Raw genomic sequence first — 288,358 nt, forward strand, 5'->3', positions numbered from 1 at the left:
GTCATAAGTAGTCGCCAGATCCGAATTTCTTTTCCTAGAGAAAAAAATGAGAGTTATTGGTGGAAAGTATTTTGGACTGTAATGTGGGGACATTAATTGGAAGAGAGAGTTTGATTGTTTCTTGAAGAGCAGATTCTTGCAGGAGGTGCAAATATGCACACAAAAATTCACTACATGGTTAGAGAGAAGATTAAAATACTTCCCAGTTATTCAGCTCTGGTAGCCCCATTTCATTCCTTAGGTAATCACCAATAGTAATTCTGGATAATTCCCCACATAGTTTTTACAAAACTAACATAAAAATAAAAGTAAAAAATAATGTATCATTTTTCCCCTGTTATATAATCAGAAAGAAAGCCAAGACTGACATCAGAGCATTTTCTCTTCTTTGTAGGTCATTTCAAGGCAGAAATTCAAGCACCTTGGAGCAATCACTGGTTTTGAAGAGACTGCTTCTATCATTTATGGTGGTACGGTAATATTATAAGGGAAAATGTGAAATTGTGAGAGGAGTGGAGATCAGAATAAAGCCAAATCGCTACAGGGTTTGAGCAGCAATTGGCTGTAAAATTAATATGGAGCAACAGTTGGATGTTGCAAGGTTGAGCATTAATCCAGTTCCTGGTAGAAAAAGAATGTATTTATCTAAATTTCTGCTTCGTAGTGATTGCCTGTGTGAGCTATTAAACAAAGCAAAATAAAATACCAATTCTAAGTCCAGAGAATATGTTTGATGAATATGACATCTTCACTCAACTTGGATGAAAATGAAGTCCTGCATGGATGAGAACACGGATTATAGCTCCATTCCAAATCCTTTTACAGTAGAACTTCGGTTTGGGGAGGAAAGTTGCTTTTTTATCAAAATTATTTTTATTGAGAGAAGCAGAAATGCGTGTTGCATATACATGTCTTCTTGCATAGTGTACATTCTGATACAGTTAATTCAGCCAATTTTCTGGTATTGTTCTCAAGATCTGTGCCATGGATATTAGAGTCCTCCATACGGGTACATTTTTCCTCTGATTTTTTCCATTTCTTTTTCTGGTAATAACTGTATACATTCAAGTATGTTAATTTAAATTTAGGTTCATTGAGGTTTTCTAGAGGATCTGAAGCTCTGCCACAGTTAGGTAGTTAGTTATTTTATTGTAGAAGAAGTTGCATGTAGCTCTTACATCTTTATATTTTAGCTCAAGCAGAGATAGAGATTAAAATGATCTAGTTTTAAAAATTCTTACTTTTCTATTCAATTTATGCATAAATTAATATTTCAGCTTATTACAAGAGCTGTTGATTTTCAGCACACCTTCAACTCTGAATGTAAAATTTGGGGGCTAAAGCAGGCCACTTTTTCAAAATGCATGTATATGTGCTCTGTTTAGATTTGGGAAGAATAACATTGAATAGTTTGAGCGTCATTTTTTCCTGGAATATCAAGTTAGCATGTACTGCTTTGGTATTGAAAAAGTTGCTGATTATGATGCCAAAACACTTTCTTACTAGGAGGTTTGAAATAATTTCTGAGAGATGAAAAGGGATTCTGTCCCTGCTGGAAAATTGTATATGGCGAGTATCTGCACCCATTGTCATCGACGGATTTCTGTCATTGATTTCATAGGAGGAAAGATTTGGTCTATCAACAGTACTGTCAGAATGCAGGCAATGAAACTTCATTTTTTCAGAGTCTTTAAAAAAAATGTAGGTCCTGTGACATTCTAAAACATACTTTAGTTATATTAATGACATTTTTCTTCTGAGATTTCCGTGTGAAAGGTTTGTGATCTGTTAGGATTTTGGTAAAGCCCTTCACACTGGAAACAAGGATGCCAAAGGTCATTAGAAATTAGGCTTGAGAGTCTGAATAAATCTACTACCAATTAGCAGTCTTTTACTGCTGTCAATAAATAAATAAAATAAATAATAAAAGCATATTTAACCCTGGCAAGCCTAAACTGATGCATTTTAGTGATTCATTTATTGTAGTGTTTTGATGTTCTGGTTCAGTAGTACCACTGAATTTTAAGCAGTGATATTCAAGAATTAAAAATTTTTTATGCCATTAAAATGAATAAGTGCAGAATAAAATTTGAGGATCTGAATCTGCACATTTTAATGCAAGCAGTCTTTTGCACCTACTACTAGCTGTGCTGGGCTGTACTGCACAGTAAGTCCAACATAGAAATTGGTGCCAAAGCTGGCTCATGAACTGGGAGCAGGGTAGCCTATTTGTGCAGTGCTTTGTCAAAGCTAATTTACTTTGCTAAAAACCAGGGTAAATTAGACAGTGTGCAGCATTAAGCAATGCGGTTAAACTGCTTCCAGTTGCCCATGCTGGCTCCTTTTGAGCTGCTCTGGGTATCTCTCCACAGCACGGTGTTGTGCAGCACAGACGTGCCCTGACTAAAACTGATGTGTGTGAAATTGTATTCATGTAAGGAAGGATTCATGAATCATATCCATCCTCTCTTCTGCAGAAATTCAGTCCTCAAATACAGGCAGAATGTACAACTAAGCATGTTTTCAAATAACTACAGTATAACTGTCATTCCATTTGACCTCAGAAATGTGATTCTCTGGGTAAACACAGAAAATGGAGGCACCACAACTGATTGTAATTAAATATAAGTAGCTAAGCACAGATCTGTGGTATAAATAGATGTGTTACGGCTGACAGTTAAAGTTTGAGTTCAGTTTACGTGTGAGCCTTTGCATTACTCATGTAAATCAATGTTCTCACTTACAAGAGAAACCTCATAATTTACCACTACCCATAAAGTAGCCTCACTGTAATCAATAGTGATTCCTATATGGAATTACTGTGCAGAGCAACGTTTCTTCCATCCATATCCTCAGTATGATTGCTGTATGGTTTGGCACCCCGACAGAAAAATATTCAGTGAGCTCAGTAGTTTTCTGCGTGGAAGGACTTAGTTGTCCTAATTTGGTACAAAAATTCCGTTCAGTTTAAAGTAAGCAAAACTGGAATTAAATACTCCATGTGGGGAAGGATTGAGTAGAATCTTCAGGGGGGCAAATTGTTTGCAATCTCACTTTATTGATACTTTACAATTAAACCCAGCTTTATTTTATTCTCTGTAGAAGTAGAACACAGTAATTAGAAATACTTGATGTCTGCAATACCGGTAAGTGTAAAGGATGATCGGATGATGTCCACTTTTGGTGATAATTATATATGCTGTGTTTGAGACTGAGAGCAGACCATATTCAAATACATCTCAAAACATTTTACAGCTTTCAGATTCTGTGAACATGCTGCTCTGTACACACAGACATGCTGTACTCAGATATTGAGTCTGCCAAACAGGAATGGTGAGTGTGGAGGGGTTTCTGAACCACTCCAATTCTTTTTGGAGCCTGGAGGTGCCTGTGTGGCTGCAGGGCTCTAAGGGACTCTCCCAAAGCTCCTCATGGAGCCCCAGTCCCTGTCCAATGGGATTTCCTTCTATAAAACAGGCTGAAGCTTTGCATAGTTAGGCAGGGACTCTGAAGCGTGAAGAACCCAGGACATCTGTAACTCACTGCTTTATTGGACAACTCCACAACTTGGGCAATTGATGAGCACCACGAGCCCAGGACATGAGTGAGATCCATCCTGGAAGCAGCCAGTGGTGTCAGTAAGTGGTAGGTGTGCTCAGGACACCTGGACTTTCTCAAGGAACCAAGTCCAGACTTGTCTTTTAGTGGGGTTAAAAGAAGCTGAAGGTAGAAATTGAGAGTTCGATGTAATTACAGAAACCTGAGCTTTGGACTTAGCAGACTGACAGGACCAAAACAATGGAGCCAAGTGAATTCAGATTTTACGGTCAGTAAAGCAGAGCTTTTGTGGATTTGGATTGCCTGAATTCCACTTTTGGTGCCTTGTGTACATCCTGAGTGTATAATCTGCGTTCCAACAAAAATATAGGTTATATCTCAAAGAAACAACATTTAGAAAATAGCTGGATTTCCATTGTAGCATGGAAGTAGTACTAGTGTGTAGTATGTAGTACATAGTGTTTCTGCTTACTAAAGTGAAAAAATAAACCTGTAATTTTCTAGTCACCTATATAACTAACACCTCTGGTGAAATGGAGCGTACCTCTTCCAATTACATAAATACTCCCAAATGTATTGTTTTAAAAATCTGTGATTAACCAGTGCGGGAATAGCAGAATTTTCTAATAAAATATGGTGATATGCAAATTAAATAGCAAATTGTAATTGTCCTTGGCACTGGACTACAACATAAAGGAATGACAATACTGAAGCTGACAAAACTAAACTACAGAAATCTGTGGAATTATATGCTTCCTTGTTGTCACTGTTCCATTTCACATATGCCTTTGTCCATCTTGATAGAAGGATGGCTTCCATACAAAAATTATTTTTTCATGTAATGAAAATGTAATGATGCATAAGATCCACAATACAAACCATCATGCTTTGTTTTGTGCATAAGCAGAAGAGTAACTCTTCACTTTAAGAAGTATCTTCTCATGAAGTGTCTTGTTGTTCTTTTCAACTTTTACTAACAGAACAGTGTAGTATTTTTATTCCTCTTAGCTATACTATTAAGCTTTTGTTTTGTACCTTAAGACTATGGGAAAACACAAGTTACTGAATCTCTAACTTCGCATATGAGCAGTAAAAACATACAAGCATTCACAGTATTGCTTTAATAGGGACTTCTTCAGTGACTGCTCAGTGATGCAATAACATTTCTATTTAAAAACATAAAGAAGAAAGATAAGGACAGACAAATGCTAAACAATAACTTCTACTACTCAGCTTAGCAGATGTATCTGAAACTCAGCAATTGCTCACAAATACTGCACTTGTATTTAAATAAAATATACTCTTATTTTAGATACAGGAAAGGACAAGTTTAAGAAGGACAAACTCCTTCAAGCTGTTCAACCAAAGAAATTTAATTCATGAAAAATTATCTTTTTAATCCCTGCCTCCACTTTGCTTGCCTGCCTTGTTCGGATGGAGGGCGGCTGCTTTCTCAGTGTTCAGCACAGCACAGCTCCCACTGCCTACAGTTTGCAGTGGCTCTTCTACAAATTACACTCCTCCATACCAAGCACCATAAAAAACATAATTAACAACCATGTGTGCAAAGTGACTTGTATCATACAGGAAATCTGTGGCAAAGATTTGGTTCCCCAGAGCTGCACTCATGCCTTAATCATGAAAACATGTTATCTTCTCTGCAGTTGTGTGCTTCATTCACTGTGTCCTTCCACCAGCTGCAACAACGTACAGGTTGTACAGAGCACATTCTCTTTTACTATGGCATGATTCATCCTCCAGCACGAGTCCTTTCTGTGCACTGCACAACACTGGAGCCACAGAAAACTCCCTCTGCTCAAAAGAACCACACACAGCTCCCTCTGCCTCACCACTGGCATAACCCTCCGGAGCCCTTGTCCTTTTTTGTCTTCCTCTGCCACCAGGAGAGTTGGGTGCATGGGAGTGATGGGATTCCCGATTCAATTCCTGCATGTAATCAGGCCTGACTGCAGCTGCAGTGAGCGGCAGGATCAGGGAAAACTGTTTTGAACGCCAGTAGCCCCAGGGCTGGAGCATGCCCAGATGTTTCATGGAATGGCTCTGGCAGACCAGGCGCACACAGGTGTTTATTGGCTTGAAGTAAAAGTCAGGAATACCAGGAATAATTCATCCACCACTTGGCTCTTCAAACAGAACAGGAACGAGCACAACGTGCAAATCTAAACGGCAGATAACGGCGGCTCGTAGCTGACACACACACACACACGCTTCACCCACGGAGCTGCTTGCGGGATGAACTTTTTATTTTCCTGGAATGAACTCATATTACTTATGAAAACTGATTATGCACATTGTGAAAGGCATGCAGCCAAGTAACTTTTTTCACTAATATCTATCATTTTTAGGAACAAAACATGCTGCTGCTAAATGCAAATACAAGTCTGCTTGGAATCGTGATTTGCAGTTTACTTTCTCTTCATGTTTAGAAGCCTTTCCAAAGCAAAACAGACCTAACCAGATCAGAAGTAGCATTGTGTACTTAGCTTAAATCTACTGAGTTTCACACTAAAATTACTTTAAGGAGCAAAGACTTGCTGTATGTGGCAAATCAAAGGAGAAATGTAAGAAACTATTCCTGAGAGGTTCGCTACTCCACACAGCTAAAGCTCTGCTCAGCCTCTCCATGACCTGGGCTCTGCGCAATTTATTGGTTATCTTTAATAAAGCGAAATCCAAGCACCTTTTCTGTTTTGTTACTTCCATTTTAACACCAGCAGTAGCAGACAGACAGACAAAGTTTAGTTTTAGCCTGGGAGCTAAAAGAAATACTTCTAACATACATATGTACTGTTACAGTCTGACTTATAAATGCTCAGTAGTAAAGTCAGCAGGAATTGAGCACTAAAACTGGAGAAGAGTAAATGGAAAGAGATCCTGCTGTATTTGCAGACGCGTGGTAATAAGGAAAGCACTCCTGACTGCTCTTGGAAACTTGTCATGTAAGTGAGTAAGGGGAGAGGTCAGGCAGTGACAGACTGCTCTGCCAGCCTGAAATGGGGGGTTGAACCAAATCTAAAAAACCGAAAACATGCATTTAACTTAAAATGAATGTTATTAAAACAAATTATACCCATCATTCAGAAATGTAATCTGAAAGTACCGTAACTCCTGGCTGGTTCACATGATGTCTGGCAGTGTGCTGTGTATCATCCACAAAGTATCTTACTGAATCCCCAGCACCCTGGCTTCAGGAACCACTCGAAATGTCACCAAATTCTGATGATTCTGATGCCATTTTCTAAGCTTAAAGTATTCTTGCAAGTGACATCAATCATGACTCAACCTTGCCTCACTTGCCATATATGACAAAGGCTCCTATTTTTAATTTTTCAGACAAATACAGCTCGTAAAACTTTTTTTTTTTTCCCCCCCGAAAATACGTCAATTTGAATCTTGCTATTCCAAGCATATTCTGTTCTTTTGGGATACTTGTCAGCTGGCTTATTTATATAGGGCTTGTAAGAAATTAAATGTTTTTCTAGAAGCAAAATAGCAGACTTGGAGAACAGAGCTTCCACCTTGCATTATTAATAGAATTTGTGAAAATCTGTGGTTATATTGTCAAGAAGCACAGAGACTAATTGCACAGAGCCAACAATTCACTCAGCGTGATGGTTAAAATGCATAAATGGATAAAAATTATTTGTATTAGTGCCTGCAGTCTCTTGTAAATGTCAAATACTTTCTTGACATTCTAAAACCCAGGCTGTACAGTGAAAGTGGGAAAGTAGCATTTCATATTAATTGAAAAATGTATAAAACTGATTATCCCCTTCTAGCACTCAGTATTTCACTGCTTCATGAAGACCTTAGATGCTGATTGTAACTGTTTCAACTCATTGTGTTTCTCCTATTTCCTCCAGCAGAGCAGTGAATATTTTACTTGAGATAAATAAATAAGATTTTACTTCCTGTGAAAGAAGATATTTAAAGAGATTCCCTACAACTAGTTTTCTCACTTGGAGAAAGTTGTAAATGTTCATTTCCCTTATTTCCCATGCATGGCAGTCTTGCCATTTCAGTGAACTTGCTGTTTCTCTTCTTTAAATCACCATCCCATGCATTTATCCCATGTATGTCAATACTGTCACTTCAGCTTTATACCATTCCCTTTAGTCACCTCACAGGGTTCAAAGGACACCTGGACACATATCCCAGTCTTTAAAAAATTCACTAGAAGTTCTAGTATAATGGATTTATGGTGTTTCCTTGGATCAAAACATTTTGTCCTTACCATACATCCATCGGGCTTTACTTTTTTAACTCTGCTAAAGTAGAATGATGCACAGGTGTAATTGAACTGACAGAAGTGTTTCTATTTTTCTAGAACAGATCACTTATATTTTGTACAGCTGACATTTTACTCATTGTTCTCATTAGTACCCATATTTATTTCCAAAGAATTGTGAAATGAAATAATGAAAAAGCTACCAGCTGCACAACTCTTCTGAAGCCTCTGAGTCTGTCTTACACATTACAAAAACATGCAAGACTAAGGGCTTAGAGATAGTAAAAAAAAAAAAAAAAAAAAAAAAAAAAAAAGAAAAAGAATTGAAAAGGAATATCCAGGTGGTTTTTCAACTGCAAAATACAATAAAGTAGAGTTTGGAAAGTATTACACAGAAATACAATAACAAAAACCCCCAAGATACACCGTTTACAAGTTGAGCTGTACAGTGCTGTGCCTTTGCATGAGCTGAAATCAGTAAAGCAGACAGAGCTCATTCGACAGGGATTGAGAACTTGTGACAGCTCCGAATGTACAAACGTACAACTGGCAGCTTACAGGTACTGAGCAACACTAGAAAATCTTTCAAGGCTTAAGGTTAACTAAGGTTAATTATTCCAAAACACTGTTTTGTAGATTTCAGTAATGATTGCCTAAAGTGACAGCAATGAATTGCTGCCTCCATTTTGAGAGCACTTGGGAAATTACTTAAAAGCGTGTAGAAGATTTACCATGACCACACTGTAGGTGTAAAAGGTGTAAGAGAAATGAAACGCTGAAAGGACAGCTGAGCAGCAAAGGGCAGGGCCATCAAACGCAGTCCTACAATTTCCATTAAATAATTTAGACAAAGAGTCAATAGATTTATCAGCCACACATATTTACTGTAATGCATTTGCATTGAAGTTTGCTCCCAGATACCAATCTCAGATACTAATCCAAAGATAATAACCAGACAGCTCTCACACATTTGATTACTTGCTGAAATAATTATCATCTTTCCTGATTGCGTCTTTTCTCAAAGCCAGACCCTGAGTCCAGAGAAGTAATCAGCTTGGTTCCAGGGTAAGAGCTGCCAACCCCATTATAAGGAGTGTTACAGAAGTCAAAGGGACCACACATGAAACGAGGCACTAAGGTTCAACTGTAAAAGTCAGCAAGACCTGGCATTAGATTACAAGGTCTTGAGAGCAAAGGCATTCCTGATTTCCCCGGCATGGAAAGACAAGAGGTAAAACGCTGATACTGTTAAAATAAAAATGAAACTTTTCTAACTTCACTAGCACTTCACATTTATTGAGTTCATCCACTGCCATCTCATCTATGCCATGCTGTTAAACTGCAGGAACAATCCTGTGTGCTCAAGTGGTACAGATGAAAGTCATTTGAGGCTAACTACAGGAGGAGTTCCTACTATCCCTCCTTTAGGGATTGGTGTCAGCTTTCTGTTGATATTTCACCCTCGTCCCTAGCACATGATAGAGAAAGCAGCAGCAGCCATTAGGTACTCACAGTGAAGCAATCTAGCCTAAGCACTTTCCAATAGCACAAAATGAGGCAATTTACCAGGAAGAGAGGGAGTTGCATTAGCATGAAAAAATTCTAAGTTATTCACAAGATGCTAAAAGAGAAGAAAGAATCATCAATCCTGAGCACTGGAACCATGAGGATCCATAAGGATTTTACATGATGCTCATGATTCCAAGCCAAGTAACTGCTGCTGTAAGTGGAGCTGAGAGGGGAGCAGACAAGTAGCACTGGCTCCCTGCAGAGCTCTCTCAGATTTACAGAGAATCTGGACTCTTGTGTCTTCCACTTAACTCTGTGACAGACAAATTAGCATGGCTGGGAGTGTCCCAGGAGCTCTGCAGAAAACCTGAGCATGAATGTCTCACTGGGGGTACTTAAATGTGGTTGCAGGGACAATAACAAACACCTAATGTATAAATGCACCACATTCTGCTACTGGCAGAAGTTAACACCAGCCACCACCACCCTCAAAGTAGGTGAATGTGAAGGAGGCTCAGGATTAAAAGTGCAACCACCTTGTCAGCAATACACAGGCACTTCAACCACACCTGTCTTGGCACGAACAGACTCTCAGGTACAGGCTGGCTTTAATACCTCTTTCACAAGATGATTTCTGGAGACCACAATATCAAGAGCTACATTCAGTGACACTGTGTAGGGGAAGCACACGCAGAGCCTGCCATGAAGTAGTCAAGAACTACACACTGGAATGTGTTACCTGACACAGGGTAATGCAACTGCTCCCTGCTAAATGCAGGTAAGTGAACGGCCCAGGGTGGTGACAGCTCCTTCTTGTAGTGAAGAGAGAGTGAATGACACCTTGCTGCTCACATCATCTTCCCATGCTGTTTTCACCCATAGGTTGCTCGTTTTTGTGCAGACTTGGAGACTTGCCCGTGTTCAGCAGTATCCCAGCTTCTCCCTTCCAGCGGTTCCTGGCCAGCCTCTCCTTTCTGCTTCACATTGCCTTTGTTAAACTATTGGCCCCTGACATGGAGAGGCTTTTTGAGAAGACTGGTTAGGAAGAAAGGAAACGAGATTAAACAGAATAGGTCACTTGAGAACACTTGCAGAAATTTTGTCTTTATTTGCTTGGTCTGGTAGCTCTGGAAGATAGGAACTCCACATGTTTTATGGTTACATTTATATAACAAATAAAGTCTTTAATTACAGCAACCCTTGCTTTCAAGGAGGAAGTAGGGAAGCCAAAGAAAAACAGAAGACTTTGCAGTCAGAGTAGTAATGTCTGATAATCAGAAGTGTCACATAATCCTCCGAAAATTAAAAAAGGAATAATAAAATATTTTCCTCATTTATTTAGTTATGGTGTAATCTTCTCAGGGATACCATCCCTCATTTCAAACTCTGTGGTGTTACCTATGGCAGCCTCTCCCATGGCAGAGTGGCACCTCCTGCTTTGCTTGGAACAGCTTCCCTGCAGCTCCCCTGCCGTGCTGCAGCATCCCCTGAGCCCACGCGCTGGCTGACACTCACCGAGAGCGCGGTGTCAGGAGCAGGGTACGAATAGAGTTGGCTTTCTGAAGGGAAAATAGAATTTGATACTTCAGTTCCCACAGGGTACCACCACAGAGACTATTTTCTGCAAAATGAAACCAGTGAAGTGATGTTTTACACCACAATATCGCATAAAAGGCAAGACAGTTGGCCCAGCGATACTCCTACACAGACAAATTCCTGTGTCTCTGGACAGGTTCACATTTCTTTATCTGGCAAGCATAAAATTGTAGTCTATGTAGAAAGTAGCTTTTTTTATTTAAGGAACAATTAAGATAGTCCCACAAGATTTCATGTTTAACTAGGTTTGTAGTGAACAAGTTTGTAGTCTGCATTCAGTCAAGCTCTTCTGACTTTCAGAAAATAGGGGCAAACCAGTATATATGAAATGTAAAATTCTAAGATTCCTGAGATGTGTGGGTCCTGCTGGAGGAAAACTATACATCTATTTGCTAAAACTTTGGTATTCTGTAAGTAGACTTCTTTCTTTAGTCTGCCCTTAATCTTCCAATTATGCAATATAAACTTGAGTTTTTCATTAAAATAAACTGGTGTGCACTAAAGCACTTGATAAATACATAACAATATGTACATGTACACACATGCTCAGTAAAAGCTGCTGTTGGCTTAAAGGTGCACTCATGACAAGATGCAGGCTCTTGGCCTTCAAAGTCTCACCTACTCAAAAGTGTGGTCAGGCTCTGTGGTTTTTTCAGTGTGGTTGGAGCTGGGGTTGAATCCAGCTGTGGCCAATGATGATCTGAATTCAATGAAGTCAAGAGAAGACAATAATTCAGGTTTAGTTCTGGCTTTTGACAAAACAATGGTTCAAATCAATCTTTGGTTTTGGTTCTACTTCCTGCTGAACAGCTGTGTAAAGAAAAACATCTGGAATAATAACCCAGCAGGGCCAATAAGTGAGACTGCTCTTTCATACTGTCCAGATAGCACCAATAATAACAAAGCTTTCAAGCCAGTTTTCAACAACAATGAAAAAAACACAATCAAACAAGAAAACTCCTTTTGTGCCTTACAGTCAGTAGTGGCCTGGACTGCACACAGGACTTGGATCATTCCTGCCTCCATTGGCACCAGGCAGGGAAATGGGCCAAGACCAGCCCTGCCGTTCTGGCTCAGCAGGAAGGAGGCAGAGCACAGCTTTGACACACAGCTGATTCTTTCCTGCAATCATTCTGGCTGCATGGCTGCCAGGGCCAGGCTCCTGCAAGCCCTCAGCTGTGCCTGGACACTGCCCAGCATGGGCTGAAGCTCTGCCAGGGAGCTCCAACCACCTGATCCTCCTAAGAGATGCTGAATCCTAGATATGACAGTCCCCTTAGGCCAGCACTGCCCCTGTGCCAGCTGGTAGGAAGAGCTGTGCACAGTGCATCTCCTTGCACCTTTCCACTGCTCTGCCATCTCTCCCACTTCTTTCAGTGAGCTCCTTTGAACCTGGGACTCCGTCTCTGTTCCATGTTCATTTGTTGCCTAATGTAGGCCAGCCTGTTTTTCGGGGTAGGGCTCCAGAAGTTGCATCAAAGTACGTTTAATGGAAGTGTAAATCATACAGGGCATGCAAATCTCATTGGAATGGTCTCAACCATGCTCACATCTGGGTAACTGCCCCACCATGAATGTCAACCTTGATGGTGAAGCATGACTACTCCCACCGACAGGTTAAGACTAATTTTAAGGAACTGTAGTTGCTTAAAAACAAGCCACTAATGGAAATCTAGAAAAGGGAGAGGACACACCAGGAAATGTCCAGAGGTCACACAGAGAACAAGGAGAACTGCTGCCATTGGCCATTGCCTTAAACAAGAACCCCTGAAGCCAACACTGGCTGCATAAAATTTACAATTGCTTCTGGTCTTTTTTACGACACGCTGCTCTCATGCATCAAACAGGCCACAGGGACCTCTCAGAGCAATTCTGCTTTCATGGGACAAAACACTGTTCAGGTGCTCTCCATCTGGAAAAAACACTAGCTCTTCACTTTTGTTGCAGGAAAACACCACCCCTGTGTCCATTGGGAAGGAGGCAAAAAACGTCCTTGTATCAAATTTTTGATGCCTGTTTTTCAAGATCAGTTAATTGTTCCTTTTCTCCTCCTTATGTGACTGAATTACTAAATTAAAACTGTACAAGGGTGAATAGGAAAACAAAGAATGAAATTGCCAATGACTAAACACAGTTTGGTAATTTTGAGTTAGAGCTGTGATCACTGTATTCTTGTTGCAAAAGTTAATGAAATTAAAAGCAGCATCTTGGCCAATATCACCAGAATCTGAAGTACTCCTCCTGAATACTCCATTTCAGCTCCAAAATTTGGACAATTTTAGCTTTATTTACTAATGAAGATTTACTGGTGCTTATTTGTATTTACCAAGGAAGAAACAGAAAATGCAGCACATTTGCAGCCAGGTCTCTGACCTCCTCTTCAGTGATTTTCAAAACTGAAGATGCATTTTCAGGGTATTTGCATTTGTAACATTCTTAGTTCATCTCTGCCATACGCACAGACCCTCCCTTTAAAACACATACCCAAAGTTTTTATGAACCTGTGTATAATCCTATAGAAAGCTTGTAATGTAATATCTTTGTTAAAACACAAATCTAAATTTCACTTAAAAAATATTGGATGCCTTCTGGGTTTTTTTAGCATATTCAAGTTCTGAATATTAATACAGCTACTGAAAAGAGATCTAATTACAAAAGAAATTGTGACCTAATTTTCTCTATTTCTTATCAACAAGTTCTCAGATACTGTTTGAGCCATTAGAACCCTCTTGGAAATTCTGAGGATATTTTTCACCACATATTGAAATGTGTAGCTGGCAGCTTCTGCCACTGAGTTCTTAAAAATTTCTTTATACAAACATAAGTATACAAGGGAAACAAAAGCAAAACAAAGTCTCAATAATCACAGAGATTTACCCTCTTTGTTAAAATGTTGGATTTCAGCTACAGAAAATACCATAGTATTTTATTATAGAGATGTAAAATCATTCCACAGAGTCTTCCAAATATCCAACTTGTATTTCAGACACAGATATCAAGAGGGGAAAAGTCTCCAGCTGTCTAGAACTCTGAATTCTCTCATTTGTACTGCCATTTAACATAAGACAAACTTTAAGACCAGACTTTAACTGTTTCCAAATGTTTTCGTGTTTTTCTGCTGAAACCTTTAACTGTTATCTAGCACCAGAATTCTTAAACAACAAATACACCTACGTCTCCCTTTAATTTTGTGTTCAGACATTTTTCTGTTGAATGCTTGGTATCATACATTAATCATGGTAATATATGATAAATACTTAATGACTCTGAGAGCAGAAGGATCTTGGGCAAATTTCAAGTACGAATGACTTCACACACTGATACACAAAAACCTCTTAATCCTGTGGGGAAATGACTGCAGAGAGAGCAGTAGCAAAAATAGACTAGATTATAAGTTTAACTTCAAATATCTGAAAAAACTATTCATCCCTTGAAACAGTCTCACAAAAACTAAATATGAGCCTTACTTAAGAAAAAATTCTCCTCACACAGTAGAAACTTGAACTGAAGTACATGTGGGAAATGCAGAATAGAGCACTGAAACAAAACAGAAGGTGCTTAAAGGTCTTCTCTCTAATCCTAGTATGTGTTATGCTACTTTTTTTTCCTGGAAAAGGCATAATACAATGCAAAAACAGTAACTGAGTTCAAGCATTACTTTCTTTGAGTCCTACAAATGAACACAACCTCCCATGGGACTTGTGTGTGGCCCAGAAGTTTATGTGTCTGGTGAAACACTCTGAGTCAACAACTCGGATAACACTCCGAGACTTTGCAAGCCCAGACAAGCTGATATTTCAGTTTGATCCACTGATGTAAGCTTTTCCCCTCAGAAAGAAAATGGTTTATTATGGGGTGGGCTACAGGAAAGGATAAACATCAGTTCTGAAGAAGAGTTTGGCAACAAAAATGAAATATTAAGAGCTGTTATCCTTTTTCTACGATGCTTTGTTTTTCCATTTAAGATAATTGGAGCATTAAAGTTAATAGAGTCCCATGAAATAATTTACTACTTAGGCATTTTGCCTTCCAAAGTAATTTTGTTCATCCTGGAGAAGAGAAGGCTCTGAGGAGACCTTATAGCACCTTCCAGTACCTAAAGGGGCTACAAGAGAGTTGGAGAGGGACTTTTGACAAGTCAGTGTAGCAATAGAATAAGGGGGAATGGCTTTAAGCTGAAGGATGGTGGGTTTAGATTAGGTATTAGGAAGAAATTCATTACTGTGAGGGAGGTAAGACATTGAAACAGGTTGTCCAGAGATGCTGTGGATGCCCCATCCCTGGCAGTGTTCAAGGGGGATAGGGCTCAGAGTAAAAAGTGTTCCTGACAACACAGGGGTGTTGGAACGAGATGATCTTTGAGGTCCCTTCCCGCACAAACTATTCTAGGAGTCTATGATGTGTTATAGTGCAATTTAAAATAAAGAAAAAAACACCTTCATTGGTATATAATAATTTATTGGTTTGCATAAGAAGGTAAGATCAGATTTCAGGTAAGACATCAACCAAGGACCTGATGGTGAATTCAAGTATAGATCTTGGTACAATATTAAAAAATACTATCCTTTGTTTGACTACAGCAAACAGCTAGAACACAATAAAAACATCTGGACTTGACTGTCAAAACATACATTTCTCTAAAAACCCACACAGCACAACTTGAATATGTGGAATATTGGAAACATGTTTAGTTGTCTTCATTCCCAAATTCTTAGGAATCACAGGAACAATCCACCCCCCTGTTCCCCTTGGTATCCCAGAACAGTTCAGCACACAGACTCAGTATCCATCATGATAAGCAGGCTCCTGTCCTGTTGAAACTGTTTGACTAAGACATTTTTTCTGCCTACACCTACTGTCATCTCTGCCTGCCTCATGGAGGGCTTTGATTTTTAGCTTTTGAAGCTAAATAACGCAATAATGTTGATTTTTAAAGAGCACTTAGTAATGTAATTAAAAACATTTCTGACTCCTCAAAGACTGTGCACGTTTTACTCTGCTGGTTGGATCTATGTTTTTGAGATTCTCTTTCTTATGCAGGTGTTACTATTCAGGAATTAGGTCCTGGCTCAGAGACGGGGCAGGCAGCCATCGGTCTGGGAGACTCCTGCCAGGATGTGCCGTGGATCAGAGGGTCAGTGTCTCTGGGAATGCTGCAGAGCACCACCTGCTTACTGCTGCCCAGGACAGCTGAGCTGTGCACAGATCCTCCCAGACCACACTGACCAGGAATGGGAATTAAATTAATTTCAAAGACAGCAAAAACAGCCTGCAGGACAGCCAGAACTGTCTCTACCAGGAGTTTGCAGATTATTCTAGCATCTACTTCACAAAGAGAAAAGCAGGTCCCTTATGCAAGCATGACTGTAGCCCAGTGTTCCAAGACAGCCCAGGTTAGAAGCAATGTCAATAGTATTTTAGTGAGGACTAAAGCCCCTCCTGTTGAAAATGGCCAGATCCTGAGAGATGCTGAGTGTCCTCTCCATTTCAAGAGATGGTGACGGCACTCGGCATCTCGCAGGCAGAGGTAAACTGACCCGCTGAATTCCATATCCCCTGAAAAATAGTTTAACGGTCAGTAATTTAAAAAAAATAGAAAATGTTTTCTCAACTCAGATAATCTCTATGCAATTAATTTAATCAACACATTCCTATTTATGTTACAAAAAAAGCTTAAGTCCACCAGGAAAATGGTGAAATTTTACAGAAGTTACAGTAGAGCTGTTCAAGCAGAGCATGTATCCATACTGGGACCCAGTACATCTGTAACTCTTGCATAAACATTTCCAGACTCCCAGAGCTTTTGCTGTTGTTTCTTGCATTTCATTTGTTTTATAAGACTCTAAGCCAAATGCAATGGCCCACACATTAAATACATATTTAGAATAAAACTGCAAAACCTCATGGCTTTATCAGCATATGAACTGAAATAAAATATTTACATGGAATGTTGAGCTCCATTTACAGAGACTGTTTCAAATTACAAACTTAGTAATCTCTTTAATAAATGATCACATTGACAAGAAATTTAAAAACTTAACATCCCTCTTCAACCCTTTCATAAATATATAAAGTTTCACTAAATTCTTTTTTTTTTAAATAAGAGTGCTATATTCTCTTTACAGATTAACATGAAATAATGGTTTCCTGTTTGAATGCCACAGATGGGATGATCTGAAGTCAGCAAGTTCCTATACACATTCTGTACTTACAAGACATATTCACAACACAACACACAGGTGTTACTTGGTCTTTACATCTGTACTCATTTCCTGCATATCAGTAGTAAGTAAATACTAAATTATCTATATTAAAAATACGTCCTCTAATATACATCTTCTTACACTGACATCAAATCTTAAAATGAGGTTTCCAACTCCTGACCAGTGACAAGGATGTTTTTTACAGTGAACTCTACAGCATTAATTTATTTTTAAGTGGAGACAAAACACATATTACACTACTGCAAAGTATTACTACAGACTCAACATTAAAAAGAATTAATCTCTTTCAACTGCTTCTCAGATGTCCAAGGTTTCCTCACTGTTTGAAAATTTCTGATGGGAAAATTGTTCTAAAGTGTGCCAAAAATATTTAAAATCAATTTAAAGTAGGCAAAAATTATTCTCTGCTTTGTTGCTATTCATATCACTTTGCCACTGATTTTACAGAAGCTTAATCCCAGAGACTTTGAACTTATATACACACTAACTCACATTTTTTCCTATTTAAGTAATTATTCCCATGACTCTTCTTTGTTGTGCCACAGAGCATGCATGAAAGTATTTTCAATCCATGCATGCTCACAGCTGAGTGTTTCACTATTAAGCCACTGAATACATCTTTCTTTCCATGATTATGTAATTGCAAAGGAATATTTAAATCAGTCTGTACATGTAAGACAAGGTTCATATCTAGAAAAGTAAAAACACATTAATACATAATTAAAACTATGGTGTCTTCCTAATAAAAATGTTGGTCACTTTTGCCTGTTTCAGTTCTCTCAAGCACTGAAAGGGCAATAACTTCCAAGTGCTGATGTGCTCTTTCATGGGAACATGAAATATGCTTAAAACCATTGAAGTGCTGATCTCTAGCACCAATTTGTATCTACTGCAAATTCTGTGTTAAAAACACTCACCTTGGAAACACAGATGATGATATAGAGGTGTTTGGCAGTTTTGCTACATTAATATTAACTCACTTTATGGAGCACACTAAAACTCTGGTTTAATCTGACTGTTCTGCCCCAAACTGTGGGCAGCAGAATTGAAGACACAGGAAGAAAGACCAGTTCCAAGTGCATGAAGAGTATACCTGCTGCTCAGTAGAATTAAAAGCCCTCCTCCCAAGAAAATGACCATTGAGGAAAACCTAACCATGCCCAAGGTTTAGAAGCTGATACAACAGCAGAGGTTTTGTCTGCTTAAAGCATTACTATGAGTGTAGCCAGCTGACAGGAACCCAGAAGGACTCGGTCTCCAACCTGTCAAAAGTTGTTTTAAGCTCACTGTAAGCTGTAGCGAGGTCATCGTTGACTATCACCTTGTCAAAAAGGTGGCCATACTGGCTCTCCATCACATGGGCAGACTTAATCATTTCGTGAAAATCTTCTTCCTAATAAGAGCAGTGCAAAAATGATCAGTGCACAGCCAGTCCATAGCAACACTGCGTAAACTCCTTCTGTATTAAACATGATCTAATCGCTTATTTCTTATCTCATCAGGAGATGGAAACTGTACTTCTAATTAAAAAAAAAAAAAATAGAGATTACCATTACAAGTGATCTCAGATAGTATTCTGATGAGTTGACTCAGCTTAACAGGCAATTATTTCATCTCTCCCTTTGTAGTGACACAATTAGTCACTGCATGGTAATTAGGGAGACATTTTCTGTTAGCAGTACCAATGGAAAACGTTTCTGGCTGTTTACTTTGATGATACATTTAAAGTTTCAATATGTTAATCTCAGCTTGCTATTACCACGCCATGAATTGCAGCAAAGCCCTTTCTCTTTCAAAAGCTTGGTAGGAGTCATCATTCTGTGCCTTGTTCGATCTGGCTTAGTAGATTTCTCTTCATGTTTGGGGAGGGAAACAAATCTTTGTAATTTGTTTAAATTACTTTGAGAGATAAAACCTGTCCTTACAAAGCAATGGCTGGAAGATTGCTCTTAAGAACAAACTCCTCTTACTTTTTATATACCACAAACCAACATTTTCTTACAGAATGTAATTTCCAAACTATTCCAAATGCACATTCTACACAGATACAGTCTGTAACTGTATCTCGATTCACTTTGAAACAAAACCTAAAAAATCTTAAGTAACACTGAATGAGGAAAAATTATACACACTGTAAATACAGATAAACAGCTCTAATGATGATCAACTTAGCTATAGATTCAAATAAAATATTATTTTATTATATTACAAGGAAGCAAGTATGTTAATATTGGGTTATTGAAACTTTTTTTCTGACTACTGTCAAAAACCAGCCTTTGTTCCTTACTTAGATATCTCTTCTTCTTTCTTGCAATGTTCATGTTCCTATAACATTTTAAAACCCCTCTCTTATCCACAAATATGGGCTTTATATTAAAGTAGCATTTATTTTATCAATTTGTTCTTTATATATGCATTTTCCTCTAAATTTAGACCCCTTAATACAGTTGATAAAACAAATAAATTCTTAAATTTGAATAAAAATATCTAAGCCCAGGTGCAAATTTTTTTAAGGAAATCCACAGCATTATCTCATAAAGATATGCTTGCACTGTGGGGGTTCTTTAATGACATAAAGTCAGAGGAGCATGGAAACTGTAAATATCCATGAGCATATTAAACAATGAAAACACCACAGTAAATGTGTAATGTGAGAGAAGTTGAGAAACAGCAAGATGCTCGTGTAAGCCCTAACAAGTGCTGTCACTAAGAACCAGTGATCACCTTTACTGTCAAGGTAAACTGCTACAACAAAACTCTTAACAGGCTCTCATGTTTTACCATGTCTAATTATACTTACTGTAAAGGGTTTTGCGGTTCCCTTATCGTCTTTACTTGAAATAATCTTGGCATTTCTTCTGGTTTCTCTCAAACGGTCAAGTGATGGAGGTTTTATAAATATAACAAATGGTTTAAACTCATATGTCCGCAAGTGTTTCACTGTCTGGGAAGAGGAAAGATTTTAATTATTTAGTTTATTTTGCACAGTGGAATTTACTATAATAAAAGAAACTCCCCACTGACCATAATAAACCCAAAAAGCATTTCTAAAGCTTCATGCTCTGCTGACCAGCATTGATTCATGTAGAGAGAATTTTCAGAATGGTAAGAAAACCCTTTCTCCAAGGGCAACCATTGGTCTTGATTTCCACAAGGCTGCTGGTAAACCCCATGAGATCTGGCAAAGCTTGAGTTGTGCACATTGGTGCCACTGGCTTCGAGAGGATGGAGTGGAACAGCAGGTATTCAGGGGAGGAGGAAAAGTTCAACCCATTTTAGCAAGAATGTAAATCTTTCTGTACCCATGAAAATTAGCAGAAAGAGGTGTCTGTGACACTTGTTCACAAAAGGACAATGATTTTTCTCTTCAGTACTATGTGCCCACCACACAACTCTCTGCTGTTCTTTTTTCCCAAGTGAGCTACGTGTGGTGTTAGAGGCAGGTCTGTGATTCAGTTGCAGCACGGGTGGATGGTCAGAAGCTTTCTATCTTCTCCACACTGCCAGGGTCCACAGGAAAATCCAATGTTGGAGTATGGGATCCCAGAATGGTTCACAAGCTTGGGTCCCCAAGAGAACTTAGTGCTTTGCAGGAACGCAGGGCTGTGTGGGACAGGCAATGGTCTCATCAGCTCTCCTCCTCCCCCAGCACAGGCTATGGCTTCCCTGGCCACTCCTCCGTGCAGCCCCTGCTCTGCTCCCAGGGCACAGCCCCACATCCAAAACTGCCCCAGGAGCTGCACATAAGCTGCCAGGGTTCAGAAGCCATACACTGGCCATCCTTGGAGAAGAGATGCTTTGGCTTGCTTTATAAAAACTAGTTCAGCTCCTAGAAGCACTGTGGTTATTGGGAGCAAAAAAATTCCCAGTGGAGCTGTTCAGCGGGGTTGAAAGACAAGGTCAATGCAAGAAAAAATGGTTTAGAGAGGAATATTCTTAACAATTATGCAGCCAACATCACATTTAGTGCATTCCTTGACTCATGTCCACCCTGAATGGAAAAAACCTTGGCGTGAACAGTCTAGTGAAACATGTGAGATAGAGTTGCTGGACTCAGTGATAACAAAAAACTGTTCTGAAATTAAAGTTTCAGAGACAATCTGCCCAAACTAACAGAAACATACATGGAAATATAGGAGCATTCTGTAATTAAATCTGGTATTATGCTGCAGGCTTACAATTCCCTTATTTACTGGATGTATATTTATCTCTTTTCAGAGAGCCTTGCTGAGACTCAACAGTCATGCAGTGTGGGATAAAGTACACCTTTTTAGAAGTATTTTTTTCTTAGAATTCCAAAATGTAATATTAGGAAGTATGGGTTCAGAAGACATGCTTACTTACATGAGGTTGCACATCCAGCAAACAAACTTTGTTTTTAGCTAGAACTGATCGAACAGAGTCTAAACTTGTACCATAGTAGTTGTTCTTATACTCGCCATACTCGATAAACCTGTGGCAGAAGGTAAAAAACAACTGGAATAATTTCCATTTTCTCCAGAAAAAAACCCTTACCAGTTTGCTTTATAAGATTTAATTCAGGAGCAAAAATATTTTACTTTACATGAGAGTTCTACTGTGTTTTATAAAGGAAATGCTGTCAAGTACTTCAGCATGTCAATTTTAAGAAATCTTCTACTTTACTGCTTTCAAATCAGTAACACCTGCTTGTATTACAGTTAAAGAGAAAAAAGCACTGTAGTCCAACAGCCCACTAATGTTTTCCATCACCTCTTTTTCTGAACTAATGCAATGCAATAAAACAGTGGATAAGCTAAACAATAGAAACTACTGAAATTTCATTGCACACTACAGAATATCCAAATTCTCTGTCTCAGAAGAGGAGGAGTGATGACGGTGCTGGTGGAACCAAGGCGGCTGGTTATTTGCTATAAAAGTGCAAGCACTATTTGCCAGAAAAGCAAAGCACAGTTTGAAGTTTCAATAAAACCCACATCTTTGTGTCTAATACACTTTTGCCCTCTGAAACTGGGACAGAATTTCAATCTACAAAATTTTACAGGCTGCTGGAGAGCACGATGCTACCATTGTCTCTTCATTTTAGTTTACTTTCTGGAGGGTGTACAGGCAGGGGCTTCACTGTAGATCTCTAAATTCAAAAGCAGAGGAAGTGCCTGGCCTGAAAGAGAGCAGAACTATGCAAACACTGACTCAGGCACGTCTGCAGCACTTCCACAGTCCCCCTTCCCTAAAGCTGCAATGCTTTACTGCTATGACAGAAGATGCTCTATTAAAAGAATGCTCCCTCATCCCAAGCATCTATGATTTCAGTGTCTCCTTGAGGAGCCGAGGTACTGAAACTACTTATCAGCTTAGAAACTGTTGTGTTTGCACATACTGCTTCTTTTCACTGTTTTTCCTCAGCTGCTTATATAACAAAATGCAATTTTAACACATCTTCAAATCACTGCAACTTATATCCACTTTGACTTATTATATAAAATAACAACCAGCCCCATTTTAAAATAAACTATTGTTTCAACTGCAATTCTAGTTAAAAGTCTCTTCAACATACTTGTTATTCTGTACATCTGTCTCAAACAAGTGCTTGGAAATGAAAATGTATTCGACACCATCACTTTCTTGGCTTCTCCTTGGACGGGTAGTGTCTGCAGTTTCATCACATAAAAAAAAAAAAAAAAAAAAAAAAAAAAAAGGAAAATACGCTCAAAACAATATAATTCAAACCAGTTCAGGAACAACTGAAAAGCACAAACTCTGTGCAATACTAAGCATAGCACTTTCCTCACTTCTGAAGCACATTAGGCAGCTCTGGGTCTGGTAGGCAGCACACAAGCACATGACAGGATTGAGTTTTAAATGCATGCAGGAAAAGCAGGAAAAAAAACTATTGGACAAGTATCAGATTATCATTTTTTATTAACTAGTGGAAAAATCCAATAAAATGAGGACAGCTGAATAATAAAAGGAACAGCAGTCTATAACAATTACCCCAGCCTTGCCTCTTGTTAAACTTATTAGCATATGAGACCATAAAGGGAAAGAAAGCACACCATCCTGATTTATAAAATGTTATGTTCATTAACAACTCTTGTAGCTATGGTATGTGGAGCTTGGTAATAAAAAATAGGGTGTGAACTTTATGTTTTAGTGCTTTTCTTTATCTGGTGATCAAAATAGAATTATGTTTTCTTTCAGTAGCCTTGTATTATACGCACTTCTTACTTTCCCCCAAGTAGGTATAAGGGTTTTGCTTCTAAATGAAACTTATTTGTGGGGTTGTCACTCATGATCAACAAACCCATTAAAACATCCCATTTCAAACAAGTGGAATAATACAGCATCATGTATTCCTCACCACATATGGACATACAAAACCTGCTTGCAGTAACACAGTCTTAAATGCCATTTGATATATCACTTTTCTTCTTAGGCTGACACAGTGGGAACATTTCCAAGACAGGAACCCCAGTTCTCTATCTAAGTCCTGACTTACTGAATTTCAGGGAGAGAGATTCCTTTACATGTTTGTTTTAACTTATAACCACAAATTTGGAAGAGGAAAGAGAGAAGGCAGCTTGATGAATACTTTTAGAGAAAGTTTTAGAGAAATACTTTTGGGCAAATGATTGCATATACTTCAATGTGTTAAATATTTTGGGAACATCTAGCTTTTTTTGTTGTTGTTGCTTTCAATACCCAGTTGAAGCAAATATATGCAAAAGAAATGACTTGCTAAACTAAAAGCATTTATTTTTCTACTCAGCAAATTCATTAATACATATACACTTCACAGAATATCTGCATTTGCAAAAAACCTGCGACAGAATCTCCCAAACTCAGGTTGTTGGAGCCATATTTTTGAAGGATCCCTTCTCCAAATTAAAGAAAACCCAGTAAAGTATTGTAGAAGTTAATAAACCACAATATTATTCAATTTTATAAAAATCTTACAACTTGGTCAGAGAGGGGAAGGAGGATAAAACATCCCCAAATCAAGTCTTCTAAAGCTAATCAAAGGGATTTAATTAATTTATTCACTGGATTAAACTGTTTATCATCAATCTTCATTTTTCAGCCTAACAGAAAAAGGCCAGTTTGCTGAATGCAAGCATTGGTAACAGAGTACATTTCACTGCTTTACAGCCAAATCCAGGGTGTTCTTCAGCTGAGTTTCATTTATCAAACCTCACTGATATCAATCATGCTAAACTTGTACTGCAAGTGTACTGCAATGCCTCTGAGCCAAAAAGCTCTATCAGTTTAATCAATGCTATTTAATACAGAACTGCAGCAGCACTTTTAAATATTAAAAAAGTAATTTGGATGCCAAGCATGCATTTAGAGACCCAAATTTGAAAGTGCCTTAAAGGTAATACAGTAATAAAGGCCAATAATGCAAGTATATCCTTAGAGAATAGAAGTGCATTTTTACTTACGTGGCACTGTTACCCCGTAGTGCTGGGTATCACTGATTAGCAATTTCCGTTTAAGTTCATTCAGTCCAACCCCTACAGGACCTGAAAGAAAGAAGTTGCCTTGTTTCCCAACAGCCAGTTCTCTCTTGTATTCAGGTGTATGTTCCAAAATAAGACTACATAGCCTATGACATTACTGCCTTTTAATCAGTGATTTGGAAACGCCCATGGTTCCAGCCTCTCCTAGAATATACAGAGCTGACAAATTTCAGGGGATGCAGTTGGCAGTTACTCTGTTCTGACTTTATTACTGAGGAAATATCAGTGAAAAAAAGTTGCCAGCAAAGCTGACTTTCTTTTCTGCAGCAACTGCCCTCAGTGTGCACCCCCCTCCATCTCAGCCCTATTACAAACCCCTGCATCCTAACTTGCAGCTTTCCAGAACAAAAACTGGTTTGGCTGTTTATTTTGCCAGAATACCTCCAACTTGCAGATAAGAGGACCCCAGCTGACATTGCAAAGTGTCCCCAAAGCCTCTGCTCTCTGTGTGTGAGCAGGACCTCACTCCCTCCTGCTGCTGCTTGCCTGCACCAGATGTCCCTGGGGACAATTGCTTCCACCTTCTCATGTCCTGGGAGCCCTGCTCCTTCCAGCTTCTGTGGCAGGCAGGAACACTGCCCAGCTCCTGGCTGCCTGTAGCTGTCACCATCCACCTTTTGACAGTGTGAGGGTGGCATTGCATGGAGAGAGGAAGGAAAGGCAGCACTTGCCAGGTCACAACCCATTTGGGATGTTTGGGTTTCTTTCTTTCTTTGTTGTTGATTTTCTTTTAAACTGTGCTTGTCTCCTGCCTGCTGTCTGAACAGGTCCAAAGCAAATGTTTCCTTCTTCATGCGACTGCCAGAGACCACTCTTGGAAAGAGGATGGCAGGAAGAAACAGACTGCATGGAATTTTTTTTGACCCGTCTCCTCCACCTCCACTTGAGTGGTGCTGTACTAGAAGCTACTGAGCAAGATGTTCCTCTTGGCTTTCGTGTTGTCCCTAATTCTTAGGTGTTTGCCAGTGGTGCCTCAGGTCTCTGTGAGGGCACTCTGTCCTGTGAGGTCTCAAAGGCTCCACAGGCACTCGCTGCCTGTCCCCAGAAGCCCTTCATGCAGGGCTCCAGCTAGCCTGCCCACTTTGGTGACAGGGCCACAGTGCTGTGTAAGCAGCAAAGGGAGCTGAGCTCTGCATGTTCTTACATTTCTGACAGTGAAGAGCCTTCATTTCTATAGAGCCAGGTCAACAGCAGAAGGCAAAGGAGAATGAGTCATTGGAACCATATCCCAAATAATGCAAGGATAATACCTGTGTTTTTAAGAAAATTCTTGCACATCTAGTAAAAGTGACACATTTATATATGGAGTGCTTCTTAACAAAGACATTTGAAATATTGTAACTACAAAACCTAATAAACTGTTCAAGAAAATAGTGTTGTAACAGCCACTTACTAGTCAGAGTCCAAAAACAGACTGAGACTTCAGTACCTCCAGGTGCCTATCTGTAAAAATGACCATACACCCTCTCTGGAGTTGAAACAGATCATGATGAAAAGCAAGTGCTTGCTACTTTGCTGCTATCCCCAGACTATGGTCCTGCTGAAAATCTTAGAGTTTCTACATTTAAAGTTTCTATGTGTTCACATCAGTTAAACACGCAACTACATTTCAAGTTCCATCTCTGACCTTCCTGTAAATTAATCTATCAGTATGTATAAATGTTTATTTAATATGGTGTACAGCAGCCTCTACTGGTGCATGTCTGCAGAGGACAGCAATGTGTTATGTAGATAACGGCATTACTTTTGTTATAATTTAATTTCTTTTTCCTTTTTATAATAGTTTAGCTATTTAAGGCAAATACGAGCTTTTATAGGAAAAGTAATTAAAACTCTTAATATATCCTAGCAAAGTAAACCAAACCAAATGCAATTCAGTTTTCAAAAATCACTCTATTATTTTTATGCAAAAAGCCTTTCCCATCAAATCCACACAAATATTATTTCCTTATTCTACATGCTGTCAAATCAACAGTATGCTTTTAGCTCTATTTATATATATGTAGAGCCCAGGTTTCACTTCCTGAGACACATGCTTTGGAAACTTAGTTTAAATTGGTTTCCAGACCACAATGTCACTACTAACTATCTCCTCTTCCAGATTAAAGTTTTAAAATCATTTTTAAATTGAACTACTGAAAGGTGTAGATTTTCCTTTTTTTGTGCTGTCTTCACAGAGTTCTCATAACTGTAGCTTATGGACACTGAAGGCTGATTCCAGCTCAGCAAAGCCATCCATTATGTGGATTTTTATACTACCTCTCCCAAGTGTAATATGCAATTCCCTTCTAAATATTCTTTTCAAAGAATGCCAAAGATGCCAGTTTCTAATAGTTATGGATCTGAATACAATTTGAACTCAAAAAGAGAATAAAGCGTCAGGATTCAAAAGGATAATCCTGATTCTTATAGTCAAGTATTAAGCATGCAGGATCCATGGCTGTAGTGTAGTTTTGGTTTACCATAAAATCACCCCAGGCAGCAATATTTACAGTTATGCTGACAGATTTAGAGATACTTTGCATATTTTTTAAAGGAACATTTGTGTCGTTTGTTGTTATATGTTAAGTCATGTTAATGGTCAAATCCTGCACAAGTGGACTGAGGTGCCTACTTCACTTTATTAAGAGACATCTGCAGAATTAAACTACCAATCATTAAAACTTTGTACGACTCAGACATGTCTGAAGAAAACTGAAAAAACTAAGTTTAGGTCTTGGGAGGGTTAAGCCAACCAGCCATTCTTCACCCATAGATATATAATGAGCTCCTAGTAGTCTTTTGGAAAGAACAGGAAAGTGGTCCTTCAGAACAGATTTGTGAGTTATATGACAATATCCCTGCTGGGATCACAAGAATCCAGTAGGTGACCTGCCTTGAGAGAGTCTCTGTGGTTCAGTTAATAGTACACTATAATGCAGTGACTACACATGCATAACTGACTGCAGCTCAGTGTGGTAGGAAAGGAGAACCTCATTATTTTGTGTTTCAGTACATTTTAACAAGCAGTGGGAGTGTATTTTGAGACCTGCTGTTCACTGAAGTAGGATCAGTGAGTTCATACTGGTGTTCTCATGGGCAAAGCTAGGCACTATGTAACATTCTATGTATTTGTTCCTGAACCTTGCTGACCTTCCCATGGCTTCAATCAGGAGGTTTTAATGCAGATAGCAATTACAGGTCTCTCTCTTCATTGTCCAGTTAGTTTACTGGAAGTAGCATGGCCAGGGTAGGCCATTTTCCTGCACTACTGCTGTAGATCAATTAAGACTCTGAAGGCCTTTACTGAACATGCTAAAGCTAAGTCATTAGATGTGGAGAGTTAAAAGGCCCTTTCATTTCATCCTCCTTTGCTCTGAAATAGACCTGGCTTCATCACAACTCCTTCATGATAAAACCGGAGGTGAGGGATTAAAAGAAAAAAAATCTAAGGAATACAACAAATAGAGAGCTTTTCCAGTCCCAGATTCCTTTTCTTTGCAGTAGCAACTAGAAGCACATCTTTGTGGGAAATACTGACAGCCTCAGTCAGAGACAGAGGCTTTTCTGATCGCGTCAGGCACCAATAACAACTTCTCCTTTGTGGTTACACACCTCTGGTCCTTGCTTCCACCACTGCCCACTTTGGACAGAGATATCACCATGGGTGACCACAGCACCTGAAAGGCTCTGCACACCTCTGGTGATCATACTGCATGCACAGAACAGTGTGTGTTCTGGGAGACAAGTGCTCATGGTTTGTTACTGACAACTTTGCTTTATCCTGCCCCTTCAGCTCTGGTTTAGCTGAAACTATGCCAGATAAAATTATTGCACGTAGCACATTCATTCTATCTCTAAAAAAATAAAATTTATGCTACTCTGGCTTTTAAAATTAACTACAGCAGAAGACTCTGTGAGTAGGACTTTCCCCTCATTAATATAAGTGAAAATTCTAGTGTCTAAATAATACATGTCATATTAAAATACTCTACCTTCGTCTGATAGGGCTGTGAGGTATGTAACACTTAGGATGCAGGCAACATTTGTGATGCAAGACTGTAAGGATTTCTTGGCAGTTTGGGAACACTAAGTCACTAAAAGCAGACTGATGACATAACACTGGATAATTTTGATTTTAGCAGACCTATCACAATCCTAACAACTAAAAGCACACAGAAACGTTTGTATCATTATCGCTTCAGATAAAATTATTTTAGCCCCAAGGATTTCCAGGGCTTTATTCATGAACTTACATTTGCACACAAGGTAAAATCTTGATGAACTGGTACATTGAGCTAAATCTGAGAGTAGTGTGCATCACACAACAGGCCTGAAATTACTGTGTGTGCAATTGCGTTCTTTAAATTAGACTAGACCAATTTAAAATTAAGTGAAATTTGTTTCAAAGTTTTCAAACTCCCTCCCCTTAAAAAAAGGCAAAACCAAACCTGAATGTCCCCCTCTAAACAGTATATCTATATATCTATATCTCTGCCAATTACAGCTATAAATTAATTATATGTTCCTTTATTTCCTGCTACTACTGTACAAATTATATTCGATGTATTATATGGAACACTGCTACTGGCACACAAAAAGCTTTTAAAACATGTTCGCTTCTACTATACCTGTATTGCTTAGCTCTGCTAGCTTTTCCACATTTTGCCCAAGACATTTTTATGGTATTGGCCAGACTTAAGCTGCTCTTAATATCCAGAGAAAAAACATTAGAATTACTGAAGTCCGCAATAAATTTCTGAATTGCTTTTGTTACTGAAAAAGCACTCTTTCTTCATTTGATTTATTACAACAAAAATCAAATGGAATCTCTAGGCATTCCTTAGATCAGACATATGCAATTTGTTATAAAAAGTCTACTTATCACACTTTTGCACTACACTCTGTTGATGTAACTGTAAAATCAACTCAACCATGTTATTACTTGTTGTATATAACTCACAATCTCACAGTGATTACACTAGTAGGTGGCTGAATTTTAGTGTGGGATAGTGACAAATCTGTTTATTAAAAACTCAATTTAATGTTCCCTTGGATATGAGCGATATAAAAACACAGCTACTCAACAGTTCCTAACAGTCCCTGACAGAGGGTCATATTTCTCTGCTCTGCTGCTTTCAGAAAGGAGGAAATTTTACTAATGAAGCATCAGCCTATGTGTTACTGCCAAGGAAACAATAATCAATGAGACATTACTCACTCATAGAGATGGTTACTCATTACTCATTGGTACTCTAATTGTTACCTTTAAAAAGATTAAGATAATGCACTTTCTTTTCTGGAGACTGGAGCAATGCATTTTGATTATATAATAAATGCTGTGAGGATGCCATGGCAATGACAGATTACAGAAGAACAGAAAGCTGATTAAGGATAATATGTTAAGTCTTCTGCAGCTATGCTTACATTCATCCTTGGCCTACAAAGGTCTACCTTGCATCCACCTTTCTTACTATTTGTCCATTTACTTTTTCTAACACAGTAGGTGGTTTTGTTTCTTTCCACTTTTATTGTCTGTCTTCGCTTACCTCAGGCATTTATTCTGTTCTTTTTTTCTTTTTGTTTTTTTCCTCACATAGATATATTGATTGAACTCTAAGAGTGGAAGAGCAACATAATTCTTTTGAGTTTTAGTACAGCTTGATTGACGAGTTCAGACTTATAAGTATGGTTGCTGTATTTTAATGTTATCTCCCCTTGGTTTAGGAAAGCTTTAAACACAATCTCCTAAATTGTCCTTATATGCAAGTTGGGACATCCTGTCTAGAAAGGTGGACTACTAGACAAGTGAAAAACTGGAGCATGTTCAAAGGGAAGGGGTAATTGGTCTGTGCTCTACAACAGGGGTTTCCTGGGGCATACTGTTTCTCATCCATACCAATGACACAAAGTAGGCCCTTACAAAGCTTAGCCATGGCAAGATGGTTGAAGGGACTTGCTCAAGGGCAGGGCTCCCATCCAGAGAGCTCCAGGCATAGGCTGGCACAACTTAGTGAAATTTGATAAGGATAAAGTTCTGCATTACAGGCTGGGGACTGACTGGCTGGATGACAAGGCCCTTGGGGGACAGGTGGGCAGAGCTAAGCTTGAGTCCCCAGCGCTTGCTGGCAGCAATGAAGGGTAACGAGACTGGTCTGTATCAGCAAGAGCCTGGCCCATAGACAGAGGGGAATGATTCCTGCCCTTCACTCAGCACTTGTCAGTGTCTTGTGAGGAATATTCTGTCCATAACAAGCCCTGCACTAAAATACTGTTGATAAACTGGATCAAAGAAATCAGAGGCCCTTAAAGATGGTCAGGAGCTGAACCACATGATCTCTAAGAGAGACTAAGAGCATTGGGCTTGCCTAGCTTGGGGAAGAGATGTCTTCAGGGGGACCCACCAGCACCCCTCTGACACTCACTGAAAAGTGGAGGCCACCACTTTACTGAGGTGTGAGCTAAGACAGAAGACATCATGGGAAGATAGGTACCCAACGTTGCTGCCATCAGCAACCTGCTCAGAACCTGGTGTTAATCTTGCTCAGTGGGAGGCTGGACCAGGTGAACTTCTGAGATCCCTTCCAATCTAAATGACTTTCTGGTAAGCATTGTGCTAATCAGCAGGTCTCTGTTTTACTGGGTCAAAAATAAAGAAAATTACTTACCAACCAAAACAACAAGCCTGTATTTGTCATTAGGTTGTCGTCTATATTTTGCAACTTCTTCATAGGTTGGGATATCTGCTGTATCATACTGATCACTCTTCTTGCACTCATACATGGACTTGTTTGTTTTTTTATCTTTTCTGCTAAGACGAAAGCTTCTTCTAAAACCAGCTGCAGTAAGAACAGGGTTTTTTCAAAGTAAGAAAATAAGTCTTCTTAAAACATTTGAAAATAGCTTCTTCCAAACATTCAAGGATTGGAGCATGGAATAAAAAAGTGCATTACATGTGTAATAAGCCAGGTCATTAGAATGACATTTCCCGTGTTTTTAAACTTTATCAGGTATCTATTTAAACTGCAAAATTAGGATTGCCAATGAAAACATAACCTCTGCAACAACAAACTGCAAAGTGTATTTGCAATAAATTGTTAATATATTTAGATTATTTAGACAATTTGAATAACTTATAAATTGACATATATATACACAAGACAATTCATGTAAGCTGGAGTCTCATACCACATCTAATGCATGTCTATTAAATCACCATGGCACACAGACATCAAATACAACATAGGATAGAAACACATCTGGTGGTTGAAAGGGTTAATGAGAATTAACTCCTTGAACAATTCTGTTGTGCTTAGCTCCATGCCGATAGTACATTAAAAAAGTGCATTAAACCTTTCCTGAGTATATTTAATAGTCAATCCAAGCACTCATACTTAAATTACAAAATGCTATAAACATCTTAGACAATACAGTACCCATATTATGAAATTTAAGTTAATATTGCTATTAAATCTATATTTATAATTGCATCGACCATGTGATATCTATTGAGCCTTCTAGAGAAGACTTGAAGTTTCACATAGGTTTTAAGCACTTTCAAAGGAGAAAATCATAGCCATTTTCAAGCAGAACAGCACAAAAAACACGTTTTACACTACATGTCAAAAACTAATTTACTTCTCTGTTAATCATTACCTCAGAGTTTTTCCGCTAGATCCTTTATATTACATTACATTAAATTTTACTGGTATCTCTACAACACCACTTTTGTTCTGTAAGGAAATATAGGAAAGACTGTGAAGACTGCAAAACTGATTTCATTATCTGGTGGTAGAATAAAACACAAGCTGCACTTTAAATACTGGAAAAATTGTTGGCTTTTTTCCCCCAGAACACTTCAAAGGACAGTAAACATGTGTAAACTTCTGATGACCCCAGATTTTCAGCAAAATATTTTCATATTCTTATAATAGCACTTATGTTTAGGTGTTTGAGAAGTAATCATAATACAATTTCTTCTTCAAAGATAATATCGTGCAAGTTCAAGACTCAGTTCTGCAAATATTTAGCACCAGATCGGAAGAGAAATGCTACAAGACTTAGTTATAGGCTTAGTGTTTTGCACACACAGCTTAACTGAGCAAAAATCATCACAGAACCTGGACTACAGAGGATGTTAACCAAGTTATTCAATTGACGTGAGCCCCTATACCTATCTGCAACAATCTACAACACAAGCATACACACAAAAGGTGAAGAAAAATTTATTTGAGAATGCCATGATGTCAACCCATTTGTATACAAAATACGAATAAGTAAACTGAAAATCTATGACAAAGGAGAAGAGCTAGCAACCACAGAAAGGGCAGATGATATTTTAATGAAGTACAGTATAGTCTAGACTAAGTAGGAGATGGGCTGGAATAGAAAAAGAATCAAAATATGGGATATGAAAACATAATGAAATAGACTGGGTTATGTTATTTTATTATTTAAATAATGCTAACATTGAAGTGACTGCAGTCAGAGATTGAAATGCTCTGTTAGAGAGCTTACACACCCATCAGAGGGCCTGGAAAGTCTTGCCTGCCCTATGGTGAAGTCCATCACGACACAAGGATGTTCTCTTGATCATAACTACATCTAAATGTTTAGACAGCTATGTAAAGAAACGTTAAAAGCAGCTTTAGCAATACTGACTACAGACACAGGAAGAGAGCTACAAGTTTCCTGAGGCCTCATCTAAAATGCTCCTTATTAAAAAAAACCCAAAAATTAACAAAAAAAGTTGCCCCAAAACCTGAAAATTATTCTGCTTGTTCCAATTTTTTCCTTCATAATCATTTTATGGAAAAACAAATACTAGAGGAAAAAAATCAAGATTAATTCTTCACTGTTCACTACTAAGTGGTTTACAAAATTAAGAGCTTTGTTACAAGACCAAATATCCATGTACCTGGAAAAGGTAAAAAATAAGGATAATGATCAAATGAAGCTACATCAATGGTCTCCATTCTAATTTGGTTTTGACCTTAAAATTAACAACAGCTCCCTGCCCCTGATCAGCTGTCTCAGAATGTCATTAGAACAGCTTCTCAACCTTCACTTAAATTATGAACTGTGCAATCCAATTTTTTCTTCAAAATCTTCCTATCAATTCAATTCCCATTTTTAGATTTTGGTAAGAACATTTGCAGCTTGTTCCCCTTTTCTCCAACCAAGTTATTCTCACTAGCAAACTATCAGGTGGTAGATTATTTAAGAAGTTTCATTTCTTTCATTCCTTGAAAAAGGAGAAAATATTTCAGCTCTGTCTTCAGGCGGATTTGCCCCTTGTCACTTTTGCAGGCTCCACAAAAAACATCACAAAGACTCTGGTGATATGATTCCAATGCTAACATGTGTTTCCTTGAATAAAATATTTTATATTTCTGCCAGTGAAACTCATTGGTAAAATGAAAACAGTAATATTGTTCTGTATATTAAGAAAGCTCAACAAGAAGTTCAACCAGAACTTAGACATTACAGAAAATAAAAGATACTAATTGAAAAGAACAAACATGAGAAAAAGATAGAAACCAGAGTAAGGCTGGCTTCTCTGCAGTGTGCTGGTGAAGATGCTCTGTAAAACTAATGACTATTTAAAGTCTGTGATATGCTGTTTGTTTTGCCACTTTATGACAATTGTCAATCTGAAAGTTTTTTAAATTGTTCCTCAAAGTCCATCCTGAATAGCCCCATATAGAATCTCAAGAAAGTCTGCTTTAAATAGCATTCAAACCCACAGAAAACATACAATTCCAAGAGGAAGGATGAGACTGTTTCAAATATATCCAACACTTTTATGATACTGCTGTTGCATTCCTGAACGCATCCTTATTCTAGATCACTTATCATCTGCCTTTAAATGTCCTCTCATAAATGGCTTAACTTTACTGTGACCTAGAAGCTGTTTTATAGAAATGCTAATACATATTTTCTATTAAATGTCTGCCTTTGTAATTGCATTTTATGTTGGGAACTATGACTGCACAAAAATATTAAGCCGAACTGAAACAATATTGTACTTCTAAGGAATAAAAACATTTATGAAAAGGGAAAAACATTCTACTAGTGTTTGCATATTTTATAGTTTGGAAAATAATGAAAACCAAACTTCATATATTTAAATTAACAATAGAGCATCATTAAAAATATAGTGACGATTACTAAAGAGAACCAAACCCACGTTTCTATAAAATTATTTAGGTTAAAAGTAAACTTCTATAAGGAACAAAAGAATATTTGATAATATAAACCTTGACGAATATGAAAGGAGCTGCAGGCTACACTGTCTGTGAAATATGGGTATCAGCAGAGATTATCCTTAGCTGCCAAGTATGCAGATTATAAAATAGAAGGGAAAAATTCTGTCACTAAAGCGACATAATCTCCTGAACACTGAGAAGCTTGCACCAGCTCACTGGTTACAGCTACACGACTAGAAGCTTACTGAACATACAAACCCATAAACTACTGCTGGAATGTAACAGATTTGGTGAAATAAGAGCAGGCTCTGGGAAGAAAATATTAAGAACAAATGTTCTCAAACTACTGAGGTCTTTAAAACTTTAACTTCTCAATAGGAAATAAAAACAAGAAATCATTACTGATAAACTTAATTAAGGCCCAACAATCAATGAGAAATCACTTAGATCTCTAAGTATGCAAAAAACACCTTAGCAGAAAAGTTTGATTATTCTTATAACCATTAGCATTATACATTTCATGATCTCAGAACAACATTCTTACACAGAAAAATTCAGTGGGGCCTCACAGAGAAATCCAAACTGAAAACAGGTAATATGTGAACCTGCCTGCCTTGCAATATTTTAAAAGGATGATGATGTAAATAGCTGTGCTTATTTACATTTAATGACATAATGCTGAAGAAGTAAATTGGAACTATGTTGTGTAAATTTCAGTCCAAATATACTAATAAAACCAGAAAGTTAATTTCTCAAATTCAGACAAATAACACCAACAGGAAATAATAAAATATAAATTCATGCATGCTTCACAGATTCACAAGTAAGACTCCAGAATTCTGTAAAGCACTTACACAGGGTTTTGTTAATTTTCATTCATTAAAATAAGTGCTTAAGTACATATTTAAATTACATACGTTCTTCACTGAATTTAATTTCATCTTAAATTGAACAACTTCTATTTAATTGTAAATGCATTTCAGAGCACCCTTTGCATTCATATTACTGACAAAAGTAAGTTTGGTACCATGGTCATTTTCTAGGTTTGTATGAACATAATATTTTTACTAGATATTTGTGGATATTATTTTTCCCCCAGAATATTGGTATTTTTTTTAAACTGGCTTGTATACTGAGGATTTCTATTGTTACACAGGAACTGCACAAATGCAGAGCAGACTTCTTACTCCGTTTGCTTCTGGACTGATTCCCAGCTTGCACATTTAGACAGGGTTAATAAAAATTTAGATTATGTCTGGATTTTAAAGATGAAATTGAGAATAGTAAACAGATGATATTCATCTATATTTACTGTATGTTCATAAAGGTTTAAGCAATGTAACCAGAATTTAAGCTTGGCAAACTCCTAACGTTTTCCTCAGCAATTCCTCAGGAAATTACAGCAGAAACATACAATACCATACTGTGGCTTAAATATTAGAATTTGGTGAAAAATCATTAAATTTATCTGAGTCACTTCAGAGGAGAGGTTTCAAATTAATAGCAGTATAGCCTTGGGTATAAAAGATTTGACCCCAAATGGTTCAGATATTTTGCCTTCTGACGACTCTTTTCCTGTGCTCTTCATGACCACTTTGTATGTGTCTGAAGTACACATCCTTTCAGAGAGGATTGGGTACTCACACAATAATCTGGTTCACGGATTGAAGTGCCAGAGCCATATATATGGCTTGTGAAACAAGGAGACACTGGAGTGCATGAGACAGTGTGAATTATAAATCACCATGTTCTGTTATGACATGCAAAAGAATGGCAACATCAACTTTCAAAAGCCTACCTGCTTGTTTTTAAGATAGGAAAATTTAAAACGAATGATTTTTAATGAAGAATTCCAAGGAATCTCTAATTTCTAAACCAAAAAACTACTTATTCACAGTCAGTGAATATACTTGTGTCCTTACCCCAAAACTGGTCCTAACATTTGTTTTTCTACCTTCTGACTCTCCTCTCTGACATCTCATTCCAAAACCACACACCCAGCATGAGATGGCTGAAGGTACCACCTCTGGACTGCTGACAACATTCCATTACATGAAAGCTTTCAAGAAAGAAACCATTGCCTGAACTGTACTTAGCAATTCTGAATAACTTTTGTAAAGTTTTGCCTAAGTAAACTACAACCCATCTTAATTTTCTGTCCTTTTCTTCTGGGACAACAGTAATTTCTTCCTGAAGACACCTCCTTCCTAAGATGTCCATGTCTTTTTGGTAACTATGGACCAATATGTTTCAGAGAAAAAGGCTGCAGACCTAGAAAAGGTGGATTATGTTTTCCTACCTTTGTTCTCAAATAAAGCAGCAGCCTGCTAAAATCTGATGCAAAACATGACAGTCTCACCCTAAGAATTTATGCAGTATGTATTTGCATACAGAAAGAAAAGATTGTTGGGGGGGGGGGGTGTTGTTCCTGTTTCAAAGAAATTATTTGATAGGGAAAATGAATTTCATCTGGAATCCCATCCAAATTATAATTTTCCAAGCATACCCAATATTTCAATACAATTACAATTCAACATTAACTTAGTTGATTACTTAACAAAGGTAAGAAGTGTATTTTCAGCATGATCAGATAATGACAAGTTCCACAAGCATAGGATGGACTTATACCACACTAAGATTCTGTAAAAAGGTCAAAGTTCTTTCAATGATATACTTTGTGTGTACCTGATGTCGTTTATACCCCACATTTAAAATCATTAAAGTGAAATGTGAAAACAACTCCAATTTACAGTATTGGTCTAGGATGTTTCAGTGAGCCCACTGGCTTGGAAATACTAAAGTACTTTGACAAGTTTCTCCCCACTCCTCTTGCAGTAGAAGGATGAAAGTGTTGGGAAAAGGGCTGGTTGCCACAAAATCTGCTCCAGCCAACCTTCAGTTGGCAGGAATTCTGGACAGTTTCAACTAAAATATTTTTACATAGGTTTCAAAATGGCACAAATTGAAAACTTGAAACATATCATGGAACATTCACCTTTTTTAAATGTTACTTTTGTTTGAAATTTGGAATCTTGAAAATGAAGCCAAAGGACTCTTGCCCCTCCTCTTCCCTGTTCCCCACAATGATACATTGAGCACAGACTAGCTTTAAAGCTAAATTTAAGCTACTGAGTTATTATGACTGATATTTTGCGATGTGGAAAAAAAACTGTTGCCTGCAAATTTGCTCTGTATTCTCCCTGAATCCTCCCAAAATGGTTAGATAGACATGTACAAAGAAAAAAATGCATACACAAAACTTGAATAAAACCTTGAGAGTGTATTTAAGTAATTACTCCAAATTTTCATGATACAGTAACCTTTTTGTTTCATTAAACACATAGCTTGCTTCATGTATTTTAAAAATTTTGACATTAAAATCAAACCAGTATTTTAGTAGCCTATGTTTAACCAGGTAAAGGCATACACTACATAAACCCTTTATGTCAAATCCAATGAGCCATGTTTAAAACCTTAATATTCATGCACCTGTCATGCAGAGTAAGGACATTTGTATGCAGATTACCCCCAAAAGCAAAGTGGACACAGTAGCTCCAGGGAAAAGAAGCTGAAAGAAAGGAATAAAATTGTCTATTGTAACCAATTGCTCACCTAGATAGGATCCACTGTTGTGACCAGCACATTCAGCATCTTCTGGACGAAGGGTAAAAGCATACAGAATAAGAGCCAAGAAATAAAGCAGAATAGTTAGAAGCCCAGCAAAAAATACGGAAGAAATTATTTTTAAAATGACAACTGTACAAAAGCATAGCATTAAAAAGCCTTCAATAAGCCATTTTCTTAAAAACATAAAACAATATTTATTGTTTTATATTTTAGCTGGACAAATTCTTGTTTTTTGCAGCATGCACAATGATCTTTTTACCTTTTCAAGCAAAAATTGTGATGACAACAAACATTCTAAAAAAATTCTAACACTGTGTTATTAATGTTTTATCAGTTAATAGAAATTATGCCACTTAAAAGAAAGTAAAATGATTTGACATAAATCAAGATTTTTTTTGAAATTATACATTATCAGACTTTAGCTTTATGTTTTGGCTCACTGGATTAGACAGAAAGGTTTTTGATCAAAAACACATCCTCCCACTTAATATAAAATAGCTATAATATATATTTTTACATGCCAGAGGCCCTTTGATCAAAAATATGAGCTGCAATTTCTAATGCTTTTATAAACAAAAGCTTCTTAAGTAAAAAAAAAAAAAAAACAAACAAAAAACCAAACCAACCAAACAAAAAAACCCCAAAAACACACCAAACCAAGCAAAAAACCATAAAAAAACCATAAGAGATCAGCTGCTATTACTTTAACATAGGCTGCAAACATAACAATAACCAGCTACACTCAGAGGGAAACTTAGAGGGAAACCAGTATTGATGATACCACATAGATGAACCTTCTACCATCTCAGAGAAACAGTCTGTCAGTATTAACTAGAAATGCAAGACCTCTCATGGCCATGTAATTAACTTGGAACCATCTCCCTCCTGCCCAGCCCACCAAAGTGCTGCCAGTATTATTCTATGATACTGCTTTTCTATACATCTTGCAGAAGTTCAAGAGAGAGAAAGCAGTTTAAAACAACAGTTCAATTACTGATCATTAAATGAAGCAACTAGGAATATTCTGGTATTTTTATCTACTTTAAAACATGATTCAGTGTATTTGGTGGCAATGTAAAAACATCATATATATAACATCTCCTAGAAACATTAGACTATATTCAATTTAATTCTAAACACATGTTCTCTAAATAAAATTATTGGGCTATTCAGGGAAACTTTTATACATGTACCTTCAATTTCCTCTGAGAAGCACAAAGGAGAAACAGGAAAGGAAATCATTAAATGGAGTGAAAACATAACTTAAGAAAGAAAAGTTAAATTGAAAAAGAAAAATGCACCTACCACACTCAACCGCTTCCTCATCTTAGAACAGCCAAAAAGACAAAGTATTATTGTTTAATACTTCATAAATAGGAAAAAAATCAAGTATGTAAGCTACTCTCAAATTCTCTTGACATTACCTATTATATTGAGGCATATACCAATACAACCAGTAGTGAGTTTAACTACACTCAGAAAAGGATGTAAAAAGACATTGAAATAAATACTATGTGCACTTTAAACTTCCCACATGTGATTCTTCCACTATTCATTTGGTAGAAATGACCTTACCCTGTTGTCATGGAAGGTGTCTCTGGTATTAAATGCAAAGTTTGCTAGTTCAAATTAATCAGGCTTAACCAAGAATTTCTAAGAATCACTACCATGAATATGATCTCAGTATTTTGCTGCACTTACAGGTGGGACTGCCCAAATCCCTGATGGATTTTGAAAAGGTTTTTTGTTTATGGCTTTTTTTACTTTTCTTTTCTTTTCTTTTTTTTTTTTTTTTTTAAGTTTATAATTGCAACTGAAAACATAGATCTACTGAAGACTTTCTTCTTACCTATAGTGAATCAAAAAATTTCTGCTGCTTCAATAGTAGAAAACATACATTTGTGTAATCATCTTTGGGTTTATACAAAAAAGCAAGATAAATATAATGAATTTTTGTTCATAAAGATATTATATACTAAGGTTAAGATCTATAGAGAGATTTAACAATCTACCTCTCATTCAAATTTCCTTTAGAATGTGGATAAATATGTCTAAAATATAATAATTTCGAAGACTTTCCATGAAGCATGTATTTTCTCAGAAGGTGAAAAATTATTCAAGAGCTATTTTACAATCTTTTATGCATAACTAATGTACAAAACAAAGGCTAGATCAAAATTCTCCTGCATACATGACCACACAGAAGAGCTCTTTCATTATCATGAAATGGACATAAGGGTCTCTTCTGCTGCAGAAAAAATATTGTTTTGTACAATCATTTCTTGATACCATTTTTTTTTGAGGACTTAAATTTTAAAATATTAATTTGGAGGACTTTTCTGAATCTTATTTGAAGTTTATTTCTATGGTCAAGGTGACCATATGGTTTAAGTTGTCTGGAAAGTCCTCGAAGGTGAATACTCCTTGGTTGACCACATCTGGTGCCTTAAATGAGTGTAAAGAGTTTTATGGTTTGAAGGTGAAAGCATTGGATCAATTTTTCTCTCTTGATCTTAAAAGCTCCCAGTTCTTGACAAATGGCCTAAAGCTGGATCTAGAATGGCAGGCTGGCTTCTAGCTGGTAACTCGTTACTCCTTCTCTGTGATGTATGACAAATTTTCTGTACTTCCATTTCCATGACTTTCAATGGACTGCAATGTATCTCCTGAAAGGGAGTCACTAATGCTCAAGGCAAATTCACATAGATTTTAAAAGTCTCTTGAATTCAACAAAGTTATTTGATTTAATCAGTGAGCATTCATTTTAAAATACTGCCTAGTATTTTAACACTGGTAACAGGTAAGCCCTCATTTATGACCATGAAAACCCAGAGCAGGAGCAAAGGAGGATGCTATGTACACATGGACAGAGATCTGTATGCTAGCTCAACCCTGACCACTGCAGACCTCACATGCATCCTGCAGGTGTGGTACATGGTGGAGTTACAGCATCAGGGCTGAGAATGCTGAAAGGAAATCAGGCTTCTGGGCTACCCCTGCCAGGAAAGAGAATATGCTTATCCATAAATGAAAGACACTAGGATTCCCAAGTGAGCAAGCTGAACCCAGAAAGCACAAGCCAAAATGTCTAGAAGATGAGGTTTAACCTTGAGATAAAGGCATTCTGAACTTCTTGTGTCTTGTTAAAAAACTTCCTTCTTAATACTGCTCTTAACTTTTTTGGGCTACTATTAAGGTTGAAAATAAGAGTCTGTGATGAAAAGATCTTGGAAATCACTGGGTTTTCATAGCTTAAGGCAGCTATAAACAGTTATCAACATGTAGCTTCTAGTTTGAACTTTACAAGGAACTTTACCAGAGCTATTGCCTATCCCTAGGAAAGTCAGATGTTACTTGCCAGGAAACTTTGTATTGTGATTCACTACTATATACAGCTCTGTGCATCTGAAGCAGCTGTATGCATGCAACAATTATGTGCCCAAAGTTCCAAAGTTTTGAGACATGAAAAAACTGGGACCCACACAGTTTCACTAAATTGAAGTGGGCTGAGAAAGGAAAAGTCTTCAGCTGGAAGGGACAAATTAAATACTAAAAGAGGTCAAAGACTAAAGAGAAGGAAATCTGATGGGAAGTAGGAAATCAAAAGCAGTAATAAAATGAAAAAATACCCGAATCCAAACCATAAGGGAACATGGAACAAATAAAATACTGAGAAAAGAAGAAATACAATCAATTAAACGTATTGTGGTAAGAAGGGAGTGGAAGTTCCAAAGAAAATACTCATGAAACAGGTTTATGAAATGACAACAAAGCTATAACAAGACAAATGGGAAAAAAGAAACAGGAAACACAAGCACAATGGAAGCTTAGTTGGTTTTATTCATTTCAGAAAGATTTCAACATAACCAATAATGCTAAACTATAACAATGAAAACCAGTATCATATACACTGTGTTTTTGTAAGTATTTTAACTGAAATGTAATCAAGATTTGATTTTTGGGGGCCTCACGTAAATTATACTACTTAGGAATCTCAAAACCAAGGCCACTTCCAGAAACATTCTCAACTCTTTGGAACAGCCCAGCACCAGATTAAGATGTTTAGCTTTTGTTGACTTTCTTTCAGAAATATTTTCACCAAGCAATTTTACTTAAATTTTTCTCCATCTAAAATTAGATCCAGCAGCTCTGTTCTAGTTTCTTCTCACAAACAAGTTGAATTATTCCTTAAACTATACTTTAATAAGCAAGCAATTGTGATGTTCAATTACAGTGAATATATTAAACACTCTTGATTTTTTAGTGATGAATAGTCCCACATAGCAATCAACATTTATACTGTTTAGGAGGTTTTTATGCTATGGAGTTTTGTAGATTGAATGACTGATGAACATTATGTTCATGCAATAGGAAATTTAAGATGACCAAATTTAATTCTCTCATAAAACCATTAGATAACAGTATATCTATGAAGATAATTTGGAAAATGAAGAAGGATAGTCTTGCAGTGAAGGACAGATCCATTTCCAGTTCTGTCTTACGTGACCTTGACTCAAATGTCAGCCAGCTTCAGGTTTCCTTAATTTTTCTGTGGCAGCAGGAAGTTAAGATTTGTAAGGACAGGAGACTTCTGAACAAAAATGCTAATGTGCTAATTTAACTCTATAGGTCTGGTTTATTTTTTGTTTATACTCATAACTACCTGCAGGTGGGAAATTAAGTTTCAAATATGAACACAGAAAAATACTGAGAAGAAAGGCAGCGTTAAGATTGTGCAGCAATTATAACAAGCACAAGAATCCTACTATACATTTTTCCTAAATGTTTGGTCTTCAAATACAAGTAGTACAAAGCATTTGTTCTTTTAGCCTGTTTAAATTTTTTTGTTGGCAGAACATAATCTTCAATTCAAAAGACACTGAACTATGGGTAAACTGGGTTACATCTTGTTTGAAGGAAAACCATTTGGCTGCAGTTAAGTCTTTCCTCCTGCTCACACAATGCCAATCATATATCATAAATCAAAATTGAAAGTAAAATGAGTTTTAAGTCTTAGAAGAACTATATGGTGATGGCTTTATCACAGTAAGTATTTACATTTAGAATTAAGTACACAGAACAAATGTATTTTCATGGAAAAGACATCTCTGAACAACTCTGTCATATATGCTACATACATATATTAAACTGTACACACAGGATATGGGTAAACACACATACATATGAACACAGTGCACAAGTTGACAGAGCTTACAGGCTACTAGTATAAAATATAAAGTTACCAGTAATTTTCATCAGAGACAACACATACATAACATAAGAATAAACACAATAACCACTGTGAAAGCAAAATTATACTGAAGGAATATAATTTCTTGCCTGATTATTCCAGTTTATAACAACTGCAGAATATTAAGTTATTTGGTTGTTATTCAAAGAATTTTTTTCCTTAAAAAAAAAACAGGTTATCACTTTTGCCTACAAATTAAAGTAAGCTACATGCGCACGAATGACCAAACCTGTTGGCAGTATCTATTCAGTCAGAGCATGAGTAGTCTTTGTATTGAAGTTAACAGACTGGGAGCTATTAAACAAGTAATTCTTCCCTGTACTAAGTCTCATGTCACTCCAATTTAGCCAGCATGCAGCAATTGGAGAACTCACAGAGGCAGCTCTGGCTGACAAGCTGTCCAAGCTAAGATGACCGCCTAAAGCCAGGAATGCTGTTAAGTATTACTGAGGAATACCAGGTGAGCAGGTCTCTGCACAGCTGGGACTCAGCAGTGGCTCACAAGCTCAGACACAGAAGCCAATTGCACATAGGCAGACACATCTACAGAACCTCCCTCTGTACCTCAGAGAGTTCCCTCACACCCACTTAAGTACAGGGCTCATTCACCATCCCAGCACATGCAGGGTTAGTCCTACTCACACAATCTCATGCAACTCTGCTCCTTTACTTTCATTCCATTTTCCTACTTTTTTTCCTATGCTGCTTGTTCTTATAATTTTTTCCCCAGTATAATTTCCCCACAGTATTAATGTACATAACTGATTTTTGCTGAAAAGTCACTGCTGTTAAGTATGGAAAAAAATGTTGAAAATACTTCAGCGGTTTGTTATTCCTCCATCACTTCTGCACTAACCCTAAGCCTGGGAATTAACACATGAGTCTTATCAGCAGGTCAGGACATCTAACAGACACTTATCTCAGGCACCAAATATTACTCTTGAGCTTACTAAGGTTTTCTACCAAAAACAGCAAAACAAATCAGGTCAGAGTTTTGTCAGTAATTTTTGCATTCACTGTTTCAAGGACTTTTACAAAGTAAATATATTAGTATTTTGTTTAAACAGAATCAACAAGCAACTGAACCATTGCACAAATAGTGACTATAGCAATACTCCTGCATAATACTGTTAATTGCATTAATCTAAGAATTTCAAAGCCCATCCTCTGTGGGGTTTTGATTGATGAGTCTTATGGACAGCTTGTGTCCATGCGTTCTTCCATTGCCCTTGTTGCAGTACTTCCTCCTTTTCTTCACCCCCAATACAAAATTTCACTTTCTCTCTTTTCCCTTAATTTTTTTATTCCTTCTTTTTCTATATCTTCCTCTAGTCAGTGTAGGCTCCACCTACATTGCCAGTTTTCTTTAACTTCAGCCCCAGACACCATTAAACTGTGCATCTTCCCCATTTGCATAAGTGTGATTTCACTTACCTTTCAATATGGAGCGTATACTGTTCTGCCCCCTTCTCCAGTGTACACATGATGTGTTTTTCACTTTAACAGGCAAAATGTGAGAATGATTCTGTTTTATCTTACAAGAAGAGGGCTAAATGCTGGGATAGCCATGTATATTTACACATAGACACAATGGAACAGTTCACTTGGCTATTAAAGTGAAAATAAGAATTGGCATTTCCATTAAAAACTGATCCTTTTAATAACTTAGAACTAGATTGGGTTTGTTTGTTTCAGTGCAAATAATTCTTGCAGAAAAAGTTTTGTAGAAAGTATTTTTTACTCTTTCCTCAGTTTGGGTATGCATACAATCATCACTGAAAAAGCACACTTTTATTTTGCTTCCAAATGTATGATACGCAAATATGTGTAAAGATTAACAACTACATGCATTGCTATGCTGAAAAGAGTGAAAAATTCAAAATAAGAAACAGAAAGAAAGCTTCCCAGAAGAAATCCAATTTAATTATCAAAGCAAAACCAGTTGTTGACTATTTCAGAGAGCTCTTTGTACAGATAAATATAACAGTCCTTTCTAGTTCCAGGACTGGTTTGAGAAGAAAGGAAAAAAAAAAACAAAGCTATAAGATACTTCTTGCATATTATATGATTTTAACTGATTTTTAGTCAAAAAAAGTAGACTTCAAGTAGAAGGACACTACTACCCTGGAATCCCACCTAAGAAACCAGATCTGACTTACATTTTTTGGGTATTCAAGAAAATAGAGTATTTTTCCTCAATTCTCCCTATTAAAAACAAAGGTATGTATCAAGGTTTTTTCCTCATTACAAAACATGGGATTTGTGGAATGAGTTGACTGAAAAGAACAGACCAACATCGATGGCTACCTACCATGTGTCAAGAAAGCTTCCTAGTGCAACTCCCACTCCTGTCAGGAAAGGGACTTCTCTCAGCAGCTCTCCTGAAGTCAACAGGTTTTCATCTTTTTAGAAGCCATAAGAATATCAACTGGCAAACTGCCCTTTTTTTTCTCCAAACTCCTAAGAAAATCCAGGTCACATGACTGGGGGGATCCACAGCAATAGCAAGCAGACTCTCAATATACAGCAAGTTCAGGATGATCTACAGAACATGTCTCTCCACATAATTACCTTCCAAGCACTGGAAAACCCCATATTAAGATGAAGGATTAAAAAAAAAATCCTAAAGAAATCAAGCATTTATCAATTTCCCAACTTCATACATTGGCTAAAAAAAAAATAATAAAACTGAACCCAGCAGCTCTTTCCAATTTTCTGTTCTCTATGTCATGTTTCTGGTGCTGTCAGAATGCTGTTTGTTCAGCTGAGCAATGCATGATTTTCCAGCATCTCCCAGGTTTGGGAGATGATTGCTGTGCATAAATACAGACATGGCCTCCATATCTCACAGCTTCACTGCAATGCTTGGTAACACAAAAAAATCTGATTAACTTTAGAAAGATCACAAAAGTGTAGAGTTTCCCAGCAGAATTTTCTTGAAAATCCAAGTAAGTTGAAGGTTTTCCTGAGAGTAATTTGAGCAACATCCTAGAGACAATGATTTTTACTACTGCTGAATTCTAATCTTTAAAATGTCTCCTCTATGAAAGATCTGAATTCCCTTCCAGCACTAAAAATAATGTTTAGTCCTGGAATGAAGGGATAAATCTCTACTCAGCATTTCCCCTGTTCCCACAAAAATCTGGCGGATATAGCAGCAGACTGTCTTAAGAAAAGAGGAAGAGAGAGAATGACAAACCTACATTACTCTGCAGTCTTTCCTCCTCCAAGAGGCACCACTGCCTTCTAGATGGTATTAGCTGGGACTTGCTTTTTTCAAAGAAATTCCAAGAAAGAACAGTAATAGGCACACTGGCTAACCCTCATGCTCTGTCATGTGCTAAAGGGCAAGGGGAGGAAGAGAGGAACTCTTCTCCCTGTTCAAGCTAGTTAAGGCAGTCAGTGGAAAAAGCAGAGACAACAGTAGACATTGTACTCTGGGTCTTCTTTGGGTTGTAATTTTGGCAATTCCAAATCAAGTTCAGGCTGCCTATTTGGAAGGGTGAAATGCATCTTGTAAAACCTTTCACTTGAAGGTCACTAGAAAGATGCAGTCCATTATATAAGGATTCAAGTGGTGTTACTGCAGCAGCTGATTTACCTCTTCAAAAGCACCAGTGCCACTTTAATTGAAGGCTCTTGTTGAGTCTATTATCCAGATTCAAGAACAGTGGGCAGAGAGAAATAGCTATACCCTGGGATCAGACACTTTTCCAAAACTGGGGCAGAGCAACTTGACCTAGAACCTAGAAAAACAACAGATTTACTACAAGCTAGAGAAGCTCCTCTTGTTTCTAAGATCTATGCAAACAGAAAAGCTATAGTGCAAATGTAATACCTGTTACTGTAATTATGAAGCTAATCAAGGGCTTTGGAGTTAACAATAGCATTAGGGCACACAATCAAAAAGTGAAATGGAATGAAAGATAGAAAATGCAGATTATCAGAAAAATAAGTTATTGTCAAGCTTCAGAACACAACAACCATAGCAAGAAGTTAGGAAAATTGCAACAGAAACCTTGGTGAGCAGTTTTAAAGTAAAAAGCATTTAGTTTGGCACTTAGTGTGCCAGCATCCGCTGTTTGCCATAGTATCCATACTTTTTCTTTCATTGTTAGATAATGAAAGGTGCTTGGAAATACTAGACTACTTTCTGAATACTTCTAGTTGAACTCACAATCATGTTTGTATTTAAGATTTAGATCCTACTGTAGCATGATAGGTTCTTACATTGCTCACTGTGTTATGAGTCTGTACAACTGAAAGAAATAACAGGTCAAGTAAAGTACGCAATAATACCTAAAACAGATGTTGATGTAAATTCCAGTGAAGAGAAAATATTTGTTTCAATGTTTGCGCTTTCTTAGAGGTTATTTTTCTTATATTGTGCAACTACCATATTTAAAAACAGAGAATATCAAGGATGAGTGTGTTTAAAAAACAGTAAGAAGTGATTCTCTTAATGAGTATCAACGAACTGAATGTTTTGACTTTTAAAAAAATCCACTGCTTCATGAGACACAAAAAATTATCAACTATATGGGGAAGAGAGGGAGAGACGATCATATCTTTCATCTTACTCTCAATATAAATTTCACTGTGATGATGCAGTCCAAATTATAGAAAATTGTTGAGCTAATTCTTTATTGTTTCAACAGAAAAAGAATATTCTTCAACCTTTGGAATATTATAAATCAAAATATTAATTGGGCTCAGCACTTCAAAAACAAAGTCAGAGGGCTGGGAATGTTTCTAGCTGCTTTTAAAGCTTTTATGACATTATTTATATTTATTTTCCTACTGATACAATGAGATCGAGGAGCTGTTGTGCCTGAGAGAAATGCGTCCTGTAGTTGAAACAAACTGCTATTTTATAAGGTTAGAGATGTGGAGTATTATTTCTATTCCAGGTTAACAGACTTACATGATTTTCTGTTGGAAATTTTCAGTGGCTGAACCTGCACTTCTGGTCTTCTTAATGCAAATCTCCTATAAAATGGGAGGTGGTGGGGAAAAGACACAAACTCCTCAGTTTTCACTGCAAATTTGGAATTAATAAACACTTAATATCATGAGACTATTGCAAAATTTCTAGATGATTTTCTAAGAAATTAACTTAAAACAATGGAATTTATTCACAATCTAAAAAAATTATTAAATCTTGCCTGAAATTTTTGTAAGTTCTGCAAAACCTGCTGCAGTTCTTATTCCTGCATAGTGTATCAGTGTGAATGCAGATACTGATGTGAGATTTTCCACGTTTTTTCTCTCAGCCTGGATCAGTGTTATCCTATCAGTTTTTGTCATTATTAATTCTAGCCAGAGAAATAAGGAAATCCAGAGTATTTCAGCAACATGTTTCCAAGTTCAGTTGTCCTGCTGCAAATGCACATTTATTGTACCCATGTAATCTATGAGCATTACACATGCCAACTATGCTAACTTAACAACTAAGCAATAAGTCTCATCTCTTACAGCAAAAAACAATGGAATTATGCTTCTCAGTAGCTCACCTCTCCTGGAAATGCTTTGAAGGGATCAAGCCTGCTCTGGGATTGGCATCACCTTCATGTTTGGCTTGCCACCAGGTTGCATCATCCTGGCTCATGATCTGAAGGACATCTCCTTTTCTGAAAGCAAGTCCAGCTTCTTTACAAGGAATTGCTTTATCTTCATTAGGATCATAATCAAATAAGGCTCTGATAAACATCTGAAACAAGCAGTGTTTGATCTTTAGAATCAAATATTAAGTGCAATCCAAAGGTATCTTCCTTTTCTGTTTCTACTGTTCAAAACCACTGAACTAAATAACGTAAATATTTATGGCTGTCAGACATTCTTATGGATGTCTAGCATTGGAAGTTCATATGGGAATGTTCAACTCATTGCTTCTGCAATGGCAGTCTCAGTGGAGCAAAGGCTCTGTGACTCAAGGCAAGCAGGATTTTACAGGTGCGCACTTTGCCCTTATGAGGGACAGAGGAGAAGATACTGTTGAACCAAGATGCTATCAAGTATCTTCTACCTAGTGAACGACAGAAGGAATGCTTGGAACCAAGTCAGGTTCTTGCAGAAGATGGAAGATTACCTGTCTACTACACAACTGAGAGTTCAGGTTCAAGAACCACGTTACACCCACTCATAAATTCAGCACCTGTGTATTGAAGTGTGCTATATGTGGTCCCGATACAAAAGTTGAGTCCACAGGTAGAAATCACATTCTTGGTTCTGTCATCCAAGCAAAAAATACATATCCTCAGCAGAACAGCTACTGTGATGGCTCCTGAAATAGTCTTGCTTACCTTGCCTTCCTTCATTGGCATTTCTTCCTTCACACTGGGTATAATTTTAAATGTAATGGCTCCTTGAGACTGAGCCTGGTGAACATTTAAAAAGAAAATGCACTGAGAATTTAGCTATGCATGTCAAAGAATCTTAGAAAATAAAGAAATTCAAATGAATTTAAAAGAATATAATAAGTCTACCCTCTCTCGAGTTTGACAGCTTCATTTAATCAAACATTGCATTCCAAAAATTAAAATACCTACTTTAATACCTACTTTGGGTTTCTTTGCTTCTCTGGTGGGGCAGATGGACTGTTAAAAACTGGGACCTGCATGGTTCAGAGGTCCAGTTTCTGTACTGAAGGCAGGAGAAAATGCTACAGCTTAAATGTATGCATATTACAAGCAACTGCTGCACTCCTGGCACAGTTTGGACATCCCTGGAAAAATTGAACTAACATTTCATTAAAAAAAAAAAAAAGATAGAAAAATTCAAACTGGCTCGTGCCATATTTATCATATAGAGCTATTGGGGGTGGATTTATTCGCTTGGCAACTTTAAGAAACTAGAAAAGAAAAACATATTTGAATAGACTACGTGTACTAAATGGAAAAAAAGCCCTCCGCTATAAATCTTAAAACAAGTTAGCCATCATCAACCACCTCATCCATTCATCTTTCCCTACATCCCACTTAAAGTGTGTCTGGCTGTATTTTACTTATTAACCACAGTATATTCCCAGTGCCTCAGTGACATTTTGCTATTGAAGGAAGTGCTAATCAGCTGGAGGCTCTGCTAGTATTGCATGCAGCCGACAAGTTTCATAAAAGGAGCAGAGTGCAACAGACAGCCAACGATTTAAGCAAAATGGAAACAGGCCTGTCCACTACTGAGCGAGACATTCTTCTGCTGGCATGTCTGCAATCCAAGGCTCACTGCTTGACAGGCAGCAGCCAAGGTCTTATTTCACCCGCCATAGGACTGGAATCAATAATTTTGTTACTTTTGAAACAAGCTCTGACTAGCTTCTGATGTTTATACTGTACCTCAGAAAGGTAAATGGGGAAATTGTTCACACCTTTTCTAGTGGTATTTTGTTTCTAGACATTTTAAAATATTAGTTTTTGAAGGAAACTATGGCTCTGTAGGGAACATGAAACCATAAAGCAAGTATGAATATCAGCAGGCTAGCACTTGAGTGGTCTTGATTATGAGACAGCTCCTCAATTCAGCCGGACAGCAAAGTATTTATGTATACAGAAATGCCTACAGCATGAGTAACAGATCTGTCATGACCCCCATCAATTTCTTTGATGTAAAAATATTCAGTATTCCTGAAAAAGTCTAAATTACTTAATTTGCAATAATGTTTCAATAATGAGAAATCAGGCTGGCTTTATAGACTGTACAGTTTAGAAGAGTGCAGACAGAATAATATATATGGATATAAACTGTAAATCAGTGTCATATAAAATCTTCATATACCAGTTATACAGTCTATCTAATACCTGTATTACTAATTAATTGTCACATGGAGTGACAATGAGTTATTAATAAGCTATTAATGAATTAATTTAAAATCACTCAAATTCAACAGATCATGGTGGGCCTTACAAAACTGTAGATTATAAACTGAAGTCTGCAACATACTGCAACATATTTATGGCAATATTACTGTCTTTAACTCTTTACAAGTAATCTATAATTGCATAAATATCTAATGCATGGAAAAATCACCCTATGAGAAATAACAGGTTTGTAAATGACGGCAATGGAAGAAAAGCCATTATAGTAGAATATATTTTTTTCTAAGAAATACAGTAGAAATCCTAAGTCTAATTACTTTTTCTTGACTTTCCTAAATTAATTTTAAACTGTTTGGTATTTACCAAAATGTGTATTATTTCTTCAGGCTTTTTATCATCTACAGGAATCCCATTGACTTCCCTCAATTCATCACCAACATGAATAAGCCCTACAGAAGAAAAAAAGAAAAAGTTGTGAAACAGTAGCTATGTATTGCACAAAAACTGCCATTAACATTCAGCTTGTTTCTCCCTTATTCATACATGTTAAGCTCCAAATTTCACACACTTCAAGTTAAAAACAGGAATATATGGTGAACATAACAGCTACTGTCCTCAGACAAATTTGATAAGGTGGTTGGTTAACTCAACTCCCTGTCTTCCTCCTAAAAATAAGTACCACCTTCCCTACTACTTTTCCAGACTTTCATGCAGATGTTTGAAAAATATCTGTGCCAATTTTTTTTCTACTTGTACTACTTTCTTACTGCTACACAGCTGTAAGTAATACAAAGAGCACTTAGGCTGGGAGTGCTAATTTGTGGCACAAATGCTTGCCTGCCTGTCTATCTATCTATCTATCTATCTATCTATCTATCTATCTATCTATCTCTAGAACTACTCCATTACTGCATTTAAGAGTGAAACACAGCTGTCCTAGACTTTCTTCAGTGAAAAAGACACCTTAATGTCTGATTTAGGACTTCTTGCTTAGGTTTTTGCAGACACTGAGCATCCCAAGGATGGGCTGTTATATTGAGAACTACCAGCTGAAACTCCAAAAGAATGCCCTAATAAAAAATAATGTCCTGCACCAACTCTATCAGCAGGTTGACATATGCCATCATGGAGTGATTCTTGGGGTGTCTGGCACAGGGACAGGAGTAGGACTTGATGATCTTGATGGGTCCCTTCCAACTCAGCATATTCTATGATTTATAAATGGATGTCATCAATTGGAAACAAACCATGATATATAAAAAACCCTCTGTTATCCACTAACTCAAAGACCCCTTGCTGAAACTGAACTGAGGAAAAAAGTCAGCATACTTTCAGCAGCATTGAAATATCACTTTAGAAAACTGTCTAGTGGCAAATACTTCTCTTTGTGATAGTGATATATTTAATTTCTACAAAATATGCCATTTTATCTCATCTTGTTCTGAACTCTTGAATGGCTAGTGCCAAACAGCAACACATTACCACTTCTATCTGCAGCTCCTCCACGCATTATCCTGGCCACCACAATTGCACCAGTATGTTCATCCCTTTTAATAGTAGCTCCCTTGGGTAAAAAAAAGGAAAAAAGAAAGTTATTTGGTTAATCAGCATAATTTTAATACACTACACTAAAAATATTTGCTAATAAAAAATGCAAAAAGCTGATGTATTAATATGTGATTTAGCTTATGTGCTTATGAAAATAATATACAAAATATGTTTCTCTATTTCTGTCCTCTTAAAATGTGTCTTCTTTTTCAAACAGAAGTAACTCATGCATTCTGTGAGTATACAGGCTTAAAGAAAAAAGGACAAGGATGGAAAAAGTGCTTTTCAACTTCATGGTAACTGCAATGTATTTTACTTGAGACTGCTATTAAAATTGAACTAAACTCCTGCTGCAAATTGATAAACTGTTATTCCTACATTAAAATAGACCGTACTACATACTATGGACATAGAAGGTATTTGTTGCACTTTATGCTCAGAACTGGTAGTGCACCCCTGTCCTTTACAGTGTTATCAATAAACAAACCCACATTTGAGAACTGCCCCTGAATGCTGGGGCTCACCTCAAACAATCACAGGACAGAAAAGCAGAGGAAGAGAACATTTCCTGAGTTAGTCATGGCTGTTTTCATACACTACACATAGACAGCACAGAGCACTGAGGTAAAATGACATTGTGTAGTTAAATTTCCAAAGAACAGTTGTCTAGATGAGAAAAATGCCTTTGTAACAAGATCTGCGAGGGTGCACTGAAAACAGGCACAAGATGATGGGGAAGCAGCAGTGCCAAGTGAGAAGGGACGCAGAGGTACAGAGCTGCTGCCTCAGCTGCAGTGCCAGTCCTTCCAGGCAGAGCTGAGGGAGTGAGGGAGGAAATGCTAGCCCAGTTCTGGGAGACAGAACAACAGTGGGGATTTTTAACTAGGTAAGTTGTACTGCATAATCATCCCCCAAAATGTTACTTGATCCAGTATTTTTAAAAAACAATTTAAAAAAAGCATGCCATGCCCATCAGGTTTTTTACTGCACATGCTTACTTTTCCATATTAACCTAATTAATTACCTGCAATAGCTCTAACTTTGTTAATCAACAGTCCAATTAAGGGCTCTGTCAGGCGAGTCAACTTTCTGAAAATTTCCATATTTGCAATAGTGAATGAACAGTATTACTTCACCTCTGAGTGCTATGTGCACTCTGCCATCACTGATTAAAACTTCTTTCTCTCGGAAAGTGTGCTTGGAGTAAGGTACATAAGTACTTTTTAAGGAAGTTCCTGGAATAATTTAATAGCATTTATAGCTTGCTATATTTGTTTGGAATAAACATGAACATCATATTTACCACTACTTCAACTTTTAAATGTTTCATGAACATAAAGCTGGAAATGGTACAAATAACAGAGCTGAGATTTTTCTACAGTTAGCGATTTCATGACTGTAAACAAACTTGTTTCCCTCTACCTCTAAGATGGAAATATAGCACAAGTCACAAAGACAAAAAATGGGAGATTAATTTATATTTTTATATGCAAGTTGCATTTATTGCCAATAGAGAAAAATTAAAACAGTCACCATTCACTTTGGCTGAGATTTCAACATCAGCCAGCCTTCCAAAGCAAAACGCATGTGCTATGTTTATGCATTTCATTTTACATTCTAAATTTATTAGTATGAAATTCTATCTATAAGTAAACTAAGTCTGCAATTTTCCAGCCTTATTCATATGTTGTATATGTATATGTATATGTATATGTATATGTATATGTATATGTATATGTATATGTATATGTATATGTACATATATGTATGTGTATGTATAAACATGTATAAGTTTATTATACAATTATATCAGCATGTACTTGTTTGAATTACAGTTTCAAATTAGTCTAAGAATTTCAAAAATACAGATTTAGCTGCGGCTAATCTCACTTTAAAAACTCATTACTAGGCTTCTGTGCAAGAAGAATTCCTAATTGCCTTAACCCCCCTAGTTTATATCTCAATATTAAGTTCTGACCTTGCAGCAACAGCTACTAATTTGAAGTTTATAATAATACCTGGAATGTTTCACCTATTTTTAATTTAAAAGGATTTTATTGGGTTTTTTTATTGAATATGTCCATTAAAAAGAAAAAAAAAAGCAGCATTAGGATGCTAGAGGCAAATATAAATACAGGATGTTTCCACTATACTGTCCATACAAAACAGGCTCCCCTAATTAATCAAGGAAAAAGCCTTCATCAGGAAGGCTTTATGCCTTTTACCTAGAAGTCAATACCATGAAATGCCACCAAATTCATAAGGCAAGCAATGACTGACAGGCCTACCCCAGCCCCATGCTGATGTCTGGAAAGTGGTACTTCACTTCACCAGGCTTTTTAGACAGATGCTAGAAAAAAACCTGTGTGCAATCAAAGACCACACTATTGACCCAGACAGCATCTGGAAGTAACAATAAGGCTCCTGTCCAAGTGGAACAGTCACTTCATGCTCAATGTGATTATCACTACTGGCACAAAATGAATTTTCCTAGTACAGATTAACTGATCTGAAGGACGGCCTCAACAAAGATAACAGGTAAATTTGAATTTTCATACAAAGGACAAAAACAAGTTCAAAATGACAGGGAAACTATTAAACCCAAGTTTTCTCAGTCAGTATCTTCTCTGTGGCAAATACAAAGTGAATGGACAGGTCCATGAAAAATACTTATTGAGTTCATGCATTTGTACCTTTAGTACAAAAATTAGAAAGGGACTTCTGTAAATTCCACTTTCCTCCCAATTTAGAACTCTTAAATTATCAAACACAAGTGGATTTCTTTTTGAAAACCTGAAGAGCTGATTTTCTGAAAAAGCAGCTTCTCTTGTACTGCTGCCAACCCTGCTTAAACTATGAGGTATATATAATCTGGCAAGAAATTCTGCTTATAAGATGTTCAGCTCCAGTACTTTCAGTTACATGTGGAGTGCAGCTCCTCATTTAGAGCTTTAAAAATGGAAGAAGGTTAGACTGGACCTTGAGAGCTGGAAAATATTTTCAGTGTTGTGAGCCAAAAGTGTAAGTTACCCTAAATGAGACATATACAGATGTAATAGCATAGCTCAGTTTAAAATACTTCTAAAGAGAAAAATATGGAGTTTGGGAGCCATATGGCGATCAGACTGAGAAAATGCTTAAAGGTATACCATACAAAAGCACCAAAAATAATACAAGATCCTTCAGCAAGGCTCTTTCACTGTTTTTTAGTTGCTCTTTTCCCCCCCTCCATTTTTAATGTAGTACCACTCATGGGTAAGCACTGCTCAGGGTTTCACAGATGTGAGCTTTATTAGTTCACCCATTTATCTGCTGGTTCCAGAATATAAACATTTTAAGTCTGTATTTTTAAAGAATGAAAAACTAGCCTGTAAAATAAATTACTAATAAGAGAATTTGAAACATCAGTAATATTGTCCATACATCTCTGTTAAAAAAAAGCACATGCAGATGATAAATGCAAATAAGTACTTCAATAAGTCTTATTTTAATTCATTCTTTATTGAAAGTGCAAATGCAAATATCAGTTACCTACCTTACAGCGAGGAGTTATTTAAAAGTTGATGTCCACTTATATGTAGACTAAAGCTAACACTACATCCAAATGAATCCCACCAAAAAACCAGCTAGGTTCATCAACTATTGTGAACTGAGCTACAGGGACTAAGAGTGTGAGGTAAGTGAAAGCTGTTGCATCTGCACAGACAGAACACATAAACAACTCCTTTAAATCAGCAAAAATAATTTCAACCAAGTTCAGCTATGGAAATCAGGTACATAGTTCAATTTATGTGTCCAGGCTACTTATGTAGCTCTGGAGACAGAATCATCCTTTTATTAAATCAGGAATCTTAAACAAATGGCATAGGTCATTCTCTGGAGCTGCTGTTTTTCTCTTGGCTATAGACATGGCATGGCATAGAGGATAGTTTTCAAATGACCGGATCTATGTGAAATGAATTTTTATGACAAAGAAGCAACCATCTTAATGTGAAGAAGCATCCTATTCAGAGTAACAGCTGGGACAAACCTGGAGTATTACGTTTGGAAGCTAGAAACAGTAGGAGGGCAGGTACTGAACCCCTGGTAGTGTGGTTATTCATCTCGGATATCAGGAATGCTAACTAGGAACAGGGCTGTAGCTGAAAAAGCCTTGGACAGGTAGGCATCAGTAAAAACTCTCCAAGCTCTCTGATAAAAAGCCCAATCACAAGTGAATTTTGGATTGTCTGAAAAAGAACTTTCTTCTTCTCTTTATGTAAGGTTCAGAGATGTTCCAAATTTCCTTGTTAAACAAAACACCCTAATGCAATTTCACCTCACTTGAGGGAGACACTACTGAAATGGCATTTGCTAACAGAGAATTAAAAAAACCCCAAACTCAATACTGTGGAAGGATTATAAAACACCTCTCTCAAAAAACTGGGGGAAAGTTCAGCACTGACTTCTGAATTGATGAAATCTGGCAAACAGAAGGCCCTCCTACAAACCATGTGTTTCTCTCTCTTTTGAAATGATTACTCCTGGGAACTCAGACTTCATTAATATATGATTAACCCCAGCTAAAAACATTGGTGAGGTGCTTAACTCAGAGAAAAGCACGAACAGGAGCATGAGAGGAAACGTGGTGCAGTTTCCTATAAAAATGGTCACTAGGTATACTCCAAAGACTTTAAGAGAGTGCCTAATTGCTTCACAGTGAATACTGTTGAAAGTCATCCAAAGGAAATGCAATTCAGAATGTCCAGGGTGTGCAACTGATGTAAAGCTCGTGGCTTTGAAGGAAAACCATCCCTACTGCTTGGGTACAAATAGAATATAAGCCTGTGTCCCGAGTGGAAGAAAAGTTCAAAGAGCTCAGTATCTTCAAGTCAAGAAATGAGACAATCTCTATCCCAGTAAAAATATTGTGTTGTACCTCCAATCTCAAGTTCAGTTTCTTCTAAAAGTAGATTCCTGATATCATGTTGCAAGTGGAAGTCAGACTTTTTGACTGGAGAAGAGTGAATCAATTAACAGAACAAGTAGAGACTCTTTGATCTCTACTAAGAATATCCAAGACTTCAGAGCAAGCTCTGAAGGAAAAGCCAATAAAAAGTAAATTAAATTATAATTAGTTTAACAAACACAGATCATGGTGTATCTGCCTTTAGTAAAATAACTTTGGGAAGCATAAACACAGTAGATCTAATATACATAGTATAAACCTGTCTTCAGTTATTCTGCCATGCCATACTTCAGTAAGACTTTATCTGAATTACTATTCATGTTTCTCGTCATCCCTCCAATGGGGAAAAAATCTAGAGAAGACAAAGACACAAATACTAGGTTTATTATGTATTGTGGTAATGGTGCCATAAGAAGTCACTATAAATATGACACAAATAAATTAATTTTTGACATGAACATGAATGATGTTAAAATGGATTGATGGTGCATTATGGAAAAGGAGAAGGATACTATATTATTTGAACCCTTTTTGGAGAACAAGTAATAAGACTCACCATAAGTTCTTCTCTAATAAAAAAAAAAAAAAACAAACCATCAAGATAGGCTCAGGATCTGAAAAGACGACAAATACAGTTTTCCTACACAGATGAAGTAAAATCTTAGAAATGTTGGAGATTCCACATATCCAGTTAGTCTGCTCCAGTGCTGGACTTCCCAACTAATGGACTACTACTGTTAAGTCTCCCAAGGCTGCACCTTGTGACCACTACCCTGTGTTTTAGCATCTTTCACTGCTGAGGAGTTTGACTTTATTGTCCTTGTGAGCTCCCCACCTTCAAGTACTTGTACACTGCAATTAGCTCCCATCCTTTGCCTCTTACTTATAAAAGGTCTACAATAGATTCCATTGTAAGGCTGTTTTCACTTTGGTAAATAAACAAAGCTGTCTTAAACAAAAGAAATTACTTTGTTCACATGTTTTATATTTTCCATGGCTGCTTAGTAAAAGATCTAAAACCCCTTTTCTGTTACCTCTGTTACACAAGAGTTGTGCCATGTGTGGGTTTAAGAGTGTACAGGTTTTGGCTGGGATACAGTAATTTCCTTCATGATAGCTCCTATGGTGCTTTGTTTTAGATTGTGATGAAAACAGTGTTGATAACACATGAATAATTTAATTATTGCTGAGCAGTGCTTACACACTGCCAAGACTTTTCTGCTCATCACCCCACAAGTGAGGAGGCTGGGGATGCGCAAGGAGCTGGGAGAGGACACAACTGAGACAGCCAACCCCATCTGATCAGGGGGATATCCTACACCTTGTGCTGTCATGCCCAGCAATAAAACAGGGGAAAGAAAAAGGAAGGGAGGATGTGTGGAGTGATGGTTTTTGTCTTCCCAAGAAACAATTACAATTGATGGAACCCTGCTGTCCCAGGGATGGCTGAACACCTGCCTGCCCAGGGGAAGTGGCGAACTAATTCTTTATTTCACTTTGCTTGCACATGCAGCTTCTGCTTTACCTATTGAACTGTCTGTCTCAACCCACGAGTTTTCTCATATTCATCCTTCCAATTCTCTCCCCCATCTCATTGGGGAAAATGAGTGAGTGGCTGTGTGGGGCCGAGCTGCAGGCTGGGCTTAAATATCCACACAGGTATCTGAAAGAGCTCAGTGTCCCACCAGAATGAGGAGGCAAGAGTGGAATTTGAGGAACAGTCCAAGTTTCTTTAGGAGAGCTTAAAATCTAAAAAGCGAATATACAATGTATATATTTTATAGAATTTTTCAGAAAATATCTGAGTCATGTTTTACAAGTTACTATTATCCAACTCGTTCTGAGATATTATTATTAACTTATGGTATTGAACTCATAAGTCTTAGTAACAAATCATGTTTGTAATATAAAACTATGTAAGTTAAGATTTTATTAAGCTTTTTTCTGACAAATAAAAAAAATGGTGTTATAATTAACACTAAAAATAGGCTTCTCAATTAGACTTCATTTCATACTATATCTTCAAATCTCTACATACCATTCAGAAGGAATAATCTTTCCGATACAAAATCCTAAAGCAAGTTTGTTTTCTTTCTCAAATAATGTCTTTGATAAAATATACAAAAAGTTTAAAGCTGTTACTCAAATATTTGAGGAAAAAATATTTAGCATGTTAAAACAAAGTAAGAACTTTCCATATGGTCAAACTGGTAATTATGCCAATGGGCACCTACAGTCAGTCAATAAGAAAACTCATTTCTTGTTTATTGATGCCAGAAATCCATCAAGAATTAGAGAGATAGTAAGATATCTATTGTGGAACAAACTACTCCTGTGTGTCTAACAGAAGCCACACTTTCCCACTGTCATCTCAAGTACAGAATGATGATTTTCTCAAAGTAAGTTTGCAGGTATTTCTCCAGGATTGCTGTTCATTAAAACAAATATTCAGTGTAACATAAAACAAAGCTCTTACTGGTTTGCAGGACAAAAAGAACATAGTTAAATTTTATACAAGATGACTCCCACTCTACAGCAAATAAAAAGAACCAAATCAGGAAAGCATTTTAATATTCTTGTAATACAACCTAGGTTTAGTCCTTTCATTTTTCCAGATATCCCCATGAAGATATTAACTTTCTAGTATTCATAATGCAAAGTAGAACAACAGACATTTTAAATTCGCCCAGATTTCAATTCAAGTATTTTAAAATATGTTTTCATGCTTTCTTTTCAGTATATTGAAAGGTCATGTTTTTTTACATGAATGCTTACAGGCACAGTTCACAACACAGGTCAAGATTTCTTTGGGGATTCATTCTCTGTCTCACATTTTAAAGTAAATTCATGATTTGAATTCAAGATAAAAGACAAATATATACTTGATCTAAATGCTCAGACTCACCCACATATATAATACTTAAACACCATGATGATTATTTATTTCATATGCTTTACTAATAATGACTGTGAATAGAAATCACATGTGAATTACTTAATGTTATTAATAATCATGTGTAATGTCTGTCTATACACATTTCAAGTTAATATCACCCACTCATGTTTACAATCTGAGCACTCTCCACCCTGCACACAAACAGAAAACTCCAAACCAAAAGACAGGGTTACCTACCAATGGCTCCCGGTTTTTGACAAGCCTGATTATTTTAACTGAATCTTCTTCTTCATCAATATCATCAGGCATGGGAGGCAAGACAGGATCATAGTTCTTCTGAGCAACAGTATCATGTACAGACAGCAAAGCCTGGAAATATTAATAGTCAGTATATTATTTGGCATCTGGAAAGTTTAGGGAAGGGAAAGCAGAGGATACTATTTATACCCTGACTCTACTACTGTGATGTAAGTAGATTGACTATAATTCTTGTATACAATTTTACTTCATTTCAAACTGATTAAACAACTCCACAAAGAATATGTTTCCATATATATAATGTATACAAGTAGTAAATTGTGGATGGAGAACTGTGTCTTCATACACACAAAAACACCATGTGCTTTGTATGCTAGCTTGAACAAGAACTATGGACAGGAGAAAATCTTAGTCTCCAAAAGTAAGTAGATAATTCTACTTGCAATAAGTAAAAAGTTTATTTGATACAGTGGGCAGTCCTATGAAACAAATAAACAAAATAAGAACTTTCCAACACAGGAGCTCTAAAAGCTTACCTGGTTAGTGGATTCCTTTTGTGTGAGCCTCAAATTATCTTAGGAATTTTTAATTTATTATGGAATTCATAACTGAGATTGAGGAACACACTACTGAAGCAATTTGGTTTAGGCAGGTGCTTATCAACCACCTGTGCATGTCTTTCTTGCCTCTTTTCCTTTTCTATGGCCAGTATTTGACTGAGGACCAGAAACTATATTTTCAATGAAAATACAGCTGTCTTTAAAAAGCATTATACTTCCGTTTTGGGTTTTTTTCAGAATGGAGTAAGCTTTTAACAACAAAAAACAATTTCCAGGCAATGCTGCAAGCTACCATGTCAAAAGCTAAAGGCAAAGAGCATTTGGTAATCTTCAAATTCTGAAGTGCAAATTTAAACTTAGGGCTTCAACAAAACAAATACACAGGAAGATCATGCCTGTTTTGTGATAAATTGCTATTGTTTTACCAATCATTATGCACATTGTACAATTTAATAAAAACACTTCAGCACACTAATAATTTCTGTTTTTCTTCCTGATACACAGTTATGAATTTATACTACTTACCATCAGAAATTACCATCTCTCTCCAACAAATGATCACTTTTACTTTAGATCTGAGCTAAAATCCTCAGACTAGCAATTATGGATCCTCCTGTAAATGTTTATTGTGATGCATTACATATGTAAAAGCCATGCAATCACATGCAATCCTCTAAGATGCATGTGAAATATCAAAGATACACTAAAACAAAAGTAGTGTTTGCTTTTACTTCAGGATACTTATAGTTAAGACTTCTAAAACTAGTCTTCTGCAATTACATTTTTCCACATAAAGCTAGGGCACATTCATGGACTGGTCCAATTTAATGAGGTTCTATATGGCAGTTCAAAAACAGTCAGGCAGATAGAGAAAACAGATGAAAATAATATAAAGCACCATTTCCAGAGTAAAAGGCAGACACTTAAACATATTTAAAAGAACCTACCCTTGGCAATGAAACTTGCAAAACAAATTCTGTCCCCTTCTACACTGAATTATGCCACCAGTGTTTTACTGACACTTCCCTGCTCTGACTCTGACTGCAGATGAGGCTTCTAGACACCGCATACAGAACAATGATGCATCCCAAGTACTGCAAACCCATACCAATCAGTGCCTGGTATTTATGATGTTTTCTTCAGCTTCACAACCAGAACTTATCAACCCATTCATTTGTTCTCCCAAAAACCATATTAAACCATAACATACTACAGTTAGCAATATAAAATCTTTTCCTCAAACTCCAGCACTACTTTATCTCCATGCAAAGATACATATTTCAGATAAGAGCAGGAATGCCAGAAACAATGCATCTTTTCTTAGTCAAGCTTTCAGAAGAGCTTCTGTCATCACAAACTTGTTTATGAACAAGTGAACATGCTAAGATTTCTTTCCTTCTTGTTTTCTATCGCTGCTTTTTTTAACACACTACTCTCTGTCCACTGTAGTTGCTCTGAAATAGTCATCAGCACTTTGGGCAGTAACTAATTTGCAAACAAAACCTAAAAAGCCATTTTGATTTCACTTAATGTGTTCAACTGTAAATGATCAGTCTGTCCTCAAGAGCACTTCTTTATGTTTTGAACACAAGAAGAAATGAACAGATCTTCAGAAGAATCTTTGTACCATTAAATTAATATAGTCTAAAAAACTATGTATCAGACTTGATGTGTATAAGAGAAGCTTAAGGCTTTATTAAAAAATAAACACATTGCAAGTGCCAAGAAATAAAACTTGGATCCTAAAATGAAAAATATTTATCCAGAATAATTGTGCAGCAAATGCACAAGGCAATGTAAAGATAGCAATGTTCTCTTCTTGTATCGAAGAAGTGAAGAACTGATTCATATCCATGACACTAATTTTTTAACCATTCACAGGACACTGCAAGAAGTGCATACTTTTTTTTTTTTTTTTTTTTTTAATGCCTTGGTTTTGTTTTTAAATACACAGCTCTTCAGAACTATGTACGTAGGATCTGAGATTTGGGTCATGTATATTTAAGCACCTGTGGAGAAAAAGATTTTATTTCAGCTCTAAGTTCTATGCTTATGATTCAGTAATGTAAACATGGTCCGTATTTAGAACTTGAAAGAAGATATGATTCAAACTCCTGCACTACCTAAATATAAATATTGATGTTCAGCTAAATTCTTAGACATGATCTAGCTGGAAATGAATACTTTCATCGGACCTCTGAAATGTCTAATAACTAGTGCTGTATTTTTCATATTAAAAACTATCACTGATCATCTCACAGTTTATAAATTGAAATTTTACACTATCAACTTACACGAAGAAAATCTGACATTGGAAATGTTGTAAGTTCTTTTTCTTAAACTGTTCTGAAACTTTAAATGTTTATTTAAAATGAGAATGTTATTAATGAAAACAGTTCTATACTTTGAAAAATATGTATCACTTAACTAGACTAATTACATTTTTGCTCTTATAAAAGAATGAAAAATGTCATATTATTTTTTGCTTCTCTTTATATTTTGAGATCTGTAAGAATAAAAATACACCAGTAGCCCCTGATTCAAGAATACAGCTCCTTATGTTTTTAAATTCTCATTATTTTAAAAAAACTCCATCTAAGCTTTATTTTTCATAGATGCTTTGTGTTTAGTAGTCTAGAAAAACATTTTAGAAAATGATAAGTTAAAGAAGTGAAACACAACAGGTGAAGAAACTAAAGCAGCATCCTTCTTAATAGTGCTTAGAAAAAAGTGAATTGTCATCAACAGAAACTTTGTAGCAACTCGAACCATCCTTCAGGAGAGCCAACAGCTGCAACAAGAGTGTGACGCTGCCAGCCTAGTGGCTGGCAACCCTGCCTACGGAGCAGATTACTGACCCGGCAGCACAGTCAGCAAAATGGAACGAAATGGCCCATGACTGTGGTGTCCCAGTGCACAGCTTGGATCATTAGCACCAGCCACCTTCTCTGGCAGTTCAGCTTGAACTCCATCAGGTGAGACACGGACATTTTCCACCTCTTTGCTTTGCCATGAACTGCCAGTTACTTTGCGCCAGTAACTGCCACCAAGAATGGCACAGAAAAGTTTCATTTGAGGAAAAAAGTAACTTTATCAGCAACCACAGCAATGTGTCCCTGAACTCACCTGGCACAGCTCATACTCCAGAGAGCTCTACCATACTATGCTTTCCTTTGAGATAAAGTTACAGAAGAAATAAAAAAAAAAGGATGAAAATGTTGGTGGAGAAAATTGTTCAAGATTGACAAGTTTAATTTATGAGTAACTTGCATAAAATTAGAATAATGTGAGTGATGTCATCCAGCAATAAATACCAAAAAAGAAAAGCTGAAAGAGCTGGGAGAAGACTGAACCCCTGAAGGAAAGACCATCAAGAGCATCAGAATGGAAGGAGAAGCACTGAAGTCATACAAGCCAAACATGTGCAAGAATTTACACAACAGTAGAATAACCCAGCAGAAAGCTGAAGCACTATGGTGATGGCATACAGACTCTAGCCACTGTGTGGTAAAGCAGCCATCAGAAATCAACAGCTCATAACAATCTCTTCCCCACCAACTATGCCTGCTAAGGGACTGTGTGCAACTTTAACCCTGATGCAAAGTAAGGGTTAACAAGGGAACAAAAAGGCAGGTGAGAAAAGGCATCTCAACCAGCAGATAAGAACAATCACATTAGCTGAGCTCTCCATCTCTGCTAAAGCATGAAGTATAATCCAGAAGCAGAAGCAAGCAATAAAACTACAGGCAGGAGCTCAGTTGTGCTGCTGAAGTTGCCCGAGGATGGCTAGAATAAGAGCAAAAAATATATTTTACAAGCTACAGTAATCACATATCAAGCAGAGAAGTAGTATTATTCTTTGTGATGCTGCACACTCATCTAATCACTTTCCAAGAGAAATCTGTGATTCTCTGTTCTGTACAAAATTCCCCAGTCAAATACATTGTGTACATAATGGTTAAAGAAATCAGTTCACTTCCAGTTAAATCAGTTTGCTTTTGCCACTGAGGATCACTCACACTATTCAATCAATGTAAGCAAAAACCTTTGACAGGGACAGTAAGACAAATTAAATAAGGTCCTTTAATTAAAGCGTAATTTTATGTTCATAATCAGTAAACCAATGGGTGTATAAAGTAAGAGGTAAAAAATCTGGGCCAATTTACTTCCTTCCATCCTTCAAATTATATATTTTCCAATATATCCTTTATAAAATATGCAGAAATTATGCATTTTATGAGAAGATAACAGTTACATATGCACAAAACAGAAAATAACATTCCATGCTTGCAAGTGTACTTGCATGCTTGCATCTGTACTTAAACTAGAGTTGCCCTCTAGTTTAAGTTTGTCCAGCTGGCAATTAAATCCCTTTCTCTTCCAACCTTTGATGCAGCTGGGTCACAGTAGTGGTTCAAAATAATAACACATACTGTATACGTGTGGTTTTGAGTTCTTAATATCTGCCATAGACTAATGATCTTAGCACAGCACCATCTCAGTTGGATCGATATTCAGTATATATTACTCTTTCCTCTTTACTAAGGTGGACTTTATTCATGACTCTGTGAACTTCCTTTCACAAAAGGGTAATTTCCTTGCCTGAAAATGCTATTTCTTGATTTCAGACTCATCAGTCTGAACTGATGGGTTTACCTGCAACTGGTAGCCAGACAGCAACAGCCAACAGAAAAATGAACTTTCTGATTTTTTGGACCCCCGCCTTCCTCTGGCTCAACGTTCACAGCCCCTGGAGATGCTTCCCAAGTCGAACTGTTCTCAGTGTTCACAGAAAACACGCACTCCATCTGTCCGTATAATCTGCTAAAGGTGTTAATACCTTTCCAGATGACAGCCCTATATTTTCCCTCAGTTGTGGATAACTGCAAAAAAACCTCTGATTTTAAATCAATAGTGAAGAATTTGGACAGTCTGTTTTACATTCACAACAATTCACGTAGCTGAAGTGTCCTTGAAGCTCTAAGCCCTGTTTAAGTAAACTCCAAGAGTACAAATACATGGTTTTCAGAGTGGAAAATGCCGAGACAGCAGCACTGTTTCAATATCTTGGCAATTCTTCATCAAATTTTTTGAAAGAGTGGCAGCTTCACAAGAATATTAAGTGTCTACAGTGGTAGCATATTCCTTTTATTGGTTTAAAACCATCCAAAGACACCCCAAAGAAATCATATGAAAATATAAAGAAAGTAAAAGCTGAGGATGCAGTTGCCTTTTCTAAAAAAGTGTCTCTAGGAATGACCCAGCCTTTATTTGACATCGACATAATAAGTCCTCAATACAAAAAAATCTATTGAACCAAAAGGTTAAAAGAATCTAAATAAACCCAGTTCCTCTGGAAAATAATAACATATATTCATCTATGATAAGGAGGCCTTAAATTCAGCTATAGAGTACTTATACTACATGGGAACCTAACTAAAAATGATGTAGACAAGAGGAGACTGTTGAATGGAAAGTTCAAACACAATATGGTCCAACAAATGCGAAGGAAAAACACCACTGAAGGAAAAAGCAGCATAAAAAGATGACATCTGAATAAAGAGACTACTTGGTTTATATTGTGCAGTTTCTTCATTTCACTAGTTCATTTTCAGTAGATGAATTGAATTACTACTTGAAAGGGATATGATTTTATCTGTCATGACTTTTTCCTCCTCCTAAATTACTGGCTTTAGCAATGTTGCCAATTTTTATTTTCTGTATCTGAATGCTGTAGTTACATGCATGCAATTACACATTCTTAGGTGGGTGAGAGTTGGTTCCCTCATGTCGGAAAGTTTGTATATATAACCAAAGAATTTCTTTGATTTACTTTTCAGATTTTATATTTTCTGCTGCCAACCTGCCTGGCTTCACTTTTGTTTATGTTATCTATCACTTTGTTTATTATATGTTGGCTGCTAGTGAGCATTCTCATATCCATACGTCTAAGATTGACAGACAAGCTCTGCACTGGACATGAGCCAAGTTATCACCAGATGGACCTGAGAGCATTTCCAGAGTAACACGATGGTTGTTACTTAAATATACTCATGAAGTACATTCATTCACCTCCTTTCTATCATTTTGTCTCTATGCTTCTAATATGTTGGATACTGTTATATGTCTACATATACAACAATAAGTGTGCCACAGCTGCTTTCTGATTTTCTCTGCCTGACAGATGTGAAAAAACAAGGCTTTTCTTGCTGTTTTTAAAAGGTTTATTTTGCCATTAAATTTTTGTTTTACTTACTCCATCCCAGTATCATGAACATTCCAAAAATAAAGACAGAAACATATTTTCCCAGCTCTCCTTACCCAGTAGAGTTTTCTTTATTAAAAAAAAAATAAAAGTATTATGGGTGCAAGCAGAAATGGAAATCGGAAGTCAAGGTCTAAAGCTGAAAAGAGTTACAAATAAAATATATTTTTCCTCCATCTGGTTGCCAAAATATGTGATGGATAGCTTCCCAAAGTGGCAAATAGTTTAAAGACATGAAACACTGGGCAGAAGGATTTCAGTCATTTTCCAGCCAAAGTCTCCCAACACTGTCCCCTCTGGCCCAGCTTCATGGCTAGTATGCTCAGAACATCTGCGGGCTATCTATCCTTCTACCAATGTCATCAAACCATCAATGCTGTGGTCCTTGCTGATTGTTGATATTAATTAGGGGGAGAAATAAATATTTCTATCTCCCTGCTGATACTTCACAGCATACCATCAAAAATTAAGCACGTTCTTGTAGGTCTATAAATTAATGGCATCTGATTTTACAAGTAAGGATTACGTAGGTAACTTTTCAGTTGACATGTGAAGTTCATTGAACTCCAGCTCACCATATTAATAAATCTCAAGTTTTTGTATAGTAATATCTCTTCATGTATGAGCACAATTCCTACAACCAGTCCTACCAACGCATCTCACAGACCACTGATGAGTAAATAGTTAAAGATCATGGGATCATTTCTAAACAGATACTGTGATTTGCGTTACCATTTCAAAATATAAATGTTTCATGAAGAGGAGAATGGTCTCCCAAGATGTGTGCCAAAGTAGAAAACATTGGTACGTATGGAAAGACAGGTCTCTACATGACAGGGCCAAAAGGTCCCCCAAGTGCCAAGGATACAGTAGCAGCCCAAATGTAGCTCAGATCTTAACAGACCTGAAATTTGTATTTTGAGCTTTTCAGATACAAAACCTGAACAGTTGTAGGCAAATCTCAACCATTTCCAGTGGAAAATGTTGACTTTGCAGAAAACACACAGCTCAGTGAAAAAGCCCTGACGGAAAATCTTCAGCAGGTCTAATTACAAAGGAAATGTTGGAAAGAAGACAAAGTTTAGATTACCTTTATTTTTTTTTAATTACATGCTACATGAAAAGCTTCATGAACTTCTCAAAGCAAAAACGGATTTTGTTTTATATTATTATAGCTCAATATTTTCTTTCAGTGCTTTATGTGTCAAAGCTCTTGTAGAAAAAAGACCACAGTCTCCTGGACATTAATTTACATTGTTGATTTTCACCAGTAGCTATAAGGCAGCTTTAGAAGGCTCTGCTGATAAAGGCTTAAAATGTTTGCTAATTTAACAGAACAAGCCACACTTTGATCTGAACAGTCTATTAAGCCACTACGCAAATCTAGTAAGCCTCAGATGGCTGGGATGATGGCATCAGCAGTTGTTTACAAAATAAAGGGTAGAATGTACAAACTTCCCAGTAAATACCAGAACAGGACAGGACAATGTTAAAGGTATGCTTCATGTTCAAAGAAGCACTATTTATTTTTTTAAAGAAATGTAATCAAATATAGGAAGCATGTATAGGAAGAACAAAGTGCTCTGGATTCATTATCTGCAGTTTTAGTTTTGTTTAACTCACAGTTCTATTCTGAAGGAAAGTCAAAGAGGTGAAATTAGATGAAAATATTTACAAATGTAAATTATTTTGTGAAACTGAAAGTCAAGTGTACCACAAATTAATTGCAAATAAAACAGCAAGCTTAAATCTTATTTGCAAGTCGCTGGTGTATGCACCTTTGCAATTTGAAAGCAATTAAACCTTCCACCCCCCAACGTTAAACAAAGAATCTGTATTTTGTATAAACAGTAACATTTCCAGTCATACAAGTGCAGTTTTTCCCTTGAGTCTGCAAGTAATCTTAAAGTTAACTTCCAAAATTCTGTTCATTCTATGGTAATAAAAGAGAACACAAGAAAAATACTGCATGTCCAACTCTTGCTCCCTCTATGGCTGTACTATAGGTACAGTGCCCCAAAGGGACCCAAATACTTTACATTCTTCTGCACCATGAGGCACTGAACTCATTCACAGTCCTGCCGGGTGCCCTCGTTTAGGTACCTGGTTTATGTTTCAGACTAGCAGCTGGCAAACCTTCCAGCACGCATAAACAGAATTTAAACTCCACTGAAACAGGCAGAACCACCACTGGAATAGCTTTGTCTCCTCCAGGTCATAAAGGTATAAACATTCTTCAGAGTAGTTTTAGCACAGTGGCATTAACTTTTGAAATAATTATTGTTCTGCCCATTACACCAATGACCACAAAGGACATATTTTATATAATTAAAGACACACTTAATCTACCATAATAGAGATTAACTTTAATGGTAAATTGCTTATTTTGATATGTAATGATCACAAATGTAATTGCTGTTATAAAGACAAAGTCAAACGTTATTTACATCTGAATAATACCAAGCCTGTCTCAAAGTTAGCATAATTGGGATGACATGGTTCAATGGACTGAGAGACGGTTCATTCTTTAACAGTCTTTTGTTTACAGCCACAGCAATAAAGTGCCTAAAATGTTAATTCCTATAGTCATTCGTTTCAGTTTTTCAAATAATTTTAAAAATAAATAACACTTATGCTCTTCTGTAATGGCACCATCCCAAAAAGAACATAGTTTTCTCCAGCTTGTTGGAAAAGGAACTGAAACCTAGTTGTTCAAGACAGTTTTTAATTAAATATGGAAGACAATTTGGAAGCTTTAAAGCCTTTCATTCTTAGCTTGATCATCTGTCATTTGTACATCTCCTTTCTTACAGTGTTCCTCACTTGAGTTCTGCCCTGTCACTGACAGAGTTACTCTGACAGAGACCACTTCACTCCTTCCCATTTCCATCCCTACTAAGAGATAAAACCATTTCACTAACTTGCTTGTGATATATTCATTAAATAGCCAAAATTAAATTCCCTTTTAGGTGTATTTTGTGTTAGCATCTTGACTCTTAGTCTTTCAATTATATGTTCCAATTTACACAATTACATAACAATGGAAAATATTTTGTCTATAGAGAATTACAAAAAAAAGCTTAGTGCTTTCAACAGCAGTATTTCCAGATTCATAAAAAACCCAAATTTCTATAAAGATACCTGTCTTGATTGCACTTGTGTCTACCTGATGCACCATAATTTTTAAAATTTTTGTCATTATTTTCAGAATTCTGTACAACTCTCCCCTTTAAAGACATTCTTTTTTACTGTCACATAGGTTATGTTAATTATGCCAAATTATAAACCACTGAGGTTGAGAATACTTCTTTATGCTATTCATATTTTGCACAAAAGCACTCATGGGAGTGTCCTCTCTTAAATCAGAAATACCATTTCTTCATGTATATACCAACTATATATTCTAGTCTTCATGTTAAAAAACAGCTTAAGAGTTTGACATGTCAAAGTTACAATGATGGTAAATAACCAGAACTAAATGTATTGAAACTTACATTATTTTGTTTGTTTGTGAGGTGCACGGTATTTTTTTTGGTTGCATTTATTAAATTGCAATAAAATGTATACCTTGGAGATACAAAACTTATAGGTATATTTATTCAAGGTCAGGCCAGGCCAGCCAGCAGGCAGTGCTATGTAGCTCCAGTAGGAATGGTGTTTGGACCCAAGCAAGGACGTATTTGGGTGATTTGAAACACCAGCAGATCATGCTTGAGTCTTGCACAGCTCTCTGCAAGTATATTTTAGATTTCTGGAAGTGCAGTTTCTGTCTGGTGAAAGGTCTGGAGGTGAAGCCATATGAGGAGTGGATGAGGTCACTTGGTCAGTTCAGCCTGGAGGAGACTGAGGGGAGACATCAGTACAGTCAAGAGAATCCCCATGAGGGGAAGAGGAGGGACAGACACTCATCTCATCTCTGTGGTGACCAGTGATAGAATCTGAGGGAAAGGCCTGAAGGTGTGTCAGAGGATATTTAGGTTGGATACGAGAGGGTGGTTGGGCACTGGAACAGGCTCCCCATGAAAGTGGTCACAGCACCAAGCCAGACAGTTGAATTTATTTGGTCAATGCTCTCAAGCTCATGGTGTGATTCTTTGGGTGTCCTGGGCAGGGCCAGGAGTTGAACTTTGATGATTCTTGTGGGTCCATTTCAACTCAGGTTATTCTATACTTCTTATTCAAAGAACTAATTTCTGCTCTGGTTACAAACAAAATATTCAATTGGATTTAGGTTCTAGGGTATGGAAATACTATTCTGTTTCTTGATATCTTTAACAAGGTAAAGCAAGATTAAAGAATGCAAACCCTAAGTCCTTACTCAGTGCTGGAAATTAAAAATAATAAATGTGGCTGGCCTGTGTCCACAGGGCTACACAATTATATTTTAAATCCAGAACGCAAATGAAATGTCTAACACACAGTTAAACAAATCCACTTGATTTCCCAGAGCTACGTGCTCTGTTCTACTTCCAGAGTTCTGTTTTAATCAGAAAAGATAAACCACAATCATTATTAGTTCATTTAATTACGGTAAGTGATGCCACATTTGAGAGCAGGGAAAAAAACCCAACTCTGTAACTGGATACTTCATGCAGTTTTTAGAAGAGTAGAAATGCCCAATTTATTTTTCTTTTCAGAAGAAAATGCACCTGACAAAACCTTGGAATTACTTCTAGGACCTTTTGAAAATCTCAGGTCTGATAAATATAACTGTCTCAGAGAAACTCTTCTTTAGAAAACTTCTTTGTGGATAAAAATGACAAGCACCACAAACTTGTTGAAGTTTTACCCATCAGATGCAAACACTCAGAAATATATGCAACAAAAGAGTTTTATAATACAGAATTAAAATATAGAAATAGTTATCTAATTAGACATGATTAGAAACCTCTCCCAGCCTTTTTTGGCCCATTAACCAAACCTGCAAAATTATAAACACCTTGCTAGACCTGTCCCCTTACATCATCACACTTGTGGAAGCAGTGATGTAGTGCAGTAAACTTATCCTAAGCATCCTTCACCATGCTATGAACATTAGAGCAGAGCTGTAGAAAAACAGAAGCTCTCCTGGCTCCAGCTAACATTGCAGTTATAAATCTGGCCAGGAGAGGAAAGTTGCCCCTGTAAAATAATGTACAGCCACATTAAGTCAATCCCAAATTAAGCCATATATGTTTTTAGATAAGTCTATGGAACATCATTGGAAAAGATAGATCAGGTATCCTAAGTAATTTCAGGCATGTGAAAAAGCTGTTCTAGCCATCATTTTGTCCCAGGAATCTAGAAGAAAACCAAGAAACCCTCTCTAGCCATAAACCTAATAGCAAAGGGCTAGGAAAACTTATGCATAAGCTCAGATACAACTGAAGAGACTAGGACATCTCTGGGGAGGAACTGGAAGTACTGAGTCCCAGAAATGTCCTTCCTTTTCTTTTGTGTCCAAGAGAGAGCACGGGAGATCAAGAGAAGACTCTCAACTACAGGCTCTCACCTGGTCAATGTGACAGAGGAGGGAGCAGCGACAATTTATCATCACTCTGAGGCATGTTTCCCATGACATGGCAGAGGGAGAAGATAAGGGACAAGCAAAGTCCTTGCACACTGTCACTTCTTTCCCCTACATCACACGAACACCTGCAAGGTCCCTGCAGGGCAGGGAATCGTGCACCTTGCGCAGGATTAGGCAGTCTGGCCATGCAAAGGGCTTGGTACCTTGCAGCTGGCCATCTCCCCCTGCAGCCAAGAAAGACATTTGCTAAGTTACTGCAGTTGCTCAATCACATTAACCACTCTGAGGGGAAGGCACTTGTTTCCCTGAAATCCCACTAAGATTATCACATTGCCTTTCACAGCTACCAAGGAACAGACAGCAAGACTGAGCGCATGAGGGAAAGAGTGAGAGAAAGCAAGAAAAGGAGAGGGAGAGACACAGTTATGGCAAATGAGTTATCTTCAGACTCAACCCAACAAAGCATCAGAAGTATGAAGCAACGTGGACAGTCACTAAGAAAATACCTACAGTGAAGCTCAGGATCTCTGCAATTTCATGCAACAACAATTCCTTTTCTAATATCCCACAGGCATTACTTACCCTTTCAAAGAAAAACCGCTTGTCACTTTACAAACTATGGAAAAAGCATCAGTGCAAAAATTGTCAAAAAGCAGGTGCTACTGATCTTTAAAACTTTGTAGCACTTTGAAGATACCATAGTTTCTCAGGTTTTTAGATAAATATAAGTATTTATACTTAAGATAAAAGAGCAATTGTCTTTAAAGGAACTCCTTTCCACTCTGCAGTTTTCATTTCAACTTATCAATTACTGCATTTAATTACCATCTCAATATCCATCTAAAGCACTAAGGTCTTCTTTCCCTTAACAATGGAAAAATAACAAGATCCTGTGCGTCATCAATGACACATAGGGGAGGTTCTGACCAGATATAAGAAAACAGTTTTAACTAGGAGGGTAATTAGGAATTGGAAGAGGCCACACAGAGTATTCGTAGAATGTCTGTTCCTAGGTATTTATTTCCAAGACCTGACGGGAGAAAGCCGTCAGCAACCTGCTGTGAACTCAGTGTGGAGCCTGCTTAGAGCAGAATGTTGAACCAGACAACCTCCATCCAACCCCAGCGATTCAGTGGTTCTACAGTCTATTGTCAGACAAAAGGTAACAAGTTCTTTAAAAACACCACAGAGAACCCCAGGAGTTTTACAGAAAGATTTCAAAATTAGATGTTTTTAAAAACATTATCCCTCATTAATTTTGTCCTTAATACCAGGCTGCATTCCTTATGTATGATGCCGTTAAATCAATGGTATGACTGACAATCTTTCAGTAAAAGCACAGTTGTAACAAGCTTACGAAGCACATGCATTAAAAGACAGTAAGGAAAAATAAATTATCTACTTTTTAAAATATCCTTTTCAAATAAGTGATTCCTGTTATAAATACAATTAATAGCATAAATATGTATAGACAACATTAAATGTGTTTCTTCATCACAGGTATTTCTGATTAATACTGCATACATTCTTAAATAATACTTGTTAAAGCAGAAAAACCCACATACAGCCCAAGGAAGCAGATGCACACACCCATGCTGAACACACTTTGCAAGTGCAACTCATCCTCACCTTGAGATTGGGTTTTGCAAGGAGTTTCAACAGCTCTCTGATCTCACTGCTCAGTGGTTTGTTCTGCAGCTCCACAGCCAGCTGGGTGGGAGATTGAATCAACACAAAGACCATTAGCAAAGCGTTGTTTTACCCAGTGCATCAGTGACAACCCAGAATCTATCTTTTTCAAGGTTATTGCTTTCCAGCATGTTCAAACAGAAGCCAGCATGAAGGAAAGCACCATCAATCACCTCGCTTCTGTTTCTGGCCCTCAGTGGACCAGATTTAAGCCAGGCCTTTTGGCTCAGTTTAACACAAGTAATCATTTCTGGCAAGGGTGCAGCCAGATCACATTCTGATTTATAGCAAAGGGGGCAAATCCCAGCACTTCATTTAAGTGAATGGTCCTTTGCGTGCAGACAAAGAACTGCTTGTAAAAATGACTGGATCAAACTTTGACACTGTCTATAAAAAACAGCTTTGAATGAGGTGGTGAAATCCACACTGCTTCCAAAAACCCACAGTAGCTGTGCTATTTAGGACTGGGATAAGAAAGCAAAGTGCCCCTACAGTGCAAGCAATCTGAACCTTTTATTATGTTTACACATACACTGGAAGGAGCTTGTTAAATGTGAAGGTAGTTAATCATAACATAATTTATAACAGGTCATCAGCAATTCAACCCTGTAAAATGCACAAACTATGTCCTAACAACAAGATCAGTAATTTATGTTTGGTTATACTACAAAACTGTGACTTGGTGAACAATACAGGAGCAGTTTAACTTTTAATCCCACTACTATTTGGCTCACGATTTAGGTTTTTCTTATCATGCCATTCTCAACTAATTTGGACTCAAGAGACGTATTTTAGTGCAGGATTTTAGACTCAAACTATTTTTCCAGAAGAAGGAAAAGATAAAATGCATTTAACAACACTGAACATCAGTTTAGAATTCTGAAGCTACATGGCTCATAATGCAAAACGTGATTTCAGATAATCACTTGTTTTCTTTGCATTAAATCAGTATCATAAAAATTCCTCAAAGAAAGACTGGCTATTTGCAAGTAATTTTATTTGTATAACCTAATTTTAATTTTGTACTTTCATTTTGTATACATTTTCAAAATAAATTGATAAATGGATATTTTGAATAATTATATATAATAGAGAAATCTATTTGAAGAAGCCATTATAGACATCTTATATGGTCTGAATGCCTTTTTTTCTTTTAACCTTCAAATTAAACAGAGTATAAAAATTCATCACCTACCATCCTACAGACTTTTAACTATAATTCATAGCTAAGAACATCCAGCAAGTACCTCGGTGCTAATATTAACAATATCTGTGTTTTAATACTAAAAGATTAGAAAAAAATCTCTGTAGGAAAGGTCAGAATGAAATATTTTTAGACAAACCCAAATATTGAGTTAATCTGACTGCAATTGAGTCTGCATGTTGGAAAAGCCCTGAAAAGCTGAAAACATCCTGTGATAGGAATGACAGCAGGTCTATGACATGGGTTACCCTTGCTTCTCTTTTCATTTTTTAGATTATACTGCTCATCACTGGAGAATAAAATCTATTAATTCATGTTTCAGTGATGGAGACAAGCAACCACTCAGCAGAATGACTATTTTAGCATTTCTCTCTCAGATGAATAGTGAACAAATATTAACTCCAGCAGAACTGTTTGCTCTGGTGGTACAAATGCAAACACATATACATAAAGTTTAGAACAGTGAGAAAAAAATACCTCATTACTGCTTTAACAGACATTTTAATCTTACAATTTCGAAAATATTTTTCAGAGATAAAATAATTTAAAACCTATTTTCCTTCATGTGATTTATATTGTTTCCCAAATATTTTTATTTAAGTTTTAGGCACATTTAATACTTTGTGATAGAAGAAGAGGAAAACAAAGATTGAAAGACAAAGTTATGCTTGCACATTAGCAAACAGATACCACCTCAGCTGGTTTAGACTGGATTTTTATTAGTTATTGTTGTTGTTGTTGAAGTGCTGAGATTTGAAATAGTTACCAGAAGCAGTACATGGCATACTTGGGACACACTAACACTGACACACTGACACTGTGATCTCCTTCTGTGCTAAAGACTGCAGGAAAGGCTGTCTGAAAACCTCCTCTGTGATCTCTTGAGGGAATCATAACATTTCAACACGCTCTTTATGAAAAGCTGCCACTAAAGAGAGGGGAGGAAAAGCAAGGGAGAGGGCCAGATGTGGAGTGAGGCTGGCAAGGTGGGAAGCACCAGGGACTAGTCTCTAAAGCTTCTGGAGAAAGTTCTGAACTTCTTTTGCCAGAACAATATTTCTATCACCTTTAAGGCCTTATTTGCTGTATATACCTATCCTGACAGTGATACTGTCGTGCTCTAGGAATGGTATTCTCCAGTTTAGTACTCCCACTCAAGCCATGGACCACTTTCCCTTCCCTGTCCAACTGGAGATACAAATGCAAGACCACAGAATGAAATAATTTACTATTTACAATAATTGCAATTTACTGGAAACGGCAATGAGATAAGACAATGTACTATAGTGTATGCATATACTCTTACTAAATAAGTAATAGCAACAATATTGATAACAAAAGGTGTAAGAAAATTAATTATTGATATGGAAAAACTCCCTGATAATACACAATACCAGATGGTTCCATCCACCCCCTTTTCTTGACTGGAATAAACCCTTTCTTCCTGGAAGACTCTCAGGAACTCTGAACTGGCATGAGGTGGTAAGAAATAGCCACTATGTCCTAAGCATGCCCTCTCCCAACTGGTGCAAAAAATTAACCCTGTTTGGCTGGAACCAGGATAGGTGTTTAGATCATTTGCATAAAATCACTGAGCCCTAAGTCAGACACTGCTGCTCCAAAATAAGAGGCAAACAGAATGCCTGATAGGAAATTCAGCCAAAAAGTCCCTGGGGTAGAGGACAGAGAAGGTATGGCAGCTGGGAATATGAAAATGTTTAGAAAAGCCTTGCCACAATTGCTACTTCTATATTACTAAATGCTAAATACTAAATGCTTTAAAAAAATAACACAAAAATAAGAATACACTCCAGTTTTACTTATGATAGCAGCACCTCAGAGTTGAGTTTTAAATCAAGCAGGAAATATCTACTTGCTAATAGGAATATCTCCTTCTTTAACTATAGAACAGTTACTATCAGCAAGAAGAGAAAACATTAATTTAAAGCCTATTGAAATGAAAGTGTGTTTAATAACACCAACATGCTCTTCAATCCCCGAAGTTGACAACCAGTCAGACAAACATGCCAAAAACTGAATAGTAAAAAAATGAATTTAAACCTGAGACTTTATGAGTTTGGAAGCTACAAAGCCCACTGCATGTAATTTTGCTTCCTCAAAATTTGCTGACAGCCACCAAAACATAGAAAATCCTGCAGTGTGCTAGCCTGACTTCAGCCACCAAAGGACATCCTTCCCTATGAGACAGTGCCCATAGAAGCCGCAGTGCACCTACACATAATTAATGACGAAGTAGCAAGAGCATCTGTTAAAAAGAAGCTGTACATTTGAAGAAGGTAGATGCCTAGACACAATCATGTCCCAAAATGCACACTTAAAAATAAATAATACCATATGTATATAATAATACATCTGCAGGTTAAAAAGCCCCAACCTATCTCAAATGAATAGTGACAGAGTACCTTAATTTGGAGATTTCCAAAACTACGAATTTTAAAGGGGTCCAAACAAAGAATGAAATTGCTCAGCATTTATGAAAGTATCAAAAATAAGTTTTGCATTCAAAAATAAGAAATTATTTTTATTAAGAATTTTAGCCCAGAGATCCATAACACAAATATTAGCAAGGATTATTAATATGTCAGCAAGAACTTAATGAAGAGAATTTCAACCAGCTTTCTAATTTTCAAAATTACAATCAACACTATTCAAAGCTATGCAAAGGTTAAAAAAACATTACTAATATATGCCTGATGTGAAGGCTAATGTATTATTATAGTTGGTATGTTACAGGATATAGCTCTCCTCCTACTGAAACATGATTAAATTACCATGTATCCTTTTTTCAATAGTCTTCAAATAAGTTTAATTTATTTTTTGTTAAAATGCTACCAATCTCAATTCACAATATTTAATCAATTGTAAAATTTAAAAAACGAGATCTGCTAGTTATATAAATAGATAGTCAAGGTTTTAAAACATCTATAAAGTATGTGAACTTTCAAATATACTGTATTTGAAATGGATCCTAATACATGCTGCCTTTTCCAAAAAGCAACCTGACATCATCAATTGCAAAGATTTCTGGATTTCACCTAAACCACAGTTTATTAAATATTTCTCTATTCTGGCCTACCTCAGGTTCAGTCATAGTTTATACAGGTGTGTTCACAATTCATCTGAATCCTAGAATTAACCAAATAACAAGAAATGGCAGGTTGGATTTTTTTTCTTGAAAATAAAAATTATAGTAACAGGAAATTAACTACTCCATCAATGCTGACCACTTTTACAATTTATTTTTTGGTTATGAAGGTAATTTGGAAAGCTCTAATATCAATAAATCACTACTGTGCTTTTTCTTAAGTAGTTTTGGTTTTTTTCAACAAGCCTCCATCCTAGGCATTTCATATGCTTCATTTCTGTAATATTATTTGTCGTTTCTCATGTTCTGTCAGCAGTGCTGCTATCTCATTTGTCTTTATTTTTCCAAAGCATTCCTCTTGTCTGTGACTTCCTCAAAACACTAATAGTTGACAGCTTTTCCCTTCCCAGTAGAGTTCCAACCTGTAATTTTTATTGCTTAGTTACTAAAGCAGAACAAGAGGCTACCTAGATGCAATGTTTTCATAACATGCAAGTGAATAAAAATCAAAGTAGTATCAGCAACAAGCCCAGTGATGACTGAAGCTTTGGAAACCTTTGCAGCTTCTTATGATTTCAACTCAGAGGATTACATTCATATGTTTGCACTACAAAGAGTTCTGCTTGCAGACAGTTTTTTGGTAGACTTGGTACCAGTGATCTCAGCAGGGGATACTTACATCATCTGCCAAGGCTGCTGCACCATGGAGTATGGGCATCGGGTTCTGTTTTTCATAATAATGCAGTTTTTCATGAATCTGGAAGACAATAGCACAAAGTGATAAGTTTATTTAGCAGCATGAGAAATGGTACAAAATAACCCTATTGAGTCTGTTGACTGTCTATAAACATCCTTATAGTAACCTACAGGCAGTAATCATGTAAATGCAATTCATCATCATCCTCTGTTGAAGTGTTAAGAATATGAAATCAGATGGAAAAAATGCTCAGTATGCAGACCAACCCACAGAAAAACTAAACATTTGTGATTTTTCTCTCCTGGCTTTCTCTGTCCATATTTCTAACATATTGCTTCAAGTATCAATTACATTTTATATTGCTGCTGAAAACACAAAGCATAAAGTGTTTATCCCCAAGATGGATATAAAAACCCCTGTAAATTATGATTTATGAAGTGAAATAATAGCTTGCCACCCACATCTTGACAGACAACTTGACAGAGTGGCTGCTGTCATTAAAATAATTCAGAAACAAGGGCAAAGCAGTGCTAATATGAATTCTAACACATCTGAAAGAAAGAGGCAGTCTTCCAGCCTGTTAAGGTTTTTAATGAATAATTAGATTAAACATGTGCAACATGTAGTGCAACATTAAAGATGTACTGTGCTTTGGTTCTTCCCAAAAGGGAAAGGATATGCCATTATTTAAACACCATTCTGTTCCCTCCTCCACAAGTTATTAATTTCAAAATTTAGATTTTTTCCGTTATGAATGCTTTTAAGACACAAAGTATTTTAAGACTTCTAACAAGTTTCATTGTAGCAGATGAATCAGAATAGCAAAAAAGACTATATTAAACATTTTATTAACATTATTTTCCTGAAGATATACAAATACAAAAAACACAAAATTCCTGGATATACAAATACTAATTACAACCTAAAAAAAGAAGACAACAGTAGTTGTCTAATGCAAATATAGCCCATTCTTAGATTTTGTGCTATAGTTCTGCTGCTCTGAAGGAGGCATGAACTCCAGATGGTTGGAGGAGTTACAGAAGGACCTAAATTGGGGACTTCTGTGCTCGGCAAGAAGGGGAACACGAGGTCTGGCAGAGGCCGTGGGGTGCAGAACTTGGCTGGGGACTCCCTCATGTCCTTGGGAAACAGGATCCCAAATTATGCCCTAGCACCCCCCAGCACTACTGGGGGAGAAGCAGACCCAGACATTATGGACAGATTTAAAAAGCAACCAAACCACTTTTTGTACATTGAAACTGTTCAGAGCTGATCAGATCATCTCCATTTTGCACTAAGTGTTTCCTCCAGCCTTCCCCCCTTCTTCCACATTTGCTTTTCTCTGCTTACTTCTCCTCCAGCAGCACACATTCCTCTCACTGCCTAGGACTCGCTCACTCTTAAATTTAAAGCGCATTCTTTAAGCCCATTCGTTTTAATTTACACTGAACTTTCACAAGTATGTCCATAACAACATAACATTATGTCAGTGACAATTATGCTTTCCATTTTTCCTGTCTTCTGCTGTGCTCCCATAACCCTAAGTCCACATCTATTTTTCCTCATTTAGACTATATGTTCTTCAAAGTAAAGAGCATGTTAATACAAAATGGTATAGCAAGGTCAATGTCTTGATTGATTCCTTCATCCTTTCTGCAATCTTAACAAAATTATTTCAGTATGTCATTGGTTAAAGGATGCTGAAGTTCTGACATATCATGGTGAAGCATTAAGGTGCTACAGTCACTTAATTTATAAATTGTAAAATAATTTGTTCTCATCTGGAAACTACATAGAAAGCACTATTGTCTCCAGAACACGAATCTGAATTTTACATTACTTATGCAGACATTGTTTACTCAGGAATTACTTAGACTAATTCATACTGGATTTCACAAAACTATAAGTGACCAGACAACTTCATATTTCTAGCTCACAAAGCAGAAAACCTAAACAAAACAAGGGGTTTCAGCTCTCCAAGCCTGGCAGATTTTCTCGGACCGTTAATTTGAACAACTAAAAGGCATAGTAAATCAAAAAGTCTCAAACCCATCATTTTTTTGTTTGCTTCGACAACATCGTGATTTTATCCAGATTGAACTTCTGTCAGCTCTGAGGTCAGAAGTAGTTGTCTATGTTATCCCCTAGTTTCTCAAAGATAATAGAAGCACCACTGCCAATTAGGCTGCTTTTATCCTGAGCAACCTGTATCTTTACCGCTGAAATTAATAAAAGCAAAAAGAAAAATCAATGTGGAGATAACCTTGCTTAACCCATCTTTGAGAAAAATGTTATACAATTGGAAATTCATGCAACAAAAAACAGGTTTTCAAGAGGTAGCACAGAGTGACCTGAACTAGTTATTGGCTCTGTATACAGCCAGAAATAGCAGAAATTACTGAAAACAAATTTTTATTTTCCTAAGAGTGGATATTGGATTCCAGTTAAGCATTTAAGGACAATCATTAAGGTTTTATTTGATTAGGGAGGAGTTGTAGAGACTAACTGACTAATCAAAAAAAACAGAAGTGAAAAAAATACACAGGAAAATCTAATTGAGACTCGACAGTTCTAGATATTGGCTTTTGCTACATCAGGTTGAAAATTTTATTAATTTGCCATGCTAGCACAATGAGTGACTCTAGAGATGAACATGGTAACAGACACTGCAACCTCAGCACACGTCCATTCGAGATGCAATATAGAGTGGGGTTTTCCCCCCAAATATCTAATATTATTTGACAGTAGTTTGCCTTCTTAGTTGAATTTATTTTTAAAATCAGATCATTAGATGACAATATCTGCCTTTCACATCTTTGTAATTTAAAGGATATACCTACGGAAATTGAAAACCACTGGTCTGTGCACCAAGATGCAATCAATGTGCAATACAGGGATTACCTTTCTTTCATATTAGTATAAAATTACCACATGCATCATAAAAACAGTTGCCTCAAATTTCTAGCTTCTGGATCAGAAATGTATCCATAATGCATGCAGCACTTTTATATAATATATTCCCAAATGTAGTAGAAGATTTAGCACAACTCCACTGATAAAGCAAAAATTACAGTGAGGATAAAATGCATTTTCAGGCAACTCCTTCCCTCATTGTGTCTAAAAATGCATTCCAAGATGATTTGTTCCATAATTTCCCCCACAGAACACAGCATTGCTGACTGGCCTCTGGCTCTTCATGATGTATTTTTATGCCTTTTTTTGAAGACAAAAACAGTACTTGCCTTTTCCTCCTACTCACTGGCCACCAGGTCATCTCTGCTGTCTTTCAAGAATGACAGAGCATATTTGCAAGCTCACCTAGTGGCCTTTGAATTTGCCAGACTTCAGGATAATGAATGACTGCATTTATGGCAAACACCTTTAGAGAAACTACCGGGCATGCAGCATATGCTTTGGCAACCTCTCTACATCCAGTCTTTCAGTTAATTATTTTCCCAAATATAAAACTTTTCATGATGCTAATACATGCACGCCAAGCACTGCATTTCCAAATTTCAATTCTTACACAAGTAGAATTTGAAATTTGAATACCTAGATTAAGTGACCACATTGATGAAAATAAATAATGTCAAGTAGCCAAACATAGAAATGAAAAGCAAAACAGGACAAGGTGGTGCAAATACTTCATCCCTTTACAAACATCACTCAATGAAATTAACAGAAGTTAAAACCACCCTGGAACACTTTGAGAGAAGTATGAGAGTGGGTTCAAAAGTAAAAGCAAGAGCATTCACCTACTGAAGATAAGATGTATCATATTTGCAGGCTTTCATTTGAGCTTCAATCTAAAGAATTCTATTTAATACAAAAGGCAACTTTAGCTTGCATTGAGTGGCAATACCGGATGTCCAGTAACTTTAATACCACTGCCCTCTTTCTACTTGAAACTTATACAACGTATGGAAAATATTGGCCTGTATCATGCTTAAAAATAGGAAATATAGTACATCTGTTTTAAGTTCTTCTGACATTTACATGTAAAGCCTCATGCTGAAAATCTCTTCACAGATGAGACCAAGTCCGTTAAAGCAAGAATTATATATTGTAAATAAAACATATAAAGCTGTTCTGCTGAACAGATGACTAAGTTGTGTGGCTTTTTAAAAAATTTTTTATGACTACCTATTCTTTTCACTGTGGAGTAAGAAGATCTATGAGGTTCTGCAAAAACTGACAATCTACTCTGAAGTTATGCCCCAAGAGGGAAAAATAATCATTTGCAAATTTATACAATTTTTGGCACACTTGTAAGCAAGAAAAATTGTTTCTGGATTTTCCCAGAGAGACTGAATTAATATTTCTATAATAAAGCAGAGTAGTGTCCTCAGCCTGGACTATTTCAAAACCTGAGAAGAGCTTTCTAAGTCAGAAAAATAAAAATCTTAAGCAGAGTCCTACAAAATAAGCTTAATTTCTCCTTTTAGATTTCTTAATTTCCATGTACAGCTCTAATATCATACGATTTAAAATAAAACAGGGGAGTGGGATAATCATGTACCAAAGATGCCAAAGAGTTAACAGTAGACATACTTAGTCTTTTTCACAGAACAGTTGAAACCCTAAAAGCACTGGCCATCAGTGAGCCATACCAACACATAAAAGACAAGAACTTTAACACACAGAGTGTGAAAATGTCCTGCCTACACAAGGGTGTCACTACTCAGACATGTCAACACCTCTGGATAAGAGCTTTTTTTATGGTAATGACACCTTCCTCATAAGAGGTGCTGAAGAGGAGCTTGGGAGTATGTGAGTATTTGCATTGACCATCATTCTGGGGCAGACAGCAATTCTGGACCAGAGAGCTTCTCCTTTTGAGAAACATCAGAAGCTCATATCCTCTTAGGAGTTATATAAACATTCCCTTACTTGGGTTTTATTTCATGAGATGAGATATCACTCAGCATAGATACCATACATACAAAATTCGATTTAGCACCACATCATATACATTTCTGGGTTTTTCCTCTGGACTATCCTAGTATTGCCTGCTGAATAACCATTAGCAGCAAATCTACTTGTTTAGTTTCAGCTGAAAGGAACCCATTTCATAGACAGGACTGCTGATGCAAAACTAAAGCAGCAGAAGTTGAGAAGATGGGAAATTGCTTTAAAAAATGCACTAGTTATCCGAACTAGAATGTCAATATAAACACACACACAAAGCATCTAGAAGACAGGCATTGAGTATATTGTAGCAGAGAGCCCATAACAGTTGGCAGAACATCTCCTCTAACTACTCTCTTCATTGTGTTTTTCATAACAGCAAGAGTGTCTAAAATCAAAGCACTGACAAAAGCCATGCAGCTGCTGTATTTACTGGCTTAGTCACTTACATGGATGCATAATGGAAGACTCTTGTACACAGAGAAGCTGTTAACTGTCCACCAAAGTTTCAGGTTCATGTACATTAGCAAAAAATTATTTAATTCCACTAGTGGCACCACTACAAATTGGTGCTACTACAAAGAGGAGCATCTATAGATGAAGAAGTCACAGTAGATTAAGAGAACAAAATGAGAAGGCAAAAGAAAAACTGTTGAGGAAGGAGTAAATGCTAGTTTTGGCTTTATCTGCAATTTTTGTTCTGCATCTGAAATATCTGAAGCAAGAGAAATTATTCCAAGGCACTCATGACTGTAAAAGATACATTTGTGAATAGTTCCAACATTTACACAGTGAGATTTCAAGAAAAGAATAAGGGTTTTCATTTGATCACCTTAACTCTGGAATTTAGACTCTTGAGTTCCCTCTCTAAATTTACCAACAACTTTAGGTCAAGGTAAAATAAATAAGCAAGAATGAAAAAAATAAATTATGGGCTACAATGAAACAAATGAAAATAACTATTAAAACCATTCAGAAATTATAATTACATACATTACATACATCTCTGCTGAAAGAGAATGCATCTTTTGCTTGATGTAGAATTTAAATTAAAGGACTGTTTATTCCCTTCCTTTCTCCTTCCAGAATCGTATTGTATCACATGAAAGTAACAGAAAAAGTAGCCAACTCTTTGATTCATCTTCATCATTCAATAGTGGTCTGTAAGCCTATTTACACAGGATAAAAATACAGACTGAATGCAAAACTATTCATTTGTTCCCCAACCTTCCTATACTGTTGCGACTTTGGTACAGTAAGGAACTCAAATACATGAACAACTCTATAATACTACAGCATGATGAACACAAGGTCTAGGAAAACCTAGAAACCATACAGCCTTTAAATCACATTCTCTTCATACCAACTGAATTCCAGTTAGAGACAGAATACTGCTAAGAAATTAGCATCACATATTTTAGAAAACAGAAAATAGAAATTAATAAATCATAGCTAACTATTCAAAGTTTGCAATGAGCATTTCAATCCCCATAGTAGCATTAAATTGGCTCAAATATAAAATAAGTGATTGCAGAAAGGCCTCTCAGAAAATGTTACAAGAAATCAAAGCAAGGCTTAGAAACAGATATTCAGAGATCTGAATTCTAGCCCAATTTGCCACAGCAAAAAGTTTTAGCACAACAGATGAGCAATTCTCCTTTAAGCCTTTTTTCCAAAAAGAAGAAACATGAATTTCCTAACAATTCAAATGCAGGCTAAAGGCATGGAAATATTTCTGTCTGAACAGCTAAAAGTTAGAAGAAATTCAGAACGTGTCAGATAACCCTAATGAAAAACTCGCACTATAATAAACAATTAAAATTTTCTATATCAGTACCGCATGAAATCACTAATAAATCAGAAAATCTTCAGACTATCTGGTATAAAGTGTTGCAATGGGCTTGGCTGCGACAGAGCTCATTTTCTTCATAGCAGCCTGTACAGCACTGTTGTAGATTCGTGACCAAAACCACACTGGTAACAGAGCAAGGCTTTAGCTACAGTTGGACTGCGCTTGAGCAGTATCATGGCCACCTCTGAACTTGCTCTGTGCCCTGCAGGAGTAGGCTGGGGGTGGCCAAGAGTCTGGGAGGGGACACAGCTGGGACAGCTGACTGTTTTTCCAAATCAACTATTGTTTTGAGACTGGATGGGCATTGGTCAGCTGCTGGTGGTGACTCCTTCTGCAGCACTTGTTTCTTCCCTTCATAACCACCTAGAACAAGAAAATAACCATCAGGGCATCTAAATTCTTGAACAGAAACCCAAGCTCCTCAGCTGGAGCCTTACTAAAGGATGTTTGAGGAGTTGACAAGAGTTGACTTTTTGAGAAGTGGACAAGGGTTATAACTGGAGATTTTAATACCATTTCAAATATGAGGTCTAAGATTGAACTTGATGGGATTTTATTAATTTCTGCCATCTCAAAACATTATATCCAAAACATTACATTGAAGACTAAACCCACTCATGTTAACGCTGCAGGGAACATTAGAGGTGTCACAGGAAAAGAAGCCTCATTTCACAGTCATGAAGTTGCAAAAGATATTAGTTCAATTTTGTGCTACAGCAAAACACATGAACAAAAGAAACCTCCAACACGTGTACTTGAAGTCCATTATTTGAAAAGAGACAACAATTAAACATGCATTCTGAAGTACTCTGAGGTTACTAAAATTTTTGCAGCTCTGCTAAAAGAATGTAAATCAAACTTCAAGTGGAGCATCTCAGAATGGTTTGACATTTAAAGATCATTTAGTCTCATCCCTTGCCATGGGCAGGAGTAGCTTTCACTAGATCAAGTTGCTCTGACACTGAACACTTACAAGGAGAGGGGCATCCACGACTTTTTTAGTGTGTTACCATGCCCATTATAAAAAATTTCTTCCTTATGTTCAATCTGAATCTACTCTAGCATTGCTCAGCCCTTAAAGATAAGGTTGTTAAGAGTACAGGATGTACTGGATGACACTTCAAAGAAGTCCTTTACCCAGCAGTCAGCATGACTTATATTCAAAACAGAATTCCTCCAGAAATTTCTAATTGCATCGCATTTTCAGAAAACTTATTTCAGAAATAAATTTTCAGAACTATATGCACAATTATAGTAATTTTCTAAGTTTAAAAATGTGATAATAGAGCACATTTAAGGGCATTTTTCTTGTCAAGTTATGTTTTGTAAAAATTTTATAATGATGTGCTATCAACAGATATACAAAGTTACATTATTTTAAATCAGGTGCAATCAGTGCAAATCGGCAGGTTGGAAAGGCCACAGCTCCAAATCAGACTCTCAGCAAATGCTGCTTGAAATTTGATTCAGCTAGAACTTGGTTGTGATGTGCTTAGATGTGTGACAGAGGTGTAATGATGGAAATGCCCAGTTAACAGTGACAGCAGATATAATGTGATTATTATGAATTCTAAAACTAAAGCAAATAAAAGAAGCATGGCATGCTACAAATGAAAGAAAGGAACGTTTGGGGGGAAAGAAGGCAACTTTTATCAACTGGCAACATCAAATTATGTATTGATTTTGTTAGGGGCAAAAATGAGGCTTGCTAAAAATCCCGGTCATATGGATTATTAGTCATTCCAGTCAAATAACTAGTTTTTATTGTCTAGCCAGAAATTTCAAGAGAGAAAAAAATGCCTGTACACATTGCAGTAAGTTGTATGGTAAAATCCTGTTCTGCCCGGAATTTTTTTTTTCCTAATCTGTGGTTCCAGGGTTCCCTTGTCAATCATTTAATACTGTGCCTCATTACCTCATTTTCCTACACCCTTGATTGACCTTGATGAGCTGCATAGCATCTGAGTAAGATGATGAAGACAGAGAAAATTCAATACTTCAGGAAGAATCCAAGGACTCAGGAATTTATTTGAGGCAGTCTCACTGATGTAGCAGCTCTGAGACTAACCTGAGACGGTCATGAGGGCATTGTCAGATTTGATTTTGTTCTAACAAGATCTAATCAGGTCTGTAAGGACCCATCTCTTCATTTTTATTGCAAAATGAAAAAGCATCTCTTCTACTCTGTTTTGAGAACACCAAGACAGACATTAGGGGAGCAATTGATGAATCTGATCATCCTGCCCTTGCTTCTCTGTGCCATATATACTGTGTTCTTAAATTTCAGCTCCCCATCACATTTGTTGTTATAAGAAAATGTACTTCAATATGTGTTAAGTACCTCTTATTGACACTGTCAACAAACATGACCTTCATGAACAGTGGGATGTGTCTGCAGATCATGTGTCTCAGAGCTATGTCTTGTAATACTTATGATTTGTAATTTGTGTCTTCAGGCTTGTATCACCAAAGAATACGAGAGAAATTCTACCCATCTTTTGAATACATCAGGAATGATGACTCAACCACCTCACCTCACTGGGCAGCCTGCTCCAGTGCTGGAGACTACCCTTCCAGTAAAGAAATTTTTTCTAAAATCCCATCTAAACCTCCCCTGGTGCAACCTGGCCCTGAGGCCATTTCTGCTTGTCCTATTGCTTGATATTTGGGAGAACAGACTGATCCCAGCTGGCTACACCTACTTTCAGGCAGTTGTAGAGAGCAGTAAGGTCTTCCCTGAGCCTCCTTTTCTCCAGGCTAAGTTCCCCCAGCTCCCTCAGCTGCTCCTCATCAGACTTATGCTCCAGACCCTTCGCGTGCTTTGCTGACCTCCTCTGGACATGCTCCAGCACTTCAATGTCCCTCCTGATCTGAGGATCCTGGTACTGAACACAGAATTTGAGGTGCAGCCTCTGCAGTGCCAAGGGGATGGTCACTGCCCTAGTCCTGCTGACCACACTGTTGCTGATACAGGCCAGGATGCCATTGGCCTTCTTGGCCACCTGGACACTTGCTGGCTCATGTTCAGCTGATGTCAACTAGCACCTTCGGGTCCTTTTCTGCCAAGCAGTTTTCCAGCCACTCTTTCCCCAGCCTGTAGCACTGCAAGGGTTGTTGTGACCCTTGATGCCCTCGTCCAGATCATTGACAAAGATATTAAGTGGAACTGGCCCCAGTATCGAGCCCTGGGAACATCACTGGTTACTGATGACCAGCAAGGAGCACATCCATCTAAGCCAGGAGATGCTGTGGAAAACTGTCTCAAAGATTTTACTTATGTCCAGGTAGATATCCATAGTCTTTCCCTCATCCAATATGCAGGTTCCCTTGTCACAGAAGGAGATAAGGTTGGTCAAGCAGTATCTGCCTTTCCTAATCCATGCTGGCTGGGCCTGATCCCCTGGGTTGTTCTGTAACTGCCATGTGATGACACTCAAGACAATCAGCTTCATGACTTTCCTAGGATCTGAAGTCAGGCTGACAGGCCTGTGCTTCCCTGGATCCTCCTTCCACCCCCTCTTATAGATGGGTGTCACATTTGCTGACTTTCAGTCAACTGGGACCTCTCCAGTTAGCCAGGGCTGCTGGCAGATGATGGAAAGGGGCTTTGTGAGCACTTCTGCCAGCTCCCTCAGCATTCTGGGCCCCATAGACTACTGTGTGTCTAACTGGTGCAGCAGGTCACTCACCACTTCCTCCTGGATTACAGGCTTTCATTCTGATCCGTTTGCCTGTCTTCCAGCACAGGGACTGGGTACCTACGCAACTGCTCTTACTGTTAAAGACTGAGGCAAAGAAGGCATTAAGTACCTCAGCCTTTCCTTTGTTCTTTGTCACTACGTTTTCCCCCACACCCACTAAAGGATGGCAATTCTCCTTCTCCATTTGTTGCTAAAAGGAGGTAATATGGTAATAGCATTTGCTATTTTATTTTTGCAATGGTAAGCAAAACAGATTAAATACTGGCTACAAACCCAGTTATTCATGCAGAGTTTCTAAAAATGTTTGTTTTACTTTTAAAAAAAATTCACTTTGAATTCATTGTTCCTTATACAATAAAATAAAGGTTCTATTATATGAGATTTCACAGACTTCATTCAAACAGGCCTTTTTTGTCAGTAATAAGCAAAGGTTCTGATGACTTTGCTTATAGGAAAAGGGTCCCTAGATAGACAGAGGAAGTTCAGACCAAAGCTAAACAAGTTGCACTTGCTCCAAAATAAATTTCCCTGCCCCTTTAGAGCCAAACAGTCTACTGCATACAGTATTTTCAAAATTGTTTTTCTGTACTTTTAACCCCAATTCCAAAGGAAGGAGCATCAGAACAATTCCAAATTTGAATGAAGCTCTCTTATGTGAGCTAAGGACATGAGGTCCTTGAACAGAAAGAACAGAACAGACTTTTTTCCTTTGAAACAAGCAGTCTTCAAACTGCAGCCTTTGAATGCTAAACGATCCCTACAATTTTAATGGACTACCCTTCTTAAATACATTTTCAAATAAAATCTGAGGAATAAACCCATCATGTCCCAGTCTGAACAGTACCAGTCAGAATCTGATAAAAATATAGCAATTCCCTTCTCCAAAAGCACACATTGACTCTGTGTAAACACATGTTAAAACTGGCATAAGTTTGAGGGAAATATTTCATTAGAGCAATACTGAACTCAGTATTCCAGGTCCCAAATTGCTCTTCCCAGTTTATGGCTCTTCTGTCTATACACTCCCACTCTGATGCTCCCTCCACCTCCCCTCAGTATTATTACTTTAATAAAAAACACTTTTCAAATTGAAGCATTCAGATTTAACTGGAAAAGGGAAATTGAAGTAGGCTCATTTAAGTGTCTATTTCTCTCTCTTCCTTTCATTAAGAAAATGATCAGGGTTCATCATTCACAACACAATATACCGAATCTTTCATGAAATATCCTGACTCAACTCTCAGGAAATTTTGTGCAGCACTGCAGACACAGCAAACTGAACACGCATACAGCAAAACTCTCAAAGTCATGTATAAAGACTGCAAGGTTAAATGGTAACAGTACTGAGAATTATAACCATTTTTATATAAAGATTTAAAAGTACATTACCAAAGGAACAGCATCAGTTTCCTCTTCACCAAAAGGAACACAATGACTAATCACAGACAAAAAGTGTATTTGATTTCCAAACCAATACTACTAAAATGACATCTCTTTAGAGAAAAGTACTGTAAGCTTAGATTTTTTGGTATTTCATTTACTGATAGTGACATACATATGACCAACTGCAATATTTGTTTATATGTCAAATGTATCAGGAAATCTTTATTTCTAAGTTACTTTTTAAATATACTTTTACTAAAAGAATACCTATTGCAAACAAGAAAGGAGTTGTAACCGCCACTGAAGCTCTTCAGTTTTGAGGAAGAGTACACAGAAAAGTTGCACAGTTGAAATGAGAGATGGCAACATTTACTGTAATAATCAAACAGCTTTTTATGTAATGATTCTAAATACAAAACTTGAAGAAAAACATTTAATTCAAGACAATAATGAACAAAAAGTTAGTTCAAAGAAAAATTATCAAATAAAAAATTTCAAATAAAAACTACTAGAAAAAGACATATACATGTCTCTATTACTACAACCCTACATTACAAAAATAAACTTTGGGTTTTGTTTTTTCATTAAGGGCACCTTTCATAATGCAACAAAGACTTGCAAAATGTATGCCTAACTAATTTGAATTATTTCGTATAACAAATAATTCAAAGAATTGATCTAAAATATCAGAAATTAAAAACTTCAAGTCTTGGTATTGGTCAGATTTTAAGAAATATAAAAGTTTCTTCAGCTTTATAGCAAACCTTTTTTAAGCAGTGCAAATATAGTGTTACTGTTTTATGTAGAAAAAGTGTTTCTCCCTTTAAGGTCTGGTATTTTAAATTTAAAGATCTTTATTAATTTTGGAGAAGGAATTTTTACCTAGAAAAATAAGAAAAATATAATCATTCTTTGATCCTGAATATCAGATTTGAATACTTTAAAGAAAAAAATATCCAAAATAGATAAGCATAATTATACTGATAAATATGAATGGGAAAAGGAAAGAAACAAGACTAGAGATGCTGCTGAAATGTAAAGAACAGAGATCAGATCAACAGCTGACTGCACTTTAAAACTATCATTATCTGAAATCCTTCTAAGCAGAAAACATACCAGCAACAACACTCATCTTACTGCTGAGGGTCACATGGGAAAATGGCAATCCTGAACATTTCATGACTGGTGATCGAGTTTGATTATCTGATTCAGCAACTTGAAAAAGCCCAAACCAATATCCATTATTTCCTAGTGCTTTATGCTGGTATGTTGATTAGCAAAGAAAGAGCCATAAAGTGAATTAAAACAAAAATTTACAATACTTTCTGTGCCAATACTAATACCCATTCATGTTACATTACTCCCAAAGTTCAAATCAGAGGACCGAAGAGGTAACTTGCTAAGAATATGGAGATAGCATGTTAAAAAAATTAAATTAAATTAAAGAGTACTTTTCCAAGTAACAGTTCATGTTTAAACAAACAACTGTATGGTCCTGCTCTGTCAAATAAATACAGCAAAAGAAGAAACTTTAATGTGAAACAGAACTGAAAGATTAGAATTGTCTTTGGAAATCCCCAAAGAAAGTATAGAAACACTGTGCAGTAAGATGAGGTCCTCAGTTCACTGCTAATAAAATTCCTTGATGTCTAATTTTAGGATTTAATTTAGAGGCTAGAAACAAAACAAATATGTGCCTAGATTTGATACTAACTTCAATAATGCCTCAAATGTCTCAATGTTTCTTTTCAGAAAACACCTAAACTTACATAAACGTTAAAAGGATCTAATTCACCCACAAGTATGTTTCTACCTGTAAACGTTCTACTTTGTAAATCTCATTTCTTCTGATACTACTGTTTTTAAACATCATAAATCCAAACTGATGTTTTTATTTTTATGTCATTATACAGAACAAAATTTCCAGACTTTTTTCCAAAAGCAAGTGACTTCCACTGTTCTGTTAACAATATAAATCCAAAGGAAAGAACTTTCCTAATCCTGCTCACCAAGTAAACACAATTCTAACAGGAACAACAGCTAAACTACTTGTTTGATTGTCAGATGGTTGCTTTTTTCAGCAAGCTCCATTCCCTGCAGAATTAAGATCCTAGAGAAATGCCAATTAAATATTAATTGAAGAAAATGGGATTTGCTGCATACAGACTAAGACACTTTGGCATAAAAATGGGCTTTTTCAGTTTTGTATTCAAGCAGTGACTGCTAACTTTAAATCATGAAGAGTTTGGTTTATTCCTGCTTAGTACAGTAAACATCATCCTCACAGTCTATACTCAATGCAAGTTAATCCAGGATTTAATTTGATTCAGGTTCCCTAAAGAGATCACTTCTGTGCAGTTCAGTGTTACATAATTAACCCATTCAAAACCCATTCATTCACACGCATGGACATCTGTACTGTACTTTGAGCTAAAATTAAATACATATATATAAATACACACAGACATACATTTATCAATTAGCACCATCTAGTGGGGTCAGTACAGTTTATGCGATGTGAGAAATATGCAACTCACTTCATGCTTTTTCTACATCCTGTGCAACATGTCATCATACAGCACAGGTCATGTAATTAATAAAACTCAGATGCAAAGACAAAAATCAACACCACCACCACCACCACAAAAAAAACCAAAAACAAAAACAAGTAATTCACAACATTATGCTTTTCCCTTAAAAATTGCATTTAAAAAAATACACTGACATTGAAAGCTGTATGTCCATACATATGAAAATTTACTGATAGGAATAAAAACCCCAATCTTTTAGGCATTCACAGACATGCAAAACACAATTACAATTCAATTAATATTTTCTATTCTTACTCTCCTACCCCATCATGTCTCAAAAAAAATTTGACACTCTTTAGAAGAAGCTACTCTGAAGCATCAGGTAATGCAAAAAAAACCTTTTACTTAAGGTCTCCATCATCTGAGCAGAATCCTGCTGTAAACACAACTTTTGCTAAAACTGCACCTAAATCCCACAAACACTGGATCCCAACCCAAAACCCCTAATAAAATAACAGAGTAAATACTTTTAAAATATTCACAATAATTCATTTAAAGGAGGTCAACTATAAACAGATACTCAGGAATAATCGTTAATGCAGTTTCTCAAATATGAGATTTAGAAATGGATTTTTAGTGAATTCTGCACTTAAAACTTCAGGAGACTTAAGTCATGCAAATAAACAGTGCTGAAGAATTTCAAATGTAAAAGCCATCAGAGGCAGACTCCCCCATACATCAACCTTAGTCAGGACAGACAGACAAACGAAAAGCATGTGAGGGTGCTTAAATGCACCAAGCAAAATCTCTACCAGCCTCTGCCAACAGGCAAGGGAGCTAAAACCATCACCACTCCCTTCCCCCTTTTCCTGCATACAGTCCATGTTAAAAACCAAGCAAAACAAAACAATTAATCACTAACATTATGTTCATACTTAAGACTATTAGGACAAGTCACCAGTGTAAAATTAAACATTTACTTAAATATTCTTTAATGCAATCATGGCCATGAAAGCAAAGAACATCTATGAAGACATGCTTTGCATTGAAGTCTTCCCTTGTTTCTAAAAGAGGTGATTGATTGCAAAGCCTTCCAAGCAGATCACAACACACCAAACAGACCTTGGACAATGAGAAACAGGAACAAAGTCACTTTTTTTTTTTTTCCCCTGGGAATAATGGTAGAAGTAGGTGAAGAAAAACTGAAAAATGTGGAGAAAATATGTAAATAGGGGGGCAAAGTTAAGATCAATAAAAACCAGCAATGGAAGACTTGCAGTGAGTGCTTCAGAAGGCACAGAATGTAAGAAGAGAAGATGCCAAGGCCTACACACTGCAGCCAGGGGCCAGGCTACCATTTAAACTGCATGGAAATCAAAACAAGGAGATTCTAATAAATCAATACCAACAAGAAAAATGCATAGCAAAAATTTAAATTTAAAAATACATTAATTTACTTTTAATTTTATTTTATTGTAATTTAATTTAATTTTACTTAAAAGGATACAGATATGTGTTAGGAGTAAAATGTCTCAAGTAAGTTCAAACAGAAAATTACAATAATGTTATATAGGACAGAACTAATTCTCAACCTTCCCTGTAGAGGACAGAGAAACACCAACACTTAAGTGCAATGTGTGCTGTAGAATAAAGAGAAATATGAAAAATAATGACAAAACATTGAAAGAAAATTGCAGTAATTTAGGAGAGATTTACTGCCATTTCCCCATGCCTTTTCAGACCAGGGCACTTCAAATTTTGCACTAAATCATCCAAACACACAAACCTGTTTCACAGGAAGCTTCGAATCAAAGCAAACATATTAATTTATTCTTATATTGGAAGGGATAACACAAATGTATTTGCACAGGTGTACAAAATTACAGCCATGCCATGTCTTTAAATATTGGAAAGCTGGTAGGAAACAGCAGAAATTGCCCAACGAGGAGACAAGAATTACAAATATAAGGGAGCTGCATCAATACTCCTACCATTACAAAAAAGAATATAGTGATAAATTTAGCAATCTCATTCTTGTAGTCAAGATCTATAAATATACAGATCAGCAACACAAAATTATCAGTTGCTGGGATGCCAAGAGATTTCCTGACAGTTTCCAATCTGGAACTGTTCCCTAGCTCCACTCCCCTTTTTCCAAGTAGGATTCAACCAAAATATTAGCTAGCATGACCTAGCCTGGTTTACACTGCATTTGAATATGAAATCAGCAAAAAATTTAAATAATATCAGGAGTATCATCATCCAGCAATGTTTTGTTTTACATTTTTATGCCATGAATCATAACATTAACAGAACCAAAAGGCAACACATTTCCTTTTCTATTGTGCAAAAATGTCAATTTACCCTTGATAGATCAAGAGATCAAAAATAATGATCCAGCTTAACTCACTTGAGTTCCCCCACTTCAATTAAAATACAGTGAAGTACTTTAACTATACCCATCTTTAAATGATCACCCTCAAGTGTATGAGAGGTCACTCTTGCCTACATTATTAACTCAGTAGAAAAGCTGAATGGATGAAAAGGATGACATTCTCACAGAGAAGCCAGAATGGTTGTGAAGCGATAATAAATGCACATAACACAAATCTTTCATATATTAAAAATTCATTTAGCAAAAGAAAAAAATAAATAGGAAATAATCCAGTTCTAGTAAGTTAAAAGACCAACATGCATATTCAGAAAACACAGAGAGAAAGAGCAGAAGCAGGAGAGAACACGGGATCAAGCTACACATAGGTGTTCCTCACTGGTTTCCTGATATACCACAAAAGGAAAATATTGCTTCCTCAGATTATTAGTTAGAAATTGGTTGAAAGTGCATGTTTTCAAATGAAAGCAGATCAGCACACAATTACAAATGCTTTGTTGCTTGGCACGTGCTGGGGTATGATTTGTAGTTAGCCTTTAATGATACACTAAACGTCAGTATGATCAGCTTAGTATTTCATATGCCAATTAACATGATGACAATTATGGGTTACTTTTTTCCTAGAATGTTTGAAACTTGGAAATTCAAAATTACACCCTGATTTATGGTTTGATCCTGATTAAAGCTGTGTATGTCTACAGTGTCATTACAGGATTATTTAATCACTAAATCTCAACAAAAACTTCTCTTTTCCATGAAACTGAATCTGTAAAGCACACTAAAATTGAAAATACTTTACGAAGATGATATCCATAGTAAATGTAAAGCAGTACTCAAGGCTATCCCATACATAATCCCTAGCATTTATAGCTGGCAGGACTGAGGTGATTTTTAACTCTTACTATCAAAATAATTGAGGCAGTTCTGTTTGTGAAGAACTGAAATCACTGGAATTATCTTGTGCAGGTTGTGATTGCTAGCAAAAGCCAACAAGAAAAGTTAGAAAGATATAGGGAGACAATACAGATTTAATTTCCAACAAAGACTGTTTACCCCCCCCACCATGCTCTCCACCCAATAAACATCACGTTCTTCACAAAGAGTTACACTGTACCTGAGCCACTGACGCAGAAAAAGGTCAGTGGCTCCAAGGTTCAAAACCTCCTCCTCTGGGGAGCAATGATTTCATGCTAGTGGTCTATGAAACAGAGCGAAGGAGAAAGGCAGCTAAACCAAAATCAGAGGGAAAGCAACCTAAAACAAGGAGAGAGCACAAAGTGCTGACTTAGCATTAACATTCTCTGAAACAAAGAGTTCTGAAGCACTGGCTAGCAAAAGGATCAAGAGGGTTATGCTTATGCATCTAGTACAGTATTTGAATTATAGGTAATTAAAATAAGCAAGGGAATTCAGAAGTAAAAATGTTTTATTATTTTATTGATAATAATATTGATGGGTATATGTCTCTCTGTGTGAGATCCAAGTCCAAAGAGTATATTTGTATTTCCTTAATGGTGAAGCCATCAAATAAGAGGAGACCTTTATCTGGAAGGACTTAGAGTCTTAACCTGTGGCTGGGTAAAGAGCTTAGGGCCCAGGCATGGCTATTTAGCTGGACTCAACACCTGTGCTGGTATTTGAGGAATCTAGGAACATGAATCTGTTTAGAAATCTAGAGAACAGAAGGGTGTGCTACTGTTGTCAGCAGTGCTTTAATCAGCTGGAGATGAGAAATGGGACCAGGCTGCCTGCTTTTTTTTCATATGAGCACCATTGGTGCTTGTGCTGGCTGAAGCACTGCTCTGCCTGTGGTAGCCTTTCTGGTCAATTGGCTAAGGGTGCATGTGCTCAGCAGTGGCTGCATCCATCTCTTAATGCACCAGACGGCACCTCTGCAGCCAAGACAGAAGAGTTCCTGTCCTGGTATTTGCTACACTTGAAAAATCTCAAAATACCTTCAATTCCGGCACTGATGGAGCATCACATTGCATCCAATGAAACAGTGTAACTTTGCAAATACATGAAAGCAATGTAACAAATCCAAGACAGCTCTAACTTTAGATCACTCAATGTCTCCACAGGAATAAGAAAGATTTTTTTTACGCCCCTGATACCTCAGAGTGGCTCAGGTGGATCAAGAAAGCATGAAGCCCTTTCCTCTGTAGCACAGAAACAGACTATGCCACCATACTGGAAATGTTATTTAAGAGTGAATCTGTACATTTAGATTTTGCCATTGTATTGAAGGCACAGTTAAGTTACAGCAAATGCCCATAATAAATTACTCATCCTTGGCTTGCCGTCAAGGTTTTGCATGGCCTGGTTTTTGTTAGTGGGGGGTGCAACAGAGGTGACTTATGTGAGAAGCTGCTAGAAGCTTTCGCTATGCCCAGCAGAGCCAATTCCTGATGGCTCAGATGATGGACATGCTGCTGGCCAAGACTAGGCCAATTAGAAATGGGGGTAACACCCCAGTGTTAACATATTTAATAAGAAATCAAAACAAAGGTTATGGCGCAGTTTTAATTCCAGCCAGAGAAGAACAAGAACAAGAACATGTAAGAAGGACAACTATGCAGACAACAAGGTCAGTGGAGAAGGAGGGAGAGGAGGTGTTCCAGACGCTCGAGTCAAGATTCCTCTGCGGGCTGTGGTGAGGACTATGGTGAAGCAGCTGTGCCCCTGCAGCCCATGGGGATCCACAGGGGATGCAGAGATCCATCCACAGCCCTTGGGGATTCATGGGGCATACAGAGATCCCCCCACCAGCCTGTGGAAGAGCCCATGCTGGAGCAGATGGGTGCCTGGAGGAGGCTGTGGTCCAGTGGGAGACCTGGAAAGAGCAGTCCCTGTTCCCAGGCTGGAGCAGCCTGTCCTTGGACAGCTGCAGCCCATGGAAGAGTGACCACACTGCAGCACTATGAGGGACTGTTGCCTGTGGGATGGATTCACATTACAGCAATTCACAAAGATGTTGTTCATAAAATTGATTCACACCAGAGAAGTCCGTGGAGAACTGTCTCCCATGGGAAGGACCCCACGGTGCAGCAAGGGAACGACTCCTCTGCTTGAAGAGCAGTAGACTCAGGTGATGAAGTGAGCATAATCCCCATTCCTCATCTCCTTGGACCAGTGGGGTAGAAGGTAGAGCTGGGAAGGAGGAAGAAGTGGGAGGAAGGTGTTTTTAAGAGTTTATTTTACTTCTCATTATCCTGCTCCAATTTTGTTGGCAATAAATTCATTTTGTATCTCTCAGTTGTGCCTGTTTTGTCCTTGGTGGTTATTTGGTGAGTGATCTCTCCTGGTTATTATCTCAACCCATGAACTGTTCGTTAAATTTTCCCTCCTCTGTCCATCTGTAGAGCAGAGTGAGTGAACAGCTTTTGTGAGTGCCTGGCATCTGGCCCAAGTTAGCCCATGATACTTGCACAGAAAGTGCTTGAATTCTTTGCATGCTCTGAAATCTTATTTACTCAGGTCCTAACTGGTTACTCCGCAGTGACTGTGCACCAGGTGGAGAGTACTGGTATGTTAAGCACTTACATGGTGCAGCTCTCAATGTAACTTATGTTTGAAGTGAACTTCACTGACACCACCACACCTGCAAGGTGAGCACTGGGTCTACAAAGATACACTGAGAAACGGCTGTTAGAGAAAACCACCTGTGGTTAAGAGAACACTGCTATGCAGTGCCATGTGGAAATAGTGTGGAAATAGGAATAGTGCACACCTACAGTGCTCTCTTCTTCCCAGGCTTCAAAAAGGAGGAAAAGAGTTAAAATAGAATGGAATAAAAGGGTTGATTTTGGTTTGGGGTTTTTAAAGTGCTTAGGGCAACACAGAAGAATAAAAAAAGAAAATATAAGTACAACCCATGCTTGCATTCCTGTATTTCAGACCAAGGAAAGACAGTGAATATATATGTAACATAGCAAATATTAGTGAACATTACAAATGAACTTCAGGAGAATTAGCTGGAGAAAGGATACAACTTAGACTTCCAAAAACAAGAAGGAAAGCTAATATAAGCAGTAACAAAACCTGCTGGTAGGAAACACTGGCAGGCATTTTTGCTGGATCTTAAAAGCATAATTTTTATTAAATCTTATTGTATCAGTTTCCATGCTTCAGAAAGATTTTATAACTATCACATCTCATCCTTCTTAACTCTTACTATGTTTTCACACTGCAGAGGTTGGTTTGGGTAGCTATGACTTTCTGTTCTTAAAAGGAAAACAGTCCAAGACAGTAACAAAAAAAATTGTTTTAAACACTCCCTCACATGTTCTGCCACAGAACTTCTGGTCCAAAGAGGAAGAACACTGTAGAAAAACAGTTTAAAATTACATTATCCTTGGATGTCTTGGATTTATCAGACTGTTACTGAGCAGCTTATGAGACCTTTTATTAGTCTCAGTATCATAGACAAAAAATGTATCACTTTAGTTAAGTAAATACTGCACAAGCTTTGTAAGACATGAAAAATCTGGGTATGAGCACAGATTTCAGTTTTAAAAGTTCTCTTTGAACTGCTGTACCAGTTTGGTCACCAGGCTGGTATACCGCCCCCTTGGTAACAATGAAATTACAAACTATTTATCTTAGAAGGATTGATTTTCTTATTTTATGTCCAGTACATTTTGGCTGGATTTCTGCTACTCTTTGGAGGTTTCCCAGCAGAAACTTTAAATCAATTACCACTGATCCAAAAAAAAAATCTACTGTCTGGAGTTTAACCTAAACCAAAGTTTTTTCACATTCCAAAGCACTGATTTATTCACAAGTTTCGAGTAATACTCAAACACTTCACACCTCTGATTTAATAAGCTTATCTGCTTTATTTTTAATTTTAAAAGTTTGTTAGCACACCCACCTCTAGAGACTTCTGATATCAACCTAATTTCTACAGCTTTTATGAGACTAAACTGTCAACAAGACAATTTGATCCTTTTGGAACCTGATCTTCAATTTTTTATTATTATTTTTAACAAAGTGGGTTGATAGATGAGTTGATGACAGGAACAGGACTTCCTCATAAAAATCTAGATGAAAAGTTGCAAGTGCCTATTACTAAACACATTAGCAGCTCTGATGCAGAAAGATCCTAGACACATCAAATGTCTAAAATCCTGACAAAGAAGTTAACACTAGATACTCAGTTAAATTTCTACCAAAAAACACGAAATAAAAAAATATTTTTAAAAACCCACAAAAGAAGTATTTACCACAGGAGAATCTGTTCAACAGACTTTGAATAGAAGGACAAAATGGTTATTTATGTCCACCAGCTGTCTACTTCCTAGTAAATAACATACTAGCTACAACTATAACAAATATTTTTAGCTGAACCATCATAGGATCCATATTTCACAATTGCATTATTCCATCCACTTGGCCCTAACTTGCATTCTTCTACAAACAAGGCTACACCATCTAAAGCTATGCCTAAATAAATAGGAGGTGCATTTTTCACTTAATTGAAGGCAAAAATAAGCACAGGTACGTATTAGTGAACACACATGGAAAAGCAACTTTGTCTTTACTTAGAGAAGAAACATGGAAGGTTGGGGGACTTAGTAATTATTTCAAAAGGAATGCATTTTTATTTTGCTTATTTTTGCCCAGTTATTACCTGAGGTACTGCATTTTTATACTACAAAAGCAGAAACAAGGCAAAGGGTTCAACACACACAGAATGAGCAGAAAATACCTGAATCGCAACAAGAGAAGCAATCATACGCTCAATGCCTGGCTGCTAGATACCTTTTTTCCTAATGTTTTCATGGAAACAATATCAGCCTAATCAAGTAAAGACCCTGTACTATTTTCTATAAAACCTCAATTACCTTATTTTGATTAATCTGATCACTGTTCCCATGGAAATTAAGTTTAAAGGCAGCTGACTGCCTCCAGCTAAGAGTGATCTCTTTACTTACAGATTTCAGTTGCTGGCAATTGAGCAAGTCTCAAAAAATCACTTTGGCTTCAAAAGTAACACTTTAAGTTTATGTGGCATTTCATGAGGAGTAACACCTTGCATTACACTTTTTAAAATTCTAATAATTTTGATGGAAGCAAAATGACTCATTGCTTCAGTGGTAATTACTCCAAATACGAATGCAAACTATTGTCAGCCATCAAGAGGCCTTCTTATAGAGCATTATTTTCCCAATAATTTTCACCTTTAGGTAAGTACAAAGCATGTGTAAAGTTTGTATTTTGGTATATTAATTAGACCTACAAATTACCTACAAATACTTTGAATGAAATGAGTAATGAAATTCTAGCATTCCTCCATCTATATTCTTTACATAAAACCCAAGCATGGAGCTTCAAAAATTAGAGATCAACCTTACGCTACAGAAAATGAGAAAAAGAATGAGAAAATGAAAAGTGCTTAATTTCTTCCATGCAGCTTTAATACATCTTTGCAGATTCAGTATCCTAATACTGTCACATACACCCCACTACCTACTGCTAGGTAGCTCTTTAGAGCTGAAAACTGTATTGTGTCTCGACCTGGATTTAAAGAATGACAAATAACTTCCACCTATTATCTAATTCATCATCATTAATGACTTCAAGTATAGTAAATTCCTTCTCTTCTTGCCAGAAATAACAAAAGTTTCCACACCAGCACAACAGACCACATCTGTGCACTGTTTGGACAGTCTGCATTACAAAAGTGATCGCTTTACTTCTGCCGTGAGGAGGCTTTGCTTGCTTTCTCTGACTGACAGATGTAAACTATAACATACAAAGCAAGCTTGCTTGATTCTCCTCTAAAGTAGGAAGAACAATTTCATTGGCCATTAATTGTTACTGACCATCAACCACCTCCTCCACACTGACATTTCCTCCACCTGACATCCAGCTGGTAAATCCTTACTCACACTGCCTTTTCCTTCATTTTTCCTATCTCCATGGCAAATAGCACTTCAGACTTCCAGAGAGCTACAACCTATTGCCTTTACTGGGGAGGCAAAGCTTTTTAAAAATAAGTATGATTGAGAACTCAGCAGTAAAGAACCTTAAGGACTTCAAATATCAAAGAAGCATTTTTCTGATTGACCTATCAGCTTCAATGATTCCACCCACTCCAAGGTGGTCTCTCCAACTCTCCAGTGCTTTTCCCCCAAATCATAATCCTCTCACACTGTTAGATAAACTGAGGTTACGTACAAAACTCCAGACCCACTTTCTCTTCTACTGTGTTTTCCAGGTTTGCAGTTCTTGAGTAACAGAGCTCCTCTGAGCTCCTGAGGTGGCTGGTTTTGTCTGCCCTGAAATCAGAAACCACCTCACCATTGCCTTATAGGTGCAAATATGTTAGCCACCAAAATCCCCTTCCAAATAAACCCTGCTCTCTTCCTCTTCTGTATGATTAACAGAAAAAGAGTCTAGAGACATGCAGAAAATAAACAAATTGAACAATAAATTATGAAGATTGCATAAATATTATTTCTAGAGAAAGTATATATGAAGAACAAAGTAATGGGAAAATAAATAAGTTTTGTATGTCCAGCAAAAAGTATTTCACTGTGAGTTTCAAACTTGAGGTGCAGAAGTAGTCAACATATTCCATCACCAGCCTTTCATGCAGAAAGCCAACTCTATCTCAGTATGATCACCAACCTTCATTTTTTATTATGTCATGCTCAGGTCTTACACTACCTAATACACTCTCCTCAGCCATCATCTGCTTTAAAGGCACACTCAGAGATGTCATTCCCTTCATCTATGGATCATCCCCATCAAAAATACAGAACAATACATTCAGAACAATCAGTTATAACTCACAACTGATAGAATCAGAAGTCTATTTTCTCTACATTCTTATGGGAAGAAGATCCAAATCTTCGGATGCCTGAGCTTGTTGCCCAGGCAGGAGCATGCACCATTTGGACGCACAGCACGGGAGGTGAATACACATGATCTGGGCAGCACACACCTGGATGTTGGCTGCAGAACAACTGACATTTCAGGCTGCACCAGGTGAGCTTTCACAAATGCCAAAATAACCTGCACATCTCTTCCCAGATTTAGTACATCATCTTCAGATAGTTGGTTTTATTACTAAGGAAATGTCAAATCAATGCCTTTTGCTTTGCCTTAGTCAACTTAGTTTTTGTACATACTATCTTTTTCTTATTGCCAAAAACGGAACCGCAGTATACTGAAACTATCTACATTTACATATTGAAAAATCTGAGTATTCACACTGAAAATTTCCAATGCTTCTATACCACAATGACTGTAAAATTTGGGCTATGTTATCATGTAATTCAACTTACATGCCAAAGAAATTTCACCAGGATATACTTGACTAGTTTATTTTTTATATGTTTTTAGCAATTTGCATGGTCAAACTCTAGCACATAGAAAATATACTTTCTTAGAACTTCAAGTCATATAATATTCAGGTGAAACTATGAAAATTAGCACAAATTAAAGTTTTGCAGGGCCAGTTATCAAAATATTATGCAGTTACAATAAAATCCAACTTGATTCATCAAATATTCCTTACTTTTGCAGTAGTTTCTTTTTCCTAGTGTAATGTATCTTTTTGAATGCACAAACTCTTTCCTGTCTAGGGAAAGTGCAACAGCACTTGCTGTGGCTTCTTTTTCATAACGGAAAGTACAGTACTGAGTTAGCCAAAAACAAATTGCAATTGGTTATGAAATACTTTGGTAGCTGTGCAACAGAAAAGTTTACTCAATTCTTAAGCATTACATCCACAACCAGAAATGTTTAAGGCAACAGTGCGAGTGGAAGCTTCATCCTGGAGCTGAACAGACAAACAGTAAAACGTGTCTGGTGCACTAACAGCAAGCAAACACACATGGAAATTCTTGCTGCTCCTCTAAAAATAATCCAAAGGAGTAGTTAAAACATATCTTTATTTATCCCTTTTAAAAAATATCCAAGCTGAGCACATGTACTGTTTCAGGTATTAGCTCTGTCAATACTTGTAATTACCCTGAAGGATCATCCCCTCATGTTTCTATCCTATAAATCTCTACAGAATTAATGGGATCTCTGCTATATGAAAAGGAATGAGATGGCTGAAGATTTTTGGTAAAATTTGGGAGTCATGTATAAAAAGACAAGGAAGTAACAAATTGAGGGAAGCAGAAACAAATTTTAAACACTAGCCAGAACCAGTTTTCCCTTCCAAACTGTCAACAACAGTTGTGGGTTCCTTCATTTTATTTTACTTGGTAAACTAAAAATCTAATCAACAGATTCCTTTGTGAAGAAAACGGACAGCAAGAACAGTTGCATCAGTGTTTGCTAGTTTTACTAACTACAATAGGAATGTACTGTAGGGAACAATCCAGTATTTGCAGGGGAATGGATTGGATGATCTAATACAACTTTTCCATTTCTGACTTCTTAGAACAGCTTAGGCCTATCCAAGTTCTTAAAGAGATTTCTCTCCAACAATACTGAACGAAAAGAACTCCAAGACAAGGTTTGGGGTGCTTTTTTAAAATTTTTCTTTTTTCTTTTCAATATTACAAGAGGCAGAATAACAAACCATATGCTATAGTATACAACCATGAAGAAAAAGCTACAGTAATTAAATACACATAAAACAGAGTATCTGTAGAAAAAGCAGAAAGCTCCTTTCATACATAAGTCTTTCAATAATTTTGGAGCATTTTATCCATTTCATAACTTAGGAAAAAGCTCTTTTATAATATCTGAAATTATTAAGCAGTAAGGTAAGATCTTTATTAGAGAGATTTTTATTAAGCAATGCATTAAAATAGAGAAATACCAGCTCTAATTGGTAATATACTCATGCTCATTTACTTCCTATACTGGCACATACCAGGATCGCAACATCCCTGGCTCAAAGCTAGTGCACATTTTTTCCTTTCTTTTTCCTTTTTTATTACAAAATATGTGTCATCATTCTCTGTCTGCAGAATTAAAAACATTTGTCTTTACAAGTACAGTGACTTTAAGAAGTTACTGCTAGGAAAAACAATCTTTCAAATAAGACACCAGTACTTGGAAAGAAAGATTTTGCACTCCTGAAGTCTTGTAACAGGGAAAAACTATGGTAGATGGGGCTCAATCTTCTGCTCTGTCAGGTCTCTTCCAAAAAGGCTAGGGACTGTTTTCTTGAAACTTGAGAGGATACTGAACAATCCTTCTAAAAATGCATTAAAGGTCAAACAAACACCATGAATTTCACATACAGTTAAGCCCATCTTGAGGCAGATATATGAACTAGATAACATTTTTAAAGCTCTTCATACCCTTCTTTATATACCAGAACTCCACAGAAATCAAAGGGGAGGTTTGATAGCCTGTGACATGCACAGATCAGACCAAATGCTCTAAACAGTCTCAATTCTTGTTAAAGAAGAGCAACTAGTGAATACTAAAATGTTGTTTTGAGATTTCAAGAATGACATCTATTTTAAGAGTGTGAGGCTTTAAGAGGACATTAAAAGAAGCATCAACAGGGTCAAAATTACGTGTATGTTTAATATTTAGACCAATAGAGCACAAGATAAATAATGAAGATGGTTAGAATATTTCAGTGCCTTCTTGTTCTAATTGCAATGAAGTGACCACTCACTGATCCCCTTTCTCATCTTTCTTTTCTGTTATAGTCAGAAAGTCCAATCCACCCTGCAATAACAAACAACATGGTAACCAGGGTACACAACCAGGCAGGCCGCTAGGACAGCCAACTGCTCCAAACTGAGAGCATATTCCAAGTGAGTAAACCAATTAACTGCTGTATTCTTTTGGAATAAGGGGCAAAAGGCAGTAAGCAGAGGAGTTTAAAAAGGTTTAGGTTTTGCCTCAATAAAAAATTAGAGCAAATGTTGAAGTGTCAATGTTTCACAGATCCACACTCGTTTTCTAGCCAGTCTTCTTTAATTCCCAAACCAGAAAGAAAACTAATTTAGCAGCTGACCTAACATTTTGCTTAGATGCACACTACTGTCAGCCTACATCAGAAAGATGACTGGTATTCCTCTTACAGTGATCTGAGCCACCTGCACAGACAGCTGCAGCAAAGCCACAAGGAGTCTGGGAATCACAGCACTTCAGAAACATTGATGGAATTCTTTAGGCAAGCGAGTATTGCCAAGCAGTGTTCCACTGTTTGTTGCTTTTGTGTATCAAATGCCAGAGAGCATTTATGTTTACTTTTATATATAAATTCTTAGATATTTTGAAGAGTATCACCAATCACTTGACCAAATATCAACATTATTACATATTTTTCCAGAATAAAATAGCTGAAAAAAAATGGGAAAATGTGATTCTTTCAAACCTACTTCGAAATAATCCCAGTTTTAAGCTTCCTCTAGATCAGTAATTGACAAGGGCAACAAATTCTGCACAAGTCTGGATATATTCATGGCATGGGTTACTACCATCTACTGACTCATTTCAGACCTCAGAATTTCCTCCAGCTTGAATTAGCTCTGTACTGGGACTGAAGACATACTTACCGTTTTGCAGGAGTGGAATATTTTTAACCAGCTGATTGGTCCCATTTTTCAGCTCTACAGAATTTTAATAATATTGGGATAGCTCTGTGTACTCCCACAGCATGCTTTGATTTCTTGTTGCTGATCATTTTTGTAGCATAATATTTTACTCAAGTATTCATCCAACTTATTTTAGGCTGTACTTTAGTCCAGCATATTTATGAGCAAAACACAATATTAAATGGAGACAAGCCAATAAAAGAAACAGCTTACTAGAATTTCAGTTGACTTTGTTAAAGGAAATTATTTTAAATTAATGTGGCTACTGAACTCTTGCCATACTTGACCTCAGAAAATATATTCCTTCTAATTTTTGCTGTGAACGTTTATTTATTTAAGCTAAACTCCAGGTCTTGAATGGTGACCATAAAGAAGTGTCAGATTTCCTGCTACTATTTTGTACGCTTTTATTCTAAACAAGGGCAAACAACACATGTTTGTTGCATTAGCATTACACTGCCAAAACATCACTCTTAAATGAAATCATCTATGTATTTTTGGTAAAATCTTATTTAACAACTTCCACCCTGCCAGAAACAGAGTTTAAACAAGGCTGTTTTGTTTTCACTGAGCAACAGTTTGGTCACTGGTTTACTAGATGGCGCTCAAAACATTTTTCCATATGCTCTTCTCAAAGAGAATCTGACTTAAATGTGGTTTACCTTCACCAGTGAATGAAGGCTTTTTTCACCAAACATATCCCAGAGGAAGGTCAGGTCTTCCTGGCTGTCCACATGAGGCTGCAGCTGGGCTGGTAATGCAGCCAGCAGCTCGTACAGACCTATAAAATGAAAATAAAACACAAAGTGTGATCTAGGGTGATCTCATTAATTTCACTTAACAGTTCTGTGTAATTGGCTGCCTGGAGCATGTCATTTTAACTGAAGAGGGAGTCTGGAGTACCCAGCACAACATTAACTTGTAGAACTAAAAGAAACATTTAGAAAAAATTACTAAGAAACAAGTATTAGCAGTGTACTTTTTACCTTGTCATAGTTGTCAAACTTCTACGTCCATATGTATTTACACAAGGTTATGCAGAAAATTCTTAAAGGTTTTGAGAAAGGGACAAACCCAGAAAAAAACATACATTCCTTTGCTTAATCGTTATTCCATTTCCCTTGATGTTAGCCAAAGAGTGAAATGAGTCATGAATAGGAAAAACTTCCTTAAAAGAACAGAAACTGGATAGGGTGGTCCATTAAAGAAAAGTTCGTGGTTTTTCTAAATATTTCTTGCTAATATATTGCCTAATACTTTTTTCAATCCTGTGTTCAGGAAGAATCCACAGCAATACAAAAGCACCTTCTCTGTTTTGCAGGATTAAACTTTTAAAAACAAAACCAACACAGTTTTCCCAGACATACAAGCCCACAGAAATATTTCAGTAACATTTTTAATTTGCAGGTATTTGAGATTCTCTCTAGGGCTAAAGCAATTGCTGTCCTCAGTTATTTGTGGCACTCCTCAGCAGCGGTCTCCGAGGGGCAGACAGTAGCACACTGTTCCACAGTAGCATACAGCATAAAATATCCATCGTGCACACAGGCCATCAAAGTGCTGTCCAAGAAATGTAGCAACAGCGTTTGCAGCAGTCCTCTTTAGGGAGGTAACCTGGCATGAGTTGATATCAATTCATAGCACATGTTTAATCTTCCAGTGGGATTACTTGGGGTAAAAAGGACAAAATGCCTTTTTCTCCCGTCTGCTGTCTACAAAAACACCAATAGTCTCCTGGGATCCAAGATACACGGCCCTGTTATTATTTTTAGTCTGAGCAAGTGCTGCTGTTCATCACAAGAACAGATTTACAACATATTCTACTGTTAAAAGAACATTGTTGCAAATTACTGGATACCTATTGTTATTATGCTTATTATCTCCCTAAAACTTATGGTTTAGAATATTTAGAATATTTATTAGAAAACATAATTTCACAACCTTTTCAGATAGTACATATATCTTTCAACATTACATACAGCATCTTTGGGTTCTGATTATTTATATTTTCATCTTTTTACTGCCTCTCAGTAAAATATTCTGGGAAAAAACCTTCTTTCCAGATATATTCTTTTTGTGCTCCAAGCATTTTTGGTGGTCTACATTCATTTCTCTTAGAATCCTGCTTTTATTTAAATCTGTTATTGTTTCTGCTTCAGAAATACTGCAAAAAGAAGATAGAGCTCAAACCACTACAATTTTGCAGACAGAGAAAAAGACCATTTTCCTAGCAAGATACAATCACTGAATGAGCTGACAGCCACAGAAAAGTGGTCTGAGCGGGACATGTGGCTCCAACTTCCCAGATTAATAGAACTTCAAAACTTAGAAAAATGGTTGTTTTATTACACAATTTATGAACACAGTTTAATTTAGAAAATTAAAACATTTCTTTGCTTTTAATGTAGAAAATTTAAAAAATTCTTTACACTTGGCCACTTTTGTTACTATAAATATATTCACCTCAAAATAACCTGAAGGCTGTCAGAAAATGGAATAGAAGTTTTCAGTAAGCTTGCACTGTGGCATAACTGCTTAGGGACAATTCCTATATGTCATTTAGAAGAAAGAAAACAGTAACTTCAGCTGCTTCCTTCAAATAAAAAGTGTGTAACAGAGCAAGCTTTCTTTTCCTTGATCCATCAGATCTGCTTAAATTCCACATGTAATCAACTATAAAACTATTCTCTCCTTGTAACTTGCTCCTCAACGCTTTGATAATCAAATCCCTAGTGAAAAATAAAATGAAAGTTTTTATTTCCTGATGGATTAACTAGTAGTGACACAGGGGGAGACTGAATCGGCCCATAATGAGACTTTGGTTTTATACACAAAACTCACAGGAGTGCTGAACCCTGCAGGTGCTTACACACATGAAGGCTTCACATCCAGCTCAAAAGTTTCTGTGAGCTTTACCAATTTATATAGCCCTGAATTGTCCTTTCCAGGGAAACAGGTGTCCATGTTCCTACTGTGCTACTCCAGCTTCCACAGCAATGCACCCAGTCTGTGCAACTCCCCTGGGGAAGTGGAGACAATTAGACAGGTGCTGACTGATTTTATCTAATATCATAGCCATGGCTCTCGTTCTTCCCTGCTTTGGCTCTAGAGTCCTGTGTTTATAGCTTTAAGCCAGAAGGAAATGAGAATTCAGCCCCTCTCCACAGCAATGGAAACCGAGGACTCTGCCATGCAGTGTGCTGGAGAACACCACTCTCTTGCTGTTCAGACTCCTCCCGAAACTGAACACGATGTAGCCAGGAATTTTAAAAAAACCTCCATCAAGGAGCCAAGTAAAAATCAGGCACAAGGAGGACTTCATGTATTAAGCTGCAGACAAGAGAAGACAAAGATCTAGAACATGTCTAAAGGTAAATTTGTGTGATTACAGATCACCTGACTCAGGTCTAGAAGGCAATGGCAGAAGAAGGTGGTAGCACCTTTAAAGGCTTACCTTTTCTCCTGTTCCTTCTTGTTCCGTCTGTGGTGCATAGTACCACAGAATCAAAAATTTTCAGATGGACATTCTGATTTTTATATATTAAGAAATAAAGTATATGGACCTTCTACACACACCTCCAAGTAAAACACGATTTTTCCTTGTGTCTAAATTACAGGAAATGTGTTGATGTTATTCATTGCACTGTGAAACACTGAAAATTGTTGCTGGCATGTGACTTTACCAGCATATGGCATATTAAAAGAAACTGCTTTTGTGATATGGACAGGGACACAATAATTTGTCACATTAGTGTAAACTGGTAATGAAGTTGACACCACTATATTGGCAGCAACACACTGGCCTAATTTCACTTACCGAATCTGAACAATTGTCACATGCATCTTTCCTATATGTGAAGGGCAGTAGCTCAAATTCCTGCAACGCTTTAAGATCTCACTGTACAGAGATGCTCCCACACAGCCATAGAAGTAATCTAAATTTCATAGTAGAGTCAGCTTCAGATCAACTTCAAATATCTGCAAAACTTCTAAGTAGTATGTCAGGTGGTTCTAGAAGTCAGAGCCAAAGGCCATGGAAAAAAGTTCAAGTTTAGCAATGGTTTAAGCACTGCCAGGCTGTTAAAACCAGATTTTTAATTGTTCCAGTAGCAATTAGTCTGAAGGGATGCCACACTGAACACTTTTGATTTGGTCTCAATTTTGATGTTTCTTTTCAAGTCCCACCTTCTTGAGTCATATGACATGCATGGACCCCACATTTTTTTGAAAGGTGCCCACAATGTAAATAAACACAACCAAGAGCTTTAAAAAAAAATATATCTAGAAGTTGTTAAAAAAAAGAGAAAAGCTCAGAAAAAAATCCTGTTGTTTTTAATGCCTGATGTTGGCACCGCTGTGTGGAATGTCTTTCGAAAAGTGTATAATAAAAGCAAAAAAATTTTTGCTTTTATTATACACTGTTGCTATTCCACTTAGGTTCTTGATTTCTTTTTAGTCTAGTTTGCCTAAGTTTAACCAGCATTTATATTCAAAAGAATCATGCACCAATTGGAATTTACTAGTATCAGAATACTTCAGGAGTCAAAATTCAGTAAAGTAAACATGACTTATACAAGAAAAACTAATTTATTTTGATTTTTAAAAGTAGATAATTTATTCCCATAAGACCTGAGCATACAAATAAAAAACCTAACAATGTGATTAAACATGGACACGTAAGACAACTATGCGATTTTAAGAGGGGAAGTAATTCCTACAGCTCAGGGGGGAGGAACCCCAAGACTCATCACAATGTAATCACACCTAAATGGGTAAAAGTTAAATTTCGACTTGTTCTTTCAACATACTTGAGCAGTTACTGTCTTCAGAGCATCTTCATCTTCAGAGCATATTTCTAAACTTAATTAATACAATTTAGTTTTATTTGTTCTGAAGACCAAAAGGTAGAATAATGCTAATTCTAATTTAAAAACGTGTACAGTAGATTTGCACATGCCATCGGATTTAAGAGTAAGAAGCAATGGAAACCTTTTAAATCAAAAACAACAGGACATAAAAGATTTTTCCAGTTTTAGAAAATTGCTTCCTTTGTAGTGTTATATTCTACAGAAGACTGCTTGTTCCTAGGAGAAGAATAAATGGCTAAGCAATTGATGAAACTGTTCCCGTACTGAACCACTCACACTGCAGATTCCAGATGCTCTACATTCTTGACATCAGAATGGAAAAATTTACTTTTAGTCTAGAGAAATTTAATATCACCATTCTTGTCATATCCTTCATAGCTTCATTATTAGGACAAGTCTGTGGAAGCTATAAACTAGTGCTAAATGATAAAAAATATGGTCTCTGTGTTCCATCACTCTTGCATATTACAAGAAAACACCAACTTTGTTTTGGTTAGCGTAAGGAAAGAAATGGAAACATGGATGTGCCTTTGCTTTCATATGCTAATTAATTTCCTGAATTAGCATTCTGAACAATGATGCCAGGCTTCGAATCTAGAACTTTTACAGCAACTGAGGGATAATAAACACTAAAGAACATATATCTAAAGGCCCAGAACAACACTGTAAAAATTTATTGTATTAATAAAATGGGACAAACCAACCTTTAAATTTTCCACTTTGTCAAAGGTAAAATAATCAGCACCATTTGCTGCCATTTACAAGCTAACATTTTTTCACATTTGAACTGCACTTTACAGTTCTACGAAGGCTCAGACATTTGCCTTACACACAAGCAAACTGTACTGCACTAGAAGCACTCATTCTGACATCCTTGCTGTTGAATAAAATCAGTCACTGACAACACATACTGAAAATTATTTCATTCTGAAATTAGAGATTAGTATTTACACACAAGTTCAAATAAAAACATATGCAGTACATCTGTGTATTAGGAGGACACAGTGCACTGTCCTATCAGACTCCAGCTGTAAAAAGACCGCTATGTGCTCAAATTTATGTGCTACAAATAATTCTTGTTTTATGTTCTCTTAAGTCATTCTACTGAATATATGGGCTTGCTGACACTACAAGAAGTTAAAGAGTAACAATTTTTCTCTGCAGAGCCAGATGAATTAACTCATTCCAGTAAGCACCTTCTTTAAATTTTGCAGTTTAGTGTTTCTACTAAAAAAATAAAATTCGAAGTACAGAACACCGAACAACTACATAATCACAACATGCAAGTGGTCAGCATCTTGGGAAAAATAATCTGTTTTGATTTATTTGCTAATTCACAAAAAAAAGTAAAATGTTGAAATCCTTACAGATGGCAAAACAATAAAAATACCAATGCTGTATATTTTTTCTAATAAAAAAATTATTCTTCTGTAAGCGTCCTCAAAGAACAAGACTACATATTCATAAGGGCAACAGTATTTTAACTTAAAACTTGTATCTAATTTTTATTCCTCCAAGCTACAGTAAATTTGTTAGCCCACCTTAAAACAATGTTATGACAGAAAATGTTGAACGAGTAATCATTTAAACCCATCACCTTTAAAAATATTATTTCCTTAAAAATGGAAAAGCCTTTAATTTTGGAACTTGGCTCCCGGAGCTAAAGAAAATGCAGTTGTTTGGAACAGTTATTGGTCTTTTAGGATTTGTCTCAACATGTGCATTTCAGATTTAACATACCACATACCATTAATGTTCTGATGTGAGTTAGAGAGTTGATCTCTATTTGCATCCATACAGGGCAAGACTTGCTGCAAAGTTCCTGCTTGCATGTCTCATCAAAGCTGTTTCAAAATCCAACCCCCTCAAAAATGTAGGTACTAGACACTGTGTCAACATGGATATTTTCAAAGTTCATAAAATGTATTTTTATGAGTATTCAAAAGTCCACCTATTATATGCAAGAATAACACATACATAAAACTGATTTAAAGTGACCCATGGAGGACAAATTAACAAGCAGCTTGTGGAAAACTCATACAAAAATTTGATATTTAAAAAAAAAAAAAAAAAAAAAAAACCAAAACCCTGTCTCCTCCAATGAAGCCTGCATACTATGGCACCTTGAATAACCTTGACTAATTGACTGGTCCTTTCCATAGACATCAACTTGGCAAGTCTTTAGTATTTCTATCTAGATCTTCACCAGCCCTAGAGCAGGCAATAGCAAATACCTGGCAGGCAGTCTGGAAAGAACTCATTTCAGCCCTAGGAAGGCACCGGGCACACTGGACACGTTTTAACTTTAGTCACAGTCTACAAGATAACAAGAGACTTGGCACTGGGGAGGGGCAGCAAGGACTACTAAACACAGCACTTTACATCTGCAAAAGGAAGACACAATATCTCATTAAGAGCCTGGATAAAGACTTCTAACAGTGGAAATCAACACTATTTTCAAATCAGTTAGGTCTAACAATAATGGAAAAACTGTTTGATTACCATGCATCTCAACTTCTCATGGTCAAGATACATGCTCATCATGTATCTCATAAGGATATATCTGTCAGGAGAGTAGAAGAAAAAGTCCTACATTCCTAGGCAGTACTGATGCCTGAAATCAAGTCAGTATATTATTTCAGTGTTATGATTCACTGTAGGACATAGTTTAGGATTTAACACTCAAAACAAGTTATACCATTACATAATCAGTCATATACATGCAGCCACATACACTTAATATAAAAGTTTATAGAAGAATATAGGAATATACACAAATTTAAAGAGTCGAGTATATTGACAGACTGAGAAAGTTGGGGCTGTTCAGCCTGGAGAAGAGAAGTGTGCATAGAGACCTCCAGCAAACTTCCAATATCTGAAGGGAGCCTACAAGGAAGGATGGAGAGGAGCCCTTTGTCAGGAACTATACTGATAAGAGAAGGAATAATGGTTCAAACTGAAAGAGGGTAAATTTAGGCTAGTGTATGGAAGAAATTCTTTGTGGTGAGATTGGTGAGGCACTGGAACAGGCTGCTCCCAGAAGCTGGGGCTGTCCCATCCCTGGCAGTGTTCAAGGCCAGGTTGGATGGGGCTCTGAGCAGCCTGCTCTAGTGAAAGCTGTCCATGCTCACAGCAGGGGGTTTGAATTAGATGACCTTTAAGGGCCCCTTCAGCCCAAACCATTCCATTATCTTACATCATCACTTTATTTTGAAAGTAAACTATTTGAAATAATTAAATTATTTCATCATTTACCTGTAAGACTAATATGTTGCTTTGAGGTATTTTTTGTGAGTATTGGTTTTTTTCCTAAACCAATGTGTCATTAAAAAACCAATTTTGAACCCTCACATTTCACAGCAGGCAACTAACAGCTAACAGGGAACTTTCTCATTATCTCTTTGCAGCAATAAATTGCCTTTTGATTAAGAGGTTTAGTTCTTTTAAATCAGCCAGGATTTGATGTGATATTGGGCTGAGAAGCCACAGAACCTTCTATCTGACACTAAATGCACACAGTATTTGTGCAGAGCCAGCAGTAGGCTCTGCTAGCTATCCTGACACAGCTACACTTGAGGGGGACAGCACGGCAGTCTGCTCTCAGCAAGGGACACCTGGCATCACTAGAACTCAACCATTTGTGTAACTACAGCTTTTGGTCCAACAGAGCCATATATAACACAGCCTCTGCTTAGAAACAGTATAGACTATTGTACTTTCAAATTTACTACAAAACTAAACACTGCTCACCAAAAAAAAAAAAAAAGGGAGCGGGGTTTATAATTGTTTCAGCTGCCAGACCATTCGAATTTAAGTGTGTCCAAAAACTTAACAGTTTTAAAGAGTTTACCATCAGCAAATATACTTACACACGTTTTCTGATTCCACACTGCTGAATCAGTCTAGCATAATATATTAACACAAAACAGAACAGTTTAGAGAAATTTCATTTCACTTCGAACAAATTTTCCAAGTCACCATAAATATGTTGATACCAAAATAAATACCCTTTCCAACACCAGCAAGTTGCATTTCTAAAAATTAAACCAGATTGCAATTAAAGCTAGCTGTACGTCTCATACTTTCCCAAATCTTCCAAATTAATGTTATCCTAAAAGCCATTTAATGCCTCTGGCAGATGGAAATGGGAGAAATCAAGAATGCAAGGATAAAATATTGGCTCTATTTATTAATTCAGTATAAATTTTGCCTCGGCTGTCATATCCATTTTCATGAATATCTGGCCATACCTATGCATTTCAATGTGCTGAGGAATTAAAGTAGCTTTGAAGCTGTGAGGTAGTCAAAGCATTTACATACCACACTTGCTGCAGCACACCTATACCTAAAGTTGTAACCAAGAGTGTAAAGCAGGCGAGTTAAGGCTTTCCCTCTGCTGTTTCCACCACAGAACAACACTGGGGAAGCAAAGGCAGTTTGGAGCAGGAACCAATGACCCTGCAAGCCTTTGTCCTGGCGGCCTCCAACGGAAGAACAACTCCCAGAAAACTTTCCTTCACTGCTTTCCTAAATTCCCTTTCTCTTCATCTTGTAACAATGAGGCAGCCAGATCTTTGGCCACCATTTTATGTTGCTGCTTTCTTTAAATAGGCTGTAATAATAGAACTCTCTGATTTCTATCTCCCTCCGAATCCTGAACACTTGGTTGAAAGGATAAAATTAAAATTTCAGCACTTCAGAATTATTTGTCCTTCTTCCACTATAGAGGTTTCTGATGCCCGCCTTTCAGCTTAGCCAACTCCTTAGCTTTTTCTTCATATTATTACTTTTTTCCTCCATCTTTTTATCCCTTTTATAATCAAATCCTCTTAGAAAACATCATGTTGAAACTGACAAGCTGATCAAAATGCATTACTATAGTAGTAAATAAAGAGAAGACATCTATATGAAAACAATAAAAGCAGGACAGCTTATTTTTGTTTTCAGGTGACTGCAAAATTGTCTTTGAACTTCCCACTGCTTGCAGTGGTCTCTGACCACTGAGAAGATAACCCTTATGAACTATCCTAGCAAAATATTTCTGCCACATCAAAAGAATGCAGCTTCAGAGGTTGAGATTAATTCTAAAGAAACACAGAATACACTACTATAAATAAATGCATTTTGGAAAAATAACTAACACTGAGAACAGATTTCACAAATCTATTTGGTATTATTACAAAATAGAGATGAAAACACAAAAATCAGGAATATTTTGAAGGCCATGTGAACTTAAAATTTGGTTAGTAACAAACGTGGGGTTTTTTTAAATTAAAAACCTAACACATATTCAGTTTTGCAGTCTTGTTAATACTGAGAAAACTCCACTATCTGGCAGAGTGCTCGCTCCTTTATGTGCTCAAGGAGAAACAAACATAAGCCCTTGCACATTTTCTCTAATTTACAATATTCAAAGCCAAGAACTGCTTCTGACTTTCACTGTATGTAAGCAATCTCACACAGTTTTACTTGGTGCCTAAACTTGGCCCATAAATGTGATTTTTCTGCTGACAACATATGAAACAAAAACACAAAGCCTGCTTTGCAGATTCACGCATTGGTTTTTGAGAACAAACAGGAAAGCATTTTTAAGCTTGTCAGTTAAGCAAGCTTGATACAGCACTGGGAGGAAAGAAATCTGCAACAAGTTTACGATGTTTTTCACATTAGAACAACACTTAAGGCATAATGATGTCACCTTGGCTCCACCAAAGTCAGCAACAAAGCTGCCATCTACTACTGTGAAGCCAGAACTGTCATTTACATCTTCCTAAATATACCAGATAAGTGAATTCCAGATCTCCCAGACTTGCTTTACCTGCAAAAACGCAAGTCTCCTTGCTCAGTCTTCAAAAAATCTGTTTGATGAGCTTACACACAGAGGGCAAGCAGACTTTAGCAACACAGAAACTGTTGAAAGCTTCTGACCCAGACTGAGGCATGACCTAAGCCTTCCATTCACGCTGGTTGCTTTAAGATAACTTTGACTTGACACTGACAGGACCATAAACCTTAAGTGTCACACAGATGTTATACACAATGAGCAGCTTTTCAATTATTATTATATAAAACTAGATTTTCTACATGGCTAATGGAGAGTGGAAGAGAAAGAAGCATCTGCATGTAAACCTTTGTCCTCTGTCTTTAGATTAGTGAAGCCAAATCAGTCTGGCAAGGTATAAGATTAAATTGAAAGTCACTGTATCAATCTGAATAAATTAAAACAAACTTTTTTTTTAATATTGAAAATAATGTAGCCATTATTTTGATTTATCATAGCTTAAAGCCTGATAAATGCCCCTCAAAGTAGATTTAAAGAGACATGGCTTGTGTCCAGTAGAAGACACAGGTTAAAATATGGAAGGACAAAAGCAGGTATATGAAGAACATATATGAAGAAAGCAGCTGCAAGTAAATGGCACCACTTCTAATAAAAGCTGCTGACAAAGTAAAAGCAAGGTAAAATGAACACAGTCAGATAAACATTTAGTCTCATCAAATACAGCCCATCATGAACACTATCCTACTTTTGACAGTGATCTGATACTTCATACTATATAAAAATTTTTTTAAATGATTAATGTTCCCATACTGGTGACTGAATGTCGAGTGGTCTGTGACATGTGACTTTCAATATTCACAGACGATGCATTTCTATTTAAAAGTCCTCATGGAATTCTTTCATTTGCTTTTAAATCCAGGTTTACTTTTATTTCATTCAGTATCTAACAGACACAAAATAGTTTAGGGTGCATTTTGTCTGACTGTATTTACAAAAGAAAGTTTTAGCAAACAGACTGAACAGAGTTATGTCCCTACCCTAAAGGTACTCACTAAGTGATTTGCCAAGTCCTCAGTGCCCCAGACACAGCAGTTTCAACTCCTCACATGTCACAATACCAGTCTCTGCAGGCAGGGTTAGAGGAAAAACAGAGGCAGAAAACACTTTATGCACATCACTATTTTTTAATCTAAGAGTGAAAATAACAGCAGAAAAACAGGACTACAGTTAGAAACCACTGTATCATAGCCAGGGTAGAAAGCAGTTTGATGCAACAATCCCAAAAATACTTCAGTTCGTATCAGCCCCAAAAGGAAGTATTGTAAAGAAAGCAGAATCAAAAAAACAATTCTCTTTTCACTCCAAATGCAAATCTTTATTTAGAGAAACAACTGATAACTTGAGACAGAAAAAAAAAAGGACTTAACAAGCAGTATTATTTAATAGAAAGATATTAGTGGCATGTATCATGTTTTACTATAAATGTCATTGGACAATGTAGACACTTGAGTTTTAACACGGATCTTAAAGGCATGTTTCCATCATTGTATGAATTAAATAGCACAGTAAAACATGCTTAGAGGCATTCTAACTACAGTATTTCAAAATTAGAATTATCTTCTACTTTTTGAAACCTTTCTCTTTCTTTCTTCAGAAAATATGCCCATGGCTATTACTTTTGGACATATTAACCATCCTTAAAAATAAACAAAAAATAAAAAAGTAATAATTTTTTCAAAATTAAGGCAGGTTTTGAAAGGACACAAAAGGGTGCATGATAGAGAAAGCAAAGGTCCAAGATGGAAAATTAGCACAGAGTAGACCCTGACACATCTTCCAAAACTCAGCTTTAGCATACTGAACAGCTTCAACTCGCTTATTTCCATGAGGAGAGGGAGAGAAAAGAAAGGTATGCAGAGATAGGGTTTTCCAAAGACATAATCAAATCACTTAAACACAGGAATAGGGAGACAAAAAAACCATATAAAACCAAACAACTCTCCTTCCCCATGGCAACAAATAAACACACACACACCCTAATTGTAAAGATTAATATTGTCATCTAGGACAAACTTTATGTGTGGGGAAAGCAAAATCATTGCCTTGTACAGTCTACTAAAAATAAGAATCAAATGCAGTTCTTTATATACATACTTATGGCACATATTTTTGGATTCCTGACTTGAAATCTCCCACCTAGTTTTCCAAATCCTGCTGTTACTTCCTGTGCATAAAACTATGTGGCACAGGGGTGGAAAGCAGGGATCTTTATATTATATTGCAACCTCAGCTGGATCACCCTTTTTTAACAAACACTCTCAAGCAAAAATACTAACAGTTATCTCAAACAAAGGGATAAAAATACTGTCAGAGAGGGAAAATGTCAGCATAACAAGAAGATGAAATTTAACCTTTGAATATAGCCTAATATTGCCACAAAGAAGGTGAAAACTACGGAAAGCTACATATCTGCAATTCCACTGCCAGCAGTCAGTGACAGGAACTGGGCTCTGATGTGGAAGGCAAGTGAAGGAACAGAACTTGAGACAGTATTTTTCTTCTCCTAATTTGTTATAGAGTTGTCAAAACTGAACAGTCTGTGTTCAGAAATAACTCCACTGATAACTGTAACTCACAGAGGGGATAGTCTAGACTGCTGCAAATATTAAGGCATGCATGATATCATCATCTTTTTTTCTTTTTTCCCTCTTCCTCCTTTTTCAAGTTAACATTGTAGGAACCATGCTCAGAGGTGAATCCAAATTCTTCAGATCCATCTATAATATATGTTTGGAGCTATTCTTTTTAGGAGGCTGGGGATGGAGGGGAAGAAAGTGGTGGTGGGGCTTTTCAAAATTAATATATTTTACCTGCGGTGTTTCATGTGTCTAAATTAACTTCAGGGAGAAAAGGTTATGTTTTAAGTCTTAAATTAAAAATCTGGTTAGACCATAATTAATTATCTTACTTGAAATACAGACTTAACAAATAAGATGTGGAGGAAACCCGGCCCCTCCTTGGCGTGCGTACCTGTGTCACTTCCAGATCCAGTTGATAACGCTGGCATGATTTAGTCTGCAGAGCGTCACGCAGAAACCTCAAAGCAGCACTGCAGCCAGAAGGCAGAAGTTTATTTCAGTTTAACTGCTTGCAGCCAAGTTGTCTACAAAGATTTATGTTATCTCCCACCTTCTCCTAGAAAGAACAGAAACAGAGTTCTACAATTAAAAACATTGTTAAACTGTATATTACTGCAGCTAACCAAATCCAATAATTATCATGAAATAAGCTTTTATTTAAGATTCTCAAAACCAAGCACAAGGCGTTTATTTATGACTGTTAAGATTTCTGTTTCCTCCAGGTGAAACAAGTTTTGTTTTCTTCAGTCTAGCCTCTAATTCCATTCTGCATTAAGGATAATTTTAACACATTTCTCTTGTGTAAATTATACTCTTTAACTCCAGCATGTCAGGCATTTTGGAAATAATGTCTAGGGGTATTTTATTAAAACTTTGAATAATTGAGGTCATTCAAATTTTGCTACTACTTATCTCAGGAAGATAAAATTTCTTACTAGCACAGTAATTTATTCAGTGCTTCTATTTAACCTCCTTCCAATTGTTTTCAGGTCATTTAAGATTTTTATTTGTAATCTGGAAATATAATCTAAATTTTAACTGAAGTTGTAAAAAGTAAGACTGAAGCATATACTTTTCTAAGGTAAACAGCAGTTTGATTGGTGGAGCTGATGGAGCCATTACCATGTAAGGAATTTTTCTGTGATTCATTATGACAAAGTCAGTGTTTTTTTAACACATATTTTGTAATAATTGTACAGGTCTACTGATGGTATATTTTGTGTCTTTCTTTTAACCACTTTCTGAGAAAAATTAAGAGTATGTGTAGCAAAAATTAAAATTAATTTCAAATATAAGTGAACAGATTTGTATCAAGTATGTTAAAATATGAAACTGGAAGACAAACATATGAAAATAAATTCCAAGTGAAGACAGTAAATGTCTACTTAGAGTAAGGCAGGGACTGATGTGTTTGCAGGCAGAAGGAAGGGAGAGTGAGAAATAGAAGCTACCAGAAAATAAGGATTTTTTTCCAGATTTCAGTAAACAAAAAGGATCCTTGAAGAAAGAAAGCAGCATAGTCCTGCTTTAGGAAAAAAAATAAACAAGTAGGAGAGCATTTTGCCGCTGCTATTGCTGGTTTGTTTTTTGCTGTTTTTTTAAAATACATTCATATTAATCAGAATGACTTTTGAAGTCATGTTGGCTCTTAAAGTGCATATTTTGGACCCTTTTTAACTTGGCAACAGTCTTGTGGAAGAGTGATATACAGGTGCTGTAAACAGTGTATGCTGTTCAAAATTTTGTTTTTCACTGAAAAAATCTCCACATGGCTAAAATAATTGCAGCATATACTAAGGGCTGTCCACAAGACTTTGTTTAATAAGTTTTAAAGCAATTATTAGATATAAGTTAGTTGTCCCCAGGCATAAGCCTATGGTTTAAATAGTATGGCAGCTTTTTTTAAGTATGGGGGTTTTTTATGTCCCCTAGGCATTTACCCAGTGAATCTGGGTGGTTTGGTTAAGAAGGCAAACACAGCAGAAGTTACCTCTCCGGACAACTTCTATGATGAAAAGAACCAAATAAAAACCTAAAAGCTCATCTATTAAGATTGTTTAGGGGCTTAGCATTTTTTCTTAGTTATAGAAGTTTATGAAGAAAAGAAGTCTTCGGTTAAAAAAATCAGCTTAAAAAATTTTTTTTTGACATTCATCAAATCAGCACAAAAGTCCATTAACTTAAAGCATGGATAAGGAAATTAAGTATTCCAGATGAGTGAAAGCTCATCTTATGATGACAAGAACTGTAAAACATCTATATGCAAAGCTAGCCAGGATACAGCTTAAAAGAGAAAAAAAAAAGACATCATAGCCAAGGACACATTGTACCAATTAAGACGGAACATATTCACTTTACATTAATTCTGCTTGTTTTCTGTTTAACGCATAAAGGAGGAGTCCTGTCCCGAATTCAGTGACAGACCCCAGTGAGAGCACACCACGGCAGCCGTACGAAGGATGGAGGCATTTGCGCTTTAACATGTGTAAGAAACTGGTTAAAACAAAATTATTGATTACTAATGAAACATCTTTGATTTATCTGCATCTTCAGGTACTTTCATCTATTAAAAAGGAAAAAATAACCAAAACAAACAGAAAAAAATAAAACCAAACAAGGCATTCTCATTATAAGCACATTACTATTAACCAGAAATTTAGTTTCGTTAAAAAGAGTTCACTGCAAAACGCAGAAAATCTTGTTGATCTACATACATGCAATGTATTTCAACTCCATCCATTTCTTTATTTTTCTTTATTTCACAGTAAATCATTCCATACCAAAAAAAATCAAGCTCCTCATTATTTAAGAAACTTATATACAGCATAAAGTTATTCCCCCCAGATCCTAAATATATATTAATGAAAAATAAATGACCTGATGAAATCCTTACCAGTAAAATGCTTAATATTTTGCTGGAATGGGATGGGGATATTTTTTTTTCCTAACGTGCAAATTAAGCTACATTTTTGCAGTGATGATGCTATTTTCCTTGGCTCACTTTATTTAAAATGCTTTGGAAGTTTTTGCCGGAGCCCAGCCATAGGCATTGCTGACTGCTGTATGGAATCGATTTGCTGCAACACAGAAATACCAGCTGTTACAGTATGTCCTGAGAGGGATTACCGAATATTCCTAAATTGAAGTTCAATCCATCTTTCCATAAAAATTAGGAGCCAGGGCCAGGAACGTAACAGCAGTATCAAGTGCACCTGAGGCATTTACAATACCCAGCAGGACTGTTACAACCAGCCTTTAAAAAGGGCTTATTTTTGAAATTTCATTATTCCAGTTGTACCTTGCTTCTATAGATCGCACAGTATCGGGTTCTGCTGGCACGGGCCGTGTGGAAACAGCGGCGCCCGCGCGGCCCTCACGGCCCCTCACGGCTCCCGCCTGCCCCCTGGCGGCCGCGGGGCGCCGCGCGCGCCTCGCTCCCCTCACACCGCGGGCAGCACTCCGCTCCCCTCACACCGCGGGCAGCACTCTCCGCTCCCCTCACACCGCGGGCAGCACTCCGCGCTCCCCTCTCACCGCGGGCAGTACTCCGCGCTCCCCTCACACCGCGGGCAGCTCTCCGCTCCCCTCACACCGCGGGCAGCACTCCGTTCCCCTCACACCGCGGGCAGCACTCCGCTCCCCTCACACCGCGGGCAGCACTCCGCTCCCCTCACACCGCGGGCAGCACTCCGTTCCCCTCACACCGCGGGCAGCACTCCGCGCTCCCCTCACACCGCGGGCAGCTCTCCGCTCCCCTCACACCGCGGGCAGCACTCCGTTCCCCTCACACCGCGGGCAGCACTCCGCGCTCCCCTCACACCGCGGGCAGCACTCCGCTCCCCTCACACCGCGGGCAGCTCTCCGCTCCCCTCACACCGCGGGCAGCACTCCGCGCTCCCCTCACACCGCGGGCAGCACTCCGCTCCCCTCACACCGCGGGCAGCACTCCGCGCTCCCCTCACACCGCGGGCGGCACTCCGCGCTCCCTTCACACCGCGGGCAGCACTCCGCGCTCCCCTCACACCGCGGGCAGCACTCCGCGCTCCCCTCACACCGCGGGCAGCACTCCGCTCCCCTCACACCGCGGGAAGCTCTCCGCTCCCCTCACACCGCGGGCAGCACTCCGCGCTCCCCTCACACCGCGGGCAGCACTCCGCGCTCCCCTCACACCGCGGGCAGCACTCCGCTCCCCTCACACCGCGGACAGCACTCTGCGCTCCCCTCACACCGCGGGCAGCACTCCGCTCCCCTCACACCGCGGGCAGCACTCCGCGCTCCCCTCACACCGCGGGCAGCACTCCGCTCCCCTCACACCGCGGGCAGCACTCCGCTCCCCTCACACCGCGGGCAGCACTCCGCTCCCCTCACACCGCGGGCAGCACTCCGCGCTCCCCTCACACCGCGGGCAGCACTCCGCGCTCCCCTCACACCGCGGACAGCACTCCGCTCCCCTCACACCGCGGGCAGCACTCCGCTCCCCTCACACCGCGGACAGCACTCTGCGCTCCCCTCACACCGCGGGCAGCACTCCGCTCCCCTCACACCGCGGGCAGCTCTCCGCTCCCCTCACACCGCGGGCAGCACTCCGCTCCCCTCACACCGCGGGCAGCACTCCGCTCCCCTCACACCGCGGGCAGCACTCTGCGCTGCCCACACACCGCGGGCGGCTCTCCGCGCTCCCCACACGCGCTTTCCTCGCTTCTGCTTTCTACTATTTAAATAAAAGCGTAAATATTAAATAATAAATTAAACAAAAATTGCATCATTTCAATTGTTTCTGCCGGTGTCTATCTGCATAACGAAAGACATCTCGATTTTAAGGCGTTCTGGTTGAATGGCAGGTATTGAGGGGAAAAAATTAAGCCTAGCCTGTAAAAAGCACAGAAATGCTGCCTTTCTTCCAACAGCTCCCACTCACTGCAGGTGTGTGGACATCAAGCTAGACACAGTTCTGGTCACTTTGACCACCAACGTCATTACAGTGACAGAATTCACCAAGGTGACACACACACCCCGGTTACACAAGGCCAGGAATGAGGCAGAAGCCTCCCAGAAGCACGTTCCAAAACAGCAAAATTCTAGAATTACAGCTCTCCAAGGGTACCATCTTTCTGCACAACCCACATTTAAGAGAGGCCTCTTAGCAAAGGATGAGGAGATAAATCTTGTTCCCAATCTCTCACGTTGTCAATACAAGACTGGTAAAAACGGGCAGAGGTCAGGCAGATAAAGCAAGTAGGCAGAGGCAGCTGGAGAGTGCCAAGATGAGCGACCTTCCATGTAATTTTATTTTTTATTTTTATTTTTTCTATCATCCTCTATTCCTTTTGAACTGAACTCCATCAGTCATGGATACAATTTATTGCAGTCATTTTTCAAGAAAATATGAAGTAGAAAAGCTGATTCAAATTTGTACTTATGGCAAGTACCATGCAGTTGGAGACAGAAGACATGAAGTCTTGGTTCTGCCACTGTCTTCCCACACAAACCTCAATAAACTCCATAATATTTATTTCTGAAAGGGTATTTTACAAGTTACTCAGTATTTTGGCACTTTATTGATCATTAACTGATTTTCTTCACATTTGAAAAGCCTGAAGTCTTCTGATTACTTTATGACAGACAAAAACATGAAAAGTATAAACATAGCAATGCTACAAATCAGCAGGTGGGCAGGCTGGGGATGTGACATATAAACCAGGTTGTTTGACACAAGAAACATTCAACCTATTTTTTCTAAAGGATGTTAGAATTATGATGACTATAATCTTGATTCCCAGGACTAAACCAGAATGTCTGCAAATGGAATTCAAACTACCAGATAGAGATTTCATGCGGAGACAGGAAATTTGACAGCCAGTCAGTCTTGTATTCATTATGGGGCCTCAAGCAATTGAGTGACTACAGACATGTATACAAGACTCCAAAATCCAGTGAGCACAAGAAATTGCCAAGGGAGGTTTCCTAGACTGGGAGAAGTAAATCTGTTTCAGTAGACAAAATCTGAATTGAAAATGGTGGTCAAATCCTTTGGAAGCTGTAATGTAATAGGATCTAGTGAATTCTTAAATTCTTCTGAAGAAGTTTTCACCTCCTTAATCACAGGGTCTCCGACAGGCTACTGGAACCCGCTTGTGGCTCCTGACAGGCTTCCAAAGCTGCTCAGCCCTGTAGACAGTACATACTTGCTGGCAACAGGAACCTTCAAAAAATCATCAACTTGAACTACTGCATAGAGGACACACACAAACATGATGGGTCTTCAAAGATGCTGCAGAAGAAAGAAGCTGTCTCTGACTCACTCAGCTGTGTGGAATGAAAATTAAAACAACTGCAAAAATCTCTCTGAATGAAGTCCATTTAAGAACCCCAGAAATACCTATAGCAACTACCAAATGTTAACAACTAATACACCAAAACAGAAAACATGGACTGACCCAAATCGAAAAGGCCAACAGCTGTCTTTACTAACTCTCTCATGGTCCTATCATCATATCAGTCTTTAGCCATAAGAATTAAAGGCTTCTGTGTATTTTTCTGTATAACGTTCTATCAGTGTTCTCCATTTTATTTAGGTTATACCATAGATACGTTAGCAAGAGTCTCACTTTGTGAAAAGACTTTGAGAACAGTAGATAATAATTTAGGGACTCTTAGGCATCCACTGAAAATGCGTAACTGCTTGACATTTAATATATACATTTGTGGTTACATCTTAAACAAACAGCAGTTTGGAAAAAAATACTTTTTAAAATAATTTTATCTTGTAGTGTTGTGACTTCTAGTTTCATGGCTCAAATCTGACTGTGAAGTCAGTGCATCAGGAGAGAGATCTCTCTGATTTCTAATTATGGGAAAATTTTTACAGATGGGGAAAAAAAAGGAGATTATCTAAATGATAAAATCCTTGACTACAAGGAATAAAAAGAGAGAAGAAGCCATGTACTGAAAAACATTAAGACAGTCTGTGTTTGTTATTTTCAGCAGTTTGATCAACCAGAATGAAGTAAAGCTGATTTCCAGTGAGTGGCCCTCCTGACATGGCTACATGTTTGGACCTTTATAATTTTATTCTCTTTCTCTTCAAGGATGAGCTCCCACTAGACACTTCCCTCGAGGGATCATTAACAGAAAACACAACTTCAGTCACAACCACTACACATTTCTAAAAACATGCCAGAAGTTCATATATGGAGGAGGTCCTCTCTCATGTATGACTGAGTTTGTTCAAAGGGCTCAGAAAACAGGAAGGAGAAGGAAAAGAGCACAGTGTACAATTTTCTTCCTTCACAGCTTCAGCAATAGACAGGTTTCTCATCCTCACAAGAGTAATCCTGTGTCAATGGAAAAATCTCACTCACATGAACAACTCCAATAGCATCACTGAAACTTATATCACAACTTTTTTTTTTTCCAGACTGTTTTCCCCCATAATATTTCTTCACCCAGAGCAGAATCATTTATCTAGATACCACTGTTATCTAAACCCTCTCTAAATACAAGTGTGAAATACATTCTTTCAATGAGTCAATACAATACAGAAGAAACAGGAATAAAATATAGACTATATTAAGATATTAAAAACTTGGTAATACTGTTATTAATTCATATATTATGATGCATTACAATTTAAGTTTTAGATGGTTCCTTGCAGCCTGAAAACACTGCCATGCTAAATGTGAAATATGTTCAATAAGTAGCAATATTAAAAGAGGAAAGGCTTTTTGCAATCTGCACCTTCCCTGTCTTTAACATAAAAACTCCTACGTGAGCTCTGTCCAGACTTAGATTTTTAATGTCAGTGTTTGAATTGAACACATTCTTTTAAATGCATGAAAACATTCCTTTAAATAAACACACTAAAGCTACCAGTTTAAACAGCATCACTGTTGTAGATGTCCAATACCCTTAGACAGATCCAATTTTCTGCAAATAAAATGTACCAACTGACAGAATAATATTAGTTTAATATACTAGTTTAATAAAGCTATTCATTAAAATGTGACCTAAACTATGCCTCAGATCAAAGGTTGCTCTTTCAGTTCAAGTAACTGGTTTGGGCACACTTTTAACACTTTTCCCCTAGCTGCAAACCATTCCTTTCCTTGGAAAATAGCTGTCAGCAGGTACCACAGCCTCTCCATTAATTACCTGCACAAATAGTTTTGTTCTGGCATGGTTTCCTGACAGTCTGTTTGAAAAATGTAACTACAGTAAATTACAAACCTTACTGACCCCCAAAATACTGAAAAAATTGGCGATTTTTCTATAAATGAGAGTTCAGCAAAACCTACTCCAATGAGTCATCCAATAACCTCAACAAGTAAAAAGGTTTTGTTCCAAGGGGCTCTGCAACTCCAATTTTAGAAATATACTTCATATCTTAATAGTAGCACAGTGCAGTTTGATCCCACATTTCCAAAAGTGGATGGGAAAAACTGTGATAGAAATAAAACCAAGATTAAGGAGATACTAAATAAACTAGTAAATACCTAATTGACTTAAATAGTTTAGCCACATATTAGCATCACCAGCATTATTTGTGTCATAGTCCAACAAAACATGAATGCATCAATTCCCAGGTCTGTTAAACAACTGTATCCAAAAATCATCCCCACAGTTACATAAGTATTCAAATTATTATTTCAAACGCAGAAATATTTCCTCCAATGTCAAAAGGTTATTTTTCAAACTCAAAATTTTGAACACCTCGAGTCAAATAAGGCACAGATATTTTACAATGCTTCCAAATTTTATTACAGAACTTTTGATCACTTCTTCTCTTTCAGATTAGTTAATCTGCTGAACATGTCTCCTTTGTTCAGCATAATTTTCCATAATCCTCTTCTGTCAAAATGTGATGCTTTTTTTTTTCATAGAGGATGGGTAAAGAAAAGAGATGAATTAATAATTAAGCATAGGCTTTATTTTCTGAGAGCAAAATCAGAATAAACCCCACTTTCTTTACATGTGTTATTATCCAAAAAAGACACCCTACTACAACAATTTTCATTTTAATCAGTTTCAGATTGCTTTCTTCAATGTGAAGTTTTAAAATTCGGTGAGTCATCTGGACAGTACACCTTTAGCTCAATTTTGAAAAATATTTTTATTTACTAAGTGGTAATTTATTAGTTGTATCTTGAGCATAAGTAACAAAAAATATTCCTTAAGTGTACACATGCATACTAAAAATAGAGTACTGCACATGGACAGACAGCTAAACAGAGGAAGTCTGTGTTTGACTTTCACCAGTTTACAAGCTTTGAAAGCCAAACTTTACTGTGGTTTAAGTTTGTAGAAGAAAAGAAAGGTGAAGGTGAATAGCCAATCGGTGACACATTCCAGTGCCTTTGCACTGCTGGTACATCAAGCATACCAGACACTTCTTGCAGTCTTCTGTCTTCTTTGAAAGTTCCCTGTGACCATCCTTCATTCTTCAATTCTCCAATTATATCCATCCAGATGCCACTGAAAAACTCTCTTCTTGCTGCATACCATCCCCTCTTCCTTCTTGGCAAACAGGCAGAACCATTGCATCAAAGCCACTGTATGACTTGTCACCCAGCACATACATTCCTTCCATTTTTATTTTCATTGTTTTCCTTTTCTCCATTTCCCTCTTTCCAGGAGAGAAGCTTTCCCCCTCTCAGGCCCTGCTGTCCAAATTCCACCTTGCAGTTTCTTGCTTCTTCACATCTATATCCATTTTACCTTTTCCCTTATAACACTGTTATGTACTTGCTATTCTCGTCATGATTCAAACAACTCTCAGTAATCTTGGTCTTTAACCCCTCTATTTATTTTTTTTTTAATAATTTCCCATCTCCTGACATTTTCCTTTTACTTCTCTTACAGTTTTCACTTTCTCCTGTTTCCATTTCTACTCCCACCCCACTGACCTTTCACACCATTGTTCACATGTGAAAATGCCAATGCCTCTCACACATTGCTTTCTAAACCTAGAGTCAGTTTCCAAATCTATTTTTAACCAAATCCTTGCTTTACTACTCTCCAAATATCTCCTTTAAGGCTCTCCCCTTTCTTCTAGAACATGCATTAGCTTAGTTCAAACAGGCAAGAAGCCTAAAGTGCGTGGCACATGCTAGCAGTCTCAGACAGGAACAGCCACATAGGAAGACCTGTCTGCCTGCAGCTCTGCACCATTTCCAGGATGGGACCATCCTCAGAGCAGAACCTTCCTGTGTCTTCAGTTACTTACAGGCAACTGCAATACTCTAAACATTTTGGAAACAATAGTATATATAGCTTCCAAAATTATACATTAGAATTTAAATGAGATATAGTTAAGAGTCCATCTTTAAGTTTGATTTACTCTATGAGTCAAGTCACTCTCCACACTTTAATTGCATGCAAATTTAATTAGCAAAAACTATATTACCTGAAAACAATTCTGTCTTGCCAGCATATATAGCCCAAGTAACAGTCCCATAGTAATCAGAGTGCTTCTGAGGTTCAAGTCATATTAAAATCAAGATTAAAAACCACTTGATTCAAATCTGAAATACTGCTGGATGAAGAGGTAAACTGTATGTCAAGTTAACACTGCAGCAAAGACAAACTCTCAGATTTCACTTCATTTGGCCAAAAAACCCATATTCAATCTTTATGAAGAAAATAATTTAAAATTATAAAAGGTCAATAAACACAAATGCTAACAGAACTAAGCTTGGCAGCGCTACCTACATGAAGACCTTTTTTTTCAGTCTTTTCTTGTTTAACTCACAGCTTAATACATTGCTTTAAGTCTTAGTGCATACCAGGAAAACACAGGATATGCAAAGAGTCCAAGTTAATGTTGCTGTTGGAAACTTAATGTTTGCATTTCCTGGATTTTGGAATTTTAACTAGGTGAACAATACTGCATTTATTCTATTTTGGCATTTGCTAGAAATACCGAAGTAGTTTTTTTTTCTTTTTTTCTTGCCTGAAACCGTATAAATGAGAGTTAAGCAATTTGATTGTGAACCTTTGGCATTTTTTGTTATTCATTGGTCCTCTCCAACTTACATATCTGGAAGTTTACTGGGAAATTACAAAGGTGCTAAATGAAGCAGTAGTATACCTGTACCAGCAAGTGTAGCTAAATTAAAATGCTTAAACATATTTTAAAAATGTAATGCTTTGCAAAATAAAATACTGTGCATACAGAAGTTTTGATGATGCAATGCAGAACTATTCTACAGAAAATGTTTCCTAAAGCTGTTATTGGAAATTCCCTAATAGCACTGAAGAAGTTAATACAGAACTGTGCACTGTTGCCACACATGTCATATACTCCCTTACACTCCCATAACAGGGTGTAATTAGAGGTCAATCTTCCCTCTGAATTGAAAAGCTAAAAGTAAGTATCTAGAAGTAAAAAAAAAAAAAATCTAGAGAAATGGCAGGTAACTGAGCTCAGCTAAGTGAAGCTACTTCAGGTACAAAAATTGTAATCACTTTCAAAGTAACTGGTCTCTTTCAGTACATACCAGTGTGTGTCAGTATCCTTGAGATGGTAAGATATGGAACATAACAGGGGCTACGGTTCATCTGGCACTCTTGGCTCCTATTTTGATAGATGATTTAAGGGTACAACACTGATAGAAATGAGGTAAAAACAAGTTTTAATCAACTGGTGTTCTCAGAATTCAGAAATTAATTGGGGGTTTTGCTTGGTTTGGGTTTTTTTAAATAGCTAAGGTAAGAGATATGTCTCCACTTTTACCTTTTCAAGTCAGGTTCCTACCCTTGAGAATGATGTTGCATTAAAGACCCTAGCAAATTTAAGTATCTACAAAACCATCTAATTTCTCTGAGGACTTGCAACATTGAAGAGACAATGAAAGGAGAATTATTGAATAAACAAACAGCAAGGAAGCCCCCCCTCTCCTACTGCTCTCTAGATGGATGGAAGGGGAGGGGAGGAAAGAAGTCACAATATATACATCAACTCTAAAGCTTTTAAAATTCTTTTTAAACTTCTCTTTTCTAAACATATGGTGACTTACAGAGCTTTGTAAAAAGTGACCATCAAGGACTCACATTACTCTTAAAAGCTGTGAAAAGCACGGGTAGGGCTTAATGAAGGGACATATTGGATTTGTATTGGATTTGTAACTTAAGAGTACATTAAATGTTGCTGTCATGACCATTCCAGCATTACCACACCAACAAGAGAGGACATCTGCTGTCTATGGGGATACAGAGCCAGGTGGCAGAAACATGGATACTGCACTCAGAACAGAATCCAAATGGGCATCAAAACCAATTTTTATCATAACTTTCAAGATATCAGAAAAACATCCCCACAGGTAAGTATTGAAAATGAGATATTTTTTTAACGTGATGAATTGAAAAGGTTCCCGGAGACTTGCAACTTACAGCACTCTAAGCCAGGAGAGGGAGCTCCTGCACTTTTCAAATTAGTCAATGTGGCTTTCATCTTGTCTTTGGAAATAACAAAGCAGTTGTTCTCATCTCATGCCATGCACAGGTCTGCATTTGATTGCTTAAGAACAAGAATCTATTATGAAACTTTAGGATATATACTGATCTAACTATATATGACTGATAATGTTAAAAGAAAAACTGTTAAAATTAATTTTATTTCCCTTCCTTATAAAAGTGATAATTTTCACATTACATAAACAACATTACTGAAATAACTGCCTGCAAACTGTTTAAGAAGTGAAATTACATGATCTATAAACAATAACACAATGGGTACAAAACCCCACTGAATTTCCTAACAGCAAAGGGTGTTCTTCCTATTTCTAAGCTGAATAAGCTAGAATTACAAGAAATGGGGGGCTGGATTTTGGCAATTTAAAGGAAGTTAGGAAACTGGAGAAATGCCAACTAAAACAAATATTTGCAATTTATTACTGCAGAATGTTGCCACAGTTGCATTTTGTCAATCCATCTTTTTATGAAGGTGGTGTTTTTCAAAATATTTCAATCTAGAATAACTATTAATAAAGTGCTTATTTTTCTCCTTTTCTAATCAGGATAAATGAAAAAATATTTCATAGATTTTGTGGTCTGTTTCCACACTATAAAAGCAGTATTTGCTCAAAGTAAGAGCAGACAACCAAAAAGTCAGAGGGGACAAAACACATGTTTTCAGAGTATGCTTCATCAGAATACATTCATTATACCAGAACCATCATTGTGATACCAGTAACATTTTCTAGGCTAAGGGAATATTCATGGAACAGAATTGATTAGTTATTTAAAAGTTATCACTATGGCAAATTTCTAAATTACTTCTCTTCAAACTATGTATATATAGTGAAATGCCTGGTTTTCAACTGAACTTACACACTTTTATCCTGGAGATAACTTGAGTTTCTTGCTCGGTTAAAATGCCGAAGACTGAGCCAGCCCTTATTTTTATTGCTAAGTCTTGTAAAGAATGTCCAAGAAATTTTTACCCATTGAAAGAAGTCAATCTGTGAAAACTCCTCACTAGAAAGCACATGCTAGTTTGAAGAGGAAAAATGTTAAAAATGTAAAACACAATTTGGTATATATAAGAAATCACATATTTGCCTCCCCCAATGGTTTAAGTTCCAGGTAAGCACTTGTTTCCCAATTCACATACCTTTCTTCTATTTTCATCAAAATTCCCAGCCTTCCAGGTTCCCCAACCAATCCTTTGATATATATCAACTTTGATAAAAGGTTTTATTTTTATATGGTAAAAGTGACAACATTCTGTGTTTCTTGTCAAAGGAAATGAAGCTTCCACTTCATAATTTCTTCCACTCCTTACTGATGAATGTATTAGCATTTCCCACACAGCTCTCAGCTTAATCAGAAATATAAAACCTAACATCATCATATTCTAGCAACCAATTAGCCATCTGGTCTATGTAACTTCTCATTTGACAACTGTAATATTCTTGAACTAATGCTCTGTGTTTGAAAACAGAATTGATTGACAGCAAAATCTACTCATCAATAAAATCTGGCCTCACGATAAAGAAAAATGATGCTAAAAATTTTTCCTTTGCATCTTCCATGACCTTCAACTAGAGTGGCGAAGGAGGAAAGAAAGAAAAGCCATAAAGATCAAAAGAAGGGCAAAAGCAGCAGTAATATTTGCTGCCAAATTTCACATCACTGTCAGCTTTTACAGTATAGCAATATAATTATGTAGTATAATTTTCATGCAGTTTCATAACTACTCTTCTCTCACTCATCGGTAGGCTTCAGATTTGTGGAAAATATTAGAGTATAACTATTTTTCATGGTATATTATTTGCCAAAGTATCACTGTCACAGCTCATTTCAGGTATGGCAGTATGATTAAAGAATACTAAGGGGGCTTTGACATATAACTTAATTTTCATAAATAGTGTAAATATTACTCATAACATTATAAACTAGCTTAAACAGACATTAGGACCTGGAAGTTAATTCCCTAGTAGTTATTAAGTGGATACCAGAAGATATTTCATCATTTTGTAGCCCACCAGTTTGAAACAAAACAAAATACCACTTTTCAACTGAAAGGAATATAGCCAGCAAGAGCCACAGGGAGTGGCAAGGAAATGGAAGTGCAGAAGCACATAAGCTCTCTGGAAGAGTTTTTCAGTGTGGCCTAAATTCTTGAATCCAATAGCCCAATGGAAGAAACAACTGAACACAGAGCAAATAACACACATCCAGTCATCTTTATTGTTAGGCAAATGGACCAAAACTTTAGAGATTCAAATTAATTTTTCAAAAGGAAATTTCTCTTCATTTTAACATCAAGCACACATTAAAGGAAGGAAAAAAAAAAAAAAAAGTATTTTCTTTTGAAATAACTCTGTTTTAAATCTGTTGTTACTCAAGACATTGGTGAAGCCCAAGCTGTGCTTCTCCAAAGTCAGCTCCAATAGTCACCAAAGTTTCCTCTGCAATTCTTGCCTCTGCCCTGCTAGGTAGGGCTAGCTGAGAAAGTAAGGTGGCAGAGAAAAGAATACTCTTTTCACACTGTTGTCTAGTGTGAAAACAAGTAGAAGTAAGAGACTCATAACTTCACAGCTTGTACATACAAATGCAGCTTACTAAATAACTTTTTTTCCTAAATACCACATCACACTATTTCAAGCAGAGTGTACACAGAAACAAACAGATTAATGATAATAACCAAATTTAAAACAAACAAGCCCCACCCCAGAGGTTAATCACACAAAATATACAAGTAAGTACATGTAAAAAATGAAATAGAGCATTTTTGAAGATCAGTAGTGTGCTTCTGTGATGAATATGTATCTTACATATTATCACAAAAGAAAATGAATAAGAGCTGTTAATTTCCTTCCTCTTCTGGTCACTCACAAAACCCCTTCAGGCTCTCCTAAACTACAAACTTACTGAAAAAATAATCAAAACTAGAACCTTTAGGGTAGAAAGCAACACCAAAATCAGAGTATTGATAGGTAATTTTAAAAAAATCTCTTGTCTTGAATAATACAGAATAACAACAGTGGGCATGCCCAGCCTCTAACCTCCCCACAGTCACAGGCAGAGGAAGGAACAACAGGGTTTGCAGAATACCTGCCTCCCCGAACACCCTGTGATAACACTATCAGTTTTAATACAAAAGCCATCAGATCTCTAATATGTCAGAGATCAGGCACTAAAAATGTCACAGGCGCTCGTGGAACAGTTATCGATGTGCAAATGCACAGGTATTGGAAAATAAGTTACTGCTGTACGAAGGGGAACTTCAAAAAAAAGGGGGAACTGCCTGTAAAAACAGCGAAGCCTCTAACTGTTAGATAATTCTGAATAAAATAATAAAACACAGCAACTAGGCACTCAAGTTCTTCATAACCCTGAAAAGCATGAAAGCATGCTGTTCTACACTGGATACAGATGCGGACAGGTTGAGTTTGAGCAAGCCACCCTAGCTACCACTCTTCTCCCTTTGCTTCTTGAGACCTAATTAGTTTGACAACCCACCAGTATCAGCTGGTCTGCTTGATTCCTGAAGCCAGTAGGGACCAGCCCAATCACCACCCTCTTGTAGCAGCCACCCTGCCCAACACAACCAGCCACGTCTTGGAAGTGGCTCAGCAGGAAGGTCTGCAATGAGCGGTTCTGCATGCTTCACAGTCCTTATCTTTTAACCCCAATAAACCCACCCTTGCCTGTGGGTTTAAGGCAATCTGCAAAATACTCTTTATGTGTGCAATGGGGAGGAAGAGGGTATGAGGCTAACGGGGAAAAAAATTGCCCTGGCACTCACTGAGACCTAAAAAGAATCCCTGAAAACAAAATGCAAGCAAGTATGACCAATGCTATCAGTGTTACTTCCAAACCCTGATGAAGACAGTTGCAATATCTAATCTCACCACAAAAACTAGCTTGGAAGTGGAAGGTGGCTCCTCCTATGAAAATCTAGCAAGTATACCTTGAAACAACCTATGTTCTATGTTAGCATTGAGTTATCTTGTATCTAAGTCCATATTCTACACCTGTAAGTGGTAATTCTCTATCTTCACACTGCCCAAAATACAGCTCATCTCACTCATTGCAGGGACAATCCATGCTCACTGAGTACTCCACTTGTCTTTAGTGTCTTACGTACAGGCCTTATTTGCTGCAAACCAGCCACGTTGCAGCTCAGGATGACCTTTTGCTGCTTCTGCACTAACACACTACTTGCTCAATATACTAAAAGGTTTTGAAATATTAGAAGTTAATTCTCACTTTTAAAAAAATCTAAAGATAAGGACATTTCAAAAAGCCACGTGTTATTGTAAGCACATAATCATGGCCCAAAGTGACAAAAGGTAAGAACTTATAAAAATATTAATCCAATAGAATTGTCTAAATTTCAAAGTCTAGCAATATTCAAATTTTATTTTATAAAAATTCTATTAAATTAGGTTCCATTATTAAATTATATTAAAATAGATTCCAAAGGATGAAGTTTTCTGAAGTACTACCCTGGATAGTATCACAGCCTTTTTATATATGCAGAGAATATTTCTTGATTTCAAATTACTCAACCAGCTCAAATCAATAACTAGCCTAAAATCCAAGTGACTGAGTAGAACTTCAACACAGGAATGGTTGCTTTCATTTTTGTATATACAAATGAAAAAGTAAGCATGACAGGAAGATCTGCTTGTTCTACTTTCTCAAAAGACGGCAAATTTAACGTATTCCACTAAATTATCATGGAAGGAGTATTTAATTTTTTTAATGAAACTAAATTCATATATACTAGTAAGTGTTATCATAGGACTGCATATCTGAATTTTAATTGAAATATAAACTTATTTATTACATTCTTTATACTTTCAATTCAAAAATTACTTACTGGCTACTTCCACTGAAATTAGGAGCAAAAATATTACTCTATTAAAAATTAACAGTTTCCCTTTGTTCTTATCAATAAAAGTTAAAAAAATAAGAAGATTCATGTTAAGCTATCCAACTTCTTATATAAAAATGTATGAAAGTATATTGTATAGCTTTGTAAGAAAAATGTGTCATTAACTAAAAGGAATGAATGTCTTAAGAAAAGGTCAAGCTGTTTCACAGCAAATATGAGTTTAGAAAGTTACTTTCAAGCAAACACTAAAAAATTGTTGTAAAATCTGGTTATTACAAAACAATTTGACTTATTTAAGTTTTCTGTACAATAGTGTAGTTTTACAGTTTTTATACATTTCCAAAATATGCAAGAAAGCATTACTGTACTTAATCTCCAAGTTCAAAGAGAAGGCACAGATGGGCTAAGGTCAGGAGCAGTGATTAATCTCTAGTGCCCTTCTTGAGATGATCTAACATTTAAGAGCAGTTTAATGAACACCTATATGTGCAACACCACATTTATGATGAACTTAAGCCTTTGTGGAACAGACAGAGAGGATATCTGGAAACTCAAACTCAAATATATCTATTTAGCAACATCTCTTCAAAAATTTTAATTACCTAGAAACACTAATTAAAATGTGATTAAACTCATTAGAATACCCCAGCTGCAGAGGCAGAGCATGATGTAGCTCTCCATTCCAGTTTCCAATGCCATAACGATTGCTGACCTTCCCTTTCCTGCAACCTTCTGCTATGGCTGTAATAACCTGGCCTTACTGTAGCCCCACAACTTTGACAACAACTGAGATTGAGACATCTGTTCAAAGAGAATCTAGTGCCATGTAGGACCAACAAAACATACAAAATGAACTCAATGAAGCTATAAGTGCAAATCTCAGAACTGTTCCATTTTACAGCACCTGACAACTATTCTTCTGATATTCTTTCAAATATGGTTGTGAAGAAAAAGTTTGCCCTGATTAAGAAATCAGTCTTGATACAAAATCTACATACATTATCATGGCAAGTGATCAACAGCTGCTTGGCTCAGGAGCTGAATAAACTGGGGCTTCCTGAAACCCTGCACAAATCCTTGTGGCTGGTGCTCACTAAGTAGCAGCAATCATTTACCACCACATACAGAGACAGCAAGAGGGCACAACACGAACCACACAAAAACTGGCACTACCAGCTCTGCTACATATCCTTAAGGGCTTCTCAGCCCATATATTTTTGGCAGGCCATGGATACAAAACCAGCTCAGCAGAATATGTGAAACACAGCATCATCTGAAACATAAAAGGCATAAAAGCATTTCCCTGGCCCACTCCCTAACAGATATTCCAAAACTCTAGTGTAAGTCTTTCCATTTCCACAGCTCTTCTTGAATTAAAATGGAAAATCTTTCCAAACTGATAGAGAAAATGCAAATTTTTTTCTTACATTTCCAGGAGAAAAAACACAAATCCACCTAACACCAGAGGGAAAGGGAGATCTATATCAATGTTTGTTTAGCCACAATAAACTGTGCTGCCTTATTTGTTCTCCTCACTTTCAATAAACCATGTCTTGTTTAAAATACCAGCTCAGAAAAAACTAGTCATGGACAATCAGCAGAAAGAAAGTCACATGTAAAGTCATGAAAGGACCAAAAAACACAAGGTGAAACTTGCTCTTATTAATCTGCAGGAGGCGCTGGGCAGCTGCCAAGTTAGTTAATTCAAATGCACAAACAAGTTAATGATGACCTGAGGGAGCAACAGTAGATTTACACATCGAAAAAAACACCATGCAGAAAATATTAAGAAACTGAATGTACTCTATATGCTATGTGTTCTCTACACTATTATTTCAAAAGCTCTTTAATTCACCAGATGGAATCACATACCAAACAGAGAAGTAGAAGCTCCCCAAGGAATCCTACTGCAGTCCCTATTCCCATCACAGGACTGGAATTTGCAACAGAAATTTCAAAGAAGTAAAACTAAGTCCCCTGGTTAGAAGTACTTTCAGAATATCCTATTATGCACCTTCTAGGGACCAAAACTAATTGTGTTCAGCACGTTCACATGATCTAAACAAGATATACTTTATTTTTTTACTCATCAGAGTGTAATAGAAAGACAAAAAACATGACCTGTTCTGAGTTTCCATTCAAGCTATAGTTTCCATATTTTAATGCCAACAGCGGAAGCCTGAATTCTCCAAAAAGGAAGGAAACATATTTGTTCACTCCTGGCTTCAAAGATGCACATGAAAGCATTTTGTTTTTCAGTCAATTGCTGATGTTAAGTAAAAAAAATACTGACAGCCTCTTTGAGAAGAGTGAAATTATCCTCATTCTTAAAATGCTTTCAAAGTTAACTACAGGAGAAATAAAAGGCATCACTTCTAGTTTCACAAGTAGACAGATCAGTTTATATCCTAAAGATGAGATCAAACTACTTATATAAACATGGGAAAGGAACATCTACAAATCTACCACAAACGATTCTTAAAATAATTGTATTGTGTTCCTGTTTAAAGAAATTCTAAATTAATTTTTTGCTATTTTAAATAATTATCTTAAAACATCACAAAAAAAGAACAAATATCTTGCCACTTTGCTCCCCCCACCCCCCAAAAAATGGTAACAATTCCCAGTTATCAGAAAATCTGGTATGAACAGAATCACTGTAAGTCTTCTGCTCCTATATTCAATCACATTCTTATGTTCCACTGCATTTCATTTTGAAGACAGTAGAATGAAAACAGAACTGATGGTTGTTTTATTATGAATCAAGTATCTCCCCACTAAGCCAACAACCCTTCTGCTGAATCAGGAGTTCAGAATTCAGCTGCAATAAGAGATTCCTACATTGCACCGAGACAGGCTACCCAAAAAGAACTAGATTCTTCTGTCAACACAACGTTTATATCACAGGACAATCTCAAGTACACTCAAAATCAAACAAACATTTTACATGCTTATACCCTTATAAAATAGATACAGACATTAATTATTGAAAAGAAGTCTCCCTTTTTCCTTCTTACTGGTATGCCAGGCATTAAAATACTCCTTTGCTCAATTTGTCTTTAACACACAGGCATATTCCAGTATTTTGGGGGCTCTAATTTTGTTTAGTACCTTAGAAGCAGCTGTCCCAATCTTCTGTATTTCATGTAATTCAGGTAATGATATAACAAACTTTGCTTTAGCAATTGATAGAATCACCATACAATGTTCTGCTGAGATCCTACAAAGGTACACCTCACCTAATGACCCCACCAGACTTCTCCACCTTCAAAATGTTTTCGTCTATGTAGTTTTATTTAGTTGTGGAGAGAGACTCAGCTGTCATTCAGAGGTTGTCACATATCAGTAGTGGTATAACTGGCCTGTAGGAATGAAAATTTCTTAAAACAATACTTAAAATATTATTTTAGTGAGTGTAAGACACCCACACTGCCTGTTTAGGTACTCATTAGCCATCATCAAGTCTGAACCACAGCTAATAAAACAATTACTGGTCTTGCCTGGGAATCACCTGTCCTGATTCCCATCACATGGTGTGTACAGAATAAGGCTGAACCCTCTTGTCACCCTCCTGCACACTCTACAGCTGTCTTTTCAGTCCTATCAGAACAAATTGGAACCCATGGATAACAGGCTTTTCCATTCCATTCCATTCCATTCCAAAATGCTTGATCTCAATAGTTCTGTGACCACTTTGATGTAAAAGGAAGTTTAAAAAAAACAGAACACCTGCGAAAGTAACTGACTTGTATTTTAGTATAAAATTACCAATCTCTAGCACTTATTTTCAGTCACTTAAGTTTCTACAAGTCCAGAATGTACCTGCAATCACTGCCACCACTACTCTGTCTCTGTTTTGCTGCCTTTTGATTCACTTGTGAATAATGTGCACACAGTCAGCTCTGTGTCCTCAACATGAAAGCAAGTCACTGATAATCTAAAATCATCTGGTGGCCCAAGCCAACCAATTCACATTCCCCCACTGCTGGCAAAGGAATGACACCACCTTCCTGCTTTTCAGCCAACTTTGAATAGGGGATAAAAAAAACTAAGGAAATCCCCAAACCACTCAATACTTAGCCACAGTCCCAGTCCACGAAGTACAGAATCCTTCCTTCAGGAGTGCCAGCACAGAGTATCTACCACACACTGAAGATGACACAAGTAAAAATTATTTCCTCCCACAGAAATCAGCAGCACAGCATCCACCTGGGTCAGACTGACTCTGGACAGTCACTACTAACACTGACAGATTTGTAAAGCTCCTTGTTGAATCAATTTTTTTGCTTTGACTTTTCACAATATGCTGTGAAAATAAGTTCCATAAATTATGTCAAGTGTAAAGCATTTTTTGCATTGTGTCCAGAACCACAAATTCTCAAAATTGTGAATAAATAACTTCCTATTAATTTCCTCCCAGTATTCATAATTATCTTTCATGTCCTCCTTCAAGCTCATCTATTTCAACCCAAAATTAATTTCTTTACTTTTTTTTTTTTAAATGAAGAAGCCATTTCATGTTGTTTTCCGCTACCTCTCTTTTTATTATAGTGGTTAAATATCCCAGAAGATTTAGAATTACATCAGTCCAAGAAAAGAAGCATATATTCAAGCACTTACAAAATTTTGGTGGGAAGTAATTTTGCCCAGGATTTTGGAAACGGGCTGTAGATTTTTGGATTTCTATTCTGTACAGAAGCTCAGAAACATCACAACATTTCAGCAAGTATGTAGGAGGCAGGGCCCAACCTGCCCATACACAATAACTGGGTCACAGAATTCAACACCCATCTCGTCATGAGATTTGCAGCGGGTGATGGAACAGGGACACATGCTCTACTTCTGCTTACAAAATGCTGCATCTCTTTTGTCTTTCTTGATTAGGGAAAAACAATGAATCCACAGCCTCACCATCCTGCTGCAGTTATCCTGGTCTTTCAATTTTTTAAGCCAAGCATTTTCCTATCACCCAAACCTCAAAAGTGGGCATTTTTTCATAGTGCAATTCCAAAACAAGCTTCCATAGTAATGTATGTTACAAGAAAATAGTTTGTAAAGCCTAAGATGTGCATATACACATCTTTCTGGGCTTATGCCAGATGAAAGTGAAACAAAACCATTTACAGCAGGATGAGAGATGGCATCACAGTGCCAAGTGCAGTAACTGCAAACTACATATGAAAGTGATCACAAGAATAAAAACTGTGATGTGAATAACAACATATAGGTTGTAACAATCAGCCATCAGCTATGAAATAAACATATAAATCTGCAGTACTTTAGTATTATGGTTAAGCAGAGATGTCTAAGTCTGTTTTCCCTGACACATCTGTTGAATATGGCAAAGAAAATGCAAGATTTTTACCTGTAGCTTATGAACACTCTAGAATGCAACAGCCAAGATCATTTATTACAGACAGCTGTCTCTCCAGAGTAATTTTTACTCATGTCATAACAAGGAAATTGTTATTTTGAAACAAACCAAGTTCTGACACAAATAAGATCCAACTTAAAACCCTAGAGCTACCATTTGAAACTTCTTATGATGTTTCTCTAATGTTTTTCCCATTTAGGAAAGCAGATATCACTAAGTTCACATATTAAACAACAACTCTCCATCATATAACAAAGTCCTCCAAATTCAGTACCTCCTTAAGCTAGTCATTATAAGCTGCACATTACAATCACTTCTTAACTGATCTAGAAATAAACACAATCTTGACAAAAGTGCTAAGAAACACATTTAAGACAGCAAATTTCTAATGGGAAACAGAGGAAACCAAGAGATAAAAAATTCAGAATACTCATTAAAATGAAAAATGCCTTCTGCAATTACTTAATAGGAAACTGAATAAGCCTATTCACTGAAATTAGCAAATTGAGTTTGCATTCTTTTCTCTGAATTCTATTAACATACAGTCATCCTGATACAAAATAAGTCTGCACATGCACTTGGATCCATTTTCATGTTGTTTTGAACTGGAATGTCTCGTCTTTGCCAATTTATTAACAGAGACAAATATGACTATTTCTGCCTTTCTCTAGATGCAACTTCTTTCATCTGTCCTACATACCTACCTATGTAGTATTCGTGACCAATCCCTGTATAAATTGGCAGATATTTATACACACAAAAAAATAAGAAAAAATTATTTTTATATCACTGTTCAAAAGCAAATTAGAATATTCCTGTGTTTTGTTTTTGTTTTGTGTCTTGAGCCTCATATAATCATAGTTTCTAGTACAATCATAGCAGTCTTTGTTTATTTTCCCTGCACCTGATTGACCTGCCTATTTGAAAAGCAAGTTAATTTCAATTTGGAAGTTGTTTATACTGCTAAAGCAATTATGTGCGATGCAAGAAAACATTCAGGCACTTAAGTCTTTAGCATCTGTAACTAACACCTCAGCTTGTGACTTTAGATTCCAATAGGAAAGATTTAGGTTGGAAGCACTGTGTATTTGGTCAACAGTTTCAAGATGGCTCCTTTAGAATTTTACTTGTGATTAAGATCTAATTCAAGGCTAACAAACTGCACACCGCCTACCTGTAAAAAGCTAAAAGAGTTTTAACTGCAGCCATGAAACTACAGTATGTCTGCAAGTTTCAGAGCAAGGTTACTTGGAATCCAAAGCACAGCATGCTCTGAGCAGCTCCTGCCCTGGCTGAGGCACTGAGATCTCCCTCAGCACCCCACTGCAGAAAACAAGCCACCACTAAACTGAAGTCAAGCTGCCTTCTGGTTTAGGATACTCTGTGAGAGAAACCTTCAAGAGGTTCTCAGCAAGATTTGAAGGCAGTCACTAAGGGCTGACTGGAGGTGGACCCCTATGTATCAGCAGATTACTGGTGACCTAACGACAGGCAGGACAGGAGCAGACAAGAGAAGGACTTTGAAGGGTGGTCTGGTATCCTGTATAGAACTAGAAAGAGGGATTCTGCAGAATAAAAAAAAGAATGACATAATGAAATCAACAGTCTTGGAAATACTTTGCAGCAGAATTCTGTTTCAGAGAGAAGCACAACCAGATCCTGTGTATTACAAGAACAGAGAATACACTGCAGAAATTGACAAAATGCCGCATCATTCCATAAGAAAGGATATATCCTACAGATAGTACTACAGGATTAGAAAGTACTAAGACTTAAAAATAGCCTTGACATGATGCTGAATTTGGAAAATATTTTCCTGTTTATGAGCTCAAGTGAGTGACAGAACAATGGTATCATTCACAGAAAATCATGAAAGGACATAAAAGGAATTCTGGAAATGGTAATGATATTATGTTATGAATAGTATAATTCAAGAAAGCAAGCTTTTTAAAAGTACAAGTTAAGTGTTTCCAATAATTTACTTGAAAACCAGAAATAATACTAACAAAATACTTTCCAATGCAATCTAACACTATTTTTTAAAAGTTCACAGTATATATTCAGACACTGAAAGCATTTAAAATTTACTTTACATTTTTGTAATTGATGGTATCGCGGTTTTAACTACCAACACTATGTCAGAATAATTAATCGTAAAATGGCAATGTATCAAATTTGTATCAGTCTTGAACAATGATTGTGCAATCTGCATCCCAAATGCATAAAAGGTGAAACTGCTAGTGATGATCCAGGAAAACAACACACAAGTAATTTAGCTTTTCTAAATTAAACTTTCGGTTGTGCACAAGAATATAATTATAATTATTAATATTAATAATAATAATAATAAGTTTTAGCTTTTCATTGGGCTTAATAACATGGTAAATAAAAAACAAGGGTTTTTACTTCACTCTAAACAAACCACAATTCATTACCTTATTTTTTCTGTACCCCAACACATCAACTAATGCAATGCTTTCATCTCCTATTGTCACCAGTGAGTGAGCAACTGAAAAAATAGGAAGACCTTCCATTAAAATAATCTTAAAATAGTATCTGTCCAAAAATATCCACTTTGATTTAAAAAAAACCTAGTGCATGTTGCCTTCAAGTAATGATTTATTGAGGAGGATGCCTCTGTAGCTTCTAAGTTAGGACTGACATTTGAACAAGACACACCCAGGCACAAGTATATCAAACTGAAGTAAGCCTGGTTTTCCAAGAAGACAAGAAAGGTACTTGTATCATCACATAAAATCTGGAAGGCAGGTTTTTTTTTACTCCATTAATTTCACTGAAAGCAATGCACATTCACAAGAACTTCTACAACAATGTTCTTCCACTAAAATCACTAGTTCTTCTACTCCTTTTCTGATAGTTTCTTTTTTCAGTGCTTTTCATTATGGATATTAGAAGATGAAAGTATTGAACTGTCATATCAAAGAACACAACCAGCTCTCCCCAGTCAACCTCCTCCACAATCAGTCTTTTGGAGAATCTGCCATGTTCACATTTCTCAGTGCAAGGTAGACAGTGCCCAACTTCTTGAAGATCCCGTTGGATCTCTCAGTCCTTTAACAATCAGCTACTCCTGCTTTCTCATCCAAAGAGCCACACAACACTCATTCTGAGCAGAAATAGAGAGCAGTCTCTTCCCCAGTCATGTCCCTGCTGAGATCTAAATAAAGGTACTATCATCTTGCCCCCACTTCTTTCTTCCCACTAGAAACAGAACAGTGCTTAGATGATCATGGTCCTTTATCTACCCCTCTTAAGAGAAAGTCACTTATAGAGTCAAGAATAGATCTTTTTTGCAATATATTCTTCAGTCTTAAAGAAAACACATTATTTTGTGTCAGTATCCTTAAAGACAGCTATGGTATTAGAAAAACAACTGTGCATCAATAGCATTACCCTTCTTTACCCATAGCAGTAACATCCACAGTACAGGTGCTCACTGCTTTTAGTAATTTCAGTGCTATCAAAAAGCAGAACTGAATCCAGAAAATCAGCAATGTTCACTGGTTGAAGCAGAAAGAAATCTGTGTTTTAACTTTCTACTCCAGAGTACCAGAACAAATGATTGTTGGCTGCATAATGCAAGCCTTAGCCTAATGTTCATACTTACATCTGCTATTCTTCAGCTGTCAGACTGAAGAGGAACACCAATAAGCTACACAACTCTGCTAAAGCTGATTTAAATGCAAATGAGAATCAGACAACACACAGAGGAATAACAAGCCTCTGAAAAAAAACCCCGCTTATTGCAAAAACAAAAATTATGTTCCAGAGTGTTTCATGTAATTCCTTAAAAGCACTTGAACTGAGTATCAGCAAATCCAGCTCATGAAAGAAGATTTAGGTAAAAAGGTGTGTGCTAACATTGTAATACTGCTTTCCGACTTATAAATAAAACTGAAGTGGAACACCACGACTTGAAATATTTAATTAGGCAGGACATTTAAATCTCACATCCAATTTTCTTTCACCAAAACCTTTTTATCCTCGACATTACAGTAACTTCATTTATTCTTAATATTAACAGGTGCTGTTTTAATTCAGTGCCAGAGACAGGATAGGACACAAGCATAATATTACATTTGGAAACATGAGTTAAATTTGGCAGAAGCTGCTGTGTTGAGGTATCTCAGACACTGCACATGTGCTCCTTGCTGTGAACTGTGCCAGCTATGAAAACTAAACCACTTTAAGGTAAGATGTCTTGCAGATCACATGTATGGACTGCCCTTTCTTCATATTCCACACAATACAGGACACAAAAACCAATCCCATAAGGGCTGTCTGGGCATATATTGTTTCCTTCTGCTTTACAGCCAACCCCAAAAGTGTGAAACCATACCAGTGTTCATATACCATGTTCTTTTAATGAATTCTGCTTCATAGCACCCAGAAATTGTATTTTTAAAGAAGTCACTCATGCATGAAGGAAACCATTGTCTCACACTGAGAAACACAGAAGATTTAGCAGGTTGGAGCTCAAAAGCAGCAGTTAGCACGATTATTTTCTTTTTTTTTTCATTAAGGAAAGTTCTTTCCATTCTTTTTTCACTTCCAAGCTAAGCAACTCCTTAAGAGCCAAAGATGACTAAATTTCTTTCTGTTACAAATTTGCCCAGGTAGAAGCCTAACTTTAGAGGGTTATCACACAGGGAACCAAAACAACATAGAAAAATGCTAAGAAAAATTTTTGAATTATTTTGAATTATTTTGAAGTTTAACAGTAAGTCTCCCAGCTAGGTTACCCTCTTCCAAGGTCTCCCATTCACTCTAATCTTGCCTTCTTTAACTGAGCAGAGTAGGAATTTTTTTTGCAGAAGTGTTATGTCACCACTTAGAAACCAAAAATAAATTATTTAACTTTGCAAGTACATTCACAGTTGGGTTTTCCAGTATAGCCTGCAAATATGGAAAATAGCTTTTATTTATTTTAAACCATAACAGCTATAAATTCCTGTTAATTTTCCTGTATCAGGATTCAAAAACACAATGTCTGTCTTTGAACAAAAAGACACATACATGGGTTGTTTTCTTTTTTTAAAAAAGGGCAACAGGAGAAAACAAACAAACAAACAAAAGAAGCCCTGAATTGAAACAACTCAAATTTCGTGCCCAGAAGTGATATGATCAATCATGGTCATTACTATTCCATTTCCTTATTACAGTATCTAAAGTTTTCTGGTCAAACATTAAGTAGAAAAAAAGTACTCAAACAACTGCTAAAAATATTAAATAAGAATAAAATCAGATTGTTTGGATGTTGATTCTCCTGCTCTCCCGTCAAAGAATTTGTTTTCCTGGAAAAGTAAGAAGAACTGAATCCATGTTTCAAGAGAACACCTGACACATCAGCCTGCAGGATACTTTGCACAGGACTGCCATATCCCTGAGGAAGTTGACCATGGCACTTGGGGACACTGTTTTGAGGTGAGCACAGTGGTGCTGGGTTAATGGTTGCACTCAATGAGCACAGTGGCCTTTTCTAAGCTTAACAATTTGATGATTCTACAATGCAGTCAGAAATGCACATGGATGGATTCCAGACAGTGGGCAAGAAGTCTGAATCTGCAGTCTGGTGACTAGATCCCCTACCCATGCATGAACCACTGGCTTATGGCATTCTGGGAAGAGAAAAATGTGGACTTGAAATCCCTCGGGTTGAGAAGGACCCAGCAACAAAGCTTCCTACTTCTTGGACTCATTAGCTAATTAACAGAGAGTACCTAAGATAGGTACCAAAAGCATCTTCCTAGGAGAAAACTGCAGAAAGGGGTATGGGATTTATTTTCTGATAAGTGTAAAACTCATGAATATCTAAGGTATACCCTGGTTTCCCACCAACCAGCTTCACTGTACCAGTGCTCCACATTACAGATTTCAAATCCTCATCAGGAAATCAGAATCTCATCATCACATGGACTTCAGATACCTGCTTCCATACTTTCATAGCCAGGAGCCCAATCGTTATGAGCTGCAGTGTTGAACATTACAAGGCTTATGTTCTTTGTCAAAACCTAGGACATAAAACCTTCCACTCCATTTTAAACAGTATTTGCTTTATTTTATTAACACAACAGCCTTTAGGATTTTAAATGGGAAGAAACTAGGTCATGTCTTCCTACTGAAGCTTTTAATATTTTTTTCTCTTAAAATGTTGTAGCTAAATTCAGAAAAATGTATCTGCCTTTTACATATTCCATTAATATCTTTGGAATATAAATGTCTGAAGAGCACACTGATTTACTGAGAGCCTTACAAGTAGCAAGTGTCTATAAATATTAGCCAGAAAAATATTTAAACATAATTCCAGTTTTTGATTCCCTTGTAACAGGTCTGATTTATCTTTGATCACATATTTTAGCAGTGAGTCATTAAAAATGCACAAAGAATTTGTGCACAGATCAGCCACAGAATACTGATCTGAACATTTAACAGCCTAAGGAAAAACACAAAAAAACACAAAATGGAACCCACGCACTTGAAGCAGTCAAACATCTGCCTGCCTTTCAACACCACTTTCATAGGACTGTCTGCATTCCTAAATCACCCTACTGTTTGAACAGTCTTGCTATTCAAGGACAATTTTCAGAGTTTAAAATCTCAGAAAGTTTAAAATACAAAATTTTCTATCTTGTTTTTCTGCTGGTGCACTGCAATAACAAGGAAGCTACTATTCGCCTCTTTTATCAACAATAGTACAAAGAATAAGACACACCCTTCTCAGGGAACTGGAAAAACCTGCTACGTGAAAGCTGAAAAGTCTCCAACTACCCATTCCTTCATTTTGCTCTACTTGCAACAGAACTGAGGGAGGCTGCAAGGATTTGGCCTTAGCCTAACAAAAATAAAGCTGAGCAGAAAAGCAAGGGCTGTGTATAAAAAAAACCGAAATAATTATAAAACAGTAAGAAAAGCCTATTTAAAATAAAAGGACAATCTTGGCACAAGATTGTTACCAACTGATGATGAATAAATTTAGGTTGAACACTGTAAGCAGCTTCATCATGTTGAGGAATTTAGCACTGGAAGAGGCTTCTAATTAAAACAGCAAGGGGAAAAGGCTCAGTGCTCCATATGTCTGTGTCTGTATGACATAAAGCCTACAAGAGCATGAAAATAAACTTGATGAATAGGCAGGTCCTTTCCTGTCCATGTTCCTAAGAGAACAATTCCTGTCAAGCAAATAGCATCATTCTGATACAACTCTAAGATACAACCATATGTCAGGCAATACCCCAGAATAATTACACCACAGAAAGCAAAACCAGATATTAATACCACAGCAGGACCAACTTTGCCAGGAATAAACTTTACAGAGTATTTTTTCATAAATGTCTTAGCCCCATAACTTCACTTCAGAATTTCATGCTGCCTCTGCAGAAAGCACATCTCTCATGCAGTACTCACAAATCTAAAAGAGCTCAGGTTATTTGGTCTCCATGCAACCAGGCAGTCCTATGACCTGCACCCTGAGCATTCTGCACACACACACAGCAGATCATCTTACCCCAAACAATATGACATCTAGTATGCTCAATGGGCTCTTTATTTGCTACAGCCCTTACTATCTTCATCTCAGGCCAGAGGAGCCAGAAACAACTTTACTGTTGAAAGGTCCAAATTGCTACTTTTGCCCTCATGCCATTAACCAGAAAAACTACAGCAATCATGAAGGTCTAAGACAATTGGTTAGACATGAACAGTCATAGAAATAACACATTCTATTAGACTAACATTTGTAACTTGAAAGGGCAGACAGTCTTTCAGGCCAGCCTTTCAACTTGCTTGACATCCAGAGATCTATCCCTATCCCTTGCAAAATTGTTGTGGTTAAACTCATGGAAAGTTTTCCAGAACAAGAATAAAACTTGTGTCTGAGCCATACAGTTTCTGTAAATTAATCTCAATCTGTATTTTACTTAGCTTTATTCTCTTAGCAAACCACAGAGCATGGTAGCTGCAATACAGCATTACAGTCCATTTTCAGTTTGTTTATATCACACCACAGAATTTTCCTACTATTTTAGTTCATCTGCTTATAATAGAATACCAGTGCTTTTTAACCCTGTCATCCAAACAGCATACACTCTTTTATTCACCATAAGAGGCCACAGATCTGATTTATAGTATATTCTAGACATATGACTGCATAATTCAGACAGGTTTGAAAAAAGGTGTACTGCAAGACACCACAAAAGACCTCCCATTAGCCCTGCTGAGAATAAACAGACACATTTTACCTGACCTACCCTACAAACCTCAGCAAGCTGGTCCTTAGCAGCAGATGCCAAGCTCAAATGACTACTTTCACATATTTGTTGCAATTCCACATCAAGTCTTTGATCATTTTTCATCTGAAAGAACCAAATGGATTTCTGCTTCTTGGCCTCTATACAGTCTCCTCATTATCTACCAGCTGATATTCCTTGTACCACAACAGGGGAACATTCATCTCAACTTTAGCTGCATTTCTCTCCATCACATATAGGAAGGGATATATTGGATACTGGTAAGATAAATTTCAGTTAACTATTTGTAGATAGTTTTGATTATTTTGCCATAGCATTAAATAGCAAAACACAAAACTACAACAATATCATATATATGGCCTCTGACAAATTTTGACATTCAGCAGTCTGACATAAAAGTAAATAAACTGGAGGATGAAATTTACCTGAACTGGGTTTCATTTCTCAAAATATTACAAAATTTTAAATACACAAATTGCTTGAAGTATAATTCACTTTTGCACTTTTACCTTAAAGTGGAATAAAGGTACCAAGAATATTTTGTATCACAAAAGGTCTTTCCCTTAAGGTAAGTATTAAAAAAGGCAACTGAACTCTTCAGAAACACTGTAAGCACTGCAAAGTATACAAAATGAAAAGCTGTCTATAAAAAAATAACTTAGAGCACCCAGAAAACCGCAGATGTTAAGAACTGCACCCGTCTCAAAATACTCTTGCTTTGTGTCTTCTGCTTCTTCCAACTGCACCCACAAACAATTTACAGAATTCTCTTTCAGATATTTTGATTACTCTCCTGCACTCACCTCTGGTCAGTTTCCAGGCTGCCTGAATTATTTTGCTATGTCACTGCAAGACAGCAAAGGAATGCTGTGTCCCAAGCAGCACAGCCATTTTTCAGTATATTATGTTGAAACAATAGTTTCTGAAATATTGTCTTAGAAATACAACTAGAGATCTCAGGAATAGTTTCTTATGCTAGGCTTCAGGCTGATAGTCACTAAAACTTGCCATTTTTATTGGCAAGATTCTTCTTTCTTCATTTTTGTTTAATTCCAAATTTGTAAAGCTACATAGGACATGCTACATAGGACATTCTGGGAGCTGGTTCAATCCCATGCCAAGTCATAAGCCAAAGACTCCCATGAAAATGGGTCAGATCAGGAACTCTCTGATAAGATATCAGCAAGAGAGAAAGAAATCTGCCTCACACTGACTGCCAGAACACAGCCCAGTTTAGTTACATAGAGGAAAGTCTCAGCATCACTTAAGGAATTACTACAAGAAGTCCAAGCCAGCCTGACAATATGTTTGTTCTCTCTTCAGCATTGTCTAACAAAGAAAAGGAAACAGAGAACAAACACTATGCCCTGCGGCAATGCAACTTACTGATTGGGAACTGACCTGGGCTGTGGTACCACTACATCAATTCATGCCAGGGCTGAAGACAGTTCCTTAGCTGGTGATCCTAACAGCTCATGCCTTGATCCTTTGGAAATAGGCTTTTATTTAAAGTTTTTACTATCCATCTTTTTTTACAAGATTCCTCTTGTAAAATCCAGCGGATTAGTTGAGCTTTTCTTTTAGCTTTACAATTTCCAGGTCTACTTCTCTGTTCCTTTCCAGCAGAAGTTTAGAAAAAATTTCTCCTGAAATGTGCTGATTCTACTAAAAGAATGGCAAGCATCTGACATTTCCCTTTTTGCACCTCATCACTCTTTCTGCTTTTTTCCCTGGCCTGAGAAAGGTTTCAGTGAAGAGGAAGGTGGGGAAGACTCATTAGTGAGAGAGGTTTGATGCAACAATCATCTGAAACTCAAGGTCAAATGTTTCCCTTGGTAACAGCTGCAGATGCACACATATACCCACACACATTCAGTCTCCTTGCAGTGTGGACTGTCTTGTACTTAAATACACACATCATGAAAGAATTGTATGTACACTAGACATGTATATGAGGAAGAGTTTATGCACAGAAACATCCAACCCCCCCCCCCCCCCCGAAAAGAAAGATCATCTAACTACAAAGAAAATATGTAGCTTCCCATGTGTTTGTAACTTCTAGTTTCTAGATTTGTGAGTGGATCTGCAACATGTAAACACTGGATTTTGGATTACCTTTCGTATATTAACATAGTAAAAAACATCACAAGATTTAGCACAGGATAATTAGACATTAGGCTTTCAGTCAGGCTGTGGCATGTTCTTATTTCTCCATTGGGAAGGCAGGCTATGTGTGCCTGTCACACCCATATCAAATCTCAGATCTCTAGTCAAGCATTCATGTGAGGAGATAACATCTTGGCATATTACTCAAGAATGAGTTTTCAAGAAGAAAAGGTCATATTATTACTTACTAATTCAGAACAATATATTATTTAATGCCTCTAAAAAGCATTCCAAGAACTACAGAGATCTATTTCTTTTTAAAGGCAGCAAAATATATACAGAGGAAGATATATGTTCTCTTATTTTCTGCTATTCAGGAGATGATATAAGGAATAACAGTAGAGAGACATTAACAGTTATTAAAGCAGAACCAAAACCTAGCCCTGTTGAGAGAGGAAGAAGGTGACAATATGCTTTTCATTCATGTGTGATGGCCAGTGCATGGGTTCTAAGGCCCATACTAATTGGAGGGCACAGAGGGAATGTTTAGCCCTTTGCTCACTGTCCTCTCAAATGCACACCTAAAAATAAGGGAAAGAAGCATTTGAATTTGATCTGTTAGTGAATGAGAAGCACCCCAGTGCAAGGACAGGGATGAAGATGTCTGGTCTCTGCAGGGAGGATACTGTCCTTGGAGTCTGGGAGCCAGGAGCAACAGAAGTGTGCTGGAATCCTGCAGACAGACGCAGCAACTCCAACCACGCCTGTGCAGGCACTGGAGAAAGACACACTCTTATTTTTATCCCACTGCTGAGTGACCTTATGAGCTGCAAATTAGCAGCTAAACAAATGTCTAACCATAACTATCACAAACAATATGAGATTTGCTTTTAAACAACTGAGGGTAACCAAATTTATTACTTATATCTTTATAATGTGGGCAAATATAAGAAATCTCATTTAAACTGTAGCTGCTCTGACACAGCAGAAACTGTTCATGTAATACACTGAACATACACAGAAGGTCCAATTACTTAATACTTCCCTGTTACTATGGTCTGTTAGTGTTAGACCATATTAATGTGCATGCATGTCTTCTTGTCAGGAATCTGGAGCTACTCCATTTGCATTACCAAGATGATTTTTTCATAGAATTATAGAATGGTTTGGGTTGGAAAGGACCTTAGAGATCATCTAGTTCCAACTCCACTGCTGTGGGCAGGGATACCCCACACTGCCAGGGATGAGGCATCCACAACTTCTGTTTTTTCTTCCTGAAGTATCCACCATCCCAACTGAACAGCTTGTGAAAATGTACAACACACTTCCTGGCATTACATGTCACTCTAGACTTTCACCTGTGGTGACAGCAGGTTTGTTTTAATAAGCTGCAGTGTTTTGATAAGTAATGCATGTTCTATTGAATTGATACATACATTTTAAATATTAATGCTATATCAAAGCCAAATGAAAGCTTTAGAGAAGAGAGGATAAGTGATTTAATAAAGTGGGACATTTAACTCCCTGATGTAAGCCAGCAACACTTAAAATGGTGAGCTCAGTCCTTGGATAAAGAAACCAGAATACCTCTTGTTTTCTTTCAAGTGTAATTGCTATCACCCATAAGAAGTCAAAACAGCTATCTGGAAGTCATTACATAGTGTGATAAAGCTGAAAGTCTGAGGAGTAAAATACAAATTCAGCATTAATGAAATGACATTTACTCAACAGCCATTACTGATTACACATTTCCACCTACACAACAAAGCTATTGTAACATTGTGTTACAATTGTTGTCTGCCTCTATTCACAGAGCAGTTAAACAGAGTATCTACCTAAACCTATCTTCCTACAGGATGCTTTAGCTCTGGACCATAAGAAAAAGCTAACACGACCTTTGGTTTGCTAAGCCAGAAGCGAACCACTGGGGATAGAGTTACTGGGCTGAGATGATCCATCTTCATATTATACATGTTTCTATGTACTTTTTTTCAGTCAGTTAAGATGATAATAACGAACCAGAACTGATTTGGGTCACAAACACATCCCAGACAACTCTTCTCTAAATATTGAAAGAAGAAGAGCATTTGGCAAAATTTCCTACATTCCCTTGGTATTCTATGACTTATTAAATATAATTAGCAGATCAGCCAGCTTTTACTGTGAGAAAAGGTTACTGAGTTTGCAAACATTTCCTAACAAGTATTACCTAAGACTCCTATACTGTGTGGAATGTGTGGGTTTGTTTTTTCTAAAAATCAAAATGTTTTTCATATTAATGCCTGCACATGACTCTTTAAATCAGGTATCTACAAAAAAGTAAGTTTTACAGCTCTGCTAGAGTATCTTTCTATACCTAAAATATTTAAAATCTTCTTCCACAGCCATGTCAGCTGAAGAGTCTTCTTTTCAGACAGATTTCTGAATTGGTTTCTAACACCCTTTTGTTCCCATCCCAAGCTTTTTTTCCTTTGGAAAGGAAGGTATTAGTCTTCATGTATCAATGTGACCAAGTTTAACAAAAGACCCTAATGAGAAGGAATCTTCATTAAGTAATAAATGCATATGTCATGAAATCAGGAGTTAAGATAGTGTTTAATACAGTACATAGTGTTAGGAAAGTTTCCATAGCTTCTAGGAAGCAAAAGCCTTTAAAGCTGGCACAATGAAGTTTTCAGCTTTTCTCCAGTTGTCAATCTGGTTATTTGACTCCCAGTAAGTCGCTTGAAATTTGTCCCTTTTAACTCTCCTCCTCTAGTAACTGCCTTGTGAATCCTTCCCTTTGTGGCACTCACAGCAGAACTTTGCACATCTCACTGTCCAGGAAGACATCTTCCTCCACTACTGCAGCCCAGAAATCTGCAATTTCCAGTGACAGTTTCTCCCTCAGTCTGGCTGATAGCATGCCCACCATCCACTAGAAGCAGCATCTTCCAGCATCTCTAAATAGTGGAGACTGTAACAGCATTCTATCATCTGCATTTGCAAGTTGCAGCCATAATTCTAAACAAAGGAAAACATCTGTCTTTTCTATACCCAATACAAAAATGTGTTTTCTGGACAACTGACCTCTATCTTGCCTCAGTACTCAGCTGCTGCACATGATTTTTGCTGTCCACTTTAACCATCAAGATTTCTTGGAGACAGCCAGTCTTGCCCAGGAAACACCCAGGGTGTCTCGCCAGGTCTCACAGCACAGACACATGACTCTCACAGCAGTCAGATGAAGGACCAAAGGCACCCTTCAGCACTTGGCTCAAAGCATGCCATTCACAGTTCTATCCTCTGAGGTTTGCTTGCCATTTCAATACCCTTGCTCAGACTGGTGGAGGCAGCTGGAAGGTGGTCCAAGTCACTGTATCACATTTCAAACTCTCCACAAGCTTTCGAAGCAGGGAGTCATGCACTGCAGCTCAAGCAGGGCCCTTCCAGACTTGTTGGGATGTATACTCGTAATGTCATTTCAATACCAAGACAAAGTTTCCAGCACGTATAATTTTGATGTTTTAAAGTCACAGATTTGGCTCCTTGGAGAAGTAAACCATCTTTGAATAAGAAGCCTACTAGCTGAGGTGCTGGATGCTCCCATTCCCACGGGAAAATAAATGCTGGGACTGAAGTTACAGGTTAGCTCGATGTATACTAGAGGTAACACAGATTTACTGAATCAGTTAACCTTGGAGACTAGGCAGCAAAAGGCTCCTTTCAGAGTCTCTGGGATTCCCAGATGGCAAGAGAGCAGCAGCAGTGGGAGGACAGGGTGTGCCCCAGGCAAGGCAGCTAACAAAGGGCTGCTGTTTGTCCTGGTGGGAGCAGCACTAACTGCCTTCGGCTGGTAGGAGGGAGAGCATTGTGGGAGGAGCAAGGACTTTTACATATGACTTAGAGCAGCGATTTGACACCTTCGTAAAGCTTTAGCCTTCGTTTACCTTAACTAGGTAGCAAACTGCCCAAGGAGAGGTTGGTTTTGGTCTCTTCTCCAGCGTTGCTAGCTTAAAGATGATGCAGTTCTGTTGTTCCCCCTTCCACATGCACATTTCACTTACAATGCAATCCTAACACAGAAGTTGTGTTCATAGCTTCCCAAATGACCCAGATTACAATGAGATAATTAACTGCTCATGAACAGCTATTCACTGAAAACGTCTATCACAGTATCTGTTAAGCCATTGAAAATCTTCCTTACTGTATCTGTCAAATCTCTGGAGAAATTCAGGACTGTTTCTTTAGATACAGCATTAGACCAGATTTAGATCTTTTTCCAACTCTCCTGGACCGAGATAAATAAGCAAGGCTTTTTATAAGGTGAACTTGTGTTTTCTAAAACCACAAAAAAACCTCTCCATATATATGCCATTTGAAGTTCCTGATTCAGTCACATCGATGTGTGAAATAAATATACTTCACTCTCATGTATAATTAGCAATGTCAAGTCTGTTTCTTTAGATAGCATTCATGGCATATTGTCTGTGAAACAGCAGCTCTGCATTTCGTATCTGAGACTACGTTGTTCCTCTCTTCAGAACAGCTTCACTGGCTAAACCAAGCTCAATCCACCAAACAATATATTATGAAAGCAATAAAAATTTTCTATGCTCTTTTTATACACAGATGTGTGTGTTCTCAAATTCTGAGACAATTAGTAGCCCTGAAGCTACATTTTTACTCTATGCCTAAACTTGCTACACAATTTATAATGCAACATGTTTCGAAGTCAGTGGTCACTAACTGTTGGCTGTATTTGAAATACTTTCCTATTTTTTCAAAACTCATCCTATCACACATGGTGAAATAACATGATAAAATTTAGTCATTCTTGACTCAAAAAAGTGGTTGTCTTTACAAGACAATAAAGCAGTACACAATTAGACAACATACAATACTTACACCACATAATGGTACAATACTTTTACAACTTTATTTATTAATAGTAAGCATGATATGAAATTATTCTTGCATTATTAAACAATGAGCAAGAGTCATCACAAGGGAATCCTACCTGGATAAATGTTTTCACTTCAACAGCAGCATAATATAATGTATTTTTCAGGTTGCCAAGCTGAGAGTCTATGGAATCTGAAAGAAAAGGGAAAAGCTGATAGTAACGTGACATTCTAGTCAGTATTGGAAATGCAACACACTTGCATTTTTCATTCTAAATATCAGGAGAATAAAAATTTAAAGTAGTTGACTTCCAAATATCTGATTCTCTTTGAAGCCCTGCAGAAACCAAAGAAGTCAAAAGACTTATTTTAGCTGGGGGGGGTGGGAGAAGATTTCAAAAAATTGCTTATTTATTCTACCTCCACACCTGTCCTAGATAAATTGGTCTTAAAATTATAATTAAGTAAGCTTTATCTAACATATAAACATCTGTAAAACTGCAGACATATAATCCCACTTTACATATGAAGAATATGCAAATTCTGGTACAAAATTCTAGGTGTAACCCTTCTACCACTGCACTTAATGTGTCCACATTAAAAAGCCCTTAAGTACTTGTGACTTCTTGCCTGTAGTAAAGCTGCTCATTTACTTGCCTCATGGTAGCTAATTACTCTGCTTTGAGAGTCAGCAATAGCCTCCAGACCACAACTGGCTGTGCACACCAACATCCAGCAAATGTCCATTATGCACTGCCTACTCCTCCTACAAACGGAGAACACCCCACATCTCCTCTTGGCAATAAACTGCAAATTGGAGCAGCAGACCATGGAACACATGTAGCTCGCCTTGGTGCACGTAAGACAAGCACCTGACAGTCAGAACAGGGGCAAGGCAGGCCTACTCCTTCCATGTTCATATGTGACCATCTCCTCTGCACACTGCAAACTACAATACAGCTCATATCTCCAATTTATTTTACATACAATATAACTCCACATTAATATAGTTTGCAGTTACAGTTTATGGACTGATTCAACTATTATCTTTAAATACTGATGTCATTGAGAATATAAACAATGAGTTCATTTTGTGAGCTTTTTGCTGCAGGCTTATTACATCACTGACAAAAAAAAAAAATAAAGATGTTGGCCACTGTAGCAAGATGAGACTCCAAGAGATTAAACAGACTGGAAACTCTTTAATATTAGCAGCTCATCTCTTATTATTCAGAGCTTATAACTGTGAGATAAGATTGATTCTAGCCATGATTCATAATGTAGATTGATAAAACATTTTCAGAACAAAACCTGGAGTCCCAAAGACCAGTCTGCTTAATGACACTGCTTAAGAACACATGGAATCTGTCAGGCTTCCAAAATGGGGGGAAAATTCAAATTGTGTTCCTTGATAGTTGAGCATAACAAAAGCAGATATTGAAGAACATCAAAATTTTATATATATTCAGACATGTCTTATTTTTTATTTCTGTTGGGTTTCCCCTAAATGCAAGATTGTCAGCAAAAATGAAGAGCATGTCAATGTATCTATCATCTACTGATGTCTTTGAAAACTCATTCGTCAAAGAACTTTACTGAACACCTTATGGTAATGCTCAAAAATGATGCAGTAAAATACAAAAACATGGCATCAGAGCTGTTCTGAGACCTGCCATATGGCCAACATGACATGAGACAGAGCTAGTGGTCTAGGCTGTCAAGGGCTTTTAAGGATACTGCAGTGTAAAAGTTATTTGAAGTGCATTAAGTAATGTTTGCACCCTGTCTATTTCTGTAATACAGGGCAAGGTACTGTATTAGATAAGTATATCACTTGTGATAGAAATGTCCACAACCCACTGAAAGCAGGTATAAATGAATTCAGTTATATTATTGTACTTCTAAGACTAAATTTAGGAAGACACAATTTAATACACTCCATCTTTTCTTTAACAAACAAAAACCAGCAGCAAGCAGGAGATGATGTCAGGAAGAATATACACACCATAGCCTGAGATTAAACTGCATTAGCACAACTATGTGGGAAGCTTTCATCACTCCTACACATAATTCATGTAGTTCTGGATGGTCAAACTTGCTTAACTCACTGCAATAACTTTCCAAAACATACTCTGGAAGGCAACTAACAGACACTTTGCTAGCAGCAAGACTGGATTTTTTCCTGCTTTTACTCATTATCATAGCAAGTTCCACAGTAAAACTTAACAATGAAGAACCAGTTTGAAGAGAAGATGCTACTGAACAAGTTTTCATAGATCCCTTCTGCTCCCTTCCACATGCTAGAGACAAATGAAAGGCTCACGGGTGGCCCAGGTGCTTGCCACACAAAAAGGGAAGATTCAGTGCATGAAAGCAGAACTAAGGCTAGAGTTTCAGTGAAAGGCAACATTGCAACATCATAAGATGGGAGTTGCAGCAGATTTATCATCTTCGTGAGAAGCATAGTACTCCTACAAGGCACTCAGGAAAGAAGTGGAAGTTGCCATTTAGAAAACATGACCATTTCCTATCAGGTGTTGGGATGTTAACAAAAACGCAAATAAACTTCCAAAGTAATAGTATATTCCTTAGTCTGCTTTTTCTGTATCTGGTATTGACTTTTATACTGTATTCTTAAAAACTTACAGCTCAGACACCTGCCTAATTTAAAATTTAACTTCCTAACGACGTGTTCCTACATAGAAAACATTTTATTACAAATACAACAACGCAATACTAACTCAGGTTCAAGGTCCATCTGACACAGTATCCTGCTTCTAATAAGTACTGCTAGTGGATGCATAGAGAACAAGAACAGAGCAAACATACAGCAACCATTCCTTGATGTGCTTTGCCAGCTGACAGCAATCTGCACCTCTGGGATTTCCCATCTCCTTTTAAGTGTACACATATAAATATAAACACATTCACAATAAAGTCCAAACCTAGTCTGAAATAATTTAAATCATCTCCTCAGCATACAGGTTACTGCTTTACTCATTTTCATACAGATGAATAAACTGGCAGAGTTGAAACTGATGACTCTCATTCACTCATTTCCAAGCTCTGCACGATTGAATCACAAACCCTAAATTAACTGCTGCTTTAAGACAACTTTTAGAAGCTACATACAGCCACACACTCTGAATGCAAAAAATCTTAATCCAAACAGTGACATCTAGTAAAATCCTAATGTTAATTCTAACTGAGATTATAGATTTGATCATTCTCATCAATTAAAGACAAAGAATACTTTCAGTAAGCAAATAAACTAGCAGTAAAATATGTAAGACATTTCTATAAATATGGCCAAGATATAACATACCCGCATAAAAGGGACCTGATGGATAATACTGCATACCAAAATTCTAATTACTATATTTTAAAACAAACACCTAAAAAAACGACATGCCACACTAAAATGAGGCTTTTAATTGAAATAAACTTAAAATAAGAACTCTAGACTACATCTAAAAAACCTAACCATAAAAATAAATTCTGAATTCAGCACCAAACATAGCAATGAGGTCTAATGATGTTGATCACCACTGTCCAGATTAGTCAGTCTTCTTCAAAGGGAAGAATTCTGGTGCTGTGTGAGTGATATGGTTTAGTGCTTTAGGGGTTACAGTGATAGTGTTGACAGATTCACGTTTGGACTTGATCTTAAAGGTCTTTTCCAACCTTGCTGATTCTATGATCACTGAAAGCTATTGCCCCTGAAGTTATTCCACAGTTTATTTAGAGGGAAGAAAAAGCGAAGACATGGCAAGTCGTTTAAGAAATCAAATCAATTAAAAAGCTGTGGAAGACAGGTTGCCATAAACACAGGTAAAATAAATCGAAGCTAGGAATTCATAAGTGAAAGTGCACAAGCAGCATGCAAAGGCACCTATTGCTATTCCCAGCTCTTTCCGCAAATATCATCTACCTTCCCCACATGCAACACGCCAAATTAATAGCTATTTATTGCTCCACACAGATTAAATGTAGGCATTAACAGGAGCTGGCCTCACAGGTGAATTAAATTATTACCAGCCAATTCATAAAAACGCTTCCTGTTCCCGAAACCCCATAAATTGAAGTTGATAGGTCTCCGGAGCCCGGCTGCGCAGCCCGATGTCCCTTAATGGCTCAGTCACATCCATTACTTGCCAGAAGGAGCTCTGCGCAACGAATCCCGGCAGCCCGGCAGGTTTTAAAAGCCGGAGCACTCGCCGTGATTAGATGCGCCGTGAGCTCCCCCCGCTCCGGCACGGGGGGGCTCGGGGACCCGGCGCCGCCCGCCCGGAGCCCCGCGGGCGGGGAGCGGCTCCGGGGGGCTCTCCGGGGAGCTACCAGCAATCTCGGAGCCGGTGCCCCCGCAGGACCGAGCGGCCACAGCCCGGCACCTGCCGCATCCCCTCACTCGCCCGCCGACCCTTCCCGCGGGAAATCCCTCCGGCGCACCGCAGCCCCGCCAGCGCCTCGGAGACCCCCGCCGCGACCCTCGCCAGCTCGCAGACCCCCGCGGGGCTGCGGCTCATACCTGCGGCCGGGCCTGACGCGCGGGTGCGGTTCAGCTCCGTCTACCCGCGGCTCCGCTCGCCCCGGCTCCGCATCGCCGCCGCCGCCGCGCTGGGCCGGGCCGGGCGCGCCGCGCGCCGCCCACCGGGGCGGGGCCCGGGGAGCCCAACGGCCGCGCGCCCCGGCCCGCGCGCTCCCAGCGCCCGCGCGCCATTGGTGGCGGCGGGAGGGGCCGCGCGGGGCCGGGCCGCCATTGGCCCGCGGCGGAGGCGGGCCCCGCCCGCGGGGGGCGCGTGACGCCGTGTGGCGGGGCTGGGCCGCGGGTCCCGCGCCGGAGCCCCTGAGGGATCAGCCCCCTCGGGGATCAACCTCGGCAGGGATGGGATAGCTGAGGGATCAGCCCCCTCGGGGATCAACCTCCGCAGGGATGGGGTACCTGAGGGATCAGCCCCCTCGGGGATCAACCTCCGCAGGGATGGGATAGCTGAGGGATCAGCCCCCTCGGGGATCAACCTCCGCAGGGATGGGATAGCTGAGGGATCAGCCCCCTCGGGGATCAACCTCCGCAGGGATGGGATAGCTGAGGGATCAGCCCCCTCGGGGATCAACCTCCGCAGGGATGGGATAGCTGAGGGATCAGCCCCCTCGGGGATCAACCTCCGCAGGGATGGGGTACCTGAGGGATCAGCCCCCTCGGGGATCAACCTCCGCAGGGATGGGGTACCTGAGGGATCAGCCCCCCTCAGGGATCAGCCCCCTCATTGCGCGCCGAGCGCGATCCGTGGGATTTCCGTGGGGTCCGCCGCCGGGGCTCATAAAAATTCACTACGGCTCTGCAGGAAAGCGAATGCAAAGCTCTCCACACAGTTACCATTTGTGCTGTTAAGCTTCTTCCTATTTTTGTTTATTTATTATGCCAATGTATTTCAAGTCTTTGGGTTGGAACACCTTTGCATGCACATATTTTCCTCTCTAGAAATGTGTTAAAATTGTTTGCTGGATATATGAACTCGCATCTTGTTTGGACCTTTTTAGCAGACCTTGCAGGCAAATGTTGCAAACCATGGGTCAGGGCTGTGCGCAGGGGAACAGCAGTGATCTGCAGCAGCTGTTTGTCCAAGCCCGGAAAGAGGTAGTGACAAAGTTAATTAATTCATTTGTCAGCTCCGTGCCTTCTGTGTAATGAACATGCTAGCAGTGAACCACATTATTTCACTGCGATCCAACTATTTTGTGGTTATGCGACTATGTTCCTCTAATGCTTATTGAAAATATCCTTAAAAGGTACGGTGGGAAAACAATCCTTCGGTTTGCTTCTCCTACTGGGTTTTGTTTCCCCCTGTTTTGTTTCGCTCTGAATCCTCAGTGTTGAACCAGACACGACCCCTCAGATTGGCTCCGCTGTGCTCCCAGCCCTGGTGCGGGACCGCCGGTGCTGCGTGGCCGGGGGACACCGCTCTGCTCCAGGAAGGGACAGCGGGAGGAGCAGGACAGGTAAGGCTGTTGGTATGCGGCTGAGAGATGGACGGGGCTTGGCAGCTGGCAAGCTGGGTGGCTTCTCCAGAAGAAGAGACTGCAGTCCTATCTGTGCATGAAAGAATGAGACTTTACTCGTTCAGTGAGTCTACTCTTAATGGGTTTGCTTTTCATATAATAAAATATGCCAAGGATCCTTTCAGTCTTTTCCAAGCAAAGTAATACATTGGCATTATAAATATGTGTGTTTGCAACAGCAGTGCTGTCCAACATCCACACAACTCAGCATTTAGTGCACTGGACTGCCAGCCTGCAGAAGTGCTCCCTAGCCTACAACATGCTGTACTGATACTAGTTCCTGGCTAATCCCTTGAAAATATGGCATTACAGGTGGTTTTGGACAGCTGTAATTCTCCTGCACTGAGAGGGGCCTTTCAGCATTGTCTTCAATCAGCATTTTGAATGAAGTGCTTAATTGTGCCAAAAATTCATTGCAATATGTATGCAGTTCCAGAAGACTAGTTTCTTACAGTTTCCTCTCATGTCTTTTATTACTAGACATATGGTTCTGTAGTGTATAATGCATCTACTCTCATCCAGCTTGCTTTGACATTTGTTCCTATTCAGTTTAAAATTGCAGTATTCTGTACGCTACATAATTGCAGGATTTTATTATGTTGTCAATCATTTTTTGTTTAGATGAGCAAATAATTAACAATTACTTCCCTTTTATCCATATCTTCAAAGATAGGACTTAGTCCTTCCTTTTGTGATCCATCAGCAGCTGAAGCATTCCTGAAAGGAAACCTGTTGAACATACATGACTAGTTTTTGAATAAGTTATTCTCAAAGCCAGTAGAGTAATTACAGTGCCTAGAAAAGCTAGACACATCAAATGTAGCTCAGTTCCTGGATGAATACATAATTTTGTGGGTTTTGAGATCACATTTTAAGTATTCATCTCACTGTCCTTTTAAAGAAATGTTTCACAAGATTACACAAATGCCAAGCTAAGTTTCCTTCTTGTTATGCTGAGTAGCACCCAAGTACTTTTTTCTTATCTTGAGACTTAATCTCATTTGGAAAATTAATTTAAAAATAAATAGCTCTGAGTTCTGATACTTTACATGCAGACTTTTAGTTGAGGTCAGGCTGTTGTTGGAGAAATTTAAATTTCCCAGGATGAAAGTGCTGACAGACACTAAGCAACAAAACTACGAAACACAGCTTCCAGCCATAAAGATGAATTGCCATTGTGCCCATCCATGTATTATCCTTCCTTTCCTGCTGTAGGTTTTGGCAAGAGTGAATTGAGCCCTCTATTGGTTTTGAAGAAGGGTGTATTCTCCACAAATCCAAAGGAACTCCTGTAAGCTGAATACTCACTAATAACAAACATGATGAAACTAAGGAGACAATGAAAAACTTTCCACAGGTGAGTGCTTTTTCCAAACCTGGGTGCTTTTCCAAACCATCTTCAAAGAACATTTTTCAGCATGAAAGAAATCTTTTGTTAAGAACTAAGCATCCCAAAATCATTAAATCAGTCCAAGTCTGAAAGTCTAAGAGCCAGACTAGAAAAAGATGGTTAGAGAGCTAAACTTAGGCTGGTTGGATGATCTTCTCCATTTCTTCCCAGAGTTTTTTTCTGGTGGAAAATGACAGGAAGAAGTAAAACACTTCAGAAGCTGTTGAGACACTGGTCCCCAAAACACTTTAGGCATGACTGATATGTCTGGAGTATTTTCTCTGTCTTGCTGAGATGGTTAGAAATCTGCAAAGGCAGCATCCTACATCTCTCTCAGGGGGATGCAACAGTAGAAAGATACCTCAGGTGGTACCATGTCTGCATGTCACTGCACACATTCCACCCACAAAATCGTCCTGGTTGCCTCTAAAGATTTAGCCCACCACAAGGTGTTGGCATCTCTCTTTTCAGTTGCTAAGTTGTTGTTACAAGGCAGTTAAAAACATATTAAATACTTTCCTAAAATTATTTTTCCATGCAGGCAATTGCTGTATTTGGCACAAAGATTATTAATGGCAAGTGAAACTGAGCCAATTTCTCTTCAAAGTGTGGCCAGCCCTATGGGACAATTTGAGAACTCTTGCTTCTTGCTCTGTGTATGTTTAGAAATTGCTTTGGTGTTGTTCACCTCCTGACACCGACACTTTTGCTGTGCATAGCTGAGATTCTTGCATAATTTAACAGAGCCATCTCAGGTGTCTCCCACTCTGTTCCCAGCATTCAAGATGTGTTCTCTGGATTGTGGCACACAGTTTGTGGTACATTACATTTCCTGAAGAGTTTACCAGAATTGCTTTAGAAAATTTTCTAGAAAATAGGTTGGATGGGGTTTTTTTCAATCGCCTCTATTTGATTTGCTCCAAAAATACTTACGGCAGCTGTCTCCAGCCAAGTTTATTGCCTTGATTTTTCTCTGATATGAGTATAAATGATATTATTCGATTTTATATCTCAAATTCCAACATTGTTGGTGCAAGTGAAATAAATAGTCCTAGACATTTTTTTTTCTGCTGCATTTTAAATACTTGCTTATTTTTCCATGTTACTGTTTCATCTTCATAGTATTCCAGCAGATATGCCTGTGGATAGCACAAAGGACTGGCTGAATGGAACTGGAACCAGCAAAGTATCTGTTTCAGTCATTGCAAACTGAGGATACTGGAAAATATAATGTTTCAATAATTGCAAATCAAGGATACTGGAAAATATGTTAAAATGGTTTCATTTATTAAAGGCATATTTAGTTTGTTTTCTCACTTTTTCCGATTATAATTGCAAAACCTTCTGATTTTTTTATTTTTTTTTTGTTCAGCAATACTCTGAAGTATATCTAAGTATAGTAAATGAATTATGCAAATTATTTTATTGAAAGAACATGCACATTCATGTGTACACATTATTTGCCTGGTCTTCCTATTACAGATGCAACTTGTAGTAATATCCTAGTTTGTTAAAGCACAAAAACTGCTCTAGAGATTCCAGATTTCTGACTGATACAGTAGAAATCTGTCAAGCTTCTGTAGGGCACATGGAGCCCAAATACAGTAATATGAATAAATATTGAAATATGTTGAACATTATTTTTGTTGGTTTACGTTGAGAAATTTTTCTAGCTGCTCATAAGGTAATTTTAACTTTCTTCTTTCATGATATTTATAAAAGTCCCAAAATACATCATTTTTTTCCCTTCACCTTGTAAAATTTTTCTGTCTATAGCATTAGTCATGGAATACTAGGTTGGAAGGGACCTGAAGGATTATCTGGTCCAACCTTTCTTGGCAAAAATGTCATCTAGACCAGATGGTCCAGCACCCTGCCCAGACTAATCTTAAAAGTGTCCAAAATTGGGTAATCCGCCGCTTTTTTTTTTTTTTTGGGAGATTATTCGAGTGGTTGGTTGTTCTTGTAAAAAATATTCCTCTTGTGTCCAACTGAAATCTCTGTGGATGTAAGTTGTAGTCATTACTCTTTGTCTTTTCCATGTGTCTCATTTTAAAAATTGACTCTCCATCTTCTTTGTAGCTGCCCCTTAAATACTAGAACCTCCGTCAGGTCTCTCCTGAGCCTTCTTATCTCAAGGCTGAGCAAGCCCAGTTCTCTCAGCCTTTCATCACGTGGCAGGCTTTGAGCCCTTGATAATCTTTGTGGCCCAGCTGCCCACCTATATTTTCATAGCAGGAACAAAAACTGAATTCACTATTCCAGATGTAGTCTGGCAAGTGCTGAGTAGAGCAAGGTAATGACATCTTTCTCTCTGCTGGTGATGCCCTTGTTGATTCAGCCCAGGATCCTGTTGGCTTCTTTGCCGCAGCGGCAGACTGTGCACTCTTATTCAACTGCTTGTCCACCCAGGCCAGGTTCCTTCCTTCCTATAGAGCTTCTCCCCAGTGGCCAGTAGGTCCCAGCCTGTGCTGCACTCATGGATTATACTTTCCCAGGTGCAAGACCTTACACTTGTCCTTGTTAACTTCATAAGGCTTTTGGTAGCTCGTTCTTCCAGCCTGTCCAGGTCTTCCTGCAGTGTGGCTCTACATCCCAAAGTGACCAGTCTCTCACTCAGTTTTAGGGAAGCAAACTTCATCAGAGTGCACTTGACCCCATCACCAAGATCGCTTTCGAAGATATTAAACAATGCTGGGCCCAATATTGATCCCTGGGAGGCCCCACTTGTGGCAGGTTGCCAGCTGGGAAAGGAGCTGTTTGTCACCCTGCTCTGGGTGCAGCCGCTCAGCCAGCTCCCCACCCACCGTGTGGACTCTTGTCTAGACCATAACACCTCAGTTCTCTAGGAGGAGCCTGATGGAAACTGTATTGAAAGCCTTGGAGACAGGCACATGGATAATGTCCACTGTTCATCCCACATCAAATGAACAGGTTACTTTGTTGTAGAAGTTGCTCATGTTTGTCAAACACAATTTATCCTTGGTGAACCCCACGCTGGCTTTTCCTAGCCACATGCTTCATCTGATAGCCCCAGGAGGATTCGTTCCATAATTTTCCCAGAGACTGAAGTAAGACTGATGGGCCTATAATTTCCTGGAGCCTCCTTTAAGCTGTTCATATAGATGGGTGTGACATTACTCTTCTGGGCTGCCCCCAGTCTCCAACAACTTCTCAAAGCTTGAGGAGAGTGGCCACATAACAACATAAACCAGTCCCTAACACGCATGGGTAGATATTTTCAGGCTCAATGGTAGTAGGTCTGTTTTCACATCAATCTAGATTTTTGTTCCCAAGGCCTGGGGCCCAATAGTGCTGGTAAAGAGAGTTGAAGAAAGCCTTGAGCCTTTTAAGTTTTGTTGGTGACTAATGCACCTCTCCTGTTTAACAATGGGCCAGTCTTTTCCTTCTGTTTCTGCTTGTTGATTACATACCTGAAGAGCCCTTCCTTGTGGTTTTTGACATCTCTAGCCCATTTCAACTCAAGTTTTTGCTTTTCTGACTGCATCTCTGCACACCCTGGTAGTTCTCAATGAATATTCATTCACTTTTCCATCTCTGGTACATGACTCTTAGTTTTGAGCAGACACAGAAGTCCTCAGTTAAGCCAAGGGGGTTTCTGGTTCCACCTACTTTCCTTGCCTTTAAAGGGGATGAACATTTTGTGCTTCCAGGAGAGCATTCTTGAAAAATTCCCGGTGCTCACTAACTCCTTTATCCTCCATGGAGTCCCTAGCACCCAAGCTCTGAGTGAGTTGTTTGCTCTTCTGTGATCTCAAATCTTTGTCTTAGTACTAAACTTCAGTGTACTCAGCCAGAACCCAGTGTTTTCCTGTGGGACCACCTTTAGGATTTCTTGTATATGATAATTTCTCCTCAGGATCCAGCTCTCATAGAGGTACACACATCTTCAGATACAACCTTTTTATTCTGCATGCTTGGTGAGATTACCATGGATGTTTTCGTTGTGCATAAGCTGTTCTGAATATTCATGCAATTCTGATAAATAGCCAAAATCAATTTTGTCTCTACTCAAAATATGTCTTGTTCTTCTTGCTCAGTGTTAAAGTTTTCCTTACTGCAAACCACATTGATACCGTTTTTGCCATTATATATATATATATATAAATATATATATATATATATAAATATATATATATATATATATATATATATGAACTTGACCAATCATGAGACTACTGTCCAATTTGCTGAGCTTTGCAAAACATCCATTGATGATACTCCATTGAGCTTGAGAAGTTCTGTCAGAGTCTCCTTCAACTTGGAGTTTTCCTGTTCTGAAAAGTTACATTTATTAGGTTATACATTAATTATTAATGTTACTTCAGGTTTAATAGTGGCTGGTTTTCAATTCACAAAATTAAATGGTTTTTCATAAATTCCTCATTGCATGATCAGTGTCTGGCTATCCCTTGTTTTTCCTATCAGAATTTTATATGCTTTATCAGTCCTGGTCTGCAGTTAAAATACTTCTATTTCTGACATGCAGAAACCAAACTTCTCTTCAGAGTTTTGCTGCCACCTCCTGATCCCTGGCACACCTACTGGTATCTTATTTAATATTGTTTAATGGTTTGGATTTGCTTAACTAAGCCACCTACTACCATCAAACTGCACTGTACCAAAAGCAGACATGTCCTTCATATTTTCTTAATGTTAATATTATATTTTAAAATGGAGAGGAGAAAATATACAGTTGTTTGCAATACTTCAAAAACATGGTATATTTATGAGTTAAATGCTGATGATAAAGTTTCTTACAAAACAACTTCGGGATTTGTGGAGGAGTTGTGAAAGAATTAAGACATAATGAATGCAAAATTTAGACCGTATCATCCCTAATCAAGCTTCCACTTTACTTTGCTGAACTCCTGAGAGGGTGAACTGTTTGCATCACAAGATAGTTAAAATGTCACTGCTTTCTTTATCTTCCCTGGCAGTTACAGAAAACTACTATTATTAATGAATTTAGATGTGGCTGCAAGCCAAGAACGTGCTGTTCCATGAGTGTGATCCTGCAACTGCATTTTAGTCTTCCCCTCACAGACTAAAGAGAAGTTGGATGCTCAGAGATCAAAGTCACAAGCTGAGGAGTGGGATCCACTGTGTTTTTTAATGGCAAGCGGAAGAAGTATGAAGAAGAATAGAATACAGTCAGATAAACAGTTATAATTTTATTTTAATTTGCTATCTGATTGCCTGATCTCATTTGCCTACATTTTCCCCACGAAGTCCTGTATAATCCTCCCTGCTGCTAAGGCAAGGAACAGAGTTTGCTACTCCATTCCCTTTAGGTAGTACATGGAACTGAATAGAAAACAGATCTCCCTTTAGTATATCCTAAATTATCATCATGTACAGCTGAAGTACTGAGTTAAACTTTTAGGCAATGTCTTAGAAAAGAGTCCACTGCTCAGGTACAAACATGACACTAAGACTAACAGTAAATATGTAACTGAAGTCCCACAAAAGCACATTTACTAATAAAGAGGAGAGAGCCAAATACAATTTTTCATAAATTGGATACACTTGTGGCATGTTTTGAGTTTCAAATTCTCTCATGGGGCAACTGATGCTGAGTGCTTCTGGCAAACAGTCTATTCCAGAGGGAAAGAGGGTTGTCTGAAGCTAACCTTGCTCTCCCAGTTCACAGATGTTGCTATATATGTGGCTGCAAATTGGGAAATATCAGAACAGAAGCCACAGTGCCTGTGGCACCAGCACTTGTGCATTTACTGAGTAGTAGAGAGAGTTTTCTAGACTGAAAAATGAGTAGCTATTACTGAAAAGTCATGTAAGATGAAAGATGCTCATTATTTATCCAGCTGTTACCAGTCATTATTAAGCATACTTGTTCTCTATCAGATAGTTAAACTACTCTTTACTAGTCTTGTGTGAGAAAAACTAAGAGTCATGTACTCCTGCAGATACTAGGAAAGAAACCAGAATTAAATATAAATTTTCCTTCAGGACCCAGCAAGATCTACACCTTTCTCTAACAAGTTATGGTAAAACCTACCCTTAATATAAGGATTGCACCCAGCTATACTGTTCTTAGTCTTCACCCAAGTGCCTCACCAGCATAAGATTTGAAGCTTCCTGTTAAGTTCCAGATACCTTAGATCTGTGCTCATTCATTGTCTCTGGATGACTCAAGCACAGGCAAATTTCTTGCAGGCAGTAGTGAGATTGGTCTCAGATTTACCTCTTCCTAAGTAGAAGTGGAGATGCTTTGAGTTCAGGCTGCAGCAAAGCTCACATGCAGAAAGAAGTGTGTCTTCTGGATAAATTTACTTGCAAACCATTCTTCCTTCCTGGGTGAAACTGTTGTTGCTTCTCAGCCTTCCTAGAACTCCTCCTCTATCCTGGGCACAATCTCCTGCCCATGAAAGGCGGTTTAGACCCAACAGGACCATAAGCCGCTCAGGATCAGCAAAAATAGGGACCATGAGTCTGACCAGAGCTGGTGAATGCCACACTCCTCTGTACTCACACTCCTCTCCTCCTGTTCTGGAGAAGGCTGAACTGGGAGCTCTACTCTTTCTTGCAAGTGGAAGACTAACACTTTCTGAATATGACTGAGAGAAAGGCAAGTGGCTGCTGTCAATTTTGAGAGCTGTCAATTTTGTCTGAGAGTGGTCTTTTCAACATTTTTACCTCCCTAGGCTGGATAACAGATTGTGGCTCTTTGGTTTCTATTTTTGCTTATCTCATCTAGAGTGAATTGTAAGCAGGCTGGCTGTGCTTGTTGCCTGCCAGCGCAAGCCAGCCAATCTACTGCAAAATCTCATTATAAGTCTTTTATTTTCAACTCACTTAAACTCTAGTACTGTCCAGATCTGCCAGAAATGCTGCTCTGTCTCTACAGGGGATTTGTCTTTCCTGCCTGAAGAATAACTTTATCCCCATTCTGCTTTTTTTTTTTTCTTTTTCTTTTTTTTTTTTTTTGTGTATGTATATACACGTATAAGGGAGGGTGGGAGGAAGAAACAACTCCCCTAAGAGACAAACATCCATTTCTCTCCCTAAGCTGGAAACCTATTTAAATCTGCTTGATGGGAATCAGCCCTTCAGCTGATTCCCAACACATGCACAAGGTTGGGTGAGCAGCTCTGCCGAGTTTTTAAAGAGCCCATACAGCCTGTTACACAGGGTTTGACATTTCCAGTGCAGGACCCAGCTTTCAGCTGTTTGTGCCAGGCTACTCTGATTCACACTGGAAAAGTCGATACTGGTTGTCTGCCTCACGTGGCTGCTTTTCTTGCCGGGGGAAAATATCAACCAAAGGGTTTAGTAATTTCTGAAATTAAATTTAGTAAGGGTACATTGGTTTTCAACAGGAAAAAAAATAACTTTTTATGAAGAAAGTTTGTTTTGAAATTGAGCAAGGGAGGCCTTTGTCAGATGCTTTTCATGCCCCAAAGAAAATATTCTCATTTGCCCAAATTTTAGGATATTTCAAATCTCATTTTATGGAAAGACTTGCTACTGCTTAAGGGTTAAGGTTGTCCCAGAGCAAGCTTTAGACTCTCACAGTTACAGTCCTGTTTGTGCATCATTCCCACAGTTCAAATAAGGCTCTCCAGCTCCTCTCAGCTCCTGGCCTGGGCATGCACTCTGTACAAAGCCACTACACATGGTGCAGCCCAGGATTACACGATGGAGACAGAATTTCCCAATAATGGTTGTTTCCAGCTGCCACATGCTGAGCCAGAGCCAAGCAACGGATGGAGAGTGGGGACACTTCCCTGCACTTTCAGTGACCTCTCTGTTGGCATCTAGGCATTGTGAAGGAGGAAACTGTCTGATTCAGAGGCAAGCAGTGCAAGAGACAGATCTGAGGCCTTCCTACGGAGAACCAGCAGGCTGAATTGGAAGTAGGAACATGTGGAGTGTAAACTGGGACTTAGAGGGCAAATACTCAGGATTGGCAGGACAGGAATACTGTTTTGAAGCCATTAGAGAAAATGACAATTGGCAGAGACTGAAGATCCAGAAAAATATTGGATTTGTAGGCTGAAGAGATGAATGCAAGATTGAGGGGAAAAAACTGCTCAAGAAACTGAGCCATAAGAAAAGGAAACTGATAGACAAGTTGCTCTGAAGAGGGCAGATGTTCTGAGAATGCAGTTCCAGGAAAGACACTGGCCCTACAAACCAGTGGATATGGGTGGTGTTGGCAAGTGGACAGAGTGAGAGAGAAACAGGACCAAGAGTCAATAGGGAATTAAAAATTACTGGTCAAGGAGATGTGGAATAAAGGCTTAGCTCAGCTGGGAGTTTGAATACAAGGGCTTGTTTTTAATGAGTGTTGGGGAACAAAACAAATAAGGCAACAATTGCGACAAAACAAAAAGTAGCCAAATTATCATCTTCTTGTTAAAGACTGTAACTGTATACTCAAAGACAAGAGGGAGCCCAGGACATGAGCAGCTGCCTTGTTGGGACACAGGATCCACCCTTGCACCACTTGCAGGGCCACTGCCAGAGCAGACTGTGCCATGCCCACCCAACTGGCTCTAGCAGGGCTGTGGGAGCCCCGGTGGGTAGGTTTGCTGACTGTGGGCATTCCTGGAAGCAACACTATTGCAGGTAGGGCGAGTCAAGAGTGTCACTCGCTACGTGTGCACCTTTTCCAGGTGGAGCCTCTAGATCTTTTAATGCGATTTTTACTTGCTCTCCTCTTACCCCCTTTTGGTTGTCAGGCTGTTGGCGGTGTTCTGACTCCAGACAATAGGAGCAGACGTTCTGGCTATCTCAAGTAACAATATGGCTTTTAATGATTTTAATCTATCAATCATATTAATTATGGCAAGATAAAAATGGTGAAATCTGCTGTAGATTAAATGTATTCTGGTATTCATCAGATCCTTGCACTTATTTTGGAAATAGTTCCTGATCTTCCTCCTCTGACCAACATGTTTGCGCATAACATAATTGAGAGTTCAAGGTAAGTTCTTACTCTTACTTGGGAGAAACACACTTACTTGTGTTTAATAAAAACTCCAGCTGTCTCCAGGTTTCTGTGTGCAGAAAGTTGTAATGCCACACAGATGGCACACAGGTCCATGCATGATGCTGGTCTTCATTTCTCTCAGCAGTCATGTCATTGTTTGAGCCAATCTACTGTCACTTAAGATCAACCAGGTTCCATCAGCATTTAAGAGTCTGTGGTATTTTCTGGGTGGTGACCAAATATGTTTAATAAGGCTGGTGCTAGCACAGACCACTGTAGGAATAACTTTCTGGAGCTCCAGGTATGGTTTTAGTGCACACAGCCCACTGAAAATGTTTTCCACAAACACCTCAGTTGCCATTGATACTCTTTCAGAAAGGATGACTGAAGGCTTCATCCATGGACTGATCTAACCCTGATAAGACAGTACCAGAGCAGTACCAGCTTCTCTGAGCTGAAGTTAGCTACATTTCTTTAATCCTCTTGACAATCCTTTTTAACATAGTGATTGAGATAGGGTTGGTGTTTTGTTCCTGTACTGTAGCACTTACAGCACTTTGCATTGTAAAACCTACATACTTAGCTAGATTAAAAATATCCCCTAATTTCAGTTAAGGATTTTTATTTTTTTTTTCTGGGTAATACCTAATGCTGTGTATCCCTTTGTATGTTCAAAGCCCGGTTTCTGTATTGTCAGCTACTGTTATCTTCAGCATGTCTACAAATCAAATCCTAGGTTATCAAGTCAGCACTCAAAATAAAGGATATGAAGCCCAGGAGTAGCACAATAAGAACTCTTCTGCTGAAACCTAGCAGAAGCAGACTCCATTCCCCCAGTGACAGAGTTCTCCTACTGTAATTATAAAGCAATCCTATTTCTTCATGTAGTCGCCTGTGTCATCATTCATCATTCATTTTCCATCTTCTGCAACAATGGGAACAAGGGTCTGGCAGACAAGGGATACTTTTGGTTTAGAGATTGTTTCATACCCACATCAGGCCCAAAAACTAAATATGCAGTGTTGTAAGTAAAGACTATGCTAAAAGTTAGAATTACAAAATTAGCTTTGTCAAGCTTTAGTGGTTGATCATGCAATATTGATACTGTTGGAATGTATTTTTTTTTCTGAATAGATCCATTTTTGTGTTCTACCTGTTTGGCACCTCACAGTCTTTTTCCTCACAGCAGCTGCTGAGAAAAAATTATAGGAGATAAGAAAAACAGGGAAGTTAATTTGGACTAGTCCATGCAGGCAGCTGGAACATGTTGGCATTGCCACTTCACTGCCATTTTGAATGAGAAAGGCTAACAGAAAGGGTCCAAGGACACTTTTGCAGACAAACTCCTGAAAGCAATTATGTTGGGATAAGCATAGGAGTATGCATATGCTGTTTTATAAGAAACTTTATAATCCCTCTATAAAAGTCTTCTGCACCAGAAAATATTATTTGATTTTATTAAAAATGTCTGAAAAGTAGACTAAGTAATTGGTTGACTTTTCTTCAACTTGATGATTCACGTGTAGTTCTGGAAAAAACGTATCTAATCTTGCAGCAAATAATGTGGTAGTTTCTACCACTGAATAGACCAGGTGGGACTAACTGGTTCCAGGTTCTTTATGCTGTACATGTGTCAGCACTTTGTGTGCAGTCTGTGTCACTGTGTGCAGGTAGCCTTTAGTATATTGTGTAAGGTACTATTCTGGGGAGTTCCAGCTTTTTTCTCACTGATCAAGTGAGAGCTCAGAACCACTCTTCTCTCTGGAGCACTCTCCAGACACAGCACCAGAACTGCAGTGCTACTAAATACACAAATAAAACGCAAAAATGTTGAGGGAAAACTTGTGGACCAAGTATGCTGCTTACTAAACCTGTTTGCCTTTCTAGACACCAGCAAAGGGTGATGAAAAGGAGTCTTCTATTAAAAAAAAAAAATAATAACCCTGTCTGTTTGTGATATGTAATGTTATTTCCTTTCAGAATCAGGTTGGTAATGTCTCTTTAATGTGCAGCACTGTGAACTTAAAAGAAATCTCATTATCAGCCTTCCTAGCCTTAAGCACTTCATCAAGTATTCCATGACTACTGGCTTGCAGATGCTGCAGTTAGGGTGCTGGGTGGTGGGGTTTTGTTTATGTTCCCTTAGGTCTTTTTCTTGTTTTTCTTTGTGGCTATAAAAATCTTACTCCTGAGAAAAGACATGAAAGTACTTTCATAGACATTAATTAGACGCCATATGATTTTTTCCCCCAAATTCTGGAGTCACAAAGCATAACTTTTAATTACCCATTTTTGTTTGGGGAATAGTAGTTTCTTCTTCAGGCATATATCAAGATGATCAGAAACATGTATAATTTCTTCTCCAGAATTCTTGATTTCCCCTGGCCAACTTTTAATAAATAAGAAAACATTTATGTCTGAATCAAAGAGTTATGCATCTCTGAGTAAAAGTTCCAGTTCTTCTGTTGTGGGTCTCAGCACAGTGCATCTATCATATATTGTTCAGAGATCCTCAAGATAGAGATAAAAGATGAGTATAGTTCATTTCAGTTAATTTCTTAATATCTACATTAAAGACAGAAAACTTGATTCCAATGTAGTCCTATACAACCGGCTAGGTAAGTAACTTTTTAAATCTTTCCCTGCCCCAAAATAGTTGGTGAATGAAACCATATCACCCAATTTAGGCTACATCTGAAGGATATTACATGCTCATGTTGTATATCTAGGCATGAAGGAGAAGACTCCTTTTTGCAAAACCCAAGCATGTGAGTTTAGGCTGACTGCTGTGATATTTTGGGGAGGTAGCTTTCACTGCAGTAGGAGCTTGTAATGATCCACTGGTGTCACAAACAGCTACAAATTGCTGAGACAGGACTTTCAGATAGATGATCCATTGAAGCCATGATTCACTGTTTGCAGTACTTCAGACTTCAAAACTACTTCTTGCAGTTCCACTTCCATCAGCATGCAGGAAAAAAATGCAGAGCACAGGATTGTGTGTAAGGACTGCACTCCACAGCTGCAGAACCTCCACTATGATGAAGCATTTGAAATAGCTGTGCGGAGGAGGAGGATTTTACAGAGACTTCTGAAGGTATCCTAATGACTTTTAGCCTTTGATGTGCTTGGGTTAATTCAGATTCTCAGTACATACAAAATATTAGGAGATCTTTTAATGTTTAGCTTCTTTAGTTTCTACCTTTTTTTTTCTCTGTTTTTTTTTTTTTTTGTCCTTTCTGCCTAATTTCTAAAGAGTCAAGGCTGAGATGTCCATGTCTCCTCAGTAATTATTGGATTTCGTACCAAGTTTGAATTAGAATTTACTCAGGTCTCTAATATTTTTGAATTTACTCAGAGGTGAGTTCAATTTTGTAAAAACAGGCAGCTGAGAGAAAGAAATCAAAATTGGTGACCCCACACTGAAAAACTACAAGAGCTCAGCCATTATTAGGTGTCAGGGAGTGTGTTAAAGCAAGAGAGCAGTGTCTGTCACCACCCAAACCATTATAAAAGCTTCCATCAAAATTCTGTATGGATAGAAAATGGTGGAATCACAGCACAGACACTTGGTGTCAAAAGTGTTGTACCATTGCCATTTCTTTGTCCAGTGTGAAAACAGGGATGAACCATTACATATGAACCTTCCCTTCCCTTCCCTTCCCTTCCTTTCCCTTCCCTAAAATTTCCCTTCCCTTCCCTTCCCTTCCCTTCCCTTCCCTTCCCTTCCCTTCCCTTCCCTTCCCTTCCCTTCCCTTCCCTTCCCTTCCCTTCCCTTCCCTTCCCTTCCCTTCCCTTCCCTTCCCTTCCCTTCCCTTCCCTTCCCTTCCCTTCCCTTCCCTTCCCTTCCCTTCCCTTCCCTTCCCTTCCCTTCCCTTCCCTTCCCTTCCCTTCCCTTCCCTTCCCTTCCCTTCCCTTCCCTTCCCTTCCCTTCCCTTCCCTTCCCTTCCCTGTCCCTTCCCTTCCCTTCCCTCCCTTCCCTTTCCCTTCCCTTCCCTCCCTTCCCTTCCCTTCCCTTCCCTTCCCTTCCCTTCCCTTCCCTTCCCTTCCCCTCCCCTCTTTGTGCTGTCCCAATGTCCCCCATGTTGCATCCCTGAAATTTAATTCCTGCCTCCCAACTAACAAAACAGAAGTTTATTAATTCAGATTTTAATTTTGTGTATTTGTAATCAAAACCAGCATTTCAACTACTCCCTGCCTGCTCTGCCATATACATCCTGTAAAAAAGCTGTCTTGTGGTCGTATGCTATTCGCTATTTTAATTTGATTGCAAATGTTCCTGCACTCCCCTAAGGCTGTGTCTCTTTCACACTTGGCTTTCATTTGCTTTCCAGCCTGTATTCATATCAGGAAGACATTTGTCTGAATTAGTGGCACACCCATCTTTTTGACCGGAAATTGGCATTCTCACTAGTTCTTAGTTTAAATTAAAAGTTCTCGTTTCTCATGAATATTCAAAACCTGCTTTTCTAGGCTTTACATCTTTATAGATATATAACTCTGGATTGTGATGAATGGTTTTTGGGGTCCTTGGCACATAATGATCTGGCTGCCATAAAACCTGAAATAAGAGTATTTATAGCAATATTTTGAAGTTAGAAATTGCTACTATTAACAATCCCAGATTACTAAAGAATATAGTTTAATCTGAAGGAACAGGTGCCTCTTGGCAGTGAATGCCATACAAATGACTCAGTTTTAAGCTGCTTTATTGATCAGAGAATAAATTCCTGGGCTCAGAGAGAGTGGTCGCTCAGTGCACACTCTGGTTTTCCTCTTTCTAATTTTGCAAATGATGTGAGAGCAGATCTAGATTGCTGGAGAAGTATGGTGAATACATGGATGATTGGGGAAGTGCTGGCTACTTTGGTCACAGATGACATTCAAAGCCATATTAAAGGCATCTCAGTGAGTATTTGGATTTCCAAGGTAGTGAGGTACAATATGTCCCACCTGTGAAGAAAGAGCAAGAACACCATTGACCATTGAACACCATTGGCTATTTTCAGGTGCAGTCATATTTTTATGGCAGTAAAGGCCAGTCACACATTTCCCAATTTATTTTTTTTATATGGCTATACCTTGAAAATCCAACTCTTATATGACTGAAACTGAGCTTGAGCCCTGCTTTCTGCCACTCTGAAAACTGTGTTACTCTATATGCTCTGCCAGTCCTCCTGTCAGATCCTGTCAGCTGATCCTTGTCAGCAAAGAAAACTACCTTATCCTATGGGACACATGCTGGTTATTGACTGTGGGTACAGTGGCCACAGATCCTCTGATCATTTTCTTCCATCCAGCATCTCTTTTGCTACATTCCTGTCTTGAAGCAGCTGAGCTATATCACCATCTTTGGCATCTCATCCCATCTTTCTTCCCTTGTCTCACACTCTCTGTCCAGACACCTCTCCCTTGCCAGCCTGTTCCTTCCTTGGGTGATTATTTCTTCTGGGTTTCCCCAAAGCAGTAACAGGGTTCAAAGTAGTAAATGAGAAACTTGCTGAGGAAAACCACCTCAGTCAGCCCCAGACTAGCACAAAAATCACTGAAGGCAGGATCTTTGAAACAGCAATTTATGAAACTCTATCGATAAAGACCAAACAGATATTGCTAAGGCTCATAATTCATCCAGACTGAGTTGGACTTCCAGGGTGGCTAAAGCACTTCTGCCAAATTTCATGTTTTTCCTCCAAAATATGGGGCCTTTGGGACTGTTTAAAGATGAGGTTGTCGTTCTTTTTAATGTGAGGGAAACTTATGCTTGTTGAAAAGCAAAAGCATTTTGGCTGAAATTTTTATATACAGTCTGAGACAATTCTTGATGCACACATGCATCACACATATCCAGCCTTAGGCAGACACCTGCCATGGAAAATGTGAGCTCTGGTGGCTGAAGACTGACAATGGCATCAGCAATGGAAAATGTGGTCTAATAGCAGGAACTATCAGACAGCATTTAACAGGTGAGTTTTCCCAATGCCACCCTAAACTATCCCTCCACTGCAAAGCTTTTAAAAGATTCAATGAAGTTATTTGTTCTTCACAGTAATTTTCCTCTTTAAAACCTTTGGCATGCTCTTGTTCATATAAAATAACGATTTACGGAAATAGAGGAAGTTGAAATCCCACCCATCCTTTTCTCTCCTGGTTTATTTATTTTCCATGTGAGATTAATGAGTTTCCTGCAACAGGGCTAGATCTGCTCACACATTGTGCAGATAAGTTAATATTTATTTCCTTTTCCAAAGGCGAGCAGACACCTTTGTGTTCCCTGGTTTTTAAAAGCAGACAGTATGTCAAACAATACTTAAATCAACCATCATCCTAAATTATAAAATGCCAGCTTTACATTGCTGACTGGAGTTAAACAGACTGGTAAATCAGGGTGAGCTGTACTTCTGGATGCTAACATGGAAGCTCAATTTAACTGGCGTAATTTTTTTTACCAGCAGATACTTTGGAAAGAGCACATCTGCCTATTTAAGGGATTTTCTTTAGTGCCTGTCTGGTGTCAGGCTCCACTGCTATATGCAGTGAAGCTCACAGAAGCCGGGTTCTATGTATTTCTCTCCCACATCCCCTTACCCTCCCAGTTCCTTCCTGCACCCCAGTGCCATTGCTCCTTCCTGCCATGTCTCCAGGTGCCTGGGGGTTCCCTCTGCCAGACTGGAGGCATCCTGGTGCAGCTACACTCAATGGGGCCCCCTCTCCAATGGGAGCTCTTCCCTTGGCCCAGCTAGGGAGGCCAGGCATTCATCTCTCCTGGACACAGCTGCCAGGTTTCACTTTTGGACTTTCTCTGTCAGATGCCAGGAAGTGGACAAGTGGCAGGGGACAGGAGGAAGGCTGGGGAGATGTGATGGGCAGATGGTGTGAACATACACACTACATTTCCTAGGGAAACCAGGTTAAAAGGAGCTCCTTATTGCCAGGGCATTATGTAAAAGAGATGAGAAATGTTGTGTGTGACTTGGTTCAAGAGGCAAAGGGTATTTGTACTGTTATTTAATTTCTTCTTCCAGGGTCAGCTTCAGTGCACCACTTACAGCTTCTTCCTCTCTCTCTCTAGTCAAGTCATCCTTAATAGCCAAGGAGAAAAATAACCATTCTCTTCACGTATGATTTTAAATTTTCTGTTCTAAAAGGTAAGTTGGACAAGTAATGTGAAAAACTTTCATCTGTCTTAGGCCCCTGAGTTTCTAACTCCCTGCTGCTGGAAGTGTGAATCAGGGCAGTGCAGCAGCAGTTGGTGGAGCTGTGCCAGGGTAAACGAGGGGAACTATTCCAACCATGTGTGCAAACTCTACCAGAGATTTACTCACCTTCTGAAACCAAAGAGCTGAAAGTTCATTCCAATTTCACTTATCTGCCAAAGCTGAAGTTCAGTAATTCATATTTTTATATTAATAAATAATGAAACAGCTATACCAGAGCAGAGAAGGCTTTGATTAAGCAATTTATAGCAAGTAAAAGAAAAACATTGAATCTTGTGCTCAGGGGCTGGCAGCTACAAGAAGCAGGAATGCCTTGGTTCAAACATGTCTGTATTAAATTTTTAAAAAAGGGAAAGAAAAAGAAACCTGGGGAGTTTCTTTCCTATGACTTTACAGGTAGTACAATAAGCCTGGCACTTCAATAAAGGAACTGTCATAGATACAGCTTTCATTTTCTGTACTCCCACTACCACAGATAAAGAATAAGAGAGCCTCTGACTCACAGCACCAGAGCAGCATGTCCCTTATCTAACATCCCAGTCTCAGCTAGAATGAATTTTTCAAGACACATGCTAACTGCAATGGAGAATTTCAGAGCAAGTAACAGGCAGGCAGTGTCACTACTGCCTTACCTGTAAACCTTGCATTACAGAACTCTGTGTTTGAAAAGCAGATCTTCTGTTGAGCAGTATGAGGACTAAACATTCCATTAAATACCCTCCCAGAGAGAATTCTGCATGTTCCAAGGGTTCCTTGGATTGCAGTCCTTCCACTCTATTACAGGCAGTGGCAGTTTTGGAGCTCACACTTTGCACCCCTCTGAAAAGGGGCCTCCTCCCTCAGAAACAACAGGCAGAAGGAAACCAGAACAGGACAACTGATTTCCCACTCACGGTTTTTAGAAGAAAATAAAACATAAAAGATTGCTGAAGTTCAAAGGACTATAAAGTCTTTCAGAGTTACCCTGAGGCTCCCAGGAAGAATAAGGTCTGACAGGGCTCACAGTTTCATGAAGTCAGGCAGGGACTAATGAAGATGAAAGTCTGTCATGCCTCCTTTTCTCTTCTCTATACTCATCAGTAGCACATGAATGAGAATGAATGGAGTGGCTCAAGAATGTTTTTGCTACAGAGGTACAGGTTGGGAGAGAATTGTTTTAAGTAACCCAAAAATTTTCATTAACTGTTCTTGAAATGGTTACAGTGGGCTGTCAGCAGAGTCCACAAGCAACAGGAGGGGGGATTGCAGTCAGTGAAAAATGAACTCAGGTCAGGAGTTGGTGAACTCTGGTCACTGAAGACTTTGTATATTCTTATGGAACTAGTTCCCATACCTCTTTTGCCTTGAGACTACACTGCCATGTCAGTGACTACCACACGTCTTTTGCTTTGAGATTACACTTAGCTAAATCCCTAATTTATGGACTACAGAATGGCTCCGTTACATTTCTTCTCCTCATAGCCATGTCACTCTTGGACTTGTACTGACATAGTTTCAAAAAGAGATGGACTTTGTTCCCTTCCCACCTAATTTTGTAGCCTACTGACTTGCAGTCACTGGAAGAGTTGACTAGTTTTTTTCAGTTGAGAAGGGAGTTAAGTGGTGGCTTATTTCCAGAGCAAGAGCCCCAGCCTCTAGGCTGCAAGAAGCTGGGAAGAAAGCATGGAGCTGCTCAGTTTGGCAACGTGGCTGCATCTCAGGACAAGTGGGAATAAGAAGTTTGGATACAAATGATGCTCAGGTACCCATAAACTCAGGCACACAAACAGGCTTCTGGTGATCGGTCTGTTGGGCTGAGGCATTACAATTTCTCCCAGGGTTTGCTCCAAGCATGTACAGCTTTTTCTTGGACCACTCCCACTAAGGTTGTCCAGCCACCCAGGTAGTGAGCCCGAGAGTCCCCCCTGTCCCTGCAAACGAGGCTGAGTAGTTCTGGCCTCAACTGTAACAGCTTCCCTCTGTTGTCCTCTACTGCATGTCAGTGCTCAGGGCTGGAAGCCTGCTCTGCTGTGACCACTGATGATGTGGTGCTGGTGGCTGCTGTTGCTATATTTCCAAGCACCACATTTGAAGGTTTGTCAGAAACAGGTGGAAACATTCATTTGCCCTGGAACAATCTTTAGGAAGAAGGACTGAGAAAGGCTTTTTTTTCCAGGAAGTACAAAGCTGAAGGTACCTTATGGGAGTAGAAAATAATTGCAAAGGTAGTAGCTCCATGTTGGTATAGGATTTCTGGCATCCAAAACTTTCCTGGGTCCTCTAAATGCTGGAGGCTAGGGTTTCATGCTTTTGTGTACTTGATCTTTACAGACAAGCAGAAAAAGGAATTTTTCAAATGAGAATTTGAGAAGTTTCTTATCCTTTCTAGATTTGTGGCCATGTATATCAAGGTTCATGCAAGGAAGGTTTTATCTTATAGTCAGCAGGCAAAAGTATTCTTAAGGGTATATGATGAGATTATTGTGGTGTGGAGACTGAGAAGTTTATAGCTGTAAAACATTGGCAAGGAAGTGCTAAAGGAGGACTTCAGTGTGAGATATGAAATTGATTTGACATTCCCTGTGAACTTAGATTCCCCTGGCTATGTTCTATACTTACTGTCATGGACTCATACCACAGGAACAAAAAAAGAAAAAATAAAGGTAAGGAGGAAACAGTGGAAGTTGAAAGAATACTATAATGCTCAGAAGTGACCAGGATAAAAGAAAAAAACCTTCTTCTTTTCAATTGGTGCTTCTTTAGAGATGTTGCTTTAGAAGCAAAATGCTATTAACAGAAATTTGATAATTGCTGATATCCCTTGAAGGTCTTTTCCACTAGCTTCAAAGTTAAAAAGTAAATTAAAGACTCATACTTGTCATGAGCTGACATTTATCTTGAGCTCATTTGAAAGGAACAGGCTGGAGCTCCATCAAATGCTATTCCAGTGTGGCTTCACACAAGCTACAAGAGTTTTCATAACCAGCCAGAAAATGTGGGCAGTCCTGACAAGTCACTGAAGCCAATTTTTGTTCTGTTCAGCCCCACATTCCCCTGCTTCCCTGGAAAGCAGTAGGGCATGACACTATACCTGCCCCTGGAAGACACATCCCCCTCTATCTATCCATCTCTATCAGTTCCCAAATGGTCTCACTCATCCTTATAACATTATTAATCAGAAATTCGCTGCATCCTCAAAACACCAAACTTCTCATTTGTAAAAAAGGAAATGAAACACTGTTGTAATTTACATTTTTTTTGAAAGAAAACAAAGGCTTACCCAAAGCAGGATCCAGCTGGGGCTTTGCTAGCCCAGGTTCCTGTCCTGCCACACATTGTGCTCCTGGTTCAGGGCACAGTTGTAGGCTCTACAGACCACTGAACACAATGTGCTGGGTAGCTTTTGCCAGCGGGGAGTGTGATTCACATGCTTAGAAACAGAGAGAAATATTTCCCTCTCCTAACTACTGTAATAGATTTTCCTGATTTAGGCAACAAAGAGAAAATAAGCTCTGCAGATGTTATTAGCAAGTACTCAGCACTTCCTCTTTGAATTGCCATTGTCATTTTGCCCAAGTGCTGCTTTCTTGCTACTGGTGGCAATCACACACTTACCTTAACCATTAGGTAAGTATCAGGCAGGAAACCACCCACCTCAAGGTCATGTCTACACCAGCACTGCTTCAGTTTATTCTGCAGTGGGACACAATGAGATCTGACACAAGAGATGAGGCCTTGGGACATGGGATGTCTTTGGTCCTGTGGCAGGGAATCCATGTGCTGCAGCTGGGAGCTGCCTGGGGTGGAAGTGTGCACAGCCCCTCTCTGCTGAGCAGTTCACTCTGTTACCTGATACACCACACACTGCTGATACACACATCAGAAGATCCATCCAGTTTTGCAAGACACAGCACTGGTGGAAGTTTGTGGCTTAGCTGCAAACATCTGTAAAGGTGTTTCACAAGTCTAAGATACAACTGGATGGGTCAGTGACAACAAGGTGAGGACGTAGTACTGCTTGCTAGTGGAATTGGGAATAAAGTTTGTGTCTGTGTGTGCTACTGTGGGCCACATGCAATGTGAAGAAGAGCTTTCTGGCAAGTGAGCAATGGTTTGAAATTTATTTCTCCACAAACAACAGCAGTGCTCAGTTTTCTGTGAACATCAATCATTGCACAGAAGCCATGGCACTAAGGGATCAAGGCTGGCACAAGAACATCTTGGAAGACCCCCTCCCCCTGGAACTGTGCTGCCTGCAGGAAGAAAGCTTGAATCTACAAGATGGCTGCTGTGCAAACCCTCAAGAGACCTCGAGAGCAACCATGTGGAACCATGAACTCGCCCTCTTGGTAGCCAGAGGACAGGTGCAGCAGTTCTGGACTATTCTGTGCAAGTTGGGATATGCATCTCAGTCCAGATTGTTTCTGTGCAGTGGCGCTTTGCCCACAACTTCCTGTTCTCTGGTGTGATCCTCCAAAGGTGCTTGTAGCCACATCTGCAGTGTAGGCTCCACTAATACAGTATTTCTGAACTGGGTCAGTATTGTGTTTACCTTCTGATGATCTGCCCCTGTTCCTGCTGACTGGAACCTGCAGGTTGTGTTCTTGCAGCCATTCTCATAGTCACTGCTGTATAGCTTCCCAGGGGAGGAAGAGGGAGATGGTGGTGGTTTGTGGGACCAGCTCTGGGGATAGCATGTTCTCTCTCCAATCCATGAAGATTACTGCACTGCATCTCTGGCTAGTTGTTGATAAGGATTTGAGATGCCACACAGCTCTTTGAGGATGCCACTGAAGATGACTCTAAGTAAGCAGAGCTGTTCTCTTTGTTTGTTCAGTAGGAAAAATAACAAAAGAAGACAAGATGTAACAGGCAGAAAAATCTCAAATTAAAAGAAAAATCCTGGACCTGCAGAAAAAGACCATCCGCTGAGCAATACAAGATACTGCAGTCAGGCTGTCTGCAGGTTTAAAACCTGATTTGAATTCTGCTTTTTCACTCTCATCAGTCAGCTAGAGGAATGAAGAAGCTAGTGGCCAAAGCAAGGACCAGATTGTGAAACTATTTTAGATGCCTTCACATGCAGGTAGGCACCCATCAGGACTTTACAAGTTTCTGTGCAGTAGAAACCAATTTCACTGAGCTGCTGAACACCTTTAGGATTACGGCCATGAGTGATCCTAAAGCCATATGCAGTACTACAGAAACTGAGTTGTAAAAGGTTAACATTTAACATGTGTGTTCCCTGATCCCAGAAACAGCAAGGAAAGTGTCAAATCAGGAAGACCAGAGGAATTCCAGATGGCAAAGGAATTTGCAGGGCACAGAGGGAAGTCCTGCTGTTCAGCCAAGCAGGAGCAGTTTGCTGCTCTGCCCTCATATTTATCTCAAACTCACCATTTGCTTATAATAAACACTGTTCAGTCAAACGTGTCATTCAGGAGAAAAGAATTTTATCCACTTGCAGCAAAAAATTGTCACTTGAGAGGTGTCTGAATTCCTCCCTGGATTCATTTGCATGCTTTACCAGACAATCAATGACAGTTCTGCCACAAGAATATTTCTCTTACTTCTTAACAGAACGTGTCACTGACAAGTTACATCTTTAAGCCATCTTGTGTGTGTTTTAACACTGTAAGTGAAAAAGTAGTCATTTACTTCACAGTGTTCACTTTGAATGACTTAAGCATCACAGCAAAGGATTTACAAAACACGTTGTGTTTTGCCAGCAAAATCTGAGTATTTTTCCCCTGGGAGCAAGGAATGATGAACTGAGCGATGCTTTTGAAAGCTGTGTGTGCTGAATCGCTCTTCGGAAGAGCCAGGTCTATGCACCGACTCTAGAGGGAAGCAAAGACAAACTGGCTTCCCAGTTAGCCCTCTCCCTTGGATTCTCGTGCTCTGCTGAACGCTCTGCCCTTCCACTGCCCGTTCTGTCTAAGGGCCACAGGAATTCTGCCCTCCCGGGAGTGCCCTAAGCTCAATTTCTTACAGCATGATGAGGGTAAAAATTCCAAAAATGTAGACAGTCATCACATGAGCTCCAGCAAAGGCTGCTATGAAATGTTTCACGCTCGTTTTCCCAAATCCAGGACCGCCCCCTCCTGGCGATCCGGGCGAGCTGCCCGGGCAGGACCAAAGAGCACAAAGACAGAGCCGGGGGGGTTCTGCCCACCCGGGATGTACCGAGCGCTGGGACTTCCCTGCGAGCACACAATCTCCATGGCTCCCCTTACAGACACACTGAGCTTTAGAATTAAATGCCTGAAGCGACAGAAACGCGGCGCGAGTGACAAAATGAATTGTTTAATCTGCCTGCTTGGTAGCAGATAAACGGCAAATCAGATTTTATCTCTTCTTAGTGAAGTGGAAATTACGGAGATGAACAAACTCCTAAAAATAACAGAATAGCTAAAAGCTCTGCTTTCTCTAGAGCAAATGTAGCCCATTGGGAAAGTGCAACAAATACCATCTGTGTTTCCAAAACTCCGAACTTAATTTGTTGCAGACGTCTCGCTATTTACTGAAAATGGACACACTTCGTGTGACAGAAAAACATCTTGCAGTGATGAAAAATAACACAAATACTCCCATCCAATTAACTACAGAGGGGAGATTACCTGAAAAAGCTCAATTTAAAAGATCACTTTGTTTAAATCAGCCATCAAACCTACCTGCTGGGGATTTTTAAGCTAGTTTCATACACATATTGAGAGCTGTTCACAGAGGAAGCTGAAAGGGGAAATTGTGAAGGAGTTATGACATTTTTGACAGATATCTTTTTCTGATTATCAGATAAGAAGTGTAACTTACAAATAGCTAACACCTTGGTGAGATTTCTTCAGAATGGACAACTCTACACTTTCCTGACAATCTGTTGTTTTCATTGTCCCTTTTAAGCTCTTCTGTTGCTTGTAGTTCATGCCCAGTGTAAGGGAGAATTTAGAAAATATGCTTTTGTATCAAAATGTTTAACTGGAATTTAAAAGGAATTCAAAGTATAATTCTGAGATTATGTAAATGAGTATTTGCTTGAAAATAGTGTATCTGTAGGCAAGCCAGGGGAACCCAGTACAGTACTTGAGCTGACAGCAGCTAAACATCTTTGTTTTAAACTATGGCTGGAATTGGGCCATGAAATACAGAATACGGATAGAAATGAGGATCTGAATTTCTCCAGTGGTTGATGTGCAGTTTGGGTCTGTTGCAAAGACAAGTTTGGAACTAGATTATAATCTAACTTTTGTGAAGCATAGCGAGTCATCAAATGTTACCCTGTGAAATTAAAAAAGGGAAGCTGAGGCACATGGGAAGCTGAGGCACTGTGGTGCTGTGATTTTATATTTCACTGCAAAGATTTAATGTCTGTTTTTTCTTGTACTGCTTGGACTCTGAATGACTAAGAGCTTGTCCAAGCATCAACTGCTCCTGTGGCTCCTGTGGCAGCAAAAATCCCTCTGAAGAGTTGTTACTTCACTTTTTTCCCTATACAATTGGCTTATGAGAATGCAGAAAATGTGGAGTCATTTGGGCAATGATGTAAACACAAAGAAGCAAGCCCTGGAAGGCAGCGCCGTGGCAGAGAGGATGACAAAGCCAGGCACTGTCACTGCTGAGATGGGTTCAGTGCAGAGAAATGTTTCTGGAATACATATGTGGTCCTTGTCCCTGGCTCTTTGTTTGGGAGCTTACATCAATACCGCTGCAGCAAAGATTCCCAATCAGCTGAAACAAAATAAAATGTGCATTCATGGAAAAATTGCCATTCAAGAGCACACATTTCCCAGTTAAAATGAAGGTCAGTCATAAATTACATCTCTGATTCCCTCAGGATTTCTCTCTTGCTCTGTTTTGGCAGTTTAAGACCCTTTGATATTTGAGCAAGGCCTTTCCCTTTGCACATCTGATCTTGATTACGGTTTATGGCAACAGTAATTCGTTACCTCCCCAAGGCAGCAGTTCTGAGGAGGAAAGTGAGTACAGTATGATTGTTTAGGAGAGAGGCAAACTGCACAGTGTTTTAACCATTTCTCCATTTTATAGCTGTGTCTCTTCCCAACAGACTGCCCTTGCACACAGCAACACCATGAGCTTCTCCCATGGGAATGCCCCACATCCATCAGAGAAATCACTGTGTCTGGAGGCACAAAAAATCGGGTGGCATATTTACCTATCAAGAGTGACCTCTGAGGAATAAAGTTGTGGTTTGGATACATTTTTAGATGCTGTTTTGTGGTGTACACAGACTAATGAGGTATCAATATGCACCAAAATTTTTCTTCCAGCTGTAAAGGTCTCAGGGGCTGCCCTCCCCACCTCTCTCTTTTACAAACCCCACCTCTATTTTACAAAGTGAAGAGGAATGTTCTTGCTCAGTTTTGGGAACGCAAATATATGAAGTGGGGGGTATATTCCCCCATGGATCAACTTTGTGGCAGCCAAAAATACACTGAGGCTTTGCATGAGGCAACGGGATGAATGAAACTGGGGCATGCACGGCTTTTCTGCGTATGCAAAAGACAGAGGCAAATGTTCCCGTTGCAAGTGCATTGAGAGCATTTGAGATGTGAAGGTGACAGAAAATGCTGGATGCTTACGTGCTTTTTCCTGTGGGTAGTATGAGGCATTTTGAGGCAATTACAATTGCAGTACGATTTTTCATGTCAGTTTACAACACACACTTCATTTTTTTACTCCTTTCACTTCTCTGGCTTGGTTCTACCGGCAGCTTCTTGGGTTCATGGAGGATTTTCAGAGTTTCCAATGTGAGAGGCTATTGAATGTACCTTTAGCACCATCAAAATACTCCTGGATAAAATACACTCTTATAGACTTGGGGGATGATTACAAAACTATTTAATTGCCCTTCAGGCACTATAAATACCACCCTGTTAGTGAAGACAAGTGATGGATACATTTCTTTCATACAGGTGACCACAAATATTGCACTGGGAACAGCAGGTAGCTGGCAAGTTTTTCAAGTTTGATCCTGGTGCCTGGCAGAAACACAACAGGCAGAAGTGCTAATGATATTTTATTTTTAAAAGCTTAGATGTGCTTTTAAATAGATCCATGTACATTTCAAATGGGACTTCCAAAGTGTAGCAGGACTTCCCAGGGACACACTATCTTGCCACGAAGATACCAAGGAAATGTGATGAACAAAAGATATTCATACCATTTTCCCTGGAAGAAGGAAATTTCCTAACTCACCATACAAAAGCCTTTCATAAAAGTAATGCAAAACCTCCACAGAGCAGGAGAGGAACAAAGCCCTACCAGCTCTTGCTGTTCCAGTGACACAGCAAACTTGCTCGAGGAGTCCTCTGTAAGCCAAAACTTACACTTAGTTAACAACAAGGAAGGATCCCTCTCCTCTATTAATTAAAGTTCTAGTATGAACTTGGAACACACAACTTGTGGAGAACATCACATGAAGGAAAGAAGCGTTGATTGCACGTGTTTGTCCATTTTCACCAATGTTAAAGCTGGAAGAGATGGGGCCCTCCAGGCCGAGCACTGCCCTGCCAGCAGCTGGGTGGGTGCCCAGCCTCCCGTGGGGAGCACTGTATTAGGAAAGCTCTGCTCCACTGTGCCACTCTCTCATAAATCAGCCTAATTACTCTAATGAGAGCTGCATCCCTCTGCTGGGAGCCCTGCTGGTTTACAGAGAGGGGAAGTAAATAAAAAGGAACAATGTTGGCTGCTGCTGCAGGAGGGACACAGGGAGGCAGAACAATAGTCCTGACTCTCCTCCCTGCCACCACCCCGTGAGGAGGGAAGAAGGAGATGGCTTCGTGTACACCCCTGGAGTTATTCCAGATCAGGACTGAAATCAGACGCTGGGTTTGGCAGCATTTGCTGAAGGAAAAAAGCACATAAAACAGAGGGCAGAGGCATGTTATTTTCCAGGCTCAGAGAGTGTTGCTAAGGAAAGAAAAAGGACAGCATACAAGGCTTTGCAATGTCTGTCTGAGCAACCAACACACTATAAATACTGACCTGAGCTCCAACAGCAGCATCAAGTCTTTATGTCTTTGGATTTTTTTAGAGTAATGGTAGATTTTACTTTTTGTCTCTTAAAAATATCTATTTTGGTTCCCCTTCATGCTTTGTATATAAGCTTTTTTTTGTGCAATGAAATCTTAGATTATTTACTACATAAATCTGGGATCTGAGGCTTTAAATAAACCACAAAGATTTATTGTAAAAATAGGAAAGCCAAAATTATGTGCAGCCCTACTTATTGTTGTCTATATTTTTGTCATGTTTCCTCTATTGTCCCCTCTTTATGATGACTGAAACAAATCATTCAGGTCTAGATTGAATATTATGACACCCACAAAGCCTCCTTACTATTGTTTGGGCCAAATTAAAAGCATTTGTCAAAAGTAATTGTGGAATGGCATCAAAATTCATGTTCATTTTGCCAAGGATTCAATTTTTTTTATTGTGATAGATTTCTCTTCGTGTTAGACACTAAGTTCATATGTTTCTACAAAAAAAAATTGAAAAATTATACAATTCTGGCAATTCTTCTGACATTCTCCTCTCGGAAAAATTCCTCTGGTTGTTGTCATTGCTTATTCTCTCTTGATCAGTTAGTTTTATTAAAATGTCTTCATCCTGCCCTTTATACAGCATACTTACTTCTATCTTTAGCTTCAGTCTGATAAATTGTTCCGTTTCTAAATCACATCTTCAGTCTTCAGCTAGATGTCGTGATGGTATTTCTGGCCTTTCAGACTCCAAAGCAAGCTCTGCAAGTACTACAAACCCCTTCTTTTCAGACATCTTCCCATTTACCTTTCCTGCATTCTCTTGCAGGGAATAAATACATCATGATAACTCTTTGGAGATCCCTTACAGCCTCTTTCAGCCCTGAAATTGCTCATTCCTCTAAGATTCCTGATTCTGGGAAGTATCATGTCAGGTTGATACTTCTGGCAAAATACAGGCCACGTATTGCTGCCACATGCTCTCTCTCCCAGAAGTCAGCAGCCCTCCTTCCCCTGCCATCCCATAGGGCTTCCAGCTTCCGCTGGCCTGGAAGCTCCAGAATTCTATCTCCAAACCACACCTTGCTCCCTGACACCCTCAGATCACACTGAGGCTGGACTGAATGAGGCTTCCCTGACAGTTCTCATTAATCCATAATGACTGTGGAAAGCTGGGTGTAGTTGCTAAAGGTACTAAGAGAGAATTTAAATACAGATGTACAGAAAGTCAGTTATGTCCTACAGCCACAGATTATGGGTGCCTTGCATCTGACTTGACTGAAGTATAACATGGTGTGACATTTTCAATAGGACTTTGACCATGACCAGCTTCAGGCACTGAAAAAGACACATCAAGCCAAGCACGAAGTGTGAGACTGTTGTTAAATCATGAAAAAGATTTACAATTATTTGTATTTGCATTTCTGAGCCTTTCTACTTGCTTCTGCGCTTTCAGCCTTTTCTTTACAAGAAACAGAAGTGTAACTTCAGAGGGTAGGGGAAGAAAGACAAAGAAAATGCCCTGCTTCCAGGAGCCAGGCCTTTGAGAAATGCATGCAGAATCCTGAATCTTAAAAACCAGAGCAACAGCAAGCACAGCACAAAACCCACTAACATCCAGTGAGTCTTGTGGCATAAAATTCTTGCGCACCTATTAAATTCTAATTAATTATCTCAAAACTCATTCCAGAATTTTAAAATTATATTTTGTCACCTTCTTTGCTCCTATACAGGCCACAGCACAAGAATCAAAAGTTTACATTTTGGAATCCAGTAACACTGCACTTCAGTTAGGTTAAAGGGATTTGTGCTCCTGCTAATGAGATTATTTTAACTATAGGTTACATCATAGCTTCCCACTATAACAATCCCAGTGTAGCAGAGGCAGCATCAAGTAGCTCAAGCAGCTATTATTTATTTAAAAGACACTTAGACCTGGCACTTAGGGACATGGTTTAGTGGTGGGCTTCGCATTTCTGGGTTAGTGGTTGGACTTGACCATCTGGGAGATTCTTTTCAATTTAAATGGTTCTATGGCTTTTGATACCTCTTTAAGACATTTGGCTGTGCTCTCCCAACACACAACCAGATGCAGAAGTTATTTGAAACAAAAGTTCCATGTAAGGCAAAAGGCAAGTTTTAATTTAAATCTGCAAAGTCAAGTTACATTTCCCAATGTCTGGCTGCTTCTGACTTTGCCAACACCTAAAACTATAAAATACTTATCAGCTAATCTAAGTTGAAAGGTCATCTTAATGTCTGAGAACCAAGCCCCACTCCAGCTATATCAGTGTGATAACACATGTAGTAATACATGGCATAGTAAGCCAAGGAAAAAACCTTTCACTTAAGAGTTATAGGTAAATGTCATACCTGTCTAAGTAACAACATAGTTATCTAAATAATATATAATATGTATATATAATATACGTGCAATATAAGTAACAATGTATACTGCTTTATTAAGTTTATCTAAAATAAGAAAAGGAACTTTACGCTAAAAACGTTTGAGACCAAAAATCCATGTTTTGGACAAGCAGTACTTGCAGCCAAGAAACAGCACATATAGTGAAGTAACTGAAGTATAAAAGGTCTGCAATAACAAGCCAACACAGCATTTTGTTGTTTCTCTTTTCATACAATGGCTGCTTGCTTTTAGAAATTGCATTATGAAAATTTTTTGAAAAAAAATAAATAAAGCTCCCATGGAGCAGCTTTAGTTGCCTCCTATGTGGAAACCAGTTTTTCTTGAAGCAAATTATCCCATTTATTATTATTCAAAAGAAAATTCTTACTCAGCCCAGTAATGATGTAGGAGGGAGCAAGTTAAAAGAAAGAAAAACCCTCTCAGTTGCTACTCTTGGAGGCAACCCTGTTTGATTCAGACCATGGCCAGCAGTTTTGTCCTTTTGTGCTTTTCCTTGGCTTTAATGGAGGCCAATACCAGATACTGCCCTGCCCCAGGTTCTTTCACTACATTATCAGAAGTTTGTCCTTTCTTTGTCAGAAATGAAATTACGTGCGCTCATAAAACAGTGCCTGATCTGGAGGAGCCAATGTGTCACCAAGACTTTGCTATCAGTAAATAAAAATGGAAACCTTTATGCAAACCAGCAGGACTTTAGCTAGTGTGAAAATAACTGAGTTACTGTCCTCGTTCAAAAACTATTTGCGTTTGGTCACCCCAGACAACAGAAAAACCAATTGTTCCCTGAAACATTGTAAAGGTCTGTGCAGACACTGCTAGTGCCCAGAGACTTCACAGCATGCAGACTTTTAATTGCCTCTCCTTCCTCTCTGCACGCAAAGGCATCTGCAATGTTTATCTCTAGCACATCTTAGTGGGGAATAGATTAGGTTGTAAAACAGAGCAGGATTGCAAAGAAAATTGCTGAATACGTACAATGCCTTGACATAACTTTGTCCAAGCAGCCTTATTGCGCCATACTCCACTCTGCCTTAGCATGTATTTATTAATTTGCAATACAGGTCACACTTAGAGCTTTGAAGACGACACAGGTGACCTATAATAGCTTCCTCAATGAGATAATTATCTGCAAGATCCAGCACTCTATTTCTTTCCAATTTCAAGTTAAAATCTTCTCAAACACAAAGCAAACATTTCTGGAACAAACATCACTCTGAACACAGCCTTAATACTAATTAAATTACAGCATCTCGTATAGACTTTTATCTGCAGAACATTATATTATTTATCCTCAATGACAAACAAAATAAACTTCTGTTCTTTAATCTCCATAATATATCAGGAAAATTCCCATCCATCCATTGCTTTGACCCACACCCTTTTTTCAGGGTGAAACTCAGATCAGGTTTCTGTTTTTTCTCTGGAATATAATATTATCACCCCATCCAACCATAACTTTTGGGGCACTACCAAATTGAATGCAATCTGTTTATCTCTGCAAACAATTTTCCCAAGTGTGCCAGAACATGTCTGGACAATATTAAGATACTGAAAGCATCTCTGACCCATCACATGTCAGAAGAGCAGCATGTTTCTGGTCAGCAGCTTGGGATAACTGTAAACATGGTAAACAAGGAGTAGGAAATACAGGCAAAAAAAGCTGTTGCAGGACAAGATCAGGATGGTGCTACAAATGATGGCTTATGTGGAAGCAAGACTGTTAAGGCAATTGAAAATAACAGGGTACACAAACTCATGCAAGTTGTTGATGTCCTACCTGTTTAAATTGTCTTTTCTAATGGCATATAACACTGAAGCACTAGTCAGCTTTCTACCAAGAACTCTCTACACTTAAGAAAGTGCTAAGTATATTTATATACACATTATATATGAATACTGCTGTCAGGTTCCACCTGTCCTAGGTTAAAGTAGTTCTTAATCTGAATTCATACAGCCAGCTTCTTTTCACTATAGAAGAGCCCCATCCATCCAGATACCTGGAGTTCCTCACTTGCCATACTACTTCAACCCATTAACCCCAAACAAGCTATGGTGGAATATGGTTGCCTGTGATATACATCAAGGATCCTCCATGCCTAAAAATCCTGGTGGTCTAACATTGACTAATACAAGGTAATAAGCAGCCTGATAAAACAATAAGATCTATAAAGTTATCTGAAAAAGGTTAGGCTTTGAAAGGTAATTAATTAACAGCTACCATTAAAAGTTCTTTCTGCTCCTCTGCCCCACCTCTTATAGTCAGGATCCAAAGCAGGGGCTTGGAAAGAGCAGGTCTGGAAAGTGAGTGGCAGCTCAGGAGTTGGGATACCTTGTAATGCAGGGTCTATCCATGGAGAAAGGAGGAACACATTTAAACATCATCATCATCATGCTGCATGCAATGTGGAGAAAGCAACAGCAAAAAGTGTACCTCTAATCAGTTATATCTATCCCTTCCCCCAACACACAGGTTGAGAATGCATAATCCTGACAGTTTATGTCAAAACACCAAACAGGACATGAATCCCTGGGAAACAGTCCAAGTCAGAGCATGCAATTGAGGCTGAAAAAGCAAAGCCTCTATTCCCAGATCTGTCCCTTATTTGGGGCAGATTACTACTGTGTCTCACTGTCAATCATGGGGATAAAGATATTAACATTTTCTGTAAGGTACTATGTGACCAGTTCATTGGATGCACTTGTTTATATATCCTATACAAATATATATATTCATATATATGAGCCATTTTAAAATACTTTTAAAAACCAGCATGGTGTAAGACCAAATCTTGTTTCAGTTAAATTGCTGCTGTAGAGGTAGTTTCCTTCTGACATTCTCAAAGAAAACATTCTCACATGCACACCATGAATGTGTATGGCAGAGTGCCACAGAGGCTTCAATGGAATACTTCATTAAAAAACAAACAAACAAAAAACCGAGAGCACATTCCAAACTGAGCAAGCAGCACTTTGTGCAAATCATTTAAGCTAAGAGAAGCCACAAAGTTTGCAACTTGACTGAAGGATTAAGACTGCATTTGACCAAGAACTTTGTGTACTACACAGTGACTACCAACAACAGGCTTGTGGGCTTCAGTGGAACGTGGGCATCTGTATTTTTGGTCACAGGTATTTGAACTTGAACAATCTGAATCTAAAGCAAGAACACTTTAGGCTTCAGAGAAAAACCACTAAAGTGTACAGTATTTTAAATATCCTTCTCATAGAGTCATGTCACAAAGTCATGTGTCACTAAGATGCAGAATTCCCTAAGTTTCGAGAACAGGAAGAACTCCAGTGACTCCAGAGTGTATCAGATTTCCTAAGAGTGTCCACAGGGTCAACTGCTTCTTGGCAGGGCAAAACAACCTTCACTGAGCCCAGCTCTGCAGCAGCTGCACTGTTTCCAGCTGCACCTGAGCTCCTGCATTTAAGGATAACCTGGGTGCAATTTGGTATCACAGTCCTTGTGACTGACAGCATAGACTGGGCTTTCTTTTTTTCAGCTTGCTTCAAGGAACCTTACAACAGAACTATGATCATTCCAACCATGTCATTTGAATTGTCTCACATCACTTTACCATGGACAAAGCTAACAAGGATGCTCCTCTCTACTAAAAAGGCAGCTCATCTTTTGCCCCATGTTCCCTGGAGTGGAGTATCCATTCCACTCATGCTAGCAACAATACTTGAGGAAGAATCAGTATTTAAAAAAAAGTACCTTGGGTTCATGAGTTACAGCAATTAATCTCACTTACTACAAGGCAGTGAGCAGCACAAATATCTATAAGGATTTCTATTATGGAACAACTGCAAAACCATGTAAGAATTGCTGCCCGTGTTTTGTTTTAAACACCTGACAGTGTATGATTCAGTCCTGAATACTAACTGTATTAAAAAAAATTCGAAAGACAAACTCTCTCATACTGATATTCAACTTAAAGTGCTCTTACTGTATAAGGAAAAAGATGTTAAAAAAAAGAAGTGTAAGCTTGCAGAATATGAAGAGGATTTTTTTGTCAGGAATTGACAGACATGCCCCCTAAGAATCAGCATCCAAGTTATATCAATTTGTTAATAATCATATAACAACAAATAGTACTTTAATCTAATTCTGAATACAGAGAGAGAGATTTGAAAGCCTTTAGGAAAGAAATAGGATACTTTTTACTAAGTTCAATTAAATCAACTATTCAGTTTTTTAAAAAAAGGAAATTACAAATCTGTCACGGACTATGATGTAAATAGTTTTCTAGAAGTGTTCCCATATATCCCATATCAAAGGAAAACCTCAAACCAACTATGGGAGCTCTGACTAAAGCAAGAGAACCTACATATATGAAGTTCAAAAAATAGCTTTAACTTCAAAATGCTCTGTGACCAGTCTATTAGGTTTCATAATTTTAAACATTTTTCAAAGTAGGTGTCAAAAATTGTTCAGCCTCTTACAATTGTTTTATAGTCTTTAATACTCCTGTGGTCTTGATTTAGGCTGGCCAGGAAACTGTGTGTCTATTTCACACAAGAGAGTAAACAAGAACACTCAGCACTGTTCTAAATCCTTCAGGACCAAGTACACACATTCTGTACATGAGTGCTGCTAAGGCTGTGAGGAGAAACCCCTTTAAACTTCACTAAACTTGTCCCTGAAGCCAGGTGTGAGAGAAACAAGCTCCCATCACAGTCAGTGGAATCACAATCGATCCCAGCTCCAGAGCATGACTACCAGGACTTTTTTAAAATGCCTCTTCCTGAACATGATCTCTGTCTACATGTGCTTGTTTTCCTCTGATATGGATGAATCCTATTCTAAAAGTAACATTTTCCCATTTCTGACATTCAGATTAAGCATACTTACAATTACTATCAGCTTTGCATTGGGTCAGAAACAATGGGTGTGCTATCATCAAAATGCATTTATTTTCCATTGTTATTTTCCAGTGTGCTGCTAAATAAGACACCCAAGTTTGTACAAAGATCTACAAATTTTATGTAGTAGTCACTGCAGCATATCCATAGTTTTGCACAAATAGACAAAAAACCCTGCAAATTGTTCCACCCCACAAGATCTTGTAAAAACTACTTTTGAAAACACTACAAAATGAAAGTGTTCTATTAGCCTCAATTCTACTAACATTTTATTTTTGTAAATACAGACCACAACACTGAACCACTTTTCACACAAACCCCACAAGCTAAAACTATGAATGACCATATAGCTCCTAGTTCTGCAAGCTTGAACGTCTCCAAGTTTAATCAACATCTAGCATGCAAGTAGCTGGGTGTTACAGCTAGATAGTGAACCAAACTTCATCTAAAACCAACTGAGGTAGACAACTATCAAGGACTACTCTGGGGCATCTAATAAAATCCCTGATATATTTGTAAGTAGTTAAAGGGCAAAGAACAAAAAATTCATCCCAAGTTTAAAACATGCATAGAACAGACACCCAAGAAGAGGCCATGGTGCCTGACTCCACCCCAGTAAAACAACAAACACTGACAAAGCAATTGGTGCACAAATTAATTCAAAGGCTAGTCTGTCTTTCACCCAAAAGAAAAAAAATATTTACATCTATATTCAAAACCAAGCACATATATTAAAGCTAAAAGAGGACTCTGATTTTAGAAAAACTTGCCTGTTCATCCATCACGAAAATCACCAACACACACAAATAAATCAACACTAAAGTATTTAATACTTCTTTCCTCATTCCTGAAAAGGAAATTTTGAAAATAAAATAAGTCATAAAAATAGCTTTTGTCTACTCCTTGCATAAAACCCCAAGAATCTAGGATCTACTGCAAGTTGAAGTAACTGCCACAAGCTACACCTTATCACTCAAATCTCTCCTAACAAGCAAAATCATCTAAAGAGCAATAGGTATTGGTCCTCTGCATGTGACTCATCAGTATGATTAATTACCTGTAGACATTTGATCCTTTGGCTGACATTTTTCACAATGTTCTTGTTACAGAATTACCAGCACCTTGTTCCAGTTTAGCTTAATCCAGTTAATTGATTTGAAGTGGAACACACTTGTACCCCAAGACCTAGATGGAATTGATTCTGAAACAGCAATCCAAGATCCAGTCACCCGGGTTTAGTCTACAGCTTGCTTCATTGTTTGACTGTACAGTTCTTCGGGTATTTGAAGATGCCTAGTCTTCCTGGTCTGAAGAATTCCTAGCCCAAGAAAACACATCTCTTGCATTCATCAAGAGCCAAAAACCTGCCAATCCACTGCCTAAACTCTCCAAGGTCAATCTGACATACAGAACACATCAAGTACACACAGAACTTGCTCTTTATAAACTGAGCAGTTCACTGAGGACTGTTCATAGCAGAGGAACCAGGACAGGAAACAACAGCACTGCAACCTGTGTGAGCCTGGCAGCACACTTACCCAGCAAACAGAAGGCTCAGATTCCACAGTCTCCTGTTAGAATAGAAAGAAATCAAAGACAGCAAGAGAAAACAAAACACAAGTTGCCTCTTTTGCTGACTGTCAGTGGGCTTCAAGGAAGGGGGAGAAAGTCCAGAGTTCAGATGATGCTCAGATGATTTCTAGAATTTGATTTATTGGGTAGCAAGAACTGCAGGCAGTAGCTCAGAAGAAGTACTTAGAGCAGACAGAAATGAGGAGAAACTCCACCTCTCTATGATACCCCTCATGCTGCAGTCTTCCCAAATCAGGACTTCATATCCATATCTTCTATTTATTCCCTACCCTTAAAATTAGGGTGAAGCCCCAGTCCACTCACCTCCATTACTGTAAGGTGATTAACAAAAACTGCAAGTGGGACATACCTGAACTGCAGGGTAAGACCTCCAAAAAGATACTATTATGGGGTGTGAATGGCTGCTGGCTTAAGCACTTCACCCAGTGGTTCCTATAATCATTTCCACACAGAAAATTACTTCTACTTCAATATACCACCCACAAGCAGCTTCTTTGGTAACTGCCAAAATCTCTTCAATTTACTTGCAAGGAGTCAACAGTCAAATGTTTTGAAAAAACTTGATCACACAACAGTGTGGTGTTTTAAGTGCTGGGCACATTTTCAAGAAGCATTACTACAAAAGCAGGGAATCATCAGATCTCTTCCAGTTATGTTTTGTTATTTGGAAATCAGGTAAAGGTGCCTTTACATAAATTCAGGACTTTAGACCAATGCTCTAGATGCATTTCACTAAATCTCTGAATCAGGCACAGGGAGGAGTTTCAAAAACTGTCTTCTCACATAGATACAGAACATCCAACACAGCAGTTTAGATTAGGAACCCAACTTCTGTCAGTAAGGCTCCTAGACTGTAAGCTAGGAGCTTCCAGTAAAGTATCAGGTTGAACTCAGAGAGACATAAAAATTCAATATAAAAATTCAATATAAAAATTCAATTAGGAATAAGTATGATACTTCAAACTTATGACCTGCCTTATTCCAGGTAAACTTCTTGTTTCAGGTCATCCCTGCAGAGCTGCTGCCATCTGCAAACTACCATTTCTCTTCCAGCAATACTTTGGACAAACTTAGTCTGCATGTCTTCTGAACAAAGTGAAGCTGTTTAACAAAAGCTATTCATGTCAAGATTTATAGTGTCTGAAAAAGCAATGAAAAAGGTTAAGACTTGAATAAAAGGGTTAATTTGGGTCAATATAGAATAAAATGCTAAACACTATTTTTGAGTAGCAACTCTACAGGTGCAAAATGACTGCCACACTTTGGAGTTATTCTAAAAATAGGCAAGCCCTAGAGATTGCTTATTTCTCTCTGCTTTTAAATGTGAACTTAAATGGAAATTTTAGATTGGGATCACTGAATGGAATTCTAGCAACATTTCAACTTTTTATTTGAATGTTGGGAGGCCCCAGTATGAACATAAGTATTAGACAACAGTAACATTTTTCCCTTAGTTTTGTAAAAAAAATTTCAAGTATCTCCAATTATTTAGTTTTGTCACTGTAGTACCTACAACTAGACCTAATAATGGCTATGAAGTAGATTTTAAAGTCTTATAAGGCTTCTCTTAAAGCTTCTTTAGTTTTACCAGCTTCTGTAGAACAAGAAGCATTATTTATGATTACAGCAAACAAACCTGTTTTGTTTATTAGTATATACCAGAAATACTAGAAATTAACTGTACTGTTCTCTGTAAAAGAGCTTTCTATGATATGAGTTGTAATTCAGAATTTCGAATTCCAGTACAGCTAATAAGAGATAGCAGTTTACATTTGCAACTCAAAGTTCTTGCTCTTTAGTTAGTACTTTTCCTGAGTCTTCTTACCTTGCTGTAAATCAATTACTACTTCCAGTCTAAGGGCAGGCAGAATGTCCTGTTAAATATATCACTTTTTTGCTACTAAAAATAGCAAAATTTTGGTGTTTCACTTCAACATAAACAAGGTGGTCCTGACTGCTGCAGCACAACAACAGCAATACTCCCGACATGATGTAATTGTATCACCTCTGCATTACCCACTGGGAATTCCCCAGAGGGACCCCTAGAAGTGCCATACAAGTAAACTGTGATTAGTTCAGTCACACTCACCCCTGATGCAGCTTGGCAACCAGAGGAACATAAAATTTGCTCCTATTATTGATGAAGAACTATCACCAGAACTATTCACATCTCCATTTCCTCTATATGTGCACCTGAGAGACACACCACTATCAAGTGAGATTTCAATCGCACTGCTTTCAATTAATCAGCACTGAATGAAGATTTTACTACAAAACACAGCTTAAAAAGTTGCTGTTGTAACACACAAATAAGAAGGACAAAATGCATGTGTACATACACATACTGCTGAGAAAGATTTGTGCTGAACAGAGAAGTTCAGCATAAACAAAAAACAGCATTAAATTGAAATTTATGCCATGCTATTATGTCACCCCTGATCTCTAAACTAAGTTCTGTTTTAGTGTCCTCTGTAAGAATGGCTGATAGCTGCAAGCCATTTCTCATTTTCTTCTTTCACCTTTGTATTTCTTCTGCATAGTTTCAGGATGTTCATTACTCGCCATAATCTTATTACAGTTATTTAATATATCAGTATAGACTAAAAGGCAATAAAAGAGCTCCCAAAAATTCTATTACTGTTTTTTTAGCCAGGATTATCTTGTTTGGTCTTGTATTTACCTCTGTACTTTTAACCAGACCTCAGTGGTTTTTCAGGACTTCTGGTTGCTACTGATACATTTTTCTTACACCCAAGTGAATTACTGGTCCAAATGTTCATGGTGTAGCTGTCTGTGCACTTGCACCAAACCTGACTTTCACTGCAGCACGTGTTTCTAAACAAGGCTTTGAACCTTGAAGGTGCATGAACCACTTACAGAGTTAAATTTTAAGCCTCCATGCTCTGCATTACTCCTGATTTCTCACCTTATCCCTCTATTATTCAGGCAGGTGATTATTGTAAATAAGGCTACCTTTGTGCATGCATTAGACAGAATTCCAAGCTCCTACAGGAAGCTAAACAGCTCATTCTCACTTGGTCCCAACAGTAAAGCCTAAGCATTTGTAAAGTGAAAATAAGTAGTATCTGATTCACTTGCATCCACTACTTTTCAAAGAAAAATTTACTGGGAGGCATCTGAAGACAACCAATAAAACATGTCTTTTTTCTAAGCTTTTGAAACTGACAGTCTCCAATCTGCCTCAACGACCTATCTGCTAATTTTTGTAGTGTTCAATTAAGTAGGTTTTTTAAAGCAAAACGGCAACTTTATTTAATCCATTTTCTAGTGCATTTGAAAATAATAAAGCATACAGAAAGACTGGAAGAAAATCCCTCTCTGCTTATACTGTATCTGTACTTATACTGTAACATTCCATGGCTGACCATGTTTCTCACCTAGTGGAATTTTAGTACTGCAGAGTCCAAACATTTGATTGTTTCACGTTATATTCGTTTTCAGATCTGGTGAATGCTTTAAGCTTCCCACTTCCTTCTTCAGGACATTAAGTAAAGTTCTAGAGCTATCCAAAATCTTCATGTAAGCAGCTTCAGTTTCAGCAAGTATTTTATCAAGCTCATTCCGTGAAGCCACTTTATGGGCCAGGTTTTCACATACACACTCCAGCTGTTCACTGAGGACTTGGATTTCATGCTGGAGTTTACTCTTTTCCTCTTCTGCTTGCTGGATTTGTTTGTTCAGTTCTTCTTTTTGCATACATAAATCTTCAATGCATTTCACTAGTTCATTATTGTAACCCTGAAGAACAGCTCCCTGCTGAGTCATCCTGCACTCACTCCCTGAAGTCCCCTTTCAGCAACGGCCTTCTGTATGCCAATTAAAGGAAAACAAACAAACAAACAGGAAAAATCTGTAAGAGTGTTGCCATGAATTACGCTTCACTAGCACACATGGAGCCACAGGGCAAGGTTCTCTGTTTAAGGTTAACGTGCTCACTCTGAGATGTGCCACATCTCTTCCCTTTTCAAGAAGGGGACAGGACAAAATTTGGCATATGCTCTTAAAACTTTACTGAAAACCGCTGTCTCCTACAACACTGTCATGGCAACGGTATCAAAGTATTTATGATATGTTTAATAATACCTTCATATAATCCTGAATGTAGGATGCTTTGTACCTCCAACTTTGAGGGAAATAAGAAAAATTACAGAATCACGGAATGGTTAGGGTTGGAAGAGACTTCTGGAGATCATCCAGTCCAACGCCCTGGCAAGACAGGGTCACCTGGAGCACCCAAGTGGGTTATGAATGTCTCCGCAGACGGAGACTCCACGCCCTTCCCGAGCATCCTACTCCAGCGCTCTTCCATCCTCAATACGAGGAAGTTCTTCCTCATGCTGAGGCGAAACTTCTCGTGTTTTAGCTTATGGCCATCTCTCCTCATCCCTGAGGGCTCAGCAAGCACAGACAACAGCAGGGACTCTTCGCGACACAGCGAGCGCCCGGAGCTCCTCCAACACCGGGGTGACCCGGAGGGCGGGTGCCGGGGCCAGGACGAGCCCCTCGCCGCCGCTCACAGCCCCGCACACACCGGGGCCACGGCCCGAACGCGCGCCCGCCGACCCAGGGACATTTTAACGCCCTCCTCGCCGCCGAGCGCGGCCCCGCGGAACACGCGCCGCGCACAAAATGGCTCCTGCCGCTGTATCGAGTGCCCGGGCGGAAGGGGAGGAGGGGGTAGGTAAGAGGAGACCTTCCCATTCCTACCTCCCCCCCGCAATTCCCTCTATTGCCCCCACCTGCCTGGCAGGATCGCGATTCCTCCTCCCCACCGAGGGAGAGGCTCTGCCACCAAGGCCGCGCTGCCCTCAGCTAACCGGCCCCGTTCGCCCGCCAACGGCCGCGCCGGCCCGTGAGGGGTCACGGAAACACCCGAGCGTTTCCGAACGCGGCGCCGCCCTGACGGCCGCGCGGAAACGTCTCTCCGGAAAAACGCGATGTTTTCCGAAGACAGGTAGCGCTCGGGAGAGTGGGCCGAGGCGGGAGGGGCAGGGAGGGCCGAGCCTTACGGAAGTGGCCGATGTTTGCCGAAGGGAGGGACTGAAAGGCGTCGTGCTCGGCGGAGGCAGCCGATGTTTCCCGAAGGGAGGGACTGAGGGGCGTCGAGCTCGGCGGACGCAGCCGATGTTTACCGAAGGCAGAGTCGCCCGAGAGCAAAGGGGACAGAGGGGACGGAGCGCGTCGGAAAGAGCCGGAAAGAGCCGACGTTGACCGAGCGCGGCGTCGCCCGAGTTCCCCGGATGTAGTTGGAGCGGCGGCGGCGGCGGGCGCGGCGGGGGGAGGCGGTGGCCGAGTCGGTGCTCCCGGTGTGTCTCAGCGCGCGCGGGGCCGAGCTGCCGGCGTCTCCCCTCTCGAGGCGATGGGCCCGTGAGCGCCGCTCCAGCCGAGCTGCCCGAGCCGCCCCCTTCCCCCGCCCCTGCCCCCGGAGCGCTGCCGCCCCCGCCTCCCCCTTCGGCGCCTGTGGCCCGGCCGTGGCCGTGCCCTCCTGGTCCCCTCACCCTCACACACACAGGCCGGGCATTGATGGTAATGTATGCGAGGAAACAGCAGAGACTCAGTGATGGGTAAATTCACCCCCCCCCCCCCCGGCCCCGCGGGGCCGCCTCCCCCCCCTCCGCCATGTTCGGCCCGGCCGCGGGCCGGTAACGGGCGCTCGCTAACGCCTCTCTCTCTTTCTCTCGCTCTCTCCTCAGCTGTCACGACCGCAGGGGGGACTCGCAGCCCTACCAGGTACCGCCGGGCCGGGAGGAGGAGCAGGGGAGGCGGGGGGGGGGTGCTACTCCAGCGGAGGCTCCGGCGGCCGCCGCAGGCCGCGGTGCCGAGGCCGCCCCGGTCCGGCCCCTGGCGGCGCTCTGGGCCCGGGGCCGCGGCGCGGAGAGGCGACGGCGGCCCGGGCTCGGCGAGCGGGGCCCGGAGCTCGGCCGAGGCCTACGGAGCCGGGGCGGGCAGAAGCGGCCTAGTGCAACCCGTGCGGGGCTCGGGCCTGGGAGTCGGGGAGGGTGCGAGGGGCGGGAGAGGGAGCCGGGGTCACCTACGGTGGAGTGGAGACCCAGGAGAGGTGAATGTTTTTCTACTAAAAACAAAAGGAGTCTTGTTCTTTCACCTCCCTCCCACCCCTTCCCCAAAGTCCTTTCTTCTCCCCAAAACTGCTGTTGGGGCTGTAACCTGAGCAGGGCACGGGTTTAGACCCTGACCAACTTGGGGTTGCGAGCGAGGCTTAATTTCTGCAGTTGCCAGCTGCTGGGCTTGTTGAGAAACCATCAAATCCTTGAGTTACCGACAATAGCCTCAATTTCTGTAAAGTGGATACTGCACTTTGCTGTGTCTACTGAAAAAACCCAGTTGTCGAGGTTTGAGTCTGTGGAAAGCTGTATGTTGTGATATTGCTCTCTGTAGGCTTTGAATTGAATTGTTTTACTGCATTTCTGTGTATTTGAATCACTGAAGTGCTGTACAGCAGTCCAAGGCAGCTGTCAGTGACAGTTCACATAAATGTAAACACTTGCCATTCAGAATTCATGCTGCAAAACCAAGCAGGTCGAAGTGAGGCAGAACATGTAATTTTTGGTAAAAACTTGAGAATGAGTCATTACATCATATGTTTTTGCCCCCTAGAATTATTTTTTTTAATTGCACCTGTTTACAGGAATGTTAGTACTGAAAATGAACGTTCAAGTTAATGGTGCAACTGGATGGTATTGACTAGAGTGTGGAGGACATACTCAAAGTTTACACTAATTCAGTGTAGCTTTAAGTTTGTTTTCTAGATAACAAGTGGAGACTAGTTATTCTCCCAGAAGTGTGGAAGAACTGTAGCCCATTTATTGCTGAAAGTGTGTAGTCCATCAGTGAAAAGAAACTAGGTTCTTCTTAACAGCAAGTGTTACATTGAATGTAATAGTGGGAGAAAGTGGTTTGAGTTCTAATTACAGAACTTGTTGCTTTAATGTAGGTAATTAAAACTAGGAAGACTAATGCTGTTTTTTTTAGCAGAAAATGAAATGAAATCAAAATTAATTAACTTTTAAAAATACTTTTGAAAGAGAAGAAAAAAAATCCCAAAACTTCATATCTAATGTGGATGCCTATTTTCTTGTAATCTCTTACAGGCTCTTAAGTACTCATCCAAGAGTCACCCCAGTGGTGGTGATCATCGTCATGACAAGATGCGAGACACCACAGATCCTTCACCACCAAATAAAATGCTGCGGCGCTCTGACAGCCCTGAAAACAAATACGGTGACAACACAGGGCACAGTAAAGCAAAAAGTGTGCATACTCACAGAGTTAGAGAGAGGGATGGTGGTGAGTTACCTTTCACAGACTTTTGCTTTTGCAATCACTAATTTCTCACTAAAATTAGCTGTTATCACTCAGGTGATGTCTTACACTAAGTGTGCCTTGTGCTCAGCTAGGGTGACTGCAGTGAAACCAAAATGGGAATTTAATTGGAGGCCATCACTGAGACATTGTAATGCCTATTAATTTTCTGTTTTTTACAAGGTATGGTAGTTTTCCTTATAGCCCCAAAGATTAAATAAACCCTTGTTTTATTATTTTAACTAGTATGTCTCATTTATTTAGACATACTGCAATGTTTGACAACATGAAATAGTTTTCTGTATTTTTCATTAGCAATAAATATTGGCTAATTTGGATTCTTTTTAGTAGCTTTGTGTATTGTGGTGCTGTACAGTGTAAGTGCATGCTCCATAGAGCAAACCCCATCAGAAAGGAAAAAAGCTTGTTTGTGTTTAACTGCTATGTAGAACTTTTAATAGATGAACAAAGGTAGCAGGTACTAGAACCTTTCTTGACAGGAGCTTTAAGAAGTGTGTTTACAGTCAAGTCAGCCTCCCGTGTTTTTACATGTTTATAAACAGTAGTAATATCCTCAGTATTTTTTAACTGATCTTAGGAAAAAAGTAGGATTATCCAAGTAATAAACAGTGTTGGGTAACAAACAGCCAGAGTTTAGAAAATTGCAGTTACGGTCTGAATTTGAAAAAGTTCTTTTGTTTTGTTAATTGGCCTTTGTGTCAAGGTACAAGGTGAAGTATTGAAGTAGAGAACTTGGAGCTTTAAATCAGTGCTTCTTTATTCTGTATAAAGCTAACAAATTCTAATGTACATACACATTTATTTCTGCACTAGTTTTACTTGATATAATGGTGAAATAAAAGATGTATCTTTCAAGTGCCTTTGTAGGAAATACTAGTTCCACACCAAAAAAGTGTTCTTGGTACCCAGTTATTCTTTTAAATCCTACTTGTTTTTCCTTCTTTGACTTAATGCTGAGGCCCTGTAGACTACTGTTAGTATCATAGAAGTGTGTATAGAAACATGCTTCTTTTGTTAATACACTGATTTTCATTGTATCTGATAATAATTGAAAGTGTAGTAATCTCAGAATTGAATATATGTGCAGTGCCCATATGCTGCTATTCTGTGCTACTTTTCAGGATACAGAAGTGTCCTCTTTTATTTCATGTTCACCTATCCAAAGATATTAGTCCCACATACTCCTGCAACTCTACTTAGTTTTGCTACAGTCAGTAATTTTTTCTGCTTGAACAGAGCTGCATTTAGTGGAATCATGCATATATGAAAACATCTGGAGGATGAGGCTCTATGTGGGGAGTGCATTTGCTGATTTGTGTGTTGGAAGTGTTGTAAGATAGGAAAGGCATTCTGAAGTTCTTACAGGGTCCGTCTGGATTTAATAGCTGTGGAATGGTCTGAAGCATGTATGCATGCAGTCAGGATGAAGGAAAATCAATTATTTGTAGTTTTGTAAAAAAATAAGCAACCATCCCACTGTACCTTCTCCTAGTTGTTAAGACAGTGGAAAGTTTCATTTATTCTGGTCAGAAAGCAGGTGTTTTCACATCATGTGTTAACAGACTGGAAGAAGGAAGTAGTCTTCAACAGTCTGAGGGAAATTACTAATTTTAAAAGTTGAACATTTGTGCTGTTTAATGTAAATAAGTGATTTTTTTATGTGTGTCATTAGTAAAGTTGATTTGGCCACAGTTTCACCTTTGTAAAATACATTCAAAACAACCAAAATTAGGTTAAATCCTGTGTACTGTATGCAGTAAAGTTGAGCAGATATGGGCAGAAGGATATCAATTTGTCTTTGATGTGCTGAATATTTCTGTCAATATGAATTGAAGGTAGGTGTTAAAATATAGGTGAAATGCTGTAGTGTAATAGACATTTGCATATTGCTAATATGTTAAAGACAAAATAATTTACCATTTTTTCTGTCTATTGAATTACACTGAAGGGCTGCTATTGCTATAGTATTCCCTTAGTTTTGCTATTAGAGATAGAATGGAAAAAAGAAAAACATTACAAAAGTGCTAACATTTTTCATCTAAGCCTTTATCTGACTGAAGAGTATTAATTGGCTTTGATATTACTATAATTGTCTGTCTTGTTTTCTTTTTGCATTCTTTATATCTTTTTGCATTTTTTATAGAGGAGAAAAGAAGTTGAGTGGTTTTTATTTTTTGTAATTGCTGTGCATTATTTTAAAATTGGTGCTGCTTGATTTGAAACTACTACAGGTTCCTTCCTGGAACAACTACTGCTACTACTGCCTTTCTGTGATCTAGCTGAACTTAACAAAGCAAATGTCATTGAAATATTTATTTTCCTAAAGTGAGTTAAAGTCCCAAACAATCTTTTCTCCTCTCATACCTTAAAAAACAAAATAGGACATCAAGTCAGAGTATTACTACTGAACATAAAGCCGATTTAACTTGATCTCTCCCTCTCAACTCAATGTTTAGAGAGAACTCTTTTACATCCCTTATTTTAGCTCTGAAGGGAAACAGGAAGATTCAGTGGTGTAGCATGACTGATTCAGTCATGACTGGTTCATGTTTTTGTGGTAAATGTGGAATGTCATTTAAATGTCATTTCAAGATTTAAGTGTACATATTTAAAATACAAGAGCAGGGATTGAAAATTTATTAGTCAAAAATGATAGAACTACCTCCTTTTAATATCTTTAGTATGTGTTTAAAGGTATTTTTGGTAACAGCTTATTTTAGTAATATTCATGGTAGAATCTTTTGTAGAATTGTAATCCATGGTGAGAAACTCAATTCAATTTAGAACACGTTTTAGAATGTGTTATGGGTAAGCCCTCCATACTGATACAGTGCAAACAAAGCATTTTTCAAAGTTGCTTACTGCATGGTTTCTGTGGAAAGAGACTGTGTACAGAGACAGTCGTTCTCTGGAGAGAGACTTCCAAGTTTACCTTGGACTAAACACGGTGGAGAAATTGCAAGTTTTTGTCACATCCCTGGTTTCCTAAGAGCACTTGTACATCCAGCATATCAAAAAACTGCCTTAACTTTGTTCATGCTTTCAGGTCCCTGTGCATGGAGGCATTGTCTCTGTATGCAAGTGTTTAAAACATAATGAACAGCTTCCCTCCCTCAGTGCATCTCTTATTTATAGGTCAGCTGCTATAGGCAAGTTGTAGGTTTGAAGAGATTAGGGGGTCTTATTAGACCAGCTCAAGTGTGAAGTTTCTTAACAGTAACAAATAGGGACTTAAAGCCAGCATTGTTTATGGGGAATTGATCTGTGAAGGGCCTTGTAGATGTGGAAAAATGTTTCCATTAAAGAAAGAGGGAAATTCAAAGATTTGAGGGCTGTCATGCTTGAGGATGGAAAGCTGTTGTAGGTCTTTTAAAATGCATGAATGATGAGATACTGTGTACAGGAAAGGAAATAAAGAGGCCAGTTAAGTAGGGTAGCTTTGGGAATAATGAAAGGGAGATATACAGATATAAATATATATAATTTAACAATAAAAATGTGAGATGCAGCCCTTGTTAAACAAAAGGGCAAAGAGTCTTAACTGTATGGAGCAGAATTACCCACTAAGATACACAGTAGAACTTTATGCAAAAAAAGATTCTTCACTTAAGCCACCTATACTTTTCTTATTGTGAAGAAAATACTGTGTGTTTCACTACATTTGTGTTTAAGAGACTTGGAACTATGCTTCATGCCATGATCTTACTGAATTGCTTAAAATAACAACTGGAGAGTGTAAATGTACATAGCATGAAATCTTCTGCTGAATTGTGTGCTGTTGTGCAGTGTAGGCTCTTCTAATGAAATTTGATTATAACTTGTGATATTTAAATTTCAAAGTATAATTGAAGCTTTGTGGCTGTTTTTTTGCTTGTGAGTTTTGTTTTTTGTTTTTTGTTTTTTTAATTAGCAATTAAGAATGTTGTCAGTAACAGTTTTAAGATTAATAAGTTCTAAGATTAAAAAATCTTACTGCTATTAGAGGCTGAACGAGTTATTTTAAATAATGAGTTCCTATTTTTATCAAAGTGGTGGTGGGAGCTTCTGTGATTCTTTGTTGGCTTGCTTTGTTTCTCCTGGTTCCTGAAGGAGTTCAGAGTCCTCGTTGCAAAGGGATAGCAAACAGCCCTGAACAGAGAACTGTTAGGTTCCTGTGCTAGCAGCCCTGGCAGTAGAGGGGAACTGCTGATTAAATTATTCTGATCATTGGCCAGTGAAACAAACAATGGATGGGTGTTAGGGCAGCTACAAGAGAATGGAAGATGCTCAGGCAATGGCCCTTGTAAAGAGGAGATTGCAGGGTAGGAAAGAGGCAAGTCTGAGAGTACTGGAACACAGTGAAGGGTTTGGGAAGAAGTTGGATTAGATTCTATCTATGTAGTTACTGTTAACTACTGTTGATGTTAAAGTAATTATTCATTGCTATGAAAGCCATTTCCTCACTAACTATATGGTCAAAGCTGGGATGAGAGAAGTCTGATCACAAAGGAGAGTGAGCTCTCCATGAAACATGCTTTGAATACCCCCCAACAGCCAAGTGTAGATTGAGTGATTAATTCAGTTTCTTGAATGTTGGCTGTTTGGATGGCTTTGAAGAATGTGGGGATTGGTGGCTGGTTTGTTTTTTAATAAAAATAGAATTGCTTCCAGGATCATCCACCTTTAGAAGCTTTTCTTTGGATTTAAAAAAAAAAACAAACAGGAAAAGTAAGTTTCTGTTTTCTGATATTTATAAAAGTGTTCTTTTAAGTGTTATTCATTCTACTGCCTTCAGACAGGGCTTTAATTTTAAGTTTGCTTTCAAATTTAGAACTTGTAGATAGAAAGTAGCTTTCCATTTACTTAGTGGATTTGGCAATATTTCTGAGGTGAGTTTTTGCTGGATCAGTTGTATAACCATTTTTAGTCTTACTCTTGTGAGGATCTCTAGTAGAAAAGAAATTGAAAAGTATATGCTCATAGAATCGCAGTAAAAGATAGGACTTGTGTTTGTACTTGTTAAATCTAGAGTTATCTAGAGGTTTAGAATGTTAATATTGAAAATTGCTTTTGAAAAATACCTGCAAAGCTTGCTTTAAACTAGCACAAACCCATAATTTTATATTTTTGTATTACATAAGAATTGTGATATTAATTTCATGGTATTAAATGCTAAAAGTCTTTATTCATGTAGGTGGATGGAGTTCTATGTTTCTCTTAATGAAGTTCAGGTATCTGGTGTAGGTTGCTGGACTAAAGATGTATTAGTGTGAGACTTGATCTGAAATGGAGGCTGCATCAAATGTTAATAAGCAGTGCTATTTGTTTGTAACCTGTTGATGCACCTGCTTCCTTGATAGGAATAATAATAACAGGACTTTGACATTGGGAATCTTCACTTACTATTTTTACATTCTTTTATATGTAAGAGTATAGAATTCAGATCTGTAAATAGGTCCTCTGAAGGTTTCCATTTCTGTTTAAGCAAATATATATCTTAATTTTAAGAATTAATTGGATTGTAAATGTAGTATGTTCAAGTCAGTCTGCCTACTAGAGGTGGTAAGCTTTTGTACATGAGCGTATTATGTTTCAGAAAAGAGAAAATAACTGACAGTATACAAGATTTGGTGAATTTGATTGGTTTTGGTATGTTAGCTAATTAGAAGGGAATGATTTTTACTTAGCATCATGCTCTTAACATATGCAGCTTGCTTCTGACTTTACAGAAACGAAGTATATGGTTTACTAAACTTGTGGTTTTGGGTTGCTTTTCTGAAGATGAAAAGAAGTAACGTAAACTATTAGTTTCTGATGAGCTGCCTGCAACAAGGCTGTAGTCAAGATAGCAATTTTTAAATTATGTAGCATTTTGTGCTACATTCCCCAATGGTCTCCAGTAGAATTATTCCTTAACCATACTTTGGGATATGGCTGCTTTCTAAGAGAAACACTGTTTATTGACAGTTTACATTTGTTTCCTGGCCATTTCTACGGAATCATTGTAAAGTATCCAGTAAGCCAAGTATCACTGAAGCTGGGCAGAACTTGGAAGAGAATGCTCGGCGTCTGTTTTGGCTGAGAGGGGAGATGATGCTGTAATAACTGCGCTGTGAATAATAGTAATTTAATGGCACCCAACTTGCAGTGGTAACTGCATTTGTTTACAAAGTCAGGCTTTTGTGCAATTTCATGGGCTTTTTCAGGGAAAAACCTATTGCTGTACAGAGAGATCATTCCCTATGTAGCTCTTCAGTAAGGATTGTTCCTGTTTTTCTCCCTACTTTCAAGCTTGTGAAATAAGATGCATGTTCTAAGGCACAGTTGTGCTTGCCTGCTAACTAAAAGTACATTGATGGAATACTATTCAAGAATAATCACAGGGTGGGTCGGGTTGGAAGGGGCCACAGTGGGTCTGGTCCAAACTCCCTGCTCAGGCAGGGTCATCCTAGAACACATGGCACAGGACTGTGTCCAAATGGTTCTTAAATCTCTCCAGTGACAGAGACTCCACAGCCACACTGGGCAACTTGCTCCAGTGCTCGGTCACTCTCACCGTAAAGTTGTTCTTCCTCATGTTAATTTGGAACTTCCTGCAGCCACAGTTTGTGCCTGTTGCTTCTTGACCTGTTGTTTTGGCACTGCTGAGAAGAGCCTGGATCCATCTTTTGACACCCTCCATTCAGTAGACAGTGATGAGGGTCCCCCTTGGTACGTCTAGTTGGAAAGTCTGTCCTTCAGGTCACTGCAAAAGGAGATAAATTTTTGAGCAGATGACTGACAAGAGACTTCACTCTTTTTACCAGACGCTTTAAGAGATGTCTGTTAAGCATTTGTGGCCTTGACTTGCCTTTCCATGCAGGCAGCAATGCTACATTGTGTTTGAAATTAATGAAAGTTGAGGCCTAGATATTAGGCCCTGTAGTACTCTGGAATAATCTCTTCCTTATTGTGACTTGTTAACAAGGAGAGTTGCAAAGGAAGACTGTCTAAGTAAAATGGACTTTTTTTGCAATGTTAAGACATAACTTGTTTTGTTTCTACGGCAGAGGTATAATAAAAATGCTAATACCCTCCTTTTGTCATCTCTCAAAAACAGAGATGTAAAACAGTTTTCAAGTTCTTCATGACAAGGAAAAGGCAGCCAGAAATATGAACAATGAGCTAAGTGAGCTAAATTCCCTGCTTCTGAGGGACAGCAGGAATCTTCAAAAGGTCTTTTTTTGGTCTGAACTTTTATTATTACTTTTCTGATACCTGTCAATATAATTTCTGTGACCTGCTATATATATGTTTAGGCATGTCAGGCTTTCTCAAAATACTTCTGTGAAGTAGATTTACAGTTCCGTCCCAGCTACACAGATTAGTTCCTCTGCAATGGTTTCCCAGATCTTTTTAATACTGTGCTTTTTTATGTTCTCCAGAGCAACAGTCTTCCTTAGTATTTTTCTAGGTTTGTTACTGAGTTTGTTGGAGCAGCAGAGTTATCAATTATCCATGTCTATCAGTAGCAAAAACAGGTAAAGGAAATAATGGCCTGTTCTTCTCATCTCATTTTTATGTTTCAAACATACCTTTTCACTCCCAAATGTGGAAAAAACACAAAGAGTTTTTTATTAAGGTATATAATAAGTAGTGCACATTTGTACATAAACGCCACATTAGGTAACGTGCTCTCTGCTTTTTTTCCTGCTGTATTTGTTTCACATAATTATGTTCTGGATGCTGGTGCGTTCATGCTGCTGTGCCCCTTGAATAACATAGGGAGGAGTTTAGATCTCATCTAGTTAAGTCATCTGAGTAGATTCCTCACTCAGACACCTGCTGCTGACAGATTAACACAGACTTAATTTTAAAAACTGTTCATTTGAAAGAATGCTATTTCTGCCTGTTTTAATACAAGAAATGATATCTCTTCAAATTCAAGTAGTATAAAGTTCACCTCTTACCGGCTAGACACTGTCGATAATAACGATTGCAGTTTTTCTGTAGTCCTTTTGAGAGTGTTTACTTGACTAGAGAAATAAAATGAGACACTTAGGCAATCAAACTATTGTAAAGTTGGTTTTGAGCTTGTAAACATAACTGCAGCTTTTGTGAAGAGGATTATTTTCCTATAATAAGTTAGTTCCTGGAAAGACCAGTTGAATTTTATGTATGTATTTAAGAATTACTTAATGAAGAGAGGTTCATTGTCACCTATTGTGCTTTAGATGCTTGAAAGAAAGCCCTGTTGCAAAATACCTTTGTTAAGATGAACTAAGCTTTGTTAAGCTGAGCTGGCCCAGCCTGACATAAAGCTGTGAATCTGTGTTTTTTTTTAAACCACAACACTGTACATGTTATTTCTTGGGTCAATCCTTGCTTGCCATATTTGCTTCCTCCCAGAGCTGTGAACCAGCATTCCTTTATTAGTAAAGAACTTCTACGTGGCAGAAAGTAATCAAGTAATTTGACTTGCCTCTTTTTTTGAGTATTGCTAATATCTCTTCTTTTCAAAAACAATTCCCAGTTGAAAATTAAATAAGCATGAAATTTAAATTATACTTGTTGCATATCTATAGTGTAATAAATACGCATGTGGCATAGCATGTCCAGAAGTGAAAATGTATTTTGTCTAAACCTAATAATTTCTAAAGTCATGTAAAAGTATATTAACCAACTGCTGCTTTTAATACTAAATATTTTCAAGTTAGGTTTCTCTTTTTTGGTGAAGTAGTAACATGTCTAGTAAAAAAAGAGTAATCTTTAGAAAACAAATTCTCCAGAATTCTTTATAGGTAGATCAGTCAGAAACTAAATTTTAGGTAAAATAATGCTTTTTCTGTTTTATTGATACGTGGACATTGCTGTAGTCTTAGAAGAAAAGGAAGTTATTGTCAAATAGCAAATATTCATAGCGCTGCAGGAATGATCTGGTATGGGAGGTTGGTTCTTCTATTGTTTGATGTATTTTAAGATACGAATTTGAGATAATCTGACTTACAGTTACTATTTCTAAGAAGGGAGGTCTACGGTGCCTTTTTTAGATATTGATTCTGCCACACCTTTCTGATTAAGGATATAAGTGTGTTATGTGTGTGACTAACCTTTTTGCAGGGTTGCAGTACTGTTTTGTAACAGAGACTCCTTTTGTTTTAGTACTTCTGTAGCACCATGTACTTGTTAAATTGCTGATTCTCAATGGTGCGTTCTCAGTTGAAATGAAGGAAACTTAAGATGGGATGAAGTTCATAAGCATTTGTCATTGCATGGCATTACCTATGTGCATAGAAACTTCTAGCTTCACCTTCTTTGTTCTAAGCCTAGTAACGGGAACATTCAATGCAAGTTCATTTGTAAGTAATATTGCATTCACAGGGTCTTCTGTTTAACTTTTTTTGTCCTGAAGAAGCTATCCTCAGAGAGTTGCTAAACAACCTGGCCTTGTTTTTAGTTAACCTTATTTTTGCTCAGTGGATTTTATTAGGGAGATTAAGTTGTCATATCTTACTTAATTGTTTGGAGCTTCTGAGTGGGAGTACTAATTTGGTGCTGTGGGTACATAGAAAAAGGGGAAAGTCTCAAACCTCTGTTTGGGCAACAACTTTTTTTTTTCTCCTTTGTAAGCAGAAATTGTTTTGCATGACCCCTGATTTTAATCAAACTACAGTTTTTGATGACTAGGTTATGGTGTTTCAGTCTTTTACGGTTCTACTCTGCTGTTGTAATCAAAGAGTATTGAAATACACAATTTTTATGAAGTGTCTGCATTTGATTAACTCCCATCTGAGGTGTGTGTTCATAAGCATCAGTGGTTCTTCCAATGTTTTATGTTCTTTGGGAAGCTCCTTGAATGAAAAGTAAAATTTATGATGCTTGTCCCCTCCCCCTCCTGCAGTATTAAAGGAATTGTTTATCATTTCAGTATCTCTTGAGGCTAATTTTCATGAAGCATTTGAGTATGTGCCTGTGGCCCCAGATGACTAATGTATTTTTTTGAAAATGTCTTGTTATCTAATTTTTCTTTGCTATTGAGAGGAAAAAACTTCCAAATTTGGAATTATCTACTGACAATTAATGTGAATTAGAAATAGAAATTCAGTCTTCTGCTTACTCTAGTTGATGAGTTTTGTGGAAGTGTTGCTGGAGGTAGGACAGTGTCTTGTGGTGCTGTTAGGCTTCCATCCCTGAACTTACTCTTAGTGCTGTATTACAGTGTGTTCATGAGAGGCTCGTTTGGGTTTCTTGGTGTGTTGCTGAGGAGGGTTTGCAAGGGGAAGTTCGGTCTGTTCTCCATTTGCTGTGCTGATCGATATGGAGTTCAGATAATGTGGTTCTTAGTCTGTGGTAAAGATTCTACCTGTCAGTTTAACACATCTGTTTTTGCATATAATAATAATTAAAAAGTCTGTATATGAAGCTGTTTCTTGAGGTTGGAAGAACCTCTCTTGAGCAGTCTCTGACACCGTGTTAGAGATGTAAATGTTTTATGAGCCACAGTCCAGAACAAAGGCAGAGTTTGGCTTTATTCTCAACCTGTCTCCTTTCTTTTTAGAGCAATGTCCCACTCCTTGTACAAATATGGTAATTTTAATTAGTGTTGCAAGCTTTAAAATACTTTAAACTGTCCTTAGTGATGTTGAACAAGGATTTTGGTTTTTTTTTATTAAACACACTGAAATCTTCTGGTCTCATAGCCAGAGAGGTAGGAATATGACTCTGTGTTGCTGAAATTTGTGGTACTCATATTTTCCATGGGTGAAACTGCTTAAGCTGCTTTTTTCAAGTCGATTAATCTCAAACAAAGTGCATGTCTTAGTAGATCTTCAGCAGTGTTGAGGATGTTGATGCCATTTTATTTTTCATTAGGTGACCTGAACCGGAAGTCACAAATATTCATCTGAAGAACTTGTTTACCCATAGTTTTTAATTTCACGTCAATCCATTTTGTAGAATGTAATTTGTATAATCTACTTCAGTAACCTTTAAGTCTTACCAGAAATGTTTAGAAGCTGGTTGGAATTTGCCTTAATTGTTGAGAAGCAGGCAAATTCATTCAGATGATACTGTTCACCCTACTTCAAAGCACAGAATAAAGTCTTTATGGGTGATGGTAAAATTATTTGTTCAGTCTTTGTTTATTGTTATTTCAATAGTTAAGGTATCAAGGAAACTGACAATATACTAGTTTTCTTTGAAGCAGAAAATTGGTAGGAATTCTGTCTGGAATGTAATGAAAATCCATTTTTCATCCCTTAGGGTTTTTTCTGCTCAGTGTTTTGTGGCATTAGAGTACTGGATCATACAGAAACTCACTGCATTCAGTGAACCTTGTTAGTGAACCTGATAATTTTCAAAGTTGTGTCTTCAGTTGAAAAGTGGTTTCTCATTGCTGCTGGGAAGTGAACTGAGGAGAGAAAGAAAACAATCCCAAAATTATTTCATTATTAAGCTGTAGCTGTAACAAGGAAAGAAGCAAATGAGGGGATGGTTGGACAAAAGTTTATTTGCTCTATCAGTGAGGAGAACCCAAGCTGTGTTACTCATTTAGGCTGAAGTTCAACTGTAGGAAAACAGCTGCTGGAGTAGTAAATCCTTGAATTGTTATTTGAAAACTCAAAGTTTGAATTTAGTTTGGGGTATTTTATTACCTTTTGCTTTCCTTTTTCCTGGGCAGGAATAATTTGTTGTTCTTTCTAGAGCAGTTTGGTCTCAATTTCTGAAATAAATTGAGTATAACTAATTAAAAATAGAAAAGTAAGCAGCAAAGAGCAAAATAAAATTTGCTGTACATTATGCAATGTGTATGATTTAACTTCCTTTTTAATAATCAGTAATGCCTTTGCATTTACTGAGTATTGCATTAGTAAAATGAGTCCTTGACTTTCATTAGTTCTCTTCTCACTTTTCCTTCTCAAGGTGTCAGTTTCTTACTACCATTTTAGAGGAAAAATTCTATTATGAATATATGCTTACAGTATCATTTTCATCTGATTTTAGTCATTTGTGCCACTCCATGTATGTATGACTCCTGGTCTGTTTATAAGTAATGTTTTTGGCTGATGTCTGTGAAATTGTGTGAATGGTAGCTTGGAGGAAAAAAAGAACATCTTTAAATTGGAATGATTACCCTGTGAATTGGATATTGCAAAACAGTACAGACTTTGCTGTCCTGGATTGGCAGTGTGGCAGGAGAAAAGGATAGGGAATGAAGTAAGGCTTTGTAAGTGTTTTTTGCTCAATAGAGCTACTTGTTGACTGGTATAAAACATTTATTTGGGGGGCATAATGGGTATGTAGTTGGGCAGTATAGTGATCAGGCTAGATTTTCTTTTTTGGCAAAGCGTTGTGCATTCAACTTAGTAGGTTATGAATTTCTGGAAAATGTTACTGCACAGTTGGTGTATTCTCCGAGGCCACTGCTCTGCTAGGAAAATTGCAAGTTGTTATGCTTTTGGTTGCATGTGGAAGGCAGCCATGTTTATTTCAATACACCAGGCTACATAAAAATGCAGTGAAGAAAAATTGTTTTGTCTTAACTACGTTTACATTTGGCAAATCAAAATGACCATGACAGTCTTCTGTTACTGCTGGCATGTTGAGTATTGTGTTCCTATTGTGTTGCTTTATTTCCTCCCGTATGCAGTACTTTAGAAAGTGTTCTGCACAAAGTAACAAAGCCAGTTGAAATACACTTTAGACATTTTAATTTAGGCTTATCCTAGATAAATTTCTACAATTTTTACCATTTGAAGAAGTCTTCTTAATTAGTTATCCCCATATAATATCACCTCCATAAACTATCTTGCTGTTTTCTCTTTTAACAACTAATTAGTATCTGTCACTTGGTAGTATTTGTTCTCTTGAGGAAGGTCAGATTCTGATATTGTTTGTAGTTTAATGAATTTGGTTCATTGATCAGCATGTTAGCTGAAAGGTGGAACATGGAGTTGTAGAAACTATGGATGGCATTGTCACAAGTGTAATGAGCTTCCTTTTCTGCTGCCCAATGTTTCTTTCCACATACCTAATATGTGGGCACAGAAACAGTGACTCTCCTAATGCCCTTCCTGAATCCCAGTTCCCTCTGGAGGGGCTGAAGGAGCAGACCATCTTTTGAGTTCCAGCTGGTGAGCACTTGTAAACTTCCTTTATTTTATATCTACACTGACACATTTTAGTGTGGACAAAATGAGAGTTAGGATATTAACAAGGTATTTTTGTGGCTAAAAAAAACCCATAAATGCTCTAACAGTGGTGAACTGTGTAAAGTTAACTGTCATGGGGTGCAACAATATACTGCAGCTCTAATGTCTCTCTGTTCCAACTTGAGCATTTCAGTTGGAGATTTTATGATTTTGATACTGTACAATGTTGTGAACCAAAAAGAGTAAAGTAGGCTAAGATACTTAGATGCCAGAGAATGGTGAGGAATGCACAGTCATGTATTAGATTATTCTAATCAAGTGGCAGGAAAATTTATTTTAGGTGGTTTCAGGTGAGTGTTTTAATTGCCAGTATAGGTGTACAGGTTTTGGGAAGGAAGGAGTTTTGGTTTGGTCTTGAAAGATGGCAGGGGAGAAGAGAGGGAAACCAGGTGGTTTATTAGAACAGTCTGATCTTTAGTTAACTCCAAATTTGAACTTTTTATACTTTCAGAATTGAAGTGGTGCTAATGGAAATGCTAACTAAATTTGAAAATTTCTATAGAAAGTTGACTGCATTGCAAATGTTGTATTCTTATTTCAGCCTGTGTTAAATCTCTTTTTCAAGTTCAGCATAGTTTTGAACCCTTGTTGCAGTTCAAAGTGTCTTGGATTCAGCAGCTAGGATATGGAAACAACGTACAAAAACATTAAAATGAGTCCTCGTGTAACAGAATCTCAAATCTGTAGTAGGCATTAAGTCGATTTTGAACTGGTTCCCAGAGTCTTGCTCTTCGTGCTTTCTGGTGATTTTCATGCATTAGTAAGGAAGATGTGATTTTTGTTGGAAAGACTAGGAGATAGATGTGATATTTTAACCTTGACTCTGACCTGCCCTATGACTTGTTCATCACTAGAGAAGACTTGCTCACACAGTTGCACCACTACAGTTTTATATAACTGTAGGGCTGGTGCCCTTGTTGGCCATCTTCCAGTTAGGAGTAGTTCTTTCCAGCTTTAACTGCTTTCAAAATAGTGATTAAACTGAAGAAACTCACTGTGATGGTGCAGTAAACATTTCTGTGGAGAGTTCTGAAACTGAATTGGAGTATTTATAACACAATACGAATTTCCCTGTGGTGCATCAAAGATGTATATTAGCAATTGCTAAATCTGAAAATACGCTAATAAAGAGTGTGAAAAAAAGTCTTTGTTACTCTTTCCTGAAGAAAGTGTAGCAAGTAAGGAAGATCTAACTGTAAGAAGAAAAGGTGAGAAGTGCCATGAGGAACTGTTTCAAGGGACAGTTCCTTATCAGGCCTACCTTGTCAGGCCTGTTTCTGGGGTATGGACTAGTCTTGGATCCTGTTCTTGTGATCTGCTTTGCCAGGCATGCAGTTGGGAGATGGATAGCTGGTGGCAAGTCACAGCTACCTTAAAATGGCTCAGGGTTAAGCTTTGCTAATTAGCATTCAGGTGAGGGGAACCCCCTTGTTTTTAGAGGTGGACCTCTGCTTGTGGGTTGCTTTGGGCCTTTTAAACATATTCAGCAGCTTTCCCAGACAGCTTGGGCTGGCACTGCTTGCTTGGCTGAGTTGTCAGATTCCTCGATGACTGCTGTGCGTGGATTTAACCACATACTAAAACTTTGCTGTCTCCGTATAAAAAAGGTAATTTGAGAATATGGTTGTCGTGTTTACAGTGTTTAAGCCCTTAACTTGTTTGCAGTGCCTAAAATTCTTGTTCTCCTGAGTATCATTTGCTTTGGTCTTGTAAGCTTTCCAACAGCAAACAGCAGTTCAGCAGTCCTTTTGTATGCTCATTCCTGAAGTTTGGGTACAGATCTAAACATAAAGTGGTAGGTATTAAGTGTAAAATAGAATGGAGGTATGGGTGGTGAACCCACACCTGTGATTACCCTGCATAACTGCCCCAGGCACCATCAGTGTGTATTTATGGCCAGCCCTGTAAATGCCCACATTGCTCGTCTTGGTGACCCGAGCCACGGTCAGTACTTAGCAGCTGATGCCAGCTCAGGTAGGACAGGATTCCTGATGGATGGAGCATGTGGGTAGATGGTCTGGGAGGACTGCAGCTCAGAGAGGCCCAGGGGCCCCTTCTGAGGAAGCTGCTGCATAGTAGGTGTTCTCCTATCGGGGCCAGCTGGAGGTGGGTGTGACTTGCTGCAGCTGCTCCGACACTCTGCAGAGTGCTTTGGTGACTCAGTACTGGGGCTGGACACTGTGTGAAATGGGGGCATGCTGCTGAGCTGATAAACTGTGTGGGGTTTGGAAGTCTGCACAATGAATTTTAGGGATCTCTTTGTGGGTTGAATAGAATTTGCTTTACAATATTTTGTTGATATAGTAGGTTGTGATTGGCTCATACTCATGTTTGGAAAATGCCTGATAGATTAGATTCATGGTCGTGCTGTACTTAGGCCGCTACAGTATTTAAAAACCACCATTACATCTTGAGCATGCTGAACAGAATGGAGTGATATTGCATCCATGGTAGAGGATTACAGTAAATCAAATGCATTGGTACTTTCTGATGTTTTGAAAGGACTGTTCAAACATAGCTATCTGGTAAATTTTCGTCTCATTTTTTTCCTTGAAGAAGCAACATGATTTCATCTCATAGCAGAAATCAATTAAAATATGTCTATGTTGAACAAAATACAAAAATACATTAAGACATTTTAATGATTTATATCTCAGTAGAAGGCTGTAGTAAATAGAGACTAAAAGAATGGTTAATACAAAAATACTAAACAGCTATTTCACTGCATAATCAGTGTCTAAAAAAAATTGAGACTGTTGGTGTAACTGAGGAGTACAGCTTTGTAATTATGATATACTACTTATGTCGAGAGGAATCAAATGCATCTGTAAATGGTTTTTTGTTGTTATTGCTAGGCATGCGCATCACAAGTGTGTGATGGTTTTAAGTATTGATGTGACGAGCCTAACTTGCCTCCATGCTAAGTCATTCTGCCTGACTCTGAGCATGGAAGATACTTTTGGGGTAGGGTTATGATCTAGCTTTTGAAAGACTGTATTTGAATATGAGACTTACTGTTTTCCTTATTTTTTCCCCCCTTATATCTTTGCAGAGAATAACATACAGTTTTATCTGTTATAGTGTAGGGAAAGGTTTTGAGGTAGTGCTGGTTCAAGTGGCAGTAACTCATGTTTGTGCAAATTGACCTTTAACCTTTGTAGGGTACCAAATACTTTGTTGGTGGTATACCTATTTGCTTTTGTGATGGACAGTTTTTCTAACCTGCAGGGTTAAAGGTGGGGAGAAACAAGTTTGAAATAGTAATTTTGTCACTGCTTGTGTAGCTAGAAGGCTCAAAAGACAGAATTTGCATTATAATGGCTTCATTTTGCACCATACTGTGACATTTAGTCATGTTCTCTATGTGTAGCTCCGGGAAGACTTTGACATAATTATTTTATTTTTTTATTACTCCATTCACTCCTACCTATCAGTCTTTTACTGTACTTTACTGGAATTACGTATAAGATAAAGTCTTTGCTATTTTCAAATCACTTTCACTTCATGTTTAGATTGCTGTACAACTTGTGAAGCTAGTGGTACTTCATGTAGTACCCCTGGGTATTGAGAAATATCTCAGTAGGGGAAGGGAAAATAAAAGCTGGGAGAGTGTTATATTTGCAATATCTAGGTTTTTTTTTTCCTGAAATGTGTAAGAAAATTATTTTTCTTAGTTTGGTGTGATTTATGTGAACATTTAAAAATTGAAAAAAAATCTGTCAAGAGCAGTGGAAGAGTTTTTACTTGCTTAGAAATCTTAGAGAAATGGGAGGCCTTAAGTGCAGGAAATTTAAAATAATATTGCAGAGTGGAATGGCTGTCCTTGTTTAGTTGTAGATGGAACTGTTCAGGTGACTTGAGCTTAGGCACAAATACAGATCTGAAAGATATTTGGAATTATCTCCTTTCTCTCATTTCAACTGCTCAAATGTTTTCACATTGAGGAAAACCAAGTTGCCTTGAAGAGTAGCTGGTAGGGATGCCAGAAGCAGGTGATGGTTTGGGAAGTGCTGCTTTTGGTGTTTTAGAGGTCAGTACCTTTATTGCAGAGACTGAGATGCAGGAGAATTTAGTCTGCTCTGTATGCATAAGCAGAAGTAATTACCTAGAACTAATAACAAGTAATCTCAAAAGAAAACAGCATTGCTTCAGTAAACTTAAAACCTGATTTTATGCATCTAACTATGTAGGCTGTTGATAAGCTTATTTAAATTTTCTGATCTAATGTTGAGGAGAAAATGTCTGTTAATTTCTCAATTGGCATGTTAGGACTCTTAAAAAACATCAAAATTATAAAGGTTGTTTGTTTGCTAGCAGTGGAACAGTGAGAGTTAGACCAGTGAAGGGACGTACTGTATTACTCTAATTATAAAATCTAAGTGAGTTTTATGCTGTGTGAAAAAGAAACGTGCATCTTGCAATACTTCTGCATCTGAACTATGTTGTGATCCAGATTTTGGACTACTTGCCTTCTTCCCTTCCTTCTTCTTCCACCTCCTTAGAATGCAGATGGTTGATTTCTGTGAAAGCACACATGGTGAATAGTCTCTCTCTTTTCTTCCAGGGACCAGTTACTCTCCACAAGAAAATTCACACAACCACAGTGCTCTTCATAGTTCAAATTCACATTCTTCTAATCCCAGCAATAATCCAAGCAAAACTTCTGATGCAGTGAGTATTTGTGATTGATTTTCATCCATGTGTTGCCCTGTTCATACACACCATAGTTTTGTAATTTTGTCTAAGGCAGCATATGCATTCTGCTTATGTTTTCCAGCATCAGTCTTTATTTTATAAACACTCTGTAAACCCAACCTGCAGTTGTTATATGTTTTTAAAGTATTCTAAGGGGCAATCATTAGAGCTTTGAATTACCTATCATTTATTTTAAAATATTAGATTATTTAAGTGACATAGATACAGAAATGTTTTTCATTAACTTTGTGGTAAATCTGAGTAAAATCTGAGATTTTACTTGAAATACATTACACATTATGAATTTTAGTCACTTCAGTATCAAAGTTTTAGTAGTTAGAGTAGTGGTTGTGAAAAATTGCCCAAAACCAAAATTGCTAAATTTGTGATTGGTAGAAAAATTTTGGAAGGATAATAATTTTGAGGGTGTTGTAAGGTGAAGGGAGCTAATGTTACCAATATTGACCTTACTGTATCCCACTATTAAGGGTTTGATGGGAATAAACCAGAAGAAACTATTGCAGAATGCAACTGGAGGATACTGTTCAAGCTGTCAATGAAATAGGTATTTAGAGGCGATAGAAAGCAATGACATGGGTACATAAAAGAGTAAAAATGTAGTTTTAAAAGCAGTGAAAGCTATTAAATTTGTATGTTAAAACTCTTGAGTAGTCTTTTGTCCAACACTGCCTGTATTTTACAGGCTTATGATTCTGCAGATGATTGGTCTGAACACATCAGCTCTTCTGGCAAAAAATATTATTACAACTGCCGAACAGAAGTTTCACAATGGGAAAAACCAAAAGAGTGGCTGGAAAGGTATATGTTTGTACTTGTTTGAATTGTATAAAGAACAAATATTCTCAAGCACATTTCAGAGCAGTTGAGCTTATCTAATAGATTACTGCTATGAAAGATTGTGCTCCAAGTCTGCTGGGTTCTTAGCCTTACTGTGACCTCTGGCACCTCTTTTATCGCTTGACAGTCCAGAGCCTGAGAGGGAAGTATGATTGGTTTGTGTGGGGATGATTTTTTGGGTGTTGGTGTTGCTGTTGTTGGGGGGGTGGGCCCATTGGTTGGTTGGTTTGATGTTTGTTTTGTTCTGGGGTTTATTTGTATTGGTTGGGTTTTTGTTTTGTTTTTTTGTGAGTATTGTTTTTAATGTTTTGTTTTGGGGTGGGTTGTTTGGTTTTGTTTTGGTTTTTTTTTATGAGTTTAGTGAGCTGAATTGGTATATTGTGGGCTTCAACAAGAGTGGATATAAGGAAGTAGTGGCTGGAGTTTGGTACCCTCACCTGTAGCAGCAAGCTCTTAACAGTTTTATTCATCTTATGTAATTTATAGAAGTTGTTATATTGTTAATTAATGTAAGTTCTTACCTAACTTTCGTTTTCTTTTCTTCAGAGAGCAGAGACAAAAAGAAGCAAGCAAAATGTCAGTTAACAGTTTTCCAAAAGATAGGGATTACAGAAGAGAGGTGATGCAGGCGTCAGCTGCCAGTGGGTTTGCCAGTGGAAGTATGTGGTTTTTTACAGCAATATATTCTTGCCTTGTTTGCATTACTGTTTTCTTTTCCAGACTTCAAAAATTGTAAAGCATCCCTTTCCTAAGCTCTTTCTCACCTTTTCATATATAAAAGCCAAAGTGGATAGCACAGTTAACTCTCATAAATGATGTTTCTTTAAATAACTTTATTAGTGCAACACTTGCTTAATGTTTTTCATAGTGCTCCTCCTTTTTGTGGCTTTTACTGTTGAGCTTAATTATCTTCATGGGTAGTTATTTAACTTGCATAATCTGTAGTTTAGTTGGACTGTTGTGATCATTGATACCTACTAATGTCATATTCTGACCTTAAAATAAAGATTTTACATCTAAAAATAATACCCTAATTCAATGGATTTTGGTATCACGGTTTTCAGAGGCTTGTGTATGTTATTGAGAGCATATTTTTACCTCACCAGTACTCTCAGCAAAATCATTCCTGGACTATAAATTTCTGTAAATTAACTTAACTTTAATCTTTGTCAATTTTCTTCTGGAAAATAGTTGTACTGTGAGATTCTGTCTATGTGCTGTTGTAGTTTGGGTAAATTTGTAGTGTAGTTCTCAGGATAGTTTAAAAGTAGAAGCCCAAGTATTAGTCTTCGCCTATGCTCTTTGGATTTGACGAGGTTGATATGTGTAAAGGGGTATTTTTTCTGTGCGCACTGAAACTTACTGCATATGCTAAAATATACTAGATGCAGCAAAAAGGTAGCAGTCATGCATAATACAGTGAGTATTGTTTTTGTGACAGGTGAAAATGTAGGGATCTATTCTCTGTTTGCTTGGTGTGTTCATGGACTAGTATGTTTTAGTTTTTGATCATGTGACCAGTGCAGATTAGTCATTCACATAATATATATAAATGTCTTGAATTAACTGTAAGTTTGTTGTAGTAGTACTCAAGTGAGATGAAGAGGAATTCTTTGAAGGCTAGAATGTGAAACTATTAAATTATACTTGATGTTCAGGGTTTTTGATGAACAAAATAGAAATGGTACAAATTATCTCTTCGCACTAAATACAAGATGGAAATAATACATCTTGATTTAGATCTTTTTTAGACTTCAGAAGTTAACTTGACTGTAACACTCATTATAAAGCAGCCTTTCATCAAAACACAATTCTTAACCAGAACTCTAAATCAAGCAAAAGTCAGAGAAAATGCATTTTGTCAGTGAGTAGAATTAAATTTTTGCCTTTTTTGATGCTGATGTACTTGAGGCTTTTTTAATCATAAGAAGTTCAATCAGCTCTAGTTGTTGGTGTGCAGCTGTATTAATCAGTCACTGCAGACTTGTTTCTAATTTAATCTTTTTTTTTTTTTTTCCTTATTGCAATGTTACTTGGGGAATCCTGAAAAAAAGTGGAAGACAAGCATTCCAGTGACACCAGCAGTATGCTCCCACAGAATATATTATCTCAAACAAGCAGGCACAATGACAGGGACTACAGACTGCCAAGAGCAGAGACTCACAGTAGTTCTACTCCAGTACAGCATCCCATCAAACCAGTGGTTCATCCTACTGCTACCCCAAGCACTGTTCCTCCTAGTCCATTTTCTCTACAATCTGATCACCAGCCAAAGAAATCCTTTGATGCTAATGGAGCATCTACTTTATCAAAACTGTCTACATCTACATCTTCCATCCCTGCACAGAAAACAGAGAGAAAAGGTATGTCTAATGAAATTGTATTCAAGATGATCCATGGCACTACATTGCTTGTTTGAAGTATGTTAGTACTATAATTTAAAGATTTGTTTTCCCTGTTTGATTGTATGTGCTTAGAACCTGATTACTGTTTTGATGTGTTTACTTTCCCCTAGACTCCATTTGCTATATCCTACAAACCTTCAAATTGACACTGAAATTTACTATATTCTGGCTTATTTTGAAAATTTAACATTTCAAATGATAATTTGAAAAATGTGTTTTTGTAGAACATATTTTAATTCTTGTCTTCTCTCTTGTTGTTTTGGATCTTTGCCATTTATTTGAGTTATGTAGTTACACAATTTGAAAGTCATTTTGGACCATTATGTTTTATGAACTGCTGTTACTGTTTGGAATGCCAGTGTGAAACCTTTCAATCAACACAAGCACAGTTCTTACAGAAAGTGAGAGTTTTCTACATGTTTGTAAGAGCTAATCTGTTTTGATTTGTATCTTGAGAAATACTGGATCTTCAGTTCTAAATCTGCTGATAATATGTGTTTCTGTTATCTGATAATACCTTTTAGATACAGTTAGAGTAAAGCGAAGATCAAGACTTCACTGTGCGTTGTTTGTGACCTTTCAGACATCTGTCTTTTAGTTAGATTTATTTCATTATTAGGGTTGAAGAGCTCAGTAAGATTGTGAGAATGAGATGTCATTAATGATAGTGTGCTGCTTTGGTGTAGTTGAGTTTTAGAGAGTGGTATTGTGCAAAAAAAATCTATTTTGAGGGCTTTGGGAGGGAGAAAAGTAATTTTTGATAATCATGTTTTAATTTATGATATAATTAATATGTAATTGTTTTTTGAAAGATGGCTTGTTGCCTGTCCATGCTTGCAAGTTGGCGTAGTTAAATAGTTTTAAAAAGAAGACCAAAACAGACTGTGGTCTGACACTGGTCTTGTACTCTGCTTTTGTGTCTTCCACTTTTGTTTATTAAAGAGTTCAAACTTTTACACGGACTTAAGAACAGCTGGCCACCCAAAATATTCAAACAATAGCATACACTGACAAATACTGTAAGACCATTGTGCATATAAAGCATTTTTATTTTTTTTCTTGGCACTTTGTGCAATTTTTGATTAACCTGGGTTATAAATACTGACTGTAAACTACAGAGGAACAGGTTATTTTCAGCAAGCCTATTCCTATTCAACACTGTAAAGCATGAAGTAAGGTGTACTAGTTCAAGCATGGTTCTTGTTCTGAGTGCAGTAGTTACCTCCTTCAGTTAAGCCTTTATTTTCTGATTGCAGTTTGATGCACTTGCACAAATTACAGTGCAAAACATCAATGTCAAGTGTTCTTTCCTTTAGTTTATCTACTCCATTTCCGTTTCTCCATTTAAAATACACATAAAACCCCTCTTACTATTATTCAGTTCTGACATGTTCTTGATTCTCGTTTGGTGTGCAATCAGATTTCATACTGGGTATTCTTTCAGTGCTTTACTGCACATCTTCATTAATTGAAGAGCTGATGCTTAAAACAATTGAAGGAACTTCCATTCTAAAAACTGTTAAAGATGTTGGCAGAGAGTTCTAATACTTCTTACATACAAAATTAATTTGAGAACATACAGCTGGATATAATATTGAAACAATCACACAGGGCAGTCTTGATACTATAAATCTTACTTTAGAATCCATATTACCATGGATGGTTCCATATTAAATAATTCATTGCATTTCTGTATTCTTAGGTGATTTTTTAAATTTTATATGGTTTAAATGAATATATTCCCTGTAATAGTCGTGCCTCATTGGTCTGTTTCATGGCACTTGACTGTGAGCAAATGTACTTTCTAAGCTTCAGAAAAGAGTGGATTACAGAAAATTAGTAAATGAAGAATTAAATTAGGTGAATGTTGGGCTTGAAATTCTTACTCTAGAAAATGTGAGTTTTGACATGTTGCTTTACCTCTTGTACAGAAACAGAAGAATTCAGTGCAGGTGCTGTCATGATAAAAGGTCATCAAAGAGTACATTCAGTTGACTTTCCTTTTTCTGGGGAATGTTGGGCTGTCTTTTTAAGGAAATAAAACCAGTAAACTTTCTGTAGCATTTTGCATATTTAAATTTTAAAGAAGGGAAGAAGCAGTACTTTGGATGATTTACTGTTACTCATTCTGTCAGAGGTGACTGTGAACCTGCAGTACTTAAAATATGCAGTTTTTAAAGTATTTTTTGTAGCTGCTATACAAATTGAAAATATAATAATTGTCCTGAGACACTTGGTTCAATCTTCTGAAAGTGTCTTTGCAGAAGTGAAAATAGTTTGAGAGGTTTATGTTTACAGTAGTAAAGCAAATAGCCTTTGATTTTCTTTTTCTGTTCACTGACTATGCCATCCCTCTCTTTCTGAAAAAGAGGTAAAACTGTATTTTTTTGCCTATAAAAATAGGTTGGTCCAAATGACTGAATAATATATCAGTAGTTCTTTCTTAAATGAATTCTTGCTTCTTGTGAATGTATTGCTGGCTGCCTTATGCTAGCATATGTGTACCACTGTTTTAATAGTTCTGATTTCAGTGTGTATTTTTTTAAGCAGTAATAGCTTTGAACAGCAGAACAACAGAAAAACACAAAACCCAACAACAATGCTTTTTTCAGCTCAATCTCTTTTGCTGCAGGGGTATGTTGTAGTCCCACAAGGAGATTGAATAAAATCCCTGGCTGAACTATAGCTCAGCTGTTAGCAGTAGTCCTCTGCCCTCAATGGCTGGCAGTAGTAGAGAGTTCCTGGGGAACTATTTGACCTCTACCCTTTGGTTTGAATGTTCCAGTCAGAATCTGCTGCTTCTGTTTGTGCTCACTGTGAGTGCTTTATGCAGGTAAAGTGTGGGGTTGCTTTTCCTACTTTTTGGCTGCTTTATCTGTAGGGCACATCACATTTTTCCTATTTCTAATTCAGAATGAAATGTGGTATTGTCCGTATCTTAACAGTGTGTCTGTCTGTAGGATACTGCTTCTCACACCTTTTCTCCAAGTCTCATCAGGCAGCACTTTTGTTTCTAGTGGAGCAGTACTCTAAAACTTTTGTGAGAACACAGCAAGCTGGCCAGTGCAATGCTGGGTGGGTTGTGACTCTGGTGCTTCTTTTCCTTTTCTCACCCTTGTGGTTTTCTTGTAACACTCGCTAGTCTTTAGTGGTCAGTTATTAACATTGCTTCTGGTATTGTTGCATATTCTTTGGCTGAGTTTTGCAGTTTCAAGTATATTACTCAATTCATTTGTCAGTTAGAAAAAGTTACATGTGAGACTATTAATTTCTTCCAATACTTTATACTTGTTTGCTGAACATTGCTGTTATATTTATTTTGAAAGCAGAGGCAAAATACAAAAAATTCAGTTTAAAACTGGAGTAATCCAAATATGAGAAATAAAGATTTTTTTTTTTTGTATTTTAGATGATTTGAGGGTTTTTGAGAATCTAGTTGCTATTGTTACCGTAGTTTCATTTGGTCAAATGTGTTTACAGAATGCAGTGCTTTTAAGTATTCATGCGTTTTTGATGTGGCTTACGGTCCTTAGTAGGTCAGAACTGAACTACTTAAAACACACAAATGTGACTGTCAGTGCTCAGAGAGCCTAGTTGGTGGACTGTACACTCCAGGTGCTTCAGCACAGAAAATGTGTTCGGATTCTTAATCATCAGCAGAAAAAAATTCTGTTAGCTGTTTTAGGTAGTAGTTTTTAATTCAGTGAAGCAGAGATGAGGTTTATAGGGCAGCAAGATACAAACTTCAGAAAGTTTTGTAATGCAGTTTTCCTCCCACTGAGAGCACATGTGCCTAATAGTTGCTAGCAGTGCAAAGATAACAGCTCAAGCTCACAGTAAAGTGGTTGGGTAATATTGTAGTGTTGACTCCGAAGGACTTCAGATGCATCTGTTTTGTTTTAAATGAGGTAAATATTACATCAGTAGTAGAAGCTATTGGAACACTAAAATGGTTATTTTAATATTTTAGGAATCATCTAGTCAATAGTTGCTATAAATCAGAATAAGAGCAAGCTAGTATATAGCATTAATTAAAACTATTCATGCAGAGAGTACTAGTACTAGTATGTTAGCTGTCAGAAAGAGGGCTGTGAAGGAAAGTCCTTCCTTGAAAAAAAAAGACATTTCCCAGTTTTGTTCTTTTTTCCACATCCGCTTCTCTGTCACACTCATGTGCCTGATGAGCTCAGCACACCCTGGTCAAGAGGAGAATAAGCAAGTTACAGGTGCTCACAGGACTCCAGCAGACAGAGCAGGGTGGCAGAGGCATGGCAGAGGTGTGGGACTGTCAGTGTCAAACATCTTCATTGAAGCAGAGTAGCTGAACAGTCAGAATGCTTTGATTTCCACCCCCTTGCATTCAAGCTTGTAGGCTCAGGGTTGTCATTCTGAATGTCAGTCCTGGCAGATCAGCTGTTTGCTTAGGAGCAAAAATTCTTGTCATAAGGGGCAGAGATTGATGATTGAAGGTTCAGTAGCATGTTTCTCAAACTGAGAAGCTAAGGGTGCTTAGATAAAACTGAAGATCAGTTTGGCACACCTGCTGAAAATGATCTGTCACTTTTTTCTGAAAGGATCATTTGGCCATGTTATTTAAAAATTCCCACTGCTTGGAAGCATCACACCGGAATGTTCCCATTCTAACTTGACCTGGTGTTTCTACTTAAGCAGAAACTTCAGTAAACCTCTTTGCAGAACTTAAAACAAGCTGCATCTTTTGTCATACAGGTTCTTGTCATATGAAATTCTGACTGGTAACTTGGATTTCTTTCATTTTTGTCCAGAAGATGTGATTGTGGGTCACACTCCCAGCAGAGAGGGTTATGAATATAAGGCTCTTCCTTAATCATTGTGGTCTTAAAAATTATTTTCATTGTAAAACGGCTTTTTCCTTCTCCATTTTAAAGTTAAACCACTTATTAGTTCTTCCGATTAAGTTAATCTCAACATCTAATGGGGTTTCTTTTTGCCATCTACTTACTTTGTTTTCCTCCTTTTTTTGTTTTGGATGGCTCTATTTTTTGGTCATTTTTTTCCACATGAGTAAAGTTGATGGTCCAGAAAGTTGTTCAGTTCTATAATACAGTTCTTTGCGTGGGCTGCATCTAACAAACTTGTTTGCATAATTGTTAGAAAGCAAACTGTATTTCATACGTTCTTGCCACAAAGTGAATGGATTTTTAAAGTTTTTTAAAAGCTCCAGATACTGAGACTTTATTGTGCCTAACTTCTTATGGAAAAATTGGTGCAAAGTCATATTTTTAAAATCACAGCAAGTAATTTTAAAAATAATCTAATTTCCTTTTTTGTTATTCAGAGGAAGAGATAAAACAAATTTCATTTAATGAAGTTCTTAAAACTTAAAGAGATTGCAGCATGCTCTTTTTAGTTTTAGTTTTTATTTAATATTTTTATTATTTAAAAAGCTTTGCTTGGGACTTCCATGATAAAAGCTGAAGTTTTAGGTGAAGTTAGACTAATTTGTATAGCATTTGTTTTGAAATTGATGTTGACAGTGAAGAGGCTGCAGCCTTGCCCTGTTCCACTTCTTCAGCCATAGTCTGTGCTGTAAAGCCTGCAAAAGTTGTAAGTTGTTACAAAAAATTTTTTATAGGATTTTATAGGATTAATTTGCATTTTCCATTGGTAAAATTTCAGTTGTCATTTCAAAATTGGTCTGATACTTAATGATTCAGATTAGGTTTATTAATGACTGCCATGTAATCCAAATCCTTATTCTGCAGTAGTGGTGTAGGTTGCTTGTTAAGGACCATGAATTGATGTTGACACAGGTGTAGGGACCAGTATCAGAATTGTAAACTACACATTTTAAATTTGTGGAAATATTTAACTTTTCTCAGCATGCTATGTTCATCTTGACTGTGTTTCATGATGTTTGAGGGCTTTGAGTGCACTTAAGAACTACAGGATTGTATTATTAATAAGCATTTTTTAAAACGCTAATAAACCAGAAAACAGTGTTTAGATGTTGGAAAGTAAACTTAATTCTGTGGCAAAATAAACAATGAAACAGTCTCTCAGAAAAGGGAATTAGGGACGAAAAGAAAGGAATGAGGAGTTTCTGCTTCTATTTGTGGAAAAAGCAGGGGAAATGCATACACTCCAGTGAGTGGTTTCTGGGAGTTTTTGTCAGACAGGTATTTTACCTTGAGGAGTTCTGACTAGTTAAATTAACTTCAAAAGGCAAAACTTGCAGGCTCTGTACAGCATCCTAAATTAAACTGGGTTTTAAGCTTCATAGTTACATTATTCAAAAATGGATGTGAAACTATTTGGAGATTTTGTTTTGTTGTATTTCTAGGATTTAGTATCGTGTCTGAGCCATGAAGTAAAATATAAAATAGATGGGTTTAAATTAAACTAAAGAAAGTTGCGCCTATATACAGCTAAGCTGTAGTCTATATTTTTAACGTGAGTTTCCATCACAGAGGAATTTCTTTTTGTGGAGAAGAGGTAAAGATCACCGGTTGAAATAAGAACAATTTACTGGAAACAGCAATAAGAAATGAACAATAAAAGCAGCATTATTAGAAGGTTGTATAAGAGAGGTAAAAAGTTCATGTATGAACAAAAGCCCACCACGGGGGAGCCACAATATGGGAACTGCTGCCACCTTCTCTGACTGGAGAAAGACTCCCTTCCCCAACCCTGACAGTGAAGTGAGGTGATACAGAATAACTGCCCTTCCTGGCTGCTGCAGAAATTAACCTTGTGCTGGTCAGAGCTAGGATGTTAAATACCCCTTATTCTATACCACCTACATCATGCCCAGATCCTACACCTTCCAACTGCTGTGCTCCCATCTGATTGCAAGATACGTCAGAAGCTCCTGATTAGTATATCTGGAGCAGTCCATACTCACTGTTCATGGTAGCTATAGCATACAGTGACAGTGTCGTTCAGCAGCCAGCGTTTTAAAATTTAACATTACAGGCTGTTCTCACATAAGAAACAAATACCCTTGAGGTACATATGGTGTTTCCCCATCCTTCTGCATTACCCACCAAGTGCACCCAGCTCCTTGAGCAAAAACATGGATGGGTTTGCCTACCTTGTGGATGGGTTTTGCCTTTGCCTGAGGGAGGACTGATTCAAACTGTCTTTCCTAACACATTCTTCCTATGCACCACAGCGACTTAATCCCCTTCTATGGTACATGGAAGTTTTGTTTGAACAAGGCCATCTTGTTTGGTAGAGCTTCTGGTGTTAACTAGTTGGCCTTTGCTAAATGCATCTCCTGATGTTTGAAGGTCCTACCACTTGCTGCTTTCAATGTAGTTTTTAACAGTCTGTTTTCCAGTTCGGTTTTCCCAGATGCTGGTGCATGATAGGGAGTATTATATACCCACTCAACACTGTGGCCCAGGTGTCTGTGAGGCTGTTTTTGAAATGAGTCCCGTTGTCTGATTCAGTTCTTTCAGGGTACCATGTCGCTACAGGACTTGTTTTTCAAGGCCCAAGGTGGTGTTCCAGGCAGTGGTGTGAGGCACGGGGTATATCTCCAGCCATTCAGTGGTTGTTCCTATCATTGTAAGCATGTAGACCTTGCCATAGTGGGTTTGTGGAAGTGTGATATAATCAATCTGCCAGGCTTTCCTATACTTACTTTTCACAATCATCCACCGTACAATGGGGGCTTTACCCGCTTGGTCTGCTTGATTGCAGTGCGTGTTTCACAGTTGTGGATAACCTGGAGATACTGTCCATGGTTAAATCCAGCCCTCAGTCATGAGCCTGTCAGTATGTTGCATCTCTTTCCTGATGATGTGAGATGCCATGAGCCCACTGAGCCAGAAATATATCACCCTTTTGTTGCCAGTCCAGATTCATCTGAGACACTTTTATCTTAGCAGCTTGGTCCAGCGTTGTTGTAGTGTTCTTCAGTAGTCCAACTCTTGGATATCTGCATGACAGACTTTCACAGTCAACTTCCCTACCTGTGCAGTGATGTCTTGCCACAATACAGAGGTTTTCCCTGTCCAGTGCCAACTGGTCTTTTTCCGTCAGTCCAGCCACCCTCACAGAGCATTTGCTACTGTAGGTGACTCATTGTAGAGGTAGAGTGTTGGTCATTTTGTCTCATTCAGTGATACCTAAAGCCAGCTGCATGGCTTTCAGCTGTACAACCTGACTTGATCTACCTTGTCCCTCAGTAGCTTCTGTGGCTTGCCTCATAGGACTCTGTACGGCAGCTTTCCATTTTCAGTGTGTCCCTACAATACAGCAGGAACCATCAGTGAAGATACTGTCACTTTTTATTTGGTAGTAGCTGGTTATGTCTCAGCACACATCCCTTCTCCTCCTCCTCCTCTGATGATGATAGTTTGAATTTTTCATATTTGGGCAAGTTTGTGATGGCTTCCAAGATCCAAGGCTGATTGGGGTTTCCTGTTTGAGTTTGCTGTGTAACCAGAATTACCCACTTGCTATACATAGCATCGGTGGCATCATGTGTGGAAGGGACTTCTCCATTGCACATCCAGCCCAGCAGTGGCAGTCAGGATGCCAGGAGTAGCTGTACTTTGGTACCAATCACTTCTGAAGCAGCTTGAACCCCTTCTTAAATTGCCAGTATCTTTTTTTCAGTTGGGAGGTAGCAGGCCTCAGATCTTTTCTATCCTGACTCCAGAACTCCAGGGGTTGTCCTTGAGCCTCCCTAGGTGCTTTTTACCAGAGGCTCCAGGTAGGGCCATTTTCTTTGACTGCAGTGTAGAGCACATTTGTCACATCTTCTGTCTTGACTGGCCCAAGGGCTACTGCATGATCCTGTTTTGTTTAAAAGTTTATTGTTCAGGAACTCACTTGAAATCATTCTTCCATGTCACATGGTGGAGAGGCCTGACAATCTGACTGTAATCTGGAATATACATTCTTAAAAGACCCACAGCACATAGGAAAGCTTGTGCTTACTATTTGCTCATTGATGGGGACACAGCCGAGGTGTGGGTCAAGATGATCTTCATATTGCTGGAGTTGGGTACTTACATGAAGCACTGTTTGTTCTCCTTTAATTGAAATAATTGCCAGTGAGTTGGCATGTGACAGTGGCATGCTCTGTACAAACTTCTGCCTCATGGATTGTGAGCACTGGACCTGATCTGAGTCTATAGGAGACTGCTTGTTATTTGAATCTCTGTAGATTACCTCCAGCACATCTGATTCATGTACTTGATACCTTTTTTCCATGGCATTCCACCTGCTGGGGTGCACTACTAGATTGTCTTTGAGACAATACTCTTCTGCATGACTGAAGTCACCTCCAAAGGCTGAGTTTGTCTTCTTCCCAATTCCCTTTTCAGTGCCCATGTCCCAGGACAGGGATCCCAGTTGCTTGGCTTCACTACCATTCACAGTTTTGTATCATGGGCCTTGATACTCCAGCATTGGAGCTGCTAGGTCACCAGGGGTTCATTTGACTGGCAGCTGAAATCTTTGTACATATCTCACAACTCAGGGACAGGGATTGGGTCCTTCTTCCTGCTATTGTGAGGGTTCTACTTCCTCTTCATCCCTCACTAACTGAGTTGATATGATCTTGGATTTCTTCTTTTATGTAGGGGCAAGTTCGTCCTCAGGTTCAGCTCCTGTTTGAGTGGTCTCTGCCTGTTTGTTTTCTTCCTATTCTCCCTGAGGGAATCCTTACTATTGAACTATATCTGGTAAAGAGTAGCCAGTGTACTTGCAATGATTTGCTCCCCTCTGGAAAAGTCACACTATCCTCCTTGAAAATACTCTGTTACTTTATTAGGATCCTGTAGTTCCTCAGGAGTGAACTTCCAAACCATTGAAGCAGAGAATTTCCCCCAAAACTGGCCCATTTTCTCTCACATTCCATGCCACTCATGCCAATCCACCTGCAGGGCAGACCTTGTTAGAAATCTCTCTCCTGACTCTAAACTTGGCATGGTCCACCCTGACTCTAAACGTGGTGTAGGCTGTACTGAAGAGACATGGCAACAAGACCATGCTTTTCTTGACAACCAAAGGAAATCCAAAACTCTCAAAAGCTGGTTTAACAGGCCTGAAAGAGACAAAGGGCATAAAAAGCTGGGAAAAATTACCTACTCCTATTCCCCCACAGACTAGGTACAATTTAATGGACCCCCGGAGGTAGGCCCCAAAGGAAGGGTGAAAGAGCATTACTGAACACGCATCCCAAAGCACCCTCATTGTCCCACACGTCGTAAACTGGTCTCCCACAATACAGCAACACAGCAATCCTGATCCTTCTCTTTCCCTGCTCTGAAAAAAGTACCATGGTGGGCACACAGGGCATATATAGGATATACATGTGTAGTATATACAGCCTTAGGTGCCACAACCATGTGAACAGACCAAGCAACATTGTGACTGTTGACTCCCTGCCTAGTACAACAGATGCTTAAATCAAATTTGTTTCAAACCACTCTGGTCAGATCTGATTATCTCAACCCTTTGTTCCCCATTGGGTGATAAATAGAGCTGTTGAGGTTTATGATCAGTGTTCCCCATGCTCTGTTCATTCACTGCTTCCTCCCTCTCCCCTGTGTCAGGCTAGAGAAGAGAATTGGAGGCACAAAAGGAAAAGATTGTAGGTTGAGATAAGAAGAATTTACAGGAATCAGCAATGAAATAAGAAATGAATACTAAGCAGCAATATTAATGAGAGGGTGTACTAGAGAGACAATTCACACTACGCCAACTGGAAAACAGCTCCCTTACCCCTGCCCCTGGGAGTGAAGTGAGGTGGTATAGAATAACCAACCCTTCTGGTTAACCAGAATAATAATATTCTGGTCAACTCCAGAAATTAACCTTGTCTTGGCCAGAACCAGCACAGCTACTTAATACTAACAAGAAATACTTTAATTTCTACCAATGTTTTTACAGGGTTTTGTTTTGCTTTTTTTGGTTTGGTTTCTTTTTGCAGAAACAGGTTTATAGCTTGAATTTCAGTAATAATAAATTAATTTGTGTAATGCAGTGATGCTCTGAACAGTCATTTTAATCTGTGTCCTCTATGATGTTAAATACCAGTTCTAATGTGATGTATATGTAGGTAGTCGTTATCATAGAGATGTATTCTTTTATAACATTTAGTGTTTTGGTTTTGAGTTGATAAACTTCTCAGAAGATAGAAATGTTAGCATTAGGCATTATCCTTGCTTTGTATCCTTTCTCCAGGTTTAATAGGGTGATTGTACAAAAATACCTTTCATAGATACATTTTAACACACACTTAAAATACCTGCAGTAATATAACTATGAAGTAGTGTCTCCATATTGTCTGAAAGAAATAACTTGGCTGTATTGTGTAGATGCAATTCAGTGTGCATTTTTATAGCATAAAAACTCAAACTCAAGCAGTTTTACAGACCTTTTGGAATTCAGTGGTTTGCATGGCATGTTTTGAGTTCTGTTATTCAAGAAATAAGTGAATACCAACGACTGAGTGGTTATAAGGTTTATTTTAACTGCATTGTTAGCTTGAGTTTGCCTTTGATTCAGTGTATTTTCTGTTCAGGACTGCAACATGGGTGAAAAGCACTTCCAGCTGTTTGGTATGGTGGTATGGTTTGAGGGTCAGGTATTTGCTTACATGGATAAATAATACAGGAGTGAGTTGCTTCTTTACTTAAAATAACTTAATACTTAACTGTGAAGACAAGCCCAAATACGTTAAATATGTTTTGAAATTAGTGCTGGCAGTTGCTCAGTACTCTTCTCTTGTTTTGAAATGAGGGTGTTTTGTGTTTTGGAGGTTTTTTAATAGTTGTTTTTCTGGTAAGGGTCTCAAAACTGTAGGTAGCAGGCTTGTACACTTAAGTACTAACGTGTCCCATTGTGCTTGTTTCCCTTGCTTTTGTCTGCCAATGTATCTTGATCTTATTTGGACTATGACAGATCCAAGTTCAATTTAAACTTTACATGTTTTTGTTTAGTATGATAAGATTTTTGTTTGTTAGATGTGTCTTGACCTGCAGTTGTCTTAATGTTTACTTTCAATACTATAACATAAGATTTTGTATGCAATACTTGCAACAAAATCTTTTCCTAATAACTTAGTGTTTTAATGGTGACTAATGACCTAATCAGCTGTCCTAGTTCACATGTTGCTGAAAACCATACAGGAATTTTATAGCTGGTTTTTCTTTTTTTTCCTGTCTTCAATCTTTGTAACCCTTTTTGTACCTTTTTAAGTTGTTCTTACATAAACTCCTGGCCAAATGACAATGTCCCTTCACAGATACATTGCAACCAACTCTGAGGAGACTGGAACTAGATATGGGCACATCTTTTTCAGAATTTCACCTGAAACTCCAAAATATGTCTCTGTGTCCTGGCTATTGCATCCTTTCAAGCTTTCAAATTTGGCTTCTTCGGCAGGTTTCTTTCTGGTTCAGGTTTCTCAGCTACTTGTCTGGAAAAAGTTTCTGGAGTATTTGTGACCTTTATAAGCTATTTATACTGCAACAGCATGGAAGCAGAAATCCTTTTCCCAGAGAGATTAGAAATCTTTAGTGAAAAGATTTACACATAATTTTTGATGTTTATTTTTTAGCGTACTTCTCCAGATTAATCTTGGAAGTTGCAGTTAAGGCTATTGGAATACAACACATGTTAGAAATTCTGTAACATTTTATTCTTATATATAAAACAAAATGTGACCTTTTCGTTTCTTTACTAATGAAGTCAGCATCGTCTTACTTTGACCATTTCTCCAAATAAAAAAACCAAGCACACCCTGAAAGTAAAAGCACTTCCCAGCCTGTTTACATTCAAACTTTTGCCTGAAATGTAGACTATCCAGAGAGACTTCTCTGCCCAGTTTGAGGTGGGTTTAAAATCCAGTCTTCATTACTGTGGGCAGACATTATGCATGAGATCTTGGATCTGCAGCTTTATGCTCTGCATCCAACTTCTTTGGTGCTGTAGAGGTGTTAGTCTTGACTGAATTTGGGGGCAGGGGTCTCTGGGGGTTTAATGAGGATGAGAGAAGGGGGAGCTGAGATTGAAATATAATGATCCACGTTTCTTAAAGGAAGAGGTGACTGATGGTACACCTATAGTAAGCTGAAACACTTTCATTGCAGAGATTTCTCACAGTATTGGAATGGAAGAGCAACTTTCTGCTAAGTGGAAGTCATATTTAAAAATTAATTAAATAATTTATATTCATCAGAACAAATTGCTGTACAGTATAATGGATTTAAGTACTATGCTTTCTGTGGTTAATAAGTGGTAATATTTCCTAAAATGGTAGTAATAAAATAAAGGATATAGGTCTTAATGCTTCAGAAGAAGCTGACAAGTTAAGAATTAATTATGGGCAGATAAATTTTTAGATGTTTTTCCACTCTGCTGTGGGGATGTTAACAGCACTGTTTTTGCATTTCTAGTACATCTCATTATCCTTTCTAAATCCTCAGCAATATAGCTGGATTTTGTATGATAGACTTATATTTATGGCTGCTTGTACTGGTCTCTTCATGAGTGAAGCATGGCTTACACCCTCCCCTCAAATTTGACACAGTAGGCTATATGTGAAATTTATGGGTTATAAGGTTTTTGTTCATAGGATATGTTCATAGTATATAGAAATATTTAAATCATAAGTAAAAATGTAGAATGTGAGTATAGGAACAGTAAAAGAAACTATTAGTAAGGAATTTTTGGCCCATATTTGCCGTAAAAGCTAAGGAAAAAAATGTCCCGTTGTTAATATTGGCTACTTTTCATCCAGTATCTTGAAGTAGAAAAGTTGTGTGAGTGCGCTCATGATAAATATCAGTATTGTAAATTGCATTAGAAATCAGCTATCTTCAATTTTGGTTCTACTAATGTTGTGAGGTTTTTTCTTAAAATGGTAGTTAGGCATTTGGTCTTCTGAATTTAACTTGAGTATTGTACTAGTGAGTTGTCAGGTTATATTGGGGAAAATGAAAAATACTCTCTGTCTTCTGTTCAGAGTCTGCATCTGTGGACAAGTCTGTATCCCATTCTTGCACAACTCCTTCTACATCTTCTGCTTCTGGACTGAATCCAACTTCTGCGCCTGCTTCATCTGCTCCTACAGTTCCTGTTTCACCTATCCCACAATCACCAATTCCTCCATTACTTCAGGACCCAAATCTCCTTCGACAGCTGCTGCCTGCTCTGCAAGCCACCTTGCAGCTTAATAATTCTAGCGTAGATATATCCAAAATCAATGAAGGTAAGGATTCTTTAAAGTTTATGTAATCTCTCATTTACATACATTAGTGTATTATTGGATACCAGGCTGTAGTAAATAAAAGCCTTATTTTAAATGAAATGTGAATAAATGAATCCCTAGATAAAATGGAGATTTTTGTGGGGCTTTTTCCCATTAAACCTTCTCAACATTTAAGGTTTTCAGATTGATAAATGTTGATGTACATGAGCAGTCTAATTGAGACCGGTGACTTAATCTCTATATCAGCATTTGTCTGTTGCACAAAATATTGTTAGAGCTCTTTGTTCTTTTGTTTCATGCACTGTTCTTTGTTTTCTGTAGTTTGTGCTGCTGTTCTATTAATGTGTGTTGCAAATAGTGAAACTTCTAGGGGTTCTTAAATCTTGTTGCCTAACAACTTTTTTCTTTAGCATAACAAGTTAACCTCTCTGAATACAGGTAGCCTATCAGTAACTTTGCTAGCCAGTGAAATTTTGTGCATTTAATCGGTGTGTCCCTTACATTTTTGTCACATTGGCTTAGTTTGTTAGAAGTCAGTTTATCACTTACCTATAGTGCCTTTTTGCTGCAAGAGCAGGTAAAGTTGATGTATTTTGATTGCAGTTTTATCTAGTGTGTCTGCATGTAACAGGTTACTGATAAAGTAGTGTAGGATTTTTTTGTTTGCTTCTTGTATGGATCACCAATTTAAATAGGAAGTAAAACATCTATATGAGTGCCGAGAGTTAATTGTCTTTAACTTTCTGAAAGTGCAAATGAAGTAAGTGAAAATATGTACAAAATATTCTGTACCTTGCATTTATTTACCAGAAAAAGCTGTCAATTGTTTCCTTTTAACCAACAAATATTCTGTCTTTATTCAGTACTAATAGGTGAGTAGGTCATTGGTTTCTTTTTCCTGTGCAGGGAGAAGCCTTAGAACTGTAGTGCACTAGGTTGGATTGAAAAAAAGGTTGTTATGGTTGTATTGAAAAATGAAAGGTCCACTCAAGTGCAATTGTATTTTATTAAAAAGCTGCCTGGTGAAATTTCTAGTAATTTTCTCTTGCCATAACTAAGCAGCAGCTGTGTATGTCTTGGAACGAGAGTGTTCAGAATTGTTCTGATGGCATGAGGGCCTGGCTGTGTCCGTGTGGGCAGAGTGACTTCACCTTACACAGCAGGGCTGCCCTTACTGTGAACGTGATTCAGAGTTATTCTGTGCTTGTGCTGGTGAGTCAGTTTTTTTCAGGAGTGTGCATGAGTGGGATTTATGTTCAGGAAGTATCCCACAGAGCCTGTAGACCTTTTTGGAAAGGTTAGTTCAGAAGCTCATAGTTCAGGCTCTTTGTTGTCTCATACTGCAAGATGCTCTTTTTGTATTGTGCAGTTTTAAAATGGTTAAAAGTGATTGTTTGTTTTTTTTTTTTTACGGGAGGGGATGGCATGGGACAGTTAAATCCAGAACAGATTAGGGGTTTTTTAATTAGTAAGAAGAAACACAGATTTTTAAATTGAAAGATATTTGTTTTCCTCTTGAACATGAAGTCTGCCTCCCATTTCTTTTAGTGAGTTAAAGTGATCATGCTTTTTTCTTTTTTAAAAAAATTATTGTAGTGTAGAAAAACTTCACATATGTTCTGCTTACTGCAGTAGCAAATTGAATGAATTTTCTCTTGCTGTTAACAAGAATTATTACTGATCCATAAGATCAAGCAGAAAAGTTGAAGTTATTTTTTAAAAGAATTTTTGCAAGTGTATGCCTTAAAGTTAAACTGCTGAAGAAAGGACTTGCTAGATGTTCCCCATCAACTTGAAATCAAGTAACTGAAAATTCAGGTGGATCTTTGGTCATGGTAGATATGGAAATAATCTGAAAAAAAATGTACCTTAAATGTAATTAGCCAGTTTGAACAGTTTCAAGTGGTGGTCTAGAATTGTCAGTAAAACAGAATGTTTGTTTTCAGTTCTAACAGCAGCTGTGACACAAGCCTCTCTGCAGTCTATACTCCATAAAATTCTTACTGCTGGACCATCTGCTTTCAATATCACCTCCCTAATTTCTCAAGCTGCACAACTGTCTACGCAAGGTATTCAGAGTCTTTTTTTCACTTATGTAAATTTGTTACACAGCATTTTAAAAAGGCTGATACAGTTGTAGAATCTGTCTCTTGTCATATCTTTGGCCACACAGTGTGGAGAATGTTGAATGACGTCTTTTTCCAAAGAGAGGATAAAAGCTTTTCATTGAGAAGCAGGAACCTGACACACAACTAAGTAAACATGCTTCTCTGTCTCACCTTTTGGGATTTTCTTTTTATGTTAAGTAATTCTGTATGAGTAATGTGAAACTTCAGTGAGACTGACTCAGTTTATTCTGGACTGGAATTAGGTGTTAACGGTGTAAAACAAACTCTTCCTTACTTCAGCACCCATTCTGTACTGTGCAGCTGTGACTCTTGCGGGGCACTTTAAATTCTTAAAAGAAAGTTTCCTCTGTCTGGTGGGGGCCTTTTTTTTTTTTTTTTTTTTTTTCATCTTCCAGGCAAGATACTGTTTCAGGTATTTTCAATATGTTCTGGTTTGTAATTTCATAAAAATCCCCTTAAAACTTAGATTTAGAAACTTAAAACAATAAATTTATCTACAATAAATGAATAGGTAAACAGTACTAATGGTAGTTTTTAACCGTGGGTGAGAAACTGTTGGTATATTCCTAGAATGGGTTAATGGGTTTATATATAAACTGGTCATGCTTTCTTTTGGTTAAATCAAGTTAAGCACTCTAAAATAGGAGTCACAAATTATTTAGTCTCTTCTTGTTTGAAAAGCATTTCCTAATAGCTTCTTCTCTTTCCCCCTCCCCTGAAATTTTAGAATGAGGAGTTTGGGGAAAATACAATTCCTTAGCTAGGATTGTTGTTGTGCTCACAGTGAATATGTTTGTATATCATCTAATATAGCATACTCCAAAATACCAGAAAAATCTAATTTACGTTTAAGATAGGAAATGTTTTTAATAAAAGCAATTTTTTTTCCTTTACAGCTCAGCCATCTAATCAGTCTCCAATGTCTTTAACATCTGATGCCTCATCACCAAGATCATATGTGTCTCCAAGGATAAGCACGCCGCAGACTAACACTGTTCCACTTAAACCTTTGATGACTACACCACCAGTATCATCCCAGCAGAAGGTAAGCTCCTGCTCACTTATGCCATATTGTAATAAGAAGCCATTATACATAATATTAAGTACTGCTCCTATATATCCATGTGCTCACAGTTGTATATGGGATGCAACTGGAAGCAGCCACTTGACTGTGTATTGGAAGTTCAGCTCCAGCATGAAATCTAGTTTACTTTTCTTGAAGAAATTCTTAGGCTGGCTTCAAAGGCTGTCTGAAGATGATACCAAGGCTTCAGTATTCTAGCATATTTAAATAGAAACAAAAACATACTTCAGAGGCAACAGCTGACAATTCTGTTGATTTACCCAGTGAAAGGTGTTCAGAATGGGTGAGAGCCTCTCGGGGAAATTAACTTGATGTAGTCTCAGATTTGGTTTAGAAATGTTCTAGGTGCAGATCAATAACATAATGTCCCTTTCCCTTCCTGCCCTCTCACCTCTGTTCATTCAGAATTCCTTCACTGGATCAGTGACTAGGAAATGTAAATTGAAGCTAACATGTAAGCTCCTATGGTTCTTTCTGAGAAGCATGACTGTAGACTTTGAGATGAGACTCCCCCATCTTCCTAAAATCTGCTCTCTGTCACCATCCCTGCTTAGCTAAGGTGGTTTTTTTCTCAATTTTCTGCTCACTAACGTACCTCTAATGTCTTGGATGCCTTTGTGGAATGCTTTTGTGGAAAATACATTGCATTCCTCATTATATTCAAAATGCCTCATTTTCTTCCATCAGATTTTTTTCACAGGTACAAAGAAAACTAAGTGATTGTCCCAGTTTCTTGTGATCGACAGTGGTACAATAAATTGTAAAAGCTTAATGTGTGTACCAGTACTGATCGTTATCTTGGTTTTTGCCCCTGGATTGCATCCTCAATCTGTGTTCACATCCCATAGCTAGGTGGCAATTAATGTAATTATCAAATAGCAGGGTTGAGTTATTTGGCACTTCTAAATCCTGAGATATGAAAAAGAATCTTCTTAAGTTGTGTACTGTTGATAACTGGAAGTAGATCTCTTCTGGTCTCTACAACCCAGAGATTGTTTGTTAGTCCCAGAAGTAACAAATTTTGGTTCAGCAGCAGATACTTTGCCAATTCAGTAGGGAAAGAACTGTCTTGATAGTTCTTGTATTTATGTGACTCAGTTCATGAGATGGGAGCTTAGGTGGTGATAGCTCCCATGTGAGCTTGTCTGTTTAAGTAGCCTGTCAAGATATGTCAGTCAGGCTAGCTTGTCCAGTTGTAAGGTTTGAGGTAAATTATGCCTAATCAAGATGTGGTGCTGTGCCAGGACACACTTGGATTTAGAGCACATGGACTTAGGGCAGGCCAAGCTGAACTGGCCCTGTGCAAGAGGAGCCCGGTGCCAGATGCACAGGTATTTGAGCTGCCTGTGGCCCTGCATCAGTGCCATTGGCACAGTACAGTTGCATAGGACTGCTTGAACATGTCAGTACTGCTTTCAGACTGAAGCTGGTTTGTCTGCCTGCAGGTGTGCTGTGTGCAGCTCTGGGAGTCACAGACTCCAGGAGCCTGGGTGTCACCTTTTGCCTTTTAGCTGTGCCTGTATTGTATGATCAGAAACTGTTACGAATTTCTGCAGAATAGCTGTGGAAAGCACAGACTGGTCAAGCTCAGTGAGAATTTTGCTTTTGGTTAGTTGGTTTGTTTGGTTTTTTTAATTCATTTAGCCCTTACTATTTTTCTGTTTCTGGTGTATATATTTACAGTCTTTGAAAACATGGAATATTTGAGAGGTTTTGTAGTTAATTTATCTTACAAATACCACTTCTTCTTTATGATCTTTTTTGTTGTTGTTGTTGTGTTTTTGTTTGTTTTTGTTTTTGGATTTTGTTTGTTTTGGTTTTTGTTATCTTTACCAGCCAAAGAGCTGCTTACTTTACCAGTTTAGATCTGCAGTGTGACTCCCTTATTGCTGTTGGACTTTCCTTTTGAAATTGTTCCCTTCAAATAGCCTTGATGGTTTAATGTCTGCTTACAGGCTGAGCAAAATGCAGGCATTAATAGCAAAGTTCTTCATGCCATACATTTTATAAAGGTACTTGTGTAGTCTGTTCTCATAAATCAGTTTACTAACTGCTAATTTTTCTCCCCCTTCAACTACATGACTCTGTTTATTTCAACAGCAGAGTGATCTTACAATTATCTTGCTTTTTCATTTTAGTACCATGGTTTTTTCATGTGCTACTCTGATTTTTTTTATGCCTATTCGTCAAAAAGCCAGAAAGAACACATTTTCATTTTGATAATTTTAAAAGATGACTTTTCTTCTTAGACATATGAGAGTTTGAATTTGAATTAAGCCCCACCCCCTGCGTATTTAAATGCATCAAGTTGTGTCTTGAGCTTATTTTAGCAGATAGTGTCTGACTTACCATCTGTGGTTTGTTTCACAGAAATCTGTTTCTAAAACAGAGATTTTCTGGAGGTTCAGGTGACCACTAGTTAGTTAGTAATGTACACTAATGTGAAGTCAGCAAAGGCCAGACTGACTGGACAGTTTGGGGTTTTTTTTGTCTTTATGGATCCCTAGAAGCCCTAGGAGTATTTTCTCTTTGCTCCCTCCCTTTTCTCTTAAAATAGTTAGCTTGATTTTGCAGAGTGGAGGATAAATTTTGAAGCTGAACCTCCGTTGAATATACGTTTAAAATTGACTGAGGTATGTAAAGTGTTGGGCCAGAAGAAGTATCTTGAACTTCATTTACTGTAAATTAGACATTATATTCCCAAACTTATCATCCCAATATAGTTCAGAAGATCACAGAGAAGACTGTATCTTACTACTGGTATCATAATACCTTGCATTGAATGTGTACTACAAAGGAAAAGCAGGAAGGGGCTGATGACTGTTTTTTTTAGACACCTGTGAGTTTAGAACTTAGAGAAAAGGGAGCAGCGAACTGATAAATATGCTTTAGATTTTCTTTTACTTTTTGATAGAGATGTTTTTAATTGTGATGTAATTATGTTCTTGACACTGCGTAATGTATTTTCAAGTAGGGAACTCTTAATTTTGTACATGAAGATTTTATTTAGGTAATGAACAACTCTTCTGAGGTTGAAAATTAGCTCAGTGCTCAGATGGAAGATACAGACAAAAATAATATTGAGTTGATCTGTTTTGCCTAATAGGCTTGCGATATTTTGACAGGTCACATGGGTCTAAATTTGCTTCTGTTATGTCTATTAATAACCCCTTAGTAAAAAAGAAAATCTTCCTGTCACAGCTGTGGAACTAGATTTTTTTTTAAGAAGAACACCTTGTGAAGAAAATAAAAATTGTGTCAACAAAAGGCCTTGTATCAAAAAAAACCCCACAGATGTTGAAACTGTAATTTCCTTGCGTTTTTCTGTTTCTTAACACTTGCTCTTTACTGCGGAGGAATTCTAATGAAATTTTGAACTTTGCAGGTTGCTACTCCAGGTGTTAAACAAGGACCAGCTTCCCAGGCAGCACCTCAGCAGCCAGTAATAGCTGACAAGCAGGCGGGTCATGAACCTGCCTCTCCACGAAGTCTTCAGCGTTCAAGGTACAGTGAAATGCTTCTCTGTTCTGTCATTAGTTTATCTGCATTCAGTTTGTGTTGTATATATTGCAGTTAGTGCACTCTTCTTTGGCCCGTTTATTGAACATATGATTTAACTGCTGCTGCTGAGATGATGTAGTTGAGTACATTTGTTACATAGTTAGTGTGGTAGATTCTGCATTTTTGCAGTAATCATTAGACTATTCTCACAGAAGCAAAATGGAACTCATAGTTGTGTTCTGTCACTCTGGTGTCAATTTTATAAGTGATTCCTTGTATTGCAATTTCAGAGTTGGGAGTTTCTGTCTCTGTGCAGTTACGGAATCTGTGATTTGCTTAGTGTTAGGTGTTTGTAGTGTCTTGCCGTAGTGTAGCTTGATTTTGAAATTGGCATGATTTTTCGGTTTGTCAGGTGATTTTGCGGCTCTAATGAAAAACATTAAAAATTAAGTTTCGCAAATACCTTGGCCAGACTTTTTTGTCAACATTGCAACTTACTCAGATGTTGTATGATACCAGCATTTAACCATTGATTTGGTTCCAGGGGCTGTAATCAAAGATGTCTTGAGATGCTTTTGTGATGGAGTCATGGTATAGATCTGTGGCAGGAAGAAATTGACTTTTTTAGAGGTTCTGTAAATAACAGTTCTTAATAGCTGGATTTTTAGAGTGGTTGAATAAGATGTGTGGTGCTGTATGGTATTAAAAAAATAAACAAAAAACCAAAACCCAATACTCTTGCATTGTCAGCATACCTGAAGCTACATGTGGTGGTGCTTTCCAGATCATAAAATAATGAGATCCTTTTATGTGCCCTTCTGGGACTAATAACAAAGGGGACCTTTGTTTTCTTTGTTGGTTTTGGCTGTTTTTGTGGAGAGAAGGGATTTATTTTGTGTTCTGAGGTTTTTTGGGGGACTGGGTTATCTGTTGTGTGCTTGGCAGTCCTGTCCCTTGGCTTTACTGGAGACCTTGCAGTATTGACCAGTTTGAGGGTACAGGCACAAGCAAGTCAGAAGTTTAGAGGTTTTTAATGTGGGCTGTTTTACAGACACTTGATTCTAATCTTTGTCAGATTACAAGCCTGTAACTAATTTATCTCTTTTAGGAGAATAAAGGCAAAGTGTCCAGCTCCAGTCTTAGTAATTATGACTGGTGCTATTTAAATCTTTCTGAATTACAAAGCAAAGATCAAATTACACTTTGCAGCAAGCTAAGCTTTTTTTTTGAGGAGTTGGTGAGGTCTTGGGGGACAGCTTTCAGTCACAGACCCTTTTGTTCTTTGCTCATCACCCTTTCCCCACAGGAGGTCTTCTTAAGAAGGACAGTCTTATTCTTTACCATGGCTTGGAGTCTGTGTGAGTTGATACTGATGGGCATTTGTCCTGCTAGTCCATACCTCACCCTGCCTTTGTGTGACATGACTGTACTCTGGCCTGGCCCTTGCCTAGGGTGAGTTTAGGAATCTGCTGTCCCTCTGCAAACCATTGCTCTGTGTGGTGTCAGAGTTTTGGTGGAGGAAGCTGAGTTTGCCCCAGCACTGCTGAAGCAGGGGCATTGTGCAGGTAGCACAGTCCCGTGGCTGAGGGGGAGGTGGTGTGCAGGCCAGGATGAAGGATACTGAGACAGTGTTAGTATTGTTCAGTATCCTGTGTCTCTTAAATTAATACACAGAAAAGTTTGTAACTCTTTTGTATGGTACATTGTGAGTTTATGCGATTTCAGTTTGCTTTGGAAGTGTCTCACTCCCAGCAAGTGGAAGATTAGGGAATATGTGACTTGGAAAAACCTGTGTGACTGATATTTTCTTTTGTTGCGTGCAGTGGAGTTGAATGAAAGTGGACCAGCTCAGATTGATTTACTTACCTGCAAAAGATTTGCTGCATCCAGGCAGTATGTCTGAATTGATATATGGAACAGATGATTCCTTTGTAGGTGAAAGCAGTCAGCTGGATTGGGAATTGCTCTTGGGAGCTAATTGTCCTTTACTTTTGTAGGAGTGAAGAACAATTTAACAAACTGAACTGTGGACAGATGGTCCAAAATCTTTTTAGCTCTGTGAATTAAGGTTGTATTTTTCTCTAGCTTAAATACAGATTAATTGAGCAGAAGTTAATCAGAACTGCATTTCCTTGGCTCATTAAAAATTTTAAGTGAATGGAGCTGAAATTATTTTTGACTTGTTGGGGTGGACAGACTGTGTAAGAAAACCCGAGTAGCTATTGCTGGCTTTAAAGAAGTGAACATTTCAGCCGTGTAAATTGGGAAATTAACACAGTGCAGGCATACAGTCAGTCTGTCTGTTAGAGATTATTCCAAAGATGCACCATGAATTATGGCTGCTTTAAAATTGAAACTAAATGAGTGCTTCCATAATTAATAGTTTCATCAGGTGGGTAGTTTCTTTTTGTTTTCAGAAAGGACTGAGAAAAAATTTCCTTTACCTTGGGAAAGTGCTGTGAAGGGAGGAATTAAATACCTAATTTTTTGTAGGTTGTAAAATTCTGAAATTTGTAGAAATTCTGAAATTCAGAACCATAGTGTTCTTGTACCCTTTTTACAGATATTTTTGCCCCTCTGGAGGCATTCTGTTACTTGTGGCATAGTCAGTCTTCAACTCAGCTAAGGCAAGTGTTTGCCTTTAGTGAAGCATTTGAAAATACTGTGGTAGTTTGGAACAGTCATTACTGCATTCGTAGCTCCCCCTGCTGCTAACATAGCAGTGCCTAGGATATTTTGTGACTTTATTTTTGAAAAGTCCACAGATTTTTATTTATTTATTTTCTTGAAACATTTCTGATGTATTAGAGTGATTTTTACTGATGAAGTAGAAGACAGGCTGATAAATGGAGGCAAGTCACAGGGGGAACTTTAATTCTAGTAGAACTAATGAGTAAATAAGGTTATGCCTGAATTCTACTTAGTAGCCTTTCTCTGCACCATCACTATCTTGATGCTAAATGAACACAATGAAACTAAGAATAATTTACTTTGGAACTGAATGCTAGTTGTGGTCTACTTTGGTCCCAACTTAGAGTAGGTCTGGCAAGTTTGAATTACTAAGGGCATTATTTAGGTGAATTCTTTTTAATATCTCAGAATATTTTCTTATATTTGACTGCCCTTGTGGTGATTTTTTTTTCTCATGTCTAATTAGAATTTCCTGTGGTACACCTTTTCTCTGCCTCTTGTTCTATCAGTGCACATTTCTGAGAGGAGCCTGTTCTCTCCATAAGTAGTAAAAATCTGTAAAAAGAACCGTCAATCCCCTTCCCCTCAGCCTTCTGTTTTTCAGACTGGATAAACTTTAAGCTTCTCCTGATATAACATGTGTTTCAGCCCCTTAGTCATCTGTGTGGTCCTCTGTCACATTCCTTTGCTATAGCAGTTTAGTTCTTGTCCAGTTTTAGGCTTCCCATTACACAGTGCTCCAGATACTGTGAATCTCATAAGCTTTGAAACAAGGGGAGGAATTGGTTTTTATTATAGGGGAACTGCTTCGTGCCTCTTATTGACTTGGTGACTCTCTGACTTTGTTCCAGCCGGTCCCTGTCAGATGTCCAATTTGCCGTCTGTAATTCTTAATTCTGTAATTCTTTGCATGTGTGAGTTGATTAGAATAAATGTCTGGGCATTGGACTAGAAAGATAGTTGTATTTTGTTAAGGATGTTGTCAGTCTTCAAGGGGACCTTGAAGGTGATGAATCAAAAGTTGTTTAATATTTGGTTCTCCTTCATAATACTTTCTTCTTGCTGCAAGTGATACAAAATTTTAAGCAATAGACTGAAATTATGGCCGGTGTTGAAAAGCCAGTGGGAGAGTTGTACTTACACAATTAGTGCTACTATTTCTTAGTGTATGTAGTGCCAAAGAACATTTAACTGTGAGGTACCATCACTGTTACGCTGAGTATGTTTCCAGTAAAGCATTCAGGTTTGGTGGCTAGCAATCAAGTTTGGTGGCTACAAACACACTGCTCCTGTGTGCATTCTCTGTTCTCCTGAGTGCATTCAGTGAAGATGTACAATGTCACAGAACCATCTAGGTTGTGTTTTGACATGAGTAGTAAACTTCTGAAATCCCATGTGGCTGTATTTTCAGATCAGGACATTGGGCATTGTTCTTAGTTATTATTGTGGCAAACCTCTGTTGAATAAACCTGTTTCACTCCCATCTGATACATCATTACTGAAAATTTTAGAGTTGCAGCTGTTTGAAGGAAGAGCATACATGTATATATTTTCTATCCAACACCATCTAGGCGCAGCTTATATCTCTTGAACAGCTCTGAGTTAAAAACCAGACAAACACAAAGTCCTAACAAACAACAAAAACCCCCTGTTACATGTAGCACTCAGACAGTTCCAATAAAAGTTAGAGGTTTGTAGAAAGGTGGCTCAGGTTTGGTCTACCAGAAGTATTTACCTGTGGTTGAATACTTTATGTATTTTTGTGCCTGGAAGCAATGAATTTTCAGTGTTCATTTCTCTATAGGTTCACATATATTTTTAAATGCTCACTTGCCTTTTTTAATTCTTTCTTCTAGTAGTCAAAGAAGTCCATCACCAGGTCCAAATCATACCTCTAGCAGTAGTGCATCAAACTCAACACCTGCGCCACAGAATACATCTGTACGACCCACATGTTCATTAACACCCACGCTAGCAGCACACTTCAATGAAAACCTTATAAAGCATGTTCAAGGCTGGCCTGCAGATCACGCAGAAAAGCAGGTGAGTACTCCTTTGCTTGTTACCTGTGAGAGTGCATAATGTATAGCTTAAAATTTGTGTTTCTTACTTTTTTTTCTTTTTTTTTGTTTTCTTACTTAATTTCTGTTGCTTTTTTTAGGAATTAAAAGTACTAAAACGCTTGTGCTTGTCCTTAGCCAGAAGAGAGAAAAGACAGATTAGGCCAGACCTGTAGGTTTTATATGTGTTTGCCTTTCAGTGGTTAGGTATTTTCAGTCTCACTTGAAGTGTCAGTGCTTTTGAAATCCCCTCAGATGAGTAGCTAGTCTCATAATTATTTTCTTACTGCTAAAATTCTGTTGAAATTTGCAGAGAACATAGAGTTCAACATATTTTTTCATAATGATATTTTGGTTATGTGGAAAATGTTATAAATTAGGTATAGAGTTAAACTATTTGAGTGTACTCCATAATTTAGTTACTGAGTTGTTAGATCTACACAGTGAATAAGAAACTTTACCTTGTTTGTAAACTAATGTAGAGTACTCAGACTGAATTTGGGCTATTTTTACATAATGGGAATTCCAGTCGAGTTGCCATCAATATATTATAGCTAATTGCATGAAACCTGTTCTGTTGTAGTAATACAAAGAAACTGGATGCATGTCAGCTGCTTGGAATGTATTACTCAAAGGAACCATATTGGTTATTGAATCTAGTTCAGTTCTTTCCAAAGGCAGCCCTATCTAATGCAGTCTGTTAGGGGTAATAATCTTATCCAACCCAGTTTACTTTGGTCTCTTAAAGAGTTGTTGCCTGCTGGCACAAGTCTCCACTGGAGACTTTTGGGTAGTAGCTTGCAAGATGACTCTTACAAGCACAGTCTAAACTGACACTCTGTTAGGATTCTTGCTTCTTTTAATTGATTTTTTAAAAATAAGTTTCAAGACATTACCAGCCTGTACTGAATCAAACACTGAGTCATTGCTGTGGAGTGTCTTTAAGGAAATTATGTAGCACAGGCACTTATGTATGGCCTTGGTCTGTGGTTTTGGAAGTATTATTTTCACTGTGTACTGAATTCACAAGTATCTTAATATAGAAAACAGATTTATGCTGTGCATGGCTTTTGAGATCTTTTTTCCCATGTTGGTAATAAAGATAGCAAAAAACTCAGCTAATGCTAGGCAGTCATGTACCCAGTTGGGTACTTCTCCCTTTGTGCTATGTGCTGTATTGTCCTGTCCACTATTTGAGATGATTTCACATGGTAGTGTTGTTTATAGACCAGTGAATAGTAACATTTGAGGAACCCAAGTGAGATATTAGTTATAAAAGTGAATGGAAGTATAGGTGCAATATGTAGTGAAGAAGATAACATAGAATAAAGTGGAAAGACTAAAAATGCAGTGCCTTGTTTTTTTCAGATAGCTGCCAGATATATAGTGTAATTTGAAATTAGGGCAGAAGAGCACATGCCAGAGTAAACTGAAAACTAAATAAGTAAATAAATTAGAAGAGTCAGGACAGGTATGTGCTAAAGGAGTTAGACTTGAGGAAATGTGCTGTAGTTAATAGTTAAAACATTCTTGAATTACAGCAGTTACCTCACAGAGCTCATAAAAAGCACTTAACATGGAAAACTGAAAAATAATTCAGTAACTGGAGTTGTGCAGAGAAGACATGGGCAATTTTATCCTGCTGGAGACTGGGGTACTCCTGGATGTTGAACTACAGAAAAGAAGACTTTTAATGTAGGGAATTAGAACACAAAATGCAGCTTTGGACTGGAGAAATGCCAAAAGTTGATGAAGACCTGTGCTAAATAACATTGTTTTTGGGAAGTAAAATTAAGTATACAAGTACCTAAGCAGATGTGGATGAATCTCAGTGGGCAGCTAAGCACCACACAGCCACTTGCTTGCTCTGCCCCAGCTGGATAGGGGAAACAATTAGGCAAAAGAGAAAACTCAGGAGTTGAGGTAAAAGCAGGTTAAAGAGTAGAAGAGGGTGAGGGAAAGTGATGCAAAAGCAGTCACTATGATCCAGCCAGTGCACAGCCAGTCCCTGAGCCTTGGCAACCCTGGAACACTGTCCCCTGGTTTTACTGCTGAGCATGACTCATTGTATGGTGTGAAATATCCCTGAGGTCAGCTGGGGTCATCTGTCCCAGTTTGTTCCTTCCCTACCTATTCTCCACCCACAGCGTATTTGCTGGGTGGAGAGGGGGTCAGAGAGAGAAAGGGAAGAACCCTCGATGCTGTCTGTGTAGGGTCTGCTTAGAAATAGCTAAAACGTTACTGTGTTATCAGTGCTGGCTTGGTCACAGATTCAAAACCTGGACTGCTATGAAGAGAATTAATTCCATCCCAGCCAGACCCAGTGTAGCTGATGGTAACATTGCTAAATAGTAATGCTGCAGGGAAGGCTGTGTTTTGAAACAATTTTTCCATGTGCTACTTGAAAGAAGTCCTGTTCCTTATTACAGTGTAATACACAGAGTAATTATACTGGTCTCCTTGGTGCTGTTGAGTAGTTCTCTGGAGTCATATCCTGTTCAGTGATGACACTTCAAGAAATGCACAAATTGGGAATTTGATAGGTCATGCCCTTTAAATTTACACTTCTGCTTGTCTCCAGCTGACTAAGTGGGAATATTAAAGTAATGGAGTTGGTCTGTTAAAGAACACCTGAAGAGGGTTGCAAAGTTGGTTTTTTTTTGTCAGGTAGGAGGTAGCTGGAAAGAAGGTAGCATTCAGTTATTTTTGTCACTAAGGCTTAATTAGATGGGAAATTTAAGTCTGCTGTTGGAATAATGGCTGGAGACTCTTGAAAACTACTTGGAAAAAATATTTTTGAAACTCCAAGCATTGTCACATACTACCTTTCAAGATGGTTGGGTAAACATGTGTTAGGATCAAAAAAGTCTAAACTATCCCTGCCTTAGCATTAGACAGTTTCTGGGCAGCAGTGTTGTTTATTTGTGTTTGAAAATGTGCTTTTGTAGAGAACTTAACGTGCTTCTGATTTAATACTCCCTTTTGAAATTAGAGTGCTTTGCTGTTTCAAGAGACACTCATCCAGCAATTCTCTAGCTACTGCCAGTTGTTTCCAGTGCATAATTCAAAATCCTGACCTTTATGTTTAACCACTGCAGGCATCAAGATTACGTGAGGAAGCCCATAACATGGGAAGTGTGCATATGTCAGAAATTTGTACTGAATTAAAGAATTTAAGGTCTTTAGTTCGAGTATGTGAAATTCAAGCAACTTTGCGTGAGCAAAGGTAAGTGTGTGCTCTGTGCTTACCTTCAGTTTTTAGGGTGTTACTGGAACTTCCATTCTGGCACTGTTGTGCGTGAGTTCTCTTTACTGATGATTCTATAAGTACACCAGTACTTGCCATGTTTGCAAACTGTCTTCCCCTATGTATGTTCTGCCTGTTTCTCTCCACTAAATAGAACCAGATACGCAATTTCTGTATCTAATTTTACTTGAATCGAAAAGAAATATCTTTGCAGCAACCTTAATGCATTACAAAAAACTGATTAACTCACAGTATTTCAGCATGCTTCTGAAGTATCCGCCCATATATAATGCATAGATCATATAGGTACACATCTGCACAGCTTATCCTGTTTAACACTGCAGTTTATATGAGAGATTCAATAGGTCTAAAGCGAGAGCAAGTTTGAACAGGTGTAATTTACATCACAAGCTGAGGAAAAGTTAATGTTTGCTTATATTTAAGTCAGTGATAGCAGGTGTCTTATGTATTGCTGAAGTGATATACAGCCATGCTTTTGAAAACTTGTGTAAGATTGGAAACTGTAATCATAAAATACGTGCTCAAAATACTCACCAGTAGGCATGATTTTGTATCTGCTTGCATACTCAGTTTCCTCTTCCAGTTATGTTATCCCAACTATTAAGTCACACTAGAGTTTGAATACAATGCTTCTGATTTACTGTTTGAAATTGCATTAATTAATTGCATTGCATGCTGTTAAAATAGCTGCATTTATTCTAGAAGCTTTTGCATTTTGGCACTTAGTGAAACAATCCTTTAGGAGCAGGCTATATTAGATTTGTAAACCTTTCCTGATAAAGAGTTGAGAATTCCCATTCTTTCTGAAGCTTTATTTCATAAAGTACTTCACATCATTCACTACATGAATTATGATTTCTGGAGTGTATTTAATGAACTGGTTTCTTACAGTTTTAATTTCCTAAGGTGTCATTTGTCTCTGACTGCACATTTGATCTGAAATAAGTCAAATGTCATTGTTCAGCTCATTAAATAGCACCTTCTTTCTTGTACACTTTGTATCCTTAAACTGTCAATGGATAATTATTATTATGACTTTGAGTCTGTAGTAACATGTATCTTTTATTTTTGCTGCAATCCCAAAGATGTGGAATACAAGGCATAAGTAAACAAGCTGATGGGGGAGGCTTTCAAAAAAGGATGGGATTATCAAAATCAGTTCACTTAAACGATGATGCTATTTCTGTACTTCTGCACGGGAGAGTATTACTTACATTTCTTCTAAGAAGGAACTTCATCTCTAGACAAAGCACATACATTTTTTGAATCATGACTGACAGCATGTGAAAAGGCACTTTTAATTGACTGATACATTTCATATACCCATGCCTTGAAGTTAAATGTTGTCTTTTCAGTGTGTCTGTATTCATATATTATTTTCTACCTACTTCTCAGTAGAAAATTCATTTTTAATGAACTGGGCACATATTTGTAAAGTGTTCCATGAAAGTGCTGAATTGATGCTTTTTCTGCATTTATTAAAGTTGCTTCAGGCTTCATAGAATATTTATATAAAACCTAAACTCTCCTTGTTTCTTACTTCACTGACATGTTTGCATTATACTTCAGCATCATGCAAAGTGGTTTCAAAATATTCATTAAAAATTCTGGGAAACAGTCCTGTGAACCAGATGTTTGTTAGTTGCAGCAATTGCTTATGTCAGTTCAGAAGAAGAAGTGTATTAAAAGTTGTGAGCAATCTAATTTATTTCTAAGCAAAGTGTAGTTACAACAGTTTTTCTTAGATGCTCTTTAATGATGCCTCAAATATTTTCAAGGTTGGAGCTTACCATGACTGTAGAGATTACCATCGGCCACAGAGCCAAATACGTTAAAAAAAGTGAGTGAGAAGAAAACTCACTTTTTTTTAAAAAAATGAGCACTTGGGCTTGTTTTACAATCTCAAACTGCATGCCACAGTTGCTGCTCTCCAGATTGTTCAGTTACTTGGCATACTTGCCAGCGTCCTGCTTTTTCTGGGAGCTACTACATTCAAGTGGAGAGCAAACCTAAACATAACTCTGTATCAGTCATAGTAGAAATAGAGCAACTTATTTGAACTGAAGTGTCAATTGCACCAAGCTTTTGTGCATCTGCATATGGCTGTAGGTTATTGAACAGATTGGGAATAAACTTGTTACCTGAACTTTTTAATGGGAACTTGGTATCTTTCACTGAAATTGTAGTACTTGTGTACTTATGTAATACATCTGTATAATGCAAATGTTTATACTAACTTGTTTCTTTTCTCTTTGCAGGATACTATTTTTGAGGCAACAAATTAAAGAACTTGAAAAGCTAAAGAATCAGAATTCCTTCATGGTGTGAAAAGTTGTAAACAATTGCACATGGTTTTGAGTACAGGAACTATTAAACTGATGCCCAGTCTTAACACTTTTGAGCTGCATTTGAGTAGACTTTGGACCGTTGAGCTGGGCAGAAAAAAAAGTTGACATGGGGAAGGGGACAGGAGGGAGTCAAATTCAGGGGAAAGATACAAGAATGATTTGTAAAACCCTTGAAATGTAGATTTCTTGTAGATGTATTCTTCACGTTGTAAATATATTTTGTAGAGTGAAGCCATGGGAAGCCATGTGTATCAGAGCTTAGACATCCAAAACTAATCAATGCTGAGGTGGCTAAATACCTAGCCTCTTACATGTAAACCTGTCTGCAAAATTAGCTTTCTTTTTTTTTTTTCTTTTTTTTTTCTTTTTTCTTTTTTTTTTTTCTTTTTTTTTTTTTTTTTTTTTTCTAGTTAATTTATCATTCAGAAAATTTTAATTTCCTAAAATTCAATGCAAGCGCCAGGCGATTTGTGTCTAAGGCTGCAACAGTTTGGGCAATGTACAAAATACCACGAAACAACTGTTTCCACACTTGCACCGAGTCGAGAGCAGTGCTTCTCCATTTCTGTTTTACAGAGAAATGTTTTTCATCTTCTGTGTTCCATTTCCCCGTGAAATCCTAAATCTGATTTTATCAGCTTTCTAATGCTTCTAATTTTCTCTTTTCTTAAGGCACTGTTGCTATGGCACTTTTTCTATAATCTTTTCATTCCTGTGTACAGTAGCTTAAAATTGCAGTGATTGAGCATAACCCACTTGTTTGTATAAATTATTGAAACGTATTTCCATTTGCACCCTGTAAGAATGGACTTAGAGTACTGCTGGGCATGTGTGCTGAAAGTACATTACTTGCTCAAATATAAGGAAATAGCCCAATGAACATGTTAACATGGTTGTGGGAGGGGAAAGAGGAAAAAAAAAAAACTAGTCAGATGTGAATTGTATCTGTTGTAATAAACATGTTAAAGCAAAGAAACACTGGTTTTCATTTCCTTTGGTCATCACATTAAAATTTGGTATTTTTGGGGATTCTTTATTAGAACTGTTCTTGTTGAACATTTTTGTACTTAAATAATTCCTCAAGGGAGGTTTTGTTTAAAACTTGTAAACAGGAAAATGTGTATAAAATATTTAAGGAAATATAAAATTCAACAAGGATGATTTAAGACACCTCCCCAACAGTTGTCATATGTTAACTCCTGGTTTACCTGTCTTGATATTATGACATTTCATTTCGAAGGATGTTTGTGTTGTAGCTAACTGTTTAAGTCTGGTGCTGACTGCTGTTCTTAACCATCACAAAACGCTGAATTTGTGTAATTGGAGCAACTCACCGTTTGAAAATGGTGGAAAAGCTCAGCTTTGTATATTGTTTCCTAAAGTATATTAAAAATAAAAAAGAAACTATTGCTACTACAAAATAAACGTGACTTTTTCTTTGCTTAAAAACAACAGAAATCGTGATGGCAGTACTAGTTTAATATTTGTAGAGGTGTATATGTCACAGCAGTCTGTTAAGTAGGAAAGATGGTAGGAGATGGATTAAAAAAAAATAATGATACAGGTGTTGACACATGAACATGTGATGCTTTGTGTTTTGTTCCTAAAAAATATTTCCGGCACCAGAAAAGGTACTTGATTTTTTGTGTTGAGTGAGTTTGGACTGATTTTTAAAATCAGGTTTTGATCAGTGGAAGCTGAATGCTCTGACATAACAAAACACTGCAAATGGAGCAAGTTGAAATACCTAACAACAGTGGAAAGTTGGGACAGATGAATGTATAATTTTTCCTCACTTTTTAACCCGGTATGTTCTGTTGTATTTCATATCAGAAAATGGGAGTGATCTTGAATGAATTAATTTAAACATACATTGTTTCTGCATTTTTAGAGACCCAAAACTGAGTGACAAAATTCTTCCTGAGACTTTCAAATTTGCCTTGCATCCTATTTTTGGAAGCTGCCCAAGTGTAGGGAAGACAGCATGTGAAGTGCATGAGTGTGCAAGAGATCAACAGTGACTGTCCTTAGTTTGGGTATTTTGCTGTTGAGTTAGTTGCTGAGACAAAGGTGGCTTCTATCTTTTATGCTGGCTCTATTTTCCATGAGCTTATTTTGTTTCCTTTTGACTGTTATATTGCCCTCTATAATATCTTGTATCAATGAACTTCAGAAGTTAATTTTCTTTGTAGAAAATTACTTTGGATGATTTTTTAAAAATCTCTGTTTTGAATTAATTTTCTTATGTTTAACTACTGCCTGTTATCTTGCAGTTTTGCAGGAGAGTATCCTTCACACCTTGTTGTATTTGCTCACCATGCAATAGCTTTCTTCCCCATCCTCCACACCCTCCAAGACCTGGAGCTGTTGTTAGCTGAGGAGGGACAGCCTGCCAGACTCTGACTAGTAATAGACAAGTTGGGGAAGAGGATTGCAGGCATGGCTTTATAGTCGGCACCTAACGAGTTGGTTAGGTTAAGGTCCTTCAAAATGGCTTCGCTAAGATGCAAATACAATCCTGGCCTTACAGTGTGATCTGAAGACCCTCTTCAGCTTCTGTAGTGGTGTGCCAAAGCCGGCATTCCATAAACTCCGTGGGGGAAAACCACTGATTTTTTTCCTCCCTATCTAATCTTCTATCTGGAGCTGGACAAAAATGAGCAGGTACACTGAGACCTATTATTAGATTACCAGCTTTTCATTAATTTTCCATTCTGAAACTGTTGCTATCCTTCACACTGGTTAATTAAAAGGACTTTATTGAATTGCTCTACACCTGTAAGTCAAAACAAGTGAAATTCCCCTGGATCAAGCCTTTTATTTTTCCTAGGTGGGTGTTCAGAAGGTGTTGATTTGGGCTGTGGGATGTGTGTTCTGTATTAATTACTTAATAGAGATTGTCAAGGACAAGTGATGAGAAACTGGGGAAAGAGCTGTTGCTGCATATGTTGCTCTTGATTTTCTTGTTATGCATTTGCTGAGCAGCTATCTAGTGTAATAGAGAAACAGCCTTCAGAATCGCTGAAATTGTCTGAGCTGGTACAGCCATACTGCAAGCAGTGCCATTGGGGTAGTACTTTATCAGATATTGTGGCATGCTCAAGGACTACAGCAGGAGCAGCTTAATTAGATTATAAAATGACATGATTGATCCAAGGAATTCCTATTTTTACTTTATTGTTAAGGCACTCTTAATACTTCTGCAGGTGAATGTATTCTTTGCACTGAACCTGATCTGAAGGTGCTGTGGTCAACTGCTTAATTTGCATCAACTTTCCCTGCCTACACTGATCTGTAGTGATGCAGTTTTCAGACTAATTTTATTAATTGTATCTCTTGGTACAAGCATCTTAGTGTTGCAATTAAAATATATATTCAGAAATAGTATAATTGAGGCCAGGAGGAATTTTTAAGATATCCATTATTTTTTGTAGCAGCCTGGTTGCAAAGATATATGAGAAAATACTGGGTAGTTGTACCATGCCTTCTAAATCAGTGGGTCAAAGAAGGCCATGTCTTACTGTCACCCTTTTATTCCAGTGTCACTTTGCCTGTGATGAGAACCTGAGGACTTAGAAAATCAGAGTCCTTTGTTGCTGTGAGTTCAGCTGCCATGGCCAGTACTGTAAATTCTGCTGCAAGGAAGGAAGGAGTGATGCACCCTGAGCATCACTGCCATGGTTCCTCAGGATACTTGTGAGTCTGCTGTGTCTAAGAGACAATCACTTCAACTCTGCATCAACACACAACTGTTTTTATATATAGTTAAATATCAAGTCCATTGGAATTAGCTGGATGGTCGTGTGAATACGTCATCCTTACTGCTGATGCTGATTCTGTCCTCACTGGATCAGTCTCATTTACAGGTACAAGATGATAAGGAGGCAAATCTGGATGTTTTAAAAATAATGCTTCAACTTTCAGAAGTATCCAGCAGAAGAATGTTCTGAGCCAAAGTGCCATCTCATTGATATCAGCACTACTCTTCTGCCCATCATTGCTGTTTAACGATATGTGGAGGTTTCTTTTGTTCTGTTTTTTTTTTAAATATTATTTCTTAGGAATTGGAGCTTTTGATGTGGGAGGAATCTGTTTTGTTGCCTAGCAAAAGGAAAAAAATCCCCTTTTTTGACGGTTGTTTTCCTGTAGTCAGTCAAGCAAAAGCTTTCATTTGCAACTGAGATCCATATAGGTGTTGATTTTGCAAGAAAAATATTTCAGCATTGTTAGTTTTGAATTCCAGTTACACATCACTCTGTTTAGATACCTGTCTCTAGTCTACAACAGATGCTCAAAAAGATTCAGTCTTTCATAGCTGTAGGTGTCAGCTTTATCTTCCTATCTTCCATGGGTGCCTGTGTTGCTGCTGCTATACTAACCCATCTGGAACTGTTTCTTAGATGCTCCTTGACACAGATTTTTGTATTTTCCAACTATGAATTTTTTATTCAGGAAGACTGAGGGAAAGGAATGATGTAGACTCTACCACTCAGGGCTCCAGCTAGCTGAGAAAATGGAGGTCACAAAGCACTTTTCTCCTCCCCAATAAAGGCACTAACCCACCTGATCTAGGCCTTTCTAGAGAATGAACTGTCAGGTTTTGTCTCCCATCCTAGGAAGTGTTGTTGCATCCTGGACAGGTCCTACCTGGAGCTGATGGGCCGTGTGCAGCTGTACTGCATAGCTCCATTTACCAGAGTTAGCACAGCAGGTTTGCAAACACAGCTTGAACAACCTGATCTTTCCAGCAGTTACAGTATTTTGTCACCTTCTATTAGTCACACATGCCAGAGAGCATTTGCAAAGGGATGCTACCTACTCCTTCATGCAGCACTACGCTCAAAGACTAATGCCTGTTCTGCAGTTTGAAATCTTAGAATCTGGGCTGTGTAAAAGTGTCTTAATATAGTGATGCTCAGAATGTTTAATTAAGCTAATCTTCCTTTTCACTGTATATTACAAGAAAATCATTCATGAAAAATACTGTCACAGTCCTCTGTATATAATTTAAGTGCAAGTCACAAATTGATTCTCCTTATTCTCCCAAATTTCTGAAGTTGGCAGATGAAGGTCAGTGTGTTGCCTCAAAGTTCTGAACAGCTTGGACAGCTTCTGCCTGGCCAGGCAGATTTGCTGACAAGGTCTTTACATACTTCTCTGGGAAAAAAAATCTCTGATTGAATCTCTTTTCAGTGTAATTGGGATGCTGTCACAATTTGACTGGAGTTCCTGTTCTGCATCCTTGTTAGTAGCAGAAGACTTGTCCTGGGAAGAGTTATTTGGTAAAATGACCAAAGCCCATGGCAGATGGTGCCACAGAAGGTGAATGTGTTGTCATCAAGTCTGGACTACGTGATGGTGCCAAGGGGCTCTGATGTCCATCAGTTCCACCCAGGTTTCTTTAGCTGCTGCTTTACATCCTCAGAGTAAAGGCTTCTCCTTTCGTCCACATTTTGGAAGTTTTGTTAAACTTTTTGTTCATGTTGGAGATTCAATTTCACAGTAAGTCTTCTATCTTTTCAAAATGGAAAAGCTATTAAACCACTGACAGCACGTCCCTGTCTTCACTTTGCTAAATAAAACTGCCTCTCTTAGAAGCATGGATAACTGAACCTCTTGATATTGCTCTGGTTTTAGGGTAAAAATTCCCAGAGTTCACTTTGACCTAGGATGGCATCTGATTTTCATTTAAGTGAAAGAAGAGGATTAATTTGTTGTGTATTTCTTATGTGCCCTGGCACCTCCTCACCTGAACAATTAGAGATAGTGTGGGTACGTGTAGAGTGCAATATATGTATCACATTAATAGGACAAGATCTTTCAGGACTCTGCTTTGCCTCACAGGTTGTTTCACTGAAAGAATTGCTCAGTGAGGGTGAGGCTTCACACAGTTTATCTGACACCCAGCTCCTTGCAGAAAGACCAGACCCTTGCTTACTGCTTCCCTGCTCCTGGTGATGTACTCCTGCTGAGTCCTTTTTGCCAGCCCTGAAGTGGCCCAGGGAGTAAAGCCCCAGCAGAAACCTGCCTAGTCATTTACATGTCACTGACTTCAGAAGCTGACTGGGCTCACACCAAGGAGCCCAGCAAGGGCATTGAAGGGCAGGTCAGTGTAACACTTGGGGCAGCTGTAAGATCAAACGGCAAATGTTCTTAAAACTGAGCTCCATGAGCTGAGAGCAGGGACTTGGGACATGGAGACTGCTCCAAGTTAAGCTTGTTTTTCTGGGGTTTGGATGTGTGTATGCTTTCATCTGAAAATTTCATCTCTGAATTTGTGCTTGCTGTGCATCTCAACAAAGTTATAACAACCAAACTGCTCTATTAACATGAACTTTCAGGTAAGCATAAATCAAGGTCTAACTATCAAGCATGTTCTTAATATATTTTAAACACAGCACCCATACCAAAGTAAACAGTGCATCTTTGATAGGTTTGGTATATAAAAGAAGGAGTCTACAAGGAAATGCTATTCCTCTTCAACTACTACTCCTTGTTAAACTAGCACTGAACTGCTATTCTTGCCCTGGATTGTCTCATCAGATACCAAACGTGTGTCAAGACAGAGAAAATCTGCTTGGCTGTCCTCATCTGCCATCTGATGAGTTTGGAGCATTTCCTGAACTCCTTGGTAGTTGTGTGAGGATCTTGCAGACTCCCTTGTGGGAGCCTTGTGAGCAAGCACGTGTCCTGACTGCAGGTCCAGAGCAGCCAGCCAGCCTGGGGCTCTGCCACGGCTCCTGGGCCAGCTCAGGTGCTTGGCAGACCTCTGTCCTTGTGCTGGTACATGGAGAGACAGGCTCTGTCTCTGCATGTGTTTTCTCTCACTCTCCAGACAATCTGCCTCACTTCTGTGGCAGCTGAAACTGTTTGGTGCCAGGCTGGGATGTGAAGGGGAGTGCAGAACGTGGTATCTGAGCTGGTGCAGTGCTGCCCCTGGCTCAGCAGAGCATGGCCTAGTGCATGGCCTGAGAAAAAGCCTCTGCTTCAGCTGGCACTTCTGTACCTAATTGGAATTTTTAGTGCAGTAGTAGCTGAGGAAATTCTGAAGTGTGGGAATCTCTCTGGCACACGCAAGGCATCCAAATGTGGGGAGTCAGAGCAAGAAAATCACCAAAATGAGGGTTCAGAAAACCACATCAGGGTCAGCACTCGCCTGAAGTGCACAGGGCACTGCTGTTATGGCCAACTCAGATCTAATTTTGGTAATGCTAGGCCAAACCCTTTTGCTTAAAAATCAATGTCACCAATTCTGGGGCTCTGATACTCCACCTAGAATAATCTTTGGTATTAGCCCCTAAATTTCTGTATTTCTCTCCTAGATAACATTTGTGGCTGTCTCTCCTAATTGTTAATATATTTGAATTTGTTTACATTCTCTAGAACCCAGAGTCACTACTGATTGTCCTTGATCAATATAAGATTAAGTGAAGTTAATATGTTAGGTGTAGTTTTGTGAATGATTTATTTTAATCCAAAATGTCAGCAATTGCTTCAAGCTGTTTGAGATTAAAGGTTCAATTTAGAATAGTTTATTGATCAAAAGGCAACATTTTGATAGATGGTTCATGGGAGTTTGTTCCAAGCTTTTGCAGTTCCACATGGCTGCCCTTCATGGCATGGGTAAAATGTACTGGTGATCTGAGTTTCACAGGAATCCACCTTTTGCAGTCAGGACTGGGAATGGTACACATCATTCCTGGATAGTACTTAGTAAGAGACTTTACTTCAGGTGTGCTATAGATTGATTATTCAGCATTTAGTAGTCTGAAAACAAATTTTCATTATCATGCATTGACCCAAATAGCTGCTACTATTTTTAGGTTAGCTATTCATATCACAAGATTAACTTCTGCTTACATCCTGTGTTCTGACCCATGGGCACTAGATTTTTTAAGACTAGAGTGAAAACATTGAGATGCCTCAGGCTTTTGTGCTGCCACATAGTTCTAGATGGGGACCACCTAAAAGAAATCTGCTGTTAACTTTTACATTGTTGTTTAGAAAAAAATCTCATATATCTAATGATGTTCTGTTCTTTTTACTGCCTTGTTCAACTCCAATGGGATTTGGATTATTGCAAGTGTTTTCAAAAGGAAATTTTGTTAACCACATTTTTTCAACAATGGCATTCCAGGCTGGCAAGTAGAAATATTGAAATAACCTCATATTTTGTACCTCTTCATACTAGAGTTGATTAATAAGATTTTCTCTTTAGAGCTAGAGTGATTAATTCATTTACACAGAGTCATTCAAAAGCCAGAATTTCTACCTGGGAACCTAGCACAGTTGTGATGCTTTTGATGTGCTTTTTTAATACCTTTTTTTTTTTTTTAAGCCAATTGTACATAAATAAGAAATCACCATAAACAGTGTAGCCTAAACCCCAGAATTCAGAAAAAGCTGTAAGAATCTAGTGTTTTGCTGAGGGGAGGAAAAAGATGGAAGTTAAATCAGATTTACCTGTTCATTTTGTTACACATTTAAGTTCTGCATGGATTGGAAATTTTCAGTGAGGTTATATTCAATATCATTAAATGCCATCTTTTCTGTATGATTTTACATTTTGTGTAATTTCCTGAGGTGAGTGACAGGACTTTCGAGAACTATGGGAAATACTTTTAACTGAATCTGCTTTTCAATATTAATCTAAAACTCAGAGATTATCAATGCATTTTAATCAATGCAGAAATAGGCTATGGTGGCTTTAGAGACTTCCCTGTACTGAGAAATCCACCTGATTATTTTTTCCATTTTGAGCCATTGGGGCCATTTTATTTGAAACGTTGCTCTTCCTTTTAATTATCTGAGTCTTGCTTTTCTTCTCAGCACGCTTTTATGTCTCTTAAATTGCTTGCTATGTCCTGTCATTGATATTAATCTTTCTTCAGAGATTGTGATCCCTTTTCATGCCTGCACCAAAGTGTCTTGCTGGGATATTTCAGTCCTGCAATTTCAATTTTTCTAGGTAGGGTTTTATCCTCCATTGCATTTTTATGATTTTGATGCTGAAGTTTTGACTATCATGGCCTCATCTTCCTCTGCCTAGTTTTATCTTCCTGCTGCTCTTCGCCTCCTTTTGTCAGTGTTCTTCTGCTGTAAAAGGGCAATTCCATTATCCCTCCCACAGAGTTCTCAGTGGACAGCACATGTGGAAATATAGAATCATAAGGGAAAAGACCTCCAAGGTCACTGCATCCAACTGTTAACTCGGCACTGCTGTGTTCACCACTAAACCATGTTCCCAGTGCCCCATCTACACATCTTTTGAACACTTTCAGGATGGTGACTTCACTGGGCAGTCTGTTCCAGTGCTTGACCACCCTTTTCATGAAGGATTTTTCCTAATATCCAATCTAAATCTCTCCTGGTGCAACCTGAGATGAGTTCCTCTCATCCTGTCACTTCCTGTGCGTGAAAAGAGATTCCACCTGGCTGCAGCCTCCTGCCAGACAGTCATAGATGGTGAGGTCTGCCCTGAGCCTCCTTTACTCCAGGCTAAAGAGCCCCAGCTCCTTCAGCCATTTCTCACCAGGCTGACCCTCTGGACCCTTTCTCAGATCCATTGTCCTTCTCTGGACGTGCTCCAGCACTATCATTCTTGTGCTGAGGAGCCCAAAACTGAGCCCAGTGCTCGAGGTGTAACCTCACCCGTGCGGAGTGCAGGGGGACAATCACTGCCCTGGCCCTGCTGGCCACGCTCTGTCTGGTACTAGCCGAAATGCCATCGGCCTTCTTGACCAAATAGTGCAACAGGTCACTGGCCATTTCCTCTTGGATTTTTGTAAGGGGTTCATTCTACTCCCCATCCTCGTCCTCCACCTTAGGGTCTGAGTACCCAGAGAACAGCTGCTCTCTGGCCTTTTCCTCATCCCTTGTCACTTCGTTTCCCCCGCATCCAGCGAGGGTCGGGGAGGTCCTTTTGTTTTGATGTGGGTCAGTTTCCCCGGAGCGCTCCCGCTCCCTCCGGGACACCCGTTATCCCGGAGGGATATATCGGATATCCCGATATCCCGATGCCGGCGGGGCCGCCGGCCGCCGCTAGGTGGCGCTGTGCGCGCGGGCTCTGTCCGCGCCCGCCCGGAGCAGCGGCGGCTCCGCCGCATCCATCGTACCCTTTGTACCCGTTGTACCCATCGTATCCATCGCTTCCATTGCTTCCACTGCTTCCCTCCGCATCGGTCCTATCCATCCAATCCATCGCTTCCATTGCTTCCCTCCACATCCACCACACCTGCTGCATCCATCGTATCCATTGCTTCCCTGAGCATCCACCGCATCCACTGTATCCATCTCATCCACGGTATCCATTGCTTCCGTCACTTCCCTCCACATCCATCATATCCACTACTTCCCTCCACACCCACTGCATTCATCATATCCTCTGCATCCATTGTATCCACCATATATATCCATCACATCTACTTCATCCACCACATCCATTGTATCCATCACTTCCATCACTTCCCTCAGCATATACCACATCCACTGAATCCATTGTATCCACCATATCCATTGCTTCCCACTCATCCATTTGATCCATCGCTTCCATCTACGTCCACCGTATCCATCACTTCCATTGCTTCCCTCTGCATCCACCATATCCATTGCATGCACCAGATCCACTGCATCCATGGCTTCCATCCCCTCCCTCCACATCCACCACCTTCCTCATCATCCATCACCTCCATCACTCCTGCCACCCCTCACTGCCCCAGCACGGCAAGATGGAGCTGCAGGGATCCCACTGGGCTCAGGACAAAATTCACCTCATCCTCAGCAGCAGCACGGGGGGGAGGCACACACTGCTGGATGAAGGTCATGGAATGCCAGCTTTGCATGGCACACCCCAGGGCTGCTTTTTGTACCCATGAGCTGTTCCCCCAGCTCTTGACCACCCTCACCTTAACCGGATCTCCATGGTGTTTCTCAGAAGAGAGTGCAAAACAGAGCTCAATCCGAGGCCAATCAGAACTTTTGTGGTACTTTACCAGGCACAAACCCCACCAGCTCCTTCTGGAAAAGCTCTGTCTTCTTCCAGCACTACAGCTGGTTTCCTGTCATCAAACTCCCAAGGGATCCAGATTTTTCCCTGGTTAAAGGTGGACTGAAGACACAAGGCTGGGTGAAAAACTGAATGTGTTTCATCATTATTTTGGTGCATCTTACTGTCACCTAAGCTGTTGTGTCTTTCTGCCAAAGGTGTTACGGCAAATGGAATTTCTAAAGGGCACTTCTTAAAAGGAAAAAAGAAATTAAAAGGTCAGCACTTGGACTGTGTGAGTGTTGTAGATCTGTCTAAGTCTCAGGATCTCCTCTGTGCACACGGGCTTGCAGCACCTGGAGGGGAGGGCAATACTCAGCCTGCTGATGGTGTTGAGCCTCACCTTTCCTCCTCCCTCGCAGTGCTCATCCAAACCTGCCCCTGAAGGCCCTGCCCTCAGCTACTATACAGTAATGGTGAGCAAAAGCCTGTTGGGAAGAGCAGGGTTTTGAGTATTCCTATGTCATCCTGGAAAAAATGCTTGATTTCCAAACCTGTGTTTGAACTGGTTTTACAGGTTAGTGCACTTCTTTGTTTTTCCCCTTTGAGTCCCTCCTTTCTTAGCTGAAATAATCAGGGTTTTAATGTAAAATATAAGTATAATAACATAGCATTTGCTAAAGCAATAAAAGGATCCAGCCAGGAAGGCTTTGCTCTCTCAACTGGTAATTAACTGAAGTGGTTTATGCCATTTTGCAATGACTGCAGCTTTCACCAGAGCTGCTCCAGTGGTGTGGCTCAGCCCTCTGTCTGGCCTGTCTGGATGTTCCTTTTTTCAAGAACTTTATATACTTGGGAACACAACTGGGAAATTACTGAGGAAAACATTGCTTTCACACTGGTTGTTTTACTCTTAGTGTTGGCACATTCTGTCCCTCCAAATCTAAGTTATTAAATGAGGAGGCTTTTGACCCTGGAGATGACAAGTAAATTCACTTGATTTGCCAAACTAGAAATGAAGTGTCTTGTGATGAGGGAGTGGTGATGATTTCTTTTTGCCTCTGTTACCCTTGTTCTTCCTCTCTGCACCCATCCTACTTTTCCATTTTCCTGTGTGGCAGAGCTGCTTCAGTCCCTTGATGGGTGACCCTAAATTCCAACACACATGACTGCAGGACACTGTGTTTGTGATTGTATACCTAGCCCCAAACCTCAGCCAGCCTGGAGGTGACCAGGTGATTTTAAGGCCTGCTCTTTCCTAAAGCAACAAGGCTTGAAATTGCTTCTCTTTTCACTCCATGGTCATGAGTATCTGCAGTGTCAAGTCCAGAGAAGGGGAAACATCAGCTCGTTTCCCCCAAATGACCAAATGGAGGTATTCACTCAGTGTCACTGTAGAAGGCAGAGCTGAGCTGCCCTGGGATGTCAAGGTCCTTTGGTACCAGCTCCCTTTTAGCCACACACCCGTGTGCTGTGTTTGCTCTCCTGTGGTGGGAATGAGGCAGGAGACCCCTCCAGGCACAGTGCTTGCCCATCAGAAACCCCAGAGAGGAGTCGAAAGGACAGGAAATGGTCACCCGGGATTGGCCTGCCCTCCTTCCAAAGAAATGCAGCTTGACTTCCAGCTGACCCTCAGGCTTTTACAAGCTGAAAGAGAGAGAGTTACAGAATTGTTAACAGCTATTTTATTGCGCCTACAGATTGTGTGAGTTGCATTTTATTGGAACGCAGCACTTGGCAGGTTCTGAGTTTGGCTGCAAGGGGAAGTTGAAGGGCTGTGCTTACTCCAACATGTTAACCCCCTGCTTCCAGCATCTCCTGCTGTGCTGAGCTAAGCCAAATGCTTGGGTACAGCTGCAACCTGTTTCTTTACAGAGGTGCCATGCCAAAAACCTGTGATGTAAAGCTGATAGTTTCTGACTGCGAGAGAATATACCAGGGGCTGAGGGTATCTAGAGACAGAGGAATAGTTTTGATTAAAGCTCCATTTACTAAGGTTATGGCTTGACAAAAGGCCTGTGCCAAAAACATTCTGTGCCTTGAGAACTTGAATTCTCAGGTGCTTAGAACTCGGAAGGAGAATGTGGAAGTGCTCAGCCTCTGCTGGGGAGGCTCTGGCTCCTGCTGGCACTTGCTGAAGGTGCAAAGCTGGTGAGAGAGGGGGACTGCAGCCTGTGACTCCCAGAGATGTTTCCACAAGCTGCTTCTATTCATGGAGGAGAGCAGTTATGTGAGGATTCCTTGTTTCTTGAAGGATATGTGCTTTTGAAAGTGTTTTTGATCAATATCCATACTGGGTGCAAAGCAAGAAAGTCCCCTTGGACCTTGCCAGTCAGCTTTGTTTTCCTGGCTGCATCTTCTCTTTTAGCATAGCTTGTTGCTCCATGACACCAGCTGTCCTCTGCACTTCTGCCTAAGCGTCCCTTGCTTCTTGTAGGGTTGCATAAGTTCATTTTATTTCTGGCTTTTGCAATCTGGGAGACAGACAATTTGGACAAGACTGGGAATGCTGTGACTGCCCATTCTCTTTGCTCTCTGCCTGAATTGTCATCTTTCTGTGTTCACAAAGGAAGAGGCCCTGGCAGCTCCCACAAGATGTGGGATTTTCTAGCCTGTTGTGCTCATCCTGGGGTACACTGGAGACAAAACAAATTCTGTTGACCAGCCCAGCTTGGCAGCATAAACAGAATGTTGCAATGAGATGATTAAAAACCTAACTGATGGATCTTAATGTGAGAAGTGAGACTTGGCTCCTGTATATTTGACTTCCCAAATATGCTTGGATACAGGCAGGTTTCTCAGCCAAAATACCTCCCCTGTACCACAAACCCATATCTTGAATTAAGAATGCATTTTCCTGTGAGTGACCTGGGTGGAGATCCTGTCCCTCACTCGCTCATCCATGGGTCAAATGCAGCCCTGCAGCTGAAAGAGTCACAATGTTTTCTGTGGTTTGGGTTGTGCCAACAGTTGATCAGTGCTCAGGCTGAGTGAAAACTCACCTAGATCTGGGAAAAATTATGGGAATGGCCTTTGTAATTTTAGTTGAGGATAGGAAATAGTTGCTCCTGGGTCCCAAAAAGGATTTGGAGCATTTCAGAAAGTAGGAAATAACCCTCACATTTCATAGCCAGTATGTTTAAAATGAGATGCAATGACAGTCACTAGAAGTACTGAGAAAAGAAAGAGGAAACTGGGTATCTCAGCTTCATTATTAATCAGTTTGAACCCCTATCTGCAACGATTTCGTATATTAGGTGAAATAGCATGTCTAAAATTCCCTCTAACATTTGCATGCATCTAAGTAATGAAATTTGAGATAGATTTTCTAACCTAGGCATGATTATCCCCCCATGCCTACCCCGCTTTATCTAAGTTGCCCATCAGAGACAACTCTACAAGCTTGCTTCCCTTTCCTATCACACCCTCACTCCCCAGCAGTCCCTGCCTTCCAGAGCTCAGCCTTTCCCAGGTCCTGTACTTGAGGTACCATGGCACAGATGTCCACTGCAAAGTATTACAAGTTAAAAAAATACAACCCAAAAAAATCTAAATCCCTAAGTGTTTCTGGAGATGTCAAAAAATATGTATGCTTGCAGAAATCTCTGGACTTATATACATAGGAACACTTCTTTCAACCTTCAGAGGAGACACAAACTTGAATTACTTGTTCTTGATTCTTTGGAAAAGTGTTTAAGGCATCAGCTGATAAACAGTTTGGAAATGGCCCTGTTTTGGTAGCCACCTGTCTGCATTTGGGAGGTATAACCTTAACCCAGATCTTAACTCAGTCATTCTGAGCCTGGAGAAACTTGGAGACTTGTAGTAGGTTAAAACATAACCTGTCTGGAGAATAAGTGAAAAAGTAGGAGGACATAGTTACCATCTCTTTCATAATGTTCAACACAGAAAGAGAAAACCCCATTATATTTTCAGAGATATTGAAGAGAAATGGTGAGAAATTAGCTAAAATAACACAGGTGAAAATTTTTAGCTGATTCCATTTGAATATTAGGGGTTTTAACACCTAACACATAATATCCACTAACAAAGCCAATGGTACCTATGCACACTGAGGAAAGTCAGGTCTCTCAAATGTTGGGCTTCTCTTACATATTGCAGGTGCCTACTTAAAGGAGACACCAGCTCACCTAGGTGATTCTTGGCTCTCCTTCTGACAAGGTAATCTTGTAGTGAAAAGACCTGATGTCTAGAATTGGTGCAGCCAGCCCCATTTCTGCTGTTGTGAGACAAGCTGCACTGGCAGCCAGAAGCAACACCTTTGTTCAGACACTAATGAAGGAGATTTGTTGTGGCTCTAATGCTGCTCCTACTCCTCAGCTGCTCTAAGAGACTTTCTCATTTAGCCTTTTCAGATTATGAGAAAACTGGTTCTGACTGAGATGAATTAATGGGGAATCCCAGCACAGCCACATAATCCCTCCAGCCAGAGCCATCTGCTGCAGCTCCCCCAGCTACATCAGTTTAATGAGAAGGAGCATCTCTGCCCTCTTTTTGCAACCTAGCAAGAGAGCAGGAGGCAGCTGGGCTGGGAGACAGCCTGTGAACCCCCAGCCCCAGCATCTGTGAGTGAAGAGGGGTAACAAAGGAGAATTTCACGTGGCTGACAGGTGGCACACAGCCTGAGAGCAGGAGTGGTGGAACACAGTGCTGCTGGAGCCCAGACTACCTGGGCCTGAGTCTCAGAGGGCCAGGCCCACAGGGCCACCACAAACACTCTGTGTTTCAGCCTGGATCCTGGGCTGGGACTGGACTCCACATTTTTCTTCTGGTGAGAGTGAGGAGACCAAAATGCTCCAGTGTGGAGATTAGTTCTGGGAAAATTTCTGTGGGAGCAGACTGCAAGAGCTGGGTGAGGAGAAGTCAGGTAGGGAAAGGATCATCATTCCTAGCCCAGATAGAGTGGATGCTGAAAATGCAAATATTGGGAAGCTGAGGGTTTGCAGCAGCATTGCTAATGAGAGAGGGAATGCTGTTCTGCAAGGGGAAGTCAGAACCTGTTCCTTAGCAGGAAAGATTGACTAGATCCTTGCCCAAACACGAAGTGGGGACTAAACACCATCAGTGCAGAAGGAAACACCTCCCAGCTCAGTGGCTGTGTGACCTGTGGCTGCTGCACCAAGGAGGAGGTGGAGGCTTTCACAGGAGTTACTGGCTCTGTCAGTGAGGATGGCAGGGAAAGAAGGAGCACTGCACATGCTCCTGCAGGCTGCTGTAGCAGGAAAATCAGGAGGACAAGGCTGCCTTTCAGCATCCAGCAATGTCACCCAAAGCACAGAGCATGGCAGGTGGTCACCAGGGCCATAATCACCTGCACATCTGCTGGGAAAGGATGAGTGGGATGCAGACTGGTGAGAAATTCCAGCACTTGTTGCCATAATGAGTTTCATAAATATACGTGCCTGTTCCTACCTATAGGAATGAGATGGGAATTTTTTTTCACCTTCCTTGTATATATAAAGTAATTTAAAAAGGCAAATTTTAAGTTTAAGTCTAAGAAGTAAAACTATTGACTATGAAGATAAAAGATAATGTATTTACTGCTCAGGAATACAAAGTGAGAGAGGAGCAAACTAAAGACAAAAGTCTGGAGTAAAATCAGAATTACTAGGTAATTTCAGAGAGGAAGCCTGAAGGAAAAGGGAGTTAAGAAGAACTGGCAATTCCTTTAAATAATAATTAAAATATGAGCCCCAAGAATGCCAAAAGAAGTTGTTCCAGCATGGACCAAGGAAAGAAAAAGCAGTAAGAGGTGATACTGGCTACGTGCAACCTCTTCTTTCACAGGGTAGCAGTGTACAGAAAGTGAAAAGTATTTTTTCTGAAAAAATGGATAAAACTCCTTGGTGAAAAGAACAACTGTGCACAGAGAGCACAGCACAGGAGCCCAGCTGGGGAGCAGCTGCTGGGGAGCAGCCCTTTGGAAGGTGTCTGAGAGTCCGTCTGTGTCTCACAAGCTGAGCGTGGTACTGGCAGTGTGTCTGTCAGACGCACCTTGGCTGATGCAGCTTTCCCAAACTCCCCACTTAGCCAGCAGTTACCTCCTACATTGAAATTTGGACTTCCTTAGCTAGACAGCTCTTCTGGGATATCCTCTGGAATAGCCCTAAAATTTGCAGCAGGCAGATTAACTTCTTCCTTTTGGACATCAGTTCGGATATGTCTCAGTGTGTTGCTGTTGCTGAAAAGCAGCAAATTCAGAGGTTTGCTTGTTCCAGTCTGCAAAATCAGGCAAGGAAGGTCTGAGGTGTAGTGTGCAGTCTGTATTTGTAGACTGCACTTTGTAAAGAATCTGGACAAGAAGGAGGACAATGATCTCCAAAACATGGTGTGACAGAGAGGGCTGAAAAAAAAGGGGCAGCTTAGCCTGGGGCAGCCTAAGGGTGAAAGAGGGGAACATGCAATATGCAAGTCTTCAAATATATAGAGGCTTCTTTCAAGAAGCACAAGTTTTTCTGTGTCCTTGGCAGGTAGGACAAGGAATATGCAGCTCTGACTGCACTGTGGGTTTTTTTTCTGTTTTTTTAAAGTCAACTGTTACTTTTATTTTTCTTTGGTTCTGAAGTGATTATGTATGCCATGATACTTTATAGCTGCCTGCAGCTCTTTCTTTGTCATTTCTGGATGATTGTAGATGGACTTTCAACATCTGTAGGACTTGATGACTTCAATTTTGGATGCTGAACAAGTCTCACACATTATTTTATGTACTGGAGCAAGAGTCTAGCATGGGGTATATTTTGGGCAATATTTTGCATATTGAATTATTTCTGCAGACTGATTGAAAAATATGGTTAATTTCTGCTCCTTTCAGCTGTTATTAAAGGGTCAAACAGAATGGTCTCTGATGATTTCTGCAGAGATAGTCTAGTATTTCCTAAAGATTTTCTGTAAGGGCACTGCTTGAGGGAAAGGCAGGTGAAGAGAAGATCTTTTGTAGGAGGTCGACTGGACTCCTGCAGTGGAGCACTGTCCACAGGACACTGCCTCCTGTGAGGGAAAACCATCTGTTGAAGTAAGTGTGATATTTTCCAGTGGGGATACTTGAATGGGTGTTTGCTGCTGGGTGTGCAAATTCACCAGCTCATTCTGGCTGTAGGTGCTGCCTGGCTCTTACTGACAACTTGCTCTGCTTCCTGTGTCCACCACATTCCAACCTGGTTTGTAACCATCACCCTCTGGTAATATATGGTAATATTCTGTGGCAAATGGGAGCTTAGCACCATTCAATTCCCCTGAAGGATCCCACTCTTAATCATTGAGTTTGGAGGAAATAAGGAGCTCATGAATGAGTTATTGTGCTTTCTGAATCAGCTGTAGGATTATTTTTGGTAATGGTCCAGTGAAGTTTAATATTGTGATAAGAGCCATGGGGGCTGGTGACAGAATTACGTGTTTCCCAATTTATAGAGAATCAATTAACATTTATTTCTCTTGCTTCAGAATTGGCATGTGCATTTTTATTTAGGATCATTACCTGTATCACAGTTGAGAAAATGCAGGCCTTTTAATCAAATATCATGAGAATTAATAATTTTTGCTGACTGTTTTTAATACTGAGCTTTAGGGATCTTCTAGAAGAAACATGCTTTATAAGCTGAAGGTATCTCCTGACACACTAGCTGCCAGTCCCTGCTGGCTGATGATGGTAAGTCATTGCATACCACCACATTTTTAAGCAATCTGTGTGAGGGAGTCTGAGGCAGCTGTGTAGTTTTAAGGATTAAAGTAGGACCCTGGCTCAGTTTCCATCTTCAGATTTCTGACAGCCCCTTCTTTCAACACAAATGAAGTAAATCTCTGACACAAATGTAGTGAGAAGGATTGCTACAGATGTGCCAGCAAAGAGGGAAGGGGCATGCCTTCTTAAAAAGCCACGTCATTTGTGCTTTCCTGATTATGTCACCGAAATCAGAAGGAAAAACTCAGTCAGCCACAGTGAGATATTCCTCACCCAAATGTTCCTGCAGGACTGTCAGGGATGGAGTGGGCCATGGGGAAATTTGTTTTCTGGGCACAGTGAAAAACTCTGAGCTTGGCATGTTGGAAATAATGATCTGTTTCTGGAGCATGGTACTAGATTTTAGGAATGAAACCATGAGCACTGTTGCAGATTTGCCAAGGTGGATGTAGAGGGGCCCTCTCAGCTGAGAGAGGGATCCTTCCAGCACTGTCCTACACAGTCCCTGAAAGCTTCTGTCCTCCTGCCAAGTATCTGCTCCTCAGATTTCAGGTGCTCCTCATCCTTGTGCTCTCCCTGTGCTTACTCCTTGTCCCCAGCTCTTCCAAGCACCTCCTCAGTGCCAGCTGGGCTCCTAGGTTTGTCAAGTCACAAACCAGTGAGGGGACAGTGAGGACAATTTTTCACATTTGGGTGTTTGGCAGTGCCAGTGCCTGTCAGTCACTATGTCCTTAGCCTTCATTACCACATCTCTTTTTCCTGGCACATCATCCCTTTCTCCCTCAGCAGAGTGCCAGGACCAGCTTTTCTCACTGCAGGCTTGTGCTCAGATCTGCTCCCTGCTTTTCACTCGGGTGGCTCATTCCTCATCCTTCTTCCCTGCTAGCTTGTTGGCCTCCTCTCCCTTTTGGCCAGTTTTCATTTCACTCTGTTCAACAGCTCAGTTCTTCTTGCTATTGCTGCTTTCTAGCTTCATGTGTAAATACAGCTAAAAAAAAAAAAAAAAGTGTGAGTGACAGGAATAAAGGGAAGTTCAGGTTTTTGGGGAGAGGCTCGAAGAGCATGTCAGTAGGGATGATCTTGAGCAACTTTGGTTCTGACCATATGTGAAGAGCAGAGATGAACAGAGAAGCCCAGCAGCCCAGCAAGGCTGGTGGGTAGTTATCCTCAGCTCCTCTCCATTTGGACAGGCAGAGAGACCCTGCTCCAGCCTCCTCAGAGCTGATCAGCTGTTACTCCTGCTACTGGAAATAGATGTGTTTCATCTGGCACTTGTGTCATGAATTAGCCAATGTTGTTTTAACCTGGGGGTTTTGGGAAAGGCAAAGAGATTTGGTTAAATGAAATGGTCCTGGCTGGACATGGCAGAGGGGCAGAGTTGTTGCCATTGTCCCCCTCTGCCAGCCCTGCTCTGAAAACAGCATCCCACAGGGTCCTCCTTCCTTTGGCACAGAGCTTGAGTCCAGCTCTATTCCTGGAATGCAATTCAGATGAGTATTACCTGTATTTATTTAGAAATGCATGTATCTAGGGTTAACAACAGGGATACTAATTAATGCAGATTGTTGTGTCTGATTTCTATCATGCTAATAGCCATTCAGTTGCTAAGTGTTCAGCAGCAGTTTCCCTTAATTGGTCTCCTAGTATCAGCCCTTATGTTTCTCCCATGGATAGAAAAAGATGAGTTTAAAATCTGCCCTTAGGAGGGAAAAGAACATTCTGTGCTTTATCAACCTTCCTGCCAGGTTCTCCATGAGGACCTAAAGAGACACACTTAATATCAGTCTGAATGTGTCTTTAGAGAGATTGATAGAATTTTGTTTCATTAGGACTCGATAGTGAAGATGAAAGTGAAAATTAGGTTATTATTAAATTGATAAAAAAGGGGGTGCTCACAGATGGGCTTCTGGGAGAGGGTGTGTGCCAGACAGGGCTGCAGCAGCCACAGGCAGCACAGCTCTGCCATGAGCATCAAAGGAAACAAAGATAAGATAAAGCAGGTGGCCAGCCTGTTCACAGTCTATGGCAGACTGGCATATTTGCTGAAGGCAATAATTTATTCTCTTCATTACTTTTGGTACATTGGAACTCTGAAGCTCCCTTTGGGTCTCAGATGGCAACACTCACTACCTCCACTTTTAACTTCTTTCTGTCTAAGTGAAGGAAAAATATTCCTCCATAAACATGTAACAGTACTGAACTCACAAAAGTAGAAAAGCAGTGTTTTGGAGGCATGGCAGAGGAAGAGGATGGCAGCCTGGTGGAGGCAGAACCAGTTCTGCTCTGCAGTGCAGAGATGTGAATCTGGGGGCTGGGGCAAGGCTTGGGAGTGGCTGCCCAGCAGCTCTGGGGCTCTGGGCAGCACTCTCCTGCCCCCCACCTCCAGCGTGTTTAACTCTCATGTTTCACTACTGCCTTGCAACCTGTGGAGAAGACCTTGGTTTAATATCCTACTCTGCTATATAATACTCTTAGTTACAAAAGGTGCTTTGAGAATAATCAGGGCTGCTGTCTCTCTCTGAGGCTTCTTAATTTTGTTTTAGTCCTGTGTAACTTTAATGTCTTGCACTCATGGTTATGAAAACATAGAGGCCACACTTCTCCCCCCTTCCAGGACTCTCAGCTCTCTGAACTCAGCCCCCTTGCCCTCTGAGGAAGAATCTGAATTTCTGTTGCACTTGGTATCACTTTCTGCCAACACTGCTCTCTCCACCCATCCTTTCCTCTGCCTGATCTGCCTTTGATCTCACAGTGCTCCTACAGATGAACCCTTGTGGCTTCTTTAGGTGTTGCTGGCAACAAGCTGCTTATCTTCCTCCTGTGCCTGAGATAATCCTCCCAGTCAGAGGGTGTCCAAACCTGTTCCTTGGGTGCTTCAGTGCCAGGCTGCAGGTAATAGGGATGGGTGATCCCACCTGCAGCCCCTGTCACAAGGGTGAGAGTCCCTCAAGGAGGGCTAGCAGAAAGCTGAGGGTATCACTGCCTTCTCCCTCCCTGGTTAAACCCACCAGAGGTGGTGGGCTCGGGTCTTCAGATGCTGTCCTGCCTGGCATCCCTGATATTGGATGGCTTCAGCTCCTTAGATATTCGCCAAAGCTCACTGCAGCTCCACTTGCCCTGTTATTTGTCCTTTGTACAATTATTCTGGCTCAGAATTTTCAGAAATACAATCTGTTTCTGATGTACTTACTGATCCTGCCCTAGAGCCAGCTTTGGAGCATACCATCACATGCTGCTAGAATTTAAGTGGTTCCACAGTCTTTATTGACTTAGCTCTTCATGTCCCTTCTCACAAATACTTTTCCCCATTCTCCTTTTCATGGTAAAGTGAGAATTAAGGTTTTATTCTTATTACACATCTGTGCTTAGATGTCCTGCTGCCTTCTATTTCAAACAGCAGCTTTGTGGGGCTGAACTATTAAAATCTTATTAAAATACATATCCATCTTCTTTAAGCTGCTGGTCCTAGCTCTGAGATCTAGGTCTGCCTTCAGTTTTTTCTACTGTATTTGCAAATATGTCTGTCAGAACTGGAGCTCAGTGTAATCTGTCTGCCTATTTAAGTAGCTGAGACTCCAGTCTGTTACAATGAGTATAGGCTCTCCTGACTTGCATTGACTACCTTGTCTCTGGCATTTGGCTCTGAAATATGCGACTCAGAAAATAGAGCTTGAGCAATAAATATTGACTAATATGAAGTAATGTATCTCTGGAGAGTTTCTTTATCTGCATCAAAAGCTTTTAGAGCTGCTGTTGTGAAGGGGCTGCTGACAACAGATTTGCAAGAGTGTAGAACAGTCTCACATAGCCCTCAGGCCCTTCAGAGCACCCTGGGTTTGACTGCTGGGTGTAAGTCTTCCAAGGGTTAGGATAAGTCCTCCAAGGAACTGATGTTTATGTACAGACTCATGGACAGCCTGTCTTGCATGAGCAAACAAAAGCCTGAGACTCTTGCTTAGGCAGTAAGTTCTTATTCAAGAAGCTCTGGTTTCCCTGGCAAACATGACTATTTGGCTATATGTCCTAAATCCAAACTATAGCTTTCTGTAAGCAATGTTACTTGAACTACACATTCTGTCCTGCTTCAGTGATGCTCGATTTCCAGGGTTTTTGGCCATGTCCAGTGTCAGTTCTCCTCCCCCCACGCCACACTATGCTGTGACAGTAACTAATGGTTTCTCATGCTTGGGATCTACAGTAAATTCCTAATATTTGCCATACCTTATCTCTAGACACCTGATAACTCAGATCTGATAGGTGGTGCTTGACTTTTTCGGTACCGTTTATAAATTCTGACATGTAACACCTTTACATGGACCTTTCAGAAGGTGATGGCTGAACACTGGATGTTAACTCCTGTGCGCAGGATGTGGCTGGGACTAGATGCTGATGTGAGCCCCGGTGTATCCGCGCTGCTCTTACTCTTCTGGCGATGGGATTACTCATCTCTGATCCTGCAGGCAGCCGCATCCTCCCCCTCTTTGGAGCAGGGCACAGGTTCCTCGCTGCGGGGAGGCCCCGGCTGTCCCTGCTAGGGCCGGCTCTGCCGGCAGAGGGCAAGAGATGCCCGCCCTGAGCCGCCGGCCCGGGGAGCGCGGCCCGGAGCATCACCGGCCCGGGGAGCGCAGCCCGGAGCATCACCGGCCCGGGGAGAGCGGCCCGGAGCATCACCGGCCCGGAGCATCACCGGTCCGGGGAGCGCAGCCCGGAGCATCACCGGCCCGGGGAGCGCGGCCCGGAGCATCACCGGTCCGGGGAGCGCAGCCCGGAGCATCACCGGCCCGGGGAGAGCGGCCCGGAGCATCACCGGCCCGGGGAGCGCGGCCCGGAGCATCACCGGCCCGGAGCATCACCGGCCAGGGGAGCGCAGCCCGGAGCATCACCGGCCCGGAACATCACCGGCCCGGAGCATCACCGGCCCGCAGCCGCCCCGCGCCGGTCCGGCCGCTCTCACCCCGTGCCGGCCCTGCCTGCGTTAACCTCAAAGAGGGTTCAATAAACCTGCCCCGGTGCTGGTGGCTCTGTGCCCAAGGGATCCAAGGCGCAGCTGAGTGTGTCCAGGGCAGACTCCTCGCCTCAAGGCGGTGTGAGCTCTGCTCCGAGATCAGCGAACGTGCTGGCCGGGCACGGGGATAGAGACCCCGACCCAGCTGCTCGGTGCCCGGCAGAGCCGCAGGGAGAGCCGCAGCGCGGTGGAGCTCCTCTCCAGCATCCCCCGTCTCCTGCCGGGCAGTCGCACCCGCACCGGGAGCTGCGGGAAGAGGCTGCGGGGGCAGAGAGCGTGTCTGCAGGGAAGGGCTGGAGGTTAAAGGTGTGGGGCTGAGCTTGTCCTGCCTCGGGACAGGACGGCGTTTGGCGCCGGCCGAGGGATCTGGGGCTCAGTGCGTGACTTTGGGCGCACAGTCACAATGAGCACACCGAGAATTTTAGACACGGGAGAGGGAAAGGAGCGGAGTGACTCTCCCGCATGCAGCACAGGAGCCAGGGCTGTCCCGGGAGAGCCGGCCGGGCGGGGTGCGGAGCCGGGCTCGGCCCGTCTCCTTCATGTGTGTCTCGCTTGGTATTGAATGATGTTAAGCAGAGCTGGAGCTGGCGCCTCGGCCTCATTACCTTCAATTACAATAATTGTTGCCTCTCTCCAGTGTTTTGCATTTCTCCCTGGGGGAAATCTCTCTGCTGCTTCTTTTCCAGTCTTGCTCCAGCTTTCTCCTATCGATTGGATCGCTCTGGCCCCGATTCTAGGAGCGGTGCCTCCAGGAGGATAAATGCAAATCGACCTATTGATCGGGAGGAATAGGAGTGCAGCTCGTTTGGGGGAGGGAGGATTAGTTTTAAATGAAAAAAAAAAGAAGTAAAGTGATGAGCATGGCAGGAAATGCTTCACTTTCTGGGCCTCTTAAGTAGTGTCTCTTTATCACGTCCTGTGTCTGAGGGGGATGCAGATTGGTGCCATCTGGATAATATACCACGTGCACGGGGAGGTGGATCCTGGGATCCTGCGACACAGATACTAGTCTGATTTCTTATTTATTTTAGGTGAACATGCATCACTGATTATCTCTGGAACGCAGCTTCCCTCCTTCAGTTTGAAGGTAACTGGGTTTCACTGGGGACACGCTAATTGCTGCTGAAAATGAGCCGGGACTAATGTGCAGGACTCTATCCACCTCCTTGAACTGCCTCGGTTACAGGGGTAAAGCTCCTTGGGAGTTGTTAACCTTGAGGGAACCTGCTCAGCAGCCTGCCTGTCACAGGGGAGCGGCTGGAGGAGCAGCCTTTGGGCTCTGCATAGCCACAGATCCTGAAATGGCTACTTGCTTCAGTAAATCCATGGCCAGACCCAGAAGTGGGAAGCCAAAAGAATTACACAGTCACATTATGCTCCCTGCCCCCTGGGCTTTATGCCAAGCTAAGCTAGCTTAAGCCTTATTTTTTTTTTTTTTTTAAGGCAATAATCAGCATAAATAAATATAATTCAGTAGAATCAGCTTGAGTGTATCATATCCCCAATGTTAGCAAAGTAACTCAAAAAACAATGGTTGTTTGTTGGCTAGTGTTAAGCAGTTAACAAAAACCCCCGAATTACTCTGATTAATGTTGCTCCAAAGATGCTTTAAACAGTCCCAATGCTTTTAGCTTCACATCATTTCCAAATGAGAAATTCCCAAATGAATCATAATTGCAAGGTGCAAAAAGGAATGGATATGGTGTGCAAATGTTGCTTTTGACACCAATTTGAAATTACTCCAAAGCAGCAGTACTAACCTTTCCTTGCTAGTGCAATGAGCATCTGATGTGACTGACAGTACTGACAAATGCTGGTGTGTGCATGCAGATCCAGCAGTATGCAAATCCTCATCTCCCTGAGGGATGTGGATCTCCCCAGGAAAAGGCTGCACTGATGCCTTGACTAGAGAGATGATTGCAGAAACGATTTTCAAATTGCAGCTCTAATAAATTTTTATTTTTGCCTACATTTTTTTAGGGGGGTTGGGATGTGTTTGTTGCTGAAAGTTTCAAACAAGTGAATCATACTGTGAAAACACAGGTTTTTTTGCTAGAAATTGACAGAAGAGTTACATCCAGTCACTTGGGGGAGATGGTGATGAGTTGCCAGCATGCCATGAAAGTTTACAGAGGGATGAGGAATTCATGATAGTGTTCAAGCTGCCAGATGAAAGAATATTTTTGATTCCAAACTGTTTTTCTGGGGTGAGTTACCTAAGTCAGGGGCACCTGCAGGCTGAAATTGTAACTTCGTTTTGCAGACAGGCTGCTGTGGTGGCACATAAACAGTAGGCAGTAGCAGCAGGGACAGGCATTAATGCCAATTCATGTGAAAAAGAGAAAGAGAATATATGAAAGAAGAAAAAAAATGGGAGGAAGTTGAATTTTCTAAAGCTCAGTTCCCATAGCCAGAGAAGAACTTTTCTCTTGTTCAAAGTTCTGTACTTAGAAAATGCTGCCAGGTTGACCTCTGTCTTGGCTTGTTTAATTTTCCTCCTTGATGTAGAAAAGGCCTAAATCCCTCATGGAGCAATCCTCTCATGCTTGTGCTGGGACTCTCAGGCCCATGGAGATTCTGGATAATGTGGTGGATGTGATTTGGCACTTTACTGGAAGGATTTCC

General features: G+C 38.7%; 3 protein-coding genes across 8 annotated transcripts; 1 reads left to right on the plus strand and 2 right to left on the minus strand.

Moving 5' to 3' along the window:
* Nucleotides 1-15,359: 15,359 nt before the first annotated feature.
* On the minus strand, nucleotides 15,360-164,373 carry MPP7 (MAGUK p55 scaffold protein 7). 2 transcript variants are annotated; one of them, XM_056484566.1, is made up of 19 exons: nucleotides 164,278-164,373; nucleotides 159,866-159,942; nucleotides 122,167-122,331; nucleotides 109,149-109,267; nucleotides 80,174-80,251; nucleotides 75,125-75,205; nucleotides 61,141-61,272; nucleotides 52,994-53,075; nucleotides 51,875-51,960; nucleotides 50,003-50,077; nucleotides 49,214-49,410; nucleotides 48,625-48,689; nucleotides 38,435-38,473; nucleotides 31,283-31,453; nucleotides 24,558-24,638; nucleotides 22,673-22,766; nucleotides 21,481-21,589; nucleotides 19,937-20,080; nucleotides 15,360-18,529 (listed from the first exon to the last, which is right to left on the minus strand). In XM_056484566.1, exons 3-19 carry the CDS (start codon nucleotides 122,201-122,203, stop codon nucleotides 18,350-18,352), a joined length of 1,770 nt encoding a protein of 589 aa, XP_056340541.1. In that variant the 5' UTR covers nucleotides 122,204-122,331; nucleotides 159,866-159,942; nucleotides 164,278-164,373; the 3' UTR covers nucleotides 15,360-18,349. The 2 variants fall into 2 exon arrangements, with proteins under 2 accessions (XP_056340541.1, XP_056340542.1); XM_056484567.1 differs by lacking the exon at nucleotides 38,435-38,473 and having other exon boundaries at nucleotides 164,278-164,367.
* Nucleotides 164,374-204,473: 40,100 nt separating this feature from the next.
* Nucleotides 204,474-207,223, minus strand: LOC130248927 (microtubule nucleation factor SSNA1-like). 3 transcript variants are annotated; one of them, XM_056483088.1, is made up of 2 exons: nucleotides 207,022-207,223; nucleotides 204,474-206,084 (listed from the first exon to the last, which is right to left on the minus strand). In XM_056483088.1, the coding sequence occupies exon 2, from the start codon at nucleotides 206,041-206,043 to the stop codon at nucleotides 205,699-205,701; it is 345 nt and encodes a 114-aa protein (XP_056339063.1). In that variant the 5' UTR covers nucleotides 206,044-206,084; nucleotides 207,022-207,223; the 3' UTR covers nucleotides 204,474-205,698. The 3 variants fall into 3 exon arrangements, with proteins under 3 accessions (XP_056339063.1, XP_056339062.1, XP_056339064.1); XM_056483087.1 differs by having other exon boundaries at nucleotides 207,018-207,223; XM_056483089.1 differs by lacking the exon at nucleotides 207,022-207,223 and adding an exon at nucleotides 206,362-206,410.
* Nucleotides 207,224-207,329: 106 nt separating this feature from the next.
* On the plus strand, nucleotides 207,330-262,774 carry WAC (WW domain containing adaptor with coiled-coil). 3 transcript variants are annotated; one of them, XM_056483084.1, is made up of 14 exons: nucleotides 207,330-207,842; nucleotides 207,972-208,008; nucleotides 209,388-209,583; nucleotides 227,353-227,459; nucleotides 228,187-228,302; nucleotides 228,888-229,000; nucleotides 230,396-230,704; nucleotides 244,716-244,961; nucleotides 246,908-247,030; nucleotides 247,987-248,135; nucleotides 251,560-251,678; nucleotides 256,223-256,409; nucleotides 259,525-259,652; nucleotides 261,953-262,774. In XM_056483084.1, the coding sequence occupies exons 1-14, from the start codon at nucleotides 207,802-207,804 to the stop codon at nucleotides 262,020-262,022; spliced, it is 1,941 nt and encodes a 646-aa protein (XP_056339059.1). In that variant the 5' UTR covers nucleotides 207,330-207,801; the 3' UTR covers nucleotides 262,023-262,774. The 3 variants fall into 3 exon arrangements, with proteins under 3 accessions (XP_056339059.1, XP_056339060.1, XP_056339061.1); XM_056483085.1 differs by having other exon boundaries at nucleotides 256,226-256,409; XM_056483086.1 differs by lacking the exon at nucleotides 244,716-244,961.
* Nucleotides 262,775-288,358: the final 25,584 nt, after the last annotated feature.

Source organism: Oenanthe melanoleuca, chromosome 2 (assembly GCF_029582105.1).
Source record: "Oenanthe melanoleuca isolate GR-GAL-2019-014 chromosome 2, OMel1.0, whole genome shotgun sequence".
NCBI lineage: Eukaryota > Metazoa > Chordata > Aves > Passeriformes > Muscicapidae > Oenanthe > Oenanthe melanoleuca.

Bases quoted from the DNA above. Each gene is read 5' to 3' on its own strand.
- MPP7 (XM_056484566.1), bottom strand. From the start codon at position 122,203: ATGCCAGCGTTATCAACTGGATCTGGAAGTGACACAG. The intron at 80,252-109,148 runs GTAAACCACATT...ATTGTCTTCCAG, and splicing joins GCCTTCATTCACTGGTGAAG to ATTCATGAAAAACTGCATTA. The intron at 21,590-22,672 runs GTATGTTGAAGA...CTTCTGCCACAG, and splicing joins ACAGATGTACAGAATAACAA to GTTTATCGAGTATGGCGAGT.
- LOC130248927 (XM_056483088.1), bottom strand. From the start codon at position 206,043: ATGACTCAGCAGGGAGCTGTTCTTCAGGGTTACAATAATGAACTAGTG.
- WAC (XM_056483084.1), top strand. From the start codon at position 207,802: ATGGTAATGTATGCGAGGAAACAGCAGAGACTCAGTGATGG. The intron at 209,584-227,352 runs GTGAGTTACCTT...CTTTTCTTCCAG, and splicing joins AGTTAGAGAGAGGGATGGTG to GGACCAGTTACTCTCCACAA. The intron at 227,460-228,186 runs GTGAGTATTTGT...TGTATTTTACAG, and splicing joins CAAGCAAAACTTCTGATGCA to GCTTATGATTCTGCAGATGA.